Here is a 288,358-nt window from a genome sequence, read left to right as displayed (position 1 = left end):
ATTAAAAACAAGGATTCCAAACTTGGTTTAAACCATTTTGTAATCTGTTCACTGTTTAAAAATGTGACTTCAGTTATAAAACGCCAGGTAACCCGTCCAGCCTCAACATTATCCAACCTATTCTGCCACAATTTAAAGATTTCATTCAAGCATCGGTTCTTCTCTTGTTTTATACCAGTATTAATATTTAACTCTATATCCAAGATCCTAATGGGCATTTGGCTCTTTATATAGTAACAAAGAACTCAGTACACCAAGAACAAATCCACTGCAACACACCCGGCAAGCACTTGTAAAGCAACGGTTGAAACCGTTCTACAAACTCTCGTGATAGTAAGCAACATTGTTCTCTGTATAGAGTTCAACTTGGCTTGAAACGCATGCTACCATATAATGGTAGCATGCGTGGAGGCAGATCAGGTACACCAGTATTTGAAATAAGTAATCTGGCAGGTCCTACCACCTAATTTCCTGAGATTTAAGTGACTAGGACCTATGTAAAAAAAAAAAAAAAAAAAAAAATGCAATTTTCGGGGGTAGGGCGTTAATAAGGTTAGGAGTCTGAAAGAGTGATGCATGGTTAAGCAGTTAAATTTTAAACTTAAATTTTGATTGTGTGGGGCGTACGCTGTGGTGTTTAGAAGAAGTGGGGGAGAGACTGAAGGCTGGGGGAAAAAAGACAGAAATATGGGGTCAGTAGAGAAGACGACCCCAGATATGTTAGTGGGACATGCCCATGTCACACCAGAAGGAAAATATGGGGGGAAGCGGGGAGGGGAGAAGACAAGGAAGCTGTCCCCCCCTGCCAGGATAGGGAAAGAAAGTGGGCCAGTCAAGGTGCCCAGTCCAAATCGCTATGCGGCAGCAGAGCTGCAGTCATGATCAAAGAAATGTCCAATCCAGGTAGGTCACAGTATGGTTTGCGGTTTCCTCTCAGTGGAGTAAGTCCCGTCCGGTGTTGACTAATGTGGTAGTTTTCGCCCCTAAGGTGATTACAGTCATTTCAAAACATTTGTATCTGTTGCTCTTGGGATCAGGTCCCGTCTGGTGACTTGTTTCAGTTGAGCAGGGTCAGGTAGTTGTTGGCACATAGTGTTGTGGTCACAGTTTGAGTGACCCATTCCTGTTGGTTGTGCAAGGATGAGTCTGTCATTTAGTCTGCATCTCGTCAGGGTTTTATTCAAGCATGGGTCTTCGACCTGTCCAGGTTTGTTCTTTCAGGTGCAGGTAAGTGGTATATGCTCGGTGTGGCTTTGTCGTTTAGTTTTGTCACTGTCAAAAGCTTAGGTGTTGGCTCAGAAGGTTCTAGTTAGTGTTCTGTATGGATTGCGATTAGGGTTCTGGGTCTGGTGAACAGTTCTTGCGCATATTTGGTCAGGGCCTTATATTCCTCCAGTGAGTTCAGTAGATGCATCTCTTGGTTCTTCGGTAGGTAAGTGATTTCCGTTATTAGCCTGCAACGAAGGTCTTCGTAGTGTGTACAGTCATGTATGATGTGAGTCCATATTTCAGCCTCACCGCAAAAACGCAGCGTGGGTGTTCCAGGATCCTAAAGGAGTTCAGTTTCGCATTGAATGCTCCGTGACCCGTTAGCAGGTAGGCCGTGTAGAGGCCGGGTTTGAACCAGGTTGGGGGCTCAGGGTGCATCCTGTCAATGTTGGGTAGGAACTTTTTTGTGATTTTTCTCTTGGTCGTTGTGGACCAACGGTTTTGACATGCCTGCTGCAGATGTCTTTGAAGTCTCATTTTTTCCCTCTTTGGGGAGCTGTTAAGTTCATGAAGATGCAGGGTAGTCCTTTGGTAATGTGGTAGGAAATGCCACAGTGGGTAATTTCCAGATCCAGGGGGGGGGAGCCCACCAGGATAGAGAGCGTTTGTACTGGTGGTACGGTAGGCATGGGTGATGGTGAGTAATATTGTCCTTTGGGGGCGTCCAAGGTTCGCCGGTTAACGGCCATTGTAGTTTTACGAAACCAAATCAGAGAGGCATAGATTATTGCTGGTAGGAATATCGTTTTGTAGTATAGAGACAGGGTGCACTTGCTAAGCCCCCAATACCTTCTCGTTATTCTAGACACCAATCCTAAGTAGTTCGTAATTTTGGCTCTAATATAGTTAAAATGGTGTTTGAAGGAAAGGTTTGAATCTCAAATAACTCCCAGGTATTTCAGTTGGTTCCTCAACCTGACAGTTCTGTTTTATATTTTTATTTGCTGAGGCCGCCTGAGGTCCAGGGATCCCCTAAGCAGGATTGAGGAGGTTTTTTCCGATGATATTTTCAGATGATGGGTTTGGGCTCAAGCTTTTAGGGTCGTCACGGCCTGGTTTTCCTGGCCTTCCAACTGGGTTCTGCTGTCCGCGGTAACCCTCTAAATAAGGTCTTCAGCAAAGGCCTAGGAGTAGACATCCCAAAGATCAAGGGCAAGGAATTCGTCAAGGACCATATCCACAGGAGCGGCCCCAGAACAGAGCCCTGGGGGCAGCCCCTTCAGACAAGCCTGGTCAACCTTTCTGTAGGGTGTAACAACACTGATCTTCCTTTGTGAGAGGTATGATCTTATTTTTTTGAAGAGGGTCACCAGAACGGAGGCACTCCTGAGTCTGACCAGGATTCTCGGCCACCAGATAGTGTCGAACGCCCCGGAAAAGTCAATAGAAATGACCAAAAAATACTTCCTCTGACAAGTGGCCACAGCGTCCATGAGGTTTCTGAGAGCGTCAGCGGGTGGTGACTGGGATTTGAAGCCGTACTGTGTGGGCATACGAAGTTTCGCTGCTTCGTAGTGCCTGCAGATTCTTCCGTGCAGGAGTTTCTCGAACAGCTTACTGACTGCAGGTAGCATTGCAATTGGTCGATAAGACCCTGGCAGGTCATGGGTTTTGGAAGGGTTTTTTTAGGATCAATTTTACGTTTGCAGCCTTCCACTGTGTTAGGAAGGTACCAGCCTGGAGGCAGCAGTTGAAAAGAGAGAAGGAAGTCTGGTGTGAATTGTTCAACTTTCCTTATGATCTCAGGTTCCAGGTTATCTGGGCCAAGGCATTTCCTGTTTTTGATAAGAGCTGTAGCCAATTGTAATCCTCCAAGGTGAAGGCCCGTTCTTTTTGCTCCGTATCATACACCTCATTGTCGGCGCAAATTTGCAGCTGCTCTGGTAACATCAGAGTATCTGTGTTTGGAATGATGTCCAGGATGTTGAGTTTGGATTGGTCCCATGTGACGATGAGGGTGTCGTGTGCGGTCCTTGTGGTGGAGATAACTTCACCTCTGGGGAGCTTGTTTGTGGTGACTGTACACCACTACCCAGGGATCCGTGTTTCCTTTTGTGCTAGCCAGTGTCTCCCAGGCTTTGTGCTTTTTGTTATTAGACCGGTACACCTGTACCTCGCTTGTCTATAGAGCTCTCTGAAGGCCGCGACCTTTTCAGCTGGCCATGTGCGTCTCGCCCTCTGGAACTGTTTTTGTCTCTTTATCACTTCCCATCTCGGGGATTGGATGTCCGGGGTCCAGAATGGTGTTGACCCTGGCGTAAGGTTTTTGCGTTTCATCGTTGTTTCACTGGTGCTGATTATTATCCTAGTGACTTTTCTTTGTGCGTCATTTGGGTCAGTTTGTTGGTTCATTTTGGCCAAATGTTGTGTCGCAGCAGGCACAAGCAGCTCTTGGAAGAAGTTCCAGTTGGCATTTTTAACATTGAATCGATTTTGCATTTGTTTTGGCACTGGTGATCTAGCAAGAGAATGTCTGATTTGGTAGGTAACTATGTACTCTGTGGTCGGACGTAGTCCACGAGTTCTGGACGGCCCAGTCTGTTACATATCCGGCGACGTTCCTGGTTGCTATGGTGACATCAATATCTGCCTCCCACAGAGTGTTACAGAACATGGCCAGGTGATGAGGTTGATTCAGTATTACCAATGGTCAGTTTGCAAGGTAGTCCTCGAGAAGCTGTCCGTTTCTGGTTCCACGTCTGGCCGGGGTGTGGCACCACCAGGCCGGGGACCGACAGTTCACATCAGCCCCCACAATAATCCTTTGATTGGGAAGAGCGCCGAGGAGCGTCTGTAGATACCTTGTGGCGAAGGAGATTCCCCCCTTCCGGCCTGCAGTACAGCGCCACGACGTAGAAGGGGCCCAAAGGAGTTAGGTTGTGGACACATGCGGCCCAGGCTGTGCATAGCTCGATTATTTTTGTTACTGTGTAGTTTGGGTTGCGGACCGCGATGGCGGCCCACGGGGTGCCCGCCTCAGTTTGTACTATTTTATATGTTATTGGGTAGCTGCGTACCATTTTGGAGTGGGTGTATGGCTCCTGTAGTACCAGTGCCCAGGTCTTATGCCCTGGGCTTGCCCAGCAGGAGATAGTTGATCCTGGCCGCCTCAACGTGGCGGGGATGGGGGTGGGACATAGTGACCAGGTGTTACTGCTTCTCACCTGCTAAGAGACAGGCACAGGCACCGGCCGATAACATAACAACAGAACACATCATAACATTTACACGCCCAACATACTACATACAAATCGCCGGTTTTGGCGTAAGCTTCAACACAAGAAGTACAATAGCGGCTTATGGGGGAAACCCTGGGGTCCGCCACAACAACACATGAATATCCCTGTAGTACCGGTGGGTGACGTCATACTAGTGGCTTATGTGTGTAGCTGTTTTTAGCTCCGCGGATTTTTAGCATTTCTTGGATATCTCCCTGTTAAAGAATATGTATATCAGAAATTTAAAGTTCGGGTGAGTGGAATGCTGCTTTTTTGAAAGCTGACAATTAATGGGTTGAGTTGAAATAACTATTCCAACTTATTTGATATTTTCAACTTTTTATTTCATAGTTGAAATAACTATTTCAATTCTCGTGATATCAAAAGTTGTTTTGTAATTATCAGCTTAAACTTTTAGATGAAACTTTTGTTCTTCCCAAAATCTGGGATGTACAAGTGATTTGAGCCTTATTCTGGACTGCAGGGTGGGTGGCAACTTTTTTCTCTTGCTATTTGTTCACCTTTAGAAAGCCTGACTTTATTTTTAATTAACATAGGCTCTTGCTATCCACAATGTATTTGTTCTACTGTGTCTGCCATCTTGTCTTCCTTCATAGTGATAGCCTTTTTGGCGGTGGTCACATGACTTTGTTCTAATTACATCATAGATGATATAATATTGAGCATCAGAGAAATAAGGTACATAATGTCATTAACTGTGTATATTATATCATATGTGACTTTAAAATGGCAGATGTGTTAGATAACGGCGGATACTGGTATTGGCGGCTGCCATTTTGATTTTCTATTGGTGTTTTGTATATATAGTATTTGCCAAAGTATTAGTGACTATTTCTGAAACTATATTTATGAGAATAACTGAGTTAAAATTCTTCTGTGATTTTGTTAAGTGGTCTATTTGTGGTCTATTTGTTATCTATTAAGTGCCCCCCCAGCCCTCTACTGGGCTGGGGGGCTCCCGCTGATTACGTAAACTTGGGCAAAATTCCCATTGAAATGCATGTGTTTCTAATTTATGGTTATATATAATGTATAAATAATGCTTTCTAGTTCCAGATGACTAACCTGTTACTGGATCTCTAGTTTTGGTTCAGTTGGAACTGCTATTTGAGTTAAAGGTCATATGATTGTATTGGTTTTCATCCAGGAACTGACTGGGGTGAATCAACTAGTGGAACTATTGACAACTGGTGTATAGAAACTGACACGCACTACTGTACTGAGATTTTCATCCAGGACTTTTGGGTGGTTCGGATCTTGGATCTGATATATCCAGTATTGTGATTGATAAGTACTATTTTTTCTTAGTTTCTCATCCAGTATTGGGTGTAGAAATTTCAGTTGTATTTGAATTGATAAATACTGGTTCTACTTCAACTATGTGTGATGAAAGTTTTTCATCCTCAGACATGCCTGGGAATTTGACTGTTGCCCCTGAAATTTTAGATACTTGTTCAAAGGAATCTTGTGTTGTTTTGGAGGATATTCTTTGTGAAGAGTCTCCTCCTATGAGTCTAGCTCGAGGCGGGCCAGAGGCTCCAGGTATAAATAATGTAAATGTTTTAGACCAATCAAACAGTTCTGGAAATATAGACTTTCTGTTTTCTTTAAAGCATAATATCGATTATTTTAAGGTTAATACTAAGGTTTCTCCACTTATGATGGTGGAAGTTTGCAAGATCTGGAACAATGTAGATAGGTTAATTATATACCTTACTTTAGAAAACGATAGACTTCAAGTGCAAGTTGGATACAATTTCTATGCCTGCTGCTTCTTCTGCTGCTACATATGTTGGTCTGGCGGCAGCAAGTGCAGAAAAACAAACTGCAGAGGGGTTAGTTCCTTCGGGAACACAAAAAAAAAAAAAAAAAAAAAACGTGTCACTAATACGTGCAAATGAATGTAAATTAAAAACTAGTGAAGAAATCAAATTAGCTGTATCAAACGATTTTAAGACATTGTGGCCAATTAGGTTACCAGAGTGAAACTTGTCCCAATAAGGACTCTCCCTTGGTATGTCCAAACTGCAGGTTAAGAAAAAAGAAAGCTGATCATTCCTTCCGTGATGCAGTGTTCTGAGTACATACGTGCTCAGGAACTGACTAAATCAAGAACTACACCTAATACATTCAATCCGTCCTATATGGATAATTTAAGTTCAGGATTCAAAGTTGTGCAATTAAATTGCCAACGATCAACTTCAGTAATGAGTGACGTATCTACATTAATTGTTGAACAAAAAATCTCTGTCCTAGTATTACAGGAATTATATTCCTACAAGAGAAAGGTTAAAGAACTCCCTTTCCAATGCAAAATTGTGCAGTCCAACACTCAAATTTCTGCTGAGGGTGGAAATGCAATGGCCAGGGTTTGGGCGGCCTTGGTTGTTACAGATCCACAAATTATTGTTACAAGGATAAACGGACTTTGCTCTGATCACGCAGCATGTGCCTGTCTGGAGGGTTTCTTTGGACAGTTGTATTTCATCTCACTATATGCAGTGTTCTCAGGCTAACCAACAGATCGAACCTTTCCTGAATTATCTTGAATATGTTTTAATTAAACTTTCTGGCATGAATATGATCATTTTAACCGACGCATATTCATCTTCTACCATGTGGCAGTAGTCCCTCCCAAGGGAGTGCTTTTGGAGGAATTCGTCTTGTCAAAGGGGCTGTGTCTTTGGAACATTCCAGGCCAAATTCCAACATTCGTTTCTGCCTCCGGGCAATCTTTTATTGACATTACTTTATCAGATGGAGCGTTTGGTCGTTGCCTGGAGGATTGGAAAGTCCATTCTTCTTGGTCTTGCAGCGATCAAAATGTTATCTCATTTAATATCGTCTCTTCTTTATCTCCCGACAGTCATAGATTTAACCATGATTTTCCAAGTTATAAAACTGCTTTAAGCTGACTGGAATCTCTTTGATCAGAACATTAAAGAAGTTTTTGCTTGGAAAATATCCGTCGTATTGGTTTGGTCCTTAAGCCACAGCTTGATGAAATAATGCATACTGTAGCGGTTATTTGTGATAGTTCTCTAGGAAGGAAAACGAGGATGTATCACTCAGTCCCTTGGTAGTCACAATCTCTAACTGATCTTCTTAAAAACCTAAAAACCTCTAGGAAGGATTTACAACGAGCTAGATGATACAATAGACCTTTGGAAGAAATTGCTAGGCTAAATGAATTATACAGGGATGCCCATAAAAGATACTTCAATTCCATTTACAGAGAGAAACGCTCTGCGTGGGAAAGCTTTGTCAAGTCCTCTTTGGATAAGGATCCATGGAGTTTGCCATATAAACTCGTAGTTGACAAATTACATCCAGGGGAGGTTTTCTCCTCTGTTTTGATGGAAAATAATACCGAATCACTTACATGGGAAGAATCCACGAATTCCATCTTGGATGAGTTGACCAAGCAAGATTATATAGTTCCGGAGCATTCTGAACAAACAAGCCTCAGAATGAAACACTTAACTTATGAGGACCCTGCCCAGGAACAGGAATTTACGCAGGATGAAATTGGTTATGCTGCCTCCTCCATGAAAGATGGAAACTGTCCAGGACTGGACCTTATGGAAGTTGCTGTAATGAAGAGAATCTGGACTTGTTGTCCACTGTTACTTATAAACCTCTTTAATGCTTGTTTGAATGAAGAGTGTTTCCCGGTTCCCTGAAAGCATGCCAACCTTAAAATTCTTCTCAAAAATCCCGGAACACCTGCAAATTTAACTTCGTCTTATCGTCCCATTGCACTGCTTCCAGTTTTCAGAAAGGTTCTAGAAAAGCTTATTGTTATGAGATTCTTGGAAAATTATCAAAGTAAAAACTTGTCATATCAATTTCAGTTTGGCTTTGTGAAAAGCAAGTCAATTGTGGATGCTATTAGATTGGTTTTGGATTCGGTTTCTTCTTCTGAGAGTAAATATGTCCTCAGTCTCCTTGTGGAATTCAAAGGGGCTTTTGACACCGTTTGGTAGTAGAGTGTCCTGGCGAGGTTCCGGGAGGCCGAGGTTTCAATTCTCATTTACCGTTTGTTCTCTGACTATTTTCAGTACCAGTGTCTTGTTGTCTCCTCTGGATTCAGTTCTGTGGCAAGACCAGTCACTCGGGGCTGCCCTCAGGGATCCGTTCTTGGACCTGTATGTTGGAACGTTGTCCTTGATGGGTGGCTTACTATCAACCAGGAAAACATCCTGAAAATTGCATATGCTGACGACTTGGTCGTCATTGTTTATAGAAACTCAAGGTTTCAGATTGAAACTAGGGCAAATGAAGTGCTTGTTGATTTGAATGACTGATGTCAAGTGCATAAATTAGAAATTTCTACTGCTAAAACAAAGCAAATGCTCTTTAAAGGGCGATTAGATCAAAACAGGCCTCCTATTATCAGATTATTAGACCAACCTATTAAAGTAGTAAGTGTTTATAAATATCTTGGCATAACGTTGGATTCTAGATTAAACTGCATCTCCCATGCAAAATATAACCTGCAGAAAATAAAGCGCTAACAAGAAAACTAATAAAAGTAAAAAAATGTTCTTGGGATATTAAACCCCAAGAGCATTTTGTTACTTTTATTAGTCCACTTTGCGGCGGTATTATAAATGTATTTTTATACCTGTGGTGTGCTACTCAGCAGGCGCATGGGGCCCCTGCATTAGTAAATATATTGTTAATAAGTACATAACCCAGGACCAAAGGTTTTTCCTCCTAGCCACCTCGAGATCTTGCCGTACAATTTCAACTGCAGCTCTACAAGTTATTTCGGATAAAATGCCCATAAAATATGAAGTCATTTTTAATTATCTTCAACATTTCAGAAGGTAGGGTGTGCCTAAAACCCTTGGATAGTACTCCATTAATCTTGATGTACCTACTCAGAATGATATAACAAGAATAAGAAATCAGTTCATTAGTGATTGGCAAAATGAATTGGTAAATGCTATTACTGGCCGGATAACATTTGGATTTTTGCCTAGGGTAGCTGAATTTGATAAACATTACCTTTGGTTTAATCCAGGGCTAAATTTATCCTTTTTGCTTTCTGGACACGGCAGTCTAAATTCAAAGTTGCATACTCTGGGTTTGGCTGCCGCTCCGATGTGTAAATGTGGTTCTCCGGAGACTGTCCAACATTTAATATTTGAGCGTAATTACAACGTTGATTATAGGTATGAATTACAGATGTTAACTAATGTTTATGATGAATGTGATCTCGCGAAACTTGTTGAAAATAAAGAAACTTTTGGGGCCCTGGCAAATTTTGCTGATAAGGTATTCCCTAGAAGGAAGAGAATAATAAATGTTATCTGATTGCTATTTCTAGATTGAATAATTGGTTGAATAATTTTTTCAATTTAGTTGAATACTTTGGTGTTGACTGCCTACTTTGGTTTTCTCATTTGGCAACATTATTAAATTTCTGTTTGTACGTATGTTTAATAGTTGTTTTGATCTGAAAATTTTTCGGATCTTATCTTAACTGTAAATATTGTAAACTACTTAAAATTGCAAACTCTTTACTGTAAATATTGTGAATAGGTTGAACTTACCTTTTGGAACTTGTTCTTGTTGATTTTTTCCTGTCTTAAAGTACTTTAGGCAGGAGTATTTTATTGTGCCAACATAGATTGGAATGTTCATAGCACCCTTTTGTTTGGCTTCTTGTGTTAGATCCTCTCTTTGGCGTTTGTATACTTAGTATTCTGCGTTGAAGACTGTAGCATCAAAGTTATATGCTATGCGTGAGGTTGTATAGTAAATGGATATTTCTCTTACAGGTTCTGGACTGTTTTAGTTTGAGAATTGACGCTGACTATTGGGCAATTAGGCTATGTGTAAGGTCCATGAGTATCAATCTCCCTAGGGACCTGTTTACTTGATACTCTGTTGTTGAGTATTTCAACTTATGTATTGTAAGATACATATGAGATTGAATTTTTAGTTAACATCCCTCTCACCGGTTTTGGACTGTATTAGTTTGGAACTGATACTGTTATCTTGCCTAAAATATTGGGATTGTTCTCCCTTCACAGCTGTGTTGATGTTTCAGCTTGATACGTATCTTCGTAATTGCTGTATATTGTATTATAAGTTTGACATCGTTTAATGGTTTACTTTACGAGGGTTTCTTGTTGCAGTGCATAATTCTCCCTTACAGCTGTTAAATTATTTTTACTATGGCGCATTTTTCTGGAATATGGTTATCTTGATGGTGTTGTATCTTTTGTGGTGTTTATCCATTGGTTCAGGCAACCACTGTATATTTGTAATTTAAGTTTTGATTTAATAATGATAATAGCACATGGCAACCTTTGTATAATTGTATTATAAGTTTAGATTATGTTAATGGCTTTATTTAAACTTTGCACTTTAAACTTTTTTTCTAACTTCTTCATTTTCGGGGATGTCTTCTTCTTCTTCCCCTTCTTCTTTCTGCGTTCCCTCCCCTCCCATCCCATCTCCTTAACTAAACCTTCTATTTCCTGTCTTCCTTTCAGTTGAAAACTCGGGATTCCCAGGCTTGCCCAATAGCCTCAGTAAGTGTCTCTGGTTGAAAGTGGCTCCTGGCGCGCCTCCTCGTGGCCAAGGTTGGGAGTCAGGTGTCAGGTGACAGGTGACCTGGTGTTCCCTAACCCCTGCCTGCGAAGTCGCCAGATACCGGCACTCAACACTCAACATAACACATATACTTACACACCTACTTACATACACTTGCCGTCCTTGGCCTTTCGCCATTTCAGAAGCCACAGTGGTATATAGGGGAAACCCTGGAGACCGCAATTAAACAAACACACCTTGACCTTGATGTACCAGTATATCTGCGTTTTCTTCCTCTGCTTTTGCTCTCAGTTGGTTGACCACTGCTCTGGCCTGCTGCGCATTTTTCTGGAATATGGTTATCTTGGCGGTGTTGATTCTTTTCTGGTGTTTATTCATAATTTATCCTCATTTGGAACGAACTCTTAGCTCTAAGGTAAATTGGACATTATGGGTCCCTGTTGGAGTGGGTGTGTTCCAATTTTAGTGAGTTATAATTTGCACATACTGGGTCCTGTTCCTTTTTGGGGCAGCTATTAAAGTCATGGCCTCTTTCTGAGCAGTGGCCGCCGCAAGTGGGCGTGGTCTGGGCACGTGTGGGTAGTGTGACCGAACCTATAGCACCTGAAGCATTTAGGCACGGTCACATGTTCTCTAAAACGATGGCTATCCCATTCTGTGTACAATCTAGTTTCATTCTTGAGGATCTGCCAAGCAGCAGGGGCCAATTCTACGACCCAATATTTATTTGTCCCTGTTCTTGGTTTGTTTGTGTATTTGGGTTGTGCTAGATTCTGTTCTCAGCTCTGGAGCGATATCCTTTAGATTTCTTGCTATTATCTCCATGGTCAGCTGGTCTGGTGTTACCTCTTTGTCGACGTAAAAGATAATGATGGAGAGGCCTTTTCTCCCTGGCGTCTCTGCAGAGAGCCCGGGGGTGACTATCTTCTGCCTAATTAGTGGTGAGGAACTTTTTGCTGCCCTCGACTTTCAGCATAATATCTGGTTTGGTGCAATGCCTGCACAAAAAATAAAGAAAAATAAGAGAGCCTCCTGGGAGCGAATAGTCTCCGCGACTGGATATGAGTAACCCTGGGGGTTGGTATACAAAATAACCACAAATAAGCTCCCCAGAAGAGAAATAACGACGGCAACAAAAACACCTCAAGGATCCCTCACTACAACATGGGATGATTTAATAAATAACATTCTAAATACAATCATTCTAGAACCCCCAGACATCCTCATTGACAAGCAGGAAAAAATCTCCCAGGCGAACGAGGCATACACATCGCAACAAATGCAACAAATGGAGCCAATCTTCAACGTAGAGGAGCTGCAAAATGCTGCACACAGATGCGAAATAGGAAATGCCCGGGACCGGACCTCCTGGAGCCAGAGCTGTGGAACACATACCTAGCCTCCTGCTCAAACTATTAAACTGCTGTTGCTAGGGGAAAAATTTCCGACGTCCTGGAAAATCGCAAATCTGAAACTCATCCTGAAGAACAACTGGATTCCTACCGATCTATCATTCCTAACAAGCCACCAGAACAACCGGATTCCTACCGACCGATAGCTTTACTGACTACCTTGAGTAAACTATAGGAAAGGCTGTTGCATAAAAGAGCCACTACAAAGCTGCCAACCTGGAGTCACCAAAACAATATGGATTCAAACCAGGATTATCAACCATAGAAGCAGTCCAAAATCTTATATTCAAAGCAACCCAATGCGACAGGAAATACTTCCTAGTCGTCGCAATGGATTTTGCCAGGGCGTTCGACACCCTATGGTGGCCGAGCTTCCTCGACCGGCTCCGGGAGGCAGCGCTCCCAACAAACCTCGACAAATGTATAAAGGATTACCTAACTGACCGAAGAATTGAGGTGGTAACACCTTTCCGAAACGTGGCTCGATGGGTCCACAGGGGCTGCCCCTAGGGTTCGGTCCTGGGGCCGCTCCTGTGGAACATTGTCTTTGACGACTTCCTGAGTCAGGACCTGGGCGAAATGAACTGCCAGGCCTTTGCTGACGATTTGGTCCTGATGGTGGAGGCAGACTTCAGATCGGGCCTGGAGACTCATGGAAACCAGGCAATACAGGTGTTACAGGATCGGGCAAAGCTACACATGTTGAAGATATCACCTACGAAGATGAACTCTGTTCTACTGAGAGGGATGCTTGACATCCACAGACTACCGCAAATAAAGATAGCAGGAACAAACCATCAAACTTGCAAAACAAATACGATATTTAGGAATTACAATCGACAGTAATTTATCCTTTACCCCTCACATCATCCACCTGAAAGAAAAACTAAGGAAGTATGCAGCATTAATAGCAAAAGTCTCACGCAGGGACTGGGGATTAAACAGAAAAACCATGTCCCTGTACTACAAAGGAATTTTCATCCCCGCCATTTCCTACGGATCCCCGATATGGTACAAAAAAGCAGGAACAGTAGTAAATAAAAGACACCTGGACACAATCCAGCATACCATTATGCTCCTCATCTGTCGTGCATGCAGAACAGTGAGCACGCGCGCCCTCCAGGTCCTGACAGGAGTCCTCCTACTGGACCTGGAGGTGACTCGCTGCATGCTGATGTATCATCTGTCTAAGGGAACACCCACTACAATCTATGGACTCACCCTAGAACCAAACAACAACTGCAAAGCAGAAAAGCATAGAATCGTGGCTCACCTGCTACAGCTATGGCAGGACAGATGGACAGCATCAAACAAAGGTGAAGTGACGAAGAGATTGGTACCACTGGTTTCCAAGACGTATCCAAAAGCACCCCCCGTGGTTTTCCCCGGGATTAAATGCAACCTACTAACTAACGGGCCATGGCCCATTCAAGGCAAAATTGAACACGCTGGGTATAACGAAGGAGCTAACTTTCACGCACCTGCGGTGAGCCTGAAACATGGCATCATATTATGCACGACTGTGAGTGCTGTGAGGAACACAGACGCGTGCTAAGAACTAAAATACAATACATACCAAAAAACCAAGAACACCATCTCTCGGACACAGAAGACGACTACGCGGTTTTCAGCCGATTTGCATGAGAAGTCTTCAACCGAAGAACAGAAATTGCCATCCACAATGAATAAAAAGAAATTGCATACTCGAAGAAAATCGACCACCCCACAAGACTGCAAAGTGCCAGAGGAAAGCAAAATGAACATGGAAGAAAACAACCCCGACCGAAGTGAGGCCACAAACGGATCAAAGGGCCCAACAAAGATCAAAGAAAATAGAAAAGTGACAAAGAACCTGGTTAGACACAGCCACAGGAATTACCCGACGAAGATGAGTGCATGCAAACAAACCAAGTGACAAAAACCCCGGACTCGACATAAATGCAGGAACCACCTGCGGTACGTCATATGGCAGTCTGAATAGGACTCCCTAGCCCTATTCACCTTTAATTCCCAGTTCCCTGGCTCTCTCTTTACAGTGTTAAACAACGCTTTGTAATATCTAAGTCTTCCTATAGTACTGAACCCAGGACACTATTGGAAACTCCTTTCATTGTTTTAGACTTGTAGAACGTCTGCAGAGTTGAAGAATTTTGCCGTACAATATTGTATCCAATCTCTGCAATGTGAAATAGGCTTTTTTCCAGAGCTGAAAAATACAGAATCTCTTCTAAGTGTTGAAACTAAAGAATCACTTCGAAGTGCTGAAAAGTACATAATCTCTTCGAAGTGTTGGAAAGTATAGAATCTCTTGAAATGTTGAAAAGTACAGAATCCCCTCCAAGAGTCCAAAAGTACAGAATCTCTTTAATGTGCTGAAAATTAGAGAATCTCTTTAATGTGCTGAAAATTAGAGAATCTCTTCGAAGTGCTGAAAAACTAGAGAATCACTCCCCTGTCGTGAAAACTGGAGAATCTCTTTGCTGTTCTAAAAACTGGAGAATCTATTTGCTGTTCTGAAAACTGGAGAATCCCTTTACTGTGCTGAAAACTGGAGAATCCGTTTACTGTGCTGAAAAGTAGAAATTCTCTTGGAAGTGTTGAAAAGTACAGGATCTCTTCGAAGTGCTGAAAACTGGAGAATCTATTTGCTGTTCTGAAAACTGGAGAATCCCATTACTGTGCTGAAAAGTAGAAATTCTCTTGGAAGTGTTGAAAAGTACAGAATCTCTTCAAAGTGTTGAAAAGTACAGGATCTCTTCACTGTGCTGAAAAGTACAGGATCTCTTTGAAGTGCTGAAAACTGGAGAATCTCTTTGCTGTTCTGAAATCTGGAGAATTTCTTCGCTGTTTTGAAAAGTACAGAATCTCTAAAGTGCCGAAGAGTACAGAATCTCTAAAGTGCCGAAGAGTACAGAATCTCTAAAGTGCCGAAGAGTACAGAATCTCTAAAGTGCCGAAGAGTACAGAATTTCTTGGAAGTGCTCAAAAGTACAGAATCTTTGGCATTAACTCTGTTCTTTTGTTCAAACGTTTGAACAAAAGAACATTGTCAACATTTCTGCTAAAGATTTAACTAAACAAACATTTCCCTTTCGAGTTGTTACTTGCATGCAACAGTGCAGAACAAATTCTGCACTGTTGCATGCAAAACTTATTCTACATTTGCTGCTGCTACCGATAATTTATTCAAATTATTAATATTGATGCGCTGTGACTACCTTAATGCAAAAAAAAAAAAAAAAAAAAGAACTGTTAGCAATTGTTGCTTGTCTTACGATTTAACTGAAGGTTTGTAAAATGGGAGTTTAGCTCATATAAACCAAAACAGTACATTATGTTAATTGTCCATCAGTCTTTCATGAGAGCGTAAAATAGCTAAAATTAAGTTAAATGGAAAAGAAAATCATCATTAGCCTCGAAAACTTAAAATAATATAGAAATCAATTGCAATCCAGTTAAAAAACGTGATATATTTCTCATTTAAAGCCATTACAGTTGCTGAAGGTTAATTAAAAATATTGGAAAAATTGAACTGGGAAATTGCGTGAAATTAAATGTTTTTCGAGTATTCTCATTATGCTAAGCCCTCTGAGCAAACAAAGCGGTCAGATGGAATAAAAAAACACTCAGTCATTCTCGAAAATCGTTTCTAAACGGCAAGATCGAATAAAAACAGACACAGGGTAACGAATTTACAAAGAAAATATTTATGGCGAAAATAAAAATTCGGATTTGTTAACTTCTCTTATCTCTGAGATGCGCATCAAAGCTTCAGTTATGTTAATAGATGCTTTTTTTTACGACGAAGAGAACTGGAACTGAAATTTTATTGATTCAGAATGCATAAGGAAAAGTTGAGTGGCTTTTATTTATCGAAATAGCAGGTGTGTGGTATTATATCGGAAAGTTTAAGCTTTTGAAAGATACATTGGTTTCCTTAAGTGAGTTCAATTGAATGGGTGACCTCACCATGAAATTGTTGTAATAGAGTTTTCGGCGCATTAGAGACTAAGGCTATGTTGCTCCGTGTGCACTGTCTGTAAATTGCGTGTTCTGAGGTCGATTTTCTGTTTGATGAATGAAAAACCCCAGTTTCCCAGGAGAAAAAACCATGCTGCCATCGCCTGAGTCCGACTTCAGCCACGCTATGAAAAAGGCCCATAAAAATTCCTTCTCAACGACAGGACTCGAACTCAGTTCTTTTCCACCCGGTGTGGGGAGGACAGCGATTCTAGCCCTGTGCTACCCACGAGGACCACCATGAAACTGTACACATGTATTCAGAAGGTACTGGAAGATTTCTTAATTTTCGTGTGGCCAGAGTCCATGTTCGTCTATTTCACCTGAGACCAATCAATCCTAAATACGAATGCTTCAGCTACTACACATTTTTAGCAGATGAAGAATTTCATTGAGGAGAGGTTACATTTCATTGTTTAAATCTGGTACTTCATTCTTGACAAGGCCCTACACGAATCTAGGGTAACTCATGTAATGTCCATCCTTTGCATCTGCGCTCAACGAATCTCACAAAAGCCGCTGACCTGAGCGAATTTAAGTGGAGACAAATTATCGGTGTATCTGAAGCTAGGTCAATAAGGCCATTGTTTTCTATCTAGGACGTGTATTAAGAAATGTAGCAGGGTATTGGCAACAGTTATAGGAAGGTATTCGTACATATTGGTTAGGTTTTGGCATCGGTAGGTGAGCTTCATCACAGTTTATGTTAACATTCTAACGAGAGAAATAAGAGTATAGTGAAGATATCAAAAGAAACATTGCAACTAAAGAAAGTCAAAAAGTCCGGAAGGACATTTGAATTTTTCCAATTAAGTAGGTTGACAAAGGCAGACTATAAAGCATCGGCTGTCTGTGGAACGTGTGGGACAGGTTGAGGATGTAATTCTTCGCAGTTACAAGAAGTCTATTCGCCGTGCGAGGCGAGAATTGGGGACTTTCTGCTCCATAGTACACGACCGCCGACCACGAGGGCCATCATTAAGAGCAGAGATACCCATTAAAACGAATTTTGCATGGTGTGTGTGTGTGTGTCTAGACAGTAATCTACTACCCTCCCCTACACTGGGTGGAAAGTATCCAACTTCGAATCACATCAATGACGGGAAGAAGTGTTATGGTTATTTTATTTTATTTTTTTTAAATTTGTGGTTGAGTTAGTCGGTCTCAGGCGAGGACAACAAGGTTTCTCCTCTCCCAGAAACTCGGGTTTTCGTCCATTTAAACAAGCAAACCGACCAGAAAACACACGCAGTTCTCAGACATAGTATACACAAAGGTAGATGAGGTAATTCTCAGGTGGCCCGAATGTTTTAGACCGCGAGGCTTATTGATACTTATATTTTCATACAATGAAAGAAAATACTCATCGGGAAAAAATGTAGAACGCATTTGTTTCCCAAACAAGACGGACTAGTTCTTTTGTCTACAAGAAGGCAAGGTGGGCAGAAGCCATATATTTCCAGTTAATAGAAGAAGGCCTTTGTTAATTTGTTTCAGTAAGTCGAATGTTTGCATGAATGATTGTATTTTTCCAACGATTTTTATGACTCCAACAAAAATTGCTAATTGGCAAAGATGAGTCCAGACTGCCTCATTACATTAAGACGTTCTATAAGTAGCCTATCGTGATCCATTGTACAGTACATCCACTACATTACTAAACCTTGGGTTAGACCTAGCAAGGCTTGGAAAAATTCTTAATTACGTTCGTCTGTCGAGGGATTTATTAGACGTAATTCTGTTCTCCTGTAAAATATGAACAAAAACACACAAAAAAATATCTTTCAAGTTACCAATATCTGTTGATTTCCCGGCCTGCTCGATACTAATGCGCTGAACCTGATGCCACTTCTCCGCTTAATTAAAGTACAACATGATCGTTGCCAAGCAACGTTCGCAGATACAACTAATTACCGTGGCGAAACAGTTTTAATTCCACAAATAGGAACATCGTTAATTTTATTCTAATTTCAGTTCGCTTGAGATAATAATGATGACGCTCTGTATATATAAAGACGTCAGAACGCTTCCATTCCAATTATCACTTTTAGGAAATGTATCGTAGACCAAGTCCATTCTGCAATTGTCTAGCCAACAGTTCGTTTTCTGAAACCCTGTGTAAGAGACATCAAGACAGAAAATCCGACTTCCAGAATACAGGCAGTTGTAGACATGGTAGCTTACATTAATCTAAACCATCTTTGTGCAAGGATCGCCGTCCTCCCCACACCGGGTGGAAAAGACTTGAGTTCGAGTCCAGTCAATGAAGTGAGGAATTTTTGTGGGCCTTTTTCACAATGTGGCTGAGTTAGTCGGTCTCAGGCGAGGGTAGCAAGGTTTTTTGTCCAGCAAACAGAAATCAACCACAGAACACACGCAATATACCCTTAATCGCTGATGCTCCTAAAACCTTATTACAACAACAACTCTTGGAAAGAGAACAATTCACAATTTGAGCGATCTTCTTATCGAAAACAACCCCAATCCTTTATGTGTAAAACTGCTTATAGTAAAAATACCGTATTTTATGGACTATATGTCATACCTAGAAAAAAACGCTATATTCAGGTAAAAAAATGCTATAGCCACTGACCTTACATGACACCTTTTGCTGTAGCTGTACATTTGTACAGTTGCAGAAAAATAAGTAGTTTTGTAAGTGTACTCGAATGGGCAAGTTGCTTTCCTGAACAGAGAAGCTTTAACTGATGGCAAATTTATACAAAGAATAAAGGGTTATTAAACTTCTGCTTCAAAAAAAAAAAAAAAAGAAAAGAAAAAAGAAAAAAAAGTCACCTGGTTCCAGGCGATCTTTTTTAAAGTGTCTAACTCTTCCTTAAATTTATATAAACTTCAGTTTTACAAGAGTAAGTAGTAATTTATTCCCACAGTTTAAAAGCATTTGGCTAAAAGAAAATTTTCTTATATTCGGTCTAAAACTATCCTTCTCTAAGGACATGGTTCCTAGTTTGTTCTACCTGCAGAAGAAGAAAAAAATCTCAACTATTTAATTTACTTTAACTTAATGCTTTAAATACCTCAATGAGGTCCCTGCAGATGAATCATCTTCACAAGTATTTCCAAGTTTGTATGCAAACAGTATTATACACTGAATTATGACCACCCCTATGAAAACTGTATGCGACCCGTTGACCACGTGAGGTACGAGAGTGCGGAGTTAGTCGACCTACGTAGCATAGATAAGGTGGCAGTGGTTCAGTAGGTAGTAAAATTCCGAGCGTGATGGGTAAAAGGAAGGATTTATCGGACTTTGATAAAGGACAGATTGTGGATGCTCGATGAGGGGGTGCCTCGATTTCCCAAACGGCTGAACTGGTGGGGTGTTCAAGAGCCGCCGTATTTAAAGTGTACCAGGACGCGTCAAAATGGTCAAACAACGACCCGACGGCAAAACTGCAAAGATCAGCGAAAGGTTGAAGTTAGAGGTGAGCGCCGGGTTCGACGACTCGTAACGAACAGGCGCAGCACTGTTGAAGAGTTGATTACCCAATACAACATGGGCCAATCCGGAACAATATCTGGCATGACCATGCGTCGCACACTCGCACATGTGGGCTATACCAGCAGACGACCCCTACGGCATCCTCTCCTAACCAAGTTTCATCGTCGTAAAAGACGCCTGGTGCAAAGAGAATGCAAGTTCGACGTTAGATGACTGGAAGGTATGCTGGTCGGATGAGTCACGTTATTTACTCCGCACCGTGGATGGTCGTGTACGAATTTGGCGTCAACAACATGAGGCTCTTCATCCATCATGCATAATATCAAAAGTGCAGGCCGTGGAGGTGGTTGTATGGTGTGGAGCATGTTTCACTGGCAGGAACTTGGACCCCTGGTGCATGTGGAACAACGTATCACTGGTCTCCGCTGTCGTCAACTGCTTGCTGACTGTGTACACCCCGCTATGTTTCACTTTTTCCCGAATGGCGATGGTGTCTTTCAAGATGACAATGCGCCAAGCCATCAGCACTTGTGCACGAATGGTTTAAGAAACACAGTTCTAACTTTCAGTATATCGATTGGCCTCCGATATCAATCCCATAGAGCACTTGTGGGACAAGTGCTCTATGGGATTATGGAAAGGCATATCAGGCGTCTGGATACACCAATCACCTCCATATGTGCATTGCTGACTGCATTACACACAGTTTGGTTAGCCACACCTACTGGACGCTTCCGACATCTTATTCCATCAATGCCACGTCGGATAGCTGCTGTACTGAGGGCAAAAGGAGGACCTATGAAATATTAGGTAGGTGGTCATAATTCAATGATCACTCAGCGTATATCGTTTACTGTCCCCAAGTGATAATTTCACTGGCACTGACCTTCATTGTACACTGAGTATCCACTTTATTAGGTACACCTAACTGATAGAACAGTAGGTCTCCACCTTTTAGCTCTCAGAATAGCTTAGATTCGTCCTGATATGTACTGAAAGGGATGCTGTGGTACAGGGATGCTGGTCCAAGTTAACCCAATTCCTTCCCACAGTTACTCCAGATAGGATGGTTGCGGATCTCTACTCTGAAGAGATCCCACATCATCCAACAGGTGTTCAACTGAATTGAGATCTAGTGACTAGCGAAGCCACCACAGTAGGCTGAATTCACTCTTATTTTTAGTGTACAATTCTGACCATATGATATGGCACATTTTCTGCGGTGTGTCCATCTGCAAATTGTAGATGGATGCGCTGTTGACACCCGAAAGAAGGATCCATGGTTTCATGCTGTTTCCGCCATATTCTGGTCCTTCCAATCAGGTGAAACAGCCGCAACCGGAATTCATCAGACCAAGCAATGTTTTCCCAATCCCCTATTGTCCACTGTTGGTGTTCTTAAGTTCACTGTAACCGTACCTTCACGTTTTTTTGTTTGACAGGAGTGGATCAGTTGGGTCATCGGCTGCGATGCGCCATCTGTAACAATACAAGGAGTTATGCGTTCTGAAATGTCCCTTTAGTTACCACTGTTGTATTGGGTTGTTAATTGACTGACTTAGGCCCTTTCGTTACTCTGCACAAGTCTTGTACATAATAAGTTTCTACTCAGTGTATGATAAGTATTATTTTAGAACATTTTTATTAAAGTGCGCCTTCTACCCCCAAAAAAAAAATACAGTATTCGTGAAGGCTACAATTTTTTATGGTCAGCACTGTACACATTAACTCAGAAATCCAATATTTCCAGAAATTCCCATAGATGTTCCCATGTGTTTCTACTATGCGCTAATTTTGTTCTTTGCGTAAACAGAAGCGTAAACCCCCTCTTGGCTGTTGACAAAGTTTTTTTTTTTACTTTTTTTTTTCATTTTTTTTTTATCTCTCGATATGATGTTTACACATAAATGAGTTCACTATAAAAGTATTTCTCGCCTTGCGATTGCTGTAGATGGTTAATCGGTCTCTTGTTTTCCATTCACAAGTTAAAATCTTCCATTTTCTTCTCTTCTCTCACTCCGAAAACAAGTCGATCACATTTCCTCTTGTTTGTGCGACCGAATGAAGTTTTACCTACGTACTTCGATCGATAGGGGGGTCGTTAATCTGCCGTTGCCGTAACAAAGTCGATGGGCAAAGAAGAAGACGGATAAGAATGTTTATCCAAGTCTCTAGATGGTGCAAAGAAAGATGAATTGACTTCAAATTTATTTACCACAAAAACTTTTCTCGTGAGAAATTAATTTTTAATCGAGGTCTACCAGAGAGAAACTTTGGACAATTTTTTAAGTCTCATTGGATTAGTTACAGCGATGCGATTACAATTTAACGGACATGTTTTTGCTCCAACCCAACCTCCAGTCCGTTTATCGACCCCTATTGGTATACTCGGTTTGCTGATTACAAACGAAAAACAAGTTCGGATCGCTTTTTATTTTTATCCTGACGTAGCCTTTATTTACGACTGTTTGCAGAAGAAACATCGCGCCAAACGAGTTTAGGTGTCTGCAGGAAGTATTTACCAGGATATATAATCTATCTCTTTAACCTGAAACCCAAAACCAATCTCTTGTAAACAGATCGACATACACACAAGAACCAAATCCCCGTGGGCGAGTATTGATAGCAAAATCGTATAACATTATAACCATTTTGTTTTTATTAGATTTATAAGTAAACTCAAGAAGTAAAATTATATTTATGTTCATTGTGACAGTTTTAATAGTTTATAATAAACTAATTATTTATATTGATTCATAATTTTCATATTTGACGTTTATATGACGCAGTACATTATCTTGGCGTTTTCATTGGTCAGCTACACCTGGATGAAAAATACCGCAGCAATATTGTTTTCAAAATTTAATAAAATATTTAATAAATAAGTTATTTAATATATTATTATTAAGAAATCAGCTAATATATTTTAAATTTATTTAAATATAATATTGAGTGTTTTTTACTTTCTTTCTACCATTAAATTTTATCTCCCATGTTTATTTAGAGGAAACAATGATTATAATTTGAATAATTTTGTGATCGTCGACAGAATTTAAAAAAAATAATAATGAAAACATGGATCATTATTAATTTCTAGCTGGATGTTCCAGTTGGTGTCGTGAAGAGATGCGCTGGCTGTGAAATGGAAGGCTAAAGCACCACCAATGGCTGCTAGCTGTAACGTAACATTGAGCCGTGACACTGCCACAGTAATAATAAAGAAAAAAAAAGTAAATACATGTATTTATTACTGTTATGATATGTGTAGATTTTATATTTATAACAAACCGATAGTGTTATCTAATGTGGTTGTATCTTAAGGCAGCAGAACTAAGTGACACCGTGCCACTCTTAGAGTGGTTCTCATTGTTAGGTACAGCAAATAACCCACGCATGCGTATAGCATCGGTTGCCGATGCGTGACTAAATTGAAGAAAAAAACCAACCCTTTTTCATGATTGTCATGTGTACCAATATTAGAGTGCCAGTGGAGACACAGATCTCGGAATGATTTCGTACAAGGACCAAGTTTTGAAGACCCGCTTCCTATAAAAATCACGTTTTCTTTTGACAGATGAGGCAATAGACCCAACATGTGTGATTTGAAAGGCGCAGGCTGGTAGTTGCGATATCGTGGTCTCGAAATGTTTTCTTGAGAATCTTTGGATTCTCTGAGACAAGTGCAACAGCAGGCTGATAACTATGGACCATCTGAACATCGTTTGCAAATCAAGCGCACTGTGTTGTTCTTGACCGGCATTAGCATCTTGTAGCAGGATGTACCATTTCACCGGGACGAATGTGCAGATATGGCTTTCAGAATACTCCGGAGACTTCGCGCCAACACATCAAATCATCAACACCGAGCATCCGTGGGATGACTTCGAGTGGGTTCTGTAATGTATGGATCAACTACTGGCTCATGGCATGATTGAGGGCGCTCTACAGACAACAGTGTGGTGTTATATATACGGTTGTTTTTCCTCAATCTCATTATATCCGTGCACTGGTTTGTTCAAATCTTCAAGCCGTTATTTGTCCCTGGAGATACTCAGTATGGCATTAGGTAGGTGATCATATTTCATTCTATGTCAGTATAGTTTACAGAAATTTAATTTAATTTTACTTAAATTTAAATTATTTTTTTTGAATTCTTATTTTAAAACAAATAGGAACATGGAATGACAAGGCTACATTTACTTTGCTCAGCCCAAGTGTGTGATGTTACGAACTTTTTAACTGCTTCGCATCATGGGCCCTATATCTTCATTGCGATTGTAAACATGTATGTCTAAAGTGATAGTGTTTACTGTAGGTTAAATTCTTTTTAGATAGTAAGATTCTGAAGACTGATTATGTATTTATTCACTGACGTTTTTTCTATTTTTGTTTTTATTAGTAACTCTGTTTGCTTTTATTTAGGACGATATACTCTCTGCAGATTTGGCAATTATTGTAGAAACGGAGATAGTAAAACTGTCTGGTGAAGTAAGGCGAAATTTAATAACTTTCTGGAGAAGTAAACGGCTGACTTTCAAGGTACAATGCTAAGGCAACCCGTGGAAGAAGTTAAGCCCAGACAGCGTGAGAAATAAAACTGAAACTTTTGTTTTAGAAATTCAAACTTTTGTTTGCTTTTATCTTGGAAGAGATGAAGTATTCTGATCCCGAAAGGAAAATAAATATTGTAAACATTTAAAGAGAATTACAAATCAAAAATAATTACTTGAATGAATGAATAAAAATACTTGAATGAATTTTAATTCATGATATAAGCCTATCATTGTAACGTATACAAAACTAAAGAAAACAATTTTCCAAGTCCACAAGGGTTAAAGAAAAAAAAAAAAATTCTCGAAAATACGAAACTTCTATATTTGAATCTCGAGATTACTCAGATTCAAATAGAATCTGTTGTCTGCATTCTACAGAATATTTGCCAATTAACTCTTATACCTTTCAACCTAGACCGAAATTCGAGACGTATAATTAGCGGCCATGATCTACTTCAGACTTCACAAAACAAACCTGGTCTGCTAAATTGCTAAAAATGCTTTGTAAAACAGCGCATACATTGCCAATGCACAGCCATGGTCTCATCATGTGTTTTAAATGTCATCGCATAATGCAACAGTACCGAATACACAAACGCCGGTTTCTATAGTAACCTGCAAGCTCAGTGGGTAAACTCTTTTGCCACATGGGTTTTCTAGTGCATATTGAGATGTAAGGCAATGCATAAGAAAAAAAAAAAAAAAAGAAGACTATTTTCATGCCTTAGAAAATGTAGTCAGTGAGCTGGTTATTGGTTTATCCTAAAACAACAGTATTCATTCTACCTCAGCCAAGCTAAATTCGAATTGTAATTAAACTATCGGCATTAATCCACCAATATTTCCATAATATACGTTTCAGTAAATAGTGTGCTTATTTGTATTGTAAAATATTAATTTTAAACTTTAAATATTGTGTAGTGTAAGAAATAAGAATTATTATAAATATAATTGATATTAAACAATATTTAATAATATTATAAATATTATTAAATATTATAAATATTATTAAATATTGTTATTTGGGATCAGTTCATATTTTAGCACCAGGAGGTGTTAAAAAATCCAATGCAAGTAGCTAAAATGTCTTTTGGAATCACAAATTGTCTGTTTCATCTGGTGGCTGTCGTTTTTGTTAAAATGCATTCTGTACATACGTCACGAACTCTCGTCATCAGGAATTTTGGCTACAAAGCGAAATATATTTAATCATCATACGCCATTAAGATTTGAATTCTGTTATTTTGACTGGTATCATATCTGCAGGGAATAAGATTTAAATAGCTTTCTAATTGAAATAATTAAATCGTAGTTAGTAATATAACTGTATAATAATAATTATAAATAAAATTATTTTGAAATTATTTCATAATTTAAATAATCATGTGTTCATGCTGATTTCTCTGTCGTTTCTTTGACCATTTTTGTGCATTAAAATGATAATCGACTATTATATTATTATAATAAAATAAAGCATTATTGTAAAAGCTTTTTACCTAAATTTGAGTTTATAATAAAATAAATTGGCAACACCAGCTAACCCTACTCTGTAATATTGTTTCTTTCAAGGAAACCGCTTATGGAAGATCGGAAAGTAAGAAAATATGCAAATAAAATGTGCTATTAGTTTTCAAAAATAAAAAGAGAAAAAAAATTCAGTGTCTGTTAGATTTATTGTCCACCAGATGGCGCCAAGGGACACTCTAACTTTGATACTTTGCTGTAGAGGTTCACGTATTTTGTAACTAGGTGCCAGGGCTTTGAACCTGTCTGTATCAATCATGTGTGTGTTATTTTTTCAAGTGAGGGTGACTTCCGCAGCTATGACAGCGTGTATTGTGGTTTTCAGGGGAGCGGTGTTCGTTTTCCTCATCTGCCATACAAGGCAACTTCTTCACAGGAAAGTGGCCCGGTTGGAAACATGAGTTGTTTGGGAATGGTAATGAAATGATTACGTCGAGATTAGCGATTTGACATCACTATACAGGTTAATGGTAATCATTTAAAGGGTCGGAAATAACTCTCATGTAGCACACTACCTGCGAAAGATTAATAATATCAGCAACCAGTGATGAATCACTGACTCTCATAAGAATTTTAGTTTCGAAATACCTTTCTTGTTCATTATCCAGAAAAAACATATTTAGAAATTATTTTACAGAAAGATGATTTATTTATTTTTAGAATCAACATTCATTACTTAGGGGAGGAAAAAAATAGTGTTTAGAAATTATTCCAGGAGAAGGGATCTATCGAGTTTTCTGATCTATCCAGCAGTCACTGTTTGTAATAACTTTCGAAACTGATTCCAACCAATTTGATTGTTGGTTGTTTTTGTGTAGAAAGTTATTGAGAAAGTTTATTGAGGTTATTAATTAAAATTTCATTAATTTTTCATTAAGGGTCTTTTGTTAGTTTTAAATATTTATCTTAGAGGAAAAGACCCTTAAAGAAATTTGGAGGGGCATCTCAAAATATTACAGCACTCCAGGGTTTACGTCCCTCATACTTTATGTGCATATGTAATAAATCTCAAAAGCAAGACCTAACAAAAACTGTGGATTAATATTGAATGGACCAGATTTATTGAATTAATATTGACTGGACCAGAGGCAGACTTGTAACAGATCGAATTATTTTAGACGACATGACATTTTGATGATAGGAATAAATAATAATTTTTTAACATGGTGTGAAGTAATGTTTTCTTTCTTTCCATTTTTTGATATTTTATTTTTAATCGAGATTGGTGGTAAGTATATGAACAACTTTTTTTTTTTTTGAATAAATAAAATAATAGTAGAAGAACCGTTTGGTATAATTAAAAAAAATTCAGATTTTCTTAACCGTTTTCTACAGTGTCAAATATTTTCCGAGTATCAAATATTTCTATTTGATACTCGGAATTTGCATGCCAGGATGCCTATTATATCAAATATTCGCCTTCGGCGACACTGTTCACGATAAAATATTCATGAAAAACATTTTGTTCTGTTAATTTTGTCGAGTGTAGACCACATTTTAATGTGGTATACAGCAGAGACAGGAAAATCATTGCTCGTGATCGACTGTTCGATCACAAAACATGTTTTGGTTGATCAAGGTGCACAGAAATAAAAATATAAATGAGAATGCCGATGACAGAAATTTCATTAATCACTTGCCTAATTTAGTGTTTAAATTTCATTCAAAATTTTATAAGAAAAATGTAAAAGATTTCTGCTTTCTATTAAAAAAAATATATAACAATTTTAGAACCAACGTATTTTATTGAAGATGCACACTTAAAACATTGTGATAGGTCGATCGCGAGACCTTGTTTATTTTTACAATAGATCATGTGGTGGAAAATCCTGTGTGCTCTGGTGTTGAGACTCCCTTCGCCAGTAATATGGCATATGATCTTCATGGAACTACATGCCATATTATTGGCCAAAAGAGTTGAGGAAGTTCATTGCATGTGTACATAGAAATATTCTGCATTCCTTCCAAAAGAACAGTTTTTAATCAGACAAGTGATGATCTGGAAAGAGATGTAATGAACGTCTTATCTATTGATAAAGAGTCCTCACTTTTTCTACATCGTGTAGTCAAAAACATGTTTAATTTCAATGCGGAAAGAACTTTTGTGAACTGTTTTCATAGCGTGGCAGTTTGAGCATGTGGATATTTTCCCTCACAGAAACTCAGCTTTTCAACCAAATAATAGGTAAACTGACCATAGAATACGAGCAGTTTACAGACACGATATATTCGAAGTTTTTTCTGAACAAACAATCAGACTCATCGAACAGAAATTTCCACAGATATTGCCAAACAAGCGACGAACAGAAAACTTTACCACCAGTGCGCAGATGTGCTAAATATTAAAATTTTGGAATACATCTTCTCTCTCTCTTCGCAATACATCTCTCTCTCTCTCTAGACCCCAAAGGACAAAGAATTTTGACTGCTGGAAGAAAGGAAAGGGCCATGATAACCACTTAGGTCCCCTCATTTTTAATTGCATTTGCGAATAAAAATACTCACCACTCCAAGAACAATTGGCAATATTAATAGCATCTATAGCCGGTATGTAGCCAATGTTCAGTGTTATATGTTTTTCTTGTATAGCTCATCTGGTGATAAACCATCATTAAATAAATTCATGGAGAGGAGATAAATTCAGAAGATGGAGATCCACCCTAGTGGGTAGCACAGTTGGTAGGATCGCCATCCTACCATACCGGGTAGAAAAGACCTGAATTCGAGTCCCGTAGATGACATGAGCAATTTTTATGGGCCTTTTTCATAACGTGGCTGAGTTAGTCGGTTCAGGCGAGAGTAGCATGGTTTTTTTTCTCCCGGAAACTTGGGTTTTTCGTCCTCAGAAAATCGACCTCAGAACACACGCAATTTACAGACAATATACACGGAACAATATGGCCTTAGTCGCCGATATTTCTAAAATTCTTCAACAGCAACAACATGGAGATCTATGAATATGGAACACTGCCACCTTTATATGTCTCAGTGAACCTTGGCTGAGTTCGCGTAATGATTTGGCTATCTCCAAAAAAATTATTTCAATTAGTCCTTTTAGTTACTTACTCACATTGTAAGTGTATAAGGACTTTGCAATATTAAGTCATCATTTCTAACGAGATACTGTAAAAGTTGACATCACTGCACTGGATCGAATTACAGTAATTATATTTTGTTGTAAGTGTCAACTAGTGGCTCACTGTTTTTAACTGTCTAGTAATTACTATAATTACCATTTCAATTATAACGTAGACGAATATTCATGGCTGTCACTTGATAGAAGTAACGTACAATAATAAATAATCTACAAAAGTCGCGCACACAATAATAAAGTTAACATGCCATTGCGTTTTTTCAGAAATGTTTTGTATTATTTTAATATTCAACTGTCGAGACTGCGTGGCGCGACATCTAGTGGCAAGGTGAATTATTTTTGTCGAGTAATTTTTTTTAGTATTAGTTTGCATAACAAATCAGTCAATTTTACTGTGTTTATTGTGGACATTGACTTGGCTGGTGGGGAAAACCAACTGAATTGTATTCATTACGTGGACATTTTATTTGCTCTAAGGGAGTTTCTGTTTGATTTTGAAGAGCCATTTCAGGAATTAGTCAAACTGCTGCAAGTCGTAAGTACCTTATTCTATTCCGTAATGTAGCATGATGGTACTATCTATTAATCACACAGAATAATATTAAAATATATTTTTATGAGCTACAATAAGGCTATTTATCTATATTACTGCAATTTATACAAATGATTTTCGTAATTTTCCCCTTAGAATAGTACATAACGATCAGGAATTGTACAGCTACATATAGTTCTTATATGGATTTATACGATAAGTCGGGGGGGGGGCTTAAATTGCCCTCATAAATAGGTAGTCTGATGTCTGCACATTGAAAGAAAAGTGATATTTATAAATAAGCTGAAAGTTCCTTTTATTATGCGCAAACCTGTTTTTCAATATGGAAGTCATGTGCCTGGATGAATTGAAGACTGGGGCGATGGACGAAAATTGTTCACATTGGACTTAAATTTCTATAGATTAATCATTAGGAAATATATGAGAGTTGTTACTTTTATAGGTTTTTGTTGGAGACTTAAGGGGAGATTTATGAGATCAGTTAATACTAAACTTTTCTCCAGTTTTAATATTTTTATCCAATAGAGCTGCAAACTATGACAACAGAGTGCCACTCATAAATTTTTATTAGTGTATTTTTTTAAAATTTATTCAGTTTTAGAATTTGTTGATGTTATTTAATAGTGTGTGTACATGTTTGAAATCACAGTAGCAGCAGGCGCTTAACCTTCAATATTCCCTTATAATTTCTTGTATCACGTTTTTAAATGTTTTTTAAAAAAATGAGATATAAAAATTTTCCTCTTCATTTATGGGGTAGGAGCTAGTTGGAAATAATTTTAGGACGTGTTTAGAAAAGAAAAGTTAGTTTAATTTTGTAAGAGATATTACGATTTTTTTTGGCTGTTATTTTAAAAAAATTTTCTGAGATTCGTTACTATCTTGTATGTGTCACGTGATACGATATTCTGTTTATCTGTTTCGTGTACATGTATATACCATTATGTACTTCTTTGTTACAGATAGAAACTTATTCGAGCAGTGTTTATGTACTAATATAAACGAAATATAAACTTCACTAAAATATACAAGTCTGCCTCCTGTATATTTTAGTGAAGTTAATTACTTTAAATTAATGTATGAATACCGTAAATGAAAATGGCCGTGCATCCCTAGTATAGACTATACAGAATACTGCATTTAATTTTAAAAAACACCAATTATCAATAGTTAAAAAATTAAATTTATTTTTTACAATATATTAATTTAAGAGGACAAATGGGCCTGTTGTGCTGGGATCCATGGTAAATGATGATTAACTTCGGCCTGCAAACCTTGAAATTGTGGATAACCCATCTCCACTACGAAATCAAGAGAGCTGACTACAATAAAGAAAGGACAACACCATCGTTGTGCTTCCCGCTGACAAGGGACGTCGCTCTGTCGTATTAGACCGGTCAGCCTACCAAGAGAAAGTCCTGGTCCTCCTACAAGACCCCAACGTATATGAACCTGTGACAGATCCGCCCATTAAAGTCTTAAGACGTCTGGAGTCATGCGTCAATGAACTTGTCTATGGATGGTTTAAAGCAAAGAAAATTTCTGCTCCGACTCGGCGGCTTCATGCCACGGGCTACCAACTGCCACAGTTTTATTATGGGTTACCAAAAATCCATAAGCCAGGTGTTCCTCTCCGGCCCATAGTGTCCTGCTGCAATGCACCTACATATGAACTGTCCAAATATATTGCACAACTCCTCACACCTCTTATAGGAAATACCACCCACACTGTCAATAACAGCGGCGAATTCATTCGCCTTATTAAAGAGCTCTCAATTTCTGACAACGCTGTTATGGCATCATTTGATGTAGTGTCGCTATTTACATCAATCCCTATCCAACAGGCCGTACACTGCACCAAGAGGCTCCTTGAGAATGACTCAAACCATCCAAACAGAACATCACTGTCTACTGACGACATCTGTACTGCCCTCACCTGTGCTTGTCAGGCAGCATCTTTACCTTTGAGGATTCCGTATACCAGCAAGTACATTGCACTGCTATGGGCGCCCCTGTTAGTTCCGTAGTAGCCAACATCGTCATGGAAGAACAGATATTCCTGAACCCACCAGTACCTATTACAACATGGTGCAGATACGTTGATGACATCTTCACCGTCATCCCACGTGGCTCTGAAACAACGTTGCTAGAATATCTCAATTCCCTTTCTGTGTTCATCCAGTTCACTCTACAGTTAGAGGTTAACGGATCTCTTCCATTTCTGGATGTCCTAGTAAAACGCGTGGGCCCATATCTAGAAACCTCAGTATACCGTAAGCCTATGTGGTGCGGATAGTTCACAAACTACAGATCCGGCCACGCTCCCAGTCATCTCAAAAGCAATGCCCGCACTCTATTCTCCAGAGCTTGGAGCATTCCAGCACAGATGAAGCTAGGCGCACCGACATTTCTAGAGTTAGGACAGACTTAATCAATTGTGGCTACCCAACACACTTATTAGACAAGTGCTTATTGCAAGCACAGGAGCCCACAGTCCACCCGAGACCACCACCACCAACTCAGGCCAATATACCTACTGCCTACATTCCCTACTATCCAGGCACGTTGGTCCAGATCTCGAAAATCCTCAGAGAATACCGCATAAAATGCGTGCAGTTGCCTGGTAGAAGCTTCCGTTCTCTAGTTTCCAGTGTAAAGACCCCTGTCACCCCTCTCTTACGCAGCAGTGTAATATACCGCATAGCCCGCAAAGACTGTGACAGCTGCTACATAGGAGAGACTTCGAGACGTCTTCAAGACCGCCTTGCAGAACACGACAGAGCGATTCGCCTTGCTGAGACCGACCAGTCCGCAATCGCGGAACACTTCTGGTCCACCCACCACGACCTCAGTCCCAAGCGGGACTATGAAATAATTGACCACTCCCGACACTTTCGCCACCGCCTCTGGTTAGAGTCACTCAATATATTGGGCAATTCGAGAGCCATGAACCGCTGCTAAGGCACGAGACTACGCCCCATCTTAGGGATAACCGTTTTATGTCTAGACAAGCGCTGGAGAAAAACTGCGCACGTCCGTGCAGCAACAATGAACGCCAGTTTAATGATTGAATGACCTACCTCGTGCCCTCGCACGCCTCACTGCACGCATAACTGTGTCCGTTAAGTTTCAATTTTTCTGTTGAAAAAGAGGCACGATTTGTCTCGAAAGCTACAGTATCTATTTGTAATTAAATTATTTTACTGGCTAACACTTAATCATCATATTAATTTAATATATAGTCAAAAATATACATAAACTTCTGCTTATATCGCTACGAAAAAATTTAATAATATAAATTTTAAATTACTTTATGTAGTCGACCATAAACAAAACAGCAGGACCATTTGCATCAAATAGATGCAAATTCTTAAATAAAGTAAATATCTGGCTGTAAGAAAGATTCGACCACTGTTTGGTGAAATAAATAGTTATAATCTCATGGCCTTGCCTTTTAATTTCTTCACTAATGCTGGAGTCTCCCTCAAAATGATGTTCTTTCATCCACTGTTCCCCCTCCTGTATATTACGGATCTCCTATTAACTGGAAATCCTGTCCATAGTTTTGTTAGTGATAAAAATAAAAAAATAAATTTACTATTTATATTCTGGGACGGCCATATGGATAAGAGAACTTTGCAAGATACAGAAAGTATGCGAATATCGTTGCTCCTTAGGTCTGTCCAAAAGAAAGGCAGTCAGGCTAATTGATTTTCTTCTTTTACAAACTCATTCCATTTCCTGTCACACAGACGTTCAGTTTCTGTTGCGTGCCCTTTATATCTACATTTTCAACTACTTCTCATTTATTGTCTATAATTCCACTTCATTTTTTCAAGACTAGTCTAAACATGTTTCACAGTTCAACTCCAATTCATCGAACTAACTTTTCTTCATTTAGGCCTTCCGTGACAAACTTTCATCTTGTATGCACTCCTGCCTAAAAGTTTGGAATCACATTGTATGACAACAGTTTCGTTAATTAATTATTTATTTATTTTGAATGAACAATGAGAGTGTAAGCTCTAATATAAAAAATGACACACTACAAAGTATTATAAGATTTTTTTTTTATTAAGCATTGAAAAATTTACAGCAAAAAATATTGAAATGATTGTATTAACAAGTACTGATTTTTCATCAATATATCCTCCACGAGATTTTATCACTGCCTTACATAGACATGGTATTCTGGCGATTCATTTTATAATAGTGTCTTGACTAACAATATTCTAAGCGATCTGTATGGTCCCCTATAAATTTTGCGAAGATGGGCAGACTTCACAGTCTAAATGGGGTTTAAATCATGCCATTTGGCTGGCTACATGCACCATAATTTGCAATACCCTCTCTTGTTGTTTAGTTGCTAGAAAGTCCCTGCACTAGAGCTGTGCCTCGGGTCATTGTCTTATAATATAAAATTTCTTCCACAAAGTCGAAGTCCAGAGGATATTGCATTATGTCCAAAAATATTTTTATAGCCTCCTGTCACGTTGATTGTAGGCACTAAACAATGTGAGACCATTTTTTTTTTCAGTTGATCGTCTCACATAAACTCTACGCTTGGATCCAAAAATTTCGAATTTAGATTCATCCATCCACTGTACGTTTTTCCACTCTTCAATTGTTCAATGTTGATGGCTCTTAGCCCAAGACAACATTTTCTTTTGATTTTTCGGTTTTAATAAGGGTTTTCAAACCGCTGTACAATCACGAAGCGAAGTTTTACAGTGGATGCAAAATGGGAAGTTTCTCTGTTTCTATTAAACTTAGTTCGGATTTCAGGTCAGTAAGTCGTCGATATTATGGTCTTCGCTTGTGCTTCCGCTGTTACGTTCTGTCTCCTTGATTGTGGTTTGACCTTTAAACTGCCAGTCTCTTTGAATCGTCGAATGGTAGTTTGTACTCCTTTAAATGAAACCACTAGTTTTTTGCCAATATTTCTCATGGAAAAACTTTATTTATGCAAGGTAATAATAGTACTTCTATTTTCAACACTGTTCCTTATTTCTTGCCATGTTTATCACGAAACACACAAAACTTACACCAGACACTCTTTCTGAATGATGAGTGTCCAATTTTATAAGTTACAACTCTTACTCCTCAATTTATATTATTGCAAAACACCAGAATCATCTACAATCTTCTATAATATCAAAAGAGTACTCTCGTTTTTTAGAATATGCTAGAATCATGTACAACGTTGTACCGCATTCAAGAATCGTCTACCCTTTTCTGGAACATTCCCGACTTTTCTCGAAATTTCTTAAATATTATTTGTTTTTTTGATTTTTATACATAATAGAAAATATTTGAATAAAAATTGGTAAACAAGTTGGTCCTATTTTAATAAAAACTTCGAAAATTAAGAAACGTTAAACGTGATTCCAAACTTTTAGGCGGGAGTGTATTTCGTGAAAAATGCACAGCTGAACCATGTTTATAAAAGAGAAGAAAGAAAGAAAGAAAAAGTTGTCTGCACAATGTGTAAAAAAGTCTGCACAATGTGTTAAAAAGTTGTCTGCACAATGAGTAAAAAAGTTGTCTGCACAATGAGTAAAAAAGTTGTCTGCACAATGTGTTAAAAAATTCTGCACAATGTGTTTAAAAGTTGTCTGCACATAGGAGCTTTGTAAACCCTATTTAAAAAATTTGTTTTTTAAATGACACTCAAAATTCGCGTTATTTCAGAGCTTATAGTGCTTACACATGTAACGTAATTTAATATTTTTTTCTTCTATCCGAGTTATTTTTTTCCAATTAACTTGTTTCAAATCAGCACAAAAAAAAATAAAAATAAAATAAAATAATAACATCTAAGAGCATACCAGTAGCTTATTCAAGGTTTCATCTGCTCTCGTAACCATGACAACTAGCCAGTAAATATTGCCTACCTTATGACGTAGTCTTCAGAAAATGTACATTTTTATTTATTTTTTTATAATTTTTTTTTTCATATTTAGCCTATGAAAGGCAAACTATTTATAATCCAGTAGTAACATTCTCATTCATATGAGGAAAAAATCAAATAAAAACGAAAAAAAGTCTTTTATTGGATAGATTTTTAATATATTTGGTATTAGTGCTTAGTCACCAGGGGGCTATTTCTTTAAGAGATTTCCAACGTAAGTTTATTGGTAGCAACTTAAAAGTAGAATTTGATCCTTATTGTAGACAAGTTAAAATGCCCATCGAGGTCACTTATTTCGTTACAATACACTTACTTTTTCAAGGTGATTTCGAACTTGGAGTTGAAGTTTGGACTCGTGACTTTCTCGTTATCTCTTCGGCGCACTAATACCAAAAGAAAACCACTTGAACTCCGCATTGTGATTGTGGAGTAATGTCGATGACGTTATTCCCTTTTGCTTTATTTGTGGTAATCGCTCTTGTTTGTCAGGAAATAACTACATTCGTTTTACGTCATATCCACAATTTCGTGCACCGTGTACAAGTTGCAGGCAAATATCATTAACTGGAGCAGCAATCTTCAGGTTCTACCCACGTATCAGTGTACATGCAAGGAGGCGTATAACTCCCAAGATTATAATAATTAATAGTTTAATTTTTGTTTAAATGTCAGGTAAGTTCTTTTACATTTGCTTTTGAGTAATAATTTTTTGTCGAAATAAGGTTTGCTGTCAAATTTCTTTCCCCACCCCATTTTCATTTTAAATTACTTGTCACTCTGTTGGGAGAGGAATTTCTAAAGGTCTCTTCAATCGAGGCTGGAATTAGGTCAGGTAATGGGGATATTTGAATGTTATATAAAATCAGATTTGTTGTCAGAGAGAAAAGAAAAAGAAAAAGTGATTTGTTAATTATATTGTAAACGAGACTTCCCCCCCCCCCCCTTTTTTTTTCTCTGACTGCACCTGTTTAAATATTAGTTGTTTTACTACGCGGTTATTTCTTTCTTTTCTTTTGATTTGATTTTCTGTTGGCGCTGCCAGCGCCACTAGAGCATAAAAGTTTAATGCAGTTATAAATATATATATAAAAATTTTAAAAAATAATAAAATTAAAATGACAGTTATAAATGGTTGGAAGTCTTCGATGTAGACTTTGTTTCAGCGTTTTAGAAGCACAGCTTGTTTCATTGTAGGCGAGCTTAAAAAAGTTTTCAAATTGAGCATTTTTTTTTCATTAACTTGTGAAATTTTTATTATTATAATTTAAAATGGAGGAAGGAGGATAGTTCAGTTTGAAAGCAGTCTATAAAATGATAGACTCGCTTTGATATCCTCTGTTATAGTATATGCTACTTTACATATTGTTGGGAGAGGAATTTCTCAAGGTCTCTTCAATCAGGGCTGGAATTAGCCAACTCAGGCGGAGGATTATAAACAGAAAATAATAATTTTCTGTTTATAATTCGGAAAGACCACATTGTCAGAGGAATTCACAAGATACAGAGAATACGAGAAACAGCACCGTATTTAGCAGTCACAGGCTTGAACCTCGATCATCCTAAGATTAGATCGGTTGATATACAAGTACTTAAAGTGTAATAAAAACACTATGTTGAATACATCTTTACATATTCATTGTTATGGTTTAACCCCGGGGACTCCTCACTTTTTATTTTTCTCAGAAACTGTACATTGTGAATACATGAATGGATGGATAGCCCAGCTACGTTGGACTATCCATCAACCTATTGGTAAATAAATCAAGGTACCTTGTTGGTAAATGACGTATGTTCTAAGGCTGCTTTGTTTATTTACTTAGGAGAAAACAACAATCGGGGCTTATTTCCTCACTTATCGACTAAATTCGATTGAAAATGCTGAAGATAGCTGCTCGCAATGGATTAGAACCGGACCTTTTGAAAGGAGTGGGAGATGGCAAATAATATAGCTACTTAGATACTTCCCAAGTGATAGGATGCAGTGTTTATTTAATTACGGTGAATTTTTATAATGAAGTAATAGTAGACAGGTGGTGTTTTCACTTTTTGACTTCCCCTTCAACATATCTCTGTAAACCAAACAGACCGTTGTTTCAAATCATAATTAATGGACGCCATCTTTCTTGGTGGCGCTGTGGTCGACACTGTAAAGTTACAGAGCGGTTTGACATACTAGAATAAAAGTTTCCAGGTGCGGTACTGTGAATAATTTCGTTCTCCCTCTGGAGACACCATTTGAAAACTACGGTAACAAAGATGTTTGTTAATAATTTCAAGCGCATCCAAAGGATCTTTGGTTACTTCGTAACGCAATAAACCAAGTAGTGGAAGGCGAATTAACATCACATGCTAACGTAAACAGGTCTCTTTTCACACTTTAGAACATCAATCTGTCTTTATTGATCGCAGTTCTCTGTTACCTTGGTTACCGTTCTCCATCCTCCCGCTTGCAAAATTAGAAAAGTACGTCTTCAGGTACGGTTCGATCTCCAGGGTAGAAGAGAGAGAGAGAGAGGGAGACGCAGTGGGGGTTACCTGTTGCTCTGGCGACTATCACTCGACGTCAACCCTCGACAAACAAACGCGGATCTCCCTTTCACGATTTTATTGGCACTCGCTAACGTAAGGAAAAGGCGCGCACGAGGCCCTTTATTTAGAAATGGCCCTTTTCGAATCGCTCGTGGGCCGATTGTTTCTTCACCAAATTGGAGACGCGTGCGTTAGCGACATTTCTCGCACTCTTCGCTCGAACAAGGGGAGGCGCACACACCAGAAATAAACTCCATAAATCTTAATAAAACTCGCCGGTGCGTTGTCTTTCTCTGTTAGTGCTAGTTCGTGTAGCGTTCGGTGTCCCTTCCCCCTTTTCTGCCTACTCGTTTTTGCTTTCTAAGAGCCTTTGATGGCCGTGTACTATCAGGAAGCTATTACAACGCCCTCTATTTGCAGTCGAACGTAAAAATAAACTTTGAGGGATTTTATGTCTTAAATAAAAATAAAATATTTATATATAATTTAAATTTATGGAAAGTGAGTGTGATCCACTGGACGCAGTCGTGCCGAACTTGATACCGGTCTCATTTTCCCGACAATTCGCTTGCTGGACAATCATCCCTCGCGGTAGCGCAGTGGTTATAGTGACCGGCCTATCACACCGGGTTGGAGAGACCCGGGTTCGAATCCCGTCAGTGACGCGAGAAATTTTTATTGTTGGCACAAAATGGTTGAGTTAGTCTAGGGTTGCATGGTTTTTTCTCCCGCAAACTGACCGAAGGATACATGCAATTGCAGTTACCGTATACGGATTCTCACAAATGTCCTGGTCATAACTGAGGAAGAGTGCTGTTGGAAGTTAATCAATTACTTTTAATAAGTTAATTAAACTAGTTCACAATGGTGAGGTTTAGTCCTAATCATACGGCTGGACGGGCCAAGTTTGGAGAAACTTGTGCATGCTGCAAGCCATCAGAAAATAGGTCGTGGGGCACGTGTAATCAATAGGTTATTAATCACATCACATAACTTCAGTTAATGATTTTGTAATTATAAAACTGGAATCGATTATTAGAACTGGCTGATAGCTTCATCCGCATCCACTGAGCATGCGTTTGATTTTACTAGCATAACTGTGGTAACTTAGCAAATACCAAACTAGTTTATGTACGCGGTGCTTCACATTTCAGGCGCATTAGCAAGTGGTAATAATTCATGATTTATAGCAAAAAATAATAAATAAAAATAAAATAATAATAAATAAATAAAAATAGTGAGCAAAAAGCAACGACCCTTATGTTTAGACCTCGATAGATGACGTACAAATCCAGTGGTAATGTTCCGACGATCACTTGAATGGCAGCTGTGGACACTGTCCGGCAAATTCTGAGTAGACAAAAGCATGCTTCGCTGGACGGAATTAAGTTTGTCTCTCATTTTGACTCTATGAAACCACGCTCCAGCCGCCACCAAATACGGAGGATGTGGAAAGGTCAGGGAATGACCACCGCATATCCCCGGAGCAATATGGCCTTAGTTGCTAATGCTCCTAAAACCAAATAACAACAACAAGCTCCAGCCGCATATGTCACAATAGGCAAAAAGATCGCTCTGTAGTATAAGGACAGAGTTTTATTTGAGAGTCCCCAGTCACATCTGGAAAATCTAATGATGGCTGCTGAGAATCTTTTGGCCTTGGTTCCTAAGGACATAATATGTTGATGGAAGCTCAGCTTGTGATCAATAATCACCCCCAGGACTTTCGTGTGTGTTATGATCGGGAGTTGCTTTCCAGAGATCTTAATTTGTGGTGGGCGTCTGAGATCTAGCTTGGATTTTAAGAGTATCATTTTTATTTTATCCGGATTGATTCGTAGTTTCTTGAGCACAGTAGCGTAGGTACCCTTTTTCGGGCCCAGAGGCAAAGAACATGTTCGGGCCCCTACTTAATTAATGAAAATTGCAAAAAGAGGAGACAGCCAAAGACGCCGAACCCCTAAAGGGCCCGGAGGCAATTGCCTTGCCTGCCTACATGGTAGTTATGCCACTGGTTGAGCACCGTCCAGGTTGAGATCAGATAGGATACGATTTGCTTTACACTCTAGGTCGAAGCGGGCTTTTCCAGGAACAACGATAGTGATATCATCTGCAAATGCCATTATTTTAGATTCATCCAAGGATTTTGTAAGCCAGCTGTGGAGGACCATATTCCAAACAAGGGACCCTAGGACAGAACCTTGTGGGCACCCTCGAGAGGTCGGTCTGATTACCTGCAGATAGTTGGATTTAACTACTATCTCATGCTCTGTGAAATAATTTCGAAAGAGCTGGTATAGCTGGAGGGAGCACTGAGCTTGGCGGAGGCAGGCCAATGCACTGTCCCACGAGACAGTGTCAAAGGCGCCCTCGAAATCAACAAAGATATCCAGTTCATATTTGGATGTAGAATTTTCTATGTGGAGAACCAGGTCAAACAGCGCCTCCTCAAAAGAGCGCCCTGGCATAAAGCCATAATGTGCTGGGGAGAAGAGGTTTTGTTCAGAGAGCAACTGCATGATTCTTAGTGCCATGAGTCTTTCCAGTATTTTCCCAAGATTTGCCAGGAAGGCAATAGGTCTGAGGGAGCAGGGGTCGTCAGGAGGTTTACCAGGTTTCCTGATGAGCCGAAGGAGAGCTACTTTCCAAATTTTGGGAAATATTCCGTCTTGCAGGCATTTATTCTACAGTAATTGTAGGTATAGCGGTCTAAGCTTGAAGAAACGCAGAATAAAAACATTCTATTAGGTCCATCCCAGGGCCTTTTTTGGGATTGATCCTATTAATCACTGCCGACAGTTCATCAATGATAAAGGGGTTGGTAGTTGCCTTAGTGCCTTAGTGTCATAAGATTTTTTTGGCCATTCTTATAGCTGAATGCTCTGGTAGATCCCCTGCAGAATAATCCTCCGGAAACAATTTGTCTAGTATTTAATTAATTGTGTCAGTCTAGTTCGAGGTCTCTGCAGTTTCGATTGTAAGTGCCAAAGATATCAGGCATATATGTTTTCTCCCTTGCTCTCTTATAAAGAAGGCCCCATGGATTGGAATTCCCGAGTCATTAACAAATGTAGTCCAGGTTGCTCTCTTCTTGGCGGAAATGGCTTTTGTGTATTCATTCTTTTTGGCAATGTGGCTACTGTGTAATCTTGCCACTTCAGAGGGGGAACAGTTGCGATGGCGCTAATAAAACCGTCGTGCTCCGTGGGCCTCCTTACGCATCGTTACTAGCACATTACACCACCATGAGCAAACAGTGGGACGGATGGACTTTTTCCTTGCCGACTTATACGAGTGCTTGCTGAAGTATGTAACAGTGCTTGCTGAAGTATGTCAACCATTTCATTAGCAGCAGGTGAGGGAAAATCCCTGGTAATCGAGTCATCAACCGTCTGCTAATCGATATCCTTGATTGAGAACCTCACAAGGGCGAGCTGTCTAGGGGCCCTGGGGGAGCGGTTGAGTGTGTTGCCATGTAGAAAGTAATCACTCTATGGTCACTAAGCGTCCAGTCTGGGATTGTCTTCCAGTCAGAGATCCGGGTACTGAGGTCATTGGTCGTTACTGTGACATCGATGTTGGACTCTCCTATAGAGCTACTATATGTGAAATATTGCTGTGGTAAATTATGAACTATGAAGTCGTGGGAGACAATGATCCTCCAACAAGTGGCCTCGAGCATCAGAGATGGGGCTGTGCCAGAATGATGACTTGGCATTTACATCGGAGACAATGAGAACAGATTTCCTGTGCAGAAAGTTGAGAGCAAACTCCAGATAGTTCACTGAATCATAGAAATCGGCTGAGGGTGGGCAATAGAGTGAAATCAAATAAAATGATAATGTAGAGGCTATGACTTGGATGCGAGTTGCAAACTTGTTGCAGAGCCCGTGTGCTACCTGTTTATCAAGTTCCCGATTAAGTACAACAATGCAGGATTTGGGATCTTCGGGGACTGGTTGTATTACCCTAGCAGTAATAGCATACTCCATTATTTTAGTTGAAGAATCAACTTGTACCTTTGCAAAATAGGGCTCCTGGCTGGCAGCAATATCGATGGAGTGTTCTGCTGAAAGACGGTTCTCATGAGAAACAGCTTTTTTTTTTTTTTTTATGAAAACCCCAAACACGAAAGGTATCAAAACCTATAGTACTTAGTACCGTGCATGGGTTTGAAGGAGAAGTATGGGGGAGGGGGGTGCCGGAAACTTTGCTCTAGAGACTAAACATGGGTTTCACCACTTCAAGCCTCCAATAAGCAAAGTGGTGGTATTTCACCGGTTGATGAAAGTCATCTACCACCTATGTTTGTGACCTTTGTCCATTAATTTGCATTATGCGAAGTTTTGCTCCAGGAGTGATTAGATTGGTAGAGTTGTGATTAAGATTGGGATTGACTACTGCAATGTCCGTAGCCGAGTGGTCAGGAGCGGGAGTGCAGTAGCACGCGTTCTTTGAGTAGACCGGGGTTCAAGCCCCTGGCTGCTGAATACGGTTGATCTGCCAACCCGCACTGGACCAGCGTGGCAGATTATGGTCCATTTCCCTCAGCATGAATTGTTGAGGAGGCTTCCATCCTGCAGTGGGTTGATAATGGCTGCACTTTACCTTTTACTGCAGTGTTGCGACTGGGAAGACGTCGATCTGTAACTGTATTTGGATTATTCATCAGCAGTTCTTAGCCGTACCAGTTCAAGTGCTCGTCGATACTCTGGGCAGGATACATCACGAACTGAATGGGAGTGGACCCTCTTCCTTCTCTTACAGTTGATGTAGCTGGGCTGTTCCTCACGGTGAGGGCATTCTGCATGGACGTGTCCACTATTGGCACAATGGCTGCAGATGGGAGAATTATGGGATCAGTGTTGAGATGTATGCCCATATCCCAGGCACAAAAAGCATTTTGTGATCACTGTGAAGGGACGGAATCTATGGGCCCCGCAACCCAAAAAGATCCTATCAGAGGAAAGGAGGCTCTTGCATAGACGAGGGGAGAGGCTGATGACTCTGTGTGCTGTAGAGATGGTTTTAGTTTTGGTTCGAAATCTGAAGGTAATCTCACTCTTGACTTCTTCCAAGGTGTATCCAGAGTCAGCCAAGTTCTTATAGAATAGGTCCTCAAGAATCTCATTATTGGTACAGTCAAGCGGGGTGTCATATATCAGTATTGACGGGTTCGACTTCTTAGGTGGGGGCAGCCAGAACGCCGGCAGTGGAGAGAGAACCACTGAAGGAGATGTGATTAAAGTCCTCCATTGTGGTGGTCTCCAGAATAACACCCCGGTTTCTAATGGGTCTGAGAGATTTTACTTTGATGTTCCTGAAATTCATCTTGAGTATGTTGGCAACCAGGTTTTTCACATCTCTACTAGTCTTGAGTTCCGAATTTTCACTGGCCCGGAGCAGAAGGACGTGCTGCGACCTGTTATCAGAAGTGAGGGGCAGTGATGCCTTCAGCCCACCATCTTTTTGTTTGGACATGTGGACATGTGTATATGTAAGGGCGGCACCTAGAACGTTTGTTCAACTCCGCCTCGTTTGTTTGTAATTTGTATATTGGTTAGAATAAGAGAGTTACATTGAAGATGTAAACTCTTCTAACCTCGCTGATACGCAGTATAAACAGAAATGTACGAGAGGGTTCAAAAGAAGATTTGTTTTCACCCAGAAGTAGTGATAAAAAGATGTCAAGTTTTTTGTCTGATACCTTGAAATCTCTATAGTAACGATACAAATTTTGATTTCGATCTGACAATTCATTTTTTTTTCTTTGCAGCGCTGAATGAGATGGAAGTTTCACAATGGATAAAGTGGAATACAGATCATTGATTTGGTGCAAGGGAAACACCCAAAACAATCCACGAAGATATGGTCACTGTTTATGGGGAAGACTGTTCAGGTTACAGTGTGGTTGCACAAATGAAGAACCTCAGTGCATGATGAAGAAATCCCAAGACGCCCAGAAACTGCTCTAATAAAAGAGAGTGTTGAAAAAGTTGAGGCATTAATCCTGGAAGATCGCTATATTAGCGTGAAAGAATTAACTGCAGAGCTCGTAAATTATTGTAGGGTGTGTGGAGAACATCATCCATCAGATGCATATGAGTAAAGTGTCTGCTAGATAGGTTTCCAGACTTCTGACTCATTACCAAAAGAAAGGAAGGGCACAATGGGTACATGAAATGTAGACTTCCAGGAAAAGCCCTTCTCACCTTGACTAGTAAGGCCGCCGTAGCCTAGTGGTCAGGCGCGCGGGTGCATAAGTACACGTGCTTTGAGTGACCGGGGTTCAAGCCCGTGACTGCTGAATACGGTGCTGTTTCTTGTAATCTGTCTATCTTGTGAACTCCTCTGACCGTTTGGTCGTCCCGGAGTATAAACAGAAAATTTATTATTTTTTTATTTTAGTCATAATGGAAGAAACTTGAATCCACCATCACTATGATCCCAAAACTAAACAAATATCTAAACAATGGAAGCATGCAGGATTACCACACCCCAAAAAGGGAAAGGTGCAAATAAGTGCTAGCAAGGTGATGCTGTCAGTTTTTTTATGATCAGTAGGTGTAATTCCAACAGATTACCTTCAAAATGGCTGTACCGTGACAGGAAGTATTATTCCAACCTCATAAAGCTTATGTATCATCAGTCAGAAAAAAAAAAAAAAAAAATCAAATGCTAATAATAATAAAATAAAATTAAAAAACCACTGTCAATGTCCCTTACTGCATTTGCCTATTTTATTTCAAGTATTTGTCTAGTCCTTTAGAGTTGGATAAACTCCCACCTACTTTGAAGGGTGGCAGTTTATTCCAGTAGTCAATCATTCTTTGGCTAAGGAAACTTTTCAGATGTCCAATATACAGTTATCCCTTCTCAATTTAAATTTATGCCCCCTTGGGTATGTGACACGATTAAGCGTAAAAATTCCCTCAGCATTCAGTTTACTGAAACCTTTCAAGCGCCTTGATCACCTCGATCATGTGACCCTGTAGATACCTGGCTTCCAAATACAGTAGCTCACAAAACTCATCTCTTTTGATAATAACACCCCTTTCTGCTCTTAACCAATCCCACTCTTCTCCGTACGCTTTCCAGCAGGTCCGCATCTTTCCTAAGGTGGAATTTTCAAGGCTGTATGCAGTATTCAAGAGGCGGCTTAACTAGCTCTTTATATAATTAAATAATCTCTACTGGAAACAATTCCTCTATGTGATTAACAGAAAGTTGTCCAAGTCTACATACACTGTTCCTAAACTGCATATCAGATTTTACAGTTATTCCCAAGTAGTTTTCGTTATCAGATATCGTGAGTTTGGTACTACCCAAATGGTAGGTTACTCCAAGATTACTGTTATCAGATGTAAAACCTTACATTTTCAAGTGTTAAACTTCAGCTGCCATTTCTCAGCCTATCGCAATAATTTATCTGGCTTGTTGACATAGATAAATTATTTGGATATGCTGTTCTAAGTCTGTCTAAGTGGATTACCATCCTTAACTACCCTGCTCACTTTGGTGTCATCAACAGACTTAGACATTATACTTGAAATATCAGTGTCCAGAAAGAATTCATGCGGATATTTTGGATAAAATTAAAACTCTTAAAAAATGAACAAAAGCACTTTGGATCTCCTGTGATGGTGTGGCAGAGAGTAGAAGTTCGTAATGGACGACAGCAGCTGTATTCCATCAGAGACAGCAAAGTATTCTGTTGGTAAAGATTATGAATGACTATTTATAATTATGTGGGTGTATTTAATAGGACAACAACCACTATGAAGATCAAATTTGGTTAGAACAAGAACAAAAGACCATATATTTCAAAAACGGAGATGATAAGAGCATTTTAATCAGGAGCAAAAGTCACTACATTTGTAATCATGAATAAACATGTACACAGTATTTCCAGAAGTATACAAACACTAGATTTTGGAAAAGGAACCATATTCGTCATTCACTTGTAGAAATAGGTATAAAAGCAACTGGATTCACGCTAGAAGAATGTGTAGATCAACGAAATACTGTATAACAGATGGGATGAAGCGTTGAGCTTATCAACATCCAAAGGGAGAATCATCATAGAATTGTATATTAGCAATCAATCTTTTCTTGCCATTGCAGACCGGAGGGCGCTCGAAGAAAGTAGATTTCATCCCTCATCGAACACCGTTAACCAGCAGTTTAGAGAGGCAGTTGGAATTGACAGTACAGTACAGGGACGATACGCAAGGTGCTGCATGGCATTCTGATTTTACGGAAGAGCTACAGTACATAGACCAAACATCACAGCATGCAATGCACAGAGTCGAATTGCGCGGTGACCAACCAATTGTAATTGATAGCTTTAAAGCAATCTTAAGCAAAGAAAAATGACCAATCCATCTTTTCAATGGTTCCTCTTAATACAACTTCGATATATCCACCATTTTCGATTGCTACGTTCAAACCAAAATTGGAATAATTAGTTGTTTTTAACAACAACTCTTTGTTAAGCGATCATGGTCTTCAAGTCAACAAAGAAACGTAAATAGCTTGTGAAAGTAAGTAGTGATATTGAAGGTGGCAGTTCATTAGTTACTTTTTTTGCTTTATTATTCGCACAAAGGCCGGCTAGTACCAGGATATCGTGAAACAAAAGAATACAAATGCTGTTTTCTTTGGCCAATTTCCTTGTTTTTTTCTGGATGAAAAACCCAGGTTTCTGCAGCTGGTGAATCCAATAACCCGAAACAGACCTTTCGTTGGTCAGGGCGTGAAAAAAATAATAATAAATAAATAAAATAAAATAATAATTCTACCGTCATCAGGGGGACATTCTCCACTTTTCCGAATACGATGATAGTGGTCCTTGGTCAGTTACTGCTATGCCGAGTGGCATAGCAATAACTGACCAAGAAAAAATGAGTTCTGCTATTATTTAAGGGCTGTATCATTTAATTTTAAATAACTACCCCAGGGGCTGACATCTGATGAGTATGGGCTTGGCACACCCAGGGTCCTCAGCTGAATATCATTCTTCTCTTTCTTGGTGATTCCTTTCTACTTCTGACTCTCTCTCAGGGTAACTCGGAAATTTTGTTTTAGCTGGTATAAGCCTCAAGCTTCCTTGCACCATATGGCTAATAATAATAATAATAATAAAAACTTGTTTTGCTGCTATGAAATTTTGAATTTGTATATTGTATATCGGACGTGAATTGGATATTCTAGAAAAATTTTGAAAATGTATTTGTTGGGCTTATTTAATATCGGGTTTTATTGTACGATAGTTACATCACTGAAAAATGTTAATTATTGAAGGGTTATATTTAATTTTCCATAGTGGCACTGAAGCATATTTTTATCCTATGTAAAAAACCTAATTGAGGGGTTTCGCTTAGAATCACTGTCATCCACTCTTTTCGTTGTCACTATGCAGATGTATTTGTTTTCTCTTACAACCTCCACATTATAACTTAAATTAACTCTAAGAGATTGTCGTAACATGGGAAGGATCATTTCTCTAAGTAACATATCTTGCCCTTTATCTTCTTTAAGCACTATACTCTTCCTCCTGTTTTTTAGATTTTTATAGTTTTTCTTGTATGCCTTCTAAAGATTTTCGCTTCAGTTTAAGAAGTGTTATTGGCTTTTGACTGTTTATGCCATATTGCGCAGTATATATATTTTGTGTAAATTGCGTGTGTTCTGTGGTCGATGCCCTCGTGGGTGGAATAGCCGTCCTCCCCACACCAGGTGGAAAATACCTCAGTTCGAGTCTCGTCAAAGACGGGAGGAATTTTTACGGGCCTTTTTGACAACGTGGCTGAGTTAGTCGTTCTCAGGTGAGTAGAAGGATGGTTTTTCGCGCATCAAATAGAAAATCAACCTCAGAACATACGCAGTTAACAGACAACATGGCCTTAGTTGCTAATGCTCCTAAAACTTTACACAACCAACAACAGCTGTGGTCTATGTTCTGTTTGCTGAATAAAAAACCCGAGTATCCGGGAGAAAAATCATGCCACCCTCACCTCAGCCACATTGTGAAAAAGGCCCATAAAAATTCCTCACTTCATCCATGGGATTCGAACTCATCCAGTGTGGAGAGGAAGGCGATTCTAAAAATTGTGCTATCCATGAGGGCCATATATTCTTATGCTGAATATAGATACTGTCCAATTTGAATGCGAATAGAGGTAACCAACGGCCTTACTTGGGAAAATTCAAAATGCGCTTGGATCCCTTTACTTTCGCAACTTTGATTTTTGGCTTATGCTGATAGTAGTTTTTGTACCAAAGCAACTAAGACTATGAAACCACAGTATATTATGTCTGTGAAGTTCATGTATTCCATGGTCAGTTTGCCTAATGAAAAACAAGTTTCGGGACTGGAAACTTGTTTGTCTTCTTTCGAGATCAATTAAGTTGGCCTCGCCTTAAAAATAAATAAATAAATAATAAAGAAAACCAAATCTTTCTGTTCTTCAAAGAATTGGAACTCTAACTTTTGCCCACACGGTGTATAAGGACGTGATTGAAACCACTATATTAATAGTGAGGGCAGTTGTGTGTGCACGAATCATTGTAATATAACTACTATGTTTTCCCATAAGTGATCATTTATTAGAAGTGTAAATTAATCTTGGTGTAATTAATTGATGAGGTAACAAAGTTAAACACCATTACACCACATATAAAATTTCTTGCACACTGTAACAAATAAAATAAAATAACATTAAACTTAAAAATCAGGGGAGCACAGTGGCAAGGAGTTTGTGTGATAGTATGCTGCAGCTGCCTCTTGAAATGATGTAAGGAACTGCTCCCCCGCATCAACCTATGGGTGAATACAGTAGTGCGTTTGGAGTTATAAGGTGCTATGGGATTTGGGACTCCTATTGCTACAAAACATTAATTTTCTATTCAAATGTATATTTCAGCTTTTTGGGGTTCCAAAAATATTGGGACTCCAAACAAAGCTTAAATGGATCTATATTCGCTCGGTGATGCGACTACGCATAGGCGCACTAATTCCATTGGAGTCTTAATATTTTTGGGATCCCAAAAAGCTGAAATACATCTGAATAGACAAAGTTTTGTAGCAGCAGAAGTCCCAAGTGGTCTACGTAAAGCTGTAGCTATCACGAAAGTTTTAAAGCGACATCCTAATCCTAGTCCCCTGATGCGTGTAGTTATACACTGGTGTGCAAAACTTAAGGCGATTTGCATAACTGTGGCCGTTCAGTAGAAAGCTGGTGCACGTGCAAAAATTTGAATCGTGATGAGAGGGCTCAGATAAACAGATAAAAGCAGAAATTCAGCAGTTATGTGCAAATTACCCAATAGAGAGCACGATGGTTACAGACGTTCGATTGGTTTCATACAGTGCTACAGACAACGAAATTGCCTGTAGACAACATCTGGATGACTTTGCCCAGGGTCGAATAATTGGGAAGGTCGAAGTCCGAGGAGTGTGGCTGCAGAGTTCGGTATCGCCCCTAGCATCGCCTCAATTACATGGTCGGGCTTCAGAACGACAGGTATAGCTGTTCAATGGACCAGTGGTGGTCGTCCACGAAAAACAACGCCCAATGATGACAGCTATATATTCCTACAAGCCAAGAGGGACCGACACCAGACAGCGGGATCCATTGCAGCTGGACGCAGGATATCGCGGTTTACTGTGGCCAGGCGACTCCACAAAGGTGGACTGTTTGCCAGACGGTCAGTACGCTGTGTCCCTTTAACACCTGCCCATCGGAGACACCGTTTACAGTGGTACATCGAACACAAGGACTGGACAGCAGCGCAATGGGGTAAGGTACTCTTTACTGATGAGAGGTAGATTCAGTCTCAGCAGCGATTCAGGACGTCAGCTAATCTGACGAGAGGTTGGCACACGGTATCACCCTGCAAACATCACTGAAAGGGATCGATATGGCGGTCGAGGTGTTCTCGTCTAGGGAGGCGTTATCTTGGATGGACGTACACAACTCCAGATACTGGAAGGCGGTACTGTAACCGGTGCACATTACTGTACTGAGGTAATCCTTCCCCATGTGCTTCTGTTCAGAGGTACCATTGGTCGCGAGTTCGTGTTTATGGATGATGATAACGCCACACCCCATCGCACTGCACCTGTTGATATGCTTTTGGAAAGTGAAGACATTGTTCGTATGGATTGGCCTGCCCGTTTCTGGCGATCTAAATCCCATCTAACACATATGGGAGCTGTGGGGAGATGCCTAGCGGCATTTCCACACCCACCAGAAAATGTTCACCAGCTGAAGATGGCGCTGACAGAGGAATGGACGATATTACTGTAAGAACTTATCAACAACATTGTTCTAAGTATGGACAGGCGATGCAAAGCCTGCATCGACATTAGGGATGGCCATATCTCCTACTGAGAACCTCCTCTTCCCTTGTTGCACCTTTGACAGTAATGCATCTGTATCATGGCAGCCAGTGCTATGTTGCCATTTTTGAATAAAGTCCCTCTGTACCGTTTTGTTCCCATTGTTGTGTCGATGTTGTTTCCTTCATCATTTCTGTAGCTCACGAAGTTCCTTTGGTATGCTTTTCCCATACCCAAGCCACTCCTATGAGAAGCTACAGGTGAAAACTTGAGTGGTCCTTAAATTTTGCACACCAGTGTACCAGTGTACTACGGGTATGCGTCCACAACGTCCTGCTATCTATATTCCATCAGACCATACTCCAGATTCACAAAGCGAGTTCGTATTCTGGATCTTCCTGAACAGGCGATTTCAACAAACCCCTTCCCAAATATACAAAAGTTGTTCTCACCCAACTATTTGAATTTGGGCTGAGGCTGCTAGCAACTCTACTTAAAAGGGACATGCAACATTTAGACCTAATCTTGCATAATGCTGTATTCAAAGATTCGGTTCAATCCAAAGTGTCCGCAGGCTTTCTTCCGACCATCAGCCAGTTGTTTAAGAAATTTCCTAATGCCCTTCTTTTCTTTAAGTTGAGATCTCAATATACACTGTGCTGTCACTTTATTAGGTATACCTACCTAGTAGCGTGTTGAGCCTCCTTTAGCCTTCAAAACAGCCTGAATTCGTCTAGGCATGTATTGAACAAGATGCTGAAAACGTGCAGGAATGGAGTACCATGCAGACATGAGTGTATCATGTAGTTCCTTGACGGAGGTGTAAGCTTGCAGCAAACAGCCCTTTCCAGCTCATCCTAAAGATGTTCAATAAGATTGAGATCCGTGGACTGAGCGGGCCACTGCAGCAAAGAAAAGTCATTGTGATGTTGCTGGAACCATTCCATAGTAATTCGGGCTTTGTGCATCGGCGCATTATCCTTCTGGAAGTAACCATCTGACTGAGGATAAACTGTCAACATGAACGGATGCACTTGGTCAGCAACGATGTGGCATTCAGACCTGAATCTATGGGTATCAGTGGACCCAACGTGTGCCAGTAAAACATTCCCCACACCATAACACTGCCCCCACCACCTTGCAGAGTAGTCGTCAGACATGATGGGTCCATGGATTCATGTTGTTTTCGTCAAATTCTTAGCATTCCATCAACATGATGCACCAGGAACTTCGACTCGTCAGACCAAGCAACTGTTTTCCAATCCTCGATAGTCCAGTGCTGGTCTTGCTTTGCCTACAGGAGGCATGCCCTCTTGTTCTTCATTGATAACAAAGGTACGCGATGTGGCGTCGGCTGTTGTATATCCCATTCGCGACAAAGTGCGACTAGTAGTCCGTTGCTATATTTTGTTCTGCCCACCAAGGTTGTATTCTGACATTCTGAATTCGACATTGTGGCCCGTCTGTTTGCTTGCACAATTCTAGCCATCCTCCTCTGACCTTTCTCATCAACAAGCGATTTTCTTCCACAGGAGTGCTGTTGAGAGGATGTTTTCTGTTCTTTGTACAATTCTCGATATACCTTTGAAACTGTGGTGCGTGAAAAGTTCAGGAGAACTGCCGTATCAGAGATGCTTTGTCCAGGACGCCTTGCATTTACTATCATGCCACGTTCGAAGTCCGTTAGATCACTCCTTTTCCCTATTCTCGCTACGGTTTGTACGCTTACCTGATAGTAGAAAGGTTGTTCTGCTGCATTTAAATCTACAACTATGGTCATGTGACTTGCAACGTTGTGGAACAAACCGTTTGTGTGCACAGCAGGGGTGTACCTAATAAAGTGGCAGCACAGTGTTTGTTTATAATATAGCCTTTCTTGACATATGTGTATGTCAAGGAAGGCTAGAAAAACAGTGTTGTCTTTAAGTACAGAGCATGGCCAGCGATCCTACCATCTGCAATCAAATTTAAAATTACAGATTTATTAATTATAATAAAAATGCACTTTACTTTTAAACGTCTATGGATTTCAAAAGTCGTATGACTATAACCCAATGAGCTGCCTACAAGTGCCGCCATCTTTCGATAAAAATTGGAACGTTTGGTATTAGTAGAGGCAAATGATTCAAGAAAGCAGTTATACTATAGAGTTTTATTATGTGCTCTATGAAGTTATAATCTTAGTAATTAATATCTTCAGTTAATCATAGAAAAAGAAATAAAAATGCAGTTATTTTAAGAAAATAAAAAAATACAATCCGTTTGAAATATGATGCACTATGTTACATTACCTAATAATATACTTCCATCACCTAATGGAAGCATATTATCGGCTATTTACACATTACTTAATAAGAAAAAGTTCAGTCTATATCACATTTTCAGATGTTGTTGTAGGGTTTAGGAGTATCAGCGACTAAAGCCATATGCTTCGTGTTGCTGTCTGTAAATTGCGTATGTTATTTGGACGATTTTTTGTTTTCTGGACGAAAAACCTGAGTTTCCGGGAGAGAAAACCACGCTTCTTGAGACTGACTAACTCAGCCTTGAGTCAGAAATTTCTTACGTCATAGACGGGACTGGAACTCGGGTCTTTCCCACCCGGTGTGGTGAGGACGGCGGTTTTACCAACTGTGCTACACACGAGGGCATTTTCAGCGTCTATGTTGCGTTGATCCGTGGAAAGCTTTTAAGATCAGCCATATCCTTCCTCCCCCGACCAAAGAAATCTATTCATATAATCTATAACGAAAAGTCAGGTCGAGGTCAAATTTTCAATCAATATTCTTCTGTTGGTCGTTGGGAAAATTTCATGTCCAGTTATGATTTCACCGCCTTCGTTCTCTCTCTCTCTCTCCCCACCAAAAACCAAAAACACACGCATAAATGAAAGTGTTTTCGCATTAATCGACCAGAAAAATGGAGATTGCTCTCAATTTTTCTATCTATATTCTGTTGGCTCCTGGGACTGTTCTAAGTTAAATTCCGATGAAGGAATTCCGATGGATGGAATGCTATTCATAGCATTCCATCCACCAGACAACAGATTATAAATGGGAAGCATTCAGGGAAATAATCACAGAAACTACTAGGCTTTTCATACCTACTAAGAAATACTCTTCAAAGCTTAGACCTAAATGGATGTCAGATGAACTGAGATATGTGGCAGAGAAGAAAAGTGCATGGATGCATGTAAATTATCAGGTGATACAGAAATCTATGGTAGATAGAAATTAGTCTGTAATCAAGTCACAAAGGAGGTTAAGCAAGCTAAGGAACCTATGGTAGATAGAAATTAGTCTGTAATCAAGTCACAAAGGAGGTTAAGCAAGCTAAGGCATGAGAAGGGCAAAGAATGCAAAGAAAAACAGCAAAGACTTCTATGCTTATATTAACAGTAGGAGGAAGGGCCACTTGATGTCTACGGGTTAACCGTTGACGACTCTGCTCAGTTTGCGGACAAATTGAATAGATATTTTGCATCTACATTCGCAGATGAGAATTCTTTAAGGAAGAGAATGCCGGAGGTTTATCGTATTCCAACAGAGAACTAAATGATTTTGCAATAACTGAGAAGAAAGTGGAAGAGAAATTGTTGAAGATGGACGTCAAAAAAGGCATCAGTGGTGGATGGAATTTATCGAGTTATATTAAGGGATGCTGCAAAAGAGAAGGAAACCCTAAGCCATAATTATGAGAGCATCCTTGGGTTTAGTGGAGGTCATTATGGACTGGAGATGTGCGAATGTAGCCCCAATTCATAAAGGGGGATCAAAAGGTGACAGGAGGAACTACAGACCAGTCAGCTTAATATCTGTTTCAGAGAAAATAATAGAGTTATTGGTTCAAGTAGTAATGCAGGACCATCTGGACATGAATGCAGTTATACTGCAATCAAAGCATGGATTTGGTAAGGGATGGTCTTGTCTAACCAATCTGATAGGTTACGATGATGATGCAGTGACCAAGGGGTGCGAAAGAATTTTGTTATAATATACTTTGATTTCAGGAATGCTTTTGATACTGTTGTATCAATTGGAGTATAATATGTTATTGTATAATAAAAGGCTCCTGTATAAATTGTAGCAATGTGGCATTAAGGACAAGTTACCGCTATGGATAAAACGATAGTTAAGTGGAAGAAGACAGAGAGTGATTATCAATGGGCACAGCCCTTTGTGGACTAATGTTTCAGTGGAGTTCCTCGGGGTTCAATTGCTTGGGCTATTGTTGTTTTCAATATTTATTGATATTGATGAAGGTACAGGCTTAATGTCTAAGTTTGCAGATGATACACAGGTTGTCAAGTGTGATTAATGACAGTAATCAGGGGAAGCTATTTGCAAGATCTAAATAAATTAGGCACATCGGCTGAGAAATGGCAGTTGAAGTTTAACATTGACAAATGCAAGGTACTACATATGAGTAGCAGTAATCCCAGGTTAACGTACCAACTCTGTGGTACTACACTCGGCGGTAAAAAATGAAAAACACCCGAGGGTAATTGTGCAGTCAGATATGAAGTGCTGCGAGCAGTGCACACAGTCTGCCAGACTCCTAATGGGATTTTGTCTATGATATACAGGAACTTGTCTATCAGAGATAAGGTGATCATCCCATTGTACAAGGCCACGGTTAACTGCACCTAGAGTATTGTATACAAATCTGGAGGCCTCACTTTTGGGAGAATGTAGATCTGCTGGAACGGGCGCAGAGATGGGCAACCAGATTGGTGAAGGGAACAAAGAGGTGCACTTACCTTCAGGAAAGGTTTCAAGTCTGCAAATTGCAGCGTCTGAGGACTTGGTACCTGCGTTTCTTGCATCATTTGCGACTACTACTATACCCACTTCTTGTTTTCTTCCACTCATGTTTCACTATACTTAGGATATGGTTATATGTTCTGTTCTCCTATTTAAGGTAGAGGACAAAAATTTCGTAATATTTAAAAATATATTTTTTTAATATGTTTATTTAAAAGTTTTTATGTTCAGTATTCCTGTTTATTTAAATAATTCGTTTTAAAGATACAAGGTGACAACAAAATACGCAGTTCTTTCCCTGATGTAATTAAAGCATTGATCTTTACAGAAAGATTTAAATATACCTAAAAGAGAGTCGATGACCCAGCAATTGGGCTATATTTACATACAGATCTCTTGTATTAAAAAACTGTACTGTCCAGCGTTCGTAAGTAAATGATAGTTGAAGCATCGCATACTCCGATAAGCGGAATTGCCAACGTAAGATTATGTATATTTTTGAACCTTTTATTAATCATGAACACTTGGACTACATAGGCTCACAATATTTTTATATACAGTAGTGAACAACAATTGTTTGACAACAAAACTTTGGAAATGTTCACTCTATATAAAACTGATTGGCTTTAATATAATACAATATTTGGACATCAAAAGAATAATAATGCATCATTCATTTACAATTCACAAGTAGTTGCAGACAGGGGCCAATAATAACTTCCCGTAGTCTCTGAGTTTCCTTGTTATGTCAAACAACGTTCCCAATCCGAGAGTCGAAATTCCTGGAATTTGTAGATTAGAAGGCTGTTCCTTCTCTCCAACTCTGAACTCATTCATACCTCTAGATGACGCCGCAGTTCATCAGTCATCCCTATTTGGGATCATAAAATACTGTAGAAGGAATTTGTGGTGAGAGGATATGTATGTATAAACATATATAGTATCTTATGTAGAGCAAAACGGGAACACTAGTTCAACTGCAGTGAGAAGAGAAAGTCAATGTTCTTTGTCGATGTAATAGATGTATTCGAATGGAGAATACTGTACTTTCGTTTTGGTACTGATAGGAGTTATCTGCATGTGCCAGATTCAGAGAGATGTAGAAATAAAGATTAAAACTTTGAAGACTAAATAGTTAGTTTCGGTTTTGGTTTGATAACAGTTAAAGAGAAATAGCGAAACAAGAAATGAACGGTTATCAAGAAATATCATGTGGATTAATGTGAAAAGTGTTTCTGTTTTCTTTTTTGAAAACATACTTATCAAAAAGAGTGGTCTATACAAGATGCATTTCATAAGTATTTTCTTCTTCTTCTTTAATGCTGCCGAATGGCGTTTGCGACTTCGTTTTGATATTGTTCTCTGTCTAGCGCTGCGTGTAGAATTTGTGCTGTTGTCATGTGAAGCCAGGTGTTGATGTTATCTAGCCATGCCATTTTCGGTCTGCCTGGGCGTTTCTTGCCTTCGATCTTTCCCTCCAGGATGAGTGGTAGTAGGTGATATTTTTCTTGGTTCCTAGCGATGTGACCTAGGTATTTGCATTTCCTGCTGATGATGGTTTTGAGCAGGTCCCGTTCCGTGTGCATGTCCTGCAGGACCTGTGCGTTGGTTATCTTAGCTGTCCACGGAATTTTCAGCATTCTTCGGTAGAGCCACATTTCGAAGGCCTGGAGCTTTTTTGTAGTGGCTGATGTTAGAGTCCAGGTTTCTACACCGTAGAGCAGTATTGGCCAGATGTAGCATTTCAATGTGCGTAATTTGAGCATGATGTTCAAGCTTCTGTCGGTGAGGAGGGTTCTCCATTTGGTGAATGCCTGCCTGGCTTGTTCAATTCTGCTTTTGATTTCGGCCTCATGGTTCAGCTGGTCATCAATGAGTACTCCGAGATACTTGAAGCGGTGTATTTGCTCTAATTTTTCGTTGTTTAGTTTGATCGTGATATTGCTTGCAGTCCTGCTGACCTTCATCACCTTTATTTTCTTTTTGTTGATTCGTAGCCCCCATGCTTGGCTTTCTATGTCCACTTCGTTCAAGATGGTCTGTAAATCTTGTTCTGAATCCGCTATTAGTGCTGTGTCATCGGCATATCTTAAGTTATTGATGTAGTGTCCGTTAACTTTTATGCCGATGTTCTTGTCAGCCAGTGTTTGGTCGAAGATCATTTCCGAATAGATGTTAAAAAGAATGGGAGATAATGGACAGCCTTGCCGGACGCCTTTTTTTATTGGAATTGGGTCTGTCAGGTCGTTGTCATAGCGAAGCCGGGCTGTTTGATTCCAGTAGAGAGTTGTAATAAAGTTGATATCATTGTTTTCATAATATTTTAAAGTATTTTAAATTTACTAAAGCATGTTTTTGACTTATTCAATGCATGGCAATTTTATTTAATAGGCATCTCTCGTGGAAAAGGAAACTAAAAATAATTAAACAAAACATTAATAAATAAATAAATAATGCAATTTAAAAAAAAACCGACTCCTGTAACTATGAAAAGTTTGTGTTTATTCTAAGATTGTGCTTTACGTGTTTTTGAACTCCGAAACGTTTATAAATAATTTAAATAATAAAAACGAAAATAGAAAAAAGTTAAAGTAAAATATTAAAAATGAAGGAAGTTCCACTATTTTATACAAAATACAAATTCATAATACATTTCCAAAACAGTTTTAGGCACAGGTATTAAAAATAATTAGGACGATACTGTAATGTTTAACTTTCTTGGCATGGTGCCAGAGAAAGACTAAAAGATTAAGGGACTAAATAACTAACAGCAGCAATTAATCTGTATTAATTGCTGCTGTTATTTATTTTCCGTGAAATGCAGATTATCAATATACGTGTATTACATTTTTTATATTAATATACGCAGTTTAAATTCTAAGTTGTCTTACTGTTTTTTGAAATCCCTGAAATTCTTTGATGATCATTGGAATGCGTGCTGCCATCTGGTGAATAAAGTGATGGCTATTGATATTAAAATTAGTTGTTTACAGTAAAAAATAATTAAAAAAATAATAAATAAACACTCAAATAAAAGAAATAATAATTAAAAGAAATTTGGGCCCAATTAGTTGTCATAAGGCTGACATGGACAAATCTGTTTCAGTTTGAATTTCAGGATTAAAGTAGAAATTCTTTGTCATTAATCCTAAAAAAATTCAAATATATAAATATAAAAAAAATTAAATAAATAAAATAAAAAGATCTGCTGAAATTTAATGCAAATATAAAATTCATTAGATAATCTTTCCATTTCATTAAATGTGAAAAATTAAAAATTTGCCTAACACTACTCTTCAATGCATTCCCACATTTCTGTAGGATTGAAGAAGGCTTTTCAATTTAGAGTTGAAAGTACTCTATTTTTAACTCTGAGTAGTTGCACTAAGGACTGGCATGATGTTTAACTTAGAGACAAATACTATTATTTACCGTTCTGCTTAATTGTTCCATACAATTTGCAATATCTTTGCAAATTGTGTAGAATCATTAAATATCGCTATACATTTAAAAATCTGAAACACCACCGGGAAGGCTATTTTGAAGCCTTCCCGGTGGTGTTTCACCGGGAAGGCTGCTTACTGGCTTCTCATTAGCCGGCTCTTGGTCTCTATTAGCGAATGTATGCTGAAATGCAAATAATGTATTTTGTCTAAGTGAACAGCTAAGTTGTGCATGGAAAAATAAAACTTTCATTTTATATATAACAGGAAAACAACAGTTATGTTTTGGCAAGGCAAGTTTTAATCCCATACACCACTTGGCTGTTATAGCCTAAGTTGTAGATTCGCTTAAAACCCTATAACAATAATATAAGCCCAAGTCTTGTTGCCAAGTGTGTGACTGTCAATGCTTAATCAGTAATTAAGAGGAACTAGGTTTTTTTTTTTTTTACCTTTTATTTAATTTAACTTACAAAATGAGAGCAACATGTTGCTTTGGGTGCGAGTTTCTGACTACTGCTGTGAAGCAAGGTTAGCTGATAGAATTCATTAAATGGGTGCACAATGGTACCACAGCTGGAAAACGTTTGAGTAGACTGCATACATTGGTGGAAAGGGACCAGAAGGCTTTAGGAAGGGTGGTTTATTATTATAATATGGTTACCTGTAATTTAATACATAAACCCATATTTGTGTCTGTAAATTGCATGTGTTCTCTGGTCAATTTGCCTGTTTTGCTGGATGAAAAGAAAACCCTAGTTTCTAAGGAAAAAAACCTTGTTATCTACGCCTGAGACCGACTTACTCAGCCACGGAGTGAAAAAAAGCTCACTAAAGTTCTTCGCGTTACTATGCCAAATGTGAAAATTGGCACAGTAACGGCACTGTCTGGGATTTTTTCTTGGGGATTGGGCTTGGACCAGAAAAAAAAATATGGATGTTTTCTAGATGCACCACTCTCTTCCCACTTGCATTGTTAGACGGTAGCATCGAGAATAGCTTTTAAACTGAGATTTACTAAAAACTTCATTGGTAAGGATACTCCTTGGAACTCACTCCCATGTACAAAGCTTATTATCCTCTAAGAAAATATTAATACTGTATTAATACCTTTATTAATATATTAATATTAATAAAGGCAAGTTTACCTTTAATATTAATGATAAACTTACTATTGCCACATAGAGATGGCTACCCTGAGTGAGGAACGTTTTTATTTTGAAGATGGCTGATACAAAAAGTGTGCACACTAAAAACTATGCACTTCAAAATTGGAACATCTACAAATATCTAAGAAGTAGGGCTGATTTCAACATTGATCCAGTTTTTCACTCTGACTGCAGCAGTCATTTCAAAACTTAAATGAATAAAATTCAAAGATCACCAAGAATATGACGTTTATTGTGAAAAAAAAGAGTACATCCTCCTTTGTGGTTGACTTGTTAAGAGAGAATGATTAGGGAATCGGCGACAAAATCATAATTAATTTGATCTTGAAAATAATAGGATTTTTCACATATATGAAAACTCCCATCCTGAAATCATATACAGTAGTCTTAAATTCTAAACAGAGCATGATCAAATACTTTAAAATATAGAAATGTAAGATTCTTTACTCTTTTTATACTTTGCTATGGCTTGTGTTTACATCACGTAGGTGTCTCAGGATATGAGAGCTGTATATGGGTGGGCTTAGTCCTGTTGGAAAATAGCATTTCTGGTGGAGCGTAGAAACAGCACAAGCTCTTCCTTTGGAAGGCAGTATGCCTACAATAAAGATCAGAAGTGAAGGGTTATTGTAACTGATGCTCTCCATACCATGCTGCGCCATCACTTACAATGATCCATGATTTTGGCTGTTGGCCAGGGAGCTATCACTTACAATGATTCATGATTTAGGTGAGCAGGCTGGATTACTTCTGTTACTGGAATGTCACCAGAGACATCCTAAAGAGGAATGCGATTCCCACTAAGGATGTTGTTGTTGTTGGTTTAGCGATTTATTAGGCGCATCGGCAACTATGGCCATAGTGCGCCACTCACTAAGGATGACAAAATACTATTCTTATCCCTGAGCGGATTTCTTTCTGCACCACTGGACATGTTGATGAAGATGTAAAGATGGAATGTGAAATTAATGGTGGTATGTATCGCGGTCGTCTGATAATTGTGTTCTCCTACAGACTCAGACATGGATGGAGTTTGTTTTGTTGTAGGGTTTTAGGCACATCTGCAATTTAGTCCATATGGCACTGTATATAACATGCCTCAAAATTGTGTGCATTCTGTGGAAAAACCATGCTACCCTTGCCTGAGACCATCTAACCCGGCCACGTTGTGAAAAAGGACCCATAATTCCTTGCATCCTCGAGGCGATTCTCTACCTGGTGTGGGGAGGGTGATGATTATGACAACTGTGAGACTGCAACGATTGTGCAACCTATAGATATGTCTATACACAAGTCCTCCTACAGCTGTGGAAAGCTCCTGTGTTGCATGACATCTCTCAGTCAGCGCATCCTACCTTGCAGATAATGGTCATCTTGCATGAAGTGGCACACTTGCAGATTTATTTTACTGTTCAACCTGTAATTTAAAAAAAAAAAAAAAAAAAAAACATTATTGAAACTTCATGGGTTACTGTTTGATGTGCTACACATTAAGTACAAAAATTTTTAACACTGTACCGCTACCCTTTACCCTTTTATACATAGGCCACAAACTTTTCAAATGCCCCTTGTATTAAAAGAACACTTTTGATGGATCTGGAATTTGAAAGTACAGATGGCTTTGATTATATCTAAAAATGTACCCATACAAGATACAGATCCCCAGTGTTGGAAGATCATGGTTATAACAATCCTTTATACCGATTGCCATTTCCTAGTTAGTACACTGCAATCTGGTGTATTAACTAGGAAATAGCAACCATGATCTGGTGTATTAACTAGACATGTTCAAGACATGTTCAGACATGGCCGCATTATATGCAACCTGATAGATCACGGGAGCCAGTTTCGTTCCATACGAAGATGTTATATAGCCATCGTGCCGTGGTCTTCTAATCTTGTGGGCCGAAACTGGCCCCCACAATCCTGTGCAGCATCAGCCCCCATAATTTTTCTCGCACTATTAGGGTATGCCACATTAATTTTAAAATTTTTCTGGTAATTGATGGTGCCATGTTTTTTTATAAAAAATATTTTCTTTTATGCTAGTCTTCAATTGGATAATGCACACTGTGAGCCATATTTATTTGGCTACTGAGACTTAATCATGAAAATGATTTACTAGAATGTATGATGACATCAGTAAAATAAATTAGTTGATTTTATTGATTTGTTTTGAATAAATCAGTAAATAGCCTTGACAGTAATATATATTTTTTTTTTGTAAGCTTTAATTGTGTATTCTGAAAAATATCCAGAAATTTCAGAAATTTCATAAATAATGAATTTCAGAAAATTCATTATTTATGAATTTTAATTACCATTTTGATTAGTTTTTAAAAAATTCTTTCTTTTCAAAATAACATCATTTTGCTTAATTAATCTAACATAATTTTTAATGTAATAAAAATCACCCCAGGGGCTCACATCTAGTGAGTATGGGCTTGGTACACCCAGGGTCCTGAGCTGGATATCATCATTTTCTTTCTTGGTGATTCCTTTCTGCTTCTCTCTCTCTCTCTCAGGGTAACTTAAGAATTTTTTTTGGCTGGTGCAGCATAAGCTTCAGGCTTCTTTGCACCATATGGCTAATAATAATAATAATAATAATAATATTTAATGGTTTTAACAAGTTAAATGTTAAAAATGTTAAATAATTTTTAACATTATTTTTAATATAAGGCAGTGGTCAGGCCACACCTCGAGTACTGCTTACAGGTCTGGAGGTCTCATTTTAGGAAGGATGTAGAGCTGCTGGAACAAGTATAGAGAAGGGCAACGAGATTGGCAAGGGGAATAAAGGGTTGCTCTTACCAAGAAAGGCTTAAGTTCTGCAGATGGCAGCATCTGGAGATTGGGCACCTGTGAAGTGGTCTGATTGAGGTGTATAAGGCTTTGAAGGGTTTGAGCAAGATCAATGGTGATGGTATTCTTCCTCTTGCTCAGATTATGAACATGATGGAGCGTAAACTTAAATTGAGGAAAGACAATTGTAGAATAGATGTGTGGAAATTTGCCTTTAGCCAGGGTGGTTGATTGCTGGAACAAACTTCCATCTGTCATGGAAGTTGGCAGCTTAAATAAATTCAAGGCAGAACTAGACAAACTTTTGGATTGAATGGTTGGGTAAAATGGGAATGGTTTTTTTTGGCTGATGCTGTATAAACTTGCTTTCTTGCATCATATGACTCTACTAATGCTAATGTAACTGAGTATGTTATTCTCAGTTAATATTTAGCATTAGCATTGACATATAATGCAAGAAAGAAAGCTTATACAGTGTCAACCAAAAAAGGGGGACAAAAACTCTTCCCATTTCATTCCCTCCAATAGTTTGTCTAATTCTTCCTTGAATTTATTTAAGCCGTCAACTTCCAAACAGATGGAAGCTTGTTCCTGTAATCAACCACTCTCTGTTTAAAGGCAGGCAAACATCTGCAGAATAGATGCTGGTGGCAGAATAGATGTTTAACAACATCTATTCTGCCACCACATTCCTCAATTTGAATTTGTGCCCCCTCATGAGTGTGGTCTGAAACAGAGGAGGAATCCCATCAGCATTGAGCTTGCTCAATCCATTCAAATCCTTAAACACCTCAATCAGATCATTTTGCAGGTGCCTAGTCTCCTGATGCTGCAATTTGCAGATTGAAACTTTTCTTGGTAAAAGCACCCCTTTTCATTCATTAATGAATGAAATGAATTTATTAATGAGTCTTTTTTTTTTTTTTTTTCAAAGATACACATTTTTAAAATTCTGGTTGTATAATAGTATATTATTCTGGTTACATTGAAGATCTCAAGGTGAATTTAATTAAAGCTTGAAAGTAACAAACTAATAATTTTAAAAATCCTTTCAGATCCAGATAGATAAAAATACTTATTTTTTCTATACTAAATGTTTACTAAGGACACAGTTGAATGAGTCTTTTATTGAAAACTATTTACAAAGGAATCATTATTCTTTTAAGTGCTTGGTACAGTTCCTCCTTCAATGATGGTGCACTATTCACAGTGACAAGCAATAGTAAAAGTATCCCACCACGGTGACATCATAATTTGATAATAGGGGTAACTTTAATTGGATTATGGTTATTTTTAATCCTTTACTGAATAAAGTTAAAACAAAACTGCCTGTTAATTAATGGATTTATTTTTAAAATGTAAAAATTTTAAAATGAATGAATGAACTTGAATATTTACTAACCTATAAGTTTACAATCATAAACATTCGATAACATGGGAGCCATATTTTCAGGTGTCGGAAAACAGTTGCATGTTAACACGCGAACAAGAGAATTTTTCGATTCTCAAAAAACTTGAAAATCAGTCACAATTTCCATATTTAGGCAAGACACGTTCATACATGAATGTATTTTTAACACAGCAGGGTGTATACATTCATATAGGCATTTCTCCTGGAACTGCAGTAATCTCCAACCCTTTTGTGATGCTTGGCAGTATGGTTTTTGAAAGAATGGAGGAAGACAGAAATAAGGTAAGTAGTTTTTTATAACTGCCACATTGTGCACATTTTTTAATTGAGATTTTTATTACTTTATCTGATGATTTAACATTGTTTTGCAGATTACTGATTCTACTTTGGTGGATATTAATTAATTTTCAGGTGAGGCAACTATTTTGCAGTTATAATTTTTGTAAAAGCATATTTTGTGAGCTTGTCTTTGAAGCGAGACTGGTTTATTAATACCTTTATTATTAATATCTTTCAGGACATCGAAAGAAAATTAGTTGCATCTGTTTTTGATTTTTGACACATTACTAAGTGGTAATGAAGAATTTTTCCATGAGCAGATTCTGATGTTTGGAGTGGCTCTTGAATTGATAAATGAGATAAGTTTTTATTGCAGAAATATATTAATATGCAAGCACTGATAACCTCTTAAACAAAATATTAAACTAGATTTTAAATGAGATAGTAGAAATGCATTTTCATGAAGATTCAGTAAAGTTTTCTTGTATACTGAAAAATTATCATCAGTTGAAAAAGAAGCTAAATAGGAAGAATCATCTAAGATGAAAGTCAAATTCATTAATGATGTTCAGTTTTCCTTGTGTTTCGGTAAAAGTATCATATCTTAGAAACAAGATCTCTAACTTTTTCCCCATGGTTTGGTTGTTTCTTCCACTCTTTTCCTCTCATATATTAATGACCTTCTTCCACAGACTAAATCCTGTCCATAGTTTCTGATGATAGCACACTGTTCCTCCTTTATAGTTTGAGAATTCCTTGCCTTGCACAAAGAGCTTCAACTTTTCAAATATCCACAACCAATGCCTTAACTGCTAATTTCCAGGTAATTCTCCAATGGGGCAAAGAAAATTTATTTAAATAATCTTTCTAAAACTCGGTGCTGTCTTATTTTATAGGAAATGAGCATAGGAGCAGTAGACTCTTTTGATATTCAGCATTTTAGACATGATCACATTTCTCTATTAAGGATTATCCTGACTTCTGTCTTTCTTAGTATAAGCTCATCAAAAATATTGCTATGACAGTATCAAAAAACTTTGTTTTAATTTTTGTCCTCAACATTACTTTTATTTCTAAATAGTTACAAATCTCAGATTTACTCAACCCTGGAATATTGTTTCCTCATCTGGTGTTCCGTTTCTAGAACCTGTCTCAAGCTTGTAGACTCCATTCAAAAGAGAGGAGTCACGTTAATTAATGATTTATCTCTTATGAACATTCTCTCGATTCTCAGTTTCATAGACATTCAGTTTCTGCTGCATGCCTTTTCTACAGCTAGTTGAATGGGCATCTGAAATTGTTCCATTATCTTCCAAAGCAGTCCATGTGCTGCTTCCCACTACTTCTGGAACATGTATTTCCCAAAAATTACAGTCTACAGAAATTCAAGTCTAATATGGACTAATATGAATATTCTGTCTTCTTGGCCTTCAACCAATGTAATGGTAATGAGTGCTACAGGAGGTTCTGTAACCTTTCATTTTTGGGATTTCATAAAAAACAATATGCAGTTCCATTTTCCTTTTATATGTATTTTGCAAACTTATCATCAGTTCCTATGAAGACAAATAGCAATGAATCATCTAGAACAACAAAATTCTCCAATATTCTTAGTTGACCTTGTATTTTAGTAAATATATGTTATATTAGAAATAAATATGTATTTTTAAGTTTTGTGATTACTGTTAAATTATCAGATTGGTGGGATAAATGTTTATGGGCTGTATGCATAGTACTGAGTTTAGTGGTGAGTTGTGTGAATGCTTGTCGATCACATATTTTATGAAAATATTCTCAAGTTGCATTTCTAACCATTTTAAAGATATTCGTAATCAAAAGAGCTGGTATTTTCAGTGTTAAGGGTGCACAATATGTAACTTTTATGTTTATTATTGTCTGGTACTCTAAACCAGTGTTTCTCAACCTTTTTTTTAATTATTGCCCCTTAAAAGGCTTTTTTGGACAATTTTTTTTCCTATTCGCCCCCCATGAAATTTTAAACAAGAAAATACTTTATATACTTACCTCTTTTTATCCAATGGGATGGATCCCTGAACCTGATGATTCTTAGCTAAAAGGTAAATGTTCAGTATGATGTTAGTAAGTTTAATTCTAATGTCTCCTCTTGAACATATTCTGTTTCTTTCCTTTGTTAATATTTTATTTACTGAACTAAAACACTTTCAACCATATTATTATTATTATTAGCTATATGGTGCAAGGAAGCCTGAGGCTTATGCTGCACCAGCCAAAAAAAAATTCATTCCCAAGTAACCCAGAGAGAGAGAGAGAGGGGGGGGGGATGATGATCAGGACCCTGGGTGTGCCAAGCCCATACTCACCGGATATGAGTCCCTGAGGATATGCTGCAATGTGAAGCAAAGAGCAACAAGAATAGTATTTCTGTAAGGGAAACTGGGGAGGGAATACTAAAGAACTGAACTTAGCACAGTCTCAGGGGCAAACAAATGTATGTTGAAAATTTGGTAGCAATCGGCATTTTTCGGGTTGATTAATGCAGAAACATACTTTCATTTATGGTGACTTTTGTAAAGAGAGAAGGAATGAGGGCTGTGAAATCATAACTGAAATTTTCCCAAGGATCAATAGAATGTAGGTTGAAAATTTGGCTTCAATCCAATTCTAGAGTAATACACAAAATATACTTTCATTTATATGAATAGATTTCTGTGGTTGGGGGGAGGATATGATTGATCAAGGATGAAACGAAACATGCTGAAAATGTGATATTTATTGAACTTTTAACTTATTAAGAAGTCTGAACATTTGATAACATAATTCCAATACAAGTTAGGTATGTGCACTGTGTTATATTTCAGGTGCATTCTATTTTTTCTTAAAAATCATTTGATTTTTTTTTTTTGTCTTTCTCTGTGATTAACTGAGGCGAAAATAAAATGCAGTTACCTTCTTATCAATTACCAAGATTATAACTTTACATTCTAAACGTAAAAGTTCTGAACATCACTGTTCAATTTAATTAAAACTGTAAAATATTTATTACTCTTCTCCAATATACTTTTAAGTTTCTTTTCTCTCTGTGCATATATGTGTGGGTATATCTTCACATGCAACACCACGTTCACGAGTCTTATGTACCTAACAATACACGACAAGCGTGCACGAAATGGCTAAAAGTCTTGTCTAGATGATCCTGCAATGCTTCTTTAACCAGTGCCTCCATTAATTTCCCTGGAACAGAAGTTAAACTAACAAGTCTGTAATTACCTGTGTCTCCCTTTGATCCTCCTTTGTGGATTGGGATCACATTTGCACATTTCCAGTCCATGAGTAATTCCCCTGAGTCCAAGGTAGCTCTCATAATTATGGCTAAGGGTGGGTTTGTTTACTTCCTTTGCTGCCTCCTTTAATATAACTGGATAGATTCCATCCACCCCAAGTGCCTTTCTTATGTTTATCTTCAACAATTTCTCCTCCACTTTACCCTCAGTTATTACAAGATTATCTAGCTTACTGCAGAGTTTAATACACCTCTGGCATTCCCCTCCCAGAATAACTCCTCATGTGTGAATGTAGATGCAAAATATTCATTTAGTTTGTTTAGCTACCTGAGCAGGATCGTCAACAGTTCAACCATCGATATCAAGTGGATGAATCTGATTCATCCTCTTCCTTCTAGAGTTTACATAAGTAAAGAACTCTTTGCTGTTTTTCTTTGCATCCTTTACCAAAGATTTCTCATAATTTGCCTAACCTCCTTTGTGACTTGGTTACAGACCAGCTTATATCTATCATAGGCTTCTGTGTCACCTGTTAATTTATGTATCCCATGCATTTTTCTTCTCTGCCACATGTCCAATTAGTTTATCTGACATCCATTTAGGCCTAAATCTAGAACAATATTTCTTAGTTGGTATAAAAAGCCTAGCAGCTTCCAAGATTGTTTCTTTGAATGCTTCCTGTTTTGAATTGGCTGTTGGTAACATCATCAGTTGGTCCCACCGTATAGAATTTAAATACTGTCTCAGACCACCATAGTCACCTTTACGAAAGGAAAAACCTTCCCTTTACCCCTGATGGTAGTTACCTCTTTGAGTAAATCCCAATTCAGCACACTGTGATCACTGCCACCTAGTGGTTCCTTTATATGCAGATTCTTAATGCATGAAGAATCACTACCGATAATCATATCAAGAGTATTACTCCCTCTAGTTGCCTCCCGAACATGCTGATGTAGGAAACAATCATCCAATAAATCCACAAAAGCCTTGCTAGTGTGTTGTGAGTGACCAATCCACAAATTCCAGTCAATATCTGGGAAATTAAAATCCCCTATTATAAGACTCTGATTTATTGGTCCACTCTATTTCCCTGTACAGTTTCTTATTATACTCATCAGAGTAGTTAGGCCTATAGCACACTCCTACTCTCAATTTTTATGTCCCAATGCTTATGCCACACCAAACTGATTCTACACTGCACTGTCCAGCGATGTCGACTGGCTTCACTTCCTTGGATTTTATGTGTTTCTTAACTAATAGCATAACCCCTCCTCCCTTCCTATCCTGGCTATCTTTTCTGTACACATTGTAGTCCCCCAAATTCCAGTTCTGCATTCCTTATATCTGTGTGACACCATGTCTCTGATATCCCAACAATATCTGCCTTTGATTCTCTGAGCAATACCTCAAATTCATCAAATTTAAGGTGCTTCCGTAGCCAGGTCGGCAGGAGCAGCAGTGTGTAGCACACGCTTCTTGATTAGACCGGGGTTCGAGCCCGTGACCACCAAATACGGACGATGCGGAAACGTCAGGGAATGGGAATGACCACTGCATATCCCCGGAGCAATATGGCCTTAGTTGCTAATGTTCCTAAAAATCAAATAACAAACAAACAACAACAATCATCAAATTTATTTACCAAACTCCTAGCATTGGTGTACATGCAAGTATACATGCACCTGTTCCTATTCTTAGCTACCCTAACACAACCCATGTGTTTACTTTTACCACAATGACTCCCAGCAGTCTCTGAAATACCCTGCATCTTGTTTTCTAGGCTGCTGCTCATTCCAATAGAAGCAGTGCAAGAATCACTTTTACCTCTGCCAGTGGATACTGTTAATCTATTAGTCCTTGTATCCCCCCCCAAGCTAGCAGTTTTCCGACCCACCTAACACTGCCTCGATAGCATCAGCAAATATTCTGCACCCTTTCTATTTAAGTGTATCCCATCCCTGTAGAAGCAGTCTCTCCTGTTAACAGACCAGGCTGAAAAAAATTCTACCCCTTGAGCCTTGCACAAACTTTCCAGGCCCGAATTGATCAACAAGCCTCTTTAGGAATTCTGATGTAGAAAACAGGCATCCAATAAATCGACAAAAGTCTTGCTGGTGTTTGAATGACAAACTCACAAGTTCTAGTCAATATCTGGAAATTTAAATTTCACCATTATAAGACATTCTGATATACTGGCCCTCTATATTTCTCTGTATAATTGTTCGTTGTACTCATCAGAGTCATTAGGCCTATAACACATTCCTACTCTCATTTTCCCTTTCCCAGTGTTTATGTCACACCAAACAGACTCAATGTTGCACTGTCCACCTATGTCAACTGGATACACTTCCATAGATTTTATGTGTTTCGTAACTAACAGCATAACTCCTCCCCCTTTGCATATCCTTTCTATACACATTTTACTCCCCAAATTCGAATTCTGCACTGCTTATATGTGTGACACCATGTCTCTGATATCCCAACAATATCTGCCTTTAATGCCTTGATCAGCACTTCAAATTCATCAAATTTATTTACTATACCTCTTCTAGCAGCTTCTTATATGTTGTTGGACTACAGACTGCCAACACTTGAGTTCCTGTGTCTGCAAAGTCATTTTATTTGAAGAAGCATCCAATGTTTATTTTCCCGTGTGGCTTGCAAAAGTAAAAAAATCTCACCCAATTCCTCTTTTGATACCAGTACAAAAGAAACCATAGTTCTTAAAAACATTGCTCAACAGAACAAAGCACTTCTCTTTTTGAAATTTTTAAGTCTACCCTGGCATTTCTCTCTGAATATCAAGCAGCATTCAACTTATCTACTAATAATCTCAGAATATTTCCTAGAGAGCACTGCTCTCTAGGAAAAACCTTGAGATTATTAGCAGATAAGCAAGTGCCATTTGTCCAAAGATTCTAATTTTTCTCAAAGAATTTGTCCAAAGATTCTCATTTTTCTCAAAGGATTTGTCCAATGATTCTCATCTTTCTCAAAGAATTTGTCCCAAGATGCTCATTTGCCAGTATGGAAGTGATTTATACCCCCTCCTAGGCCATATAATTGTAATCATATTTACTTCACTTACATTAGAAATAAATTGGGTATACAAAAAATTCATTTTGCTAAACCTCTTAAGTGTAGAGAAATGGAAGGTTTGAATAAAAAAATTTAATGCCATTTGAGAAAAGATTTTGATCCAGAAGTTAGAATCAGAGCATATCTAAATCACCAATGCTCCTGCAGCCTTAGTCTTATTTAGGTCTGCAAAATCAATATCTGTAGACACTGAGGAAGTAGGACTTCTGCCAGCTTAGAGACTATTCCTGTGAAGAAGAGGAAAAGATCAACATTTTCCCTTATCAGATTGTTGAGAGGAAGAAGAAGAAAGCTGAGAGTTTGATCATATTTTGATTAAACTAAAACTTTTTTTATTTTAAAGTAAATGATTTGTTACATCTAAGATTGCAATTACATAATTCGACCACAAATTCTGGGTATAATGCACATCCACAAAATGATGGGTGGTTAGGCTTGGCATCTGTGTGTAAAGAAATAAATACACAGGCTATAGATGCTTGTGCTGAATGACAGTAGAATTTTATATTCATTTTTTGCATTGTTTAATTAAAAAGTCCAAAGTCCTGTGTTGGGGCTGCACCCATAGCTATCAAAGTATTTACTATGTGGCAGGAGTATGGCAACCCAGTGCTGCTCAGGTAGATGCGAGGAATATGTATTCACCATGAGGAGACAAGGTTTTGATAACAATTGTTTAGGTAGTTTGTCACATGCACAACCTCCTAGTGGTGATATCCGAGTATAAGTCCTTGAGGCTGTCACAGACATTCTCTCAGATATGCCAGACAAATTGTGCTTGCTGCCTGGGAGCTAAAATGCTGATGGAACTGATATTCGGGTGACACTCAAGTCAAGTGGACCCAATTTCAGCGACCCAATTCCAGACGGTCTGTCACAGCCAATTCCTCTGCTTGCACCGTATCCTGGGTATAACCCCCATGCGCAAGCACAATGTGGTGACCACCCAGGTGTGAACCAATGTAAACAGGAGTCGAGGTGTGGCACCCACACCACACAGAGGAATGCCCCCCTCTATGTTACCAGACAATACTAGGTGGTAGATGACTCTCATCAACTGGTGTAATACCACCACTTTGCTTATTGGAATCTTGAAATGGTGGAACCCATGTTTAGGTGCCAGAGCTAAGTTCCGATCAACCCTTCCCCATCTCTTCCATAATGCAGTATGATTGATGTCTTTTGAGGATATGATGAACACCATGGCGAGATCCAAACTTCCTTACATTTCGAGGGAACGGCTCTAAAACGGTGTTCACAGGCTGGCCGCTAGTTAGTACACCGGACCGAACCTATTGGTAACTCTTTAGGAGGCTCCCAGATCAGCTAGTGTATATATATATATATCTTACTACCAATACTCTGCCAGATAGTGGCTGCAGGGAGTCCGAGTAGTGTGTATGCGGGGGGGGGGACATTGTTGAGCCACGTTATGTCAAGGATCTGGGTATATTTTTACCATGTGTACGCCATACCCAAAAATTTCATTACTTCATACAGCATGTCCCCCCCTACACTTTTTCTTACTGTTGAATATATCATGAATTATCAAACTAATAGAGCAAACTTATCTGCAAAAAGATCTAAACCTTCCAAACGCCAGAATCTCAGTTATCAGTTGATTCAACCACTGCTCATTTCAGTTGCCCAAATTATTTGCTGTATGACTCCTTTCGCCTGAAGATCTAAATGCATATGTCCATTCCGATATTCCCTGTCAGAGACTTGGGAATTTGGAATCTCCTCTTTTTGATCTTCTCTGGCTTAAAATCTCTCTACCTCATTCTTGTCAAATTCATCTGTTGTCTCTACTATTCTCCCAACTCCACTAATCACTTGGAACTTTTTGACTTCCTCTCTTTGCAGCTTGACTTTCTTTAGTCCAACTTTCCTAACACTGAGGTAATTTTTCTCCGTGATTTTAATGTTCACAACTCCAGCTGGCTTCCGTTTTCTAGTCACACAGACCCAGCTGTTCGAGATGCCGAGGCTTTTGCAATTACCAATGACAGATTGTTTATTTACCTGCCGGAACACCAGACAATCATAACCATACAGCCAACACACTTGATCTTCTTCTCACAAACAACCCTTCTAAGTACGCAGTCGAAGTGAGTGGTCCTTTAGGCACCTCGGATCACAACTTGGTGATTGTCTCTTCTCCACTGGAGCCTTTATCTCATGGCTATTCCCAACCTCGTGTTGTTTGGCATTACAAGAATGCAAATTGGGATGACCTGGGAGATTTCTTTTCTTCCTTTCCTTGGTCAGATTGCTCTTTCAAAACTTCTGATGTCAAATTTGCTCAGATCATGTCGGTGAAATTATTCTTGTAGGAATGGAATCCTTTATTCCACACTCCACTTTAAAATCTAGTCCTCTATCTCAACCTTGGTTTTCCAATAAATGTGCTAAAGCTGTTCAAGAGAAGAATGTTGCATATCATAATTGGCTTGTTTCCAATTCTTCAGTTTCATTTTCTGCCTACACTAAAGCTCACAACATTTGCAAACTAGTTATTAATCAGTCCAAACTCGATTTTGAACAGGCTAAGAGTAGAAAACTTGCTTCTTGCCCTAATGGTAGCTGTGCATTCTGGTCTCTTGCCAAAGCTAATAATTGGCTGCACCTTTTGCCCATCTCTTCTCCCTCCTCTCTCTAAACCAGATGGTTCTATTGTCACTTCAGCCAAGGATAAAGTCAACCTGCTAGCATCCCATTTTTCTTCCAACTCGTGTATTAATGATCTTGGTAAATCACCTCAACATTCCCAACATGCTCCATTCAATGCCTGCTGTGCTCTTCAGTCAAAAGGATTTTGACGAATCTTAATGCTAAGAAAGCTCCAAGTCCTGATGGTATTTCTCCACTTGTTTTCAAAACCTGTGCTCCTGAACTTAGTCCTGTTCTTTGCTGCCTTTTTTTCATTTTCTTATTCCAAGGTGTTTTTCTTCTGCTTGGAAATTTGCTCATATCGAGCCAGTTCCTAAAAAGGGTGACAAATCCCTCCCATCCAATTATCATCCCATTGCAATTACTTCTACTCTTTCTAAAGTAATGGAGAAATCAATTAACCACCAACTCTTTAAATTATCTAGAACCATTCCATCTGATCAACGATCGCCAGTATGGATTCCGTCAATGTCAGTCCACTGGTGATATTTTGACTTATGTTACCCATTTATGGACTAATTCAATGGAAAAGTTTGGTGAAACACAAGCAGTTGCTCTTGACATCTCAAAGGCTTTTGATCGTGTTTGGCATAAAGGTCTTCTAAACAAGGTTTCATCTTATGGTTTGCCAACTGTTTTTTGTAATTGATTATCCAGTTTTCTTTGACCGCTCACTGAGGATTATGGTAGATGGCTCTCTGCCTTCTAACTTCTCTACTAATGGTGGTTTCCCCCAAGGTTGAGTTCTTTCCCCCACTCTTTTCCTCTTTTATATTAATGACCTTCTTCCATTGACCGGAAATCCTATCCATAGTGTTGCTGATGATAGCACATTGCATTCCACTTTCCAGTTTGAGAAACGTTGCCCTGCTCAATCAGCTTCAACTTCTCAAATATCTGCAACCAATTCCTTAAATGCCGATTTCCAGTGGGACAAAGACAACTTATTTGATTTCATTCTTTCTAAAACTCAGCCCTGTCTTTTATCTCACAAAGAGGATTCTTCTGCTCCTATGCTTATCTTTGGTAACACTCTGATTTCTAGGCAAGATGATATATCTCTTTTGGGGATTACCCTGACTTCTAATCTCTCTTGGCACAAGTGCATTATATATATTGCTTCCTCTGCATCTAAAAAACTTGTTTTTTGTTTTTGCTCTCAGCAGTACTTTTCTTCCAAACAGCTGTTCACATTGTACAAATTGCAATTCCACCCTACCATGGAATATTGTTCCCACATCTGGGGCGGTACCCCCAAAACCTCTCTCAGGCTTCTAGTTTCTATTCAGAAGAGGGCAATTAGGTTAATTACTCATTTCTCATTGTTTTCAATTTTTCAATTACTTGTTATTCTGTTAGAAATCAGTTAATAACAGAAGTTAGTAACAATGAGTTACAAAATGAGTTAAAGAGTTACAAAAAATTTCTATGTTAGAAATGAGTAATTTTTCATTTCCAACAGAGTCTCTCCACTCTCTGTCTCATAGACGTTCTGTTTCTGCTGCATGCCTTTTCTTCAGATACTTCCACGGGCACTGTTCTTCTGAATTGGCTTCCATAATTCCCAATTTCAACTCAACTGTCATTTTTTGGAACAACCTTCCTTCATACGTGGTTCCTGAAACTTACAATCTACAGAAGTTCAAGTTAGATGTCAACAAATATCTTCTTTAGCATTAGCATTAGTAGAGGCATTTGATGCAAGAAAGCAAGCTTATGCAGCATCAGCCAAAAAAAAATAAAGTAAAATAAATAAATAAAAAATAACCACTTCCACTTCACCCCTCTGTTCGTTCGAAATACATGTCCAGCTGAGCCTTAAACTTATTTAGGCTATCAACTTCCACGACAAGGGATGGAAGTCTGTTCCACCTGGCAACCACCCGCTGGCTAAAGGCAAATTTCCGCACATCTATCCTACATCTGTCTTTCCTCAATTTGAATTTATGCCCTCTCAGGTGATTATTCTGAGCAAGAGGAAGAATCCCATCAGCATTGAGCATGCTCAAACCATTCAAGGCTTTGTACACCTCTATCAGATCACCTCGCTGGTGCCTAGTCTCCAGACACTGTAATTCGCAAAACTTAAGCCTTTCTTCGTAAGAGCACCCCTTTGTTCCATTCACTAATCTTGTTGCCCTTCTCTGTACTCGTTCCAGCAGCTCTACATCCTTCTTGAAATGAGGCCTCCAGGCCTGTATACAGTACTCTAGGTGTGGCCTGACCATTGCCTTATACAAGGGAATAATCACCTCCTTATCCCTGCTAGAAAAATTCCTATATATCATTGACAATACACCATGAGCTACTCTTGCAGCCCGTCTGCACTGCTCAGAGAACTTCATATCTGCCTGCACAACCACCCCCAGGTCCCTTTCATTCTCTACCACTGTCAGTGTAGTACCACAGAGTTGATACGTTGCTCTGGGGTTGCTGTTTCCCATATGTAGTACTTTACATTTGTCAATGTTAAACTTCATTTGCCACCTCTCAGCCCATCTGCTCAATCTTTCCAGATCCTGTTGCAGCAGCATAGTGTCAGTAGTTTCCTTGACAACCCTGCCAACCTTCGTATCATCTACAAACTTGGACATTAAGCTTGATATACCATCATCAATATCATTTATAAATACAGAAAAGAATAAAGGACCCAATACTTAACTCTGAGGGACTCCACTAATAACATTAGTCCACGATGAGCAGTGTCCATTGATTACCACTCTCTGTCTTCTCCCCCTCAACCACCCCTTTATCCATAGCAGCAATTTGCCTCCAATGCCACACTGCTCCAATTTGTGTAGCAGTCTTCCATGTGCAACAATATCAAAAGCCTTTCTAAGATCTAAGTATATAATATCAAAGTTATTCCCTGCATCCAGTTCTTTTGTGACTGCATCATAGTATCCAATCAAATTGGTCAGGCAAGACTTCCCCTTAACAAAACCATGCTGTGTCCGAGCTATAACTGAAGTCTTGTCGAAATGATCCTGCAGTGCTTCTTTAACTAGTGCCTCCATTAATTTTCTGGGAACAGAAGTTAAACTCACAGGTCTATAATTACTTGTGTCAGCCTTTGATCCTCCTTTGTGAATTGGGGTCACATTTGCACATCTCCAGTCCATGGGTACCTCCCCTGAGTCCAAGGAAGCTCTCATAATTATGGCTAAGGGTTTGCTTACTTCCTTTGCTGCCTCCTTTAATATAACTGGATAGATCCCATCCACCCCAGGTGCCTTTCTTGTGTTTATCTTGAACAATTTCTCCTCCACTTTACTCTCAGCAGATTCTCTAGCTTACTTCTAGAGTTGAATACACCTCTGGCATTCCCCTCGCTGAATAACTCCTCATGTGTGAATGTCGATGAAAAATATTCATTTAATTTGTTAGCTACCTGAGCAGGATCATCAACAGTTGACCCATCGATATCAAGTGGACCAATCTGATTCATCCCCTTTCTTCTAGAGTTTACACAAGTAAAGAACTCTTTGCTGTTTTTCTTCGCATCCCTTGCCAAAGATTTCTCATAATCTGCCTTCGCCTGCCTACCCTCCTTTGTAACTTGGTTACAGATCAACTTGTATCTATCATAGGCTTCTGTGTCATGTGTTAATTTGTATGTATCCCATGCATTTTTCTTCTCTGCCATATGCCTCATTAGTTCATCTGGCATCCATTTAGACCTAAACCTTGAACAATATTTCTTAGTTGGTATGTAAAGTCTAGTAGCTTCCAAGATAAGTTCTTTGAATGCTTCCCATTTTGAATTTGCTGTTGGTAACATAATCAGTTGATCCCACTGTATAGAATTTAAATACTGTCTCAGTCTATAGTAGTTGCCTTTACGAAAGCAATAACCCTTCCCTTTACCCCTAATGGTAGTTACTTCTTTGAGTAAATCCCACTTCAGCACACTGTGATCACTGCCACCTAGTGGTTCATTTATATGCAGATTCTTAATGCATAAAGAATCACTGCTGATAATCAAATCAAGAGTATTACTCCCTCTAGTTGCCTCCCGAACATGCTGATGTAGAAAACAATCATCCAATAAATCCACAAAAGCCTTGCTAGTGTGCGAGTGACCAGCCCCCAAATTCCAGTCAATATCTGGGAAATTAAAATCCCCCATTATAAGAATCTCTGATTTACTGGCCCACTCTATTTCTCTGTACAGTTTCTTATTATACTCATCAGAGTCATTAGGCCTATAGCACACTCCTACTCTCAATTTTGATCTCCCAATGCTTATGTCACACCAAACTGACTCGACACTGCACTGTCCAGTGATGTCGACTGGCTTCACTTCCTTGGATTTTATGTGTTTCTTAACTAATAGCATAACCCCTCTTTCGTCATCTCAACCTCCAGCGCATGCACAGTACTAAGCACTACAGGTTCTAATACCTGTTGTGTTTGGGATTTTCATAAAAAAAAAAAAAAAAAAATAGACATCCATCTGTAAAACTTGTGCAATTTGTATAATATTCATAATCCAGCAATACTAAGTGATCTCTGATGATGGAAGGCCGCCATAGCTGAGTGGTCAGGCACGCGGGTGTATAAGTACAAGTCCCTTGAGTGACCGAAGTTCAAGCCCGTGACTGCTAAATACAATGCTGTTTCTTGTATTCTGTCTATCTTATGAACTCCTCTGCCCATTTGGTTGTCCCAGAGTATAAACAGAAAATTTAAATTTATTTACTGAGTAGTCAGGAGCAGGAGTGCAGTAGCACATGCTCTTTGAGTAGACCAGGGTTCAAGCCCCTAACTGCTAAATACGGTCGATCTGCCAACGTGCTCTGGACCAGCGTGGCAGATTATGGTCCATTTACCTCAACTTGAATCATTGAAGCTTTCATCATGCAGTGAAGTGATAATGGCTGCAGTTTACCTTTTTTTTTTTTTTTAACCACAAAAACATTCTGAGGCAATGGAATGACAAATTTCAGTTCTATGCACTCACTTCCTCAGTGATGTGTACTAATGTGTTTACTTATGAGATTCGGGGCGAAGGCAAAGAAAGCCAACATGAGAACCATGGGAAACTTTTAGTAGTCAATCGCGTTTCCCAGTACTACAGCTTCTCCTTGCATTCTTGGGAAACAGATTGGTGCATGTTATCAGTAATGGCAGTAGAAGTTGATAACGATGTATGGATTAGTTTTTTCTCATTATTAAAGCAGATTATTGGAGTTCATTTCAGCTGCCTTCGCAGCTGAAATTTACTTACGGGTACACCCTCCAGACTGCCTCAGGCTTAGGGTGTTTATCCCCCCCCTTCCTGTTGTTTTAACATGATAGGAAAATGACTTCTATTGCAACTACCAATAACACGCATCATCTGTAGAAGTCGTTTTAGTATTAGGTTAAAATAGTGGGTGGGGGAACACCCTAAGGCTGAGGCAGTCTGGAGGATGTACCCATAAGTAAATTTCAGCTCACTTGTGAACTCTGATAATCTACTTTTAATAATAAGAAAAAACTAATCAATACATCGTTGTCGACTTCTACTGCCATTACCGATAACATGCACCATCTGTTTACCAAGAATGCAGGGAGAAGTTGTGGTACCTGGAAACGCTTTTGACCGGTAAAAGTTTCCCATGGTTCTCGTGTTGGCTATCTTTACCTTAGCCGCATTCTGTTCGGGAAAGTGAGATCACATACACGCAGTGCATTTAATATCCCGGTGGTCAGGAGCAGGAGTGCTGTAGCACACGCTCTTTGTGTAGATCGGGGTTCGGGCTCCTGACTGCTAAATATGGTCAATCTGCCAACCCACACTGGACCAGCTTCTCCATTTCCTTCTAAATATTCTTTATAGGAAATACCATTTTATGCATCATGTATCCACTTTTTCACTGTTGAAGGCTTTTCTTGCCACCAATGGCTTGTCAAGAGGGAATGTCTCCTGGATAGATGGTGCCTCTCATACTGAATACAATTTTTGAAGTCCAATTAAATGGATTAATTTAAGTTGAGGATTTAATTTTACTTTTGGTAGATACAAAATTGCTTCTTGAATATGGATTCTGTATTTCATATGTGACATGATGGTAAACAAGTTTTGGGGTTGCTTTGCACTACACAAATATGTATCAACACATCATTAATGATAGGTTGGATCCAGTGACAAAAGTCAAGATAAAGGCACCTTAGAAGTTCCACATTCCTTGATTTCACTATACTTTACTACCATTTACACATTCTGCAATCAGTAAACATTTTACATTGGGAACATCATCTTTCACATACAGTTCTGTAGTTGGTTGGGTACATTTAGCTTCCTGATTATAATAGATTTATATGTTGTTTGATGATAACTTTTCATTTATTTTTGCATTATATGAATATATTTATAATTTTTAAATATACAGAGTGTTTCAAAAATGATGGTCAATAATTTAAAGGTGAAAAGTACAAACTAAAATAAGCAAAAAAGTCCCAGTGAACATTGGGCCCAAATGAACCATTTTCAAGATAATGTATATTTTCTATTGAAATCTGCCACTGACAATAGGAGCACTAGTTTAGCAAAAAGCTGTGAATCCTTTGCTAAGGGTGGTTTTATTAAACAGAAGATAATATATTTTTAATTTTTGGTTTCAACACCACAGGATTTTACAGATGTTACATGTTACAGGATGTTACAAAAGGTGTTCAAAATGCTGTCCTTGCATCCGTACGCAGCTTTGTAGTCTTCTCTGCATTGAGTTGCGAATCCTCTCAGGCATTCCTGGGTCATTTCTGATTAGCTGAAAGGCTCCTTCAACCCAATGCTGCAATTCCTCAACTGTGTTAATGTCAGAAGTGTTTTACATGATACAAAAATTCATAGGATTTAAGTCTGGTGATCTGGGAGGCCACATTACAGGCCTACCTCTACCTAACCACCATTGACCATGCCTTCCAGTTAGATATCGAGTCACAACTCGAGCAAAATGTGCCGGTGCACCCTCATGCATAAACCACATGTTCTGACGTTGCTGAAGTGGAACATTATCATCACCAAGGAGGTCTGGAAGAACATTCTGCAGGAGCTGAAGGTACAGCTCTCCTGTTAGCCTCTTCGGCAGAAAGTGTGGTCCAATTAGATATTCAACCAGAAATGTTGCTGATGTCGTGACTTGTGAATTGCATTAGAATTTTTGTTGGACCAAATGTGACAGTTATGAAAATTAAAAATACCATCAAGAGTAAACCCAGCTTCGTCAGCGAACAAAATGTTGTTTAAAATTGGGGGTTCAGGACACACTGTTGTTGCTTCCACTGGCAAACGTTCACTCTGGGAGGGTAGTCTGTAATTGCTGAGATGTTGTACACGCTGGGTAAGGTAGGGGTACAATAATTGTCGATGTAAAATTCGCCACACACTGCTATGACTCAGTACATGCTCTTGCAGAGCAACCCTCCTTGTCAAAATTCCTGGATTTTGTTCTATTCTTTATAAACCCTTTCCTCAACATCAGGTGTTATGCTTATGGGCCTACCTGCTTGTACTCCATGTGCGAAGTGTCCATGTTCTCTAAGGCGTTGATGTACTCTGATGAATGTGCACCTGTTGGGCTGCCTTCGGCAAGGAAATTCTTCTTGGTACAAAAAAATGACAACATGCAGCCTTGAGTACACTACTATTGGTTTTACTATACATGAAGTGCATGTCCGCATACTCTTCATTGCTGTAACCTCTTTCCATGTTGATTGTCATTTGACAAGTACTAGTATGCTTGCTACATCTCAGAGCATTGAGAGAGGAGAAAGGGAGAGAATGAGCATAACTTATCCTAAACAAACAAGTCAGTGGTGGATGCCCACTAGAAATGTGCAATATCTCGAAAACGATTCACTTTAAGGACCCATGTTTACCAGGCTTTTTTTGCATATTGTAGTCCGTACAGTTCACCTTTAAATTATTGACCATCGCTTTTGAAACACCCTGTATAATCCATTTAAAAACTTTGTTTTCGAATAAACCTTTCTGATGTAGCAGCATTCTTTTCATTTCTTTTAATTCATGCATTTCAACATTCTTTTCATTCATTCATAAAAATGAATGTTTTTAGATTTGAATAATGCACATGCTTTCTGATTATTAAATTCAATGGCCACTGTTAATATTGAATGGCACTTCTTTTAAAAGTAGATTTTAAATCTTTCACTATTGCTTGTACTTTCCAGTAATCTTACCTAAGCATGTTTTGAAAAATAATCAACAAACACAAGAAGGAAACAAGCACTGTTGTTTGCTTTTGCAAGACTTGACATATTGCCTATCAGTTCCAGCTCAAGAATATATGGTGCCCCTAGGCCACATTGACTGACGGCACTCCCCTCCCGCCAGTATGAAGATTTTAATTTTTTAGAATGATCGATTTTACCAATTTGCATCACGGTTTAGGGGGAATTGGCACCCCCTAAACCTTGGTGCCCTTAGGCCAGTGCCTACTCAGCCTTACCCTAAAGCCAACCCTGGCCGAAATCACATTGAATGTATAGTGAACATTGGGAGCTTTTATTTAGTTATGGGAAATAGTTCTTTATTGCAGCTTATGGTCTCACATAGGCAGGCTGTCCCAACAACCATTCTTTCAGGACATGTTTGTGTCAATTAGTTATGTTTTTGTAATGCACTAACACTAGAAACACTTCCTATTTAATTATAGTAATTTTCTAACATGTTTTCTTTCTGACAGGTAAAACAAGACTGATTCTTGAACAGAAGCTGTTTGCTTTTATAGCGATTTTTATTCTTTTTATCATTGGGAATTATAGAGAGTCACTGAATATAGAATTGTATGAAGAATTTATAAGAATGATTCATTTGTAAAAGTTTTCAATAAAAAATTTCATTCATTAAAAGCTGTGTCTTTAATAACACATGAAGATTTAATTCAGACAAAATAAAAATTTTAGCTATTTGTATCCAAAAAGGTTTATAAAGTTATATGCTGTTGTATTGTAAGGGTATTTCAGTGCAGTGGTTGAAATTAAATTTGATTTGATAATTTTATATAATTAAAACAATGTTATTTTCAAACTTTAATTAAATTCAACCTGGAAATCTCAAATTTAAGCAGAATAATAGCATTAGCAAGGGCACATGATGCAACAAAGCAAGCTTGTATAGCATCAGCCACAAAAAAAACAAACAAAAAACAACACGTTGCAGTGACACACCCTTCTCATTTCACCCATCCACTCACTCCAAATGTTTGTCTACTTCTGCCTTGAATCTGTTTAAGCTATCAACTTCTACAATGACAGATGGAAGTTTGTTCCAGCAATCAACCACCCGCTGGCTAAAGGCAAACTTTTGCACATCTATCCTACAACTGTCTTTCCTCAATTTCAATTTATGCCCTCTCAGGTGATTATTCTGAGAAAGAGGAAGAATCCCATCAGCATTGAGCATGCTCAAACCATTCAAGGCTTTATACACCTCAATCAGATCACCTCGTAGGTGCCTAGTCTCCAGTGTCTGGAGACTAGGTGCCTAGGCTCCAGACACTGTAATTTGCAAACTTAAGCCTTTCTTCATAAGAGCAACCCTTTGTTCCATTCACTAATCTTGTTGCACTTCTCTGTACTTGTTTCAACAACTCTATATCCTTCTTAAAATGAGGCCTCCAGACCTGAATACAGTACTCAAGGTGTGCCCTGACCATTTGCTTATACAAAGGGATAATCATCTCCTTATACCTGCTAGAAAAATTCCTGTATATCATTGACAAGACACCATGAGCTACTCTTGCAGACTGTCTGCACTGCTCAGAAAACTTCATATCTGCCTGCACAATTACCCCCAGGTCCTTTTCATTCTCTACCACTGTCAGTGTGGTACCACAGAGTTGATACGTTATTCCGAGATTACTGCTTCCCATATGTAGTACTTTACATTTGTCAATGTTAAACTTCATTTGCGACCTCTCAGCCCATCTGTTCGACTTTTCTACATCCTGTAGCAGCAGTGTACTGTCATTAGTGTCATTAACAACCCTGCCAACCTTCGTATTGTCTGCAAACTTAGACATTAAGCCTGATATACCCTCATCAATATCATTTATAAATACAGAAAACAACAATGGATCCAACACTGAACCCTGAGAGACTCCACTAATAACATTAGTCCATGAAGAGCAGTGTCCATTGATTACCACTCTCTGTTATCTCCCATTATCCATAGCAGCAATTTGCCTCCAATGTCACACTGCTCCAATTTGTGTAGCAGTCTTCAATGTGCAACAGTATCAAAGGCTTTTCTAAGATATAAATATATGATATCAAAGTTATTCTTTGCATCCAGTTCCTTTGTGACTACATCATAGTATCCAATCAAATTAGTCAGACAAGGCTTACCCTTAACAAACCCATGCTGTGTTCGAGCTATAACTGAAGTCTTGTCTAGATGATCCTGCAATGCTTCTTTAACCAGTGCCTCTATTAATTTCCCTGGAACAGAAGTTAAACTAACAGGTCTGTAATTACCCGTGTCTCCCTTTGATTCTCCTTTATGGATTGGGATCAAATTTGCACATTTCCAGTCCATGGGTACCTCCCCTGAGTCCAAGGAAGCTCTCATAATTATGGCTAAGGGTTTGCTTACTTCCTCTGCCGCCTCCTTTAATATAACTGGATAGATTGCATCCACCCCAGGTGCCTTTCTTGTGTTTATCTTCAACAATTTCTCCTCCACTTTACTCTCAGTTATTACAAGATTATCTAGCTTACTGCCAGAGTTGAATACACCTCTGGCATTCCCATCCCTGAATAACTCCTCATGTGTGAATGTTAATGCAAAATATTCATTTAGTTTGTTAGCTACCTGAGCAGGATCATCAACAGTTGAACTATCAATATCAAGTGGATCAATCTGATTCATCCCCTTCCTTCTAGAGTTTACATAAGTAAAGAACTCTTTGCTGTTTTTATTTGCATCATTTGCCAAAGATTTTTCGTAATCTGCCTTTGCCTGCCTAACCTCCTTTGTAACTTGGTTACAGACCAGCTTATATCTATCATAGGCTTCTGTGTCACATGTTGATTTATATGTATCATATGCATTTTTCTTCTCTGTCACATGTCTAATTAGTTCATCTGACATCCATTTAGGCCTAAATCTTGAACAGTATTTCTTTGTTGGTATGAAAAGCCTTGTAGCTTCCAAGATTAATTCTTTGAATGCTTCCCATTTTGAATTTGCTGTTGGTAACATCATCAGTTGGTTCCATCATATAGAATTTAAATACTGTCTCAGACCACCGTAGTCACCTTTACGAAAGCAAAAACCCTTCCCTTTATCCATGATGGTAATTACTTCTTTGAGTAAATCCCACTTCAGCAAACTGTGATTACTGCCACCTAGTGGTTCCTTTTTCTGCAGATTCTTAATTAGCATTAGCATTAGTAGAGGCATTTGATGCAAGAAAGCAAGCTTATGCAGCATCAGCCAAAAAAAAAAAAAAAAAAAACACACATCCACTTCACCCCTCTGTTCGTTCAAAATACCTGTCCAGCTGAGCCTTAAACTTATTTAGGCTACCAACCTCCACTACAAGGGATGGAAGTCTGTTCCACCAACCAACCACCCGCTGGCTAAAGGCAAATTTCCGCACGTCTATCCTACATCTGTCTTTCCTCAATTTGAATTTATGCCCTCTCAGGTGATTATTCTGAGCTAGAGGAAGAATCCCATCAGCATTGAGCATGCTCAAACCATTCAAGGCTTTATACACCTCTATCAGATCACCTCGCTGGTGCCTAGTCTCCAGACACTGTAATTTGCAAAACTTAAGCCTTTCTTCGTAAGAGCACCCCTTTGTTCCATTCACTAATCTTGTTGCCCTTCTCTGTACTCGTTCCAGCAGCTCTACATCCTTCTTGAAATGAGGCCTCCAGACCTGTATACAGTACTCTAGGTGTGGCCTGACCATTGCCTTATACAAGGGAATAATCACCTCCTTATCCCTGCTGGAAAAATTCCTGTATATCATTGACAATACTCCATGAGCTACTCTTGCAGCCCGTCTGCACTGCTCAGAGAACTTCATATCTGCCTGCACAACCACCCCCAAGTCCCTTTCATTCTCTACCACTGTCAGTGTAGTACCACAGAGTTGATACGTTGCTCTGGGGTTGCTGTTTCCCATGTGTAGTACTTTACATTTGTCAATGTTAAACTTCATTTGCCACCTCTCAGCCCATCTGCTCAACCTTTCCAGATCCTGTTGCAGCAGCATAGTGTCAGTAGTGTCCTTGACAACCCTGCCAACCTTTGTATCGTCTGCAAACTTGGACATTAAGCTTGATATACCATCATCAATATCATTTATAAATACAGAAAACAATAATGGACCCAACACTGAGCCCTGAGGGACTCCACTAATAACATTAGTCCACGATGAGCAGTGTCCATTGATTACCACTCTCTGTCTTCTCCCCCTCAACCACCCCTTTATCCATAGCAGCAATTTGCCTCCAATGTCGCACTGCTCCAATTTGTGTAGCAGTCTTCCATGTGCAACTCTATCAAAAGCCTTTCTAAGATCCAAGTATATAATATCAAAGCTATTCCCTGCATCCAGTTCTTTTGTGACTGCATCATAGTATCCAATCAAATTGGTCAGGCAAGACTTCCCCTTAACAAAACCATGCTGTGTCCGAGCTATAACTGAAGTCTTGTCTAAATGATCCTGCAGTGCTTCTTTAACCAGTGCCTCCATTAATTTTCCTGGAACAGAAGTTAAGCTCACATGTCTATAATTACTTGTGTCAGCCTTTGATCCTCCTTTGTGAATTGGGGTCACATTTGCACATTTCCAGTCTATGGGTACCTCCCCTGAGTCCAAGGAAGCTCTCATAATTATGGCTAAGGGTTTGCTTACTTCCTTTGCTGCCTCCTTTAATATAACTGGATAGATCCCATCCACCCCGGGTTCCTTTCTTGTGTTTATCTTGAACAGTTTCTCCTCCACTTTACTCCCAGTTATTTCAAGGTTCTGTAGCTTACTGCTAGAGTTGAATACACCTCTGGCATTCCCCTCGCTGAATAACTCCTCATGTGTGAATGTCGATGCAAAATATTCATTTAGTTTGTTAGCTACCTGAGCAGGATCATCAACAGTTGACCCATCAATATCAAGTGGACCAATCTGATTCATCCTCTTCCTTCTAGAGTTTACATAAGTAAAGAACTCTTTGCTGTTTTTCTTTGCATCCCTTGCCAAGGATTTCTCGTAATCTGCCTTCACCTGCCTAACCTCCTTTGTAACTTGGTTGCATATCAACTTGTATCTATCATAGGCTTCTGTGTCATGTGTTAATTTGTAAGTATCCCATGCATTTTTCTTCTCTGCCATATGCCTCATTAGTTCATCTGACATCCATTTTGGCCTAAACCTTGAACAATATTTCTTAGTTGGTATGTAAAGCCTAGTAGCTTCCAAGATAAGTTCTTTGAATGCTTCCCATTTTGAATTTGCTGTTGGTAACATCATCGGTTGGTCCCACTGTATAGAATTTAAATACTGTCTCAGTCCATCGTAGTCGCCTTTACGGAAGCAATAACCCTTCCCTTTACCCCTAATGGTAGTTACTTCTTTGAGTAAATCCCACTTCAGCACACTGTGATCACTGCCACCTAGTGGTTCATTTATATGCAGATTCTTAATGCATGAAGAATCACTGCTGATAATCAAATCAAGAGTATTACTTCCTCTAGTTGCCTCCCGAACATGCTGATGTAGAAAACAATCATCCAATAAATCCACAAAAGCCCTGCTAGTGTGTGAGTGACCAGCCCCCAAATTCCAGTCAATATCTGGGAAATTAAAATCTCCCATTATAAGACTCTCTGATTTACTGGCCCACTCTATTTCCCTGTACAGTTTCTTATTATACTCATCAGAGTCATTAGGCCTATAGCACACTCCTACTCTCAATTTTGATCTCCCAGTGCTTATGTCACACCAAACTGACTCAACACTGCACTGTCCAGCGATGTCGACTGGCTTCACTTCCTTGGTTTTTATGTGTTTCTCAACTAATAGCATAACCCCTCCCCCTTTCCTATCCTGTCTATCCTTTCTGTAGACGTTGTACTCCCCAAATTGCAGTTCTGCATCTCTTATATCTGTGTGACACCACGTCTCTGATATCCCAACAATATCTGCCTTTGATGTTTTGAGCAATACCTCAAATTCATCAAATTTATTTACTAAACTCCTAGCATTGGTGTACACGCAAGTATACCTGCACCTGTTTCTATTCTTAGCTACCCTAACACAACCCATGTGTTTACTTGTACCGCAATGGCTCCCAGCAGTCTCTGAAATATCATGCATCTTGTTTTTCAGGCTTCTGCTCATTCTAATAGAAGCAGTGCAGGAATCTCTTTCACCTCTGCCAGTGGCTACTGTCAATCTATTGGTCTTTGTCTCCCCCCAAGCTAGCAGTTTTCCGACCCACCTAACACTGCCTCGATAGCATCAGCAAATATTCTTGCACCCTTTCTATTTAAGTGTATCCCATCCCTGTAGAAGCAATCTCTTCTGTTAACAAGTACAGTCCAGGCTGAAAAAAATTTTACCCCTTGAGCCTTGCACAATCTTTCCAGGGCCGAATTGATCGACAAGGCTCTCGATCAGATCAAGAGTATTACTCCCTCTAGTTGCCTCCCGAACATGCTGCTATAGAAAACAATCATCCAATAAATCCACAAAAGCCTTGCTAGTGTGTGAGCGACCAACCCACAAATTCCAGTCAATATCCTGTAAATTAAAATCCCTCATTATAAGACACTCTAATTTACTGGCCCACTCTATTTCTCTGCACAATTGCTCATTGTACTTATCAGATTCATTAGGCCTATAACACACACCTACTCTCATATTTCCTTTCCTAGTGCTTATGTCACACCAAACATACTCAACATTGCATTGTCCACCCACATCAATTGGATGCACTTCCTTGGATTTTATGTGTTTCTTAACTAACAGCATAACCCATCCTCCCTTCCTGTCCTGTCTATCCTTTCTGTACACATTGTACTCCCCAAATACCAGTTCTGCACTGCTTATATCTGTGTGACACCTATCTCTGGTATCCCAACAATATCCGCCTTTGATGTCTTGACTAGCACTTCAAGCTCATCAAATTTATTAACTATACTCCTAGCATTGGTGTACATGCAAGTATACAATCACCTGTTTCTACACTTAGTTACCCCTAACACAGCCCATGTATTTACTTGTTCCACTATGACTCCCAGCAGTCCTGGTAATTCCCATTGCCTTGCTTTCCAGGCTGCTGCTCGATTGCATTTCAACAGAAATAGTGCAAGAATCACTTTTACCTCTGCCAGCGGCTACTGTTAATCTATTAGTCCATGTGTCCCACTCAGGCTAGCAGTTTTCCGACTCACCTAACTCTGCCTCGATAGCATTAGCAAATATTCTTGCACCCTTTCTATTTAAGTGTATCCCATCCGTGTAGAAGCAGTCTCTCCTGTTAACAAGCACAGACCAGGAAAAATTCTACCCCTTGAGCCTTGCACAATCTCTCCAGGGCCGAATTGATCGACAAGGCTCTCATCATATACTCCCTCCTATCGTGTCTGGGCAGAATTGCAGACACTTTCAAATTCAACCCTAACTCACGGGTTTTTTTCATCATTGTCTTGTACTTGTTAAGTAATTCTGCCGGTCTCCTACTCTTAATATCATTAGTGCCTTGAGCCCGTCACCACCAAATACGGAGGATGCGGAAAGGTTAAGGGAATGACCACCGCATATTCCTGGAGCAATATGGCCTTAGTTGCTAATGCTCCTAAAAACCAAATAACAACAACATCATTAGTGCCAGCTTGTACAACAGTATCACCCTTTGTGCCCTTAAAGGATGATATCTGCCCTACAATGTCATTAACCTTTGCCCCTGGCAGACATACCCTGGTCCTGTTCCACCTATCCTTCTTACAAAGCATGTTTCCCGTTTCCCTGACAATTGAGTCACCAACAACTACTAGTTCCTTTGGGACCAGCGCATTCTGCCTTGGGGGCTGCCACTATGTTGCGTGATGACCAAGTGCAAGCTCTGGCATTGGTGTGGGCAGCTGAGAGCTTGATGGGCCCCTCACTTTTAATCCTTCGAGGGCATCCACCCTGTCCTTCAAGCTCTCATATAGGCCCATAACAATGCTGAGTTGGTGCCTGATTTCCTTGCACTCCTTACATCGTGCATACACAAAGACATGATATTCCCCTTGGCAATATCATGTCCCGTTCCTGATTGCTCCACAAACATCAAACAAGCAGTGCATTTCAATAGACTGTGATTCAGAGGACAACTGCCCTCCTCAGTTCTCCCCTGAGCCACAGCACTTCCACTAGTTTGAGCCTTTTGCTTTGCTGCTGTTGTCTGAGTCATGATTTCTATTTAAGTTCAATAAAATTCCGATACAAAATATAACCCTAAACCTATATCCCAATGCAGTTATAACACTATATATATGTATTTCGGTATTGAATATTATCTCCGAGTTACGTTATGACTTTTTTTTATCCCCTGTCAACTTATACGTATTAATTTATGATGTTAGGTTTGTAATAACTAGGTCGCTATATTTATTTAGTTAAAAAAGTACCATTCAATTGACAATGAAATTTAATAAGATTAATAAATTTTACTGATTAATTGATACTGCTATACTCGCTATCTAGTTTTCCGTTAAACCTTATGCTTTCTAGTTTTCCATTAAACCTTACCAGTTGGCATTGACATAGATTGCTAGCACACCAGTTGGCATTGACAGAATTTGAACTCGAGTCTTTTCCACATGGTGTGGGGAGGATGGCAGTTATACCAACTGTGCTATCCATGAGAGCTCAATTCGAGGAAGAATGGTTGCCTTCAGCCAGTGGTGGGTGGCAGATTGTTTTGAACAAACTTCCATCTGGTGTTATATTCCTTTGGGTAGAAACAAAATTGCTTCCTAAATATGGATTCTATATATCATTTGTGATGTGGCTAGTTAGTAGTTTGAATAAATTCAAGGAAGAACTAAAACTATTAGAAGATGGACAGGTTATATGAGACGTGTTTTTTTTTTTTTTTTTGTGTCAATTTTGGGTTGTGCGCTCACTTATTGTATACTCTCCAAATGCCAATATACCTTACAGGTTGCTTGTGAAGCACTTGTGTGCAGTTTATAATTATAAAGTAAAATATACTTGATTACTGTAATTGGAGCAGCCATTTTTTGCCACTTTGCACACTGTTTTATTGAATTGGATTTTACGCTTCTAGGTGTCAGTTGAGGCAGTATAACTTGTACTTTTGAAGTGCATTGATGCATTTCACTATGTACAGTGTGTCTGATAAGTCACTCTCTATTTTTTAAATTATTTCTCCTCTTTAAATTATTGCAACTTCTTTATGTTTTCACTGATTTTAACAAAACCAGTGTTAAAGGATTCATAATTTATTGAGGTTTTTTCACAATAAATTTTTAAATTCCACGTGACCCAGTATTTCCTCAGCAGTTCTCTGAGCTGTGCACACAGGCTGCCAGGATGGCCCATATGTTTTGTAAATGATACACAAGACTTTTACAAGTAGGTATAAGGAGATGATTATCCCATTGTACAAACTCCCTTAAATGAACTACTACATTCACAACTGCTGATTGCAAAAAAGGTAATTGAAATAACTGTGAGCACATTGGTGATTGTTACTACCAGTTTGTTCAAGTTATTGTAAATCTCCCTTGGCCCACCCCATATGAAAAAATTCACAAGATGTCAGATCTGTGACGAAGGCTGGCCATTCATGCACACCATGTTTTGCAAATCCATTGCCTGTGTGGAAAATGATTATGCATTCATGTGTGGACATCGTTTGCAAAGTGACTGGGTACCATCCTGCATGAAATGAAGAGTTTCAATGTTGTTTTACTGTAAAATAACTGGCCGCACATGATCTTGCAGCATTTTGAGATATCTTTTGGCATTCATTCTGTCTCGCTGAATGAAAGGTCTAATGATTGTGGATGATGTGATACTCAGTGCTGTAGTCGTAAAATTAGCAGAAGGTATACTCTATGAATGTTATTAATGAATGTTATAATGTTAAATATTTTAATAATATTTGTTTTTTTCAAGTCTTTCAAAAACCAGAAGGTATTATATTTACTATTCACCTAAAAAAAATCCAGAGGATATATGGTGTATACCTGCATATACCCTCTGCTACAGCCCTGGTAATACCACACCAGATGGTTACCTTTGAATTACCCTATGCTTTTTTCAACACGCATGTTCAGATTTTCTGCTGCCCGGTAATGGCAGTTACACCGATTAATGAAACCACCAACGTGAAACATGGCCTCATCACTTCAAACGATGATTTCAAACAAGTTTGGCCACTCTTTTTCATCCCAACAGAATTTCTGCAAATTCTACTTTCTGTTGCAATCATCAAGAAACAGTTGCTGAAAGTAATGTGGACTCCATGGTTTGAAAGACAGTTCTTTCCTGAGGATGGTTTCTACTGCATAATGGGAGAGCCCGCTTTACACACTGATTTCTGTGGCTCCTTGAGAACATCTCAGTCACACTGCAATGTTGCCTGGAGTCTGCAAGGTTGATGGCCATCCTGTTCTCTTCCTGTCAGTGCCAGCCTGTTGTCATTAACTTCTGATGACAATTTTTTTATTGTTTTTGCGCCCAGTGTTGCATGAATTACATGTTGGGCATTCCACTACTTTTGTACTCTTATAACGGATTCCCTAACGTCATAGTAGGCTGCGATTTTGGCCTCTTCTTCTACACTCACAGCTGGAGTCATGATTCACCTGTAAAAGAAACTTAACATTTACTTTCTAAACCTTAAGGAATAAAGACTCATTTAACATTGGTTTCATCAGAATCAGTTAAAAAAAATAAGGAAATTACAATAACTTAATTAGAATCCATTACCATTAACTTTAAGTGGGTATTTGCGATTTCCATCTGATTACTCACTGATTACCTCCTCTCCAGTAAGTGTACAAAGATTCAACTTTCAATTTAACTTTATTATTTTAATGAAAGTTCATCCAATTGTATACTGGTATATTGTAGATTGTAAACTTTTTAAATTTGTGTAAGGCACTTCCAAAAGTTTAGCTCAGAAGTGGAAAATTAAAAAAAAAAAAATTGAATCGTTGTATAAGAGTCATTATTGATTCTTTATCTTATGAGGTGCATTTGCATATGTGTATAGTGCCTATTTTTTTCGCCATGTAATCCATCTGTCTACCTATATGTATTAACTCCCCTCCCAGTGGATGGAGTTTCAAGAAATTTTATATTTGGTTCTTTCAGAAAGATTTGTTGAACCATTCAAGGGAGAGAAAGTAATTATTTTTTTGCTACTCTAAAAATTGGTGCCTGGATGTCCCTCTCTTCCAAACATGCTAATACAGATCTGAATACGTTAGTTTTGCATATTCTAATTGAACTGTTGTGTACACTCATAGTAATAGCAGATTTTATGTTGAATTTATGCAATTTGTACATTTAAGGTATTAACAAAAAAAACTTTAAATCCTGAAGTGATATAAATTTTTTTTAGACCAGGGGTTGGCAACCTTTTCTATCATATGAGCTACTTGAAAATAAACAAGGTCTTGAGATCCATCTGTCAGTTTTTCTACATGTATTATTACATGATAATAATCATGTAATAATACATGTAGAAAAATTGTTGCAGAATTATTATAATTTATAATTATAAAAACACATTAAATATTTATAAAAATTTCAGATAAACTTTCATTAAATTAATGAAAGGTTATAAGGTAATTAAAGTTTATTAGTGAAGTTACTAACTCACTCCAGAAAATTAATTTTTATTTCTATGCACCTCAATTGACCAAAATCATTTCTCAGCTTTTGATTTAGACAATTCTTTTTGTTAATTAATGAAAGCATCCATTTTAAGAGCCTGATTATGGCCTTCATTAATTTCAAAACTACTTTCCCAAATCTGGAAATTATTGTTTGCATTTATTTAACTGCTGATCACTTCTGCTGAAGGATCTTTCTCAATGCTTACACAAATCCAAAATAAAATGCCAGATGCAGCACCGGCCACAAGCATGTTTAACCAGTTCTGTCGAACAGGACCCCCCCCCCCCTCCCTGTGCTCAAATGGTCTAAATAATATCATCTGCTGATCCATGAGCCTACTGCTGTCTTAACATCTTGTTACCCACATTATCGTTACTTCAAGAGCTGTAAAATTTGAACACTATAAAATTTGAAAAAATAAAAATTTAAAACATTGCTATTACAAAAATACCCTCTATAAGTTTTGCAGGGGATCCCAGGGCCCCACAAATGTTTGGGCCAGCTCTGGCCACATGTCAGTTTACTGAGAAATAATTGGTACAGTTAAATTCTTGAAGCAATTTTCACGCGTGGGACTTTTATATAATGAAACAGAACATACTTTGGGAGTAACTTTGGGGGGGGGGGGTTGTAGGAGCTTTAGGCGCATCAGCAGTTTTGGCCATATTGTGCCATATATATTTTGTTCTGTGGTCGATTTGTTTTTGGGTGGACTGTGGTTCAATCTCATGTGACTGCCAAATATGGTTAACAGTCGTATTTGTGATTTATTGTAAATTCTTCTGACCTGGCAGTCGTGTGACAGTATAAACAAGAATATGACTGATGAATAGACTGATGATGCACATGACCACAGATCACGTGGCAGCTCATTCGGCACGATATATATATCACCTTCTGTCACTCATTTGACGAAATCTGCACTTTGTTTTGACCTAAATTGACAACAAGAAAGTTCTACAGACAACAATGGCATAATGTACTATTGTGGCTTCATTCCATCTTTAATTATCACTTTTTTATTTACAATACAAATTCAAAAAAGATGTGTCATTATATAACACGATCAGTATGAAATTAAAAAAAACACTAACTTATGATTTAGACCGCAATGTTGATGGTGAAACACATGTTCTTATCTGTTTTCTGCACTGCATTCTGTCTACCAAGGTCAAGGAGAAAGACTTCGATCATGGGAATGAAGTAACTTATACATATGAATGGATATAAAATGAAATTATTAGGAAAAAATGTCTAATGTTTACTGTGCCAGCTCTTCTATGAAAATGTATTTTAGATCTAAATTTATATAAAATTAAGTGCTATTATGCGTTTGTGATCATTCAGAGGCTGCTTAAGTACAATGGATCACATCCAAACAGTATAGCAAGTTATAGAGCAGTATAATGGATACAACCTTCCATTATGTATAGCCTTTATTGACTATGAAAAAGCATTCGACTCGGTCACAAAACAAGCAATAATCGATGCCCTAATCAACCAAGGTGTACACAGAGCTTACATCAATATTCTCCGATCAATATATGAAAAGGCGATTGCATCGATATGAGTTAACAATGATAAAGTTCAGATCAACATAGAAAAAGGCATCCAACAAGGAAACACAATCTCCCCAAAACTATTTTCTGCCTGTTTAAAGAAATTTTTTGCAAGCTAAATTGAGATAATAAAGAACTCAAGATAAATGGAGATCTCTTGAATCACGTATGATTTGCAGATGATATCATTCTCTTTGCCAGTGAACCGGAAGAATTGCAGCATGAAAGCAAAAATTTCGGTTTAAAGATGAATATCAAGGAACCAGGTTGTGTGCAATAAATTTACCAGACTAAAAAAAATCATGGCCAATGGATAAGAACTAGAAGTGGAAAGGTATGTTTATCTTGGACAAGAAATTTCAACAGATAGAAACATCATTGAACGGTGCATAAAATTGGGATGGCAAGCATTTGGAAATAATATATTCTTCAAGACAAATTTTCCACTCTGTCTCAAACGAAAAGTATTTGATCAGTGTATCCTCCCTGTCCTAACATATTGTGAAAGATAGACATTGAATGTCAAATATTTACAAAGACTGAGGGTCATACAAAGAAGTATGGAGCACTGAATTTTGAACATAACCAAAAGAGACCGAAAAATGTTTAAAAAATTTCTTGCAAGAAGCATTTAATGCATGGTTTTTTCACCACCATCATAGATGGTGGTGAAAGTGTGTAAAGTTAGAGTATTTTGAGGAGAAATCCACAGAAGATTCAGATGACAATTAAGATATCATGCACCAGTCCACAAATTAAGTGATCACCCCTCATATATGATGTCAAAAGTATTTTTTGTCACTTAGAGAATTCTCTAGGGGAACTGTCCCTTAGAGAATTGATTCTTTGACTGCAGTATAAATGAATTCGTGTCGAATGATCCTGCATTTCTTCTTTAACCACTGTTGTGGATAGCATAGTTGGTAAAATCACCGCCACCCCCCAAACTTGCTGGTGGAAAAGACCTGAGTTCGAATCCCGTCAATGACTCGAGGAATTTTTATAGGCTTTTTTACAACATGGCGGAGTTAGTCGGTCTCAGGTGAGGGTTCTCTTCCCAAGGCAATTGGTTTTTTGTACAGGCAAATCGACTACAGAATACAAGCATATTACAGACCTAATATACTGGGTGGTTATAAAATAAGTTTCCCTAGTCAGGAGACCCTAGTGTCAAAACGGTTACAGATAGTGCTGTGAAAATTGGTGAGTTATGACATTTAGGGTATGGGGAAGTGATTTGTAAAAGAAAACACTTAGTTCAAATTTCTGCCACAAGGGGAGAAATTGGAACCGTAAACATGAGATGGAATACTTCACTTAAGATTAGATTTTAATATCTTAGAAATCTACAGATATTGTTCTATGTGCTTTCATTCATTTGAGATGACATTCTGAAAACGGAGGACTGCGTGCGACAATGTTTCGTGTAGCATCTTGTTGGGGATGTTGGCTACATGATGTTTAATGCTTGCTTTCAAATCGAAAAGTGTCTGTATGCCACCACGGTAAACTGCCTTTCAGGTATCCCCATAACCAGAAATCACAGGGATTGAGATCTGGTGATCAGGCTGGCCAGAACTGCAGAAAGTCTCTAGAAATGATGCGATCATTTCCAAATGTTGAACAGAGCAGTTCCTTCACTTGTCAACCAATGTGGGGAGGTGCACCATCTTGCATGAACACTACGATCTCCAAGCATTGCCTTTCTTGCAGAGCAGGAATAATGTGATCTCTTAGAAGAGTGCAGTACCGTGCACTAGTTACCGTACACCTTACAGGGCCATGCGGTGTAGACTCTTCAAAGAAAACTGGTCCGATTATAAACTGTGCTGTGAATCCACACCATACTGTAACGTATGGACTTTGTAGTGTCTTTCATGCACAGCTGATAGACGAGAAGTTCTCATATTTGGCAGTTTTCTGGATTTACAGCCCCATGAAGAGTGAAATGTGCCTCATCAGACTACAAGATCATTCCCCTGTGTTGTCAAGTTCCATATGAGTCAGAAATCGTAGAGCAAAGTCTATTCATTGTTGTTGATCACAAGACTACTTCTTGCACTATGTGAATCTTGTACGGGAACCAGCATAAAATTATTCGAGGCACTTTACGTACAGTAGACCAGGGAAGATTCAAATCTCTTGACACACCTCTGGCAGGTACTACTGACTGGTAGTGTTTCGCATTCTGACCATTGCAACCGCCACTTCATCCACTACCTCTGTTCCAATCGATACATGGTCGTCCCCTGCCTGGAATTACACCTAACTCCCCGTTTGCTTCAAATTTCTTTATTAGTTTTCAAAGCCCCACTGATGCCAAAGGTCCTCTACGCAAACCTTTTAAGTTTCCGATATTCATGTAGTGCTGCATAAGCATTACTATTATTCTGGTAAAACAGTTTTACTAAAAGAGCACGTTCCTTTTTTGTAAGAGCCATAATGGTTATTGATGGTGGGGTTGGTCTTTCTACTTTCATATAACAGGATATCATTTGCGTAAGCAGCGTCTTGAAGTAAGTGACAAATTTTACATAAAATAGCAGCGCCGTTTTACCCCTGGTGGCAGAAATTTGAACTAATATTTTTTCTTCTATAAATCGCTTCCTCATATCCTAAATGACTTATCCACCGATTTTAACAGTGCTAACTCTAACCGTCTTGCCACTAGAGCCTCCTAAATAGGGAAACTTATTTTATAACCTTCTGGTATATGGTGCAATTAGGGCTTAAGTCGTTGGTGCACTTAACAACCAACCAACAAACCAACTTCTTTAATCAGTGGCTCTACAATTTTCTCTGGAACGGAATTCATACTGACAGGTCTGTGATTGCTCATGTCATCATTTGTAAATTGGGGCTACATTCGCACATCTCCAGCCCATAGGAACCTCTCCTGAATTACCTCTTTTGCTGCCTTCCTTAATATAATTGGATAGATCCCACTACCCCATACCCCTTAGTTATGATTAGTTTCAACAATTTCTCTTCCGCTTTCATTTAGTTATCACAAGGTTGTTTAGCTCCGTCTTAGAATGTGATAAACTTCTGGTAATCCCATTCGTAAAAATTCCTGATATGTAAATGTAAAATATCTATTAAATTGTCCACAACCAGAGCAGGATCATCAACAGTTGAACCACTCATATCTAGCAGACCACTGTGATTCTCCTCGTTCCTTACATAAATTACGAAGTTTTTGCTGCCTTTCTTTGTGATCTTTGCAGATGCTTTCTTAATCTGTGTTAGCTGCAGACTCTTCTTTGTGACTTGACTGCAGACAAGTTGATATCTGCTGAAGACATCTGTATCACCTGATAATTTATATGCATCCTGTGTATTTTTCTTTTCTGCCACGAGTCTCATTAGTTTATCTGACATCCGTTTAAGTGTAATCCTTGAACAGTGCCTCTTAGTTGGTATTAAAAGTCTAGTAGCTTCTTCAGCTACCTCCCTGAATACTTCCCATTTAGAATTTGCTGTTGGTAACGTAATTTGGTCTCACTGAAAGGATTTAAAAACTGTCTTAAGACTGGTGTTGTCTCCTTTACGAAAGCAAATCCCTTCCCTTTACAGTAATTATATCTTTAAGTAGATCCGACACCAATATATTATTATCCCTGTCACCTATTGGTTTCTTTATCTGGATGTTCTTAATGCATGAAACTCACTACGTCATAGTTTTTGTTTTCAGGTCACACGAAACTGACTCAACATTGTACTGGTCACCCACGTCAACTGGATGCACTGCCTTAGATTTTATATGCTTCTTTCTAAGTATAATTCCTCTCCCCCTTCCTTTTTTTCTTTCTCGATGGTTGAGTATACCTAAATCATTGGTAAACTGCTAGAAAGAGACGTTGCTCTGGTGTCTGCTTAGGGCGACTCAAGGACTTCCGAAACCCTCTTCAATCAAGGCGATAATTAGCCGATATCAGGCAGAAGGAGTATGGTTTCCTGTGAATTACTCCGAATTTTTCATCTCATGCAACCTGCAAATCGTTCTGTGCACCGATATTTCTGTAGACATAAACACAACACTTGCGCTACAGCAAAACAGAATTAGGATATCGAACATCAATTACAGTGGGCACTCGCATTATTCTGTGGTAAGTCGGATCGCAGTTTGGATACAGTTGTCTTCAGTTGCTTCTCTAGTTTTTTAAGGTGGTTGTATAGGGCTGAGTTTATTGGAGTTTGGCTAATGACTACTTCAGTGTTCCACGCTTCGCTTGGTATCTAATCACAATCTGATGGATTTCAGCGACAAATTGATCATACGCTGTACCAGGAATGTTTTAAAACTCTGCAATTTAAAGCAGTATAGTCAGAGCTCATACATTTCAACACGATGTATGCAGTCCATTCCTAGAGCCTTACCTTCGCATAGCTTCGGTAGTTTTTTGCATAGATTGTTCTCTAAAATTGGTATGTCACTTAATTTACAGCAGTCTCATCCCTAGTCACTGTTCCTTCATGGTTCTAATGGTCTTTCAGTTGTGAAGATCATTGTAAACTACACATTTGAATCATCTGCTGGACTCTTTATCACTTTTCCATTTCGATAAAGTAAGGGGCCTATCTCAATTACTTCCTCTTTTCTATTCACGTATGAAAAGAAATCTTTGTCTCCATTTTTAGATCTTTCTGATACTCAGCTTTCACCTATCTTATTCCCTCAGTGCCTTTGTTACATATACGCTTACAATCAGTATCTCGCGATAGTCTGTACCTTTCCCATTATTTTTCCTTTATTCAGTTACACCCTTACCTCTCTTATCATTCCACACTACTATTCTTTTGTAGAACTTCTTCAGTCTACGCGAGTAGCACAGTGGTAGCGTCACTGTCCTGCCCACACCGGGTGGAAAACAAGACTCGAAGACAAGAATGTTGAAAAAATTCGAGAGATCATGCACCAAGACTGTCCGATGACCATTTCCACTGATTGCAAAACAGCTACACTCACAAAGAAACAATAAGAACAAGTTTGACAGATGGTTTTTCATCGTGACGAAGCACAGTGCCATTCCTCTGTGAAAGTGAGAGTCTTTTTAACTAAAAACAAGATCACAACATTGGAGCACCGCCTTATGCAATAGATTGGCGCCATGCGACTTTTTTCTGTTCCCGAAAATTAAAATCCACCTCAAGGGAAAACGAATTGAGTTGTTGTTGTTATTGGATTTTAGGAGCATCGGCAACTAAGGCCATGTTGCTCCATGCCCCTCTTTTTCCCTCTCTCTCTCCCCAGGGCGAATTTTTTCCTAGAAAAATAGGAAATCTGAGATTAAAGATATTGTCTAGAACCTGTACTTTGATAGTTTCTAGTTTCGTTATTTTAATAATTTCTCCGTCATCTCTGTCTACAAGTATTTTTCTAGGGCAGCCCAAAATTTTATAAATCCCCCCCATCCCCGGTTTAATAATATTCTATTTAATACGATATTCAAATACTGTTTACCCTGAATGGAAAGCATTCGTTGTATTGCCGTTAAATTAATTAATGATTTATATAAATATATTTATTAATGAACATATTTACTATTTTTTTTTTTTTTTCTATACGAGGTTGCCTGTGCCATGAGGTTTTATGACCGGATGGGTTAGTGTCAATTGAAAAATTAGCACTTACGTCATCCGTGATATGAATAATTGTTAATTTTCTTCTTTTAAAAAACATTTATTCCCTCCTCTCTCCCCCTCTTCCTCCTCCCTAAATTCCTGGTAACATACCTGACTGGATGTTCTTCCGGTTACTAGCAAACCTAAATCTACTCCGAGGAGGAGGTTTCATGTATCCGCGCGCCTGAAATATAACACCAAATCTGAAACCGCAACTTCATACTGTACATGCGTAATTGTCTGAATATGTTGTGTACAAAGGTCGAGTTTTACGTTTTCGAGGGAACTCGACCATTTTTTCATGATTGAAAAATCGAGAAAATATTCGTGAAAATTATCATCACCATAGTGGCGGGAATTGACCACGCGACTTTCCATTGTCCGCGGGAAGTTGCGGATACACTGCAAATTTGGTCACCCATGCCCCTCCTTGTGCATACTAATTATGGATGTTGATAAAAATGCACACAGAATTTTGTTATAAATGTACACGTGTACTCTGCGGCATTTTCCTCATAGTATTGCGTCACTGTGGAATACAGACCCAAATTTGGGGGGGAGGAATAAAAAGGATTTTTTTTTATTTGATCACATGAAAGGGGCAATTGACAGATGAATCACTGGCGCTATTCATGCAATACAATCAGGGGGGGGGGGGGATAAGATAATATGAATCACGTGCATGAGTCTGTTTTTGCCTCCTGCAGAATAGGCGAATGGCGACCCTTAGTATTTGAACATGTACTCTCCTCCAAGAGATTGCGCACATCTCTAGTTTATTGTCTGCAGATAAAAAAAAAATATATCACTAAATAAAGGTGCGCAGCAATGAGATAATAAAACAAAATGGAAAAAAATTGTGTACAATCTAAAAATTCGAGCATAAATCTCGAGCTCATGCTGTTCAGAGCAAGAAACGTATCCGAGAAAACAGCAATCGCTTCTCATTGGCTTCTTCGAATAGTTCATAACCTCTGCGCGCACTTGCCAATGTGGCTTCTCAGTACTTCAGCAATTGCGAAAATACTTTTAAACTGCTGGTAACTGTACTTGGAAGCCGAATTTTGTTGAGGTGGATGACAGTAAATGGTTTTCGCGATCGCGTAGTTCTTTAAGAAAGAGAGTGTATTAAGAAATACCGATTTGTTTCGCTTTATTCGTTTATAGGCAATGCACTTTTATTTCCCGCAGTCTTTGAAGGTAGGTCGGATAGCAGTTCTTTTCTTGCTTGTCTTAATGCGAACAAGAAAAAAAATATCAGAAGAAAGGGTGTTTTTCTTTTAAATATTTACTTTAATCATGTTAAAGAAAATAAAATGAATCTTTCCAGATGATGTAGAAAGTAAAAATCCATGGTTAACACTAATAAGATCAAGATTTATGTGAGTTAAATTTTTTTTTTTTTTTTTTTTTAGTCTCGTAGCCTCATGGCAAAAAGAAAGCAGTGAAAAAGGTGGTCATTTTTAAAATGTAAGCAGAAAATAATTGGAATTACTAATTTTGTCGGTGTAGCAAGAATTTCGTGATTTCTGAATTTTTCCTGTGTGCACGTACAAATGACGTGTCCACTCAGCTTCATGTGGCTTAACCTAATTTTAAAAGCCATCTAAAAATTTCCAACTAATTCTTTTTGACTTCAGATATCAAAACGCTTGTCAAATTTCATATGCTACAACTGTAAAATCTTCAGAATGGTACCTAAGCAATTTCTGCAGCTAAACAAATATACCATATTGGAAATAAAACATACTGATAATCAGGATAATAGTCCACACTTGCGTAACCTCCATCCACATATTACAGGAAAAACTTCACATTAGTGAAGTTAACGGAAAAATAATTAAAAAGTCTTAGTATCACTAAAAAAAAGTAGAATTCAAGTTCATAAAATAGTCTTAGACTATATATTAGCCAACAACCAGTTATATAAAAATGTCTTTTACATGTTAAATTCTTTATTTTCGGTGCCATTTTAAGATTTTATGATTCCCTCTCCAGTTAGCAACTTTCATGATTTGTTGGATTATTTATTCTGTAATTGGTTTCCTAATTATTTTGGTTCATCTAAAATTTGGTCAAATTGTATCAAGGTTTCTTGTAGCCTGGTTCACTAAAATTGTATATTGTAAATCATAGTATTTATATCCTCTCTAAAACTACCTCCATGCTTTGGAGACATTGATTAATATGAAGTCTGGAGTCTGATTTAGGTGTACTTGGAGAAAGGCTGCAGTATTGGTTTTCACTGTGTTTCTGTAACCCAGGGGTTCTGAATGTTTTGTATGTTTATATTAATTACAGTTTTTGTTCATAATTCCCACTAGCCATGCATCAAAAAGTGCATTTTAAATTAAAGTGAATAAGTAAAAACTACTTTGACTACTTACTAACAGTCTTCTGCAAATATCTTATGTTAAGAGTTATAAGGACTTTATAACTAATTATTGTTCTTGAAGATATTTGGATTTTCAAATGGGTTTTGCAGTTGCAAAAGATTTAAAAGCATCCAGATGGATGTATCTTTTGATGACGGGAGAAATTTTTCTGGGGTTATTTGTCAGGTGCTCCTGAATAAGTGGGGGAGGGTGCTAAACATTTATAATTATATAATGTAATAGTAAATTTTAACACTGGTTTTTTGCCTATTTTTAGAAGATCAGCTTATGTCAAATTCTTTGCCATATGGCAGATCAATGATAGCTAGAATTCATCTGTCTCTAGCCCCTCTTCTTCAGCCTATAATACACATTGGCCTTCAAAACCATCCAACATTCTAATTCCCCTTCCTCTTGGTCTCTTGCCCATCAGTTATCTCTTAAACTCTCCCACTTGGAATTCAGTTTTCTTTCTTTTCCTTATGTTCATTATACTATTTTCTTCTGTCTTTAATACTTTCTCATTTCTAACTTTCTTTTTTTCATTTCACCCTTTCAAACCTCCACACCCACATTTCAAAATCTTGTTCTTCTAATACCCTCCTTTGGTGCCCATGTCTCAGCCCTGTAAACTATGTTGCTCCATTAAAAAAACATTTAATTAACCTCTTTTACTCACTAATTGTTTTTTCCTCTAAATATCTGCCTCCTCTTTGCAAATGCTGTCATGGCCATTGCAATCCTTGTTTTAATTTCCTGGCTACTTCACTCAACAATTTTTAGCAGACTTAAGATATTTATCCCTAGTCTCTTGTATCCCTTTGTACCATAATAACTTTAGTCCTATCACAACTTAGCCTTCCTGAAAAAAAAAACTATATTCATTCATTGTGTAAAAGTAAATACAATGACTTTGAGAGTTTTAAAAATATTTTTTTTCATCTGCTTGCTACCACTGCCTTTTTCTGTACTCTAAGGGATACATGTATCCCTCATTGAAAATCATGTGCTAACACTTCCATAGTTGGCATAATGCCTTCACACTTGCCTTTGCAGTAAATTAAAACAATCCAAGAAATATCAATATTCACAGCCTACAGCTGCTCTAAACATTTAGGAATTTAGCATATTTTCATTTTAAATTATTTCATTTAGCTTATTTTATTTAATTTTTCTCCTGTTTTTTAGATTGTCAAGGATAAATTGCAAAATCAGTTTAGGATCTCTGTGTATGGATTGATGCTTCAAGAGAAAAAGGGATGTAAAATTTCTTTTTCTTGAATTTTTAATAGAGAAATGAATGGGGTTTATATATATGCTTATACCTTTCTTTACGTTATATGTAGGTTCATTGTGGTGCAGTTACATATGATGTTTAATGGACATTAAGTTCATTAAACATGTAATTCCTGATTGAATCAGTTCTGCTATGCAGATAAGCACTCTTGTTACAAACCAGTCGTATTGCTGTCTGTGCCTCGCCATTACTAGTTGCTCAGGCTTGGTTAGTTATCTGCAGACCCTTTTTAAGTGATAAAATTTGAAAAAGGATAATTGATTAATATGGCTACTAAACAGAAGCATGTTATAATGCCCAAGTGAATTAAAAATGTAGCATAAAAAGTATCATCCTGGAGGTAAAAAAACATGTTGGACAGACAATTTGTTTAATTGAGACACGTAACTGCTAACCTAGTATCAAGTTTCAAGACAGTAGGATTCTCATAACTTTTTTTTATACAAATGTCTGGAGGTAAAATTAATATTTTTTTATATATATATATATATATATATATAGCACCTATGCACTGGAGGCATAAATTGGCTTTAGCAAGTCCGCTGTAGGACAATTATGAAAAAGATTATAACATCAGGTGAGTCTGCTACTCCAGTCTCTACTGCTAAGCTAACTGATTACAGAAGCACTGTTTATGGAGGACTTAACAGCATGAGCAAAACATATGAATCAGCTTGTCATGCCCCTGAGCCGGTTAGTGATTATGCCAAAAAGCAAAGGCTTTCTATTTTTTGAGCTGAAGAAGTAGGAGGAGGAATCCACTAAAGAAACATTTATAGATTGTCAAGGATTGTTTAATCACTAAGAGGACTGCTTAAATTCTATAGTATTCACTCTGGAGACGCTTCCAGTGGAGATAAGAAAGCAACAGATGAGTTTTCTGACACCTTCAGGACATTAGTAGAGTGGGGTTCATGATATCTAAATCTTGTTTTTTAATGGGTATTAGACAGGACTTTTTTTTATTTTTAGAAAATACCCTCACCTGAGTTTCTCTTCTAAGGAAGAATTTCTCCTAGAAAAGTGTTTTTTTTTTTTTTTTTTTTAAGGAGTAGCATACTTCTGGTTTTAAGGCAGTTAAAGCATCCTCCATGACACTAGTGATTTTGATACTTGTTACTCATGTGGAGAGGTCAGGATTCATGTTCTGTTAGAGACTGGAAAAATTCTTAAAGGCTTTGTCAGTCTCAAGCTGAGGAAGTACGGAACAACATGCAAATTGTGCAAGTGAACGCATGCAGACATAATACACAATGCGGTATAGTCCTGCTGCTAATGTGCTATATAAATAACAAAAACAACAGTGGCATCCAAAGATGGCCTGAACTCTTCCTTAGCAGTCCTGAACTCCTTTGGGAAATGTGAAGCGAAAGAACCCTCTTGTACCATTCTGCTACACATGGGCTATGAAGGGTTATATCAAGGAATACTTGCCTGTCATCAGGTACTTAAACTGTAGACTAGGCAACTGAATGTTTTTACTAATTGGTTCCTGCATTAGTTCTGTACAACTATTAAAGAATTATTGCAAGAAAAGTGGATTGGAAATAACTTGCAAAAGGAAATGCTTCACTGCCATGGTTTTGAATTGATTTATGAAACTAGGATAATAAACTTAAATTTTCAATTTATTGATACCCCTTATTCTGACCCTTTGTGGGTTTCCTTCAATGGATTTAGAATTAAGAGTTTAAGGGGTGATCTTGTATGACAGTCTGATTAGCTGCTGACTAACAACGGAAACATAAATAATTTTGATCTGATATACTTAGATTTCGGTGAAGCTTTTGACATTATTACACATAAAGACTGCGGCACAAATTGGAACAGTGTGCCATTGGGGGGCAGTTACTACTATGGATAAAGAGATGGTTGAGTGACAGAAGGTAGTGATTATAAATGGACACTGCTCTTCTTGGATTGAAGTTATTAGTGGACTACCTCTTACTGTTTTCAGTATTTATTGATGAAGGCATATCAAGCTTATTATTATTTTATTTTTTCTTTCTAAATCCACCGAAGATGACTGACAGAGTGGGACTGGAACACGTGGTACCTCTAAATTTAAGTTTTGTTATCCCGGTTTTGTAAACCATTTCAAAATCAACATAGCGAAGTGTTTCAATTTGCAAGTTATCTCCATCCTATATTAAGTTATTCTTTTCAGTGAATGAATTATGGTTAAAAGTAAGAGTTGTTAATTCTGGACAATGCCCTAGACCAAACACAAACCTTCAACATACACAGAACTGACCTATTAGTTGAGGTTGTTTATCTGCCACCACAGTTATTCTGCATCCCATAGATCAGAGTGCTGTTGCTGTGTTTAAAGCTTACTATCTACTTTCAGTCAGTTAGGACGCTGATTGGAAAGATATGATCTATGAGGGACTGATTGGTGAAAGGTATACACTAAATGATCACTGAATTATACCCCTATGAAAACTGAATGTGACCCATTGACCATGTGAGGTACGAGAGTGCGCAGTTAGTCGACCTACGTAGCATAGATAAGGTGTCAGTGGTTCGGCAGGTAGTAAAATTCTGAGCGTGATGGGTAAAGGGAAGGATTTGTCGGACTTTGATAAAGGACAGATTGTGGGAGCTCTATGAGCTGGTGCTTCGATTTCCCAAACGGCTGAACCGGTGTGGTGTTCAAGAGCCACCGTTGTTAAAGTATACCAGGACTGGCATCAAAATGGTCAAACAACAACCTGACGGCAAAACTGCAAAGGTCAGCGAAAGGTTGATGTTAGAGGTGAGCACTGGGTCCAATGACTCAAACAGGTACAGCACTGTTGAAGAGTTGACTACCCAATACAACACGGGCCAACCTGGAAAAATATCTGGCATGACCATGCGTTGCACGTATGGGCTATACCAGCAGGTGACTCCTACAGTATCCTCTCCTAACGAAGGTTCATCGGCGTAGACTCACCTGGTGCAAAGAGCATGCAGGTTGAACATTAGAAGACTGGAAGGTGTGCTGGTCGGATAAGTCATGTTATTTACTCCACACCGTGGATGGTAGTGTACGGATTTGCCGTCAACAATATGAGGCTCTTGATCCATCATGCATGGTTTCAAAAATGCAAGCCAGCGGAGGCAGTTGTATGGTGTGGGACATGTTTCACTGGCAGGAACTTGGACCCCTGGTGCATGTGGAACAATGTATCAGTGGTCTCTGCTTTTGTCAACTGCTTGACTGTGTACACCCTGCTATGTTACACTTTTTCCCGAATGGCGATGGTATCTTCCAAGATGACAGTGCGCCGAGCCATCAGGCACTTGATCTGCAGGAATGGTTTGAGGAACACAGTTCTGACTTCCAGCATATTGATTGGCCCCCGAACTCCACCAATATCAATCCCATAGAGCACTTGTGGGACACTATGGAAAGGCATATCAGGCGTCTGGATACACCAATCACCTCCATACCTGCATTGTTGTTAGCCACATTACACAGCTTGGTTGGCCCTACCTCCTGAACGCTTCTGACATCTTGTTGAATCAATGCCACTTCGGATAGCTGCTGTACTGAGGGGAAAAGGAGGATCTACGAAGTATTAGGTAGGTGGTCATAATTCAGTGATCACTCAGTGTATAACATAATGATTGTCATCATTAATACTGAGGCCTGATAAGATATTTCTGTGTGAACAGTGTTTGGCATAAGTTGTGGCCAGATGTCATAAACAACTTCATAGCATTTGAAAAGCATGCTAGCTGTGATCACTGATATCAGTTTTGGCCAATAGTGCTGCATTTAAGAGGACAGTGTGGAAGATGTTGAGTTGCTGTTGCAGCCTCACAGGAATGAGCTGCATGACTTTCATTTCATTACTAAAGTGATCATATGTTCTGGTCTGACAGGAATAGCACTTGTCTTGGTGGCCTGAACAATTAAGTAAAACCTCACATACTGGTTTTTCCTTGTGATGATGCAGGAACTCTTTTTACAGTGCTTTGCAATAATGCAGAATGATACAGCACTGCAAATGGCTATTCCTTTACAATAAATAATTTAAATAGAAGGAAAGTAACAAAATTATTTTTTTGTCAAGGCGTGGTCTCCCTTTGTTCATGCTCAGTAGCCACTAATCAGATAGCTGTTTCTCAGTTAAGAGTGAGTGAGGTTATAAATTATTTAACGGAGTCCTAAATTATCATTTTTTATGGCTCCCAATAAGCCATACAAATTCAAAACTGATTTACAGGGGGAAAAAAAAAATTCAGTTTTATTGAGAAAATGACATAAACATGAAGTGCAATTTGATATTTGTGGAATGAAATTTTATAATGCTTGTGGCATTTGATTTGATCTTGATGATCAAGAAACTGTTAAAACTAGTGTAATATTAATTACTATGGAGAGTGTTTGCAATTGCAAAATGTCACCAGAAATGCCAGTTCTTTTTACAGTTAAGATAGTTTTCTGTATGAGTACACAAAGTTGCGAGTTTTTGTTTTTTACTCACCACTTTACAGAGGGTGTCCTGGTTTGTGTTACAGAAAATCTGATCACTTTATTCATCGGGGTCACATGCAGAAGGCTGATGGGTAGATGATGAAAAGGGCCAGTTTGAGGTTTAATAAGGTCTTGTCAAAACTCAGGCCTAGACCATTTTAAGTAGAATAATGGTAATTTGCATGGGCCATTTAAGCTGTTTGTCATCACTGGTTACTGGAAATTAGGCAGCCTAGTTTCTAAGTGTCTACCTTTTAGACTGGAAGAATTTGTTGAGGCATATTCAGTTTGGTTGAGGTAAATTATCTCAAATGGCAGGAGTAGGGTTCCCTCCGTGATGCATACCAGGGTTTTTTTCAGCCTCATATAAGGTAAATTGGCTCAAACACATTTGTACAGACATAATTCAACTTGTGTGGTCAGTACTTGGAGACTTAACTACTCTCCCTTCCCTCACTCCATAGGAGAGTTATAAGTTGCTTAGGCAGTTATGGTAGTGCTAGTTGGCTTCTGTTTGTAACAGTGGAAAGCATGTTTTCATGAATGAAGATATTTTACCGTGGTTATGATAACCACAGAAGAAAGTCTTGTTTAGATTTTTACCATTAGTTGCAGAGGTCTTCCTTAGAAGAATATTGTCTCTTCAAGAAGATATTTCTAAGGAATATCAGTGGTTTTGGGATGTAAAGAAAGAGGAAAAGGATTAGAAGTGAATAGTATTTAGCAATTTGGTTTGGACTGAATGTTGTGGAGTAATTTCACTGCAACTTGCATGTTAATGTTGCATAGCCTTATGTAGATTCCCCAAAACTATGCTATATGGTTTTTTTGTTGAGGTTTTATAGTCTGGTTGCCTATCCATAAGTCATGTTTTCTTTTTAAGCCTTTCATGATATAAAATAATTATACATTTCTTAAGCATAATTTTAATGATAATGACACTTATTCTGTTTTTATTTAGAAGTTTTTTCATAACAAACTTTAAATACAAATTAAATTAATCTAGAAAGATGCAGTTGATACTCTGGATATTGCTAATAATGAGGCATCACTAAAAGAATATATAACCTTTTATCTGTGAAGTTACTTTATGTTGTGCAATCAGAGTGATGTAATATTTCATTATATTGAAAACATTTGACATTTTTAAAATTTCTTTTGAAATGTCTTTTCATTGGAGTTGCTGTTATCTTATTTTTGCCCTTTCTTATTTGTTGTAATTTAAGTAGCTTGACCTGAACCTGGTCAGTGTTTATTTGGTGATAGGCCACGTGAAAGAGAGATACCAAACAAATCTCGTGATATCAGAAAATGTTCAGTATGTACATGAACTTAAATCATATCATAGAAGGTGTAAACTGCTGGTTTGTGTAAAGATAAGGATTTTCAGGATATTGTGAAATTGACTTACTTCATATTAAAGCCATGAATAATAAAGCCACTTTTTATTCTTATTAGTTGCCATTACAGGGCCTTCTGCCAGGTAGTGTTATTAGATATTTTGCAACTTGAAGAGCTTATGAAACTAATTCAACTTGCTGAAGTGATTTTGTTCCTTGAATAAACTGTTTCTGTTAAGTTGTTAATAGTATTTTCAATCTTTATGAAGCAAATGTTTATTGAAAGTTGACTGGTTTCCTTGGAAATCGTTAATCCTAAATAGCTAAAACCTTCAAGCTTTTGTGGGAAATTTGCTTTTCATTATAATTTTTATACCTGATGATATTTCTTGTCACTTATATTTTCCATAGAAGTGGAACACTATTGGATGAAATAAAATACATCCCAAACTGTTGCCATTTGTAATCTCAAAAAAAATGAAAAAAAAAAAAAAAACCCACTTTATATTTGGGATAACATAGTTTTAACTGCTTAATATAATTAACCTGCAGTTGACATTTAAGATTCCTCTTTGGAGCGAAACCGTAACTGAAACAGTTTCCTCCCAAAGTTTCCACACTGATAATCAGTGTGGATTATCAGTATATTCTCAATGTCTACATTCCATTCAGAAGAGTTTTTTTTTTTTTTTTTTTTTTTAAATCTTAACTTAATACCTTACTCCCAATGTACATGCTTATTTGATTAGTTAACTTTCATTTTCTGCACTGTATGGCTTTTTAAAAAACATACGGCAAAGTCATTGTGATGTTGTGCTCTTCACATGTGTTATTTGTGCTACTTTTAAACTGCATTTTAGCAAGTGTGTGTATTTAGAGGTGTTTTTTTTTTTTTATCAAAAATTTTTTAAAAAATCTTGGCTTTTATAGCTGGATTTGAAACATTTTTACAAATGTAAACTGTGGATTTCTGTGCCTACTGTGAAATATCATCCTGAATTATTTCTATACTTGTGATTCTAGTTCTCTGTGATGGTAGTGTTTCACCACCTATCACTCATTTCGAAAGGTTTGGATTGAGCCCATTGATGGCTGGAGGAATTTTTAAAGGTCTTTTCCGTTTGGGGCAGAGAACCAATCTAGGATGGGAGGGAATAGAAATAATTTGGTTTTTTCCCCCTTCAGCCTGTATAATATGCAAATCAGTTTGTGAAAACACTTGTACAGACAACATGCAGTGGTGTTATGTGGTCTGTTGCTGATGCACCTAAAATAAACTTGATTTCTGTGTTTTTAGACTTTTTTTTTTTTTTAAATCAAAAGCTTTCTAATTTGCTCTTTGTAATTTGCCCTATTTGTCTGTAATCTTTAAAAAAAATTCTGTAATTTGATACTGTAAGGGGCCTACATATACAGGACATGCTATTTGCACTTGAGTTTCAGATTTTTGCTAAGTAATACAAGATGGTTTCCCAAGGAATTCTAGATGTTTATAATTCAAAACAGATCTGAGTATTGATTTTTTTCTCCTAATTGTCACTCATCTATCTTCATCATCAGCCATTTTCAATCCACTGCAGGATGAAGGCCTCTCCAGCATTTTTCCAGTTCCTTCTGTTTTGAGCACTGGCCATCCATTTACTACCCAAAAACTCATGAATTTCATCTATCCATCTCCGCCTTTGTCTTCTAAGTTTTCTTCTAGCTCCTCTTGGGTACCATTCTGTTATTTTCTTAGTCCATCTGTCATCATGTCTTCGAGCTATGTGTCCTGCCCAAGACCATTTTAGTTTTGATAAGAATGTCCTTTACTTGAGTTTGCTGCCTAATCCATGTGTTTCTCTTCTTATCTAACAGTCTGATTCCCAATATAATTCGTTCCATTCTTCGCTGTGTAGTTCTCAGCTTCTCTTCCATTCTTTTGGTGAGTGCCCAAGTTTCACTTCCATAAGTCATGGTGGGGAGTATACGTGTTGGTTCATTATTTTACCATTTCAAACAAACTGGGATATTGCTCTTCAGTATGTGACTATATTTCCTGAATGCTATCCATCCAAAATTTATTCTTCTCTTGACTTCCAGCCATTTATCATTATTACAGCTAATAACTTGTCCCAGATAAGTATGACTCCACCTTTTCAATTACTGCTCCTTCAATCATTATTTCCCTTTCTGTGGCATACTTGTTCATCATTACTTTTGTTTTAGCCGTATTCATCTTTAGTCCAAAATCCTTACTAGCTGTGCAAACTGATTAAGATTTTCCTCTAATTCTTTGGGATTGTGGCTTATGACCACAATGTCATCTGCAAATTGTAAATGGTTTAGGTACTCTCTGTTCACATTGGTTGCAGAAAGCAGTCAGTCTAATCTTCTGAAAGAATCCTCAGAGGCAGCTTCGGAGATATTGTGTCTCCTTGTCGAACTCCTTTCTCGATTTTAAATTTCCTACTGTCTTTGTCTAGTCTGATAAAGGAGGTAGCACACTCATATTTTCTTCAAAATCATAATATATGGGGTATCTATGCCTTGTCTTTCCAGTGCCCGAAACATTGCCTTATGCTGTATGGAGTCAAATGCCTTTTCATAATCCACAAATGCCAGGCATAATGGTGTTTTATATTAATTTGCTTTCTCCATTAGCTGTGATATTACGTGAAGGTGATCCATAGTTGAGAATCCTGTCCTAGAGCCAGCTTGCTCTTTCGGTTGATTCTCATCAAGTATTCTTTCTAATCTGTTAGTAATGACCCTTGTCAACAACTTGTAGATGTGGGATAACAAGCTAATTGGTCTATAATTTCCAATTTATCTCCTTTCTTATGCAGCAAAACTATGATTGCATTATTCCACTGCTTAGGCATCACACCTTTTCTAATGAACTTTGTGAAGAGCCTTGCCAGTTTTTGCATTATGTCGTTTCCTCCCAATTTTAACAACTCTACAGTAACCTCATCTTCCCCCGGGGCTTTCTGATTCTTCATTTTCTTCAATGCATGTTCTACCTCATCAGGAAGAATATCAGGTATGTCGTATGTGTTGCTACTTTGCAATCCATCTTCCCCACTGCTGGCATCATTCCCTCGCTCCTTGTATAATTCTCTATAGTAGTCTTCTGCTATTTGAATTATGCCTTCTCTGCTGTTTATAAGTACACCATCACTATTCTTCAGTTTCAGTATCATTTGTCTTTCTGTATTACTGCTCATGGCTGCTGATTTAAATCCTTTGTTTTCCCTTAATGCTTGTTCTACTTTTCTTGTGTTAAATCTTCTCATGTCCTCTCTGAGTCTCTTTCTAATCGCTTTGCATAACTCAGTATACTCAATTTTCTCCCTGTCAGTGTTTTTCTTCCTCTTCATTTGTCGTCTTTGGTTCATCATGACAAGTGTTTCTTGACTAATTTTTTCTTCTTTGGATTTCTGTTTCCCTATAGGTTTCTTGGGCTTTATCACTTTCAGAAAGTTGTAATATTCCTCGTCGATATCTTGGTCCTGAGCAGTCTGCAGAAGCTCAGACTTGTTAAGTTCCAGTACATACTGCTTTTTCTCCTCCTCTGTTATCTCAAAGACCTCTGTATTATTTACTCGAGTCAGTTTTTTCCTTTCCTACATCTATATCAAGTGTACATCTTACCATTCTGTGATCACTTCCAACATTTACCTTATTCAGGACAGTAACATCATTCACAATATATCTTCTGTTAGTAAGGATGAAGTCAATTTCATTAGTTGTTAATCCATTTGGACTCTTCCATGTCCACTTTCTGTTCACCCTTTTCTTGAAAAAAGTGTTCATTACTGAGTCCTTGAGATTCTGCAAATTCCACAAGTCTCTCACCTCTTTCATTTCTTTCACCAATTCCAAAATTTCCTATGGTTCCCCTTTCTGCACTGTTTTGTCTTTTTCCAACCTTAGCATTGAAGTCCCAAATAATAAGTGAAGTGGGTTTTCTGCTCATCTAGAAGACTCAATTTCGGTGTACATTTCTTCAACCTCTTCATCATCATGGCTCAATGTTGGTACATAAATCATTATAATCTTTAGCTTGTACCTCTTAGAAATCTTGAGTATTAGTCTTGACACCCTTGGTGATGTACTTTTGAATTCCAAAATGTTGTTTTTAAAATCTTTATGGACCAGAAACCCAACTCCACCTTCACTCCTTTCACTGTTTCCATTGGTGTACAGCAGATTTCCACTTGATAAACTTATAAGTGATTCATTTCTTCTTGTTTCAGCCAAACCGATGATATTCCAATTCACATTTTCTAATTCCTTTTCCAGCTCTAATATCCTGTCTTCACTGATGAGCGATCTTACGTTATAACAGGCCAAGTTCAGTTTCCGTGCATGGCAGCCTGGTCATACCCAGAGATTCTTAGCACCCTCTGCTTCCACTCTGATCCTCTTGCTGCTGTAAGTGGGAGAGTGAAAGCTGCTGGGGACTGAGGGCCATTTGCTTTGTCGTGCTGTCATATGCTGGAGGGTTTGGTCTTTTCCTCTTCACGCTGACCAGACGTCTTGAAGAGAACCACTCTACACGTTCGTTGCCACCTAAGTGACATAACAGGGCTCACCATAGAGAAGGTGTGCATGAGTGGATTTTAGGGAGGTAGGCCAACCAGACTTCTCCTAAATCTTCTGTAATAGAGAGATATTGGATCCATCAGTGTTTTAGGCTGAGTGTCTGATAACTATATCTTATAAATATGGCAGCTAATTTTCCGTCATTTTAATGTTGGCAAAAGTCTTGGCCAGGGGTGATGAACTATTGGTGCATGTCATGAGTGGCACTCAGGAAAATATGGGCTTACAGCCATCCATAAGTTTATATTATAATTTGGTTTATTATATTATATTTGTTTTATATCAGCCACATCTGGAAATGAAAAAACAGCATTTGTGTGCAGAATTACATAGCAGCAAAGTTCCCACTAGAAATTAAGTAGCATAACCTCTTTTATAATAACAATAAAGACCACTTAATTTTAGCCAGCTTCTCCCACTCCTCTTGTCATGCAAAATTTTTTTTTTTTTTTTCTTCCCCTGTATGGTACAAAATTGTTATATTTTTGTTTGTTTATTTTCGGCAAATGGCAGAAAAAGATTCATTCACCACTGCTGGTCAAGGCTAAGAAAAAAATTATGCTAAAAGTAGTATTAATAAAGACATCATTGTGAAGAAGTTGGCTTAGCATCAGCCTAATGAAAATAAAAATCCTTTGTTAATTTAAATGCATATCCTGTAGTTTGTGCCACTTGTGAAAGAAAATATATATTATACTCTTAATTTACTGAAGCCTTTCAAAGCCTTAACTGTCTAGTTGGCATGCAAGTGGGGTTAATAACAATAATAGTAAAACTTGATGAAATTAAATATCTGTTAGAATCCCATAAGTATAAATTTAGAAGGGAACAGGTATCCTGTGTGCTATCAGACACTCAGCCTAAAACACTGATGGATCCAATATCTCTCTATTACAGAAGATTTAGGAGAAGTCCGGTTGGCCTGCCTCCCTAAAATCCACTCATGCACACCTTCTCGATGGTAAGCCCTGTTACGTCACTTAGGTGGCAACAAACGTGTAGAGTGGTTCTCTTCAAGATGCCTGGTCAGCATGAAGAGGAAAAGACCAACCCCTCCAGCAATATGAAAGCACGACGAAACAAATGGCCCTCAGTCCCCAGCAGCTTTCACTCTCCCTCTTACGGCAGCGAGAGGATTAGAGTGGAAGCAGAGGGTGCTAAGAATCTCTGGGTACGACCAGGCTGCCATGCACGGAAACTGAACTTGGCCTGTTATAACGTAAGAACACTCATCGGTGAAGACAGGATATTAGAGCTGGAAAAGGAATTAGAAAATGTGAATTGGAATATCATCGGGTTGGCTGAAACAAGAAGAAATGAATCACTTATAAGGTGGAATTGGGTTTCTGGTCCATAAAGATTTTAAAAACAACATTTTGGAATTCAAAAGTACATCACCAAGAGTGTCAAGACTAATACTCAAGATTTCTAAGAGATACAAGCTAAAGATTATAATGATTTATGCACCAACATTGAGCCATGATGATGAAGAGGTTGAAGAAATGTACACTGAAATTGAGAGTCTTCTAGATGAGCAGAAAACCCACTACACTATTATTATGGGAGACTTCAATGTTAAGGTTGGAAAAAGACAAAACAGCACAGAAAGGGGAACTATAGGAAATTTTGGAATTGGTGAAAGAAATGAAAGAGGTGAAAGACTTGTGGAATTTGCAGAATCTCAAGGACTGTCAGTAATGAACACTTTTTTCAAGAAAAGGGTGAACAGAAAGTGGACATGGAAGAGTCCAAATGGATTAACTACTAATGAAATCGACTTCATCCTCACTAACAGAAGATATATTGTGAATGATGTTACCGTCCTGAATAAGGTAAATGTTGGAAGTGATCACAGAATGGTAAGATGTACACTTGATATAGATGTAGGAAAGGAAAGGAAAAAACTGACTCGAGTAAATAATACAAAGGTCTTTGAAATAACAGAGGAGGAGAAAAAGCAGTATGTACTGGAACTTAAGAACAAGTTTGAGCTTCTGCAGACTTCTCAGGACCAAGATATCGACGAGGAATATTACAACTTTCTGAAAGTGATAAAGCCCAAGAAACCTATAGGGAAACAGAAATCCAAAGAAGAAAAAATTAGTCAAGAAACACTTGTCATGATGAACCAAAGACGACAAATGAAGAGCAAGAAAAACACTGACAGGGAGAAAATTGAGTATACTGAGTTATGCAAAGCCATTAGAAAGAGACTCAGAGAGGACATAAGAAGATTTAACACAAGAAAAGTAGAACAAGCATTAAGGGAAAACAAAGGATTTAAATCAGCAGCCATGAGCAGTAATACAGAAAGACAAATGATACTGAAACTGAAGAATAGTGATGGTGTACTTATAAACAGCAGAGAAGGCATAATTCAAATAGCAGAAGACTACTATAGAGAATTATACAAGGAGCAGGGGAATGATGCCAGCAGTGGGGAAGATGGATTGCAAAGTAGTAACGCATACGACATACCCAATATTCTTCCTGATGAGGTAGAGCATGCATTGAAGAAAATGAAGAATCAGAAAGCCCCGGGGGAAGATGAAGTTACTGTAGAGTTGTTAAAATTGGGAGGAAGAGACATAACACAAAAACTGGCAAGGCTCTTCACAAAGTGCATTAGAAAAGGTGTGACGCCTAAGCAGTGGAATAATGCAATCATAGTTTTGCTGCATAAGAAAGGAGATAAATCAGAAATTGGAAATTATAGACCAATTAGCTTGTTATCCCACATCTACAAGTTGTTCACAAGGGTCATTACTAACAGATTAGAAAGAATACTGGATGAGAATCAACCGAAAGAGCAAGCTGGCTTTAGGACAGGATTCTCAACTATGGATCACCTTCACGTAATATCACAGCTAATGGAGAAAGCAAATGAATATAAAACACCATTATGCCTGGCATTTGTGGATTATGAAAAGGCATTTGACTCCATACAGCATAAGGCAACGTTTCGGGCACTGGAAAGACAAGGCATTGATACCCCATATATTATGATTTTGAAGAAAATATACGAGAGTGCTACCTCCTTTATTAGACTAGACAAAGACAGTAGGAAATTTAAAATTGAGAAAGGAGTTCGACAAGGAGACGCAATATCTCCGAAGCTGTTTACTGCTGCCCTTGAGGAAGCTTTCAGAAGATTAGACTGGTCGCAGAAAGGAGTCAATGTGAATGGAGAGTACCTAAACCATTTACGATTTGCAGATGACATTGTGGTCATAAGCCATGATCCCAAAGAATTAGAGGAAAATCTTAATCAGTTATGCACAGCTAGTAAGGATTTTGGACTAAAGATGAATATGGCTAAAACAAAAGTAATGATGAACAAGTATGCCACAGAAAGGGAAATAATGATTGAAGGAGCAGTAATTGAAAAGGTGGAGTCATATACTTATCTGGGACAAGTTATTAGCTGTAATAATGATAAATGGCTGGAAGTCAAGAGAAGAATAAATTTTGGATGGATAGCATTCAGGAAATATAGTCACATACTGAAGAGCAATATCCCAGTTTGTCTGAAACGTAAAATAATGGACCAATGTATACTCCCCATCATGACTTATGGAAGTGAAACTTGGGCACTCACCAAAAGAATGGAAGAGAAGCTGAGAACTACACAGCGAAGAATGGAACGAATCATATTGGGAATAAGACTGTTAGATAAGAAGAGAAACACATGGATTAGGCAACAAACTCAAGTAAAGGACATTCTTATCAAAACTAAAGAACTAAAATGGTCTTGGGCAGGACACATAGCTCGAAGACATGATGACAGATGGACTAAGAAAATAACAGAATGGTATCCAGAGGAGCTAGAAAGAAAACCCGGAAGACAAAGGCGGAGATGGATAGATGAAATTCATGAGTTTGTGGATAGTAAATGGATGTCCAATGCTCAAAACAGAAGGAACTGGAAAGTTGCTGGAGAGGCCTTCATCCTGCAGTGGATTGAAAATGGCTGATGATGATGATGATGATGATGAAGTATAAATTTTAGTGTTATTTCAGTAGGATATTCACTTTTGATCTCCATTTTTTTTTTTTTAATTGGAAAAGTTTAGTCATTGAAATGCTGCAAGCACTATGCACACCAAAAATGCCCATTGCTATGGTAACTTTCCATAGAGTTTCAGTATCTTTTAGTGTTACCTACTTGCTACCTGATTTAATGATAAAATAGCCATAAAGGCTGTTTTATTTTTGGCTTTGCTACCTGATTTTTTGCTGACATGTTCTTTGAATAACAAGCCTGTTTTGTAATGTTTATTTGATATTTTTATACAATATAATATCAGAATTCAGAATTTTTTTTTTTTAAGTTTTCCATTTTAAACTGTTTCTTGGCTTTTTCTCAAAAACTGATTGGTAAAGTTAATAAAGACAACCATACTTTTGCTGCTGTTGTTTTTTTTAATGTCCCCTGTAGGTTAAGTAACTCTGTCAAGTAACCATGATATGCCATAACATTGCAAGTAACTATGCAAAATGTTTGCTCTTGAGACTTTCAGCCACAAAACTGAAGTCTTTCGATAAGAATTCTTGTTTGTATCAATAAACAAATTGTGGTTTTGCTGTAACCTTTCCAGAAGATCAGTGTCATTCCTGAAATAGGTGTTCCAAACCTGTAAAGTACTCAAGAAGTGGCTTAAGCAATGTTATATATTCCTGTAGATAAAACATCATATGGCTGTTTGCATGTGTCTAATTGTGCAATCTGATAAGATATCACATTGGATTGCACATGAACTCCTGCCTTTTAGGAATAATTGTTAGTCATTTCCATCTGTGATACATTTTACCCTAAAGGTAGGAGTCATGTGCATTCTCAATATTGTATCTTCAGACTGCCAATTTCCAGACAAGTTGAATAGATTTATCTAGGTCTTGTTAAAACAATGTACCCTGCTTGTGGTCTCCTTATTCGAGTGGTCAGGGGCGGGAGTGCGGTAGCACACTGAGTAGATTGGGGTTCAAGCCTCTGACTTCTAAATATGGTCAGTTTGCCAACCCACACTGGACCAACATGGCAGATTATGGTCCATTTCCCTCAACATGAATTGTCGAGGAGGCTTCCATCCTGCAGAGGATTTATAATGGCTTCTGATTTTTACCCTGCTTATCATTTGCCAAACTTCCAACCTTTGTGCTGTCAGCAAACTTTGACATCTTATGCTTTCGTTGTTGTTATTAATAAATATCATAGAAACAAAGGACTCAATACCTTAGGGAACTTCACTGAAGACTTTTTAGTCCAGAGAAGTAGCCATTTATAACCACTTTCTTTTCAGTTATTCAAACTGTTCTTCAAACTTCTCAATATCAAAAGTACACATGTAGTTTTATAGTATCTTGCCGACGTTATAGTTCCATTTAATGCAAAAGGCATTCATATGGGATGGTATGAAAATCTTGATAATGTCTAAATATACCATGTCACAAAACAGCAGTAGCATACAATGGCATTTTAGGTGACATATCCTTTGATCTTTCTCCACATATATACTAATTTCAAAGTTTCATTCATAATGCATTTTTGCAAAATGCATTATGAATGTAGTTAGCTTTACTAATTCAAACAACCAGTCTAATTTTTTGATATTAGATCAGAGTTGTTGAACCAGTGCTAAGTGTGCCACAAGCAGTACACATGAAAATATAGGGTTATGTGGCCATCTATAAATGGCTTATTAATATTAAAAGTATTATAATACTTTTGCTTTTATATTATAATATTTTCATTCTTTTATTTGAAGATAAATTTTTTTTTTTTGGCTGATGCTGCATAAGCTTGCTTTCTTGCATCAAATGCCTTTACTAATGCTAATACTTTAGAATAATACAGCAACAAAGTTATCTTAATAAATTTTCAAGTATTGTTACTTTCATTTATTTTTTATAATAACAATAAAGACTGCTTACTAATTTTAGTCGGCCCCTACCCTGTGGCATGCGAAAACTTATTTTTGTTTAATTTTATATTTGGCTTGTTGGGCAGAATTCTAATATGATAATATAGTTGAGTTGAACGTGGCTTGAGCCAATGTAATTCTGTATAATAATATTCTTATCAAAATGATTAATTAAATTCTTTTGACCAATGTGGTCATACAGTAGTGTTTATGGAGGTATAAATGGAACTCTTGTGGTGGGATGGGGGGCTGGCTGTGGTTATGGGATAACTCACGAAGATGCACATTTGCAAAATGGAGCCCATATACACTCCATAGAAAAGTGTATGGTTCATTGTTAGCTGTTGCATTGGTAAATCAGCTGAAATAAAATAGTTAATGATGATGTAAATCAGTGGTTTTAACCTTTTTTTTTTTAAATAAAGGCACCCCTAAGTATTTTTTGTTTTGTGGCACCCCTACTCAATTTTCTGCCTGTTAGATCCGATTCTTTCTCTCTGTATGTGTAATATTAAAAATATATGTTATATGATAGTTATTTCAATAATATAATTATAAAAATTACATTTCATAATACAAATGATATATATAATTTTATTCTTTATATAGAGGTACTCAGTAAACATAAATTATAGATTATCACAAAATTAAAGTACTGTACATCTTTTTATAATGAAATAAACATAAATTTAAAAAATAAGTTTAAGTAACTTAAATCCAAATTACATGGCACCCCTGGAATGTTGTTGCAGCACCCTAAGGTGCCACAGCACCCTGGTTGAAAACCACTGATGTAAACTCTTTTGGTCTTGGCTTCACTAAGTATAAATGAAATTTTATTTTAATTTTTGCAAAAAAGTTAGTTGAAGGTTAGTCTAATGCTATTTTATGATTTGGGTAGAACTTGTGTATTATTAACTTCTATAGGATTTTAATAAAAATTTCAGGCATTAATAAAGATTTCCATCCTTACAACAGTAATACCAAAGTGGAGATTAAAATAGTTTGATGGCATTAATGTATACTCTACAAAAAAAAGTGCATTTTAATGAAACAATATTATGCTGTTTTATTAAAATCAAATGAATGTTAGGTTTTTTTTTTTTTTTAGGGAAAGAAAGCCTATTGGTAATTATACCTTGTACCTGTTGATCAGTATTGAAATGAATTGAAAAAAAAAAAAAAAATAATAATAATCTGAGAGATTCTTGTGGGTACTGATAAGGAAACTGTTTGAGAACCTATCCTGCTAATTGTGATGTACTAATTGTTAACATTTTGTGTGTTACTAACAACATTGTTCCATTTCCTTTCCTTTACAAATAGAAAATAATGCATTTTTATAGATGTTTACAGCCAAGTGGATCCTTAATTTCTTAAATTGCCAACCATAATTTTTTAAAATAATTTATTTAAATTGCACTATGTATATATGGAAATTCGTTGTATTAGCCTAAAATATACACGCGTATTGGATAGTCTTTGGAAAGTTTCCCTGTATTGTGCCATTGTAAAATTTAGCTTGCTAGCAGCCTGTGATAAACTCAGACCAGTCTGTGACCTTTGGTAAACAGCAAGACTTGCTGATCTTGAGAACAGTGCTCTGCTCTGACTTTTGAGGCTTCCCTTTTCTGTTCTCTTTCAGAATTACTTTTTTTGCTGGCTTTGTTCTAATCCCCCTCACCATACAGAATCAAGCTTTTTGATGGTGGAGGGTGTGCATGTAGTGAATTAAAATTGAGTAGTTTTGGAAGTTTTCATTTGACCAGCAGTAAATGCATTATTTTTCATGATCGTTCAATTTTGCATTACAGGCTAATTTTAAATCCATGAAACATGCTTTTTTTTTTTTTTTTTTACCAGCATTGAAGTGAGATTTGTAGTAGTAAGGGGGCAGGGAATTTTCTTGCTTTTCAGTATAAGAGCAAAGAGGTGGAATTCTAATTCTGTAAGCATTTCTATAATGAGCTAAGAAAATTTTGAACATAAGCTAACTACATTAGAGAACAAGTACTCTGCCCTTTTTCTGTCTACCTCCTTATTTACAGTAATAGAATGCAAAACCAGTTTGCTTGCCAATAATGGTAAATGCTCCTTTTAAAACCTTACTGAATTAGAAGGCCAGAGAAAAAGAACAGTAGGACCTTGAACTCATAAATAGTGCAAAACCTATTTAAAACTGAAAGCATTTCATTCAACAGAAATAGTTTAGACTATTGGTATTTTTTTGTCATAGTTTTAAAAAAAACTAACACCAGTTATTAAAACTTATCTGTGTATTTTACTGAACCTGTAAAAATGAACTTATCTTGTAATAGCTATAATGTAAATAATGACATTTGTTGTATTTATGCCCAATGGTATTTTTGATATTTTAAATAATCCAGAATGCTTCTAACAGTTTACTAATAGAGCAGACAGCTACAATTCTAAGTTAAAGGATTTAATGTTATGTTGTCAGTAACAGAAACTAGAATTTTTTTAAAAGTTGCTGAAACTCCAGTATTTATGGCCATATCATGTTTCAGGTGTTTATTTTAAGAGTGCTGAAAGCTTAGTGTTTTGCTTGATCCCTGCGTGTGTGTTAGTTAAGAGATTTTAATATATTATGATTCTGATAAAATCATGCTGCATTTTGTTTTATGTATTTTTCTGTAAGATCATAACTTAAGTACTGTTAATTTATTCTATTTTAAAGTTTTTTTTTTTTTATTATTATTATTAAGCCACATATGATTTGAAATTTATGCAAAATTTGGTAGAAGTATTGAGGTTTATGTAATTGAGAATATGGGTGGTTGACTCAAATGTGGGTCATATAAAGAAAAAAATGGTTAATCAAAGATTGCTCTGAAGTTAGCATTTCAGTATAAGAGCAATATTTTTGATAACTGTAACCACCAGTATTATGGATATTGCTCCTTGATTTTAATCACAGTATTGCTCTTATGCTGTGACTACAGTATTATGGATACAGGCAACTTCACCTACCCATATTTACAATATCAGAAGCAATTTAAAAAAAAAAAACATCAATTTATGTAGACTTTGATATCATTAGTTTTAGTTCAAGCTTTCCATGAAGGCAGCCACAGCTAGAATCTTAAGTTTGGATAGCATACAGTTTTTTTTTTTTTTTTTTTCCCTTTAAGGAACTAGGTTGACATTCTGTTTAGACCATTTTAGCTTAATTTGCTTTGTCTGTTGTGAAGTGCACAACAGACAAGGCAAACAGTTGTAGTGGGTATGGCTCACTACAAGTCAGTGCCCTGCCTAGACTTAGAATTGTTATTAGCAATGCAGATGTGTGCCATCTCATAGCAGTATTGTGTATATGCATTAATTGCAACAACTGGCTTAGCAAGTGCACTTCACAACAAATTCACACAGTGAGTTTGAGATTTTCCCTCCCCCACCCTTTAAAATCACCTACACAAATAAAGTATATATACAATGTATAATAATCTCAGGACTTGAATAACATTTCTTGTTTTTCTTTATGGCTCCATCTGCCTCAGTCTTGTCTTTATTCAGTTCCATCAGCTGAATATATATATATATATATATATATATATTTTTTTTTTTTTTTTTTTTAATCCAGTGGTTGAATGCCAAATTTTATCTCTGCAAGTCAATACTCACTGTGAACTGATATGCTAATCTTGCCTTAGTCAAAGTGTAAGTTAAACTCTACAGTGATTCCTTAGAATGCTCATCAGCTATGAGCATCAGTATATGGAATACATTTATTGGAGAATTCCAAAGTTAGTTACCTGATCTCCTTCTCTTTTGAATTCCAGATTGTCTGGGGAAATTATGCCCATTAATTGTGCTCTTTCTTTGTGTAACTATGATAACATGGACCTGTAGGTATAAACTAACCAGGTATTTTAATGATAAATTTTCATTTGTGATTCTGATTTAACCCCAGGAGCTCCCATATGGTGAGTATTGGGTTTGGCACATCCAGGGTCCCGGATATCATCATCCTTCTCTTTCTTGGTGATTTCTCTCTCTCTCAGGGTAACTCAGAAATTTTTTCCCTCCTGGTGTAGCAAAAGCCTCAGGCTTCCTTGCACCATGTGGCTAATGATGATGATGTGAATCTGTCTTTTTTTTTTTTTTTTTTTTTTTTAGTTAACTTTGTTCTGGGATTACCTCTTATATGTGTGGTTCCCCACTCAAAGGATTAGTGCATATTGTATTTGATACAAGCTGATATTCATGATTATGTTACTAATATTATGGGAGTTCTTTGTTTTCAGATTGTTGCTTTGAGTCAGGAAAAAAAAATGGCTGGCAGATTTATGTTAGAGCAGGGATTCTCAACGTGGGCGATATTGTCCCCAAGTGGGCAAAAATTGTTTTTAGGGAGGCAAAAAAATCATGGGTATTACAATGGTTTGTGGTCCTCCAAAGTTTGACCCTACAGGATGACATCTTATTCCTTAATATTTAATTTCTCTCATTGGGTTTTCTTTATCCCTGAGACAACTGATTTTTAACATATAGGTATATTATACGAGGATTAGGAATGAGTGACAAATTTTGATAAAAGGAAGATAGTGGGCATGATTTAATTCAACCACCTTTGCTTTTTTCATAGGCATTAAATGCCCAAGAGCTTTCAGAGGTAATGTCTCTGCAATCCTTGGTGTTTCCACCTTTCTGACGGCATGGTGGGCATGGATTTATTTATTTTGTTTCATTGGTCAATACATGAGGCACGGATGGGATGACAATGTTCGTCTATCGTTTTTACTTTCTAAGCCACAATTAGTATTGATTTATTGTTTATATGTGAAAGTTGTTTATTCTTGAACTGTGGTGCTTTTGTGAGTGACATGGGCTATGAGAGTTAAATAAATTATTTAATTCTTTGAATTTATTCAACCGTGTCAAGTGCTGAAAAGAAAGTGTAGACAGTATCTGGTTGAATATCTAGCTATTTTATTGAAAGCCCATTCGACTCAAAACAGCCCATGTATCTTATGTGTAATAGTTCTTTTTCAAATGAGGCTATGAAACCAACAAGACTTTTAGATCACTTAAAAAGGTTAAAGTTGGTAAACATATCGAATATTTTAAAAATTTAAAACAGAATTTTGAGCAACGTAATACTGTTACTTCCTTATTTAAGAACAACACACAAACAAATGATGATAGAATGATTTGAGTCTTGCAGAAATCATTGCAAAAACTGGTAGGGCTCACACAGTTTCTGAGACTATGATACTACCCACGTTAGACTGTAATTTCAACAGACATTCATCAAAATCCTTCCAGTATTTTAAAAGCATTCCCATTGAGCAATGATTCAATTCGAAAACAAATTGAGACATCAGTTAACATTGAAGAGCAGCTAATTGACAAATTTAAAACTAGAATTTTCTATTCGGATTGATGAATCCACAGTTACTGACAATAAGGCCCTTCTGATGGCATACATTTGTTATTTCGATGACTGCAAATTGCAAGAAGAGATGTTTGTAAAATCTATAGAAACTGACTGTACTAGAGCATCCATTTTTGCTGCTATAAAAACATTGATTAAAAACAAGTACTGTTGGAAAATTTGGTATCCTGTGCACTGATGGTGCTACCTCCATGGTTGGAAGACAAAAGTTTTATAGCCCACCTAAAGGAAGTAAATCCTGAAGAGAAGTTCTTGCAATACACTGCATCGACATCATCTAGCTGTAAAATATTAGTCCAGTTCTTTATCAATTTCTCAGTATAGTTATTCAAACCATCAATAAAATATTCACATAACAAATGATTGCCTTTTCAGAAAATTTTATGTTGATAGTGAAGAACAGTATGCAAGGCCCCTTTGACATAGAAGTCAGATGGCTTTCTAAAGGAAACTCTTACAAAATTTTTGGGTGCCTCCGTAGCCAGGTGGGCAGGAGCAGCAGTGCGTAGCACACGCTCCTTGATTAGACCGGGGTTCGAGCCCGTGATCACCAAATACGGAGGATGCGGAAAGGTCAGGGAATGATCATTGCATATCCCCGGAGCAATATGGCCTTAGTTGCTAATGCTCCTAAAAACCAAATAACAACAACAATTTGATACAATAATTACTTTTTTTAGAAAGTGAAGGAGACATTTAGCAAAGGAGATCAGCAAACACAAAAACAACATATTCTATACAGCTTGGATTTTTTTGAAAACTTAATGAAGTATCACTTGAACTTCAAGGGAAATTAATTATGGTGATAGACTGCAAATGCTTAAGCCTTCACTGAAAAATTGGAAATATTTGAAAGCAATTTAATGAGAAAACAATTTCATAGTATGCAAAAGTTATTGAAATCAATGAATCTCACCGAGAATTATCTTAATTATTCAGATAATTTGTGTTCTTTAAAAGGTGAAACAAAAAATCAATATTAGATCAATTGGATGTGATGCGGAATCTGCTAGTGAAGAAATTCAAGAACTCATTGAATTAAAATGTAACAAAGAATGCAAATAAAAAGGTGAAATGGCCGAATTGTGGGGGATCAAAAACAACTTCTTTATCTAACAACGAGGTCTGAAATGGCCAAAGTACTGTTTTGTTTTGTTTTCCAATGTCTTATGTGGTTGAAAGTGGTTTTAGTTCAGTAAACAAAATATTAACAAAGGAAAGAAACAGAATTGACATATGTTCAAGAGGAGACATTAGAATTAAACTTACTAACATCATACTGAACATTGACCTTTTAGCTAAGAAGCATCAGGCTCAGGGATCCATCCCATTGGATAAAAAGAAGTAAGTATAAAGTATTTTCTTGTTTAAAATTTCATGGGGGGACGATTAGGAAAAAAAGCCCTCTAGGGGGCAATAATTAAAAAAAAAAAAAGTTGAGAAACACTTAGTCTAGAATTGCAGAAAGTGGCTGCATAGATGGAAATGTACTTATCTCCCCCCCCCTCCAAAAAATTTTGTATTTTTAATTTTCACCCTTATGGTCACATACTCGTGTATCATGAATATGTGACTACTGTAATCAGTATAACCATTGTGTATGACCTCTATATACTATGAAATATATTGGCTTATAAGTAATGTCCATGTGGAAAATCCCTGGGAAAAAACTGCCATAAGCAGTTACATCAGATGTTGATAGGAATATTAGAAACATTGTGCCATTCTGATAGTTTGAATATAGTAAATAAAATGTGTACAGAAAGGAGAGACATGACAGAAAGGGAGGAAGAGTTATGCCTTTAATTGCTAAGCTTATAAGACTAAAGACAAGAATATCCAGTAATGACCATATAGAGTCAATTGTATGTACATTGTATGCATTGGGAAAACAAAAATGAGAGCACTTAGTAGAATTATTATTGACAAGATGACTAATAATGAGCAAGTATAATGGATATCTTTACAGACAAATAGTGAGTCAGAGAATAAAAATGTCTTACGGGGACTTCAGTTTTCCAGAGATTGACTGCAACTTGTAGGTTGTTCACTCACCCAGTAGCAGGGCATTTCTGGAATGCCGCTTTATGTATAAGATTTTTCTTCTTTGTAAAAGAATAGAAGTTTACCTCAATATGATACGTAGAACACGTCCATATGATACTCTCCAGAAATTAAAACTAAAACAATTAAAAAAATCCAATCTTGCATTACAGTAAGAAATAATTAAAAATTAAGTAAAATTAATTTAATGAAAAAAATTGCAAAACTATTTTCCTTCCTTATGATTTTTTTGGTTAAATTAATTTTTTTTCATTAAATAAATTTTTTACTTAATTTAATTGTGCCAAATTGATTTTTAACTGTGTTCATTTTATTTTTATTTATTGTTAATTATTTCTTACTGTAATGTAAGATTTTTGATTTTTTAATTGTTTTCGTTTTAATTTCTGGAGTGTATCATACGGAAGTGTTCTACATATCATATTGAGGTAAACTTCTTTTTCTTTTACAAATATATCAACATAGAATGTATTGAGCATTATAGCTCTGGTTCATACTTTTTTTTTTTTTTTTTTCTCTCTCGAATGCTGGTTTCTATGTCAGATGTTAGAGATACCACTAAAGAGACTGGAGGTGGTTATTAATAAGGATTCATCAGATATTAAGGATGTTCAAATAAAGGAATAACTGGCAGGCACTGATTGTAGTGTAATATGAGATCTGTTCAAAGAAATTACTACTGCCAGAGGTTTTTTTTTGCAAAGGAGATTACACTAGTCTCGGTCACATTCTATTCAGTAGGACTGAAAATAACTTATTCTGGCAACTACTAATCTTTTTATACTGATGAAAGGTGTCATTTTAGATATAACCATTAATGGGCTGTATCACGAACAGTACCCTTTCATTATAGACTTGTCAAAAGAGCTGATGATCTTAGTGGCAGAAAGGATGAATATAAATTATCAGGGGGATCTGATACTGGAAATATAAATTAGCTTTTAATCAAGTTACAAAGTAGGTTAGGAATACTAAAATTAAGTCCTTAGCTAAGAGTGCAAAGAACAGTACCAATGAATTCTTTGCTTGATGTTAGTAGTAAACGTAAAGGAATCAACTGTATTGGTCTACTTGACATCAGTGGTAGAAGAACCAATGATCCTGAACTGGTTGCTAATAAGCTAGATAAATATTTTGCATCTGAGAAAGTTTATAGGCTTGAGTATGCCAGTGCCTAGCTAATACTAATTGGAAGTTTAATGAGGTTTTTAACTGAAAAATTTGTAGAAGAATAAGAGAAATTTACTTCAATATTATATGTAGAACAGTTCTGTATGTTGCTCTCTAGAAATTAAAATGAATATAACATTAACACAATGATTACAGTAAAAAATAATAAATTGAAAATAATTAAAAAAACAATCAATTGAACAATTAAAAGTTTAATGCAAATTTTTAAAAACTGTTTTCCTTAAAGGAAAATTTTTTCGTCAAAATTTGCATTAAATTAAATTTTTTAATTGTGTTCAATTGATTTAATTGTTTATTTTCAATTTATTATTTTTTACTGTAATCATTTTGCATTAACGTTATATTCGTTTTAATTTCTGGAGAGTAGCATATGGAAGTATTCTACATATAATATTGAGGTAAATTTCTCTTATTCTTCTACAAATATTGAAATCAACATAGAATGTATTGAGCATGATAGCTCTGGTTTATATTATCAAATTAACTGAAAAAGGACTAGAAGCAAAGTTATTGTAATTAAAAGTGAACAAGCTACCAGCAAATGTCATCCATATAGTTATTATTGAAGAAAGAGGTAGCAAACCTTTTAGCTTTTATAATAAGAGCATCTTTGGGTTAAGGTTAAATCTTAGATTGAGATATGCAAACATCCCTCCTTTCAAAAAGGTGACTCAGAGTGAAACAAATAACTATAGACCTGTAAGGTTGACTTATGCCAGCAAAGATTATAGTCTAAGGATGTAGTTCAGGGTCATGCAGAGCAGCAGTGAAATTATAAGGGAATCGCAGCATGGATTTGTTAAGAAGTATTATGTGACTGATCTAATTAATTACTTTGAGGTGGGAGGAGTGCAAACAATCCTCAGATTCTGGCAAAGGATAAGTGGCATCATTTATATGCCACTTATCCTTTGCCTTATACTTATGCTATAAAAACATTGATTAAAAACAAGTACTGTTGGAAAATTTGGTATCCTGTGCACTGATGGTGCTACCTCCATGGTTGGAAGACAAAAGTTTTATAGCCCACCTAAAGGAAGTAAATCCTGAAGAGAAGTTCTTGCAATACACTGCATCGACATCATCTAGCTGTAAAATATTAGTCCAGTTCTTTATCAATTTCTCAGTATAGTTATTCAAACCATCAATAAAATATTCACATAACAAATGATTGCCTTTTCAGAAAATTTTATGTTGATAGTGAAGAACAGTATGCAAGGCCCCTTTGACATAGAAGTCAGATGGCTTTCTAAAGGAAACTCTTACAAAATTTTTGGGTGCCTCCGTAGCCAGGTGGGCAGGAGCAGCAGTGCGTAGCACACGCTCCTTGATTAGACCGGGGTTCGAGCCCGTGATCACCAAATACGGAGGATGCGGAAAGGTCAGGGAATGATCATTGCATATCCCCGGAGCAATATGGCCTTAGTTGCTAATGCTCCTAAAAACCAAATAACAACAACAATTTGATACAATAATTACTTTTTTTAGAAAGTGAAGGAGACATTTAGCAAAGGAGATCAGCAAACACAAAAACAACATATTCTATACAGCTTGGATTTTTTTGAAAACTTAATGAAGTATCACTTGAACTTCAAGGGAAATTAATTATGGTGATAGACTGCAAATGCTTAAGCCTTCACTGAAAAATTGGAAATATTTGAAAGCAATTTAATGAGAAAACAATTTCATAGTATGCAAAAGTTATTGAAATCAATGAATCTCACCGAGAATTATCTTAATTATTCAGATAATTTGTGTTCTTTAAAAGGTGAAACAAAAAATCAATATTAGATCAATTGGATGTGATGCGGAATCTGCTAGTGAAGAAATTCAAGAACTCATTGAATTAAAATGTAACAAAGAATGCAAATAAAAAGGTGAAATGGCCGAATTGTGGGGGATCAAAAACAACTTCTTTATCTAACAACGAGGTCTGAAATGGCCAAAGTACTGTTTTGTTTTGTTTTCCAATGTCTTATGTGGTTGAAAGTGGTTTTAGTTCAGTAAACAAAATATTAACAAAGGAAAGAAACAGAATTGACATATGTTCAAGAGGAGACATTAGAATTAAACTTACTAACATCATACTGAACATTGACCTTTTAGCTAAGAAGCATCAGGCTCAGGGATCCATCCCATTGGATAAAAAGAAGTAAGTATAAAGTATTTTCTTGTTTAAAATTTCATGGGGGGACGATTAGGAAAAAAAGCCCTCTAGGGGGCAATAATTAAAAAAAAAAAAAGTTGAGAAACACTTAGTCTAGAATTGCAGAAAGTGGCTGCATAGATGGAAATGTACTTATCTCCCCCCCCCTCCAAAAAATTTTGTATTTTTAATTTTCACCCTTATGGTCACATACTCGTGTATCATGAATATGTGACTACTGTAATCAGTATAACCATTGTGTATGACCTCTATATACTATGAAATATATTGGCTTATAAGTAATGTCCATGTGGAAAATCCCTGGGAAAAAACTGCCATAAGCAGTTACATCAGATGTTGATAGGAATATTAGAAACATTGTGCCATTCTGATAGTTTGAATATAGTAAATAAAATGTGTACAGAAAGGAGAGACATGACAGAAAGGGAGGAAGAGTTATGCCTTTAATTGCTAAGCTTATAAGACTAAAGACAAGAATATCCAGTAATGACCATATAGAGTCAATTGTATGTACATTGTATGCATTGGGAAAACAAAAATGAGAGCACTTAGTAGAATTATTATTGACAAGATGACTAATAATGAGCAAGTATAATGGATATCTTTACAGACAAATAGTGAGTCAGAGAATAAAAATGTCTTACGGGGACTTCAGTTTTCCAGAGATTGACTGCAACTTGTAGGTTGTTCACTCACCCAGTAGCAGGGCATTTCTGGAATGCCGCTTTATGTATAAGATTTTTCTTCTTTGTAAAAGAATAGAAGTTTACCTCAATATGATACGTAGAACACGTCCATATGATACTCTCCAGAAATTAAAACTAAAACAATTAAAAAAATCCAATCTTGCATTACAGTAAGAAATAATTAAAAATTAAGTAAAATTAATTTAATGAAAAAAATTGCAAAACTATTTTCCTTCCTTATGATTTTTTTGGTTAAATTAATTTTTTTTCATTAAATAAATTTTTTACTTAATTTAATTGTGCCAAATTGATTTTTAACTGTGTTCATTTTATTTTTATTTATTGTTAATTATTTCTTACTGTAATGTAAGATTTTTGATTTTTTAATTGTTTTCGTTTTAATTTCTGGAGTGTATCATACGGAAGTGTTCTACATATCATATTGAGGTAAACTTCTTTTTCTTTTACAAATATATCAACATAGAATGTATTGAGCATTATAGCTCTGGTTCATACTTTTTTTTTTTTTTTTTTCTCTCTCGAATGCTGGTTTCTATGTCAGATGTTAGAGATACCACTAAAGAGACTGGAGGTGGTTATTAATAAGGATTCATCAGATATTAAGGATGTTCAAATAAAGGAATAACTGGCAGGCACTGATTGTAGTGTAATATGAGATCTGTTCAAAGAAATTACTACTGCCAGAGGTTTTTTTTTGCAAAGGAGATTACACTAGTCTCGGTCACATTCTATTCAGTAGGACTGAAAATAACTTATTCTGGCAACTACTAATCTTTTTATACTGATGAAAGGTGTCATTTTAGATATAACCATTAATGGGCTGTATCACGAACAGTACCCTTTCATTATAGACTTGTCAAAAGAGCTGATGATCTTAGTGGCAGAAAGGATGAATATAAATTATCAGGGGGATCTGATACTGGAAATATAAATTAGCTTTTAATCAAGTTACAAAGTAGGTTAGGAATACTAAAATTAAGTCCTTAGCTAAGAGTGCAAAGAACAGTACCAATGAATTCTTTGCTTGATGTTAGTAGTAAACGTAAAGGAATCAACTGTATTGGTCTACTTGACATCAGTGGTAGAAGAACCAATGATCCTGAACTGGTTGCTAATAAGCTAGATAAATATTTTGCATCTGAGAAAGTTTATAGGCTTGAGTATGCCAGTGCCTAGCTAATACTAATTGGAAGTTTAATGAGGTTTTTAACTGAAAAATTTGTAGAAGAATAAGAGAAATTTACTTCAATATTATATGTAGAACAGTTCTGTATGTTGCTCTCTAGAAATTAAAATGAATATAACATTAACACAATGATTACAGTAAAAAATAATAAATTGAAAATAATTAAAAAAACAATCAATTGAACAATTAAAAGTTTAATGCAAATTTTTAAAAACTGTTTTCCTTAAAGGAAAATTTTTTCGTCAAAATTTGCATTAAATTAAATTTTTTAATTGTGTTCAATTGATTTAATTGTTTATTTTCAATTTATTATTTTTTACTGTAATCATTTTGCATTAACGTTATATTCGTTTTAATTTCTGGAGAGTAGCATATGGAAGTATTCTACATATAATATTGAGGTAAATTTCTCTTATTCTTCTACAAATATTGAAATCAACATAGAATGTATTGAGCATGATAGCTCTGGTTTATATTATCAAATTAACTGAAAAAGGACTAGAAGCAAAGTTATTGTAATTAAAAGTGAACAAGCTACCAGCAAATGTTATCCATATAGTTATTATTGAAGAAAGAGGTAGCAAACCTTTTAGCTTTTATAATAAGAGCATCTTTGGGTTAAGGTTAAATCTTAGATTGAGATATGCAAACATCCCTCCTTTCAAAAAGGTGACTCAGAGTGAAACAAATAACTATAGACCTGTAAGGTTGACTTATGCCAGCAAAGATTATAGTCTAAGGATGTAGTTCAGGGTCATGCAGAGCAGCAGTGAAATTATAAGGGAATCGCAGCATGGATTTGTTAAGAAGTATTATGTGACTGATCTAATTAATTACTTTGAGGTGGGAGGAGTGCAAACAATCCTCAGATTCTGGCAAAGGATAAGTGGCATCATTTATATAGATTTCAGTAAAATTTCACACAAATGATTATTTTATAAATTGTGGTAATGTGGCATTATAGGCAAGTTACTATGAGAGTAACTTTCCTCTAATTCCTTCCTAATTAATAACCTCAGTGCTAGGTTAAGTTGAGTTGGGCAATTTATGTTCTTTAACCTTAAGACAAATGGCAACAGATGGATGCTACGTTAATATTTATTTTTTAGAATAAAGCAAATTTTTCCATATCTTTTCTCACCTGTATTCTTAAAAAGATAGTTTTTTTTTTTTTTTTGTTTCTGCTTTGATTTGTTTCAGTTGAGGTTAAGCTGTGTTTGGCATGTGACAAATGCTGTGTAGGTGAACTTTTTTTTTTTTAATTATTAGACATATTAGGATATGTGTAAAGCACCTGCTGGTGAAAACAGTAGGTGCTTTATACATATGTCTGTCTTACTGAACTCCTATTGGATGGATTTTTATTTGCCTCTTAGAAAGATATATATTAGTCCCTTCTTAAAAATGTTAGTTTGATTAAAAAAAAAAAAAAATTTAAAGACTATTTTAACCAGGGATGTCCTTTAGATGAAATTCTTTTCCAACAAGCCCCTTGTTAAGAAATTGGCAACAAATACCTAGGGGTGTATGTAGAAAAATGGTGCACCATATTAAAGACTATCTAATAGGAAAGGTGTGTTTTTTTTTTTTTTTAAATCTGTTTCTTTACAAGATATGTAATAAGAAACACCCTCTTTGTGGATAAAGGAAGATTAAGTAGTAGGAGACAAAGTTGGTATAAATGGCCATTGCTCTTCATTGGCTAAATGAGTGAGTTGCTCAGGGTTTGTTGTCGGATCTCCTTACCATTTCTAATATTTATTAATGGTACTGCATTGTAAGTACAATTATATAGAGCTGTAGAGTTTTATAGAAAGATAAACTAATGGGAGAAAATTGTTACAGTACAGTGAGACAGCAGTGTTTCATTGGTGTCTCTGCACCTTATGATCACTGGTGTTATTACCTGTGCAGCTTTAGGCACTTGCCAATTGTTCCCCACAGAGGGTGACTTTTTTGCCCTCCCATTCTTTTATTGAATGAGATCCTACCTACCTTGCATCATGTGCTATGTATTCATGTCTATGCAATGTGGGTTTTCACCTCTAAGCTTTTTAATATAAGTTGCCAAGCCTACATGTTTTATTACAAGTTCTAAGGAGCATTTCATTTAGTTTTAATGTTTTATACCTTAAATATGGCATTTTATTTTGTTAAAATTTGCAGTTTAGTTGGTAGTAGAAAGATATTTTATAATAAAATAGTTCATGATGCTCAAGGTTCTTTTTACCAAAGTAACCACCATTTTAGAACTGAATTCAACTACTGATTTCACTAATTTATATTTGAATTATGTCATTATGAATTATATAAATGATTGTTAATAATAATAAAGGGCTAAAATTTAATCCTGAGTTAGGTGCACAATAAATCTGAAATTCTTCTGTGCATGTGAAAAATCAGCAAAAAAATTTAATTAATTTTTTTGATGCAACCTATATTATCAATGCTTTCTGAACAAAGCTGTGGAAAATGTTCTGTATTAAAAACATGTTTTTAATTAAATTTTGAAAATTTAAACCCCTCCCATTAGACCTTTTGGCAAACAAATGCAAATTTAAAACCCATGCCCTTCAGCCCACACTTTATTTCAGTAACAGGAGTGCCTGTTGCATGAAATGTGAAGCACATGCTTAAACAGTTTGATTCCAGATGATGTAGCAATGTCATGAAGCCAGAGATTGTTAACTGATTGGAGGAAAGTGCATGGCAGTAAAGCAAATATCAAAGAACACATTTTCAACAACAGATGTTAGGAGTTTGAAGAACAAGTTGTGAAATATTGTCAGGGTCGAATTGACTCCATGCATCTAATACAGAGTTAAGATTGTGCTTGAGGTAGCAGAATATACAAATTTGTCACTGGACAAAGGCTTTAAAACATTATACCAAGCTAGCTCCTCCACTTTATTGTGATTTCTGCTGCTCTCTCTTTCTACATTGTTTTCAACATTTTCCTCATAATTATCTGCTAGATAATCAAATTATATAGCAGATTTGTAAAGTAAGCTATCTATCACTGATAGGCGTAATTTTCAACAGATTGCACAGTGTTTGCTGCTTTCTTCCATTTTGCAGTTTAAATAATCAAAAAAGTATCTTAAATTGTTTTTGCATATATATATATATATATACATATATATATATATATACATACACACACATACTCAGGATTGTGCTGCAGTGAGCATTCATTAGATTTTGGATGGCTTGCTGAGCCAGTTAAGACAATTGGTTAATGTATAATAAAAAGTTTCACTTGGGTGAAACTTTTTATTATTATTTATTTTTTATTTTTTTAACCCATCATTAGTGTGAATCCACTGTTAATTGTGTATTAATCCATAGTTGAGTATGATGTACTTTCAGTACCTTGCTGTATATTGTACTAGAAAGTGGTGAATGCCACAACTTGCTATTCAGTGTGACAAATACACCACTATAGGCATATATAAATATTTATTTGAAGTTTATTTATTGCATAAAAATGTATACAAGAATGTTTTTCAAGTTTAGCCACTATTCACAAAATTTGAATTTCATTTGCATATTAAGGACCTCAACTTCTACATGTTGCGAGATGTACTGAAATTTTTTTGAGATCAAAAAATTATGAATGTCTGTAGAAGATTTTAAATATTTGTCAGATTGAGAATAGTATACAAGCATTGTGTTATCTATGTAATAACTGATTGGAGGAAAGTTAAGATTTATTAATTAATTATATGGTAAAATGTTAATCTTTTGAAGGTGTTCAATGTTTTATAGATATCCCTTGAATAATATGGTACTATTCCTCAAACCTGAGTAAAATGCAAGTGCATCTGCAATAATTTTCCCTAGGAAAATAATGTAAACAAGTTTGGACTATTGGCTCCTTTTTTTTATTTATTTATTTTTTTATGAAGACCCAAGCACGAAAGGTATTTAGAACTCATAGTAAATAATTAGCACCGTGTGTGAGTTGGAGGTTGAGTAGATGAAACAAGATACTTGACATTAGACTTGAATTTCTGTACATTTTAATTTTCAGGAAATATGTATGAAGGGAGGTTAAGTTTTGAATATGATTATAATAACATACAGATTTGTTTAATACATGTATAATAAATACAGTAGTAACTGACTGTGCAAAAACAATTTTTTCAACAAGAATTGTTTGATACTTACAGCCATTAAAACTTATGATTAATATAAAAGATACAGTAAAAAACATTGATTATCCAAATATAAATTACTAGAGCTATTCAAGGAACATGAAGATAGTGCTACCCACATGCACTATGCATATATTAGTTTTACATCAAAGCATTTTAATAAGTAAAGGAAATTAAACTTGAAGCTAATGCAAACGAATTGCTTTCATTTAGCAATATCACTGAAAATCCAAATGGAGGTTTTTATTCTCTCATTAAATTAGTGGCATAACTACTTTTGAAACACGTTTGCACTTTCTGCTGTTATTCTATAATTTAATGCCAAAAGTGCTTACAGGAATTTATGCGAAATTCTGTTAATTTGGCTAATTTTTTTTTTTGTCCTCTCCTTTTCCCATTGTTATATGGGGTCAGAGTTTTTATAGTTTTGGCATGCAATTTTTACAGCCTGATGCCAACCCTCACCCTTTATCCGGGCTGGGAATATGCGGTGGTCATTCCCTGACCTGCCGCATCCTCCGTATTTGGTAGGTACGGGCTCGAACCCCGGTCTAATCAAGAAGTGTGTGCTATGCACTACTGCTCCTGCCCACCTGGCTACAGAGGCGCCTATTAATTTGGCTAATAGTAATGATATTCAATATTATGAGCAAGGACAGCTGTATTTTATCTTATTTGTTCCTTTAAAAATATTAATTGTTAGTGAAGGCATGTTTTCCTTTGTAAAATTAAAATCCTAATAATGATTTTTTAATGTGTGCTAATTTTCATTCTTGTACAGATTTTCACTTACTACCTCTCAAACTTATCCAGCTAAGGAATATTTCTAAACTTTATTTTTTCTAGTTAATATGATAACTATTTCAAAAGTGCTGTATATTGTTGTGTTTATAGTTTTTATTTTATTTATTTTTTTTTGAGAACCTAAACTGGTTTTTGATACTTATACCTGTAATTTTTCCACTTCTGATTTTCCTAAAACATTTTAAGTAAAATGAGCATTGTTCATACACTTTTTTTTCTTTAATAAAAAGTCAAAAGCAGAAACTCTGCTAGTAACTTTGTTACTAGCAGAGTTTAGTGTTTCAGTGCCAGATAAATTGGTAACATGGTTTTGTCTTTCATTCCCAAAAGTGATCCTTCTTGCTTCAGGAAATGGGTTTATATCACTGCTACAAATAGTCCACTGCACTGTAGAAAGTGTAGCTATGCCTGTTCACAACAAGTTCCTCATGTATATGGGATTGGAGATGGGTGTAAACATAATTCTAGGTTGTTTCACCAGAGTTCTGTGCACAGTTGCTTAAATTAAATGAAGTTTATATTACTACTAACCCATACTTTAGAATTCCCTGAAAGATACTGAAGAGTACAAAAGGTTAAAAAAAATTTGGTATATATTCTACTTATTCAGTTTGTGTAGAAATTTTCCATGGGATCACAAATAAGTGCATCAGGGTGGCCAGCCGTCTCGATATGGCAGGGATTGTCCTGATTTAGAACTTAAGTCCTGCTTAAAGATAATACCATCATTTGTCCCAATAAGAGAGGAAAAAACTTAATTTAATATGTATTTTTAATTCTCATTGGAATTTAACTTGTGTTAAAAATTAATTCTAATAACATGAGAATTGAATTGTTCCTAGTGCACGCTCATAAAGCATTAATTTATTTCCCATAGACCTAATGTTAAAAATAGGGGTTACGTTATCAACAATGAAATTAGTTAGCTGATTAGTTTGTTTAAATAATGATTGATTTATCCAAAGAAATGAAAACGTAGCCTGTAAAATCAAGCAAATTGTAATAATAGAGAAACTATTTATGACTTATAAATGTTAAAGAATGTTTATTCATCATTGACTAAATGCACGCTCGTTGATCACATTATTGGCTTGGCACTTGTTGGTTTGTTGCACAAGGAGTCGTCGTCTTCAGAAATGCTTCGAGGTTTTTATTTCCAAGATAATCTTCTTTTTTTTTTTTTTTATAAATTTCAATAGCATGCATGAGCATTTTTTAATGGAACACACAAATTGCAACTAATACGATTTGTGCGGAGTAACAAGTTTACAAAGCTTTAAAAAAAGGAAGAGAAGATTCTGAAATTATTTGTTTTTTATACGATTGAGGATTTCAATAAACCACAATAACATTTCACCATAATAACGTAAAAACCCACACAATTCCAGCTATCGGTATTTTCACAAATGCAATAACATAGTCACACAGGGTTCTGTGTCGGGTCCACTGTTGTTTTGTATATTCTTCAATGATATTGATGAAGGTAAATTGGGCTGTGTCGAAGTTTGCAGATGATACAAAGGTTGGCAGGGTTGGTAATGGCAGTGTGCTACTGCAACAGGATCTAGAAAATTTGGGAAGATGGGCTGAGAAGTGGCAACTGAAGTTTAACATTGACAAATGCAAAGTACTGCATATGGGTAGAAGTAACCCCAGAGGAACGTACCAATTGTGTGCTTACTACACTTAGTGGTAGAAAATGAAAAAGACCTCGGGAGTAATTGTGCAGTCAGATATGAAGTTTTCTGAGCAATGCAGACAGGCTGCCAGAGCAGGTCATGGAGTTTTGTCAATGATATACAGGAATTTTGCTAGCAGGGAAAAGGTGATTGTCCCTCTATATAAGACCATGGTCAGGCCACACCTTGAGTACTGCATACAGGTCTGGAGGCCTCATTTTAGGAAGGATGTAGATTTGCTTGAACTTGTACAGAGAAGGGAAAAAAGATTGGTGAGGGGAACGAAGGGATCCTCTTACCAAGAGAGGCTAAGTTCTGCAAATTGCAGCAGCTGGAGACTAGGCACCTGCAAGGTGATCTGATTGAGGTGTATAAAGCCTTGAATGGGTTGAGCATGCTGAATTCTAATGGGATTCTTCCACTTGTTCAGATTACAAACCTAAGGGGGCATAAATTCAAATTGAGGAAAGACAGCTGTAGAATAGATGTGTAAATTTGCCTTTAGCCAGTGGGTGGTTAATTGCTGGAACAAACTTCCATTTAATATGGAAGGTTGATAGGTTAAATAAATTTAAGGAGAAACTGTTATATTAGAGCAAACCCTTAGCCATAATTATGAGAGCTTCCTTGGACTCAGGGGAGGTACCCACAGACTGGAGATGTGCAAATGTCACCCCAATTCACAAAGGAGGATCAAAGGCTGACACAAGTAATTATAGACCTGTGAGTTTAACTTCTGTTCCAGGAAAATTAATGGAGGCACTAGTTAAAGAAGCACTGCAGGATCATTTAGACAAGACTTCAGCAATAGCTCGGACACAGCATGGTTTTGTTAAGGGGAAGTCATGCCTGACCAATTTGATTGGATACTATGATGCAGTCACAAAGGAACTGGATGCAGGGAATAACTTTGATATTATATACTTGGATCTTAGAAAGGCTTTTGATACTGTTGCACATGGAAGACTGCTGCACAAATTGGAGCAGTGTGGCATTGAAGGCAAATTGCTGCTGTGGATAAAGGGGTGGCTGAGGGGGAGAAGACAGAGTGGTAATCAATGGACACTGCTCGTCGTGGACTAATGTTATTAGTGGAGTCCCTCAGGGCTCAGTGTTGGGTCCATTATTGTTTTCTGTATTCATAAATGATATTGATGAGGGTATATCAAGCTTAATGTCGAAGTTTACAGACGATACAAAGGTAGGCAGGGTTGTCAAGGACACTACTGACACTATGCTGCTGCAACAGGATCTGGAAAGGTTGAGCAGATGGGCTGAGAGGTGGCAAACGAAGTTTAACATTGACAAATGTAAAGTACTACACATGGGAAACAGCAACCCCAGAGCAACGTGTCAACTCTGTGGTACTACACGGACAGTGGTAGAGAATGAAAGGGACCTGGGGGTGGTTGTGCAGGCAGATATGAAGTTCTCTGAGCAGTGCAGACGGGCTGCAAGAGTAGCTCATGGTGTATTGTCAATGATATATAGGAATTTTTCTAGCAGGGATAAGGAGGTGATTATTCCTTTGTATAAGGCAATGGTCAGGCCACACCTAGAGTACTGTATACAGGTCTGGAGGCCTCATTTCAAGAAGGATGTAGAGCTGCTGGAACGAGTACAGAGAAGGGCAACAAGATTAGTGAATGGAACAAAGGGGTGCTCTTACGAAGAAAGGCTTAAGTTTTGCAAATTACAGTGTCTGGAGACTGGGCACCAGCGAGGTGATCTGATAGAGGTGTATAAGGCCTTGAATGGTTTGAGCATGCTCAATGCTGATGGGATTCTTCCTCTCGCTCAGAATAATCACCTGAGAGGGCATAAATTCAAATTGAGGTAAAAACAGATGTACGATAGAAGTGCAGAAATTTGCCTTTAGCCAGTGGGTGGGTGGTTGGTTGGTGGAACAGACTTCCATCCCTTGTCGTGGAAGTTGATAGCCTAAATAAGTTTAAGGCTCAGTTGGACAGGTATTTTGAACGAACAGAGGGGTGAAGTGGAAGTGTTTTTTTTTTTTTTTTTTTTGGCTGATGCTGCATAAGCTTGCGTTCTTGAATCAAAAGCCTCTGCTAATGCTAAAACTGAACAAACATTTAGAGGGAATGGTTGTGGGAATTTTTTTTTTTTTTTTTGCTTTCTTGTATCACATGCCACTATTACTACCCATTTATAATTGTTTGCAGTAACAGAAGAGCCCAGTAAACCGAAAGTGCAAATTTGTTTTTGTTTCATGGTCGTGACTTCCAGAAATGTGCTTTAGAAAAATATCACAAAAATGTTCAAAATTGGTTCTTATAACAGAACATATAACGATAAAAGTGTAGTGTGTTTAATGATTTGAATTGGTAATTAATGCAATTTACAGTATAAAAATGACCTTTTAGGCAGTTGCATAGCGAAAATTTGAACTTCCAAGGTCATGGAATGAATTACCATAAAACAATGTGTTATTGGGTTCAAATTATGATATTTTTGCAATACGATGGTAATGGATTAATATTGTAAAGCTTGGTACACTATATTGTATAGCTACATGCATGGTTTGAAATGTGGTATTTATGAATATTGCACATTAATTTTTTGTAATTAATGTTCATATTTTCGATTTTGTTGATGCTTGGGAAAAAATAAAAAAACTCGTAAACCCTGGAACTCAAAGTAAGAACTGCCTGTAATTCTCAAAAGAATTTTCCTTTTTTTGTATTGTTAAAGTAATTTTGAAAATTAAATTAAAAAAAAAAAAACAGCAATAATCATTTAAAATATCGTAAAGTACAGCGAATAACCACATTCAAATGCTTCATCAGAAAGTTGTCAGCTTAATGAAAACTACTTGGCTGAAAGAAACTCTTTTATTAGAAAATTAGAAGCCGACTTATGGTGAAAGAAAACTAAACATGTCCTGTTCAGAATTTAAAAACTTTTTAAAATCTTCGGAAGGAGAAGAAATGTTTAAACTAGCGAAATCTAAAGAAAAATATTTAAAGTAAAAGTAGTCTTCCTTGCTATTTTTAAAATAACTCTTAAAACTAACATAGTTTTATAGAACAAATACATTAACAATCATAACAAATAAATACTATGATTGAAGAAATGATGCAGTTGCACTAACTTGTATGTTAGTTAACTCCCTACGCAACCTGGGGCTCTAACCCTAAACAATATTGTAATCTAAATTACTCCACACCATCAGGCATCTCTTATATTGTGGAGTTATACTGGCAACAACAGGGACCCATCCGCTGATAAGCCAATAAGCTCCGAAACGGTGCCATTTGGGTGATGGTAACTGCTGAGAATAAATAGCAATAGTCTTTTCCTATGGTGAAGCGTTACTTATTCGAGCTAGTGCAATATCATGGCAACTTGTGGAAGTATTCATAATATGGAAATATACTTAATGATGCCAATTTATAACACATGAGGAATTCTGTAAGGGAGGGGAGGACAGAAGTTTACCTAACTAACAGGGAGCAAAATGATTTTGTAATAACAGAGCAAAGTGGAGGAGAAATTGTTGAAGTTGAACATCAAAAAAGGCACTTCTGGCAGATGGAATCTATCCAGTTATATTGAAGGAGTTAGCGAGGGAAGTAAGCAAACCCTTGGCCATAATTATGAGAGCATCCTTAGATTCAGTGGAGGTCCCCATGTACTGGAGATGTGCAAATGTATCCCCAATTCACAAATAGGGTTCAAAGGGTGACACTAATAATTAAGGCCTGTTAAATGATGATTAAGTGTTAGCCAGTAAAATAATTTAATTACAAATAGATACTGAATATCTTTGATTACAAATAGATACTGTAGCTTTCGAGACAAATCGTGCCTCTTTTTCAACAGAAAAATTGAAACTTAATTATTCTAACGGACAGTTATGCGTGCGAGGGCATGAGGTAGGTCATTCAATCATTAAACTGGTGTTCGTTGTTGCTGCACGGACGTGTGCAGTTTTTCTCCAGTGCTTGTCTAGACATAAAACGGTTATCTCTAAGATGGGGTGTAGTCTCATGCCTTTGCAGCAGTTCTTGGCTCTCGAATTGCCCAGTATATTGAGTGACTCTAACCAGAGGCTGTGTTGGGAGTGGTCAATTATTTCATAGTCCTGCTTGGGATTGAGGTCGTGGTGGGTGGACCAGAAGTGTTCCACGATTGCGGACTGGTCGGTCACAGCAAGGCGAATCGCTTTGTCATGTTCTGCAAGGCGGTCTTGAAGACATCTCGAAGTCTCTCCTATGTAGCAGCTGTCAGTCTTTGCAGGCTATGCGGTATATTACACTGCTGCATAAGAGAGGGGTGACAGGGGTCTTTACACTAGAAACTAGAGAACATAAGCTTCTACCAGGCAATTGCATGCATTTTATGTGGTATTCTCTGAGGATTTTTGAGATCTGGCCCGACATGCCTGGATAGTAGGGAATGTAGACGGTAGGTATATTGGCCTCAGTTGGTGGTGGACTGTGAGCTCCTGTGCTTGCAATAAGCACTTGTCTAATACGTGTGTATATATTAGGCCCATTTGTTCTCATATAGGCCTGTTAGTTTAACTTCTGTTCTGGGGAAAATAATGGGAGTCACTGGTTAAAGAAGTGATGCAGGATCACCTGGACAAGACTGCAGTAATAGTTCAGACACAGCATGGGTTTAAGGGGAAATCCTGTCTGACCAATTTGATTGGATACTACAATGTGGTCACAAATAAACTGGATGCAAAAAAATAATATTGATATCATATACTTGAATTTCAGGAAAGCTTTTGATACTGTTGCACGTGGAAGACTGCTGTACTAATTGGAGTGATATGGCATTAAGGGCAAGTTGCTGCAATGGATAAAGGGATGGTTGAGTGGGAGATGGCAGAGAGTGGTAAACGGATGCTGCTGCTCTATGTGGACTTAGTGGAGTCCCCCAGGGTTTGGTGCTGGGCTCATTGTTTTGTCTATTTATTAATGATATCGATGAAGGTATATCAGGCTTCATGTCCAAGTTTGCAGATGATACAAAGGTTGGTAGGGTTGTTAATGATAGTAAAGTCAGTATGCTACTGAACAGGATCTAGAAAAGTTAGGTAGATGGGCTGAGAAGTGTCAACTGAAGTTTAATATTGACAAATGCAAAGTACTGCATATGGGTAGCAATAACCCAAGAGAAACATACCAACTGTGTGGTACTACACTCAGCGAGGTGGAGAATGAAAAATACCTTGGGGAAGGGGTAATTGTGCAGTCAGCTGCTCCTGTCCGCCTGGCTACGGTAGTAAGTGCCAACAGGTAGGCATGACAAATGTGCTGATTGGTGTTTGAACACAATGCACGATAACATAGGTTTAAAAGTAACACTCAGAAGCACTAATGGTAACTTGCCCCAATGAACACTTTCCATAATGGTGAAAAAAGGTCAGGTTACCTCCACTCGAATCCCATGGGAGCTTGAACCCTCTCGAAACGGAGGGGATAACCTAACCTTTTTTTCTTTAGAATTGTAGGTTAATTAGCGCATAAATTTGTTTATTAACAAAATATAAATTTATTACTGTATTTTTATTTTTAAAGACACTCGTGCAGATACACATAACATCAATCAACACCTCAATAGCTATTCACTATACAGGGTGTTTCAGTTAAACGTTTCAGAACTTCTAAGAGGGGTAGGGTACATCCTGACAACTCGAAATCATATAGCAATGTGGGGTCGGAAATGCTTTCCTGAAGCGGTGTTGTACACAGAAGCACCATAAAAAGAAAAGAGACCGTAAGTGAGAAATCGTTTTAATAATACATGAAAAGAAGCAAAAGGTACATGGATTAAAGTAAGTGTTCGAAGTTTCTTCCACGGGCTACAATGCACGCCTCACATCTCCGACGCATGGACATCCGAACATTCTGAAATACTCCAGGCGAATTTCTTCGGCAGCTACTGCGATTCTTGCAACCAGCTCCTCAGCATTGTCAACAGGGGTGTCATAAACTAGCGATTTCATATGACCCCAGAAATAAAAATCAAGACATGATAGGTCGGGTGACCGAGCAGGCCAACGCACGGGACCACCACGTCCGATCCACTGTTGACCAAATGTGACATCCAGGTAGTTACGAACATCTCCGCTATAATGGGCAGGGGCTCCATCATGTTGGAACCACATTGTCTGTTGCGTCGATGCAGAAATCTGTTCATCTCTCAAAAGTTGTGGCAATACTTGCTGCAGAAAGATCAAGTAGATAGGTCCGGTTAGACGACACAGTAACAGGTAAGGTCCGATGAGGTGATCTCCCATAATACCGGCCCATACATTGACCGAAAATCGAATCTGTGCTGCACGACGTCGTATTGCATGCGGGTTCTCGACCGCCCAGATATGGTCGTTATGCGTGTTGAAAATTCCTTCCCTTGTGAAGGATGCCTCATCGGAAAACAACACTTTAGCAGGAAAAGGGGGATTTGTAGTACATTTTCCAAGGTACCACTGTGCGAAAGCAATACGAGGTTGAAGAAACTTCGAACACTTACTTTAATCCCATGTACCTTTTGCTTCTTTTCATGTATTATTAAAACGATTTCTCACTTACGGTCTCTTTTCTTTCTTTGGTGCTTCTGTGTACAACACCGCTTCAGGAAAGCATTTCCGACCCCACATTGCTATATGCTTTCGAGTTGTCAGGATGTACCCTACCCCTCTTAGAAGTTCTGAAACGTTTAACTGAAACACCCTGTATATATAAAGAATCTTTCTTTCTTTTCCTATTATTTCCTAACCTAATTTAAGGTCAGATTACGAAATATAACGAAACCTTTCCTTTTTTCATGACCAAACCTAAATTAACAATATAGTAAAAACACTGTACTCCAAAAATTTGCTTTTAATAATAAGAAAAACATAATGAAGAACATAAAAATGAACGAAACTTTTATTAATTTAGTTTTCATCAAAAAAATCAACCAACATTTTATTTTTCTGGCGAAGGTATAGAAAGCCTGCATGAGAACGACGAGAAACGTCAGATAACTTACGCGGAAAATTAGTTTCCTGATATGGCACCCTAGTGCTGCTCGCTCGGTAAACAGGCAGTAGGTGTTATGGGTCTGGAGCAAAGTCGAGAATGATATATTGATTGACAGGTAGGCATGGAAAACTGTGCTGATTGGTGCACCAACACAACACACGATAACATCGGTTTAGTATCACTTTAGCAGCACTAATGGTAACTTGTCCTAATCGCACATGTCCTAACCTTTTTTCACCATTACAGTATTTCGTAATGGTGAAAAAAGTCAGGTTACCTTGACTTGAATCCCATGGGAGCTTGAACCCCCTCCCGAAGTGGAGGGGGTAACCTACCCTTTTTTCTTTAGAATCATGGGTGGACTAGCACATAAATTGTTTATTAACAAAATATTCATTTTTTATTAATGTACTTTTATTTTTAAAGACACTTTTGCAGATACACACGTATCATAACATCAATCAGCACCTTAATAGCTATTCAGTGTGTGTGTGTGTGTGTGTGTGTGTGTGTGTATATATAAAAATAAAGAATCTTTCTTTTTCTATTATTTCCCAACCTAACATTTAAGTTTATGTTGCAAAATACAAGGAAACCTTTTATTTCCTAACCTACCATTTAAGCTCAGGTTATGAAATACAGGGCCTTAGATGGGAACAGGTATCCTGTGTGTTATCAGACACTCAGCCTAAAACACTGATGGATCCAATATCTCTATTACAGAAGATTTAGAAGTCCGGTTGGCCTGCCTCCCTAAAATCCACTCATGCACACCTTCTCGATGGTAAGCCCTGTTACATCACTTAGGTGGCAACCATCGTGTAGAGTGGTTCTCTTCAAGACGCCTGGTCAGCGTGAAGAGGAAAAGACCAAACCCTCCAGCATATGACAGCACAACAAAACAAATGGCCCTCAGTCCCCAGCAGCTTTCACTCCCCCTGTTACGGCAGCGAGAGGATCAGAGTGGAAGCAGAGGGTGCTAAGAATCTCTGGGTATGACCAGGCTGCCATGCACGGAAACTGAACTTGGCCTGTTATAACGTAAGATCACTCATCAGTGAAGACAGGATATTAGAGCTGGAAAAGGAATTAGAAAATGTGAATTGGAATATCATCGGGTTGGCTGAAACAAGAAGAAATGAATCACTTATAAGTTTATCAAGTGGAAATCTGCTATACACCAATGTAAAGAGTGAAGGTGGAGTTGGGTTTCTGGTCCATAAAGATTTTAAAAACAACATTTTGGAATTCAAAAGTACATCACCAAAGGTGTCAAGACTGATACTCAAGATTTCTAAGAGGTACAAGCCAAAGGTTATAATGATTTATGCACCAACTTCGAGCCATGATGATGAAGAGGTTGAAGAAATGTACACCGAAATTGAGTCTTCTAGATGAGCAGAAAACCCACTTCACTTATTATTTGGGACTTCAATGCTAAGGTTGGAAAAAGACAAAACAGCGCAGAAAGGGGAAGCATAGGAAATTTTGGAATTGGTGAAAGAAATGAAAGAGGTGAGAGACTTGTGGAATTTGCAGAATCTCAAGGACTCAGTAATGAACCCTTTTTTCAAGAAAAGGGTGAACAGAAAGTGGACATGGAAGAGTCTAAATGGATTAACAACTAATGAAATCGACTTCATCCTCACTAACAGAAGATATATTGTGAATGATGTTACTGTCCTGAATAAGGTAAATGTTGGAAGTGATCACAGAATGGTAAGATGTACACTTGATATAGATGTAGGAAAGGAAAAAACTGACTCGATTAAATAATACAAAGGTCTTTGAGATAATAGAAGAGGAGAAAAAGCAGTATGTACTGGAACTTAACAAGTTTGAGCTTCTGTTCAGGACCAAGATATCGATGAGGAATATTACAACTTTTAGAAAGTGATAAAGCCCAAGAAACCTATAGGGAAAAAGAAATCCAAAGAAAAAATTAGCCAAGAAACACTTGTCATGATGAACCGAACACGACAAATGAAAAGCAAGAAAAACACTGACAGGGAGAAAATTGAGTATACTGAGTTATGCAAAGCCATTAGAAAGAGACTCAGAGAGGACATAAGAAGATTTAACACAAGAAAAGTAGAACAAGCATTAAGAGAAAACAAAGGATTTAAATCAGCAGCTATGAGCAGTAATACAGAAAGACAAATGATACTGAAACTGAAGAATAGCGATGGTGTACTTATAAACAGCAGAGAGGGCATAATTCAAATAGCAGAAGACTACTATAGAGAATTATACAAGGAGCGAGGGAATGATGCCCGCAGTGGGGAAGATGGATTGCAAAGTAGCAACACATACGACATACCCGATATTCTTTCTGATGAGATAGAACATGCATTGAAGAAAATGAAGAATCAGAAAGCCCCAGGGGAAGATGAAGTTACTGTAGAGTTGTTAAAATTGGTAGGAAGAGACATAACACAAAAACTGCAAGGCTCTTCACAAAGTGCATTCGAAAAGGTGACGCCTAAGCAGTGGAATAATGCAATCATAGTTTTGCTGCATAAGAAAGGAGATAAATTGGAAATTATAGACCAATTAGCTTGTTATCCCACATCTACAAGTTGTTCACAAGAGTCATTACTAACAGATTAGAAAGAATACTTGATGAGAATCAACCGAAAGAGCAAGCTGGCTTTAGGACAGGATTCTCAACTATGGATCACCTTCACGCAATATCACAGCTAACGGAGAAAGCAAATGAATATAAAACACCATTATGCCTGGCATTTGTGGATTATGAAAAGGCATTTGACTCCATACAGCATAAGGCAATGTTTTGGGCACTGGAAAGAAGAGGCATAGATACCCCACATATTATGATTTTGAAGAAAATATATGAGAGTGCTACCTCCTTTATTAGACTAGACAAAGAGTAGGAAATTTAAAATCGAAAAATGAGTTCGACAAGGGGAGACAATATCTCCGAAGCTGTTTACTGCTGCCTCTGAGGATTCTTTCAGAAGATTGACTGCTTTCTGCAACCAGTCTAATGTGAACAGAGAGTACCTAAACCATTTACGATTTGCAGATGACATTGTGGTCATAAGCCATGATCCCAAAGAATTAGAGGAAAATCTTAATCAGTTATGCACAGTTAGTAAGGATTTTGGACTAAAGATGAATATGGCTAAAACAAAAGTAATGAGGAACAAGTATGCCACAGAAAGGGAAATAATGATTGAAGGAGCAGTAATTGAAAAGGTGGAGTCATATACTTATCTGGGACAAGTTATTAGCTGTAATAATGATAAATGGCTGGAAGTCAAGAGAAGAATAAATTTTTGGATGGATAGCATTCAGGAAATATAGTCATATACTGAAGAGCAATATTCCAGTTTGTCTGAAATGTAAAATATTGAACCAATGTATACTCCCCACCATGACTTATGGAAGTGAAACTTGGGCACTCACCAAAAGAATGGAAGAGAAGCTGAGAACTACACAGCGAAGAATGGAACACATTATATTGGGAATCAGACTGTTAGATATGAAGAGAAACACATGGATTAGGCATCAAACTCAAGTAAAGGACATTCTTATCAAAACTAAAGAACTAAAATGGTCTTGGGCAGGACACATAGCTCGAAGACATGACAGATGGACTAAAAAAATAACAATGGTACCCAAGAGGCGCTAGAAGAAAACTTGGAAGACAAAGGCGGAGATGGATAGATGAAATTCATGAGTTTGTGGGTAGTAAATGGATGGACAGTGCTCAAAACAGAAGGAACTGGAAAGTTGCTGGAGAGGCCTTCATCCTGCAGTGGATTGAAAATGGCTGATGATGAGTTTGAAATATAACGAGAAACAAAAACCTTTTCGTTTTTTCGTAACCAAACCTGAATCAATAATACAGTAAAAACACTCACTCCAAAAATCTGCTTTTAATAATGAGAAAAAAAAACAAAACAAAACAACACAATGAAGATCATAAAAATGAATGAAACGAAACTTTCTCAGAAAAAAAAATTCATGAGTACAAATCATACAGTTGGACCTTAATAGCTATTCGCAATTTCAGTAACAATATTGTGAAAAGTATCTTCATAAATTTGATGCCACATATATTCATTGATGTGACCCATCAACATATGTTTACAGCTGCCATTTACTCTTTTAGTTACACTTTTTAGTTTCTTCCACTGGGCTTCGATATTATTGGTATGTGCTCCTGTATGTGGATCTACAAAATGTTCCTTGTGTTTCACCATTAAATGTTTAATTCTTTTTTTCTAAGGCCATAATACGGCTATATGCATGCCATTCATCTGTTATGATGGTAGTATTTTTCTTCACTACTTTTCTAATAATGCACAAAAGGGTTTTTGCTTTCCGATTTTTTTATCAATTTCATGAAGATGAATTTAGATTCTCTTTCGAACACACCAAACACCCATTTCTTCTTAGCAGTTAAATTTCGTGCTCTGTGATGTTTTGGTCTTACCAATACAGTTTCATCTGCTTCTACAATTTTCCCCGATCCACCCATTTAGTGGGTTTTTTTTTTATCAACTGCAATCTGCAAATATCTCTTAGTTTCTTATCAAACTTAATTGTTGTCACTTTCAAAATCTCCAGATGGAATGCTGTCGTAGTTACTGGAGAGCACGTTGGCCAAAAATATATAATGTACATTATCTTTTTCAATGAAAGTTTTGTATTTTCCATAAAACTGTTTCAATAAAGAAACTCGCGAAGAACATTTTTTACAACACCACAACTTTCCACATGACTCTGTTCGTGATTCAATTAGTTGAAAATAATCATTGCATTTAAAACAGTACAATTTCGGTCTTATCAATTTAGTTTTCATCAAAAAATCAAGCAAGGTTTTATTTTCCTTACAAATTTCTTCCCTTTAAGATTCATCACTACTATTACCTGTTCACCATTCTTTACTGGTAAATACACGTCATAATGCCAACCAATGACTACACAGTAGCTTGTTGTCTGTCACGCCCACCACCAATCATTTCATCATTTGACATGCCTACCTGTCAATCAATATATCCATCTAGATTTCTGCTCCAGACTGATAACACCTACCTTCTGTTTACCGAGCGAGCAGCGCTAGTCCGGTGTTGGGAAACTAATTTTCCGCGTAAGTTATCCGATGTTCTCGTGCAGGCTTTCTTTACCTTAGCCATTTTCCTTACAAATTTCTTCCATCTTTAAAAGATTCATCTTTGCTATTACCTGTTTACCGTTCATCACAAAACTATTTTGCACTGTTCTTTACTCATTAATACACATTATAATGCCAACTAATGACTACACAGTAGCTTGTCGTCTGTTGCGCCCACCACCAACCATTTCATCGTTTGCCACACCCACCTATCAATCAATATATCCTTCTCGATTTTGGCTCCAGACCGATAACACCTACCGTCTGTTTACCGAGCGAGCAGTGCTCGAGTCCAGTGTCGGGAAACAAATTATCCGACATTTCTCATGTTGGCTTTCTTCTTTACCTTAGCCCCCCCCTGAGATTTCTGTTTTTCTTTTCCTTGATTGGATTACTATTTTTAATCTTCTGATGTCAGTGTTTGCTCAGATTGTATCAATGAAATTATTCATGTAGGTATGAAATCCTTTTATTCCACAGTCCACTTTTCTGTGCTTCTTTCTGTCAGAAGGATTTTGAACAATCTTGATGCCAAGAGATCCAGTTTCTAGGTATTTTGGAATTCCTAGAAACTGGAGGTTAGTCTAAAAAGGTATATTTTAGGTAGTCTAAAAAGGCAACAGATTTTGAGAACAAGTGGTATTTCTCCACTTGTTCTCAAAACTTGTTGCCTTTTTAGACTTTCTTATTTCATTGTTGTTTTTCTTTCTACTTGGAAATTTGCTCATATCTGACCAGTTCCTAAAAAGGGTAACAAATCCCTCCCATCCAATTATTGTCCCATTTTCACTTCTATTCTTTCTAAAGAATTGAACTGCTTGACTCCAACTCCCAATTCTCTACAAACCTTCCATCTGATTATGATTGTCAATATAAATTCTGCCAGTGTCAATCCACTGATGTACTGACTTGTGTACTGACATTTGTTGAAAAATTCAGTAGAAAAGTTTGGAACTCAAACAGTTGCTCTTGATATTTCTAAGACTTGTTCATGTTTGGCATAAGTCTTCTAAACAAGCTTCCCTGTTATGGACTGTCAACTTTTATTTATGATTGGGTATCTATATTTTCTCTCTGATTGCTCAGTGCAGGCTTTGGTAGATAATGTTCTACAAGGTTCAATTCTTTCTTCCTCTGTTTTCCTTTTGTATATTAATTACCTTCTTTCATTGACTGGAAATTCTCTTCATGGTTTTGCTGATGATAGCACTTTGCATTTTACCTCCCACTATGAGAAACCTTGCATGCACGAATACCTTCAAATTCTTGAATATGCTTTACCAATTCCTTAAATGCTGATATCCAGGTAATTCTCCAGTGATGCAAAGATAACTTAGTTGATTTCAGTGCTTCTAAAACTCAATCCTGTCTTTTATTTCACAAAAAGGATTCTTCTGCTCTTTTGCTTATTTTCAGTGACCTTTAGATTTCTACACAAGATTGCATATCTCGGTTAGGGATTTTTTTTTTTTTTTTTCTGAAAACACCAAATGAGAGGAATTAGAACCTACAGTACTTAGTACCTTGCTTGGATTGGAGGTGGAGAAGAGAAGATATTTGTTGACATTAGACTTGAACTTCTGTAAACTAATTTTCAGGAAATACGTATGGAGGAAGGTTGTTCCAGAAAACAGCAGTTGAATGAATAAACGAGGAAGATGAAAGATTGGTTCTGTGAGTTTGAAGATGGACAGTAAATGGATGTTTACTGGTGGCAACACGTGTTTGGACTGTTTTGAAATAGGGAGCAGGAATTATAGAAGCCCATTCAGAAGAATAGTGCCAATCGAAGTATCTGTAGGAAAGACATGCAGCAGAAACAGTAAGTTTACGAGGCAGAGTGGAGAGACATCTGTTAGAGATGAGTCATTAATTAACCTAACTTCCCTCTTCTGAATGGAATCAAGAAGTGCCTGAGAGAGGCTTTGGGGGCACTGCCCCAGATGTGGGAACAATATTTCATTGTAGGGCTGATTTGTACAGAGTGAGCAGCTGTTTGGAAGAAAATAATGCCGAGAGCGAAAGAGAACAAATTTTTTTAGATGCAGAGGAAGCAATATTTGTAATGTACTCGTGCCAAGAGAGAATAGTAGTCAAGGTAATCTCCAAAAGAGATATATCAACATGCCTAGAAATCAGTGTCACCAAAGATATGCACAGGGGCAGAACGATCCTTTTTGCAAGATATAAGACAAGACTTGAGTTTTAGAAGGATTTAAATCAACTAAATTGTCTTTGCCCCACTGGAGAATTACCTGGAGATTGGCATTTAAGGAATTGGTAGTGTTATTAAGAAGTTGAAGCTGATTGAGCAGGGCAAGGTTTCTCAAAGTGGAATGCAGTGTGCTATCATGTGCAAAACTATGGATAGGATTTCCGGTCAATGGAAGGTCATTAATATAAAAGAGGAAAAGAGTGGGGGGGAAGAACTGAACCTTGGGGGACACCACCATTAGTGGAGAAATAGAAGACAGAGCCATCACCCTCAGTGAGTGATCAGAGAGAAAACTGTATAACCAATTACAAAAAACAAGTGTCCAACCGTAAGATGGAAGCTTGTTTAGAAGACCTTTATGCCAAATGCAATTGAAAGCCTTTGATGTCAAGGGCAACTGCTTGTGTATCACCGAACTTTTCCATTGAATTTGTCCATAAATGGGTAACATAAGCCAGAATATCACCAGTGGATCGACACTGACAGAATCCATGCTGGCAATCGTTGATCAGATGGAAGGTTTCTAGATAGTTTAAGAGTTGCCAGTGAATTGATTTCTCCATTACTTTAGAAAGAATAGAAGTAATTGCAATTGGACGATAATTGGATGGGTGGGATTTGTTGCCATTTTTAGGAACTGGTTGGATATGAGCAAATTTTCAATCAGAAGGGAAAGCACCTTTGGAATAAGAAAGTGAAAAAGGTGGCAAAGAACAGGAGTAAGTTCAGGAGAATAGGTTTTGAGAACAAGTGGAGAAATACCATCAGGACCTGGAGCTTTCTTAGCATCAAATGAAGTGTGTTGAGAATGGTGGGAGGTGTTTTACCAAATCATTAATACATGAGTTGGAAGGAAAATGGGATGTTAGCAGGTCAGCTTTATCCTTGGCTGAAGTGACAACAGAACCAACTGGTTTTGACAGAGGTGGGAGCAGAGAAGGGCAAAAGTTGCCAATAGTTTTGGCAAGATACCAGAATGCTTGGCTACCATTAGGGCAAGAAGCAAGTTTTCTATTCTTAGCATGTTCAAAATCTAGTTTGGACTGATTAATAACTGCTTTACAGTTGTGAGCTTTGATGTAGGCAGAAAATGAAACTGAAGAATTGGAAACAAGCCAATTGTGATATGCAATATTCTTCTCTTGAACAGCCTTAGCACGTTTATTGGAAAACCAAAGTTTAGATAAAGGACAAGATTTTAACGTGGAGTGTGGAATAAAGGATTCCATTCCTACAAGAATAATTTCACTGACACGATCTGAGCAAACATTTCTCACTGAGAAATGGTTGACAGAAGTTTTGAAACAGTAATCGAACCAAGGAAAGGAAGAAAATAAATCTCGCAGGTCATCCCATTTTGCATTCTTGTAATACCAAACAACAGGAGGTTGGGAATAGCCATTAGATAAAGGCTCCATTGGAGAAGAGAATCACCAAGTTGTGAACTGAGGTGCCTAAAGGACCACTCACTTTGACCATGTACTTAGAAGGGTTGTTTGTGAGAAAAAGATCAAGCGTGTTATCAAGTATGGCTGTATGGTCAGGATTGTCCGATATTCTGGTAGGTAAATGAACAATCTGTGCAAGGTCATTAGTAATTGCAAAAGCCTCAGCATCTTGACCAGCTGGGTCTGTGTGATTAGAGAATGGAAGCCAGCTGGAGTTGTGAACACTAAAATCACCAAGGAAAATTACCTCACTGTTAGGAAAGTTTGACTGGAGAAAGTCAAGTTGCAACGAGAGGAAGTCAAAGAGCTCCAAGTGATTAGTTGAGTTGGGAGAATGGTAGACACAATAGATGAATTTGACAGAATGAGGTAGAGAGATTTTAAACCAGAGAAGATTGAAAAGAGGAGATTCCAAATTTCCATGTCTCTGACAGGGAATATCAGAATTGACATATGCACAAGTACCACCTTTCAGTCAAAAGGAATCATACAGGAAATAATTTGGGCAACTGAGATGAGCAACGGTTGAATCAACCAATAACTGAGATTCTGTTAGAAAAAGTACATGGGGTTTGGCAGACTAAGTGGAAATGTACATCGTTGAGAATAGAACCTGAGACCATGTATATTTGTGAAATGAACTAGGAAGTGTTTGGGAGATTTAGATATTTTTGCAGATAAGCTTGCTCTATTAGTTTGACAATTCATGGTGTATTCAATAGTAAGAAAATGTAGGGGGGGAACATGCTGTATGAAGTAATGAAATTTTTGGATATGGCATACACATTGTATATTCTTACAGTGTGTATATTTTTAAGATATCCTTGACATAATGTGGCATCGACAATGCCCCCCTGCTTACACACTACTCGGACTCCCTCTGGTCAATATCAGGCAGAGTAGATGTAACAAAATTATACACTAGCTGATCCTTAAGCCTCCTAGCAAGTTACCAATAGGTTCGGTCTGGGGTACTAACTAGTGGCCAGCCTGTGAAAACAGTTTAGAGCTGTACCCTCGAAATGTAAGGAAGTTTGGATATTGCCATGGTCTTCATCATAACCACAAAAGACATCTGTCATACTGCATGATGGAAGAGAGAGGGGAAGGGTTGACCAGAACTTTGCTCTGGAGACCAAACATGGGTTCCACCACTTCAAGCCTCCAAGCAAAGTGATGGTATTGCACTGGTGATGAGAGTAATCTACCACCTAGTATTGCCTGGTAACACAGAGGGACGGCATTCCTCTGTGGTGTGGGCACCACACCTCGACCCCTGCTTACGTTGGTTTTACACCTGGGTGGTCACCCACAGTGTGCTTGTGCATGGGGGGGGTTATACCCACGATTACTAACAGTCCCACCATCGTGAAGGTGCAAGCAGAGGATTTGGCTGTTACAGACCATCCAGACTTCACAGAAATTGGGTCAACTTGACTTGAGTGTCACCCAAATATCAGTTCCATCAGTGTTTTAGACTCCTAGGTAGCAAGCACAGCTTGTCTGGCATATCTGAATGTCTGCGACAACCTCAAGGACCAATTACTGTAACTTCCGATCATCTCTTGTGCATAAGAACATCACAAGTATTGCTTCCTCTGCTTATGAAAAACTGGGTTTTCTCTTTCACTCATGTTATTTTGTTCTAAACAGTTACTCGCTCTGTATAAATTTGCCCTACCATTGAATATTTTTCCCACATCTGGTGCGGTGCCCCTATTACCTCTCTGTCTGAAAGACTCCATTATAAAGAGGCAGCTGAGGGCTAATTAATGACTCATCTAATATAATTAGGAAATGCTGTTATGTAGTATTTTTCCACAAAATTATTCTCTCTAATTAACAACTCCTAAATCATGCATGCTTTTTTTTTTCAGTTCATTTATTTAGCTTTACTAAATGTACCACACAATTAGGCAGTGTTCCTGGAACCTGCCATCAGAAATAAGACTGTCATTCAGCAAGATAGGAGGCTATTTACAGTACAACCAAATATATGGTCTGAGGAGATGATGGGTCCCAGAGAGGTTCCAGAAATGTTACCTAATTGTGTAGTACATTTAGGCTAAATAAACTAACTTTAAAAACCCACGTGGTTATTTCTAGAATAAAATTTAATGACCTGTCTTTCCACACACTCTGATTGCTGCATGCCTTTTGTATAGACATTTCTGTGGACACTGTTTGGTTCTTTAAATTGACTTCTATAATTCTCCCTCTCCTCCATATCAGTCAACATCCTTTTATTGTCCAGCTTTAAACTCACAGAACCAACTTTTTTCCTTCCTCGTTTATTCTTTCAATTTGTTTTCTGGAACCATAAATTTCTTTACATAGTTCTTAAATTGCAATCTACATGTCAACCAGTATTTTCTCAACCTTCAACTCACTTATAGTACTAAGTACCATAGGTTAATACCTTTGTGTTAGGAATTCCCCCCCCCCCAAAAATTTAAGAATAATATTGCTTTCATTCATCAAAACTGTTAGACATTTGTGACTGCCTTCCTACCTGCCATGCCAAAACTAGAAAAATGAACAAACAAGTAGAATATGAATATTATGTGTATATCATGATATATCTTTGCTGCTCTTTGTAAGACAGGCATAGTACTCTCTGACATTGAATAACACATTTTAGACCTATTGGTATAATGTGAGGTTTTTTTTTTTTACCAGTTATGTTGAAGATTAGCACGTTACCTCAGCTGACATACAGGCCATAAATTCCACATAAATTTCTCATTAAAGTGTTTGAGTTTAGATGTAATAACACAGTTAATGTTAAGATGATATTTAGAGATTTTCGATATATTTACCTCCAATAATTGCCTCCGATAACACTAGTAAACACGTAAAATTTTACGAAAATGAAAATATCCAATCTTTACTAATTTTGAAGTAGATATGAAGTTTTCTGAATGTTGCAGAGGTCTGCTAGAATAGCTCATGGTGTCTTGTCAATGATATACAGGAATTTTTCTAGCAGGGATAAGGTGATTATCCCCTTGTATAAGGCAGGCCACACCTTGAGTACTGTATACAGGTTTGGAGGTCTCATTTCAGGAAGGATGTAGAACTGCTGGAATGAGTACAGAGAAGGGCAACAAGATTAGCGAATGGAACAAAGGATTGCACTTACAAAGAAAGGCTTAAGTTCTGCAAGTTGCAGCATCTGGAGACTAGGCACCTGTGAGGTGATCTGATTGAAGTGTATAAGGCCTTGAATGGTTGAGCATGCTCAATGCTGATAGGATTCTTCCTTTTGCCTGGATTAATCACCTGAGGGGACATAAATTCAAATTGAGGATAGACAGTTGTAGAATAGATGTGTGGAAGTTTGTCTTTAGCCAGCGGGTGGTTGATTGCTGGAACAAACTTCCATTTGTCGTTGTAGAAGTTGACAGCTTAAATAAATTCAAGGCAGAATTAGACAAACATTTGGAGCAAATGGATTTGTGAAATGGGTTTTTTTTTTTTTTTTGGCTGATACTGTATAAGCTTGCTTTCTTAGATCATATGCCTATGCTAATGAAAGGCAAAAAGGTTCCATGTTTGATACAGGTATGTTCATAGCTTCATCTTACTGCCATATAAATAAAAATTACCTTGTAGTGGTAGTAGTGGCATGTGATGCAAGAAAGCAAGTGTATGAGCTTATGCAGCATCAGCCAAAAAAAAAAAAAAAATCACACCATTCCCTCCAAATGCCTGTCCAGTTCCTCCTTAAATTTATTCAACCTATCAACTTCCACAACGACAGATGGAAGTTTGTTCCAGCAATTAACCACCCGCTGGCTAAAGGCAAATTTCCGCACATCTATTCTACATCTGTCTTTTCTTAATTTGAATTTATGCCCCCTTAGGTTCATAATCTGAACAAGTGGAAGGATCCCATCAGGATTCAGCGTGCTCAACCCATTCAAGGCCTTATACACCTCAATCAGATCACCGCGCAGGTGCTTAGTCTCCAGCCACTGCAATTTGCAGAACTTAAGCCTCTCTCTTGGTAAGAGGATCCCTTCATTCCCCTCCCGAAAAAATGTTTTCGAAAAAAAGAAACATTTTTTTTCAAAAACAAGAGACAATCTGCCATTTTAAGCACTATTTCTGTGTTTAGGAACCCCAAAATCTATAAAGTAAACTTACTTTCATGCCCATAACAAAATATGACCCAAAATCTGTTGTTCACTGTAATCAACTATTAATACAAAGAATTAGAAGTGTGTGTGTGTGTGTGTGTGTATAGAGAAATTTCTCCTTCCCCCAATCCCATGGATACTGTCCATTTTACTTAGTACCCTATGTATATAAATATTTGCATATAAATATCTTCAATATTCCCTGATGATTAGAAAAAAATCTAATGTGGGAGTGGTTATTTCTTCTGTCAAAAATATACTGATTTTGGCCTTACTTAGCTTCAGGTGCATTAATATCTATTTCTTGATTACTCATTAGCATTAATGGTCTACAAATTATTGAGATTAGTGTTTTTAACTATGTACATTGATTTTCCTTTATCAACATTATTATAATTTCCAGAGTTGTCACCAGCATGGATGGGAAGTTATGCACCTTGGAAACCTGAGTACAAGTTTTATATTCTTCATTTGTATACTCTTAACTTTCTGTTGACTATTTCAATGCACTGGGCTAAAAGGGGGTACCTAATGGCAGAATTTCTGTTTCTAATCTAAAATCTTTACTTGATTTGGACTTGATCTCCAGCAAATTGCTAGACATTTTACCTGTGATTCCATGGCAAAAATTCCCAAAACAATTGAATAATATATAAATATAAACATTTTTGCTCTAGCGTGTAAATTATTTCTGTGCTGATATTGACAGATAGTGATGTTTTGCAAAGCCATTTATTTGTTGCCATAAGAACTGTATTGCAAAAATGTGTATAAATTTAAATACTGAAGAAATTTTGTTCAATACATGAACAAAAGAGTTAATGGTGTTTAGTTTGGCAACCAAATATGAAGTAAAGAAATCAACATTTTCATATACCTTAAAATCAAATTGATTTCTGGAACTAATTATTTGAACACTAGTTAATAATTAATTGGGATTAAAATCTCACTAATTAACAAAAAGGATGAAATTACATTGTGCACACTGTATGGTGTAGAAACTTGACTGAGGTCTGAACATAGATGGTTCTTACAAAAAAAACTTAATCAGCAGAATTTTTTTTTTTTTTTTTTTCAATTTGTAGTTCCATGTGTTTTTTTTTTTTTAAATATTTATGGATAGTTTACATGTTTCAAGAAATTCCTTATGTTGGCAGGGGTTCAATTACCAATTCATGTTAAAACTCTTGTGTAAGAGAAATACCTATATTTGTTTATTTAGGAATTTTTTCTGATTTACCATTAGTAGTTGTATATCATCTAGTAATTTAAAGTTTACTACTGTTGAATAATTTATGGTAGTAATTTGTTCAGTAATTGACTGATACTATTATAGGTGTTTTGAAATTGTGAAGATCTAGAAATTGTTGGTTGATTGAAGAGGTAGAATGGCAGACAAACTTCTTTTTGTAGACCAGATGTTAGTGGAGAACACCTTTAAATAATTGGTAGGATATTTTAACTTATAGATTTATTTTTTATTATTATTTTGAAATCAGGACATGTTATTTATTATTTAGCAGGAAATGTTATTTCCTGCTAAATAATAAATAACAAAATACCTAAATTAGGAAAATTAGGACAAAATATAAAAATTAGGACAAAATATATAAATTAGGAAAGTTTTTGTGCATCAGCATGTGCACAAAAAAAAGTAATTTTGTGATTGAAATTTAAGCTGTATGGGATTAACTTAAGTATGCAATTTTATTCCATTTGTGAAATTTGATTAAAATTTCATCATGAGTGGGATTTATTTACTTTATTTATTTACCAGAATATAAAGTCAGTTTCCTTTTTTTCTCTTCTCCAGTTTTCCCAGTTATTTCCCTTGCAAAAGATCAGTTTTTCATAGTGTTTTGTAGTACAGTTTTGGGCATCATGCAACTCATTTCAAGTTTGAGATCTGTAAAACCAGTTTCCCAAGCAAAAGTGACTGACTTAGTTTACCAGATTTTCTGCAATAGAAGATATTTCTTGTCATTGTAATATGTCCCTTTTCAGTAACACCATAATCAGTTAAGTTACCTTAATTGTACTGTTACTGATTTCATTAGAACATTTTTAATTTTAAAATGTCTAGCAAATTTTAAATTTTCCTGGGTTAAATTTATTTGAGAAACAAGCTATAATAACGTGTAAACAAGCTAATAACTAAGTACAGTAAATGTAAGCAGGGCTGCGATAACAGGAAAATTAACGAAAGACTGAAACCTAGTCACAGAGTAGTAATCCCAAAAATGGGCCAATGGATGCAAGATCTTCAAAAAGGCCTCTAAGGTTGGGAGAGTACATATCCAGAATTTAAAACAAATACACCAACCGTTTAATTATAATGGTTTAATACTAGAAACTAAAATGTACCAAACGATACTACACTGTAAAATGATATATGCAAAAGACTGATTTACAAAATAAATATACGATGAAACTTTAATATACAATAAAATATAAATAAATAAAATATTTAAAATACAATAAAGATAAAAGCGATAAAACATTGACTGAAGCTTTCGGAGGCTTCTGCCTCCTTTCTCAACAACAATGATGTTTAAGCAACACATCCTTAAGTAACAGGCTCACAGCACACGTGGTTGACCAGGCGCATGCTCAATATTACTTCCATATGATCCGGAAGCGGCTCTGGAGCGTGGAAATATAAAACGCTCATCTTTTGCCAGGACCACAGCTTCTAGTAGGGGGTGAAATCGAACACCCCTGTCCCTATTCATACTATTGTTCTCAGACGAGCCTATCCATAAACTCTCTAGCCACTTACAGTCCCAGTACCTATGCGCCCAGTCAAGGATGACAGCATTCACCTTGAAGACCTGATGATGTTTCTCCCAATAATGCTCAGCAATGGCGGACTTATTGCACTCTGCGGTCTGTATAGCTCGCATGTGCTCCCCCAGACGGTGTTTTAGTCGCCGTCCTGTCTCCCCCCACATAACATTCCCCACAGTCCGGGCATTCGATCTCATATACGACCACACTACTGGAATCCCCAGGAATGGGGTCTTTGACCTGTGACAACACTGTGTGCAACTTCCGACCCGGAAGCTGCACACAGAGTGTCTGAAAGCCACGTAGCATTCTTGAAACTCTATCTGACAAGCCCAGATAGTAGGGAATATAAACTGTGGCGACTGGAACGGACGGTATTTCATGATTAGGCTCCACGCCTCTATATTTATCAATGACCCTCTGGGGGTAACTGCATTTCATAAGATCTGCCCTAACTCGCCCAATTTCTTTCACTCTCTCTCCTCAGAGGTGCTACAATGGGTCCTAACCCTACCCAAAAGTGCCCTGGCCACGCTGTTTTTATGCTGGGCAGCCTGCTGACCTATAATGGGTGTACTGGCTCCTACACATAGGCTTCCTAAACACTGTAGTACTAAGCCTGGAGCCTTCTCTACTCACCATTATGTCCAGGAATGGGAGGGAACCATTCACTTCCACCTCTGAGGTGAACTGTATAAAAGGAGAGAAATCATTGAGAAAGCCAACTACATCCTCTTCTCTCCCCTTTTGCACCAAAGTGAACGTGTCATCCACGTATCTCTTCCACTTGCGCATAAGGAACTCCAAACTTGTAAAAACCCTATTTTCTAACTCTGCCATTGCCATGTTTGCGACAATGGCACTAATAGGAGAACCCATAGCTGTGCCGTGAACCTGTTTGTACATCACTCCCTTTATACAGCAAAGTCGTACTCGAAAGACATAATTCTACACCACAGCATATATCCTCTACACTTAGGTGCGATCTAGTACTTAGGGTATCATCTCTTTGCAGTGCCACCTTTACACATTCCACCCCATGGGCTATGGGTATACAAGTAAATAATGACACCACATCTAGTGACACCATTATTTCATTCTCCCCTACATTTTGACTCTTAACAAAGTTCACAAAATCCACACTGTCTTTAACAACAAACATGGACCATCCCACTATAGGAGAAATCAGCTGTGCCAGGAATTTTGACAAAGCATAGATAGGGCTCCCAACAAAAGAAACAATGGGTCGTAACGGGACCCCACCTTATGTGTTTTCGGCAGCCCATAAAACCTGGGCAGCTGACACCCCGTTGCATGCATAGACCAGTACTTTTCTTTAGAAATCTTACCAGTTTTTAACCAGAGCTGTAAAATCTTATTGCTAGAGGATTTCTGCGGATGACCTTGTATGTATTATCATCCTGTAATAAATCTAGTGCTTTTTTATGATTATCACTATTTAATACTACTGTAGATCTACCCTTATCTGCCGGCAGAACCACAATATCTTCATCCTGCTTAAGTTCCTTTAACGCTTTCATTTGATTACGGGTGAGATTAGGGGTAGCCTTTCTGGCCTGACATAGGATGGCTGAGGCTTTTACCCGGATACAATTAGCAATTTAAGAATTGCCCTCTCAATACCCATAGCTGTCTCAGTAATCGGAGGTTTAGGGGGTAACAAGGCAAACTTAGGCCCCAAAGCCAATACCCCCTCTTGCTCTGTAGTTAAAGGTTTACCACTCAGATTATGAATAAAATTAGATTTATTAACCCTATACATATTTGCCTGTTCTTCCAATAGCGTATTGAATTTGCTAATGTGCCTCATCTTATATAAATGTGCAAGCCTACCAACCCTATTATGAACTAACGTCCTGACACATGTTAAATGTAAAGGGGATAGTCTACTACTAATGTTATCTAGAGATACACCAATCAATCTCCTATTGCATCTTAAGTCATCATGTAATTTCTGTATCCAAGTGTTCAACACCTTCTTCTGATACCACGTAATAATCCTCATCATTCGCACATCCTCAAACGATGCTTTAATCCTAAATCCATGCGGAATGAGTCCATGTTCCCTACAACGGTACGCAAATCTTAGGTGTTGTTGCTGCTTAACCTCTCCTATGCTGCACTTCTGAAACTGCCGGATGTGTTGCAAAACTGTATGGCCATAAACACTGACAATATCTTCAAAAAGGCCTCTAAGGTTGGGAGAGTAAATATCCAGAATTTAAAACAAATACACCAACCGTTTAATTATAATGGTTTAATACTAGAAACTAAAATGTACCAAACGATACAACACTGTAAAATGATATATGCAAAAGACTGATTTACAAAATAAATATACAATAAAATATAAATAAATAAAATATTTATGTGGGGGAGACAGGACGGCGACTAAAAGACCGTCTGGGGGAGCACATGCGAGCTATACAGACTGCAGAGTGCAATAAGTCCGCCATTGCTGAGCATTATTGGGAGAAACATCATCAGGTCTCCCCGGTGAATGCTGTCATCCTTGACCGGGCGCATAGGTTCTGGGACCGTAAGTGGCTAGAGAGTTTGTGGATAGGCTCGTCTGAGAACAATAGTATGAATAGGGACAGGGGTGTTCGATTTCACCCCCTACTAGAAGCTGTGGTCCTGGCAAAAGATGAGCGTTTTATATTTCCACGCTCCCGAACCGCTTCCGGTTCTGGATTGTATGGAAGTAATATTGAGCATGCGCCTGGTCAACCATGTGTGCTGTGAGCCTGTTACTTAAGGATGTGTTGCTTAAACATCATTGTTGTTGAGAAAGGAGGCGGAAGCCTCCGAAAGCTTCACTCAATGTTTTATCGCTTTTATCTTTATTGTATTTTAAATATTTTATTTATATTTTATTGTATATTAAAGTTTCATCGTATATTTATTTTGTAAATCAGTCTTTTGCATATATCATTTTACAGTGTAGTATCGTTTGGTACATTTTAGTTTCTAGTATTAAACCATTATAATTAAACGGTTGGTGTATTTGTTTTAAATTCTGAATACAATGGATGCAAGGATCACTCTGAAAGTTACCTACCTAAATTAAATAATAAAGAAACAGTTTCACCACCTTCTGAATATATATCCCTGAGTTCATATGTCCTCCATTTTGGACAAAGAGAAAATAACTAAAAAAGAGAAAAGTCTTTGTGCTGGTCTCTGAAAAAGCCATTTTCAGAGACCAGCACAAAGTTTCCTTATGAACATCACTTGAAAATGAATGCCCACAGAAGTGTTTTCTCAAATTTCCAAAGAAGGAATAATCATTAAGGACCAAGTCTGGAAAATTTGTAGGGTAGCTGGTCTAATTCCTGGAATCTCTCTCTCTCTCTCTCTCTCTCTCTCTTCAAGACTCCAAATTAAAAAAAAAAAAAAAAAAAAAAAAAATCAACCAGAAATCATAAAATTCAAGTAATAACTAGAATAGTTATAAACAGATATTTTGCAAGTCATAAATAAGGGACAAGAAGTGGCATTATAAGTCTGTCATTGGGAGATTAGTGTGCCTATTATCTTGCAACCCCTGCTGTCTTCATACCCACCACTCCAAAAAAAAAAAACCCAAATGTATAGTTTGTTTTAGTGCGTTGCATTGATTGTTTTGTTTTCTTGCACTGCAAAAGGCAAATTATTTTGTTATTTATGTCAGGAATGTCGGAAGTTTTTTTTTTATAGTAACTTTTTTTGTTTAGAAATCGCGAAATGATGGGCAAAAGAAAGATTTGTGAAACTTGAAATTATTCAAAAGTTTGAAAACGGTGCATCTGTTAAATCTCTAATGAACCATTATAATGTTGGTGACCAAACCATTTGTGACACTGTAAAAAAAAGTTTGAAAACGGTGCATCTGTTAAATCTCTAATGAACCATTATAATGTTGGTGACCAAACCATTTGTGACACTGTAAAAAATAAAGGGAAGCTATTAGATTTAAAATCGACATCGTAAAAAATAAAGGAAGCATTGTATTGGACACGTGAGTAGTGCATGGCAAGTTTTTTTCATTTTTTATCTATCACTATACTTTTTACGTAGGTTGCTGAACATTTTTCGATACAATAAGTCCTCAACTTATGTAACTTCGGACTTAAGTTACATTATTTATATATTTTTTATAGACTGAAGATTTCGGTAAAGGGGGACACACATTTAATCATAATACCACAATGTAAAAATGCACAGAATTCCAGTTGTTGGGATTATCACAAATGCAATAAGATCGAGTTTACTACCCATTTATAATTAGATGCACTAACAGAAAAGCCCAATAAACTGGAAAGTACAAATAGTTTTTATGGTAGTGACCTCCAGAAATGTGCTTTAGTAAAATCCAAGCTCGCGTGGGGTTATAAGTGAGTTTTCGCCCTGTGAAGTTCTTTTCAGAAAATTTAATTTTGACTTTTATCACGGTGCCGACTAAGAGAATAAGTGACAGCGGTACTAATAAATCTACCAAGAAAAGGAAAGCAATAGTTGGATCAGAAAATTAAAATAATAAGGATGTAGGAAAAAATGGCCAAACATTAACAAGTATCATGCAGAATTCAGATTTTTTTTTGTCAGTGGCAACGGTGAACACAATAAAGGAGAAAGACAGAATATGATAAGCGATAGGCACCAATGAAGTCAACTATAATAAACAAGGCTACGAAATACATATCAGTTTTTACAGTACAATAATGTGAGTGTTTTCTTTGTTTTATGTTTTGTTTTTTATGTGCCACTCTGGCAACTTCACTTCTGTTCCCAGATCAATTTTTAAATTGAACTAATTAAAAATATATAACTATTTTTCTTCTGAGGATATGTGGTTTTTGTAATTTTGGCATATCAGGGATATAGTAGCAATATTTTGTTAGTCATTCCCAAGTTATGTAAAACTAGACACGTAATGTATCTGTTACGTATGTCTGGGACTTACTGGATTAACTGGGAAATCGATTATCCGGGAATTCTTTTTTTATCATTTATCCCGGAAAATTGAGTCTACTGTACTTGGATTTCAGGAAAGCTTTTGATACTTTTACACATAATAGACTGTTGCACAGATTGGAGTAGTGTGGCAAGTTACTACTATGGACAAAAGGATAGTTGAGTGGGAGAAGACAGTGGTTATCAATGGACACTGCTCTTCATGGACTAACATTATTAGTGGAGTTCCCCCATGCTTCGTTGCTAAGCCTCTTGTTGTTTTCTGTATATATTAATGATTTTGATGAAGGAATATTAGGCTTAATGTCCAAGTTTTCAGAATGATACAAAGGTTGGCAGAATGGTGTTAATGACTACCAAAACCAAGTATCATGATTGGAATATTAAGGTTTTGTAATGCTACTACAGTTTGAGAACCCAAATTGAGCTAGATAACCTATCAGCAGTCATCTGCCCATTTGTTATAAGCACAGTTGCACAGCTCCTGACATGTGGCCTACTTTGTTTTTTATTTGTGGAAAACGTTTTTTTTTTTAAGTTGGCTTGTGATATGACAATGTCTTCTTTTTCTTAATGGACTACAATTTTAAGCTAGAGAAAGTCCAAGTGGAGATTCCAAATTACTAATTTTCTGACAGGTAATATCAGAGTGAGCACATGCACCACATTTAATTTCTTATTGTATGCAATTTTTTAATAATTTAAATTTTTAAAAAATGGCGTGTATCATATACATGTCTTAAAATTTTTCTGCTGAAAATGAAAAACATCTTTCCCTGTTAAGCATGCTGCTTGTGTTAGATTGGGATAAATCATTGATCTTCTCCTTCGCCTTCCTCTTCTTCGTTTACTGAAGAAGGTCTCAGTTGAAAAACCAAAGTCACTGATACAAATATGAAAAATAATACAAAGAAAGGAAAAAATTAACTAAATCAGACCCTTGTGTTACTGGTTATAGGAAAGTCTTATGAGGGCTGTTTAATAAAGAATGATCATAATTTTTCTTTTTCACAACATACCTTTATTAATCATCCACATTTTGATCCTTTTCAAATCAGTTCCCATTTGATGAAATTAACTTACTCCAACATTTCTGCCATTCTTCAAAAACACAGTGGAAGACTTTTTTTTGACATGTTTGAGTCTTTTCCAATGTATTTACAACTTCTGACAACTGGAAACATTTTCCTCATAACTCCTTTATCTTTGGAAATATAAAAAAAGAAGTCATGGCTATAGGGTGGATCAGGATGCATTTTAAGTTAATGCTGGCTGAATACTCTGACAGTATGAATAATGAGAGCTCTCCACAATTGTATGCCTGTGTGTGCAGTTGTGGTCATTTGTGATGAATGTGATCCAGCAAAGTGTGAGGTACAGTTAGCATTAGTAGAGGAATATGATGCAAGAAAGCAAGCTTATATAGCATCAGCCAAAAAAAAAAAAAAAAAAAAACCTTCCCCATTTCACCCATCCATTCACTCCAAATGCTTGTCTAGTTCTGCCTTGATCTTATTTAAGTTGTCGCCCTCCACTACGACATTTGGAAGTTTATTCCAACTATCAACCACCCGCTGGCTAACGGCAAATTTCTGCACATCTATTCTACAATTGTTTCTCCTCAATTTGAATTTATGACCTCTCAGGTGAGTAATCTGAGCAAGAGGAAGTATCCTCTCAAGATTGAGCTTGCTCAAACCATTCAAGGCCTTATACACTTCAATCAGATCACTTCACAGGTGCCTATTTTTGAGACCAGATGCTGCCATTTCCAGAACTTAAGCCTTTCTTGGTAACAGCAACCCTTTGTTTCATTCACCAATCTCGTTGCCCTTCTCTGTACTTGTTCCAGCAGCTCTACATCCTTGCTAAAATGAGGCCTCCAAACTTGTATGCAGTACTCAAGTTGTGGTCTGCCCATTGCCTTATACAAGGGAACAATTACCTCCTCATCCTTGCTAGCAAAATTCCTGTATATTATTGACAAGACACCATGAGCTATTCTTGCAGCCTGTCTGCACTGCTCAGAAAAATTCATATCTGACTGCACAATTATTCCTCCCAGCTCCTTTTCATTCTCTACTACCCAGAGTAGTACCACACAGTTGGTATGTTACTCTGGGGTTACTGCTACCCATATGCAGTACTTTACATTTGTCAATGTTAAACTTCAGTTGTCACCTCTCAGCCCATCTGCTCAACTTTTCTAGAACCTGTTGTAGTAGTGTACTGTCATTAGTGTCATTAACAACCCTGCCAACCTTTGTATTGTCTGCAAACTTGGACAGGATGCATTTCGTATACCTTCATCAATATCATTGAGAAATACAGAAAACAACAATGGGCCTAACACTGAAACCTTGGGGACCCCACTAATAACATTAGTCCATGAAGAGCAGTCTGTTGATAACCACTCTGTCTGCTCCCACTCAACCATCTCTTTATTCATAGTAGCAACTTGCCCTTAATGCCATACTTCTCTAATTTGTATAGTAGTCTTCCATGTGCAACAGTATTAAAAGCTTTCCTAAAATCCAAGTATATGAAATCAAAATAATTGTGCCCAGTTCCTTTGTGACTACATCATAGTATACAGTTCTGTAATAAGACCTTGTAAATCGTATGATGTGGCACAACATGCTGGTAAACCATTTCTTGAATGCCAAAAGAAAAAGATCATCATTCCTGCTGAAGTGACAACTTTTGCTTTTTTCAGTGTTGGTGACGACAGACTTCTAAATGGAACTCTGATGCCTACTTTGAGTTGAAACGATGAAGCCATGTCTCATTCTCCATTGCAACTCCTGACAAACCTCCATGTGAACGTGCTTTTGCTTAAGTGTGTGAGTAGTCTGAATCCAGCTTGCACAAACATGTTATATGCAAATGTTTATGGAGAATACCATGCGTGCTTCCTACTGATATTATCAACATTTCTGCCGGTTGCCTTACTGTTATAAAATTATCTTCTGTCACGATTACAGAAACAGTGTTTATGGTTTCTGTGGTATCAGCAGTAGTTGGAGCTCCAGAACTATGGATATTTGTGATTGAATTATGTCCATCCTTAAACATTCAAAACTATTTGCGAGCTGTACTATATGGAAGCACAGATTTACGATAAGCCTCTTTTTTAACATTTCATACACTTCAGCTGATGTTTTCTTGAGACGAAAACAAAATTTGAGGCTAACATACTGTTCCTTGTATGTTACATAGGCAAAACTTAACACACCAACTTGACTGACTGCCAAGATCGCACTGTGTGTGAGTCAGCTGTGTGGTTGCTATGTGATGCAGCTTGGTTTGGTCTTCAATTCTACAGTTTAGCTGAAAATAGTAAGCAGTATGGTTGTTCAGGAAAAATTATCATTGCTTATTGAACATCCCTCATAGATAAATCTAACTGATGAATTGAATAGGCACTTTTCATTGGTCTTTACAGACAAAAGACCCTTCATGCCAAAGGGAGAGGCTGTGAAAGTGAGGCTGAGCCATATTGTGTGGAAGTTTTCCTTTAGCCAACGGGTAGTTGGTTGGTGGAACAGACTTCTGTCCTTGGTTGTGGAAGTTGATAGCCTAAATAAATTTAGGGTTGAGCTGGACAGGTATTTGGAACGAATGGAGGGGTGAAATGGGAGCAGGTTTTTTTTTTTTTTTTGGCTGATGCTGCATAAGCTTGCTTTCTTGTATCATATGCCTCTACTAATGCTAATATGAAATTAGTTATTTCAAAATTACTGACGACTTTTTATTAGAAATTCTTTCAAGCATAAAATTAAGTAAGGCTCCCAGATGTTTGATGGCATATATCCAATAAGTTTCAGGGAGATTGGCCAGAGAGTGAGTGTATTAGCATTAGTAGAGGCATATGATGCAAGAAAGCAAGCTTATACAGCATCAGCCAAAAAACAAAAAAAAAAAAAAAAAAAAACACCCTTCCCATTTCACTCCAAATGTTTGTCTAGTTCTGCCTTGAATTTATTTAAGTTCAACTTCCACAATGACAGATTATTGTTCCAGCAATCAACCACCCACTGCCTAGTCCCCAGACGCTAATTTGCAAAACTTAAGCCTTTCTTCGTAAGAGCACCCCTTTGTTCCATTCACTAATCTTGTTGCCCTTCTCTGTACTCGTTCCAGCAGCTCTACATCCTTCTTGAAATGAGGCCTCCAGACCTGTATACAGTACTCTAGGTGTGGCCTGACCATTGCCTTATAGAAGGGAATAATCACCTCCTTATCCCTGCTAGAAAAATTCCTATATATCATCGACAATACACCATGAGCTACTCTTGCAGCCCGTCTGCACTGCTCAGAAAACTTCATATCAGCCTGCACAACCACCCCCAGGTCCCTTTCATTCTCTACCACTGTCAGTGTAGTACCACAGAGTTGATACGTTGCTCTGGGGTTGCTGTTTCCCATAGTAGTACTTTACATTTGTCAATGTTAAACTTCATTTGCCACCTCTCAGCCCATCTGCTCAACCTTTCCAGATCCTGTTGCAGTAGCATGGTGTCAGTAGTGTCCTTGATAACCCTGCCAACCTTCGTATCATCTGTAAACTTGGACATTAAGCTTGATATACCATCATCAATATCATTTATAAATACAGAAAACAATGGACCCAATACTGAACCCTGAGGGACTCCACTAATAACATTAGTCCACGATGAGCAGTGTCCATTGATTACCACTCACTGTCTTCTCCCCCTCAACCACCCCTTTATCCATAGCAGCAATTTGCCTCCAATGCCACACTGCTCCAATTTGTGTAGCAGTCTTCCATGTGCAACAGTATCAAAAGCCTTTCTAAGATCCAAGTATATAATATCAAAGTTATTCCCTACATCCAGTTCTTTTGTGACTGCATCATAGTATCCAATAAAATTGGTCAGGCAAGACTCCCCCTTAACAAAACCATGCTGTGTCTGAGCTATAACTGAAGTCTTGTCTAGATGATCCTGCAGTGCTTCTTTAACCAGTGCCTCCATTAATTTTCCAGGAACAGAAGTTAAATTAACAGGTCTATAATTACTTGTGTCGCCCTTTGATCCTCCTTTGTGAATTGGGGTCACATTTGCACATCTCCAGTCCATGGGTACTTCCCCTGAGTCCAAGGAAGCTCTCATAATTATGGCTAAGGGTTTGCTTACTTCCTTTGCCTCTTTTAATATAACTGGATAGATCCCATCCACCCCAGGTGCCTTTCTTGTATTTATCTTCAACAATTTCTCCTCCACTTTACTGTCAGTTATTACAAGATTCTCTAGCTTACTGCCAGAGTTGAATACACCTCTGGCATTCCCGTCGCTAAATAACTCCTCATGTGTGAATGTCGATTCAAAATATTCATTCAGTTTGTTAGCTACTTGAGCAGGATCATCAACAGTTGACCCATTAATATCAAGTGGACCAATCTGATTCATCCCCTTCCTTCTAGAGTTTACATAAGTAAAGAACTCTTTGCTGTTTTTCTTTGCATCCCTTGCCAAAGATTTCTCATAATCTGCCTTCGCCTGCCTAACCTCCTTTGTAACTTGGTTACAGATCAACTTGTATCTATCATAGGCTTCTGTGTCACGTGTTAATTTGTATGTATCCCATGCATTTTTCTTCTCTCTGCCATATGTCTCATTAGTTCATCTGACATCCACTTAGGCCTAAACCTTGAACAATATTTCTTAGTTGGTATGTAAAGCCTAGTAGCTTCCAAGATAAGTTCTTTGAATGCTTCCCATTTTGAATTTGCTGTTGGTAACATCATCAGTTGGTCCCACTGTATAGAATTTAAATACTATCTCAGTCCATCGTAGTCGCCTTTACGAAAGCAATAACCCTTCCCTTTACCCCTAATGGTAGTTACCTCTTTGAGTAAATCCCACTTCAGCACACTGTGATCACTGCCACCTAGTGGTTCATTTACCTGCAGATTCTTAATGCATGAAGAATCACTACTGATAATCAAATCAAGAGTATTACTCCCTCTAGTTGCCTCCCGAACATGCTGATGTAGAAAACAATCATCCAATAAATCCACAAAAGCCTTGCTAGTGTGTGAGTGACCAACCCACAAATTCCAGTCAATATCTGGGAAATTAAAATCCCCCATTATAAGACTCTCTGATTTACTGGCCCACTCTATTTCCCTGTACAGTTTCTTATTATACTCATCAGAGTCATTAGGCCTGTAGCACACTCCTACTCTCAATTTTGATCTCCCAATGCTTTTGTCACACCAAACTGACTCAACACTGCAATGTCGACTGGCTTCACTTCCTTGGATTTTATGTATTTCTTAACTAATAGCATAACCCCTCCTCCCTTCATATGCTGTCTATCCTTTCTGTAGACATTGTATTCCCCAAATTCCAGTTCTGCATTCCTTATATCTGTGTGACACCACGTCTCTGAAATCCCCACAATATCTGCCTTTGATGTTTTGAGCAATACCTCAAATTCATCAAATTTATTTACTAAACTCCTAGCATTGGTGTACACACAAGTATACATGCACCTGTTCTTTTTCTTAGCTACCCTAACACAACCCATGTGTTTACTTGTACCCCAATGATTCCCAGCAGTCTCTGAAATATCTTGTATCTTATTTTCCAGGCTGCGGCTCAATCCAATAGAAGCAGTGCAAGAATCTCTTTCACCTCTGCCAGTGGCTACTGTTAATCTATTAGTCCTTGTATCCCCCCCAATCTAGCAGTTTTCCGACCCACCTAACACTGCCTTGATAGCATCAGCAAACATTCTTGCACCCTGAGAGGGCATAAATTCAAATTGAGAAAAGACAGATGTAGGATAGACGTGAGGAAATTTGCCTTTAGCCAGCCTGTGGTTGGTTGGTGGAATAGACTTCCATCCCTTGTCGTGGAAGTTGATAGCCTAAATAAGTTTAAGGCTCAGCTGGACAGGTATTTCGAACAAACAGAGGGGTGAAGTGGTTATTTTTTATTTCTTTATTTATTATTATTATTTATTTATTTTTTGGCTGATGCTGCATAAGCTTGCATTTCTAAAGCTAATGCTAAAGGCAAATTTCTGTACATCTATTCTTCAACTGCATTTCCTCAATTTGAATTTGTCTCCTCAAATGATTAATCTGGGCAAGAGGAAGAATCCCACTAGCATTGATCTTGCTCAAACCATTCAAGGCATTATACACCTCAGTCAGATCACCTCGCAGGTGCCTAGTCTCCAGATGGTGCAATTTGCAGAACTTAAGCCTTTCTTCGTAAGAGCAACCCTTTGTTCCCCTCACTAATCTCGTTGCCCTTCTCTGTACTCGTTCCAGCAGCTCTACATCCTTCCTAAAATGAGGCCTCCAGACCTGTATGCAGTACTCAAGCTGTGGCCTGACCATTGCCTTATACAAAGGGATAATCACCACCTTTTTGCTACTAGGAAAATTCCTGTATATCATTGACAAGACACTATGAGCTACTCCTGCAGACTGTCTTCACTGCTCAGAAAACTTCATATCTGACTGCACAGTTACTCCTAAGTCCTTTTCTTTCTTTACCACCCAGTATATATCACACAGTTGATATGTTACTCTGGGGTTAGTACTACATATGTAGTAACCCCAGAGTAATTTGTCAATGTTAAACTTCAGTTGCCACATCTCAGCTCAACTGCTCAATTTTTCTAGATTCTGTTACAATAGCATGACTAACCTGAACCACCAGTGGGATTACTTATGTGAGGGTATCATTGGGCTTGGGAGAGATCCCTTTGGATTGGATAAATGCCACAGATACATAAAGTGGTTCTAAGAGTGAAGTTGGTAACCATAGACCAATAAGTCAGACTTCAGTGGTAGGGAAGGTCTTAGAGGCTTAAGAAGCCTCTAAGACCTTAAGAAGTCTTAGAGGCTTAGAAGGATTAAGAGTGTAATCCAGGGACATTTAGAAAGAAATGGTATTGTGAAGAAAACATGGTTTTGTTAAAGAAAAATCATGTTTAACCTAGTTAGTAACTTTTAACAGTTACTGATGAGTTGGATGTAGAGAATAATTTTGACTTAGTTGACTTGGATATTAGGAAGGCATTTGACTCAGTTCCTAATGAGAGGTTACTGCATAAGCTAGAACATGTTGGAATTACTAGGAAGCTTCTAAGATGGATTGCAGGGCAACTGACTGCAGGGCAGAAGGCAGAGGGTTGTGATCAATGGATATTCTTCAGATCGTTGTAACATCTGAAGTGAAGTCCCCCCCCACCTCCCCTCAAGGATTGGTTCTTGAACCACTGTTGTTTCTAATTTTCATAAATATCAATGAAGGGATAAAGGGCATGATGTCAAAATTTGCAGACAACATAAAGACTGGGAGAGTTAATGATCAGTGCCAAGCAGTGCTCCTTCAGGATGATTTGAACAGGCTTCAAGAATAGTTTGAAAAGTGGCAGCTATGTTTTAATGCTGCAAAATGCAAAGTCTTACGCTTGGGGAATAGTGACCCCAGAATGAATTACCCAGGTGGTGAGGTTTAAATAAAACAGTAGGAGAGATCTGGGAGTTATGTTATGGGTAGATATGAAGTTTTTTGAGCATTGTAGACAGATGGCCAGGCAAGCCCACTGTGTCCTGTTGATGATCTATCAAACAATATCCTTTATAGATAGGAATGTCATAATCCCACTATTCAAGGCAATTGTAAGACAGTATTTGTAATACTGTATGAGACCTCATCTGAAAAAAAAATACACTGAGCCTCTTGAAAGGGTCCAAAGGTAGGCAACTTTGCATAGTAGTATTAGTAACGGCTGCATGGTGTAAGAAAGCCTATGGCTTATGCTGCACCAGCCAAAAAAAAAAAAAAAAAAAAAAATCCAAACAAAACAATGATAAAAACAAAAAAAAAAATAAATAAAATAACTAAATAATAATAATTAATAAATAAAAAAAATAAAATAAAAAATAACTAAAAAGGAAATTAAACCTATCATCCTATGTGCTTCCCTTACCCGAAAGTACTATCCAGATGACCTTTTGAATTTCTCCAAACTGTCGGCCTCTACCACCCATGAAGGTAACTTATTCCAGTAATTTATAACTTGCTGGCTAAAATAAAACTTCCTGCAGTCCAATCTAAGCATTTCCCCCCGTAACTTGAATTTATGTCCCCTAGTTCTAGCATCATTTATAATCTTGAAAATTTTGTCCTCATTCATTTTACTGATGCCTCTCAGAGCCTTAAACACCTCAATCAAATCTCCTCTAAGGTGTCTAGTTTCCAAACTCTGCAACCCACATATTCGAAGTCTTTCTTCATAAGGACGCCCTTTTGCCGATCTCACCAGGCGAGTTACCCTTCTTTGCACCCTTTCAAGAAGCTCGATGTCTTTCTTTAGGTGCAGTTTCCATACTTGAACACAGTATTCCAAGTGTGGTCTAACATAAGCCTTATATAATGGGATTATCATGTCCCTATCTCTACTTGCAAAGTAGAGATAGGGACGTGATAGGTTGCCCTTTTGCCATCACATAGTGTGATGGCAAAAGGGCAACCATACAAGAAAAGACCTGATTATGTGGGCTATAGAGCAAGGCAACCAGGCACCTTAGAGGGAACCTGATTAAGTTTTATCAGGCTCTGAGAGGTGTTAGTAAAAGGAATGAAGGTGGAATTTTCACTGTTATAAAGAATTCCAGAACCAAGGGCCATTAATTAAAATTACAGGAGAGAAAGTTTAGACTAGATTGCAGAAAATTTTCTTTCAGCATGTGAGTTGATTGCTGGCACAAATTGCCTTTGCAGGTAGTTGACTGACAGTTTGAAGAAATTCAAATGTTGGCTGTTCCCTTCTCAAATAGGAGTTACCTATTTGAGAAGGGAAGTGCATAATTTGCATTGTCTTTTCTTGGCTGTGCAGCAAAAGCTTAATGCTCCTTTCTCTATATGGCTATATTAATACTAAAGAGAAACATGATACTAATAGTTACTTCCATTTTCTCATCCAGAGAACTCGTAATCGTAAGAAATTTTAAATGTGTGCCTGCACATATTTCTACATATTATATGTATAAATACTTTAATCATTTTAAAAAATGGTGTGTATCAGATATTATTCCTTTTTCATTTTCAAATTTGTGTGCATTAGTGCATAAAATTTTAAATGTATGTATTTTTCTTCTTGCTGCAGATTAGCAGCCATTTTGGCTGAATATTCTGTTTCATGTTATGAATATTTTCTTTTGTTTTCCCTGTCTCTATAGGAAAGCAATATGAAATATTTCATAATCAACTTGTGTTGATCTTATATACAGGCAATTCCCACTTTGAGTTATTTTTTCAAGTATCACCAACATCGAAAATATGAACATTAATTGCAATAAATAAATGCTAAACATTCATAAATATGGCATTTCAAGCCACGCACCTAGCTATACAGTACTACTTAGTACTGTAGTATTGTATTGACAGCCATTAGCGCGTCTCACTGACTTGCATAAAATAAAGCAGTTACCACGCTGATGTTACAAAGGGTGGTTGTGTTGCTCTTCATTTCCGATGTCTCGTCTTATTTCAGATTTATCCCTCTCATTAATACTGTACAGTATGCCATAACGAAGTAATACTATGGAGAGTGATGCTAATAAAAAGAAACAGTGCAGAGGAATAACATTGGAAATGAAATGAGATCATAAGCAAACATTCTTTAACATTTGTATGACATAAATTTCTTTATTATAATTTGCTTGATTTTAAAAGCTGTTTTCATTTCTTTGGATAAATAAATCATTGTTCAAGCATAAACTATTTTGTTGACCTTTATTTAACATTACTATGGTCAAATTTCATTGTTGAGAATGTAACCCTTGTTTTTAACGTTACATCTATGGGAAATGAATTTCCGCTTTACGAGCACGCTCTAGGAATGAATTAACTCAAAGTCGAGAACTACCTGTATTTACTTAATAGTGGGAGAGAAAAGGCAAGCATGCAATTTGAAAAGTCAACAATATTGGCTTTATATCAGTTCCCAAATTAATCTTAACACAAATAGTTAGATGGTTATGCAGCACATGACAGGTGCTTGTTTAATTGTTGTGTAATAACTAAAACAAACCGAACTATTGCAGTAAAAAATTTGACTATTTAGGAAACTAGAGTGGAGTGGCACCTGTTAGATGCCATTTTAATTGGGTTAAATGTTGCTACAGGGAGCTGTAAAGTTACTAGAAGTAATAATCTTGAAGATACAAAAATAATGGCATTGTATGAATGAAGTCTAAAATAATAACTGGAACAGTTTGGGAAATAGTTTTTTTTATTTTAAAACTTGGACACAACCAAGCATGTGTGCACAAGTTTGGGGAGAGAGAGAGAGAGAGAGAGAGAGAGAGAGAGAGAGAGAGAGAGAGAGAGAGAGAGAGAGAGAGAGAGAGAGAGAGAGAGACCACTAATGCCAGTGGCCCCCCCCAAGGCTTAATTCTTTCCCCCACTCTTTTCCTCTTGTATATTAATGACCTTCTTCCATTGACTGGAAATCCTATCCATAGTTTTGCCAAAGATAGCACATTGCATTCCACTTTCCATTTTGAGAAACCTCGTCCTGCTCAATCAACTTCAACTTCTCGAAAATCTGCTACCAATTCCTTAAATGCCGATCTTCAGGTAATTCTCCAGCGGGGCAAAGGCAACTTAGTTGATTTTAACCCTTCTAAAACTCAGTCTTGTCTTATATCTCGCAAAAAAGATTCTTCTGCTCCTATGCTTATCTTTAGTGACACTCCGATTTCTAGGCAAAATATATCTCTTTTGGGGATTACCCTGACTTCTAATCTCTCTTGGCACAAGCACATTACAAATATTGCTTCCTCTGCATCTAAAAAATTTGGTTTTCTCTTTCGCCCTCGGTGCTACTTTTCTTCCAAACAGCTGCTCACTCTGTATAAATCGCAAATCTGCCCTGCCATGGAATATTGTTCCCACATCTGGGGTGGTGCCCCCAAAACCTCTCTCAGGCTTCTTGATTCTGTTCAGAAGAGGGCAGTTAGGTTAATTAATGATTCATCTCCAACAGTCTCTCCACTCGCTGTCTCATAGATGTACTGTTTTTGCTGCATGCCTCTTCTACAGATACTTCCATGGGCACTGTTCTTCTGAATTGGCTTCTATAATTCCCGCTCTCTTTCAAAACAAAACAGTCCAAACACGTGCTACCACCAGCCAACATCCATTTACTGTCCAACTTCAAACTCACAGAACCAACTTTTCATCTTCTTCGTTTATTCATTCAACTGCCGTTTTCTGGAACAACCTTCCTTCATACGCATTTCCTGAAAATTAGTCTACAGAAGTTCAAGTCCAATGTCAACAAAAATCTTCTTTTGTCTTCTCAACCCAAGCACGGTACTAAGTACTATAGGTTCTAATACCTCTCGTGTTTGGGGTTTACATTAAAAAAAAAAAAAAAAAAAAATGGAATGAAATACAAAAGAGAATTTGTTGGGGATGACGATTACCTGAATTGCTCTTTTTTTAATTGTTTAAATATTCTTTCTCATATACACACCATACTTGGTGGGGAGGGGTGGCAGTTATTTATTATTCAATTTTTAAAATAATTGAATTAAATTGAGTTTATTTGATATGAGAATTAGAAAAATGACTTTTACTTAGTAATTGGCCATTATACATACTTTTAATTTTTTTAACAGATGCCCTCAGGATTGCCTGCACTATTTTTGAGCATAATGCATTCTCTGCACAGCAAGTAAGTATCCATGAGATAAACTTCAAATTGAATTTGAACTGCATTTTAATAATTCAAATGCAAATTTTTAATTGATAAATTTATTTTTTAATTCCATTATTAGTAATGTATATCCCAGCACTGAAATATACATTACTAATATATCCCCACTGTACCTATCTGCCTAACATTGAGATCCCAAGGAGGATCAAAACCCAGTCTGGGTAGTGGCATACACTTTAAATAAAAAGCAATATACTTCTCTATTGGAGCAGCAGTGCCTTTTTATTTAGGGTAGTGCAAATCCAAAGAAAAATGCCTCCATGATATGAGATTGGTGTACTAAGTGGCACCATCTCACATATTGTGAATATATTTTGTCACAGGGTTGTTCAGGTCTTCACAATGCCTACCTGCTCACTGATGAGATCCCAGAAAGGATCAGAACCTGGGTCAGGGTAGTGGCATATGCTTAAAACAAAAAGCAATACATCTAATACTCAGTTACTGTACATCCCATGATGAGTACATTCTGTACTGATACCATTTATGTGATATACATACATATACTTTTAGTTATACACATTTTTGTCTTTGGCAACTGTGATGTAATTTTAGTGAAAGAATACAGTAATTTTACACTCCTGATTCCTGTGATCATCTGCAGTATGAATAAGATTTATTTACTTATGAGATTAGGAATTAATGTGCCTTTTTTATAAAAGCAAAACTAAAACAGGTTTTGCTTTTGATATTGTTCTGTCAGTATCAAGCATGTTGCTTCTCTGGTTATTTATTCTCAGTCTTCATAGTTTTAGTGGAACATAACTTGTACTTTTTACCATGTAGTTCAGATGAGTGAAAAGAGAAAACAAGGTTGTCCCTGAAACTAGTAGGGTGAAAAAGAAAAGTATGGATCCAGGGGTCAGTTTCACTTTTAAGGAGTATTACTTGAAGAGAACTATAGTTCAGGCTATTGCTGCTGGGAATTAAGCAGCAACTGTTGTGCAGTTTTGGAATTGGGGAGTAATCAATGGATATTTTTCTTCTTGGAATAATATTATTAGTAGAGACTCCCAGGGTTCAGTGTTGGGCTCATTTTTGTATTCTGTGTTTATCAGTGATATTGAAAAAAGGAATATTAGGCTTAAATGTCCAAGTTTGCAGATGATACAAAGGTTGGCAGGGTGGTTAATGACAGTATGCTACTTCAACAGGATCTAGAAAAGTTAAGCAGATGGGCTGAGAAATGTCAATTGAAGTTTAACATTGATAAATGCAGAGTACTGCATATGGTAACCACAGAGTAATTGCCAACTGTGTTGTACTACACTCAGGGTAGTGGAGAATGAAAAAGACCCGAGGGTAATTTTTCAGTCAAGACATGATTGCAAACATCCTAATGGCAGTGAGAAACATTGCTATAAGCTGGAAAGATATCAAGCAATCCACTGTGAAGGATTGTCAGAGAAAACTTTGTTCACAACTATGAGGATTTCCAAAAAAATTGAATAAAATGTCACAAAGAAAATTTTAGATGGCAAAAGCACCTTAACCTGGAAGTAGGAATGAGGTGAAGGAGTTGCTTAAGTCTCATAGAGAAGACCTCATGATTTGATTTGATTGAGTGAAGGTATAAATGTAAATTGAAGAAAGGAATGTTAATCTTCAGTATCCCTTCTAAGAGCTTGAACTTCAGAAGGCAATAGGAATCATAGATGATTCTGATCCCAGTGTTGAAAGAAGCAGTAATGTTGTCCAAAGCATTAATGATGTTACCATTTGCTATAAGATTCCTTATGATGAAAGGAAAGCAATTTGTCAGCTTTCTCAGAATGAATTTTAATAAGATTTAGTTTATCAAGTATGTAGTAATTGTTTTTATTCATATTTCATTAAAACAATTAATTATTTTGTTAGTGTATTCAGTGAATTCAGTACTGGTTTTCAAGAACACATGTAAATTAAGTGTTAGGTATATATGTTTGTATTTTTGCATTGCCTTTTATTTAGAATAACACAATAACAAGGAAACTTGTGGCAAAGTTTCCTTGAAAGATGTACAGAAAGGAGAGAAGAAAAAGAAACATGTACAGAAAGAAGCTGTCTGACATGTACACTGATTTTATATAGCTTTCACAACCTGTGGCATTTGCCCTATCATATGTTATACTAAATGCCCCATGTTCTGTAATAAAATAGATGTTATCATATATACTTTTATTCCAAAAAAGGGTCCCGACTGAAATGAGTAGCACTTTTACTAATATTTGCAATGAGTTACATTTTAATATTGACTGCAAAGAAATTAATTGACAATTCCTGGTGTGTGATACTGAGCCATGTGTCACAGAATAGAACATTAACAAATCCCATCCCTCTACAATTAGAGAAGCAGTTTTACTAAAGTGCAGTGGTATTGTTGCTCCAGAGACTGAGGTTGCAGAGAACCCTGGGAACAATACAGTTACTGTTGGTTTGGGGAGAGGGGCTCAGTGACCTTATTTTTAGGGCCTCTAAATGTGTACCAGGTTCCCAGATTATCTAAATGTAGTATTGTCCACTAGGACCACCCATCTTATTTTATGAAAGATGGAAGCAATTGTTTTGTCATTTTGTATAGTGTGTGTGTGTGTGTGTGTGTGTGTGTGTGTGTGTGTGTAAAAAACCACATGTAAAATTTTGGTATTCAATTATAAAGCATTTCTTTGAAGATTTGAACATGCTCATTGGAAATAATTCACAAAACTAAAGAAAAAGTGACAAAAACAAATGTGTACAAATGCATTGATTTTTATTTATTTGAATAGGTAAAAACATCAGTTAAGTAAACTATAGTAGCTACTAAAACTGAGCATGGAATGCCATAGCTAAGAAAAATCAATGAAACTCTCATTCAGTTGAAATCTCGTGTATTCATTAAGCAACTGATAGAAGTGATTAAGTACTTTCCATGAGACAACCGGTATACTTCTGCATGTAATAGAAACTATTTGTTTACTTCATTTCCTCACAAAGGGCTTGAAAGGTAATTTAGTTGACAAACCGTAATGAAATTGGCCATTTTAACTACCTCATTCATTGTCTTGTTTCACCAGTTTGATTGGATACTATTATGTGGTCACAAAGGAACTGGATGCAAACAATTTTGATATCATATATTTGAATTTTAGGAAAGCTTTTGATATTGTTGCACATAAGACTGCTATACAAATTGGAGCAGTGTGGCATTAAGGGCAAGTTGCTGCTTTGGATAAAGGAATGGTTGAGTGGGAGAAGACAGTAGTAATCAATGTATATTACTCTTCTTGGATTAATATTAGTCTCCCAGGGTTCAGTGTTGGGCTCATTGTTTTCTGTATTTATCAGTGGTATTCATGAAGGCATATTAGGCTTAATGTCCAAGTTTGCAGATGATACTAAGGTTGGCAGGGTGGTTGATGACAGTATGCTACTTCAACATGATGTAGAAAAGTTAGGCAGATGGGCTTGGAAATGTCAATTGAAGTTTAACATTAATAAATGTGGAGTACTGCATATGGGTAGCAGTAATTACAGAGTGATTGTCAACTGTGTGGTACTACACTCAGGGTAGTGGAGAATGAAAAAGACCTGAGGGTAATTTTGCAGTTAGATATCAAGTTTTATGAGTAGTCAGACAGGCTGCAAAAGTAGCTCATGGGGTCTTGTTGATAAGTAGGTAATTATCCCATTGTTAAAGGCAATGATCAGGTCACATCTTGAGTACTGCATACAGGTCAGGAGACTTCATTTCAGGAAAGAAGCTGCTGAAATGAGTACAGAGAAGGGCAATAAGATTGGAGAGAGGAACAAAGGGGTGCCTTACTAAGAAAGGCTTCAGTTCTTCAAATTGCAGCATCTGGAAACTAAGCACCTGCAAAGTTATCTGATTGAGGTGTTTAAGGCTTTGAATGGATTGAGCAAGCTCAATGCTGATGGGATTCTTCCTTTGGCTCAGACCACACTGAGGGGGCACAAATTCAGATTGAGCAAGGACAGTTGCAGAATCTGAGTGCAAAAGTTTGCCTTGAGCCAGCAGGTGGCTGATTGCTGGAACAAACTTTCACCTGTTGTGGAAGTTGATAGTTTAAATGAATTCAAGGAAGAACTAGACAAACTAATGGAGGGAATGAATAGGTGAAGTGGGAGGTGTTTTTTTTTTTTTTTTTTTTTGCTGATGCTGTATAAGCTTGTTTTCTTTCATCGTTTGCTAATGCTAAAATTCATTGGCATTTCTCTCGTATGCTGATGCTTCTTTGTATATAGCACTGACTGAAGAATACTACAGGTGTACAGATTTAAATTTAGTCAGTCCATTGTGTCTACTCTACATTGCATATGTCCCGTGAGTACTAAATACTACACATTTCGACCATTTGATTTACTTTTTATATTATACAATCAATTAAAACAATTAACCACAGCTTCTCCAGTGGTATATGATAACAAATGTATGACAAAATAAAAAAAATATTTATGAATTTTACTATTAATTTTGTATCACATAAACACCACTGGAAATCTAATTTTGTTGCAGATATACTCTCATCTGATTGTAGTGGAATAATATTGGTTTTGGCATATTCCAGTAATTAACTGCTCTTTAATATTCTCTGATATTTCTTTAATTCTGTGCTTGATAGCATCATTAGATAAATAATGAAATAATTTAGATCCTTTGTGGTTTTATTTCCCGTCACTGTATAGGTAATTACTTTTGCTGCTGGTATAATTAGGTCCCCTGCTTATGGTGTGTGGCTTTCCAGCCTTAGATATTAACAGAACTTCTATAACAGTTATAGATTTTTCATTTCAGTGCAGCTGGTTACAATTTCTTTTATGAAAAATTTTGGATATTTGCTTATGTGTTCTTTGTGTTTTGTTTCTTAATGGTGACAGAGTTCGAATGGTTCCATGCATTCATTTGACAATATTTTGTTACAAACACTGGGGTCATTCAACTTCTGTACATTTGTATATGTAAATCCAAATGATAAATATTCATAAAAATATTTTCATATTTCATGTTTGGATTCATCTCAATCATTTGCTAGTGTAATACATTTTGTCTGAGTTGCAATTGTTCCTTGTACTTGTTATAATGAACCAGATTCCAACCAGTGATTAGCACAATGGGCAGTAACAAACTGATGTTGCTTCATAGTGCCAATGCATTCACTTTAAACACAAAAGTCAAAACAATGCTCCTATTGTTGCCTCCATGTTAACAATAGTGGTATTATTAAGTGTATAAATAAACATGTTCTGCAGTATGCTCAACTTTAAATTCACATTATTATTATTAGCCATATGGTGCAAGGAAGCCGAGGCTTATGCTGCACCAGCCAAAAAAAAAAAAAATTCTGCATGAGAGAGAGAGGGGGGGGGAATCAGCAAGAAAGAGAATGATAATATCCAGCTCAGGACCCTGGGTTTGCCAAGCCCATACTCACCAGATGTGAGCCCCTGGGGTTCATGAACGTAATTTAAAAAAAAAACAAAAACCTGTTCATTAAGTTTCTTTTGTAAAATAAAGAACATTATTTGTGAACCCTTGACAAAAGTTCTCCTGCTCCCTAGGGTCCAAAGTCTCCAGTTTAAGAAATGCCATCTTAAAGTATTGGTCCTCAAGGTGACACCTTCAAAATTATCTGATGTAAAAATGAAAAGTGGATTATAAAGTAGATCTTAGTGTCACAAGAAAAATGGAAGACAAAATGACTGATGCTGAGTGAAAATGTCTGGTAGTCATTTTTCACCTTTTAGTGAATAGCTTCACTAAAACTGGTAGAAGAAAGATGGAAAATTGCAAAGAACTAGTTGACAAGTTGATAAAAATTATGAGCAAAATGGGATGTAGAATTGTTAGTCAAGCTCCATTACTCAGATTTTTCCTATATTTCTTCAGACTAAATTGTGGTGATGTTAGTGAAGAACATTTGAAGAAATTTGCCAGCACATCCAGTCAGTGGGGAACAAGTACCAAGAAAGGGTAGGATGCTGCTATGATGGGCAACTATATCTGGTTTGGAATGAGCTCACTGATCACAAAAGACAATGTTCAATGCATATTTTTGAGAAAATTTAATTAACTAGAAAAGGATTTTTATTTTATTTATATATTTTTTAGATCGTTTAGCTGTAGCAAAGATTATACTCTTATTTTGTATCGAAGTTAAGTTAAATATTGTTAATAAATTTGATATAGTATTATTGCATATTTATTTTCACTTCTGGGCAAACCATTGCTTATATGGAAAAATTAGGATCATATTAGAAATTGGCATACCCAAGTTTATGAAACGCCAAGAAATGCAGATAACCAGAAATTTTTTTGAAAATTTGTTAGTGTTATTGTACCTGGCAATATTAACTTTGAGGAAAGTTATGCTATATTCTCTTCAAGTTCAATAGTATATAGGCAGTTATAATTATAGTGCATTACTTCAGTTGGCTGTAGGTGGAAAACTTAATTGAATAAATTTGGAATGGACATTAGCCAATACATACAGAAATGAGGTGCAAAAAAAAAAAAAGTCCAAAAACTGCCACTACAGGACAATTGGTACTATGTACAGCATACAGTGGCAAATGGTGATGATTTTATCTGCTACATGCTGAAAGTGGCGCCTCCGTAGCCAGGTGGGCAGGAGCGGCAGTGCGTAGCACACGCTTCTTGATTAGACTGGGGTTCGAGCCCATGACCACCAAATACAGAGGATGTGGAAAGGTCAGAGAATGACTACCGTATATCACTTGAGCAATATGGCCTTAGTTGCTAATGCTCCTTAAAAAAAAAAAAAAAAAAAAGCTGAAAGCATGCGGTATGCTTTGGGTCATCTTTCCCAAAGCATCTTACAGGGAATGTCACTGACATGTCTTGTGATGCTTTCTTTTCAGTCTTCCTTGAAATATCCTTCCAACCAAAAAGCCATATGGATTGAAGTCTGGACAACAAGGTGGCAAAACCTTCCTAAAGTGACAGGAAATGATATATTCATAATCAGATGTGTTATGAAGTAGCTGAGTTCTACTGGTTGACCAATGTGTAGAGGAACCCCATCTTTCATAAGAACAGTTGTTTGAAAACATTTCTCCCGAAGAGCAGATATCACAATGTTTGAGTAGATTACAGTAACATTTTCCTGTCGTGGTAACTACTTATGAGCCAAAAGATTGACCACACCTGTCTCCGCCAACCGGGCTAGCCAGGTGGGTAAAGTGCCTGCATGGCAACCCAAAGGTCGCGGGTTCGAATCCCACCTCGGGCTTGGATCACAGTAAAATGCAAAAACCTTGGGAGGTGCATTATGGCCACAGAAGCTGATGTGCCAACAACTAACACGGAAAAAAAAACAAAAAAAAAAACACCTGCCTCCACAAGTGTATGCATCCTCCAGCACCTACGAGTGACTGTAACCTACAGGCACAGCATATATAGTATCATGCCAGTCAGCTTGTACAATGGAGAAAGGGAAGGACCTGACAAACTTTGAACAGGGAATGGTTTTCAGTTCCCAGAAGGTTGAGGGCCAGCATCTCAGCAACTGCAGGCATTGTTGGCTTTGAGGGCTGCTGTAGTGAAGGTGTGGCAGGAATAAGCTGAAGAGGGACAGATAGCCAACCAGTGTGCATTATCTAACTTGTAATGGAAATGTTATTGGATGTAACATTACTTAGTAATAAAAAGTTCAATTAATATCACATTTCAAGCATATGTTTTGTTGGTCTGTGGTAAGCATTTGAGATCAGTCAGTCTTCCACCTGACCACAGAAATCTATTCATGTAAATGAAAGTATATTTTGCGTATTACTCTCGAGAACAAAAAGTCAAATCGAAGCCCTATTTTCAACCTATGTTCTTTTTTTGTTGGTCCTTGGAAAAATTTCAGGTCCTGTTACAATTTAACAGCCCTTGTTCTCTTTCTTCTCACCAAAATCAGCATAAATGAAAGTGTTTTCATATTAACTGACAATAAAAATGTGGGTTGCTACCAAAGTTCAGTGTTATATTCTGTTGGCTCCTGGCATGATTCTAAGTTCAACTCTGATTTCATAGCCTTGCTTTCCCATTTTTCCCTACAAAAATATTTTTATAAATTTGGAACAGAAGCACTGATCCATTTCAAAATTTTAATGCTTATTTAGTATAGTTTAGGAATGTTTATAACAGATTTTCACATCAATAGGTTGATTTATGTTATTATTAATTGTGAATTATTACTATTTGCTAATGCACCTTGAAATACAGCAATGTACGTTAACTAAATTTTTTTTTTTTTTTTTACTTTGCTTACTAGTTATTGGTCTAACATCCATAGTAGACTTCAAAAAAAAAAAAAGTACAGTGGATTCTTTTATTTGGGACACCGGTTAATAGGGGCAGCCATTTATTTGGGACCAAATTCAGAAAATAGCCAGGGTTTTTTTTTTTGCTTAATTGGGACAACATGCTGTTTACTCGGAGCAGGAGATCTTAGCTCTAGAGATTACCCTAAGATCGCCTCCAACCTTACCACGTGGTCTGGTTGAATTTCTGAAGGTCACAACCATAAAACAATTAGCAGTGTCCAGTTTATTGGACTTTTCTAGTGCAATCTATTATAAATGGATAGTAAACTCAATCTTATTGTATTTGTGATAATACCGAAAACTGGAATTCTGTGGGTTTTTACATTATTATGGTGAAATGTTTCCCCTTCCATGAAATCTTCAATTATATAAAAAAAACAAATTTTCAGAAATCTTCTCTTCATTCCTATTTTTTAGGCTTCTTAACTTGTTACTCCTTATCTCACTTGCACGCATCATGTTAGTTGCAATTTGCGCGTGCCATGTTTTGTTATTGATAGCCTATCTTTTTTAACATTTTAAATCCCCCTTCCAAAATGTCAGTGGACAGAAATATCAACTAGTTAGTGTGCGCATATTGCAGTACACTGAGTGGACAGAAATCATGGGATACCAGCTAGTAACAGGTAGGCCCACCTTTTGCTGGATAAGGGCAGTCATGGCGAGGCATTCAATCCATTAGTTCACAATTCTACACGTATTTCCATCCATGCGTGCTGCACCGCTGTCCATAATTCCGTCGCATTCCTGGGTGAATGATCCAAAGCGTGAACGGACCTTTCCACAGCATCCCAAAGATGCTCCACGGGGCTCATGTCTGATGAGTGGGGAGGCCATTCCATGGTGGTAATGTCTGGAATGCTCTTTGAACAATGTTCTAGTCACTACAGCTCTGTAGGGAGGTGCATTGTCCTCCTGGAAGAATCTGTTGCCCTATGGTTGCACAATGATCATAAAGGGATGCAGGTGGTGTGCAAGGATGGACACGTAACATGGACCATTCAGAGATGCATCCAGACGTACCAAAGGTCCCAACATGTGGCAGCTGAACACGCCCCAGACCATTGCAAACTGTCCACCTGTATGAACAGTTCCTTGTTGACATGATGGTGCATAGCTTTGTGCAGTTTCAGCCAGATATGCACCCTCCAGTTCACTTGAAATAACTGGAAATGGGACTCACTGGACCAGGAGACCAGTCTCCAATCATCCAAGGTCCAGTGCTGATGTTCTTTCACCCACTTGAGGCATAGAGTCCTATGTTGTGGTGTTAGCAATGGGACTTGGTGGGTTGGCAACTCCCATAATCTATTGCGGCTAATAGCCGCTTGATGGTCTTGGTGGAGATGTTTCTGGTATCTCCCTCATTGAAGTCTGTGGTGATTTTTTTTTCCGCTGTAGCTGTCTGGTTGGTTGAAACAATGCGAGAAGGATGATGGCCACATTCATCCACCACCTTTCTCCACCCACAGTGCCGTCCATAATGAGATGCTATTCTGGAACTGGCACATTCCTGGTACACTCTTGATACTGTCGAATGGGGATAGTGTATTTCTGTACTACCTCCATGATAGTGACCCATGCATTGGGCATCCACTATCATCCCTCTTTCAAAGTCTTAACTCACAATGTTTATCCATACTGACATCAAATTACTGTATGTGAATGCAGTGTACCTATAACCTGCTAAGCAGTGGGTTCATCCACTAGCAAGAGGGGTGAGTGTTTGGTTGTCCAGAAACCAGGTATTCCATGAATTCTGTTCTTTCAGTGTACGTATTAATCAAGCTATGTGCATAAGAGTAAATTTATTTTTATTTTGCTGACCTGTGTGAAATATTTTTTCTGATTTCACATATCATTTTAATATTCTTCCTATTTTTGCTTATTAGAATCGCTGTTTAATAGAATTAAAATTCAATTCACAAACGTGATCACAATGACCGGTACTTATTGCATGTTGTATAGTGATTTAATCATACAGAGAATCAATCATTACAATTTGATACTGTATTTTTAACTATTTACATGAAACTTCGAAGAAATGGGGCAATCGCTTAATCAGGCCAAAATGTGCTAGTCCCAATGTGTCCCAAATAGCCAGAATCCACTATATATGAATTTCTGAATGAATAAAAATAAACTCTTTTATTACTAGGTTATGTATTAAGAACAGCTCAATATATACTTTTAATGGCTAAAGCTTGCAGCAATCAAGAAAGAATTATTAATTGTATATGAAAAACTAGAAGTGATTTGCTTAAAGCACTAATTAACATTACCAAAATAAATAAAAAAATTTTAACTAAAGGAAGCAACCCTTAAAGATAGGATTACAAATGGCAGTTTAATTATTTTTATGACTGTATGGAAAGAAGTTTTGGACGATCTATAATAGACAATTCAAAGCTTATTTAGTTTTCAGATAAGCAATTTTCACCTTTTATTTTTTTAACAGTATAAACTAAATACAGTAGGCCATCGCTAATCCAGATTAATTGGGGGAGAGGTCATCTGAATTGAGCGATAATCCAGATCAGTAAAGCAAAAGATTGCCCTAAAAGACAAAAAAAAACTTAAATACAAATGATATTAGTAGTGGTGATGAAAATAAAAATCCATGTAGAGCCTTTATTTAAAAACTATAAAAAGACCATACATTTATCCATCGATAGAAGACCCTGAAGTTGTACAGCACTCTCTCGATTAACCTGGATACTTCTACTGGACCAGCGTGGCAGATTATGGTCCAATTTCCTCAACATGAATTGTTGAGGAGGCTTCCATCCTGCAGTGGGTTGATAATGGCTGCACTTTACTTTTTTACTTCTACTCCAAAGTTAAAGGGGGGGGAATCCACCGGAAATCATATCTAAATTCAAGTAATAAATAGAAAGGTATAAACAGATATTTTGCAAGTCATAAATAAGCGACAAGGAGTGGTGATATAAGTCATGATTGGGAGATGAATGTACCTATTATCCTGCAACCCTGTTGTCTTCACACTAGCCACCCAAAAAAACAATGGAAAGAAAACAAATGTTTAGTTTGTTTTAGTGCATCACGTGGATTGTTGTGCTCGATTGCACTGCAAAAAAAAATTGTCAGGAGTGTAAATTTTTTTATAGTAAATATTTTTTTTTGTCTAGAAATTGCAAAAATGATGGATAAACACAAGAATTGTGCTTTCAATTGAACAAAATCTTGAAATTATTCAAAAGTTTGAAAACTGCATCCATTAAATATTTAATGGACCATTATAATGTATAATGTTGGTAACCAAACCATATGTGACTGTAAAAAATAAAGGGAAGCTATTAGATTTTGTGGGCACATCTGATAGCATTAAAGGCATGACTATCAGAAAAACAATGAAACCTTTGCATACGAGGATCTCGACAAGGCAACAGTGTTGTGGTTAGCCAACAATTACATAAACCCATAATATATAAAATATGTTAACTTATGTACATATATATGTATAAAGAAGTATGCAAGTGAAGTGATATAAACAATTACACCCGTCCGACTCAGAATCAACAAAAATACTGAACAACACGCAAGATGCTCTGTGATGCTCTGTCTCTCTGCATAGTCAGAGTGACCCATCTGCCTTTCTAAATCTTTCAAAGTACAGTACTGAATTTTTCATATTTCGATAAGGATTATCCGACATCCGGATTAACTAACTGGATTAGTGAGGGTTTACTGTGATTAAATTGCCATCTGTAAACCCAACTTTAAGGGTTGGTTCAGTTAGTTGAAAAATTATTGGTAAACTATATACATTTTTCAGTAATGTTAAATAACATCCTAAGATTTTTTTAGTTTCTCATTTGCACTTCTCATTTATTGGAGAATGATGATCAAGAAGGATGATAAGATTTAGTATTGTCTTGAAATGTAGCCTTTTAGTCATTAAGAGAATGTGTTGATGTTTTTTAATATCACATGTTATGTTTATTTTACTAATGTTAACTGTAAGGGTGTTTGTGGTTAATGCAAAGATGCTTAACCATTAAATTTATGAATGTTTGCATAATTTTATATTTTACAGTCATAATTATTTTTCTAAACACTGCCAAAAGAAAGGTGAATGAATTAACCAATGAACCAAAGGTAAAACAACTTTGGTTAAGTAAATAACATGAATCATAGACTTCGTTGCATCATAAATGATTTTCAAATGCCAGAAGTCAGGAGGATAAAACTGTAAGAGAATTTTTTTTTTTTTTACAGGAAGTTTTCAGATGCAGTTATTTATTGTGGTCATTTCATAATTAATATACATACATAAATGTTTTCCATTAATTTTTTTATGTATTTCTAAAAAAATTAAGACTCCATTCCAGAGTGCTGTTTTGAGGAAAAAATTGTCCTACAATTATAAATATAATATTATATATTATTTTACATAAATTATAAATATATATATAAATTTTATGAGGGGAAAAATTGTCTTACAATTCTGATTATATGCCTTTATGGAGTTTTGTAGACTTCTGTTCATCCACTGGTGTTAGCATAGCATTGTGTTTAAGCAGCATTAGGATTGGATCAAACAGATATTTGTATATTCTAGTAAATCTCCACTAGTGTAATGGATAGAAGTTTATTAATATTTACTACCATGTACAAACTGTTGCAGTAGTCTGTTTGTACATAGTAGCTGAGCAACTAAGTTTGCTAGAAATCCACTGATGCACTGATTTGCAAGGAGAGGTATACTGCTAAATAGCAATTACCTCTCCTTGATATTTGTAATGCAATACTGAGGAAACTTAATGTCCTGCAATATGAGATTGTTTGATTGCAAACCTGGTTTTCTGAGCTGTTTACAAACTAAAGCTAATGCTCTACTTTGTACAGTAGTGTTATTTTATTTATGTAATAACCCAAAAAAAAGTACTGTCCTTCTGTGGCTGGTTTCAGTGCATATTAATACATTATGCTGTTTGTGAAGCGATTGAGATCTTTTGCCTTTCTTAGTTTTCAGTTTAATCTGAAATGGACTTCGTTTGCTCACAAAACTAAGGTTATTGCCATAGCCTCTACAAGTTGTCTTGCACTTCTATTTTGTAAAATGTTTAATTTTAATAACAGTGTACATTTTAAAATTTGCATCAAATAATTGCCCATTAGCAGTGACAAATGATGCAAGAAAGCAAGCTTATACAGCATCATCTAAAAAAAAAACCCTCCCCATTTCACCTATTCATTCTCTTCAATAGTTTTTCTAGCTCTTTGAATTTATTTAAGCTATCAACCAACTTCCACAACAACAGGGGAACTTTGTTTCAGTCCTATAGTGCTAAAGGCAAACTTCTGTTCTGTAACCATCCTACCTCAGTTTGAATTTGTACCCCCTCATTATGGTCTGCTTAAGAGAGAATCCTATCAGCATTGAGCTTGCTCAATCCACTCAAAGCCTTAAACACCTCAATCCAATCACCTTGCAGGTGCCTAGTCTCTAGACACTGCACTTAGAAGAACTGAAACCTTTCTTGGTAAGAGCATCCTCTTTTTTTCCCCTCACCAGTCTCATTTACTCATTCCGTGGATTCAAAAAGAGGGGGGAAACACTGGTCTAATCCTTAAATTTATTCAAATTACCCATTTCACAACACCAGATGGAGGTTTGTTCTAACAATCAATGACTGACTGAAAGCAAATTTTCACACACCTATCCTGCAATCATTCTTTTTTTCAATTTAAATTAAATTTTCCACTTATGTCTTGTCCATAAAAAAGTAAAAAAAAAAAGTAAAAGCAAAAAGTTTTGTTTATGTGTATCAAGCATGCATCCTCATTTTGTAATTGTGCTTTATTCCCTAAAAATGAGTAAAATACTTAAAGCATGAAAAGGAAGCGTCCTGGTGAAGACTCTACAGATTTAGAGAGAAAAAGAAAAGCAATATGGATAGACAGAGGCGGACTAGGTCAAATTCTTGCCAGGGAAAATTTGTAGCGGCCTCCCTCATACTAGCAGTTATGGCCAAAATCACACCGGCCTCCCGTCCACCGGGGTTTCCCCGGTAAGACTTATGGCCAGTCCGCCTCTGTTGATAGAGAAAAAATATGAAATTGTGAAACACTTTGAGCGAAATGAAGACCATGTGATATTGCATATGCTACAGGCCTAAATGAGGCAACACTGAGAATTAGAAAAAATGCAGAGAAAATAAAACTTTCATAGCAGGAACAACTCAAAGTGTAACAAAATCCATTAGATCAAGACACAAAGAATTGGAAGAGATGGAACGGCTGTCATGTTTGGATAGAATATCAAACAAAGAACAAGTTTGCTTACGATAGAAGCAAAAGTATTAGCAATATTTTATTATGTAATAGTAGTTATAAAATACATAACATAAGTATTTTATTACAATTATTTGTTTGGTAATGTTTTGGTTGCAAATGTGTGTTCAATCTTGGATGGTCGGCACCTAACTCTGTTTTTCCCATAGGGCCTGTTATTTATATTGCACGAGGGTTTCTAGGAACACAACTATCGTGCTATACGAGGACTGACTGTACTCAATCCATTTTAGGTCTTACACACTTTAATCAAGTATCCTGGTAGGCACCTAATTTTCATGTGCTGCAATTTGCAGAACAGAACTTTGTTGGTAAGAGTACACTTTAGTGCCCCTGACAATCTTGTTTGCTCTTTGCATTTATTCCAGCAGATTTATTTATTTTTTGGAATAATGCATACATTACAGTACCTGAACACTAATTCACCTGTATGCAGAAATACAGTATAAGAATTAACATTAATATACAGTCATTTACAGCTTTGAACAACATATGACATATAAAGATTGTGAGGCTAAATACCCTTGGTTAGTCTTGCCTGAATAATATTTAATAGTATAATTAAACAAAGTTACTTTATTGCCCCAAGAGTTTATGGGAACAAAAATGTCAACCTTATAAAAATTAGTTACATCATCATCATAAGCCGTTATCAATTCACTACAGAATGAAGGCCTCTCAAACTTTCCAGTTCCTTCTGTTTTATGCAATGGCCATCCATTTACTACCCACAAACTCATGAATTTTATCTGTCTGTCGCTGTCTTCAAGGTTTCTTCTAGATCCTCTTGGGTACCATTCTGTTATTCTTAGTCCATCTGTCATCATGACTTCGAGCTGTGTGTCCTGCCCAAGACCATTTCAGTTCTTTAGTTTTGATAAGAATGTCCTTTACTTGAGTTTGCTGCCTAATCCATGTGTTTCTCTTCTTATCTAATAGTCTGATTCCCAATATTTGTTCCATTCTTCACTGTGTCGTTCTCAGCTTCTCTTCCATTCTTTTGGTGAGTGCCCAAGTTTCACTTCCATAAGTCATGGTGGGTAGTATGCATTGGTTCATTATTTTACATTTCATACAAATTGGGATATTGCTCCTCAATATGTGACTATATTTCCTGAATGCTTTCCATTCAAAATTTATTCTTCTCTAGACTTCCAGCCATTTATCATTATTACAGCTGATGACTTCTCCCAGATAAATATGACTCTGCCTTTTCAATTACTGCTCCTTCAATCATTATATCCCTTCCTATGGCATACTTGTTCATCATTACTTTTGTTTTAGCTATATTCATCTTTAGTCCAAAATCCTTACTAACTCTGCATAACTGATTAAGATTTTCCTCCAATTCTTTGGGATCGTGGCTTATGACCACAATGTCATCAGCAAATCGTAAGTGGTTTAGGTACCCTCCTTCACATTGACTCTTTTCTGTGACCAGTCTAATCTTCTGAAAGCTTCCTCAAGGGCAGCAGTAAACAAATTCAGAGATATTGTCTCCTTGTTGAACTCCTTTCTCGATTTTAAATTTGCTACTGTCTTTGTCTAGTCTAATAAAGGAGGTAGCGTTCTCATATGATTTCTTCAAAATCATAATATGGGGTATCTATGCCTTGATGACAGATGGACTAAGAAAATAACAGAATGGTACCCAAGAGGAGGCAGAAGAAAACCTGGAAGACAAAGGCAGAGATGGATAGATGAAATTCATGAGTTTGTGGGTAGTAAATGGATGGCCAGTGCTCAAAACGAAGGAACTGGAAAGTTGCTGGAGAGGCCTGCATCCTGCAGTGGATTGAAAATGGCTGATGATGATGCCTTGTCTTTCCAGTGCCCAAAACATTGCCTTATGCTGTATGGAGTCAAATGCCTTTTCATAATCCACAAATGCCAGGCATAATGGTGTTTTATATTCATTTGCTTTCTCCATTAGCTGTGATATTATGTGAAGGTGATCCATAGTTAAATCCTGTCCTAAAGCCAGCTTGCTCTTTCAGTTGATTCTCATCAAGTATTCTTTCTAATCTGGTAGTAATGTGTAGATATGGGATAACAAGCTAATTGGTCTATAATTTCCAATTTCTGATTTATATCCTTTCTTATGCAGCAAAACTATGGTTGCATTATTCCACTCCTTAGGCATCACACCTTTTCTAATGCATTTTGTGAAGAATCTTGCCAATTTTTGTGCCACGTCTCTTCCTCCCAATTTTAACAACTCTACAGTAACTTCATCTTCCTCTGGGGCTTTCTGATTCTTCATTTTCTTCAATGCATGTTCTACCTCATCAGGTATGTTGTATGTGTTACTAATTTGCGATCCATCTTCCTCACTGCTGGCATTCCCTCACTCCTTGTATAATTCTCTATAGTAGTCTTCTGCTATTTGAATTATGCCTTCTCTGCTATTTATGAGTACACCATCGCTAGTTACATACCATGAAATACTGAACTCTTAGATCAATAATTCATTCTAAAAAGAAGCAAGGTGAATGTGCATTGACGATAGGAATTTATTCAAGGAATGAGAGTCAAAATCATGAACTAAATTATAAACAAAATGGCAATACTGAAGAATATCTTGTAAATTTAGAGGAATTAAACAAAACTTTGTTGCATAGTGTTGTAATCTCTGCAGTGGAGCTTGATGCTTTTCTTGAACAAAGGAAACATTTCAGTTGAATACATTTGAGAAGGTCCAAATATATCTGGTATGGAGACCAAATAATAGTACAATACTCAATGACAAGAAAAATTAGTTGCTTGGAAAGGAATCACAATAGGGGCTCTCTATTCAAAGCTGTGGTAGTGCATTTAATGATGAGACTAAGAAGCCAAAAAGTTTTTGGAACAGTGCTATTTACAGGAGCCATTGGATGAAGATGGCTACATATGGTAACACCAAGATCTTCCAAGTGATCAACTCTGACCTCTTCCTAATTACTTCTACAAAAAAAAAAAAAAAAACTTCCTCGTGACCAGTGCTGTAGTTGTAAAATTAGCGGAAGGTATACTCTGTGAAACATATGCAGAGAGTATACTGTATTTATTAATTGAATTCCAGAGGGTATACAGCTTATACCTGTATATGTCATGTAAAAATAGATAAGTCTGATAAAGTTTGCATAGATGAAGGTGAAAATTACACAATAGTGCCAAGTACTAAAAGTGTAAGGATAGTAGAAAAAAAGTATTGTAGATTTGAAAAAGGCAAAAGAATGTTAATATCCTAAAAGCTATGATGAATTAAGAAAATTATGGTCTGAATTGCAAAGCCAATTTGGAGGTGAAGGAACTGTAAAGTAAAATTATTAATACAGAGTGATTAAACAAAATAAAGTAAAATATAATAAAAGGTAGTAGAGCTGTCATCAGATACTGGTGGGCAAATTTAGTTAAGTCAGATACAAGGATGGCATTTACAGTATTTAGATACCGTAAATACTGATACATGGTCAGGTAATTCAAATTACCTGACCTGGAACAACTTGTTTGCAAATTTACTCTAAAATAGGAAAATTTTTCCTGCAGACACATTTGCAAAGGTAGATGGCATCAGTATGGTCCCTGATGATGCAGATAAAAATCTAATGACAACAACAATTGTATTGGTCCTGGGCCAACAGTATTTCATGACAAAAATAAAATGAAAGTATGTAATTATGCACTTGCACACACATTAGCATTCACGTTAGTTGAGGCATATGATGCAAGAAAGCAAGCAAGCTTAGAGCATCAGTAAAAAAAAAAAAAAAAACCCTTCCCATTTCACCCGTCTGATCACCCCAAATGTTCGTCTAGTTCAGCCTTAAATTTATTTAAGCTATCAACTCCACATCAAGAAGTAGAAGTCTGTTCTAGCAATCAACTACCCGCTGGCTAAAGGCAAACTTCTGCACGTCTATTCTACAACTATCTTTCCTCAATTTGAATATATGCCCCCTCAGATTCTTAATCTGAACAAGTGGATGTATCCCATCAGCATTGAGCCTGCTCAAACTATTCAATGCCTTGTACACCTCATTCAGATTTCCTCTTCTCCAGATGCTGCAACTTGCACTATTTAAGCCTCGATGGGTAAGAGAACCCCTTTGTTCCTCTCACCAATCTTGTTGCCCTTCTCTATACTTTCTAGCAACTCCACATCCTTCCTAAAATGAAGACTCCAGACCTTTACACAGTACTCAGTGTGGCCTGATCATTGCCTTGTACAGTGGGATAATCTCTTTCCCTGCTAGCAAAATTCCTATATATAATTGACAAAACTTCATGACCTGCTCTAGCAGCCCATCTGTACTGCTCAGAGAACTTCATATCCGACTGCACAATTACCCCCAGGTCCTTTTCATTCTCCACTCTCCGAGTGTAGTATCACACAGTTCATACATTTCTCCTGGGTTACTGTTACCCATATGCGGTACCTTTCATTTTTAAATATTAAACTTCAGTTGCCACTTAGCCCATCTGCATAATTATTCTAGATCCTGTAGCAGTAGCTTTTTTTTTTTTTTTTTTAATGTAAACCACAAACACGAAGTATTAGAACCTTTAGTACCATGCTTGGGTTGAGAAGACGAAAGAAGATATTCTTGACATTGGACTTGAACTTATGTAGACTGTAATTTTCAGGAAATACGTATGAAGGAAGGTTGTTCCAGAAAACGGCAGTTGATTGAATAAACGAGGAAGATGAAAAGTTGGTCTGTGAGTTTGAAGTTAGACAGTAAATGGATGTTGGCTGGTAGTGGCACATGTTTGGACTGTTTTGAAAGAGGAGTGGGAATTATAGAAGCCAATTCAGAAGAACAGTGCCCATGGAAATATCTGTAGAAGAGGCATGCAGCAGAAACAGTATGTCTATGAGACAGCGAGAAGAGACTGTTAGAGATGAATCATTAATTAACCTAACTGCCCTCTTCTGAATGGAATCAAGAAGAATAAGAGAGGTTTTGGGGACACCAACCCAGATGTGGGAACAATATTCCATTGTAGGGTGGATTTGCAATTTGCAAAGAGAACTGCTGTTTGGAAGAAAAGTAACATCGAGAGCTAAAGAGAAAACCAAGTTTTTTAGATGCAGAGGAAGCAATATTTGTAAAGTGCTTGTCCCAAGAGAGATTAGAAGTCAGGGTAATCCCCAAAAGAGAACATTTTGCCTAAAAATCGGAGTGTCACCAAAGATAAGCATAGGAGCAGAAGAATCCTTTTTGGGAGATATAAGACAGGACCAAGTTTTAGAAGGATTGAAATCACCTAAGTTGTCTTTGCCCCATTGGAGAATTACCTGGAGATCGGCATTTAAGTAATTGGTAGCAGATTTTTGAGAAGTTGAAGCTAATTGAGCAGGACAAGGTTTCTCAAAATGGAAAGTGGAATGCAATGTGCTATCATCGGCAAAACTATGGATAGGATTTCCAGTCAATGGAAGAAGGTCATTAATATAAAAGAGGAAAAGAGTGGGGGGAAAGAACTGAACCTTGGGGGACACCACCACCATTAGTGGAGAAATTAGAAGACAGAGCCATCACCCTCAGTAAGTGATCAGAGAGAAAACTGGATAACCAATTACAAAAAACAGTTGGCAAACCATAAGATGGAAGCTTGTTTAGAAGACCTTTATGCCAAACAAGATCGAAAGCCTTTGAGATGTCAAGAGCAACTACTTCTGTTTCACTGAACCTTTACATTGAATTAGTCCATAAATGGGTAACAAAGACAGAATATCACCAGTGGATCGACACTGATGGAATCCATACTGGCGATCGTTGATCAGACGAAGATTTCTAGGTAGTTTGACATTGGCGGTTAATTGATTTCTCCATTACTTTAGAAAGAATAGAAGTAATTGCAATGGGATGATAATTGGATGGGAGGGATTTGTCACCCTTTTTAGGAACTGGCTGGATATGAGCAAATTTCCAAGCAGAAGGAAAAACACCTTTGGAATAAGAAAGTGAAAAAAGCAGCAAAGAACAGAAGTAAGTTCAGGAGCATAGGTTTTGAGAACAAGTGGAGAAATACCATCAGGACCTGAAGCTTTCTTAGCATCAAGATTCGTCAAAATCCTTCTGACATCCTTTTGATGGAAGATCACAGGAGGCATTGAATGGAGTATGTTGGGAATAGTGGGAGATGTTTTGCCAAGATCATTAATACATGAGTTGGAAGAAAAATGGGATGCTAGCAAGTCAGCTTTATCCTTGGCTGAAGTGACAACAGAACCATCTGTTTTGGACAGAGATGGGCAAAAGTTGCAGCCAATAGCTTTGGCAAGATACCAGAATGCTTGGCTATGATTAGGGCAAGAAGCAAGTTTTCTACTCTTAGCCTGTTCAGATTCTAGTTTGGACTGATTAATAACTGCTTTACACTTGTTGCGAGCTTTGGTGTAGGCAGAAAATGAAACTGAAGAATTAGAAACAAGCCAATTCTGATATGCAATGTTCTTCTCTTGAACAGCCTTAGCACATTTATTGGAAAACCAAGGTTTAGATAAAGGAAGAGATTTTAAAGTGGAATGCGGGATAAAGGATTCCATTCCTGCAAGAATAATTTCACCGACACGATCCGAGCAAAAGTTAACATCAGAAGTTTTGAAACAGTAATCCAACCAAGCAAAAGAAGAAAAGAAATCTCGCAGATCATTCCATTTTGCATTCTTGTAATGCCAAACAATGAGGTTGGGAATAGCCATGAGATAAAGGCTCCATTGGAGAAGAGACTGTCACCAAGTGGTGATCTGAGATGCCTAAAGGACCCCTCACTTCGACTGTATACTTAGAAGGGGTTGTTTGTGAGAAAAAGATCAAGCGTGTTGGCTGTATGGTTAGGATTGTCCGGTATTCTTGTAGGTAAATGAACAACCTGTGCAAGGTCATTAGTAATTGCAAAAGCCTCAGCATCTTGACCAGCTGGATCAGTGTGATTAGAAAACGGGAGCCAGCTGGAGTTGTGAACATTAAAATTACCAAGGAATATTGCCTCACTGTTAGGAAAGTTGGACTGGAGAAAGTCAAGTTGCAAAGAGAGGAAGTCAAAGAGCTCCAAGTGATTAATGGAGTTGGGAGAACAGTAGAGAGAACAGATGAATTTGACACAAGGTAGAGATTAAGCCAGAGAAGATCGAAAAGAGGAGATTCCAAATTACCAAGTCCCTGACAGGGAATATCGGACGGACATATGCACAAGTACCACCTTTGAGGCGAAAAGAATCGTACAGTGAATAATTTGGGCAACTGAGATGAGCAGTAGTTGAATCAACCAATAACTGAGATTCTGTCAGAAAAAGTACATGGGGTTTGGCAGATTGCAAGTGGAAATGGACATCGTTGAGATTAGAATTGAGACCCTGTATATTTGGGAAATGAATTAGGAAGTGTTTGGGAGGTTTAGTTGGTTTTTGCAGATAAGCTTACTCTATTAGTTTGACAATTCATAGTGTATTCAATAGTAAGAAAAAGTGGGTGGGACATGCTGTATGAAATTTTTGGATATGGCGTATACATGGTAAGAATATACCCAGATCCTTGACATAACTTGGCCTTTACTATGCCCCCCCACATACACACTACTCGGACTCCCTCCAGTCACTATCTGGCAGAGTAGAGGTAGCAAGATTATACACTAGCTGATCTCTAGCTGGATATGGCGTATACATGGTAAGAATATACCCAGATTTACATAACTTGGCCTTTACTATGCCCCCCCACATACACACTACTCGGACTCCCTCCAGTCACTATCTGGCAGAGTAGAGGTAGCAAGATTATACACTAGCTGATCCGGAAGCCTCCTAGAGAGTTACCAATAGGTTCAGTCTGGCATACTATCTTTACTATCATTAACAACTCTGCAAACCTTTGTATCATCCGCAAACTTGGACATTAAGCCTGATATAACGTCATTGCCGACCGGGCTAGCCGGGTGGGTAAAGAGCCTGCCTGGCAACCCAAAGGTCGCGGGTTCGATTCCCGCCTCGGGGTTGGATCAAAGTACTGCAAAAACCTTGGGAGGTGCATTATGGCCACAAAGCCTATGCGCCAACAACTACACAAAAAAAAAAAAAAAGATAACTTCATTGATATCATTAATAAACACCCAAACAACAATGGGCCTAGCACTGAAACCTGGGGGACCACACTAATAACATTAGTTATTAGTGTGTTCCCATTAGTTATTAGTCCACGTAGAGCAGTGTCCATTTATTACCACTCTGCTTCCCCCACTCAACCATCCCTTAATGTCATACTGCTCCAATTTGTATAGCATTCTTGCACGTGCAACAGTATCAAAAGATTTCCTGAAATCCATGTATATGATATCAAAATTATTTTTTTACATCTAGTTCCTTTATGACCACATTGTAGTATCCAATCAAATTGGTTAGACAAGAATTCCCCTTAACAAACCCATGCTCTCTCTGAACTATTACTGTAGTCTTGTCTAGGTGATCCTGCATCACTTCTTCAACCAGTGACTCCATTATGTTCCCTGGAACAGAAGTTAAACTGGTCTGTAATTATATAGAACGTCACACACACACACACACTATATATATATATATATATATATATATATATTATGCGAGGTAAAAGTTAGGCAAAAGTGATAAAAATAAATAAATATGGCTATGTAGCTGTCATTAGAGGCAGCAAATGCACATCCTCCACATGATGCCTAATTATATCTGATAATTAAAATAAATATGATATTTAAAATAAAAACATCAGCCAGTAGTACGGCAATAATGCAGAGCGAAACGAAACGTAAAATAATATAAAATAAACAAACAGGGAAGGGAAAGTAGCGGTAGTAGGACAAAAGGTAGTCGATAATCCCTGTATAATTTAGTCAATTAAGTCATTAAACCCAATTAATAAAACATGATGTAAATTTAAAATAATGCCAATTATACTAATTTAGCGGAACCCCCTCGAAGGTACCATTTCCAAAAGACGTGAAATATCACCAAAAAAAGGTTAAAGAAACTACCAAAAAACTGAAATATCAAAATAATAGACTGACCATCATGCCCCATATCGACAGAGGACCACGAGGCCAATAATGGTCATGGAATCGCTGCATTTCAATCGTCATACAAATCATCGCAAAGGCGGAAATATCGAAGAACCAAACCACACCTCCATTCTCCGATAGATCAACCAATGCAAAGGATTTGCATTGGTTGATCTATCGGATTGAAATGCAGCGATTCCATGACCATTATTGGCCTCGTGGTCCTCTGTCGATATGGGGCATGATGGTCAGTCTATTATTTTGATATTTCAGTTTTTTGGTAGTTTCTTTAACCTTTTTTTGGTGATATTTCACGTCTTTTGGAAATGGTACCTTCGAGGGGGTTCCGCTAAATTAGTATAATTGGCATTATTTTAAATTTACATCATGTTTTATTAATTGGGTTTAATGACTTAATTGACTAAATTATACAGGGATTATCGACTACCTTTTGTCCTACTACCGCTACTTTCCCTTCCCTGTTTGTTTATTTTATATTATTTTACGTTTCGTTTCGCTCTGCATTATTGCCGTACTACTGGCTGATGTTTTTATTTTAAATATCATATTTATTTTAATTATCAGATATATATATATATATATATATATACATACATATATACAGGGTGTTTCAGAACTTCTAAGAGGGGTAGGGTACATCCTGACAACTCGAAATCATATAGCAATGTGGGGTCGGAAATGCTTTCCTGAAGCGGTGTTGTACACAGAAGCACCATAAAGAAAAGAGACCGTAAGTGAGAAATCGTTTTAATAATACATGAAAAGAAGCAAAAGGTACATGGATTAAAGTAAGTGTTCGAAGTTTCTTCCACGGGCTACAATGCACGCCTCACATCTCCGACACATGGACATCCGAACATTCTGGAATACTCCAGGCGAATTTCTTGAACAAGAACGCCAAATTAGTAGGATGGATGATTACACAAACGCAGAGTTAGCTGATATGCATTTGGCGTACGGGGCTGCAAATTGTAGTGGGCCAGCCGCACTACGTTTGTACGCGGAACGATATCCGACGAGGCGTATTCCCAGTCATAATTTCTTTGCAAGACTGCACCAGAGGTTAGCTGAGAGTGGTTCATTTGAAAGAGCTGACAGGGACAGGGTAAGAACAGCACGGACTCCAGCCGTCGAACAGAATGTTCTGCAGCATGTACAGGGGAATCCAAGAACGAGTACACGAAGTCTAGCAAACGCAGTCGGGGTTTCCCATTGCAGCGTCTGGAGGATTCTCCGAGAACAAGACATGCATCCGTTTCACATGCAGCGTGTCCAGACACAGCAACCGGAGGATTATGCACCTCGTATTGCTTTCGCACAGTGGTACCTTGGAAAATGTGCTACAAATCCCCTTTTTCCTGCTGAAGTGTTCTTTTCCGATGAGGCATCCTTCACAAGGGAAGGAATTTTCAACACGCATAACGACCATATCTGGGCGGTCGAGAACCCGCATGCAATACGACGTCGTGCAGCACAGATTCGATTTTCGGTCAATGTATGGGCCGGTATTATGGGAGATCACCTCATCGGACCTTACCTGTTACTGTGTCGTCTAACCGGACCTATCTACTTGATCTTTCTGCAGCAAGTATTGCCACAACTTTTGAGAGATGAACAGATTTCTGCATCGACGCAACAGACAATGTGGTTCCAACACGATGGAGCCCCTGCCCATTATAGCGGAGATGTTCGTAACTACCTGGATGTCACATTTGGTCAACAGTGGATCGGATGTGGTGGTCCCGTGCGTTGGCCTGCTCGGTCACGCGACCTATCATGTCTTGATTTTTATTTCTGGGGTCATATGAAATCGCTAGTTTATGACACCCCTGTTGACAATGCTGAGGAGCTGGTTGCAAGAATCGCAGTAGCTGCCGAAGAAATTCGCCTGGAGTATTCCAGAATGTTCGGATGTCCATGCGTCGGAGATGTGAGGCGTGCATTGTAGCCCGTGGAAGAAACTTCGAACACTTACTTTAATCCATGTACCTTTTTGCTTCTTTTCATGTATTATTAAAACGATTTCTCACTTACGGTCTCTTTTCTTTATGGTGCTTCTGTGTACAACACCGCTTCAGGAAAGCATTTCCGACCCCACATTGCTATATGATTTCGAGTTGTCAGGATGTACCCTACCCCTCTTAGAAGTACTGAAACACCCTGTATATATGTGTGTAATGCAGTATATATATAAGATATATTAAGAAATGTAATAGAATAATGGGAAGAATGACAATTACCTATTTACCTGACATTTATAAATTTCAGAAAAGTTTGACAACAGAGGCAACAGAATTTTTTAAAACAAAGTGGAATATCAGAAAGTATAAAAAAAACTGAATAATTAAAACTTTTATGAAGACCTTACAGCAGTAGTCAGTGTATGAGATACAGAATGGCTTTCAATGTCAGTGGTGACAAGTCACAAGTGATGCACTACACCCCCTTTACTGTTTAATATAATAGTAGATTAGGCAATGAAAAAAAGCAAAATGGGAATCAGTGGGACAGAAAATTAGATATCTAGAATATTGCAGATGACATTGTACTCAACCATGCAGTCAGTGGAAGATGCAACATGTAGCACAGTGGTTTTCAACCTCTTTAATAACGGCACCGCTAAGTAATATTCTGCCTGTTAGATCTGATTCTGTGTGTGTGTATATAAAAATATTTAAAAAATGTTATGATAGTTATTACAATATAATTATAAAAATTAATTTCATAATACAAATTATATATATATGTGTATATATGTATATATATATATATATATATACACACACACACACACACACACACACACACACACACACACACACACTATATAAATTGTATTCTTTATATAGATGTACTCAGTAAACATCAATTATAGATCACCACAAAACTAAAAAGATACTGTACACCTTTTTATAATGAAAGAGGCATATAAATTTAAAAAAAAAAATAAGTTCAAGTAACTTAAACCCAAATTATGTGGCATCCTGGTTGTAAACCACCGATGTAGCAAAATAAATGAAATACAAAAAAGTAGGTCTTCAGGTAAATGCAAATGAAAAAAAAATGATGAGAAATAATGTGGTTTTAGAGGGCTATACATAGATAGAGAATATATTCAGGATATTCCATGTTGTCTCTGTTTATGCTGTCAAAAGCCTTTTTGAAATCAGTAAATGTCAAATAAAGTATAACGGAAGAAAAAGGAATAGCATCCAGAATGAAAAAATATAGTAGAAAAGCAAATGCATCTGAAACAAAAAAAAAGTTTAAAACTTTGTTTAGGATGCTTTCTATGTGGTGGAAAAATGGCCATCGAGGTAAACAAGAGTACAGATTAAACCAGTGGGAGAGTAGAAGTTTAAGGAAAATAATGGGATTTACACTGGACAGAAAAAGTAACAACCAAGGAAATAAGACAGATAACAGGATAATAGTCTCAAACTTCATAAAGCAAAAAAGGTGGGAATGGGCAGATTAGGAAGACAGGACAGTAGCATAAGAGCAGCAGTAAACTGTGGAGACCCAATGGTAGGAACAAAAAAGAAAACCAAAGACAGCCTGGCAGAGAATGATTGAAAAGGAGAGATAAAAGCGAGCATTAGAGGAGTTAGAAGAGCTGGAAATGGAAGCAGCTTGTTGAGGCTTTAGGTGACAGTTGGCACAATAGGGGATAAGTTAGTTAAGAAAACTCCGACATTTTATATTTTTTACATTGTCACTGCCTGGAGGGAAAAAATCGTATGTTCCCACTGGTGTCATTTGTTTTCAGGAAAAATGAAATAAAATTAAAGGATAATATTCACTAGAAAATATTATCCGGTATTTGACAAGTACTGTCTTACTTTGCTCTCCTAATTTTACTGCAAACTGAAACCTTAAAATAAAATGAATGTATTTCGAAAACGCTTTAATTATTACTACTATTAAATTCTATGAATAGGTATTGCTACTCTTGCTCCATGCCCGTGACCCCCAAATGTAGAGGGCCCGAATTCCGATGATATTTTAATTTTTTTAAATATAAAAAAAATCATTTCCTAATATAATACTTTAAGTGTACAAAAAAAAATTGAATATTGACTTATTTATATTACAGTAAATTTATTTTATAATCGGATGTTTAAAAAAAATAATTTTGGCCTATTTTTATTATTTAAATCTAATTTTAATGCAACAAAATCCCACAACAATGCAGAAAGATACCATTGATGCTTATCACCTACGGGTTTCAACTGAGCATCGTTTCTGAACCTTAAAAAATGGCGAAAAGCTTGAAAAGGACTTGGTTGACATACTCGTGAAAAAAAAGGACGCAATTTTCTGCTTTTCCTGCAAATTATTTTGTCATGCAAATATTCGCTTTGAAACTACTGGGTTCCGTTCTGAGTGTCATTCACAAGATGGTTTAAGCTCGCATGAGAACACTCGGTCATAAAATATGCATGCAACAGTGGAAGGAATTAGAGCTCCGGCTAAAATTCAATGAAATTATGGATTGTAAATCAAAATTTGATAGAGAAATAATAATAAAAAAAAAAAAATACTGGAGAATGATTTTGAAACAAGCAGTTGAGATAATTAAATTTTTAGCTTCACGAAATTTGGCACTGAGGAAGTAATGAAAAATTATTTGAACCAAATATTGGAAATTTTTTTTTAGGACAAATGTGGAGTACAAGCAAGAATCTTACAAGAAAATAGAAGAGCTTTTTATGTTCCGTGTGTAGTGCATAAATTAAATTTAGTTGTATCTGATGCAGCACATTCTTCAACTTCAGAATTATTTTTTAGAACCATTACAAAGGTTATATGCGATTTGCATTGCTTCGCCAAGTAGGTAGGATATTTTAAAAAAGCACGTAAAAATTACTGTGTAATCATCTACCAGAAATAAGATGGGTAGGAAAGATAAAAGCTGTTGGAGCAGTACAATTACGGGATATTACAACTGCATTAAATGAAATCAGGAACGGGCCAAAGGAAAATATGCAAAAACTGCTGTCTGAAATACAACGTTTGTTAACAGAAATGACTTCTTTTAAATCTATTATAAGTGTAGTTGTTTGGTGTGAAATATTGAGCATTATTAAAGCCATGCAAAGTAGTAAAATTGATATGAACACTGCAATTATATTGATAGAAGATGCTCTTAGTCAACTAAACGAAATTTAGAACATCAAGATTTAAATTGTGTACGGACAAAGCTATACACATTGCAACTGAGTTGGAAGTACCGACAGAGTTATCAGACGTGCTAGTTTCCCCTCATCAGATGAATGCTCTACTGATCCAACCAAAAAGGTTTGAAAGGGAATTTTTTTTATATAATGATAGATGTAGCTATCGTTAGCTTACAAGAAAGATTTGATCAGATGAATGAAATATTCTCGGCTTTTCATCTTATTCCAAAATCAGAAAACGAACTTCATGAATTTATTTGAAAACGTGATAGAAACGAAAACCTTGAAGGAATTGGCGAAGACGGGAGCCGCGACTTCGATGCCAAATAATTACGTCAAGAAATCCAATCTTTGCAGCATGTTTTAAAATGAAAAAAAAAAAAAAAATTGTTACTTTGAATTATTGACATTTATTCAAGAAAAAACTAAGTTGAATTATATGCCAAAACCATTTATTTCTCTTCGGATATTATTAACATTGCCAGTTACGGTTGCGTCTGGAGAGGGGAAAAATGATTAAAACATTTTACGAGCAACAATTGGCTAAGGAATAATTAATGGATTGGCCATTATGCCAATAGAACAAGATGTACTAAAAGATATAAAAACATCAGACGGTATAGACAAATTTATATAAAGTAATGATGTGAAAACTAAGTTTATAGAAATAATGTACTATCGTTAAAGTTTAAATAAATAATTATGATTTGAATAATTTCTTTAAATTTTTGCGAGGGGGGGGGGGGGGAACTAGATGAATTGCTGTCCAAGAGCTATGCAATCTGTAAATGATTTTTTTTTTTTTATAAATTTTCAATAAAGTTTGAAGTAGCGGAGTTTAATTACTTATCGCTGCAAATTTTTCTCAAAAATTCCAAAACGCAATTTGGAAATATTTTAAGTTTCCGTGAATTTTAATGAGCACATTCCCCTCTCCCCCACATTCAAATCTGTTCAGTATTATCTTGCTAGTTATTGGTCAATTAGGTCACCACGTGGCCTTGCCCCTTGTCCTTATTCTCCACAGTGCATCACTGGACGGCTTGTTAATGCTTGCCTGAGTGTACTCAGGGCAGCTGTGTTAAACCGTGTTTTTAGATTTCCCTTTCCCCCCTAATTCAAGGTAAGCTTTTTTTTTTTTGAAATTCTTTCCAGGCATCTTCGCGATCATATATATATGTATATCTGTATGGTAAAAGTGGGTTCACATTTATTTACTATCACATGTCTATGTCATTTATAAGTAAGAATGTTTTAGCACAATTATTTCTATTGTGTTAATTGAGTTTGAAATGTTTCTTTGACGGTTTTGCAAAAAAAAAAGTGTCGTGTTTCCAGTTCTAACTCAGTAACAAGTTTCTAAAGTGCTGTATTGCCATTTGGTTATCTTAACTTCGTTGAGCATAATAACTAGCTGAAAGTAAACAGAAGCACGTGAAAATGGCTCCCTCACGAGTATGCGCGTGGAGAGAGAACTCAATTTGATTTTTACTTATTTCATTGTTTTGATGGGTTTTTCCTGTTATTATAGTAACCTTATTCGATAGAACTTTTTTATTTTTGGTTTCATTGATAATTGCTTCAAAAAAAGTTCCAACTTGTTTTGATTATTAACAAAATTTTGTTTCCCTTGAAATACATGGTAAAATCTACCGACGCCATTTCTAAGCAGTGTGATAGCGTCGTGCGTCACCCATTTGCTTTTCCCGCCGTAAAAGAATATCACGTGATTTTAATATGACCAATGGCGAGGTCAGAATTCTGGAAACAATTATCATGAGATTATTCAGTTTTGTTTTCAGGAATGAAAGCAAAAGAAGAGTCCTTAGAAGTTGCAATACTTATTTCATTTTAATTATTATTTTTTGTGGAGTTTTTGTTTACCCGTTATTATTATTTATTTATTTTTTTTTTTTATCTGGCTCAAGAGAAAAATATTAATTTCTTTGCGGTTCTTAGTAACTTTCCGTATGCTATCATGTTTATTTGCTATTTTTTGTAATTTTACAGACGAAAAATGGCGACCACAAGTCACTGTTTTCAGCACTATCCAGCTACCAAAGTTTGACAACGTCATTTTATTAAGATTGATAGTAATATAGGACTGCATGCATATTAAGTTCGATAATACTGTATATACCTGCACTTCCGTAAACCAATGAAGGCCTTAAAAATAAGGGGTTTTTTTTGGAATGGTGTGGTGCAGTGAATTGTAGTGCAGAAAATTTGTCTGCTGTACTACTAGTTCGTCTATCATCGTTGTGATATCTTTCTTTCTAATATTTAATTCTGGTTAATGAGTTAATATTTAAATGGTTAATTCACTCAATTCCTGATTGAGACTTTAAAATGACATGATTTATCATTATAGAAGCAAAACTCAGACCAATATTTAAAATATTCATTATTGAACATTCTATAATCAATAATAGTTTTGTTAATGTATAATAGATGGGTCTGTCAGACTCAACCAGGTCTCACTGCAGAGTTAATGATTAAGCAGCTTGCTATTTGTTTCTTGGTAGTGGTTATATAGCCATGGTAACTATGATAGGATATGGCATAAATCTGTGAAAAATCAATTTTCACAGACTGAAGACATCCTAGTTGGTACATACTGGTCAGTGGCCAGCCTATTGTGGTGTTTTTATTATTTGTTTCTTTATAACACACACATAAGGTAAATATTACATTGACATTGACTAAAAAAATACTCTTGAAGACTTAGACCTAAGTGGATGTCGGATGCTCTGAGACTTGTGGAAGAGAAGAAAAATGCGTGGGATGCATATAAATTATCATGTGATACAAAGAAGCCTGTGGTAGATATATAAAAAAAAAAAGGTAAAGTGCAGCCATTATCAACCCACTGCAGGATGGAAGCCTCCTCAACAATTCATGCTGAGGGAAATGGACCATAATCTACCACGCTGGTCCAGTGCGGATTGGCAGGTCAACCGTATTCAGCAGTCAGGGGCTTGAACCCTGGTCTACTCAGAGCGCGTGCTACTGCACTCACACTCCTGACCACTCGGCTACGGAGGCCATGGTAGATATAAACTAGTCTCAAATCAAAACACAAAGGAAGTCAGGCAAACCAGGGCAGATTATGAAAAATCTCTAGCATTAGCAGAGGGCATATGATGCAAGAAAGCAAGCTTATACAACATCAGCCAAAAAAAACCCCTTCCTGTTTTACCCATCCATTCACTCCAAAAGTTTGTCTAGTCCAGCCTTGAATTTATTTAAGCTGTCAAGTTCCACAACAGCTGATGGAAGTATGTTCCAGCAATCAATCATCTGCTGACTAATGGCAAATTTCTGCACATCTATTCTACAACAGTCTTTCCTCAATTTGAATTTATGCCCCCTCAGGTGCAGAATCTGAGCAAGAGGAAGAATCCTATCGGCATTGAGCTTGCTCAAACCATTCATGGCCTTTTACTTAATGAGGTCTCCAGATGCTGCAATTTCCACAACTTAAGCCTTTCTTAGTAATAGTAACCCTTTGTTTCACTCACTAATCTCATTACCCTTCTCTGTGCTCTTTTTAGCAGCTCTACATCTTTCCTAAAATGAAGCCTTCAGACTCAAGGTGTGGCCTGACCATTGACTTATACAAGGAGATAATCGCCTCCTTATCCCTGGGCACCTCCGTAGCCAGGTGGGCAGGAGCAGCAGTGCATAGCACATGTTTCTTGATTAGACCGGGGTTCGAGCCCGTGACCACCAAATACAGAGGATGCGGAAAGGTCAGGGAATGACCACCACATATCCCGGAGCAATATGGCCTTAGTTGCTAATGCTCCTAAAAAAAAAATCCTTATCCCTGCTAGCAAAATTTCTATGTATCATTGACAAGACCCATGAGCTACTTTTTCCGTCTGCCTACACTGCTCAGAAAACTTCATATCTGACTACACAATTACCCCAGGTCTTTTTCATTCTCCACTACCCTGAGTGTAGTACTGCACAGTTGGTATGTTATTCTGGGGTTTAAAAAAAAAAGATAAAGTGCAGCCATTATCAACCCACTGCAGAATGGAAGCCTCCTCAACAATTCATGCTGAGGGAAATGGACCATAATCTGTCACACTGGTCCAGTGTGGGTTGGCAGATCGACCGTATTCAGCAGTCAGGGGCTTGAACCCGGGTCTACTCGAAGAGTGTGTGCTACTGCACTCCCGCTCCTGACCACTCGGCTACGGAGGTTACTTCTACCCATATGCAGTACTCGGCATTTGTCAATGTTAAACTTCAGTTGCCACCTCTCATCCTATCTGCTAAACTTTTCTGTTGCAGTAGCATATTGTCCTTACTGCCATTCTTATCAAGGTGGGTTTTCTTTGTATCCTTGCCTAAGGATACAAAGAAAAATAGCAAACACTTTAGTCATAAATACTAGAAGAAAATGGATGAATAATTGCATTGATCCACTTGATGTCAATGGTTTAACTGTTGATGATCCTGCTCAGATTGCTGAGAAACTGAACAGGTATCTTGCATCTGCATTCATACACGAGAAATTCATTTAGGAAGGGAATGCCAGAGTTCATCAAACTCTTAACAGTGAACAAAATGATTTTGTAATAACTGAGGCATGTGGAAGAAAAATTGATAAAGTTATAAAAAAAAAAGTGACAACAAAAGTAGTAAGCACACCCTTAACCATAATTATGATAGCATCTTTGGATTCAGGAAAGTCCTTGTGGACTGGAAATGTGAATGTATCCTGATTTCACCAATGAGGATTGAAAGGTGATGTCAGTAATTGCAGACCTGTTAGTTTAACTTCTGTTCCAGGGGATAATAATGGAGTTGCTGATTAAAGTAGTGATATAGGACCATACAAGAATGCAGTTATACTTCAGTCACATTACAGGTTCATTAAGGGGAGATCTTGTCTGACCAAATTGATTGGATACTATGATGTAGTGACAAAGGAACTGGATGCAAAAAAATAATTTAATATCATATACTTGGATTTAGGAAAGCTTTTGATACTTTTGCAAGTAAGACTGCTGTCCAAATTGAAGCAGTGTGGCATTAAAGGCAAGTTACTGCTATGGATAAAGGGATGGGAGAAGACAGAGTGGTAAGCAGTTGAACACTTCTGTTGGTGGACTAATGTTATTTGGAGTCCATTTTGACAAGTTTTACTTGCATGTTGTCAAAATGGTAGTTCAGCATTCTGGTTTCCTGCCAAAGCCATTAGCCACAACTTTTGCCCATCTCTATGTCCACCAATGTTAAAACCAGGTTGTTTTGTGTTGCCACCTCAGCTGAAGATAACTCACCAGCTAGCATCCTGTTCTTCTAACTCTTGTTTTGATGATCTTGATAAACACCTCTGACCATTCCCAGTACACATCGTTTACTGCTTCCTGTGGTGTTCCACTGAATAGCTGTTAGAAGAATTTTGAATGATCTTGATGCCAAGAAAGCTCCAGGTCCTGACAATATTTCTCTACTTGTTCTTAAAACCTGTGCTCTTGAGCTTACTCCTGTTCTTTCTTACCTTTATTACACTTTCTTATTCCACTGGTGTTTTATCTTCTCAAATTTGCTCATATTCAGCCAGTTGCTGGAAAGCACGACAAAATCTCTCCCATCCAATTATCTTCCCATTGCACTTCTACTCTTTCTAAAGTAATGGAAAAATTCATTAATTGCCAACTCCTGAACTATCTAGAAACCCATCTGACGAAAGATTGCCATTATAGATTCTGTAAGTGTCGATCCACTGGTGATAAACTGGGTTGTGTTGCCCAGTTTAGTGGAGAAGTTTGAAAATCAAGCAGTTTCTCTTGACATTTCAGTGGCTTCGATTGTTTTGGCATAAAGGTCTTCTGTATAAGCTGCACTCTTATGGATTTTTTTTTTTTTTTATGTAAACCCCAAACACGAGAGGTATTGGAACCTATAGTACTTAGTATCGTGCTTGGGTTGGAGGTTGAGAAGACGAAAGTAGATATTTGTTGACATTAGACTTGAACTTCTATAGACTGTAATTTTCATTAAATACGTATGAAGGAAGGTTGTTCCAGAAAACGGCAGTTGAATGAATAAAAGAGGAAGATGAAAAGTTGGTTCTGTGAGTATGAAGTTGGACAGTAAATGGATGTTGGCTGGTAGTGGCACATGTTCGGACTGTTTTGAAAGAGGAGTGGGAATTATAGAAGCCAATTCAGAAGAACAGTGCCCATGGAAATATCTGTAGAAGAGGCATGCAGCAGAAACAGTACGTCTATGAGACAGCGAGAGGAGAGACTGTTAGAGATGAATCATTAATTAACCTAACTGCCTTCTTCTGAACAGAATCAAGAAGCCTGAGAGAGGTTTTGGGGGCACCACCCCAGATGTGTGAACAATATTCCATGGTAGGGCAGATTTGTGATTTGTACAGAGTGAACAGCTTTTTGGAAGAAAAGTACAGCTGAGAGCAAAACAGAAAACCAAGTTTTTTAGATGCAGAGGAAGCAATATTTGTAATGTGCTTGTGCCAAGAGAGATTAGAAGTCAGGGTAATCCCCAAAAGAGATATATCATTTTGCCTAGAAATCGGAGTGTCACCAAAGATAAGCATAGGAGCAGAAGAATCCTCTTTGCGAGATATGACAAGACTGAGTTTTAGAAGGATTGAAATCAACTAAGTTGTTTTTACCCAACTGGAGATTGCCATTTAAGGAATTGGTAGCAGATTTTTGAGAAGTTGAAGCTGATTGAGCAGAACAAGGTTTCTTAAAATGGAAAGTGGAATGCAATGTGCTGTCATCGACAAAACTATGGATAGGATTTCCAGTCAATGGAAGGAGGTCATTAATATACAAGAGGGAAAGAACTGAACCTTGGAGGACACCGGCATTAGTGGAGAAGTTAGAAGACAGAGCCATCTGCCATCACTCTCAGTGAGCGATTAGACAGAAAACTGTATAACCAATTACAAAAAACAGTTGTCAAACCATACGATGGAAGCTTGTTTAGAAGACCTGTATGCCAAACACTATCGAAAGCCTTTGAGATGTCAAGAGCAACTGCTTGTTTCACCGAACTTTTCCATTGAATTAGTCCATAAATGGGTAACATTAGCCAGAATATCACAGGTGGATCGACACTGACGGAATCCATACTGGCAATCGTTGATCAGACAGAAGGTTTCTAAGGTAGTTTAAGAGTTGGCGGTTAATTGATTTCTCCATTACTTTAGAAAGAGTAGAAGTAATTGGATGGGAGGGATTTGTCACCCTTTTTAGGAACTGGCTGGGTATGAGCAAATTTCCAAGCAGAAGGAAAAACACCTTTGGAATAAGAAAGTGATAAAGGTGGCAAAGAATTGGAGTAAGTTCAGGAGCACAGGTTTTGAGAACAATTGGAGAAATACCATAGGTACCTGGAGCTTTCTTTGCATCAAGATTTCGTCAAGATCCTTTTGACGAAAGACCACAGGAGGCATTGAATGAAGCATGGTGGGAGGTGTTTTCCCAAAATCATTAATACAGGAGTTGGAAGAAAAATGGGATGCTAGCAGGTCAGGTTTATCCTTGGCTGAAGTGACAACAAAACCAACTGGTTTTGGCAGAGATGGGCAAAAGTTGCAGCCAATAGCTTTGGCAAGAGACAAGAATGCTCGGCTACGATTAGGGCAAGAAACAAGTTTTCTACTCTTAGCCTGTTCAGATTCTACTTTGAACTGATTAATAACTGCTTTACACTTGTTGCGAGCATTTTGGTGTAGGCAGCAAATGAAACTGAAGAATTAGAAACAAGCCAATTACGGTATGCAACGTTCTTCTCTTCAACAGCCTTAGCACATTTATTGGAAAACCAGGATTTAGATAAAGGACGAGATTTTAAAGTGGAATGCGGGATAAAGGATTCCATTTCTGCAAGAATAATTTCACTGACACGATCTGAGCAAACGTTGACATCAGAAGTTTTGGAGCAGTAATCTGACCAAGGAAAAGGAGAAAAGAAATTTCGTAGGTCATCCCATTTTACATTCTTGTAATGCCAAACAATATAGGGTTGGGAATAGCCATGAGATAAAGGCTCCATTGGAGAAGAGACAATCACCAAGTTGTGATCTGAAGTGCCTAAAGGATCTCTCACTTCGACTGTGTACTTAAAAGGGTTGTTTGTGAGAAAAAGATCAAGCGTGTTGGCTGTATGGTTAGGATTGTCTGGTATTCTTGTAGGTAAATGAACAATCTGTGCAAGGTCATTAGTAATTGCAAAAGCCTCGGTATCTCGACCAGCTGGGTCGGTGTGACTAGAAAATGGAGGCCAGCTGGAGTTGTTAACATTAAAATTACCACACTGTTAGGAAAGTTGGACTGGAGAAAGTCAAGTTGCAAAGAGAGGAAGTCAAAGAGCTCCAAGTGATTAGTGGAATTGGGAGAATGGTAGAGACAACAGATGAATTTGACACAATGAGGTAGAGAGATTTTAAGCCAGAGGAGATCCCAAATTACCAAGTCTCTGACAGGGAATATCGGAACGGACATATGCACATGTACTACGTTTGAGGCAAAAGGATTCATAGAGTGAATAATTTGGGCAACTGAGATGAGCAGTAGTTGAATCAACTGATAACAGATTCTGTCAGATAAAGTACATGGGGTTTGGCAGACTGGAAATGGACATCATTGTGATTAGAATTGAGACCACTTATATTTGTGAAATGAATTAGGAAGTGTTTGGGAAGTTTATATCTTTTCAAATTGTTTTTGTAATTGAATATCCAGTTTCTCTCTGACCACCCACTATAGGTGATGATAGATAGCAGTCTTCTGACTTTTCTACTAATGCTGGTGTTCCCCAAGGTTCAGTTTTCTCCCACTGTTTTCTTCTTGTATGTTAATGACCTTTCATTGACTGCAAATCCTTTCCATAGTTTTACTGATGATAGCATATTGCACATTCCACCTTCCAGTTTGAGAAACCTTGCCTTGCACAAACATCTTCAACTTGAATATTCACTACCAATTATTCCTTATACTGATTTCGAGGTATTCCTTCAGTGGGGTAAAGATCACTTAGTTAATTACAATCCTTCTAAAATTCAACCCTATCTTATATAAATGATTCTGCCCCTATGTTTGTCTTCAACACTTAGATTACTATATCTTACGAAGTCTCCACTCTGTCTCAGACATTTTCTGCTGTTTGCCTTTTGTATAGATACTTCCATTGGTACTGTTCTTCTGAATTGGCTTCTATAACCCCACCCAAATTCTCTCACTCTCTTCCAAACCTGTCAGCATCAATTTACTATCCAACTGTTCATCTCTCACATTTATTCCTTCAACTTTTGTTTTCGGGAACAATCCTCCCTTCAATTTCTGTATTTTACTAAGGGTAAAAAAGAATTTTACCCTTGGTAAAATTCTTTTTTTTTTTTTTTTTTTCCATCATCGAGAATTGAGGGGAGAACTTTCAGAAACCAGCAGGTTTTGAAATTTCATTCATATCACATTTGAGCTATTCACAAACTTTAAGAGGACCAGATACAGCAGAGCAATTACAGTAATGCTATTGAAACAGCGAAAATCCACGTTTTTCTCGAGGAATGGTTATATTCTGAAAGTATTGTTGTGCTGCTCATGACAGTATCTTGTTAGTCCACTTTTCTTTTTTCTGATAACACTTTGTGGTTCCTGTAACTGCAGATCGTTACTAGGCAATAGAGTGGAAGATCATATCAGAAAAGCAAAACTTTAACTTCGTTTTGGTTTGCATAATGCAAATATGAGTGGGCATACATATATCTGCATAGGTGCGACTTTTGATTTTTAGCTGGGGGAGGGGGGGATATAGTTTTGAAATACCTTTAGAACCAACATGAAGGTCGAAACATTCACTCAGTGAGAATAAAGCTTTCAATTAATACACTTCTTAATAAGAACAACTAAATATAGCAAGACTTTTGTGAATTTATTGGATGATTGTTTTCTGCAGTAGCATATTCGAGAGGCAACCAGAGTGGGCAATGGTGCGAAGTGGGAAGGAGCAGCAGTGCATAGCCCAGGGTTCGAGCCAGTCACCACCAAATACGGAGGATGCGGAAAGGTCAAGGGAATGACCACCGCATATTCCCGGAGCAATATGGCCTTAGTTGCTAATGCTCGTAAAAACAAAACAAAGAGTGGGCAATACTCTTGATCTGGTTATCAGCAGTGATCATTTGTGTGTTAAGAATTTGCGGATAAAGAAACCACTAGGTGGCAGTGATCAGTGTAGTGATGTGGGATTTACCCAAAGATATATAATTACCATCTGGGGTAAAGAAAAGGGTTTTTGCTTCTGTAAAGGTGACTACAGTGGTCTCAGATAGTTCTTAAATTCTGTACAGTGGGACCAACTGATGATGTTACCAATAGTAAATTCTAAGTGGAAAGCATTCAAGGAATTAATCGTGGAAGCTACTAGACGTTTCATGCCAATTAAGAAATATTGTTCAAGGTTTAGGCCTAAATGGTTGTCAAATGAACTAATGCAACTTGTGGCAGAGAAGAAAAATGCATGGGATGCATATAAATTATCAAGTGACACAGATACCTATGACAGATATAAGCTAGTCTGTAATCAAGTTACAAAGGAGATTAGGCAAGTGAAGGCAGATTACAAGAAATCTTTGGCAAAGGATGCTAAGAAAAATAATTTTGATATATATTTGGATTTCAGGAAAGCTTTTGACACTGTTGCACATGGAAGACTACTGTACAAATTGGAGCTGAATGGTATTTAGGGTAAGTTGCTATAATGGATAAAAGGGTGGTGGTTGAGTGGGAGAAGACAGGGTGGTAATCAATGGGTGCTGCTCTTTGTGGACTAATGTTATTAGTGGAGTTCTGCAGGGTTCAGTGTTGGGCCCACTGTTGTTTTGTATATTTATCAATGATATTGATGAAAGTATATCAGGCTTAGTGTCGATGTTTGCAGATGATGCAAAGGTTGGCAGGGTTGTTAATGAAAGTAATGCAGTGTGCTACTAATTTGTGCAGATGGGCTGAGAAGTGGCAACTGTAGTTTAACATTGACATGCAAAGTTACTGGTAATGGGTGAAGTAACCCCAGAGGAACATACCAACTTTGTGGTACTACACTTAAGGTGGTAGAAAATGAAAAAGATCTGGGAGTAATTGTGCAGTCAGATATGAAGCTTTCTGAGCAATGCAGAAAGGCTGCCAGTGCAGGTCATGGGGTTTTGTCAAGAATATATAGGAATTTTGCTAGCAGGGAAAAGGTGATTATCCCTATGTATAAGGCAATGGTCAGGCCACGCCTTGAGTACTGCATACAGGTCTCATTTTAGGAAGGATGTAGATTTGCTTGAGCATGTACAGAGAAGGGCAACAAGATTGTGAGGGGAATGAAGGGTTCCTCTTACCAAGAGAGGCTTAAGTTCTGCAAATTGCAGCGGCTGGAGACTAGGCACCTGCAAGGTGATGTTATTGAGGTGTACAAGGCCTTGAATGGGTTGAGCACGCTGAATTCTGATGGGATTCTTCCTCTTTCTCAGATTACGAAGCTAAGGAGGCATAAATTCAAATTGAGGAAAGACAGTTTTAGAATAGATTGTGCAGAAATTTGCCTTTAGCCAGCGGTGGTTAATTTCTGGAACAAACTTTCATCTGTCGTTGTGGAAGGTGATAGCTTAAATAAATTCTAGGAGGAACCGGACAAACATTTAGAGGGAATTGTTCCGTGAATTTTTTTTTTTTTTTTTTTTTTTCGGCTGATGCCACATTCGCTTGCTTTCTTGCGTCACATGCCTCTATTACTATATCTTTGGGGGGAAAAAAAAAAAAACTATAAAAAAAATAAATATACCACAAAATTATCGTATTACACATCTTTAAATCTATAATTAATCCTTTGAAAAGGGTTCTTCATATATTGTATATGCATCTTGCGTACTTGATATTAAATTACAATAAAACGTGAAATTTCTTAATCTTAGTTCACTTAGTGCTTTGATAACAAATGAGTTATGTATTGCACTGCTTATGTTCGGAGGTGTGTCCGCTTGAGGTAAAGTACTTGGGCATTTATCCTCCCTGCGCATAGGTTGTCAAGGTTACGCAGAATTTCCGGTTTGATTTTCTTAAGAAATGCAAGCTCGCCTCAGGGCCTGATGTTCATTTGGAGTGGATACACTAAATGCATGATCACATAAATGGTTGTCTATAGTACTGACCGCTCATCTGCACTTTAACCTTTGCAGTGCACTCTTTTTAGCATTAGCCGAGGAGAAAGTAACTCAATAAGAATTTTTGGACATATTGTCAAATAAAAACTTGCTTTTGGCGATTAAGAATGGTGGAAAAATACTTGAGGGGTTTGAAAGCGAACTTAACTCTGAACACACACACGATTGTGTGCGTGGTTAGTCGATAAAATAGTTCTCTGCTGTTGATGAAATTGCAGTGATACTTTTCATATGATTATCATATCCTTTTGTAATCAATATTTTGGTTAGAGAAATGTTGAGTAAAACTTGCTCACTCAGAAAGCATGTTTTACTCAATCTACCGAAGCCAGTTGCGTAGTGTGCTTAATAAATTTTTTTTTTTTTTTTAACATAGCAAAAATTCATTGTGTAGGGAGATCACTTTGCCACTGGCCCCTGTCGTTGTGGGCCACTGCACTTTCTCTGCTGTGTTACCAATAATTTTTGCTATGTGACTCAAATTTTGGTCTGTGTGAAATGTAAATGCAAACTGTCTTTTGAAAACATCTTGCCATTTATTATATATTTAAAAAAAAAATCTAACTGAAAGGAAGTTTCAGTAATTGCAGATTCGCGTATTAGGATTTTTCGCTGCTTTCTTCTTCCTCATACCAGCGATTCGCCGTTTGACCTTGGTAGTTATCGGGCTCCCTTCACGCGATGAACACGAGGAAGCGAATCTCGGTGTGTTTACATTCATTCGCCATTGAATGTTGTGGGCAGTAATAAGTAGGGTGGCTAGTTCTGTTGCTACTTTGGTGCAGGGCCCATTTATTTATTTCCGAAGTAGTTGTTCACCGGCACGATCTTCGAGCTCCAAGATAGCAGGACAAATAAATTTTAAATGTGTGTTTAGGATGTTTTGGCGTACTTTGCTTGTTTAGGAAATGCATCCCGATATATTTCTCATCTATGTTCCCAGTAAATTAAGATCTTATCACTTTTATCATAGGTATGTACCATAAATACCATTTTAAACATCCTCTATGTATGAAGAGTGATTTAATTAAATTGGGATTATGTAAAAAAAAAATTATATATTTTGGCTGCTAAAAATGCACTACATTTAGAATTCTGTATAATCATTGAATTTTTTCATTTTATGTACGTAGCAGTTTATATAATTTTAAATTGCCCTGCAAGCTGCATATTATTTTATTACTCGGATATTATCAATAATAATATCCATGTGTAACAACACAATTCTTGTAACCTATTTACAAGCAGTTATCCATTTTTAAAAATTATGCCAAAGAATGTCTTTACAGCTCTTTAACTGAGTATTAGAATACCGGAGGTCTTTTTGGCGTTTGAATTTATCATTAAAAAATCAGTTAAGTTAAATTTTATCAAACGTATGATAGATTCATATTCCCATGTCTTTGCTATTTTGCATTCATTATGTTGGATATTTCATGAATATTTTCACGATATGGTATCTATAGGAGGTTAGGCAGGCAAAGGCAGATTACGAGAAATCTTTGGCAAAAGATGCTAAGAAAAACAGCAAGAATTTCTTTACTTATATAAACTCTAAAAGGAAGGGGATGAATTTGATTGGTCCACTTGTTATCGATGGTTCGACTGTTGATGATCCTGCTCAGAAAGCAAACAAACTGAATGAGTATTTTGCATCTACATTCACACATGAGGAGTTAAGGTTTGAAAATGCCAGAAGGTTATCAAATTGTAGCAGGGTGCTTAATGATTTTGTAATAACTAAGAGCAAAGTGGAGGAGAAATTGTTGAAGTTGAACATAAGAAAGGCACCTGGGGTGGATGGGATCTATCCAGTTATATTAAAGGAGGCGGCAAAGCAACTAAGCAAACCCTTAGCCATAATTATGAGAGCATCCTTGGATTCAGGGGAGGTCCCCATGGACTAAAGATGTGCAAATGTATCCCCAATTCACAAAGGGTGACAAGAGTAATTACAGACCAGTTAGCTTTACTTCTGTTCTGGGTAAAATAATGGAGTCACTGGTTAAAGATGCATTGCAGGATCATCCAGACAAGACTGCAGCAATAATTCAGACACAGAGTGGGTTTGTTAAGGGAAAGTCCTTGTCTGACAAATTTGATTGGTTATTATGATGTGGTTACAAAGGAACTGGATAAAAAAAATAATTTTGATATCATATATTTGGATTTCAGGAAAGCTTTTGACACTGTTGTGCATGGAATACTATAGTACAAATTGGAGCAGAATGGTATTTAAGCGTAAGTTGCTACAATGGATAAAAGGATGGTTGAGTGGGAGAAGACAGAGGGTGGTAATTAATGGGTGCTGCTCTTTGTGGACTAATGTTATTAGTGGAGTCCCACAGGGTTCTGTGTTGGGTCCTCTGGCAGGACCCAACACAGGTTGGCAGGGTTGTTAATGACAGTAATGGCAGTGTGCTACTGCAACAGGATCTAGATAATTTGAGCAGATGGGCTAAGAAGTGGCAACTGAAGTTTAACCTTGACAAATGCAAAGTACTGCATAAGTGGGTAGAAGTAACCCCAGAGAAACATACCAACTGTGTGGTACTACACTTCAGGTGGTAGAAAATGAAAAAGACCTGGGAGTAATTGTGCAGTCAGATATGAAGTTTTCTGAGCAATGCAGACAGCCTGCCAGGGCAGGTCATGGGGTTTTGTCAATGATATATAGGAATTTTGCTAGCAGGGAAAAGGAGGTGGTTGTCGCTCTGTATAAGGCAATGGTCAGGCCATGCCTTGAGTACTGCGTACAGGTCTGGAGGCCTCATTTTAGGAAGGATGTAGATTTGCTTGAGCGTGTACAGAGAAGGGCAACAAGATTGGTGAGGGGAATGAAGGGATCCTCTTACCAAGAGAGGCTTAAGTTCTGCAAATTGCAGTGGCTGGAGACTGGGCATCTGCTCGGTGATTTGATTGAGGTATATAAGGCCTTGAATGGGTTGAACACGCTGAATTCTGATGGGATCCTTCCACTTGTTCAGATTACGAACCTAAGGGGGCATAAATTCAAATTAAGAAAAGACAGATGTAGAATAGATGTGTGGAAATTTGCTTTTAGCCAGTGGGTGGTTAATTGCTAGAACAAACTTCCATCTGTCGTTGTGGAAGTTGATAGGTTAAATAAATTTAAGGAGGAACTGGACAGGCATTTGGAGGGAATGGTGCAGTTTTTTTTTGGCTGATGCTGCATAAGCTCATACACTTGTTTTTTTGCATCACATGCCACTACTACTATTCTCAGATATAAGTTATCATTGAATATTTTGGCCACAATTTAATTCAGTAATTTATGTATCTTCTGTGCATAACATGCTGTGTACAGTGATTGCCAGTAGATGGCAATCACTGTGGTGAAGTGAAGGGTTTTGTGTTTAGTTTAAGGTGGTAGATGACTTTCATCAACCGGTGAAATACCACCACTTTGTTTATTGGAGGCTTGAAGTGGCGAAACCCATGTTTAGTGTATAGAGCAAAGTTTCCGGCATCCCCCTTCCCCCCCATACTTCTCCTTTAATCCATGCACGGTACTAAGTACTATAGGTTTTGATACCCTTCGTGTTTGGGGTTTTCATAAAAAAAAAAAAAAAAAACACCCTTGTTGGGTGGAATTTTGAGCCAGTTTCTTCTCATGTTTGAGTTTGATGGTCTAAGGATTTGAATGCGATTTTTCTGGAATTGCTGTGGCTTTTTCCCCTCATGAAAAGAAAGATCAATTATTATACACTGAAATAAACTGGGGCAACTGACCATGCAATACATACAACCAAGAGTGGCACAACCAATTTCACTGTGGACTGTGTGTCACACTAGCAAGGTTGGGCTATTATAGCCAACAGCCCACTTGAGTATCCCTGTTGACTGCTTGTCACAAGCAAATGTCTTGTGACAAGCAGTCAGCAGTCATCTATTCCCAAGTATTCTGGAAGCAGAATACTTGGGAATAGATGATTGAAAATTGGTTTCCTGGTGCTGTTAATTGTATTTCCAATTATGCAAGCAGACAGATGGATGTGGCTTGCCCAATATGAGGATTGTAGGGTGTTGAGGACAAAGTAAGTTTGAGCTTTCAACTAACATGACCCTCACACAATTGCTTCCATTCACATAAATTTATGTGAAAGACCTTAACTGAGGTTTTAAAACTGTTTCATCCATACAAGCTCAAATTTTGCATTAAATCACAATTCTTTTAATTTTATTGATTTTTGTTTATAAAAAAATATATGCATAAGTATGAATAAACAATGGACTTATGGTCTTTTTTATACTATTTGCAAAATCATAAATATGATGGCAAAGTTTATTGCATATAGTAGAGGTTCCCAAACTTTTATTCCTTGTATTCCCTTAAAATATTTCATAAATTTAACATCCCTTTTACAGAACAAGTGCAAATGAATGGATTTGACATGATTTAGCTATAAATATATATATACTTCTATAAATTCATGTATAATTCAATACCTTTAATTATCAAAGAGCTGACTGGGCTAGCCAGGTGGGTAAAGTGCCTGCCTGGCAACCCAAAGGTCGTGAGTTCGAATCCCGCTTCGGGCTTGTATCACAGTACTGCAAAAACCTTGGAAGGTGTATTATGGCCACAGAAGCCGCTACGCCAATAACTAACAAAAATATATATATATGTATATCAAAGATAGTGAAAACAGTGTGACCCACCACACTTTGGAATCCAGTCTGTAGGCAATTTTTTCGAACCAGCCAGTTATAAATTTTTTTTTTTGTATTTAATATTTTTTAAAAATTATGCTTTATTCCTTTTCTTCTCTCTTCACTGTTACTTTTATTACTAAACTGATATTCATCATGTCACTGGGTTTTCTCTGTCAGTCAGTGGCCCTAGTCCATGAACAGTTTTTTCTTCCTTTTCTTATTCTTTTCCTTTTTATATAATGTAAATTAATGTAAGACGGTAAAAAGGAAAAATGCTGCAAAAAGCAAATACAATTATAGTAAACCCTCGCTAATCTGGTTACAGTTAATCCAGATGTCGGATAATCTGGATCGAAATTCTGTTCACAGTTGAATGCTTTGAAAGACACAGGATTTAGGAAGGCAGATGAGTGACTCTCACTGCGTGCTGACTGACTGTGGAGAGAGAGAGAGAGAGAGAGAGAGAGAGAGATGGAATGTACATTACATTGCTTTGCGTGTTGAATATTGTTGTTGACTGAGTCGGACGGATGCTATTGCTTATATCGCTTCATTTGCATACTTCTTTATACGTTATATGTACATATGTTAACATTTTATATAATTATGAAATTAAAAAGGGAAATAAAAAGAAAGCACTAACTTTCAAGTTAACTATCATTAACTTAAATGTTTTCCTGGGAGGGAAAAATGCTAAAGAATTTGGTACTGGCCAACAGGCTGTCAGATATTAAAAAATAAAGAGAATTTATAAAGATATTTCCTTTTAAATTTGATGTAGGGAGTGATAAAAGCAGTTTATTAAATAGACATTAAAAAAGCTAAAAGAAGTGTTGCTGGAAGAAGCTGTATTTAAGTGGTATTCACAGCAACGATCAAGTTGTCTGTGTGTGCCACCTGATAAATGTATAAAAAGACAGTCAATTAACAACAAACTATTTTTTTATAGTTTTTAAATAAAGGCTCTACTTTAAAGGATTGTTTTCTTTTTTTTAGCACTACGTATATCATTAAATTTTCCATTTATTTGTGGTTTAAGGTTTTTTTCCCCCCTCCCCTTCTCTCCTTTCAGGGCTATCTTTTGCTTCACTAATCCCGATTCTCATGTAATCTGGATAACCTCTTCCCCCCCATTACTCTGGATTAGCGAGGGTTTACTGTAAAACCAATTAAAAAACAAAAGGAGAGAGGAGGGAAACAATTGAAAAAGAATAATGTAGCAAGAGTGTGTTCTTTCCACATTCTTTTTAATTTTTTTCCCCCTCTCTCCCCTTGTTTTTCTAATTGGTTTTAGTTGCACAGTATCTGAATTTTTGCAGTGCTATTCCTTTTTACTGTCTTACTTTAATTTACATTGTTTTTGGCAATATTTTGTTGGACATGCTAACACTGCCTGTTATGTTTCCTTTTCTTTATTTCCTCTTTCCTGATTTTACTTTTAATTTCGTTATACACTTAAACCTTCGATTTAAGAGACTGGACAAATTTTTTTTTTTTTTTTTTTTTATATAAACCCCAAACACGAGAGGTATTAGAACCTATAGTACTTAGTACCGTGCTTGGGTTGGAGGTTGAGAGGACGAAAGAAGATATCTGTTGACTTCTGTAGAATATAATTTTCAGGAAATACGTACGAAAGAAGGTTGTTCCCGAAAACGGCAGTTGGATGAATAAACGAGGAAGATGAAAAGTTGGTTCTGTGAGTTTGAAGTTGGACAGTAAATGGGTGTTGGCTGCTGGCAGCACGTGTTTGGACTGTTTAGAAAGAGAGAGCGGGAATTATAGAAGCCAATTCAGAAGAACAGTGCCCGTGGAAATATCTGTAGAAGAGGCATGCAGCAGAAACAGTAAGTCTATGAGACAGCGAGTGGAGAGACTGTTAGCGATGAATCATTAATTAAATGATTCATGGAATCAAGAAGCCTGAGAGGTTTTGGGGGCACCACCCCAGATGTGGGAACAATATTCCATGGCAGGGTGGATTTGCAATTTATACCGAGTGAGCAACGGTTTGGAAGAAACGTAATGCCGAGAGCGAAAGAGAAACCCAAGTTTTTTTTAGATGCAGAGGAAGCAATATTTGTAATGTGCTTGTGCCAAGAGAGATTAGAAGTCAGGGTAATCCACAAAAGAGATATATCATTTTGCCTAGAAATCGGAGTGTCACTAAAGATAAGCATAGGAGCAGAAGAATCCTTTTTGCGAGATAAGACAAGACTGAGTTTTAGAAGGGTTGAAATCAACTAAGTTGTCTTTGCCCAACTTCAGAATTACCTGAAGATCGGCATTTAAGGAATTGGTAGCAGATTTTCAAGAAGTTGAAGCTGATTGAGCAGGACAAGGTTTCTCAAAATGGAAAGTGGAATGCAATGTGCTATCATTGGCAAAACTATGGATAGGATTTCCAGTCAGTGGAAGAAGGTCATTAATATGCAAGAGGAAAAGAGTGGGGGAAAGAACTGACCTTGGTGGACACCGGCATTAGTGGAGAAGTTAAAGACAGAGCCATCCACCATCACCCTCAGTGAGCGATCAGAGAGAAAACTGGATAACCAATTACTAAAAACAGTTGGCAAGCCATAAGATGGAAGCTTGTTTAGAAGACCTTTATGCCAAACACAATCGAAGGCCTTTAAGATGTCAAGAGCAACTACTTTCACTGAACCGTTCCATTGAATTAGTCTATAAATGGGTAATATAAACCAGAATATCACCAGTGGATTGAAACTGGAATCCATACTGGCAATCATTGATCAGACGGAAGGTTTCTAGGTAGTTTAAGAGTGGCAGTTAATTGATTTCTCCATTACTTTAGAAAGAATAGAAGTAATTGCAATGGGATGATAATTGAATGGGAGGGATTTGTCACCCTTTTTAGGAACTGGCTGGATATGAGCAAATTTCCAAGCAGAAGGAAAAACACCTTTGGAATAAGAAAGTGAAAAAAGGTGGCAAAGAATAGGAGTAAGTTCAGGAGCACAGGTTTTGAGAACAAGTGGAGAAATACCATTGGGACCTGGAGCTTTCTTAGCATCAAGATTCGTCAAAATCCTTCTGACATCCTTTTGACGGAAGACCACAGGAGGCATTGAATGGAGCGTGTTGAGAATGGTGGGAGGTGATTTACCAAGATCATTAATACATGCTTTGGAAGAAAAATGGGATGCTAGTAGGTCAGCTTTATCCTAGGCTGAAGTGACAACAGAACCATCTGGTTTGGACAGAGATGGGCAAAAGTTGCGGCCAATAGCTTTGGCAAGAGACCAGAATGCTCGGCTACCATTAGGGCAAGAAACAAGTTTTCTACTCTTAGCCTGTTCAGATTCTAGTTTGGACTGATTAATAACTGCTTTACAATTGTTGCGAGCTTTGGTGTAGGCAGAAAATGAGACTGAAGAATTAGAAACAAGCCAATTACGATATGCAACATTCTTCTCTTGAACAGCCTTATCACATTTATTGGAAAACCAAGGTTTAGATAAAGGACGGGATTTTAAGTGGAGTCTGGGATAAAGGATTCCATTCTTGCAAGAATAATTTCACTGACACAACCTGAGCAAACGTTGACATCAGAAGTTTTGAAACAGTATTCCGACCAAGGAAAAGAAGAAAAGAAATTTCACAGGTCATCCCATTTTGCATTCTTGTAATGCCAAACAACATGAGGTTGGGAATAGCCATGAGATAAAGGCTCCATTGGAGAAGAGACAATCACCAAGTTGTGATCTGAAGTGCCTAAAGGACCTCTCACTTTAACCGTGTACTTAAAAGGGTTGTTTGTGAGAAAAAGATCAAGCGTGTTGGCTGTATGATTAGGATTGTCCAGTATTCTTGTAGGCATATGAACAATCTGTGCAAGGTCATTAGTAATTGCAAAAGCCTCAGCATCTCGACCAGCTGGGTCAGTGTGACTAGAAAATGGAAGCCAGCTGGAGTTGTGATCACTAAAATCACCAAGGAAAATTACCTCACTGTTAGGAAAGTTGGACTGGAGAAAGTCAAGTTGCAAAGAGAGGAAGTCAAAGAGCTCCAAGTGATTAGTGGAGTTGGGAGAATGGTAGAGACAACAGATGAATTTGACACAATGAGGTAGAGAAATTTTAAGCCAGAGAAGATCAAAGAGAGGAGATTCCAAATTGCCAAGTCTCTGACAGGGAATATCAGAATGGACATATGCACAAGTACCACTTTTGAGGCAAAAGGAATCATACAGGGAATAATTTGTGGCATCTGAAATGAGCAGTAGTTGAATCAACCAATAACTGAGATTCTGTCAGAAAAAGTACATGGGGTTTGGCAGACTGCAAGTGGAAATGGACATTGTTGAGATTAGAATTGAGACCACGTATATTTGTGAAATGAATTAGGAAGTGCTTGTGAGGTTTATATCTTTTCGCAGATAAGCTTGCTCTATTAGTTTGACAATTCATGGTGTATTCAATAGTAAGAAAAAGTGGGTGGGACATGCTGTATGAAGTAATGAAAATTTTGAATATGGTGTACACCAGATCCTTGACATAACGTGTCCTCGACAATGCTCCCCGCATACACTACTCGGACTCCCTCCAGTCACTATCTGGCAGAGTAGAGGTAGCAAGATTATACACTAGCTGATCCAGAAGCCTCCTAGAGAGTTACCAATAGGTTCGGTCCAGTGTACTAACTAGCGGCTGGCCTCCGAACACCGTTTTAGATCCGTACCCTTGAAATGTAAGGAATATTGGCTCTTGCCATGATGTTCATCATAACCTCAAAAGTCATCAATCATACTGCATGATGGAAGAGATAGGGAAGGGTTGACCGGAACTTAGCTCTACAGACTAAACATAGGTTCCACCACTTCAAGCCTCCAATAAGCAAAGTGGTGGTATTGCACCGGTTGATGAGTGTCATCTGCCACCTAGTACTGCCTGGTAACATAGAGGGACAGCATTCCTCCATGTGGTGTGGGCACCACACCTCGACCCCTGCTTACATTGGTTCACACCTGGATGTTCACCCACCCACCATGTACTTGTGCATGGAGGTTATACCCTGGATTACTAACAGTCCCACCATCGTGAAGGTACAAGCAGAGGATTTGGCTGTCATAGACCGTCCCGACTTAGCCGAAATTGGGTCCACTTGACTTGAGTGTCATTTGAATATCAGTTCCATCAGCGTTTTATACTCCCAGGTAGCAGTACAACTTGTCTGGCGTATGTGACAACCTCTAGGACTAGTAATGTACATATGAATCTCGACTATATTATTATTTTTTAGGTTATACAAAACTTCAGTGTTATTATTAATTAAAAATTGATAATTACCTATTCCATTATTGTTTCCATTACTTTTATTTTTATAATCAAATTCAGGAAATTTTGTTTTTTATTCTTTCTGAAAACTTGTTCAAATAGCTGTTTTCCCAGATAACAGATAAGAGCAGTGGGCTGAACATGACTCGGACACTCAGGTCTACCGACTCACTTTGTTTTGGTCTCAGTCTGCCTCAAGCTATCGTGCAGTCAGGTTGTATAGAGTTTCTGTGATTTCTGAATTGTGACTATTTATTGAATAATTTTGCAATCCTTACAATTTAAAATGGCTTCAAGTAATAGAGGAGTTAAAATAGTGTGTGAATTTAAATGTGGCACAGAAATTAAGAGCTAATTGAGGAATGAGAACAAGGCGTCTCATGTGTTCTTGTTTTTTTATGGCGTAAAAAAGTTTCTGATATCCATAAATCAAAGGCCAAATTACAACAATTTTATATTGTACAGTACTGTGTATATTGTATTAAAGCTTTTTTTTTTTTACATTAAGAACAATAAAAAAAAAGTGCCCCCTCCTCTAAAGGTTACATTAGATTTAACGGATGACCCTTCTTCCCTATTAGTCCGTTAAATTGAGGGTTTACTGTGTGCGTGCGCGCACACACACAAAGACCCCCCCGCATCCACAGGGGATATGTTCCAAGATCTACTGTGTGGATAGCTGAAACTGCAGATTTAAGCGAACACCTGCTGACCCCATATATAACGTGATTTTCTTGTACGTTTGTACATATAAAGTACAGTAGACTCTCGATTTACTGTGATTGGATTAACCAGGACACTTCAAGACTTCAGATTTTAAAAAAAAATCAACCAGAAATCAAAATCAAGTACCAACTAGAATAGGTACAAACAGATATTTTGCAAGTTGTAAATAAGCGACAAGAACCGGCATTAGGAGGTTAATGTACCTATTATCTTGCATCCCCGTATTCACACCTAATGCAAAAAAAACCCAAATGTTTAGTTTGATTTAGTGCCTCGCATCGATTGTTCTGTCGCACCACAAAAGGACAACTTTTTTTTTTGTTTAGAAATCGTGAAAATGATGGGCAAACGCAAGAGTTGTGCTTTCAAATTAAAGTTAATTATTCAAAAGTTTGAGAACGGTGCATCCGTTAAATCTCTAAAGAACCATTATAATGTTGGTGACCAAACCATACATGGTATCGTAAAAAATAAAGGGGGAGCATCGTATCGTATTGGACATGCGAGTAGTATGTGTTTAAGTTTTTTCGTTTTTTTTTTTTTCCCTATGGTTAACCGTGGGAAACTGAATCAGTGGATACAGGGCACAACTGTGTGTGTGTGTGTGTGTGTGTGTGTGTGTATATATATTGTAAATTGAAATAAAATTGAGTCAAATAGCAGATTGAAAAATTTTTTGTTATTCTTCACAATCTGTTAACTGTAATTTTAGTTTATATTCTATTTATTTATTTATTATTAATTTTTTTTTTTTTTTTTTTTTTTCGGGTATGCTTTGAATGCCCTTAGCTCCCCATATCAATTGATCACAGCCTCAATAGAGAGTCGTATAATTGTCCCCTGCTACTCTACACTATATTTTGATACCCTCTTGCAGAGTTGTGCTCTGATCATTCAGAAGTATTCACTGCAAACATTTTTGGAGGAGTTACTCATTAGGTGTTTGGGTACCTGACAGGTCTTGGGTGGGGGGGAGTAGTTTGATTTTTCCAACCACCTTTGGAACATGTGGCTGCCTGGAAAGCAAGCTCTTAGGGATTTCAAGGCCTGATTGGGGTTCATGGAAGAAGCAAATACATGAGCTAGGGTTACTGAGATCAAAATGAGGTGCATTTTTACTTGTGTGTACACTAATGGTAGGAGCATAGTAAATAAATATGAAGTACTGGTCAAGTCATGAAATGCAAATATTGGAGACATGAATCTGAATATGGTGAGTAAACTGTGTACAAGGCAAGACAGGATGGAGGTGGAGTAATTCTGTTGGGTAAGAAGCACATAATCTAAGGCAGTGCACCCAGATGACTATTGCAATATGAGTCAGTATGGTGTGACATTAGCACTAGGAAAACAAAAAATGAGATTAGGTGTGTGTGTGTGTGTGTGTGTGTGTGTGTGTGTGTGTGTGTGTGTGTGTGTGTGTGTGTGTGTGTGTGATAGGGCCAACAAGTATGATGAACAGTTGTGGGCCAGTAAATCAATGTCTTTTAATGGGGATTTTAACTTTCCTGGAAGTTAGTGGGTTGGTCACTCACACAGTACCAACTCTGGATTTATTGGATAACTGTTTTCTATATCTGCTGTTAGAGAAGCAATGAGAGGAAGGAATAATCTTGATCTAATTATTAGCAGTGGCTCTTCATACAGCAAGGTCTGTAGATAAAAGACCCACTGTGTGGCAGTGATCACAGTGTACTGATGTGGGATTTACTTAAAGATGTAACTACCATTGGGGGTAAAGGGAGTGGCTTTTGTCTTCTGAAAGTTGACCAGTGGTCTGACAGTTAAAATTCTATGCAGTGGGGCGAACTGGTGATGTTACCAGAAGTAGAAGCTACCAGGCTATTTATATCCACAAAGAGATGCTGTTTAGGGCTCACCAAGGCTTCCCAAAGTGGGGGGGGGGGTGTGGTATGTGTTTTTATTAAACATTTTTTAATGAAATATGGACTAAACTGCCTAATTCAGGTATGAAACATTTTATTTCAGTCTTTGTGATTAAATGTATTAATTTATAAATGCATACTCATAGGTAAAGTTTGTCAAATCTGTTTATTGCCCTTGCTCTGGAAAATGAGAGGCTCATGAAATGTAAGAAATGTTTTAAGGGGGTGCAAGGTGTAAGTTTGGGAACCTGTGGCTTAGATCTAAAATGAATGTCAGATGATACTTGTGGCAGAGAATTAAAATGCATATTAATTATCAAGTGATACAGAAGCCTTTGGTAGATATAATCAAGTCATAAAAGGAGGTTAGGCAAGCTAATGTAGATTATGAGAAGTCTGGAAATGAATGCAAAGAAAGCAGCAAAGACTTCTCTACTATAGACACTGAGGGGTCCGTGTTGATCCACTAGATATGAATGGTGTAACTGTTGATCATCCTGCTCAGGTTGCTGACAAACTGAATAGGTATTTTGCATCTACATTCACACTTTTTTTTTCCCTTTTAGGGAAGGGGATTCCAGAAGTGTATCAAATTCATACTGGGAACTAAATGATTTTTGGGTAACTGAGGGGAAGGTGGAAGAAAAGTTGTTGAAGCTAAAAGTAAGGCAGATGGGATCTATGGAGGTAAGCTACTTTCAGCCACAATGAGAGCATCCTTGGTTTTGGGAGATCCCTGTACACTGGATAGCATCTACAAATCACAGAGTGGTATCAAAGGGACACATGAGCAATTACAGACCTGCTGGCTTTGGTTTCTCTTTCAGGGTAAGAAACAATAGTCATTGGTTAAAGAAGTAATGCAGGATCTTCTAGACAGGAACGTTGTTATACTGCAGCCATAGCTTGTCTTTGTTAAGGGATGATTTTGTGTTACCAATCTGATTGAATACCATGGTACAGTAACAAAGGAACTTGATGCAAAACAATTTTGATAACATATACTTGGATTTCAGAAAACCTTTTGATGCTGTTATACATAAATGACTGCTACACAAATTGAAGCAGTGTTGCATTAGGGGCAGCTTACTGCTGTGGATAAATGGATGGTTCAGTGTGAAAAGACAGTCGTTGTCACTGGGCACTGCTCATCTTGGTCTTCTGTTAGTTCAGTGCTGACTCACTGTTTTCTATATTTATTGATGAAGGCATATCTGGCTTAATGTCTACATTCGCAGATGATACGAACATTGGCAGGATAGTTAGATAACAGTAATCAGTTAAGCTACTGCAACAAGATAAAAAAAAATTAGCCAGATGGGCTGAGAAATGCCAGTTCAGGTTTAACTCAGATAAATGGAAGATATTGCATACGAGTAGCAGTAATCCCAGATTAACATAGTTAAACTCAGGAAAGTTTAGGAATGAAAATGATCTGGGGGTAATTGTGCAGTCAGTTATGAATTTCTCTGAGCAGTGCTTACAGGCTGCCAGAATAGCTCATCGGCTTTTGTCACTGATATACAGGAATTTTGCTTAAACCTGATTAACGGACATTGTAATTAAGAAGAAAATGGCAGAAAATCTGGTCAAATTAGGAATTGTGCAAAGGATTTCCAATTTATGGCAAAAGGAGAAATGTTAAACTGCCTCATTATTGCCACAAAAGTTACTTTTTTTGTATCCACGAGTATTTTACATGTGCGTTAAATTTTTTTGTTTGTAGTGGCACAAGTTTCCTGTATCCAGGGATTGTAAAAAACCTTGTTCATGTGCACCATTTCATTCATATTGCAAAAACGTACACTTATCTTATACTTTATATAGCCTGCAGTGTTATGGGAAAGAGAACACCCCTGGCTGTAAACAGGCATTTTACAGCCTGTAAAATGCTTTACAGGCTGTAAAAGATTGTACAGGTTGTAAAATAGTGTAAACCAGACAACTATTTTATGATAGCAGTTTTGAACAAAAACAGATCCTTTGTAAGTTAGCTGGATGGAAGTCTTAAATCCTTAGTGTACATTTTTAGGTAATGAAAAAAAAAAATAGTAATAAAATAAACAATTTCCCAGATGTTTCTTAAAATATGCTTTTTACACTTTTTCGTCTGGGTTTTTCTTACCCTACGATAACTTGACTGCCATTAATGATCAATAAAATTAAAGGTTCCTCCAGGATATAACCTCACTAATAATGGAACTGTTTGGGGAGAAGTATTTCAAATTGTACACTTGCTATAAAAGGTGACTGTTGTAGGGAGTGGAAAAATTGTAGGAATGGCTGATTGCATTTTTTGTTGCAATGCATCAGAAACTGAAAAAATGAAGCCTTTAAAGCCATGTTTCAAAAATGTTCTTTCTGTCGCCCTTGCAGTTACTAAGTTAATCAGGGTGGGTGGATTACTCAAGACTTATTTAACAAGTGGTTGTATAAGGGTTGATGAAAATATGACAATTCAAATACAAGATTTCAGTGTTGATTAATATTTGTACTGCCATTTTACAACCACTGGAATCTAGGCATGATTTGTAATGTAAAACTTCCTTGCTGAAGTTGCATTCTTAAACAAATCCTTTATTGGTCATGACATTCACAAAGATAAAATAAAGAATGCAGATGATATTTCTGGAACTTGGTGTTTGGTTAGAAAACCACTGAGCTTGAAATTTTGGTGGGGGAGGTGCAGGACCGTTTCTAGTAGGAACATCTGAAAACATTGAATCAGATGTTGAAATCTGGAAATTTCATCTGAAGAAAAAATGTTGGTTATTGTATTTTGTGCATTATTATTTTGTATTAATGTGATAAAAACAAAAAAGGTAAACTTCTTGAATGATCTTTGTTTATTCAAATTTTATTGTATTTTAATTCATTTCTTGCTAATAAATATGCTTCAAAATTAATCTTTTACAGATTTATTTACTTTTGTAGTTACATGATGTTATTTTTAAGTAAAATATCATAAATTGCTACTTTAATAATAATTTAATACCATTAAATTATTAAAAGGAAAATTATTAATTTTACTTAAGCATGTTTAAGTAAAATTAAGGATAAATTGGTATATTGTATTAAAAAAGCACAAGAGAACTTTGAATAAATGATGCATCTTTGATCACAATATTGGGTGATTTTTTTTTTTTTTTATAGCAATTTTAGTACAGTAAAATGATACACAAAACCCCCATGAAATTTGTAAAGAAATTTTACTTATTACCCCTTGAGAAAAAAATGCTTGATTGTAGTTTGGGGAGAAGTGACATGGTCACTGTTAATGATTTCATCTAAACATTCTTTAACAAAACATTTAGTTATGAGATCCCTTTTCAGAATCTCATGTGTTCCAAAGAATACACATTGAAAGCTTGATGCTTTATATTTACTGTGCTAAATAAAAGTTTGTTAGAGCATCTTTCTCCTATTTCTGTTTGACTAGGGAGGGGAGAAGAACATTTAATAAAAATTCTGTTTATAGCTATGTCAATAACAAAGCATTGGAAGGTTCAGCATGCTGATCCTTTTGGTAGATGACTTTCATCAACCGGTGAAATACCACCACTTTGCTTATTGGAGACTTGAAGTGGTGAAACCCATGTTTAGTCTCTAGAGCAAAGTTTCCGGCATCCCCCTTCCCCCATACGTCTCCTTCAACCCATGCACGGTACTAAGTACTATAGGTTTTGATACCTTTCGTGTTTGGGGTTTTCATAAAAAAAAAAAAAAAAAAATTAAAAAAGGAAAAATTGCCATTATGAATATACAGTTGGATCTCCATATAACAAAATTGATTGTTCACTTGAAAAATACTGTAATTGAACATTCTGAAATATAGTAAAAGATGGGAAATAAATCAGAAATAAGTGGGAATGAATAAATTTTCTAACATTTTTAAAGCAATTTATTAATGCACACATTAAGAAATGATTACTTACATGATGCATACAATATGTTAGTACACTCTTAAGATTTATGTCGTAAAATATTTGGCTATTTTTTGTTGTACACTGGATTTTATTGTACATCGTTCATAAAAATGTTTACATTTGTTTAAGCACGCAAATATATTTTCTTCACACTGAAGGTCTCAACACAAAGTTTCATGTTTGGAAGGTTTAATATTGCCTTTGTTACCCTTATTTTCATCTAGCTCATTGTTGATATTGTCACTAGTTCTTTGAATACTCTCCAAAATGTTGGAGTCACTCTAATATTATTATTATTAGCCATATGGTGCAAGGAAGCCTGAGGCTTATGCTGCACCAGCCAAAAAAAAAAAAAGAGTACACAGAGAGAGAAGAATGATGATATCCAGCTCAGGACCCTGGATGTGCCAAGGCCATACTTGCCAAATACAAGCCCCTGGGGTTCAGCTACTATGACATCATTAACTCCTAAAAATTCTTCAAGAACAATTTCTGTACTGATCAAACCTCTCGCTTGGAGTTTGTCCCAAGATTGCTCAATGTCTTGTAGCAGTTCATCTCCCTCATTGCTATTAATTTTCATTTTTGCAAAAATTCTTAATCATTGTTTCAGTCACATCTTGACTCCTTGCTTTTGCCAACTCTGATATGCACATCCACAAATCTATAACAGAATCTATAGGGTGGTTGGTTTCCATTTTCAGCATGTGCCTTCGGTAGTGCATTTTTAAATTCTTGATAATGCCCTAGTCCATTGGCTGCAGTTTAGATGAGGTATTCAGAAGGAAGAAAACAAGCTTCACACTTGTAAGTTTCGAAATTACCAAGTGAAGGTGGGCAGGGCAGTTGTCGACAGTCAGTGATTTTTCTGTTTTCTTTCGTCATCTTTCTATCAATTTAAAATCCACTGTTCAAAAATTTCACTTGTCAGCCAAGCTTTTTTGTTGTAGTTGTAGTCCAACTCCTTTGAAACATCGGGGTTGTTTACTTTTGCCTATTACCAAAAGCTTCAGTTTTTCATTACCATCCATATTTGCACCAACCAAGACTAGTTCTTTCCTTACTATTTTTACCACCTACACATTTTTTGCCTTTAAAAGTCAGTGTCCTGTTCGGCAAACATTTTAAAAAATAGAACACTGATGAAACACTGTTTCATCAGTGTTAAATGCCTTTGAACTCATAGTTCTCCATAATTTTTTCAAAACTGTTTCTTTTCAATGTATACAGTCTTCTTCAATTACAACCCCACTTTCACTCGAAATAACTTTTTCGAGTAACCCATGGAGCTTTTTTTTTTATTTTTTAAATCAACCAGAACTGGCTTGGAATGTTTTATGCCTCAGAAAAGATGCATACTCCATAGCCTTTTCTTTTATTAATGGTCCTGATATCGGCATGTTTTGGTTTCGAATCAACTTCACCCATTTAAAAACTGCCTCATCTTCATACAGGCATAATTTCACACGCTTCCGACTGGATCCCGTTTCCTCAAATAGTTTGAGAATTGGAACACGGTTTTTCAGAATGGTTGACCTACTACTTGCAGGGATACCGAATTTTAAAGAGATTTTTCTTTTTTTTTTTTAACACCCCGATTTACACTATTAAGCACTTCCACTTTTCCCACTACACTCGGGGATTTTCTCTTAGACATTGTAAAGTTACTTGCAGAGCAGCAAACAAAACTGATTTATGGACCGCTTGTAACTACTATACAGAGACAGGTAAAATTTAGTGAAAGTATCGATAACTTATTTCTGCGAAACAACATAATTTCTGAGATAAAGGAAAATCACTCCCTCCTAGTTTTCCAATAGGGTGCTTGCAATAGAAAACAGTTTGGCTCTGGTCAGTGTCAGTGTTGGGAATATGCCTTAATCTTTGCCAATGGCTGTGGACATACAGATAGCATTTTCCCAGTGCAACTTCTCGGTACAGTAAATGCTTTAAGGGCAACACTAAATTTTGGAATGCTCTTAAGAATTAAACTCTTTAGCTATTAAAAGCTAAAGTGATTGATTCTTAATCCTTTTGTCTCTTAATTCGTGCTTTCTACCGTGTCAGCTCTATTGCCTGAAGGTCAGAGGTGCGAACAGTGCGTACCGAGCTCTCTCGAAATTAGTTCATTATATGGAAATTTTCTTCATTATATGGAAACTAATTTCAATGTAATGACCAGGGGGAAATCAAAGTTTGTTAAAGAGGTATTTCATTTTAACAGTGTCTAAAGTATTATTGATGTGGCAGAAAAAAAGCATTGTTTCACATGCAACTGAATAAGCTTCTAAAAGTTGTATGGAAGAAATATGCCACATGCCCATATAAAAGTAAATGAGCGTGTGTACACACAAACAGTATATACTGTTATGAATATGAATTTTTTTTTTTTTTTTTTTTTTAATTTTTGCAGTTCCTAGAATATTTGCTCACAAGATTGGGAATTTACTGAAATAGTCTTATAAAACCACATATGGATATCCAATTCACGGCACTCTCCCCCCCCCCCCCCCCCCAATTCAGAATTGAGGGGAGAAAGTGTGTTACTCATAGAGCACTTAACAGTGAGGAGAACCAGCTGATATTTATATTTAGCATTTAAATTTTTTTAGCAGCTAACACATCTAGTTGAACCTTAATATATTTTATTCATGTTTTTTAAAATTAAATTTCTAGTTATTTGATGTATTCTTTACAGTTTCAATAGTAAAACTAATTCTTTTTTATATATATATATATATAGGTGCTTAACTTACTAGATTCATAGTAGATCATCGGGATAACTGTTCCATAACATGCATTCTGGAGCTGTATGCAATCGGCAGCTATATGGAGATAACAGAAGGATGCCTTTCAAGCAAAATTTTTATCCTGCTTGCCCCCAGTACGGCCGCAATCAAAGAGGTAATGTGCAAAACAGGAACTCCTCACAATCTCCTCTTCCACGTGTAGATACTTATTTTTATCCACATCAAGGACAGTCCTTTCGATCACAATTACCTCCACAACTTTCTTATAATAATAACACTCCTCAGGATACAGCAAAAAAATCGCAACCACACATTCTCCCCACACCTATGTTATCTTCTCCAGTTGTTTTAGGAGTTCCTTCCCTTGGCCAGGCTGTTCCAGTTGCTATTCATTCTGTACTGCCACATCAGTTACAACAGAACCACTCTTCAGGAACTTCACATCAGAGTATTCCGAAACAAACAGTCCCACAAACCAGCACACAAAATGCTCAGGTTTCAGCAATGAACGTAAATGTATCTGTATCCAGTCAAGCAACTACAGTTCATAACAGTAGCAATAGTAGTACTGTGCCATCACAACCAGTTACAAATTTGCTACCTAGTGCTACATATTCATATCCTTATTATGCTACACCTCAACAGCCTCCTGTATTGATAAGGACACCGTCAATAGAAACTCCAAATTACCAGCTACAAAGGCTCCCATTTCCACAACAGTATGTGCCATCACCTTACACAAGTTGTGTGTACTCTTCGGACAATGCTTATCAATATTTTCCTTCACATTATTATGGAACTGGAAATATAGCAACCCCAAACCTACAAGGAGGTATAGAAGACAACAGAAAAGACTTTCCAGCAAGAGAGAAGAAAATGATTCATATTGCATTTCCTGATACTGGAAAGGAAATTTCTGCTACTGATCTTGCAGGACAAAGTGCTTCAGAAATTGCAAGATCTGAACTGTCTCAAGTGCAAGGACAAGAAATCAGTCAAATTGCTGTTGCCTTTGCCACACAGGTTGCAATGGTAGCAACTTTAGACACTGGTAAATGCAAAGCTCCAGAATCCAAGTCTCCTTCCGAGTTACCATCTATAAAAATACCTTTGCAAGCAGCTGCTAGCATTGCAGATCACACAATTGAAACAATTCCAAATGGGTTTTCAGACACAGATGAAGGCACTGTAGTAAAGAGCGATTTTAAAACTAAAGTAATTGCATCTCTTGCTACAACAGGTACTGACATGCCCGATTTAACAGTTTCAGCTAAACATATAAATGAAGGTCTCTTGAAGGGTGTTGAGACTGAGCCCTTTGAATATTGTCCACCTCTAAATAACAGTGCTAATGAACAAGGTGTGAATACTGAGCAGACACCAATCTGCAGTGAACTTAATTTGATATGTTCAGATTCCTATCCTAGTATAGATATTATTAGTTCAAGTAATGAACTTTATAAAGAAAATGATTTGAGTGAAAGTAGCTCTAGTTCACTTACCACTGCAGATAATGATCAGAGTAATGATGATTATTTGAAAGGTGATTTCACAAGTCAGCTAATTGTGGAAAGGCAATTAAATAATGATTCAAATGAAGATGAGATAGATACATCAAGAGAAAATATCAGCATGGACCTGGAGGAAAAATTAGAAAAAATAAATATTAATGTTGAACCACTTCATCTAGAAAACGAAAGTGAAAATAGCATATTGCATGTTCCAGTAGCCAAAGTTGAAATTTCAGAAATTCAGAGTACAGAATATTTGGAGCATACTAAGGAAAATTCACTTTCAGTTGGTCAGGAAGAATCTGTGGTTGAGCTTGAGGTGCTAGAAGAAAACAGCAGTGTTACTGTAACCAAAGATGATATTTCTGACATAAGATCAGATAGTTCTTCAGAGTGCAAGTTAAGCAAAGGAAACCTGCGTTCAGCTTCTTCAGACAGCATAATCCAGTATGATAAATCTATTTTATTAAGTCTTTGGAACAGTTCTCTCAGCCATAAGAAACCACTTGGCTTACCAGATTTGGAAATTATAAAGCACAAGGTGATCTTCAGAAGTTTGGAAGATGTGTCTTCTGAGTTGAATGAACCACGTGATTATGTAGACTTTATGCCTAGTTTTGTTAGCACTGGAAGATATGGTTCAGGTAGCAGAATGAGTAATAACTACTTTGCATTTGATAAACCATCAAAGGTGATTCCGATTACATTGAATATAAATGTGAACTTGCATGAAAGTGAAAATGCATGGAAACGCTCGCTTAAAGGAACACCAGATGTTATTTCAGAAGAAGAAAAGACAGAACAGTTGATTAAAGCTTTCAGAAGTATTCTTAATAAAATTACACCAGAGAAGTTAGAGAAATTAGTAGAATCTGTTCGCCAGCTAGAACTCAATTCTCTTGAGAGATTGAAGGGAATTGTAGATTTATTGTTTGAAAAAGTGGTTGCAGAGCCTAAGTATGGTGCTATATATGCAGAATTTTGTGCCAAACTTAAAGACATTGAAGTTCCAGAAAATGACAATCAAAAAGCCAAAAGAATTTCACTCAAAAAGTTGTTAATAAAGAAATGCCAGGATGAATTTACTAAGAACAAGAAGGAAGAGTTCAGACTTGAAGAAAAGCTAAAAGAGTTTAGAGAATGCAAGAATGAGGAGAAAAAGATGCAGTTGCAAGAAGAAATGGATCAAGCACACGATAAAAGAAAGGCAGCCTTGGGAAACATTAAATTTATAGGACAGTTGTATAAAAATAGCATACTTACTGCAAAGATTATGCATGAATGTTTGAGTACACTCTTAATGCATTATGATGATGAATCACTGGAATGTTTATGTGGACTTCTGAACACAGTTGGAAAAATTTTAGATGTACCAGAGGATAAGAAAAGGACTAACAACAAGAAATCAGCAGATACAAATGACATGAATAGTTATTTTAAAAGAATTAAAGAAATATCCCAGGATAAGCGATTAAACTCAAGGATTAAATTCATGTTGTTGGATGTGATTGATCTGAGGAAAAATAAATGGATTCCTAGAAGACAAGAAGCTGTTCCCCAGAAAATAAAAGCCATTCATGAGGAAGCTGCAAAACAAGCAGTAGAAGAAAGTCTGATGCAGCAAACAATGCAAACCACTTTTCAAATGAGGCGGGATAATGGTGTGAAAAAGAGTCGTAGTTTTCATTCATCTACATCTGATAATGGCTGGAATACAGCAAGGTGTAAAAGTAATTATGATCCTTCAAAGCATGTGCTTAGACCTGCTGATTCTGAAAGTATACAGTTACACCCTGGAAATATGTTTTCTAATTGGGCTCGTGGAAGTAGTGGTGGTGGGACTGGAAAACAAGTAGTTAATGAAATTAAGCCACCTACCTACAACAACAGATATTCACTTCTTTCGGAGCATGCCCAGTATGATAGAAGTTATGCAAAATCTGCAGCATCTAGCAGAGATTCCAGCTGTACTAGAGGGCAGCACAAGTCGCCAAGCCTTTCTGGTAAGTTGCCCCGTTCTAAAGAAAAAGAACTAGTAGAAGCAGTAGGAAATAAATTATCAAATATCAGCCCTTTGAATAAAAGTGTAAATACATCAGAGACCTCCATCCATAAAGATGAGGTAACTTGTGTGCTGAAAGGCAGTTACATGTCAGATGAAGAAATGGAGCGGAAATCAAAAGCACTTGTTGACGAATTCTTGATGAATGAAGATTATCTTGAGGCTGCTGAATCTGTGAAAGAACTGGTTTGCCCATCCACTGTTAACACTTTTATTTCTACTACCATAATGCATGTTCTTGAATGTTCCACCAGCGCTCCAAGAAAGTTGGGAAAAATGTATAAAGAATTGATGAAAGGAAATGTAATTTCCTTGGAGCAGTATAGTGTCGGTGTGAAATCTGTTTTGGAATTTGCAGATGATTATGCTGTTGACATCCCAAAAATATGGGAATATTTGGGTGAGTTTATTGAACCAACCTTAGAACAATCCTTATCATTTATGAAGACTGCTATTGAGCCTTGCATTTCAAATGGTAGTGCAAGCAAGTTAATATTAGGTATTATTCGTGTGGCTTTGGAAAGAAGGGGACCAAATGAGGTTAGTAAAGTGTGGAAGGAATCGGGACTAATGTGGGAGGACATATTGCAGTCATCTGAATGTGTGAATAAATTTATTCAAAACAATAAATTAGAATTCCTTTGTGGAACATTAAATGCCAGCAGCACTATCCGTTATGATAACATTAGAACACAACTGACCTGCTTATTAAAGGAGAATAACTCTAATGATAAAATTAGTGAATGGATTGAAGAAAATGTTAAAGAAGAATCAAAGAATACGGTGTTCGTTAGAAATCTTGTAACAATAGTCATTGAAAATTCTCTCTGTGAGGATGGCTCCTCTTATAAACTAAATCAAGATATGCTCAAACAGCGAACTAAATTATTACAAAAGTTCCTCGACCACGAACCAAACTTAGAACTGACAGCACTATATGCCCTCCAGGCTCTCGTGAACAAGCTTCATCATCCTCGGGGCGTCCTTCGTCACATTTTTGATACATTGTATGATGAAGATTTGATATCCGAAGATGCATTTAAAGAATGGGAATCGAGCAGTGACCCAAGTGAACAAGAAGGTAAAGGTGTAGCTCTACATTCTGTGGCATCTTTCTTCACCTGGCTGCGTGAAGCAGAAGAAGAATCCTCATCGGGGTAAAGTGACTTGGTAAACAGTTTTTGCTTGACTCACACTTTGTAACAAAGATGGTGTATGACATTTATCATGTTTTTCCAATGCAGTACTATTATTTTGAGTATGTATTACTGTGATATGTCTGATTGTTTTCTCTTCCTGTTTTTTTTTTTTACTGAAGGTGTATATCTGTAGAACTTTTGATTCCATATTACTGTTAAGCTACGCTGCAACTTTTCCAAAATATATCATGTATTTTTTTAAAATTGAATATGTCAGAGTGTATTTTAGTGGGCAAAATTTTGATCAGATCTATATATATATTAAAAAAATTCATAGTTATAGTATAAATACTGCATTAACAGTACTAATTTTCTGTTTAAAATTACTTTTGTACTTTGTGTTTTGTTTTAAACACGTTTACAATCAGTCTGTAGAACTTCATATCAGGAAATAATTGAAGTTTTGAGAAATTGTGGTTTAACGTTAGGATGATCTGTATCTGAAGTGTCTTCTAATTGCTCAATAGACATTTCAAGTTGCAAACTTCAAAAATCAGTATTTATTTTTAATTCCGTTATTAAAAAAAGTGTACTTTTAGCGAATGTTATGTGACCTGCTTCAAACAATGTGAATATTTTTTTTTTTTTTTTTTCCTGTATAATGAATCGCTATGCAAGTTTGAATTCCTACTTAAATTATGTGCAATATTTAAAGAAGTAAATTTTGTTAATTGATGTTTGATGTCACAAACTGTGGCCTAGTCTATCTCATCAACAGTATTCTTGCAATTCTAAAGTGCTTGATACTGGCAATTTATGTGGACACTTTACGATATGCCCACAATCAGCGCTGTGATAATTCTTAAGGCTCCCAGAGTTCTATTTATTTTTGTATGCCAGAGTTTATGTACAAACAGATTTTGGAATAATTATAATTAATATTCTTATAGCTTCAGACATCATTATAATGTTACGATATTGACGACATTTTGTAAACTTCCTTTATATTATACAAATGATGGTAAACTGTGATATGTTGTATAGTGTACATATAAAGCAAGGATTGAAAACAGTGTTATTCAAGTACTCTGAAAGAAGTTCCATGATGTTTTTAGAAATTTGTTTGAAGATTAGGTTGCCTAACAGCCTTAAGTAGAAATATTTGTCAAAATTTCCTAGATAACAATTTGGCTTTTTAATTTATTATTTATTTATTTATTATTATTTTTTTAATATTAAGAATCTTGGAACAGTTTAAAAAAAAAAAAGTATTTACTAAGCTTCGGAGAAATCGGAATTAAATGTTTTCAAGAACTAAGTGTTTTACCATCAGTCTGTTCTTAGAAGATACTAGATGTCAACCTGTAAGCAGTGTGGCCAAAATATTGGTGTTATTATTTATTTTTGTCCATACTCAGAAGACAGGCTGACCTTGAAGTTTAAAATTAAAATACTAAATGATATTTTTATTTGGAGGGTTGTTACTTTGCTCATCTCCACTTCATACGATCCATTGGGTACAAGGATTTGATTTTTATCGTTTGGAAGCTGCTTAGAGCTAGCACATTATCCGAGACGAAATTAATAATTACGAAGTTCTAATTATTAATTTCGAAAAATAATTAGAATTAATAATTAAAATTTGGCATATTACATGTGTGTGCAGATTTGCTAATATTGTGTACAAAAAAATACATCAGCAGGTTCCCCTATTAAGACAGAAGTTGTTCTAGACTTGAAATGATTTTTTCAGAATGGGTCAAGAAGTTGAACTTACGTATTCTGTAAATGGATGAGGATTCAAATGTGTGTGACTTTGACGAGGGAGCTGCTAAACGAGAGTTCGTATTACATGTGTAATTTATTTCCAACAAGTGTAGTTTTTGATGTCAAGAAAAATAACTTTGCTCTCATTATTGTACAGTGTAATATGCTGTATTCCTAGTCTCCAGTATTCTGTGCATATATATCCACAGAGGGAGGGGAGAGAAAAAATACATTTTACCCAAGAACTGATTTTGGAAAAGAAAAAAAAAAAAAAAATGTATTTAATTTTGTACATTCTGGAATATATCTATACAAATGACATTCTGATACTGTCGTGGAGAATGATAATTTCACTTTTTTTATATAGCAGCTGTATTTATTGTAATTTCTGCTGTTCAATATTATTTTATTAGTTTAAGTATTCCATTTTATTCTCAATTCCAAATTAACATATTTCCTACTCATATGTATATATTTATTGGGATATTTCTTTGCTTTGATTATTTAGTAGTGACTTTTGGCTTTCCATTCACTTATCCAAGACTTAGTTCTTGGATATTTATTACAGGAATAAATTAATATCTGAACTTTTCAAGATGTTTTTTCATTTCTTTTTATTATTTTTTAAAATTTATTTCATTATGTATAGCAGCAATTCATGGATTGTCATCTTGGAATAAGCCGCCAACAAGCCCATTCATTATTACATTTTTTTTCTCCCACTTCTTGCATCAGTTTTAAATGAAATAAATTTAAACAAAATATGGATGTATTAATTTACTCTTAGAAATACTGTTTCTTAAAAGAAGGTAGTACTTCTAGTTAAAATTAGAGCTTTATTACATATAAAATTGAATTACAGTAAACCCCCACTGTTCGCGGGGGTTATGTTCCTGAGAAATGCTGCGAATACTGAGTTATGGCTCCCATAGTAATAAAGGGGTTCCGTTCCAAAGTATGAAATACATAAGAAAAACTAGTCTAAAATTTTGTCCATGTATGTATAATATGTACCTTCATAATGACTGTACATAGACAGTACATAGTGAAATGCAAGCATATGGCATCGAAATGAAAATAAGAAAATTTAATATTAAATGTAATTTTTATTAGAAATTTCAAACAAATCTTTCAAACCAACACCTTTGCTTGCTAAAAAAAACTTATCCTGACAGTGCTATAACCAGTTTCGCTAAAGTGTTGATAAAGGAGTTTTGCCTTTTCACGAATGATGAGTGAATATGGTTAACGGAATTTTATTTTGAGTTCAGTCTTATATCCACAAATTTAAAGCCTTTTCCATTTTTTCTAATTTAACATCACGAGTTACAGAGCATATTTTTGAAGCAATTAGCGCGTTTTCACGGACACTACGGCAGATTTTTTCTTCCGATTTCTTGATTGATCGTACCACTGACTCATTGATTTTGTAATGTTTTGCCACTGAGGAGACATTTTCACCATTAGAAATTTTATCTAATAACTTAATTTTATTCACTAATGTCATCACCTTTGATCTTTTCACATTTCCCTTGTTATTCGTAGCCATATTTTTGTACGGGTTAGAAAGAACTTGTCCAAATAAAGTCACTTTATTCCATTAACACACTCGAAAAAGTGTTTTACACTGCAAAACTGTAGATTTATCACTTTTGTAAGCATATCAATTTATAAATTGATAAATTTATTCAATTTATAAGTGTATAAATTAAAAGCAAACAACAAAACCTTCCATGACAAGCGCATAACACATACTGAACAAGGATTAGCGAGAAACATCCACGCTCGCGATTTTGTCACCTCTTCCCCCACCCACTGAGCGCTGTTTTGACCGGGAAAGATAATTTTAGCCATGCCCATGTTTTTTTATGGCGGGAAATGTTCACGGCACTTTAAAATTCACATTTTTTTTTAGGTTTCATTTTATATTAAATCAGCGACTGCGAATAGCGGAGGTTTACTCTATTCTCTAAAAGAAAGTCAAGAATTAATTCTAAAGTTTTGATTGCCATGCATTCATAATATTGTTAAATATAAACCACGTAATGTTTTTATTCATATTTATGCAAGAGATGAATTTCTATCAAGAACAATTTCTGTTGACATACGCTGCTTGACAAAATTAACAGAACAAAATGAAATAATTTTGAAGGTGATATTTGATATGATACACATCCTGGAATGCAAATTCCAAGTATTCAGTAGAAATTGATCTTCTGCCTTACAGAGCTGCACATTATGCTAATTTTCATGCCTATGAAAACATTGGTTGCAACCACATCACTTCATTCCTTTTTTTTTTTTTTTGGACGCTCAGTGGGGATAGCAACATCTCCAGTACTCAAGATGGCAAGCCATCGTTGTTTTGGTGATTCTTTAAGATGGCTGGCCATTAGACTTGAAGGTGGAGTTGGCACATTGGCTTAATGTGTCATGCAGCATTGTCTTGACACCCTTGAAGCAGTTTCAGGACAGAAACCATTACAACAAGGGCTGGCCAAGGTTGCTCGATGGTTATGTCAACAAGAACAGGTGACTATCTGGCTCTGACAGCAAGACAGAACCTTATGATGTCCTGTCAACTGTTTCTTGAGGTTGCTGTGACCACAAGTGAAAACATTTACAACTAAACTGTTAAGAAGGCTCAAATCAAGTGGACTCTACATAAGGAAGCCAATGGTTTGTATCCCATTAACCCCAAACCACTGCAGAGATCATTGAAACTGATGTCATGAACATGATTTGGAGCCCTGACAAATGGGGTACAAGCTCTGAATCTCATTTTAGCATACAAACAGATTCTAGATGTTATTTCATCTGGAGACAATGAGAAATGCAGTTCCATCCCTCCAACATCAAGAAAGGGACACTTAAGTAGAGAAGGTGTTCTCGTGTGGGGCAGAATAATGATTAACAGCTGCCCCTCCATGTTTCTAACAGGGGTACTGTAACTGTGCAGAGGCACTGAGAACAGATCTTCAGACACTATGCAAAACTTTATTTAGAGGTTGGCCCATATTTTCTTTTCATACACATAGAGCTAAAATGGTGGTCTTGAAACTGAAGATATCCAACAACTGCCTTGGCCAGCGGACTTAAACTGATTGAACATGCATGGAACGTCCTTGGGCATTGCATTGCATGCATGCTGACAGCCAACTCCTTGGTCACTAGGTGAGCTAAGGTCTGCACTGGTAAAAGAATGAGATTTATTGTCATAGAATCTTACACCCTTATATTGAGCATGGTTTACCACTGTCAGGCCTGTTTAGCTGTTGGAGCCAATATGATAATATACAGCTAATATGCCATACTGATGTCATGTGACCATATTTTCCAGCATCTTGTATAGACTTCTGTAGTATGACCTTTTTGATGATTCTTATACAACCCTAAAATGTCCCTTATACTTGTTCAAAGTTTCTCACTGTCTCTTCATTTCACCATTCTATGGTACACTAAATTTTCTGTGTTCTGTTAATTTTGTCAAGCAGTGTATTTGCATTAATCCCTCTGTGTATATATATGTGTGTGCCTATACACATATACAGGGGAAAGATTTCAGCAGTGGAGTTAAATTATTAATTAAGCCTATTTAAGATAATCCCTTATATTTGCATAAATTTCAGGTCAAGTTTATAAAGGCAAATTAAACTGTCTCCACATAAATCTTGATTTAAAATTGACTTGGTTCACAAACAAAGTTCAGCTTTTACAATTAGTTGATTTACAATATAAAGCACGCGGACTGTATAGTATCTGAACTCAGAATCAGATAATTTGAATAACAGTCCATTTTAAGTTGACTCCACCCTTATTTCATTATTTTTATAGCCAAAATTGTTAATTTCCCTGATATATTCTGACACCGAAATAGTGTCATTGACACTAACTACAGCACTTAGTTTCAAGTTTGGCATTGTTGTAAACCCACCAAATTTAAGATTAAAGTGATTTTTTTTTTCTCTCTCTCTCTCTCCACAATTTAGGTGCTTGAATAAAGGTATAGTATGGAATAAGTGAATAAAAGTATCTAATATATTCACATTTTTAAAAAAATAAATAATTATTGGTATGTATAAATAAGCAGGAATATAGTATTTGGCAATATAGTGCAAGGAAGCCAAAAGCTTTTGCTGAATTGGCAAAAAAAAAAAGTATATATATATAAAATGATGTGTGTGTGTGTGTGTGTGTGTGTGTATATATATATATATCATTAAATATTGACAAGTTAAAATTATAATTAAATAAATAAATTAATTATTTATTTATTCAATTTATTATAATTTAACTTTTGTCAATATTTAATATAATTCAATGGTAGTATGGGTTGATATGCTAACTTAGCAGTGCCTGTGCCACCATCTATTTTCCTTTCTTCTATATAAGCTGATTCAGCTTACAGTATGTCAGTGGTGTGGCTCTGCTTTAGAGTGCTGTCTGTTCTATAATTTATTTTTCGCTGCATAAGGACCACCGCCGTGCAAATCCTCTGCATTGGGGGATCGATCGGGGGAGGAAGGGTGATTTGGTACTTCGATCTTTTCACCATTGCGACGATTTGTATAGCGATTAAAATGCAGCGATTCCATGACCATTATTGGCCTCGTGGTCCTCTGTCGATATGGGGCATAATGGTCAGTCTATTTTATTTTAATTTATTCTGATTTTGTTATCATTTAGTAGTTCCTTTAACCCCCTTTTTTTGGTGATATTTCACGTCTTTTGGAACTGGTACCTCTCGGGGGGGGGGGGGGGTACCGCTAAATTAACAAGTAATTGGCATTATTCTAAATTTTATGTCATGTTAATTGGATTTAAATGTTCGAAATTATATAGGGGTTTCTGGGCTATTATTTATGTCTAACTTTTATTCTTTTTTCCGTTCGTTTGTTTATTTGGTTAATTTTATGTTAATTTTTGCTCTACAGTTTTGGCCATACTACTGGCTTATATATTTTTTTAAAAATATATATATATATATAAATAAATTGTATTTTCTTATTGGCTTCTTCCCCCACTCCCCTTGCCTAGGTAACTGTCCAGTTGACAGTGAAATTTATTCAAACTGTCAACCTCAACTACCTGTGAAGGCAACTTGTTCCTGCAATCCAGTCTAAACCTCTTCCCCTGTGATTTGAATTTATGGCCCCTTAGTTCTGTAATCTGAAAACCCTCATTAATTTTAATAGCCCCTTTCAGATAAACCTTCCTAGTCAGGTCCCCTCTGAGGTGCCTTGTGTTGCCAAGCTCTAGTCTAGTCCACATAATTGGAGTTTCCTTGTATGGGTGTGGTTTTTCCAATCTCATCATGTGAGTTGCCCATCTTTGGACCTTTTCAAGAAGCTTATCTTTTTTTTTTTTTTTTCAAATGAGGTTGCCATACATGGGCACAGTATTCCAGATTTGGTCTTGCAATTGCATTATACAGTGGGATTACGACCTCCCTATCTCTACAGGATAATGTTTGATAAATCATTGATAGGACACCATGGGTTTCTGGCTGCCTATTTCAACTGCTGAGAAAACATGTCTGCCCGTATTTGAACTCCCAGATCTCTTTCCTCCTCCACTGTTTTTAATTCAACCCCACCAAGTGTATAATTTATTTGGGGGTTGCTATTCCCTCAAGTGTAAGAGCTTGCATTTAGCAGCATAGCTTGTCACTTTTCTGACCAATCTTGAAGCCTGTTCAAAGCATTTTGAAGGAGTGCTGCTTAGCACTGAACATTAAGGACTTACCAATCTTTACTTTTCAAATATTGATGTCTTTCCTTATCTCTTTGCCAATGTTGTTTATGAAAATCAGAAACAACAGTGGTCAAAGAACTGATCCTTGGGGGATCCCACTTCTGTTGTTACACCAATTACAAGAATATCCATTAATCACAGCTTTCTCCTGCAGCCACCAACAATCCATTTTAGACTCCAGTAATCTCACCAAGTTCCAACTTATACAGTAACCTCTCATCAGAACGGTCGATTTCTTTGCTAGATGTGCACCTACACCTGTTTAAAATTTCATATGCCTACTGTTCTTTTCAACTGAAAAATGGACGGGACTAATACATATTTTTTCTAGAATGAGTTTTTAAATTTCAGAATTAATACATTTTTTATTTTGAAAATAAAAAGCATTTCTTTTAAATATTTAATTAATATAAAATGAAAAGGTTAAATATAAGTATTTCAAACTGTTCAGAAAAGATAAGATTGCTTATGATGAAGCAGAATTCACCCAAAATATTTTCTAAAAGTTAAAGAAAATTGGCACCTGTCAGGTGCTGTGCTACTGTTTTTGCAATTCCAGTTTGTAAAAAAATATGAACTTTTAAGTGCACTATATTAAACATTTTAAGCTGATTTTACATTTAATTATGCTGTGAATTAAATTTTATTTTCTTACATAAAAAAATTAAGTATGTTATAGAGGGGGAGGGATGGGTAATTTCCATTTAATTTTAGCAAGACAGTAACAGACTGAGAACACTGAATTATGGTATAATAGCAGAAATAGTAATAATTTGAAGTCTTTATTTTTGACATGCATTGATAATATGTGGAAAACGTGGTTGACAAGCAAGATTTATAAGATTGCCCTGCTTTCAGGAACAGCTGTGTACATTCCCCTCCAGTGAAGGAGTGAAGCATATATTAGTAAATAGCTTTTTCCCCATGCATTTGCAGTTTTGTACGTTGATATTTATTGCATTCCACTTTGTCTGTGTTACTTTTAGCAGTAACTTATTTTGATTATACTTTTAACTTTGTTATTACTCAAGAACTTGGTGAATCTTTTTTTAACAGTTCTATACTTTCAGTGATTATTTTCTATTTTTACTTTACATTGTGGGCTGTAACTTTTAACAGTTCCACATGCGTGCACACTTTTGGTTAATCGTTGATTTTAAATGTCTAACCAATCTTCAAATTAGGAAATGTTAATAACCTGCACACAAATGCTGATTTAAATATCTTTTATGAAATGTTTAACCACATCTGTAACATACCAGTTTATTCTGATATTTGGACCACCATGTTTAATTATATTTAATCTAAAATGTTTTGATGTTGTAAAGTAATAATTCTCTTAACAGATATGTGAAAAAAGTAGTGAACCAAGTGATGGCCTTGTAAAATGTCATGTTGGAGCTTCAGATGTTTATGGGGGGGGGTGAGCAAGTATACCTACAGTTTCTTTGGAGCTTTGGTGTCTGGTACATTCTTGAGAAAAAAGGACAGGCAATGAATATTTACCCTCTACTAGAAATGTTTTATTTGGAGCATTTGATATTTGTGTGTATACACTCATTTCATGTACATTTATTTTTCTAGATTCATTCGTTACTGAACTTGACCAATGAATACAGTGAGAGATATGCTGAAGAAGTTTGATATCTGACCTGTTATAAAATTTTATTATTTGAAAGGCAAAGCAAAACGAGGCTATGAAGAGAAAAGCTGTATGTTGGAAAGGATTGTCCATAATGAAATTGGAAAAGAGTTGGTGGTGGTGAAGCAGTGTGTATGATCCAAGAGAAGGAAGATTTATCTCAAGCCACATCCTTCTGTTGTATCTAAAGTGGAACATCTAGTCCTTGAAGACATGTGACTTAATTTTATAGCAAATGAAATGAACATTAGCCAAAATGTCTGCACTGTAATGCATGAATTTGTCATGTCTAAAGTGGGTTCAGAGATTGTTGGAGCTTTGTAGAGAATGTTTTTTTGACCGAACTGTGGTAATGAATGCTGTGTATCACTATAACCAATGAGCAAACAGGAGTATTCATCTTCAATACCCAAAAAAGCCAAGGTTCAATTGTTTGCTGACAAGGTCGGTCAATCTTCAGGGACTTGTAAGGCATCATCCTCCTTATAGACAACCTTCCAAAAGGCAACTAAGGAGTACTAACAGAAATCTGGGAAAGTTAAGAGGCTCAAGTTGAAGAGATGTAGGCGCTATCAAAGGTGTCCACTAGCTGACTGCAAAGCCACTCTTACAGTGGACCTTACAATCAGGTAAGGCATTGAAAATCTGCAGCATCCATCTTATTCTCCTGTGACATCTTTAGAATTTTCTCTTCCCTAAAATGGAGCCACAGATTTCAGTCTGATGAGGAGATAAGTGGATGCCTGGTTTTCTGCATACAAATGCGAAAAACGTGTAGATGTTGCATAGAGAAGGACAAAATTGCCTGCCAATTTCAGATTCCTAACTGATATTTCTAGGTGAGGATAAATACTTATGGGACTCCCTCGTGGAGTGATGCTCATCTGGACTGATCAGCCTTTACTCATTTTCTGATTAGTTGGTTGAATGTTAGTGTGGTAGTTGACTGGGGGATGTCTTTAGTGTTGTATCCATAATGAAGTTAGAGGAGTTTTCCCATGGTTCACACTAGGATGTGTGTGGTGTAAAAACCCAGTTGAGGAAAATTAAGTGCAGGAACTTGCCAGGCTGTTCTGGAGTCGACTTGAATCTGATCAAATACCTGTGGGGTGCACTGGAATGTCAGATTAGGACATGCACATTATTCTATAGGTGATGATGGGTACAGATTCTTGCTGCCTGCCAGGAGAAACGTCAAAGTGTTTTGATGATTGGTTGGGTACTACCATCATTAGCAATTGAGGTTGGTGTACATTAATTTGTTGATTAAAACTAGTTTTCCAAACTTGTGTGTAGATCTTTTTTGGTAGGGTAGCGTATATATTACTCTTAACTTCAGGTAAAACTAGTATTTCTTACAGGTAGCCTGCTACAAAGTTAATCCCCCAGTTGAGGCTACCTGCATGAGAATAAGTGGTTCATAAACGTATGCGTATGTCATGAACTAGAATGTTTACTTCAGTTAACACCATGGACATTGGCATAGGCTTTTCAAATTTAGTTACATCCCCCGTGTGTAGCAGTTGGTAGAATCACCATTCTACCAACATTCGAGTCTCTTCGATAACGAGCAATTTTCATGGACTTTTTCACAACGTAGCTGAGTTAGTCGGTTTCAGGCGAGTCTGGCGTGGTTTTTTCGTCTGGTAAACAGACCTTGCAGTTTACAGACAGTATATACGGAGAAATATGGCCTTAGTTGACAATGCTCTTGAAGCCCTATTACAATAACCATTCACAGTTCAATTCATGCTGCAGTTATAATCAATGTCGCTGCAACGTTTTCATTCTTGGAAACAATACCAAAGAATTAGTTCTACTCGTACTATCATGGAAATGGTCAACGCTTTTGCTTTGTCATCAGGGAAAGCTTTATGCAATAGTCCATTTAATTATATGGTCAGTATTACACTGACACAATTAGTTATTGCAGTCCTAGATATCAGTTTTTGAGAATAACTGAAGACTTGTTTTCGGACTAACTTGTTAAAGGCTGTCCTACAGTATTCTTGTAAGGTTTTTTTTTTTTTAACATAACCTGCTTTGTTTAACAACTTTTTAAAGAACTAATCAGGTCTAAGGTAAATTTCCTAATTGTAGGTCTTGCTAATTTAAAGTTCAGCATATTGAAATAAAATTAATGTTAAAAGAATGAACATTCTCTTTATTTAAAAAAGGCGTTTTATTTATTTTTTAAATCAAATGTTCTGATTGGTGTACTACGCTCTTACATGAATTGATCCGACAAAGTTTTGACACTCAATTTTTTAAAAAAGTGTTATTTGTAATTGTACCCTTTGTTTAATTAAAATAACAGATGGCACTGAAAGGTGCCAGTGGAATTTTAAAAATAAACTAATTTATTTTTAATTCTTTTCCAAAAAAAAAAAGTGGATGTATTCATTTTTGACTTCTATCAGGCAACAAATGTAAAATTTAATTCTAGTGACTTCTTGTCTTTCATTAAGATGACTTGTAGAGTGTGATCAAAAAAGGTAAGGGACGTGAATATTTGTAAAACGAAGCTTACTGTATATTTGGGTCTTCTTCTAAGAAGTCTCCCTGACATTGGAATCCAGTCTTTATGAAGGCATTCTTGGTAGGCTTTTGGAATTACTAATGCTTCCTGTATCGCTTTGGATTCCTGTCATTGAAAATCTGCGATCTTTCATTCTTTAAGCTTGGGAACTTAAAATCGTGGATCAAAATCCGGAAGTGCCTTGCAAGAAATTCTTTAGTGGAAAGTGCCATGTGTGCAGGGGCATTGTTATGATGCAAGTGGCAATTCCCTGATGGCTGTTTTCTTCAAACAGAATGAAATCATTACATAGCTGTTTTGTATTCCTGGTTTACTCTTTGACTATGTGAGACATTCATTGATGACAATGTCCTGTGAATCAGACATTAACTTTGCCAGCCAAGTTGATGTGGAGGTGGGTGTATCCAAATTGAGTAACTATTCATCCCATTTGCTCCCACAAATAAGATTTTTTTTTGAAGGGTTATGATCCTCTTCCAGATAAAATCTTTAGTTAATTTCTGGAATTCAAAACAACAAATTTAACTTCCCAGTTTATCATGAGCTAAGAGTTTCGGTTACAGAACCACAGCACAAGGTTTACCTGAGTGTCAACCATTGTATAAAACCCAATTTCCTCAAGAACAAATGTCAGAATTTGTTACAAGGCTGTGATGTAAATTAAATTATTTTCAAGATCATAGTCATATGCCCACGATTTGTCATCAGTAATGATGGAACAACAAAGTGTGAGTCAGCATGTTGACAAAGATACTGATAGGTGAATGCACTGCTTTGTGAGCATCTTCCAGTCACATAGCTCCCTGAGGAGCTGCTGTGGCTGCCAACAAATTCCTCCTATTGCATCGATCATGTGCTCTACGAGCGGCATCGCAAAGTATCATGCCCAGAAGTTCAGATGCCATCCGTCTAGTTGCTTCCTCTTCCCCGCGATTTTTCCTTCTATTACTTTCTTCAACAGAAAGTTTCCCTTCTTACTATATGACTAAAAACTTGGACTTTCTTTTGTTTTGTTGATGCTATGAAGAAGAATTTTAGGCCTGCCAATTTTATTCAATACCCACTCATTTGTTCTTCGATCCAAGTAAGTAATTAAGGAAGAAAATGAGGCAAGTAAGCCTCATTTTCTTCCTGTCAACTCTTCAGATTCCATCCTTCACACTAATAAGTGGCAACTGGAAAAAATACGAATCAATGATTCTCAGTTTCGTCTTTAGGGGAAGATCTTGATCTCTACATAATTTTGTCAGATCAGTGACCAACGTTGTAGCAATTGCCTGTCGTCTCTTTACATCGTTTGAGCAGTCACTATTTTTATTTATTCTTGACCCTAAGTAATCAAATTCATCAACTTCGATGTCTTGCCCATTAACCTTCACTTTACTGGAACCAGATTATCACCAATCACCATAATTTTAGTTTTACACACCTTCAGAAACAATCCTTTTTTCTTACTTGCTTTACATACTCTCCCTAGTTTCTTTAAGATGATCCTTAGAATTACAAATTAGCACAGTGTCATCTCCATTACGAAGGTTGTTTATCTTCAGTCCAATTTTGATGCCAGTTTCTAAATCTTCCAAAGCTTCACGCTTGATAATTTCAGCATAAAGTTTAAAAAAGTGAGGTCACAAAATACAGCCCTGCCTGAGATAGTTACCTATTGTGAAAAAGTCTGTGTTTCCCAATGTTCGTTCTCACAGTTCCTTTCCTGGTACGGTAGCTTAATCAGCTGAATTCTGTGGATTGGGAAACCCACATTAGTCATCGTTTCTTCATGCTGAACACTATCAAATGCTTTTGCGTAAGCTATAAAACAACATTGAATTCTTTGGTTTTTCAACAATCAGTCGTCGACTTAAGATCCTTCCCCTTCTGAAACCTGCTTGCTCTACAGCATTTCAACTTTTCTTGAGATTCTGTTTAATATGATTTTAAGAAGAATCTTGCTAGTGTGAGAAATTAGGCTAATACGCCTGTAATTTGAGCAAAATTTCAGATTTCCCTTTTTTTGGTAAGGAAATAAAATTGATATCTTCCAGTCTGATAGCCACCGTCCCGTTTCCCAAATTTTTGCAATCATTTTATGAAAAAACTCGGTGCCCTTCACGCCTGTAGCTTTAATCAATTCCTGGTGACTTGCCACATGTCAGTTCTCTAATGGCCTATTCTTCCTTCGGTGGAACTGGTTCATGATCACACTCTTGAAAAGGGGATGGCAGATCGTTAGTGTCAGCACGTGCTCGGAAGAGCTGCTCACAGTATTCTTTCCACCTTCCTTTGTGTTCTCTGCTAAAATTTCCCCTTTGGAGTCCTTAATTACATTAAGTTTTGGTCGGAACTTAATCAGTGAGCATGCAAAGCACAAATTTGGTTGAAATATGTTGCATTACCAAATCTTAATGCTGTTCGACATTTCTGAAAAAAATACTAATTTTACTAGCAACTTCGTGGATGGAAATCAATTACTTGTGATCATATCACGAGTGATTGAATCATTTGGTTTTTGAAGTTGAGTGGCCAGAGCAAGAATAATCCTTCATGATAAGATGCATTATTTAAACTTTGACTTACAGAAAGCTGCTCTCTGGTGGATTTGTTGTTGCTCCAACCAAATTTGAGAAGATTTGATGTAAATTCTCTGATCAATAAAATTACTCTTAAGATGGGACAAACCTATTTAACGTGCAAATTCAGAATCACTGTGGATACAGTGAGAGCAAACTAATTGAAACTCATATGGTGTTGAACCACCCTTTACTCTTTAAACAGTTGTATTCTATATGGAATATAGTAAAATCTTGAACTGTCTTAAGAGGATTATTGGACTGTTCATGGAGGAATGTTTCAAGCTTTAATAATGAAAGCAGGAAATCTGTTTCTTGCTTTCTCCAAATATACCCACAGTGGCTCAATGACGTTTAAGTCTTGTGATTAATGTAGCCCATGGGAGATGGTTCTTGCTGTAGTAAGTTTCATGCTCTTCAACCCAAGATTGGACATACACTACCCTACCATTAATATCCAGACTCCCTTCCATGGATGGAGAAACAGGTCCTATGCATGCAGCATATCACAGAACCTGCTATAAATATGCAAACTGGGCTTGGAACAGATAATTGCAAAAGTGCATGCAAAACAGTATTAATCACCATGAGGTTTCCTCACGTCACTGACAGAATTGAACTCGAATCTTTTCCTCCTGGGTGGAGCAACTGTTCTTGAAGTGATTGCATTAAAAATGATACATTTCGCTTCATTAGTTCGGAACAGCAGTGAAGATGTTCCTTTCTACGGGTAGGCGCAGTGCCTACGGCCTACGAAATTTTTAGGGTCTACGAAGCAAGGCAAAAATTAAAGTTCTCTTTTCACTGCGACTAACGAAAAACGAGCTGAGAAAACTTGTGCGCAATCGGCTCAAGGAGCTTTAATTCAATACGCATTCGCTATATAGCGACTGTCCTAAAATTTTTTTTTTTTTATTATTATTATTTTTATTTTTTTATATTATTTTTATTTTATTTTATTATTATTCTTTTTTATTTTATTTTATTATTTTTTTTTTTTTCTCGGCCCTCCCTGGGAAGCTCAGGCTAACCCCAGGGTCGGCCAGCCAGAGTTCTCTTTCCACATACCTGGTCCGGCTCCCAGTGCCAGTGACGGTAACTAGCAGTCTGTGGTGTTCCACAGACCCTAGGCTAAGCGGCCAGATGAACAACATAACCCGCACTAAGCAAACATGAACATACACTAACATATGATATCTGGCCTTGACAGTACTGTACTGTCTTACTTCACAAGAGATTCAAATGCGGAGTTGTGCGAAAGCACCGGTGCCGCTTGTCAAAAAACAATATGTCACTATGTCCTCGAAAGTAGAAGAATCGAAGTGGTGGTCGCTCTGTCAAATGAAGTAGTTGAAACTTGAGTTGCGTTGAGTGACATGATTCGCAGTCAGTGTTAAACTACGAGAAGAAAGTAACTTGTAGAAGAAACATTTCAGAATAAAAGTGCCTAGGGCCTATGAACACCAAAATCCAGCCCTGTCTACGGGTAAAGTCTTTCACAAGGACCGTGTCCAACCAACGATACTTTTTGTAGCTATCCATTGGCGTCTTCTAGAAACGATCTTTCATCACTTGCTGCCACTGCATGGGGAACCAGAACTTATGTCAGTTCCAGGATAATTTTGGTATTAGGTGTTTAACCCTTGGCCATGGAGTGATCGTATACTACCATACCTTTTAGGTTACTGGTATCAACAAAGATCACATTCAACAGTGTGGCAAATTTTTCGTGAGCAGCAACTCTACACATCACGCGCAGCGAGTACATGCCCTCTCAAAAGATGATTTTTGTTCGTGGCATCTGCAACATTGTATTGGACCTTCCTCTACTTTTCATGACTGTATCACAATTCACACGCGATGCTCTAATGAATCTCCCATCACTAATAAGCAGAAAGTCATTCCTAGCTTGTGGTTTTAGTGGGATATTTGGGCTGGTGACTACCTGATTGACCTATTTTGCTTGCAATCTATGCTAAATTCAAAATTACAGCCATTTCTTGCAGGAGGAACTGGAAGTTCCAAACACGACCAACAAATGTAGTTCATGCATGATGAAGCTTGAGCACATTTTAGTCTCACTGTTCGAGATTTCTTGGTAAGTATTCTGGCCGTCGGATTGGTAGAAGTGAGCCAGGCCGACTGAACGTGTTAGATACTCTGAGGCTGTTCAAGGTCATTCGACCAGTTGCTCTGATGTATACGTAAAGTTCTCATCATTGGTGTACAATAATGACTTTAATAAAAAAAAAATTAACTTCACAGGAGTCTTTACCTTAATTGTATGAAATAAACAGAACGAGCTATAACTCGATGGAGAGATGGTTCTGAATCCATTTCCATATGAACTTTTGTAATCCCTTACCTCAATGGACATGTTCCCCAAGTTTTAATGTGACCTTTCAAAAACTTTCTACATATCAAAATTCAAATATACTCTGTGAAATTAAAATTTCTGCAATACAGAGAGGGTATAAGGTAGGGTAGAGTAATTACTACAATATTAGAGGAATACATAGGATACTAAGAACAGTAATATAGAGAGGATACTTAAAGTAATGGTAGTTGAGGAGCACATGATAAAAGTTGCAGACGCTAATACATTTAGTAGCATCTGAAAAGGTGAAGACTGGCAAGTGTGTTTTGAGTGCTGGCACCTGGCGACTTCGCAGCCAAGGGACAGGGGACACCTGGTTCCCTGCCTGACTCCCAACCTTGGCCGCGAGGAGGCGTGGCAGGGACTGCTTTCAAACTGAAACTCTTACTGGGGATATCAGGCAAGCCTGGGAGCCCCAAGGTGTTTAGGGAAATGAAGTGGATATAAGAATGGGAAGGGGAGGGAAAGTTGGATAGAAGACAAGGGGTAGAAGAAATAGAAAAAGTAAAAAAATACAAAGTATTCAAGTATTGAGAGCAGAGGAGAGGGGAAATAGAGATAGAAAGTAGGGGAAGAAGAAAAAGGTATCCCCTAGAAGAATGAGTAACATAGATTAAGAAAGTACAACAGATTTAAGCAAGACTAGTGAACAGATACTTAATCTAAACTTATGACCAAATATCGGCCAACCATAAACAATATGTACATTGACTCTAGCTTTAGACCACACCACAATACTAGTGGGGAGACATTAACAAACTAATTCTATTTCCTGAAAATGGTTAGAAATAATCGATGGCCGGTACGCACTGGGGCCCACCTTTCTACCAGTGGGTCTGCAATGGTGATGGAGTGACAGCCAACTGAGGTCACAACTCACTAGATGGTAGCTAGCTTGGCTGTAGCTTTGGTGACCTGTCGACGGATAATGATTCTCCCGTTTTTGGAAGAGGACTAGTACCTTCCTGCAGCCATATTTGCCAACGTCTGTGCACTGTTGTATTGTCAAGACCCACATAATCTGCTACACGATGAAGCAACCATCCATCCTCTCGAAGCCCAATAATCTCCCTCAGTTGAAGTTGCTGATGTCGAACATGACATCTTGGCATTCTCTACAATTTCCTTGCACTCTGAAGTCGGTTCCTGCGCGATAGAAGCCTGTTAAGTACATCACACTGTCTCATTGCTTTGAACTCAAAGGTCTCTGTGTTCTTTTTTTATATTATCAGAAACTTCCTCCCGATCATTCTCTCTGGTGCTGCAATTTCAATGGTACATAGTAATTGTAAAATCAAAATTTTTAATAATCGCAATCCATGCTTTCCTCTTCTGGGATAAAAAAAAAAAAAAAAAAAATTATATTAGGGTTACCCGTAATTGATTACATTAACCAGTATTTGTGTATAATTTGCGTGTGTTCTCGGGTCGATTTGCCTGTTTTTTTGGTCGAAAAAACCCGTTTCTGGGGATAAAAACCTTGCTATCTACGCCCGTGACCGACTAACTCAGCCACTGAGTGAAAAACCCATTAAAGTTCCTCGTGTCATCGACCGGATTCGAACCCGGGCCTTTTCCACCCGGTGTGGGGCGCACGGTGACGACACCATTGTGCTACACGGGCAGACCCTCTTCTGGGGGACATGTGTTATTGTTAGGGCGGCTCCTAGAACGTTAGTTCAAATCTGCCTCGTATTACTGTAGGTTTTAACAGACTATAAGCTAGGCCAGACTTGGAGTAGTGTCATGTTTGTGTATGTTGTGATGTGCTGGCCTCTTGGCTACCTACAAGCAGCGATCGCCAAGAAGGCTGCTTGCAGATACTCGTCCACATCACGGGAAGGTGGGCCAGGTCCAGTAGATGGGACGCCTTAGGTCTCAATTTGAGACAAAATGAGAAAAAAAAAAATAAAAAAAACCTCTTCTGGACATACTAACTTTGCCTTATTGTCTTAGTTGCTTTGACCCTTATAGAATGTCTAATCCAAATTTTGACGAACCAAGTGGTCAGGAGCGCGAGTGCAGTAGCACACGCTCTTTGAGTGGACCAGGGTTCAAGCCCGTGACTGCTAAATACGAATATTTTTTCATAAAAAAATATTTTTATGTAAAAACTCGGGATACAAAAATAAATACAGCTCTTAGAGTTAAGAATTATCATGGCACTGATTGTGGGCTTATCATAATACATGTACAGCAATTACCAACACCAATTATTTTAACAGCAAGCCAAAATTACACTTTAATAACAAAATTAAAAATAAACACTGATTTTTGGAGTTTGCAACTTGAATTTTCTATTGAGCAGACACTCCAGATACAGATCATCATAAACCTTGATTTCTTAACTTCTATGATATCCTGATATAAAGTTTTACAGACTGATTTTAACGTTTATAACAAAACAAAAGCAGTATAAACAGTAGTATTTGTACAATAGCTATGAATTTTTAAAATATATCTGATCAAAATTTTGTCCACAAAATTAAAAAAAAAAAAAAAAAAAAAAACACGATATATTTTGAGTATGTATTAATGTACAATAATACATACTCAGAATCACAGTATTGCAAACATCATACATTATGTTATAAAGGATGAGTCAAGCAAAAACTGTTTCCAAGTTCCTTTACCCCGATGAGGATCCTTCTTCGGCTCCACGAAGCCAGGTGAAGAAACGTCCCACAGAATGCAGAGCCACATCTTTACCTTCTTTTTCACTTGGATCGCTGCTGGATTCCCATTCTTTAAATGCAGCTTCTGATATCAAGTCTTCGTCATACAATGTATCAAAAATGTGATGAAGCACACCCTGAGGATGATTCAGTTTGTTTACAAGCGCCTGGAGGGCATACAGTGCTGTTAGTTCTAAGTTTGGTTCATGGTCAAGGAACCTTTGTAATAATTGAGTTCGCTCTTTGAGCATATCTTGATTTAGTTTATAAGAAGTGCCATCCTTATAAATAGAATTTTCCATGATTGTTGTTACAAGGTTTCTGACAAACACTGTATTCTTTGATTCTCCTTTAATATTTTCTTCAATCCATTCACTAATTTCACCATTAGAGTTATTTTCCTTTAAGAAACGGGTCAGTTGTGTTTTTATATTAACAGAATGAATAATGCTTTTGGCATTTAAGGTTCCATGAAGGAATCCTAATTTATTATTTTCAATAAATCGATTCACACACTGAGGCGATTGTAATATATCTTCCCACATCAGTCCTGATTCTTTCCATACTACACTAACATCAGTTGGTCCCGTCCTTTCCAAAGCCATCCGAAGAATACCAAATATTAATTTGCTTGCATTGCCATTTGCAATGCAAGGTTTAATAGCAGTCTTCATAAACGACAAACAATGTTCAAAAGTTGGTTCAATGAATTCAATTAAATATATCCATATTTTTGAGATATCAACAGCATGATCATTTGCGAAGTCTACAACATATTTCAAACCCTGAGTATACTGTTCCAAAGAAATTACATTTCTTTTCACCAGTTCTTTATAGAGTTTCCCCAACTTTCTTGGCGCGGTCTCAAAAAATTGTTCATCACTGGTGGAACGTTCAAGAACACGCATTATGGTAGTACAAATAAATATGTTAACGGTAGATGGGCAAACCACTTCTTTCACATTTTCAATAGTCTTTAGATAATCTTTATTCATCAGAAACTCGTCAATGAGTATTTTTGATTTCTGCTCCATTTCTTCATCTGACGTGTAGTTATCTTTCAGGACACAGGTCACCTCTTTTTGGGTTGAAGTCTGTGACGTATTCACATTTTTTGATAAAGAGTTATTCGATAACGTATTTCCTACTTCCGCTGCTAGTTCTTTATCATCAATAGGAGAAAATTTACCAGAAAGGCTTGGTGATTTGTGGAGCTCTCTATTACAGCTGCAATTGCATGCTTCAGATTTAGCTTGACCTCTACCACTCTGAGAATGTTGTGAAAGTACTGAATATCTGTTGCTGTAGGAAGGTGGAGTCCTTTCATTAACTTTGTTTCCAGTCCCGTCACCACTACTTGCAAAGGCCCAGTTGGAAAACATATTACTTGGGTGTAATCGTAAACTTCCGGTTTTCATCCCATCACTGGAAAGTTCCAAGTTGCTGTTACATCTTCTGATATGGCCATGATCACCGGACGAATTGGAAGAAGAATAAATACAACTGTTTTTATCAAAATGATAAGGCCTTGCTGGTAAAGCAAGTGGTGTTTTTTGCTGTAATGGAGTTTCCACTTCTGTTTGATGAATGACATTTATTTTGGGCAATACAGCATCTTGACCTTTGGGAATCCATTTATTTTCCCTTAGATTAATTATATCCAACAACGTATCTTTAATCTTTGGGGTTAACCGAGAATCTTCTGATATTTCTTTAATTTTTTTAAAGTATTCATTCATATGATTCGTATCTGTTGATTCCTTGTCGGCCTGCTTATCAAGTTCTACATCCAATATTTTTCCAACAGTGTGGAGAAGTGTACACAAACATTCCAGTGATATCTCATCATAATGTAATAACAGAGCACTCAAACATCTGTGCATAATATTTTCAGTAAGCAAATTATGTTTATATAATTGACCTAAAAGTTTAACGTTCCCCAAAGTTTTATTTCTCTCATCATATATTTGATTAATTTCTCTTTCCAACTGCATCTTTTTCATTTGCCTGTTACATTGCTTAAACTCCTTAAGTTTTTCTTCCAGCTTGAACAATTCACGATTAAAGAAAAACTTCAAGCATTTTGTTATTAACAATTCTTTAAATGAAAACCTCTCACCAAAAGAACTGATATTTTGGGACACCACAAAAACATCAACTTTGGTGCAAAATTCTGCACACATAGTAGCATATTTTGGCTCCTCAACCATCTTTTCGAACACCAACTCTACGATTTCCTTCAATTTCTCAAGGGAACTAATTTCTATCTGATTTATAGATTCCATCACTTTTCTCAGATTTTCTGGTGTAGTTTTATCAATAATATGCTTTAAACTCAAAAACCACTGCTCTGTCCTCTCTTCTTCTGAAATACTAACAGTCGATGCTCCATCTGAAGGATTCCATCCATTTTCACTTTCGAATCTTACAAAACTGTTGTTGAAGTCTCGATAATCAAGTTGCTTAGTACACCGATATGATACATCATCCGAACTTTTAAATATTTTATTTTTTATAATTTCCAGATCTGGTAAACTCCCTGGTTTTTCATGACTCAGAGTATTGGACCAAAGACTTAATGATCCAGCTCTCTCATACTGGAATTTGCTGCCTGTTTCGCATTCTGAAAGCCTTTCTGATGTTTCATTGGAAGAAAGATTTGTGGCTATTTTAATACTTAAATTATCTTCATTAAGCTGACCATTCCGCATACCTCCTGAATATAGTTCCATCGTATAAAATGTTTGTTTATTACTACTTCAAATCCAGTGAACAAAAAAAGCACCTAAAACAAAACCAAAAAATTATTAGTTTTAATATGTATACTAGTGTTATTGAAACTAATTTTTTTAAAGGACACAAGATAGGGAGAGGACTAACAGGAGAGTAGGAGTTTATAGTGTGTACATACCATCCTCTACTCTTTCCACTTTTTTTTTTTTTTTTTTAGTTGTTGGCGCATCGGCTTCTGTTGCCATAATGCACCTCCCAAGGTTTTTGCAGTACTTTGATCCAAGCCCGAGGTGGGATTCGAACCCGCAACCTTTGGGTTACCAGGCAGGCACTTTACCCACCCGGCTAGCCCGGTCGGCACTCTTTCCACTCAAATCCAGTTTGGTTAAACTACTGATTGATTAGAATGCCAAACATCTTTTCTTCTTTTAATTGGGTAGCACTTTATCGGCCAAATACCCTTGGGCAGCAAAAAGGGGAACCAGAGGACACATGCATCCTGCAACCTATTGGATGCTGACCCCTGATGGTTACTCCGCAACTCAAAAGCCACGGAAAAAATCTGAAATTATAAATAAATCAAAAAAAAAAAAAAATTATGGCAAAATGTTAGTAAGACTCGTTTTAATAACCTTCAAGCCATTATCATCATCATCATCATCAGCCATTTTCAATCCACTGCAGGATGAAGGCCTCTCCAGCAACTTTCCAGTTCCTTCTGTTTTGAGCACTGGCCATCCACTTACTACCCAAAAACTCATGAATTTCATCTATCCATCTCCGCCTTTGTCTTCCAGGTTTTCTTCTAGCTCCTCTTGGGTACCATTCTGTTATTTTCTTAGTCCATCTGTCTTCATGTCTTCGAGCTATGTGTCCTGCCCAAGACCATTTTAGTTCTTTAGTTTTGATAAGAATGTCCTTTACTTGAGTTTGCTGCCTAATCCATGTGTTTCTCTTCTTATCTAACAGTCTGATTCCCAATATAATTCGTTCCATTCTTCGCTGTGTAGTTCTCAGCTTCTCTTCCATTCTTTTGGTGAGTGCCCAAGTTTCACTTCCATAAGTCATGGTGGGGAGTATACATTGGTTCACTATTTTACGTTTCAGACAAACTGGGATATTGCTCTTCAGTATGTGACTATATTTCCTAAGTTGGCAGGGCTGCCGTCCGGGTGGAAAAGACCACAGCTTGAGTTCAGTCGAGGACGTGAGAATTTTTATGGGCCTTTTTCACAACATGTCCAGAATAGAAAATCTGTCTCAGGACACGCAATTTACAGACAATATACACGGAGCAATATGGCCTTGGTCGCTGATGCTCCTAAAATCCTACTATAACAATAACCTTCAACCAACGCACGGTAACTAAGTACTATAGATTCTAATATCTATCGGGTTTTCATAATAATGCATAAAGACTGGACAATTATAAGTCTTAGAACGGTCAAAAATTATGGGGAAGTCCCCACGGACTGTAGATGTACAAATGTATCCCAAAGGGGAAATGAAGGGTGACATGAGTAATTACAGACCAGTTAGTTTAACTTCTGTTTCGGGTAAAATAATGGAGTCACTAGTTAAAGATGCATTTCAGGATCATCCAGACAAGACTTCAGCAATAATTTAGACAGCTTGGGTTTGTTAAGGGAAAGTCTTGTCTGACAAACTTGATTGGGTACTATGATGTGGTTACAAAGGAACTGGATGCAAAAAATAATTTTGATATCATATACTTGGATTTCAGGAAAGCTTTTGACACTGTTGCGCATGGAAGATTACTGTACAAATTGGAGCGGAATGGTATTAAGGATAAGTTGCTACAATGGATAAAAGGGTGGTTGAGTTGGGGGAAGACAGAGAGTGGTAATCAATGGGCGATGCTCTTCGTGGACTAATGTTATTAGTGAAATTACACAGGATTCGGTGTTGGGCCCACTGTTATTTTGTATATTTATTAATGATATTGATGAAAGCATATCAGGCTTAGTGTCGAAGTTTGCAGATGATACAAAGGTTGGCAGGGTTGTTAATGACGGTAATGGCAGTGTGCTACTGCAATATGATCGTGAACATTTGGGCAGATGGGCTGAGAGGTGGCAACTGAAGTTTAACATTGACAAATGCAAAGTACTGCATATGGGTAGAAGTAACCTCAGAGGAACGTACCAACTGTGTGGCACTACACTTAGGGTGGTAGAAAATGAAAAAGGCCTGGGAGTAATTGTACAGTCAGATATGAAGTTTTCTGAGCAATATACTCAGGCTGCAAGAGCAGGTCATAGGGTTTTATCAATGATATACAGGAATTTTGCTATCAGGGATAAGGAGGTGATTATCCCTATGTATAAGGCAATGTTCAGGACACACCTTCAGTACGGCGTACAGGTCTGGAGGCCTCATTTTAGGAAGGATCTAAATTTGCTTGAAGGTGTACAGAGAAGGGCAACAAGATTGGAGAGGGGAATGAAGGGAGTAGCGAGAGGTTTAAGTTCTACCAACTGCAGCGGCTGGAGACCAGGCACCTGCGAGGTGATCTGAATGAGGTGTATAAGGCCTTGAATGGGTTGATCACGCTGAATTCTGATGGGATTCTTCACTTGCTCAGATTACAAAGCTAAGGGGACATAAATTCAAATTGATGAAAGATAGTTGTAAAATAGATGTGCGGAATTTGCCTTTAGCCAGTGGGTGGTTAATTGCTGGAACAGACTTCCATCTGTCGTTGTGGAAGGTGATAGCTTAATTAAATTAAAGGAGGAACTGGACAAACATTTAAAGGGAATGGTGTGTGAATTTTCTTTTTTTTTTGGCTGATGCTACATAAGCTCATGTACTTGCTTTCTTGTATTACTATTCTCAGAGAGTTATACATCTGGTTTATCTAAACAGATGTTTTTTCATTGTTCCATGTCGGAGGATTATATGTAGTCGAACCTCTGGAATTTGACAACCTCGGACTTGATCCCTGCCTGACCATGGAGTTTTTCGGATTTTGAGTGGTCATGTTAATTTCATACAATACGCCGCAAAATTTGTCTCAAAAAGATACACAGACATTTACATCATTAACTTTTGATCAAGTTATTGTTGTAGTAGGGTTTTAGTTAGCACATCAGCGACTAAGACCACATTGCTCCGTACAGACTGTATTTAAATTGGGTGTGTTCTGTGATCAATTTTTTGTTTGCTGGACGAGAAAACCGAGTTTCCGGGAGAATAACTATGCTACCCTCGCTTCAGACCAACTAACTCAGCCACGTTGTGAAAAAAGACTCATAAAAATTCCTCACATTATCGACTCTGGTCTTTTCCACCCGATGTAGGGAAAGACAGCGTTTTCATCATGTTTATCCACGAGGGCTTGTCAGTGGGGAAGCAATCACTGATATCTTCCCCAGTGAAGGAATTAGATGACTTTGTCGGTCAGTTAAGAACTTAAACAGCTTAAATAAATTTTTGATATATCGATAGTCTCTTAGTCTATCGATATTCTTAATCTCTGATGGTATTTCTCGGTCAGGTGGGCCTTGTCTCTTGTGTTCTAGATATTCAGACAGTTTGCATCATCTCTAATATACTTATAGGTCTCTCCCTCTGCCATGGCTTCGATCTGTTTACTGGTATTCATCTTCTAGTTTCATCCGACTAGTTTCCCCTGATGCAATCAGTAGATATTGAATTTGTCTAGTCCAAATTCCATTGTGATGTCAGTGCTGAACTCTTTGGTGATCAGCAATAGCCGTTGAAATTGCTTGTCGTCTGCCGCATAGAACTTGATCTCATCTGTGTACATCAGGTAGGAGAGGGTGTGCAGGTTCTTCCCTCATTTATAATGGTATATCTGTACTGGCTGGTATTAAGCACGATGGATAACGGGTTGAGTGCTACACAGAACCACAGTTGGTTTAGGGCATCTCCCAGGAAGATTCCTCTCCTGATGGGGATCAGTTTGGTCGTGATGTTTTCGACCTTGATGGTGGTCCTCCACTTCGCCATGGTTGCTTCCACGACGTTTGCCACTGTTTAGTTGACTTTGTAGCTATTTAGCTAGCTATGGAGTACAGACTCGGCCTTCCAGTTTTCGATGTAGGCGGTGTACAGGTTGCCATGCTTCTTGTTGGCTTGCTCCATATTTGCCCCATCGATGGCCAATTGCTGTTTATTCATCTATTCACATCTCATCTGTTGATCAGCCATGATGTTCTGGCTCTCTAAATGGGCCAAAACCTTGGGTATGCATGAGGTCAGGATCTTATATATGTTGGGAGACGGGTGATCGGTCTATACTTTTCCGAGTTTTTGGTACCTTCATCTTTAGCCTTCAGGTAGGTGATTCCTTGCTATGAAATCGTCTTAGGGTGCCTTATCATCCGAGTGAACTGCTGAACTTCTTGTACCAGTGGCTGTGGATGTTGTCTACTACCGGGATTTGCTAGTTGTACGATTTCCTGATCGCCTGTTGAACTTCTTCCTCATGAATAGGAAAGCATTTATTAAAAATGCTTTCCTTTACAATTACCTAAAATTAATTATTGCCTACACAAATTTATAGGCTGATTTTTTTTAAAGGAAATTTAGTTTTATCTTCAAATATAATACATTATTTTAGTACACTGAGTGGATAGAAATCATGGGACACTTACCTAGTAACGGGTAGGCCCACCTTTTGCCCGGATATGGGCAGTCACATTGCGAGGCATTGAGTCCACTACTTCACAAAAGCGTCCTGGGTGGAGGATTCAAAGCTTGAACGGACCTTTCCACAACATCCCAAAGATGCTCCACAGGGTTCATGTCCGGTGAACAGAGAGGCCATTCCATGATGGTAAAATCTGCGGAAAGCTCTTTGAACCATGTTCTAGTTACCACGGCTCTGTGGGGAGATGCATTGTCCTGCAGGAAAAGTCCACTGCCCTGTGGGTGCAAGATGACCGTGAAGGGATGCAGATGGTCTGCAAGAATGGACACGTAACCTGGATCGTTCAGCGATGCGTCTAAACGTACCAGAGGTCCCAACGCGTGCCAGTTGAACATGCCCCAGACCCGCTCGTCCACCTGCCTGAACAGTTCCTTGTTGACATGACGGGTGCATAGCTTCGTGCAGTTTCTGCCAGGTACGCACCCTCCCGTCTGCTCTAAATAACTGGAAACGGCACTCATCGGATCAGGAGACCTGTCATCAATCATCCAAGGTCCAGTGCAGATGTTCTTTCGCCCAGTTGAGGCATAGAGTCCTGTGTCGTGGTGTTAACAATGAGACCTTGGTGGGTGGTGGTTCCCATAACCTATTGTGGCTAATGATTGCCTGATGGTCTTGGTGGAGACGTTTCTAACACCTCCCTCATTGAATCGGCAGTGATTTGTGTCACTGTCGCTCTCTGGTTGGCTGAAACAGTGCGAGACAGACGTCGACGGCCACGTTCATCCACCACCTTTCTCCGCCCATAGCGTTGTTCACTATGAGATGTTATTCCGGAAATGGCGTATTCCCGATACACTCTCGAACGGTGATATTGCAATTTCTGTACCACTTCCGCGATAGGTACCCATGCGTCGGGCATGCACTATCATCCCTCTTTCAAAGTCGGTTAACTCACGTTTATCCCAACATCGAATTACCGTCTACGTGAATGCAGTGATGCAGTGGGGTGACATCGTCGCGTTGCCCAGGAACCAAGTATCCCATGAATACTGTCCTTTTGGCGTAGTACAGGCAAGGAGGCAGTGGTAACATTCTACACAAAAGTGCACAAGTACTATGCATTTTTATCCCGCCTCGAGAAAGTTGCAGAATGGTTTTAGGAGCATCAGCATCAGCGATTCCATATTGCTTCTTCTATATTGTCTGTAAATTGCATGTGTTCTGTAGTCGATTTTCTGTTTGTTGGATGAAAAAAACCAGTTTCCGGGAGAAAAAACCACTCTACCCTCGCCTGAAACCATTTAATTCAACCACGTTCTGAAAAAGGCCCATAAAAATTTCCGACGTTGTCGACCAGACTTGAACTGAGGTCTTTTCTACCCGTTGTGGGGAGGCCATTGATTCAACCAACTGTGTTACCCACGAGGGCACAACATGCAGCACCTGGAAACAGGGCGCCACGGGCATGGTGCAAGGTGGTGCAACTGCACCACCTTTGCATTTCGAAGTAATATACAATTTTTAATATTTTCATTAATTTATTTAAATATTAAAACAACACAAATTCTTTCTTCCAAAATATAAGTACTTTCTCCCACCGATCACGAAACGTTAGCTGGGCTGAACACACGTAAGTCAGTCAAACTGGACTTAATTAAAATATTGCATGTATTCGAAAATTTGGTGAACAAAAAATGTATTCTCACCTTGCAAAATATCCTGCCGGCGCCCATGCCTGGAAACATTTATTTTTATTGTAAATTTACAGTAAAAATTAAATTATTTCGAATAACAAAAAACAATTTTTTTTTAATTTTTTACATGGTTGTTAATGGGATTCGAATCCCAGCTTTACAACTGAGGCTTACAGTTATATACGGAACATTACATATGGGATAATTTCAAATAATAATAATTAAGAAATTAAATCATAATTAATTCAGTTATTAATATTTTACATATTAGTAAATATCTAAAGTTTTCCCACGCTGTAAAGTTCTTAAATCAAAAAATTATGCGAGCTTACAAATATTAAAAAATAAAGTAAGGCTTAACGTAAGGTTCTTTAGTTCAAATTAAGCCGTTTAAAACTTTAATAAGAAGCGAAGGCCGATAATTGTTTTTGAATATGCTAATCTGAATTAACGTTTAACTTCAAAAGTGTTTATTGATCCTCTCACAATAATCTTACATAATTTTACACAGGTTTGTTTATGAATATAAATTTAAATTACTCACCCAAACGCCATTTCGCAGTTTTCAATGACGCCCTCTATCGTTCAACTCTATAAAATATTAATTTATACTTATATTGGAATATAATTAAACTTCGTTTTATATCTAAAAACCTTCAAACACAGAGTAAAGCGGAAGGCCTAATCCAAATAATCCTATATTTCGTAAATGTTAAAAATAAGGTAGAAGAACCAATTATTTCAAAGATTCAGCAACCTCCAAATAATCTTCACTCATCAGGTACCGAGATTGGTACATTCTACGAGCTCGTCATCATCTGATGAATATGAAGAAGACATCAGATGAAGATCTAGAACTTTTCCTGTAAGGTTACAGGTTCCTCATCTTTTTGGATGGAGGTCTTTGATGTATTTACATTTTTAGAAAAAGTGCTATTTGTTAACTTATTTCCTATTGCTGCTACGAGTGCTTCATCATTAATATGAGATGATTTGCGAGGAGGGCTTGGTGATTTTTGATGTTCTCTATTACAGCTAGAATCTCGACTAGATGCCCCAGATTTGGCATGAGCAATGCAGTTAAGTATCACTCTGGGTACATTGTAAAGGCATTGAATATGTGCTGATGTCGGAAAGTGCGAAAGTTTCATTTATTTGTTTTCTAGTCTCATCACCGCTGCTTCCAAGAATCCAATTGATAAACATTTTTCCAGGGTGTAACTGTATACTTGCAGAGTCCTTAAGTTTCAGCTAATCACTAGAAGGTTCAATATTAATTTTATGTCGTCTGACACGCTATTGATGATGAGACGCTTTCGAAGAAGAAAAATTGTGACCCTTTCTTGTAAAGCGATTTTCTCCATGTTAAGAATACTCTTTCAGTTCTGTAAATTGCTGTGTCTAAAAGCTAGGCATGTGCGAGATGACCTGATTAAACTGTTTAAGGCTTCTTACGATTTGAGTAAATTAAATAATGGTGGCATCCTTCCTCTTCCTCGGATGTGTACACTTCTCGTCAAACGTCTGTGTATAATGTCTTCAGTAAGTAAGTTATATTTAAATAACTGTCCTAAAAGCTTAACGTTTCCGAAAGTCTTATTTCCCTCAACATATATTTCATTAATTTCTGTTTGCAACTGCATCTTTTTTCAAATCACTTTTACATTCTTCTGAAGGAGCTTCAGTTTTCTTCAAGTTTGAACAATTCGCGATTGTTGAAAAATTTCAAGCATTTTTTTTATTAACAGTTCTTTAAAGGAAATTCTATCACAAAAATCATTCCATTTCGACCTCTTGAATGTCAATGTAGCTCATAGGATTTCTGTCAATGATACACAGTAATATTGTAGCAGGGACAAAGAGTTGATTACAAAGACTGGCTACTTTATATAGAAAGAGTGCAAGAATGTATTGAATTACAAAGATAATAACAGAGAGTAATATGAGGCTACCTCATGCTGCTCTTTGAGTAAAGAGTACAAGTTTGGAAGCCTAATTTTATGAAGGATATGCGTCTGGCGGAACGGATGCAGAGACGAGCAATGAGATTAATGTGGTGAAGAGTAGTCTTATCATGGAAGACTTCCCCATGTTAAGAATACTCTTCCTGTTCTGTAAATTGCTGTAAAAAGCTAGGCACATGCCAAGTGACCATTCAAACATTCAGTTTTCATAGGGGTGGTCATAATTCAGTGATCACTCAGTGTAAATTGAAATTGATAAAGGATAGCTGTAGGCTAGATCAAAGAATAATTACTTTAAGCCAGGCACTGATTGATGGAAGAAACTTCTGTCTGGTCTGTCGATGTGGGTAGTTTGAATGAATTTATAGGATTAAGCAAATTATTAGAAATAAGGACAAATGAAATGGACAGTATTTTCTTTGTATTAGACGGGGCTTTCTAAACTTTCTAAACGCTCCCTTGGATCTTTTATTTAATCTAATGCTTTTGACTGCGTGGACTTAACAGATCTCAGTCTTGGAGAAGAAGGTTTTTATCCCACCGAAACTGGGATTTTTCGTCCAGCAAAAGCGGACAAATCGACCAGAGACACGGAATTTATGGGTATAATAAATGTGGGCTTATAAGTTCGGACTTGAGTAGCCCCATTAAGATATATTACCAAACTTATTTCAGTATTTTGTCGGGTGGGATCGTCAGAGTTGTCCAGTGCTCACATTTTTATAGTTAAAAGCTCTGATGCCATACCCTATGCAGGTAATATCAAGGTCATAGGAACCATCCACTATGATCCATGTTGACCAATCCTGCGAAGCAGGCTCATTCGCTTTCTGCCTAAATTCCAACAGGACTCAATTTTCTCTCAACGTTGATTCATTGTGATTTTCGCATTAAATTTGATAGCAGACTGAGTTTCTGTGAATATATCGAAACTTTACAGTTGAAGATATGCATTTACAGCTTCAGAAGAATAAACCTACAATCATGTTGTTGTTGTAGTAGGAGTATTTTAGGTTGTTGTAGTATGTTAGGAGCGTCAGCGACTAAGGCCACATTCTTCCATGTATATTGTCTCTAAATCGTGTGTGTTCTGTGGTCGATTTTCTGTTTGCTAGAAGAAAAACCTGAGTTTCCGGGAGCAAAACTATGTTACCCTCGCCTGAGACCGACTAACTCAGCCACGTTGTGAAAAAGGCCCATAAAATTGCTTCCGTCATCGACAGGAGTCGAACTCAGGTCTTTTCCACCCGGTGTGAGGTGGACACGATTCTACCAACTCTGCTATCCACGAGGACCACAATCACGTCGCACATCGCAATGGATTCTGGTATCTTATCTGTCCCAGTGTCAATCGATGGTAAAAACTATACTCACAATTAAATTATAAGAATTTAACGAGAGGGCGCTGCGGTCCTAGCGTCCTTTGCTTCTTTTTCCGTATAAGAAATGAAGAATATAAAAAAATAAATAAATTTACGAATTCCTTATGTTAGCAAATGAAAAAAATATTAGCAAATCTGCACGTATACGTAATATGCCAAATTTCAATTATTAATTCTAATTATTTTTTCAAAATTAATAATTAGAACTTTAATTATTCATTTCGTCTCTGAGAATGTGCTAGCGCTAAGAAGAATCCAAATGATAAAAATCAATTGATAAAAATTGATAAAATGATAAAAATCAAATCCTTGTACCCAACTAATCGTATGAACTGGAGATAACGAGCAAAGGACATCCTCCAAATAAAAATATAAGTTCATATTTTAATTTCAGACTTCAAAGTCACCCTGTCTTCTGAGTATGAACAAAAAAGAAATAATAACATCAATATTTTGGCCACACTGCTTACAGGTTGACATCTAGTAGCTTCTAAGAACAGACGGATGGTAAAACCCTGCTTAGTTCTTGACAACATTTAATTCCGATCTTAGAACCTTTGTAAATAAATTTTTTTAACTGTTCCAAAATTCTTAATATAAAAAAAAAAAAAAACCAATAATAAAAAAATAATAAATTAAAAAGAATCCAAATCGTTATCTGTGAAGTTTTGACAAATTTTTCTACTTAAGGCTGTTGAGCAATCTAATTTTCAAAAAAATTTCTAAAAATATCATGGAACTTCTTTTAGAGTACTTCAATACTGTTAATGCAGTATATTATAAATATGAATTTTTTTCATATATATATATATATATATATACACTGCTCTATCATTAATATCTGGACATCCCTCCATGGATGGGGAAACAGGTCCTATGCATGCAACACGTCACAGAACCTGCTATAAATACGTACACTGGGCTTCGAACAGATAATTGCAAAAGTGGGCATGCAAGATGACACGTTCAACATAATTAACAGCATTCCAACGTGGAATGATAGTAGGATGCCACATAAGCAAGCGTTCTGTACAATACATCGTAGTCACGTACTGCGATGGTCAGTACGTGACTACGGACCATCACGTGCTGACCATCGTGGCACTGGGGATCCCTTGGTCAACGGTTAGTGACGTCATATGCAAATGGAAGAAGAATGGGTCTGAGTCTGCCAAAAAATGGCCTGGTAAACTTGGAAAACTAACAGAACGGGACAAAAGAATTCTTCAAAGAACTGTGCACCAAATCGTAATTTGCCATTGTCTCAATCACACAAACTCTCTGTGAGAGTATTGGAACTAATGTCAGCACTAGTGCAATACGAAGGACACTCCATGATATGGGTTACAATGATCGTGCAACTGTTCACAAGCCATTGTTCACCTCAATAAATGCTAGACACCGATTAACATGGTGTAAGGAGCACGAATTCTGGACTGTTGAGCAGTGGAAAACAGTTCTATGGAGAGATTAGTCGAGGTTCGCCCTCTACCAGTCTGATGGCCGTTCTTGGGTGTGGCGAATGCCAAGGGGAACAGTTTTTTCCTGATTGTATCCTCCCAACAGTGAAGTTTGGTGGAGGCAGTGCCATGGTATGGGGCTGCTTTTCATGGTTTTGGCTTGGCCCATTAGTCGTTATCGACAAAAACCATGAATGCTGTGCAATACCAGGACAGCCTGGACAATTATGCACTTCCAACATTATGGTAATACTTCGGAGAAGACCCATACCTATATCAACAAGACAACGCAAATTGCTCGGGTCGTAACAGAGGGGGCATGAGTGTCGAAAAGTTAGATTAGCGAGCCCAGAGTACTGATCTGAACCCTATCCGGCATCGACGATTCAATACATCCCAAAAGATGCCCGATAGGGTTCAGATCAGTATAGTATGCCGCGAAGATTGAAGGCCGTCATGAAAGCAATATGTTTCAGCACAAAATATTAAATGACACAATAAAAGCTCTTTTTTTTTTGTCTAAAGGCAGGTGTCCGGTTATTAATGGTAGGGCAGTGTATATACACCGATGAGCCAAAACATTATGACCAGCGAGTCGCTATGCAAATCGAAGCAACTACAGGTGAACCAGGGCATGTGCGTGGGTCGGGACACGGTATAAAAAACACCTGCTACTGAGCTGTGTTAATCAGTGTTACTGATTAGCAAACTTAAGCGAGTTTGACAAAGGCCAAATTGTAATGGCTAGACAACTGGGTCAAAGATATCTTCATCTTCATCTTTGTCTTTGTTTCTGTTCTTTGGTGGCCCTCCAAGACACTCGTCCAAATCCGCCTAGAATTATAGTCAAACATGTACTCTATGAATATTACAGGTGGCCTGAACATTATATTCAGGCCACCTCACCACCAGGAAGCAGTCACACCTGTGCAGCTGCTTCCTGGCGCCCTTCCCAGGCACGTTTTCCAACCTGGGTCTACTAAAGCTCTTATTGTGCGAATTGGCACCAACCCCGCACCCACCTGAGGTAGTGCTATACAGGTGGGTGCCAACACCCCGCAACCAGGCTGCCCAAACCCGAGTGTCAGCAAAAAAATAAATAAATAATAAAAAAATAATAAAAATAATATATATATATAAAATAAGTAAAATAAGATAAGTAAATAACAATAAAAAATTAAATAAAAAATAAAAATAAATAAATAAAAATCCTCCCCTTCCACAAAGCCAAATTAAGCCAGGGAGAAAAAAAAAAGTGTACAGCATTTATGAACTGTAAGCAACAGAAAAGAGAGTTTTCCTCTTCTTAAAAACTAATCTTACAACATTTTGTAAGGCCTGAAAGACTTCTTTATTATCTAAACATACGTACTCTTGTCCTCTGACAATGTGTGGCACAACAAGCATTAACTCCCTCCTGTAGTCTTCCTCATATATGGGGCAATAAAATAAAATATGATCCCACGATTCCGGTAGTGTGCATGTACAATTAGGATGAGTTTCTAACCCAAAATAAAACAACTTTTGTTTCAAAGACCCATGTCCCGTAATTAAGTATGATGTTTCCATATTTGGATAAAACCATTTCTTATTTTTGACATTGTGATTAAACCACACATTGGGAATAAATAATCTGGTAACTTCTCCCATTAAACTCTGCTCCCAACGATATTGCCACATCTCTACTAATCTACTTCTAATCACTTCCTTTTCTTTTTTAACATCATCCATACAAGTAACATTTATCTCCCAAAAGCTTGTTCTTACCCTTTTTCTCAAGAAAAAACAAAGCGCTCTATAAATAGCATAGAAATCTAAAGGCAATATCCCCAATAGCATAGAAATCTAAAGGCAATAACAAGTCCCCCAATCAGTTTTTGTTACTCTGATAATTGCTGATGTAAAGTTTTTGAACTTATTACTTATATAATCAATAATCAAGATGCGGGAAAAATGACAATTTATCATCTAGTAAAATTCCTAAGTTAACTTGAGATCTCAATTCCATTAATTATTAATTTCGGTGGCCTTCCATAATATAACTTCCCTTTCAGCAACATCATTACTGTCTTACTATCTGAGATCTTAAGTTTATTTACACCTGACCACATACTCAGATCTTTTACTACAACTCCCATCATCTGCTCTAATACTAACCTGGATTTACCCTCAGTACACATTACTAAATCATCTGCATACGCAACCAACTTACAATGTGGAATTTCTTTCTCCAGTCACTGATTTAACACCAAATTCCATAACACTGGACCGAGTACCTTGCGGACAGCCTCTGTTAATAGAGGATGTCCGCAAGGTCCTTCGTCCGCAATATGAAAGCCATAGTATCAAACACGAACAGCTCATCTGCAATAGTTTTAATGGTTGAATGCCTCCAGCAGATCTACCAAATTTCAAAATTTGTGAATTTTGCCAGAACTAACCTCGAACAGTATCTCAGGATAATATTCATTCATCTTAGTTATACAATTATTTTCTATCGTATCCATGCCTATCGTTTTATCTTCATTTAATTTAGAACATATCATTAATAACTCCTTAGTAGTGAACAATTGTATGTCATTATTTCCTACATAACCAAAATTATCACCCCTAATTTTCCTTTGTTCCTCAGTATCATAATCCATAGTATCATACACAAACAGCTCATCTGTAATAGTTTTAATGGTTGAAAGCCAATCACAGGTTGGCTTTCAACCATTTCAACTGGACCACCAAGGCACACATCTCATGTTTTCTCTTTTCCTTTTAGCATCTAACAGTAAAGCTCAATACAGAGCATTTTGCACATAAAATGCACATTCAACATCATTCAAACTGTTTAATTGACTCAAAATATTATCATCAAAAGATATTTCTAAAGAATACTTAAATTTATTCCAGTTAATCCTTTTATGCCCAAATCTTATATGATCAAATGCCAAATTACTATCTAAATGGAGATCAGTCAGCAATACATGAAATAATATGGCCCTGTGGTCACCGTTGATGCCTCCAAGCACCACATCCCAATGACAAACTCTCCTGCTAAGTTGCTGATTTGCAATGGTAACATCAATATTGGAACTTCCATGTAAGTGATCAAATATGGAGTGTTCCCCCTCCACATTGAGAACACTTAAATTATGGTTTAGAATAAATTCTTCCAGCATCCTATTCCAAAAACAAACGTTTTTCTCAGTAAATTTTGATGACAATTAGGTGCAATAAAGTAAGGAAAAAAACAAGTACTGTAATTACTTGAATTCATTTTTAAATAAACTTTTATTCCAATAATAAATATTCAGAAAAAAATCATTAAAATACAGTTATTCTAAAAACGAAGAAATACATATTGTTACAGCAAAGTTTAGTTATGTTTAAGCATCCACACTACCTGTCCGAATAAAGTGAGCTCTTAAGAAACGTAAGCAATAGTATGATCGTTTAAGATGGATCTAATTTTGATACATATTTTATTAGCTGCAGAAAACGCCATTTTGGATTCTATTCTGGTACTACTCTGGTACTGAGATAATCGAAGACGAGCAAAGAGTGGGGATAAGGAATAAAGAAGAGAGCAAAGAGTGCAGTTAAGGAATTCTTCACATATATAAATGCAAAGAACAGAAGGACAAATCAGATTGGACCCTTATGTAATGGACGTGGGACAGTATTAGATTACATAGCTGAAGTTGCAGATGAACTCAACAGTTAGTTTGCATGGATATTTACATAGAAAACCCTTTCTATCAATGAGATATTATGGAAGTGAAGTTGAAATAAATATAATTAATGATATTCAAATTTCCAATGATTATTTAATGAGAAAACTTTCGCACCTACAGGCGAGTAAGGCTCCTGGAGTTGATGGAATATACCCTATAATCTTAAGGGAGGTTGCAAGTGAGTGCATTGAACCATTGAGGCTAGTTATGAGAGCATCACTGGACTCAGGGGAGATTCCGTTGGATTGGTGTAAATTGGAACATAAAGGCGGTTCTAGGAGTGTAACGGGAAATAACCGACTGGCCAGTCTAACTTCAGTAGTAGGGAAAGTCATGGAGGCAATGATCAAGGGTGGAATTCAGGATCATTTAGATGGAAATGGAATCCTGTAGGATACACAGCATGGTTTTGTAAAGGGAAAATCATATTTAACACATCTGGTTAGCCATTTTGACATGTCACTCGTGAGCTGGATTTAGGGAATAATTTCGACATTGTTTATATGGATTTCAGCAAAGCATTTGACTCAGTCCCACATGAGTGGTTGCTTTATAAGTTGGAGCAGGCTGGAATCAAAGGGAAAATCCTTAGATGGATAGCACGATGGCTTCAGGGCACCAGGTAGAGGGTTGTGATAAATGGTTATTCCTCAGATTGGGTTAATGTAAGTAGTGGGGTTCCCCAAGGATCAGTATTGGGACCACTGTTGTTTTTGATTATCTTAAATGACATCTATGAAGGGATGGAGGGCATGAGGTCTAAACTTGCAGATGATGTAAAGATCAGTAGAGTAGTTAATGATCGCCGCCAAGCAGAGTTTCTCAGAGTGACCTAGATAGACCTACGGGATGGTCAGAAAAGTGGCAGCTATGCTTTAATTCAGCAAATTTCAGGGTCTTACACCTGGGGAAAGCAACCCCAAAATAACTTATACACTTGTTGGAGTTGAACTAAATTCAGTAGTGGAGGAACGGGACTTGGGAGTTACAATACGGTCAGACATGAAGTTGTCCGAGAATTGTGTACAGGTTGCAATGTTGCATGGTGTCCTATCGATGATTTATCGAACATTTTCTAGTAGAGATAACGACGTCATAATCACATAAAGGTGATTTTATAACTTTTATATGATTAAATTATAAACAATTATTTTTTTTGAAATTAGAAAAAACAACCGAAAAACCGGTATTTTTTGTATCAATACCGGAAAAAAATGACCGGTATCCGGGTATTCGAGATCCCGGGATCCCGGTATTGTAAGCCCTAACTACAATGTATTCTTAATATCATGAGGCGGGCGGGACAGTAAATTGAAGCCAGATAGAATGATATCACTGGAGGTGATGTGTGCACACAGATAACATTCTGTGTGCACACACCAGAAATAACAGTGACATTAATGCTCTTATTAAAAATAACAATTGCTGATTTAGGTTTATCATTATCTATATATACTGATCTTGCTGTAATAGGAAGACCTTGTATACCCCTCCAAAACAACTAATATATGGCTCTTGGAAACACATAATATCTAAATTCATCTCATAGGCCATAACCCTTGTCTCATCCATTACTGACCTACTCACTATCCATTATTAACGTGAAATCACTATGGCAAAATCGCTGGAACCTCACTAACAAAGGCTCCATTAATAAGAGGTTTATACCAGATATCGGACAAGTTTATCCACTCTTCCCAGCCTGGTTTTCTCCCGGACTCCAAACCACCTACTTATTCACTGGACGTGGCTCATTTAGAAAGAGGCTATATGACTTTGGAATCTCACCTACTCTGTGGTGCTCCTGTGGACAGGAGGAGTCCTGAGAGCACCTGATCTATGAGTGTGACCACTACGAAGATCTCAGATGTCAACTCTACACCAAGTGTCACTCGCTTCTTCGAAACCAGGAGGACATCGTTCTGCAAGAGGAAGAGACCTAGAAAGCCTTCACACTTTTTTTGCGCAAAATCTGTTCACAAGACAACGGACCCTATCCTCCCCTCCCCTTGAGTGGAGGTATGCCAAAAGTTCACAAATCCACGAGTATGACTATATCAATCACGAGACAGCAGCCGTTCCTCTTTGACCCAGAGTAATGGAAACACAACTAAGACCTGACTAAATTCATAGAAACCCCGCTCTAAGGAACAACAGAAGTAATGCCCGAAATATACTCCGGATATTTCGCACAGGATCAGGAACTGATCCAGAAAAAATACACACCTCACTGGAACGGACCTTCAACTTGTGAGGCAACCAGAATCTGGTTGGTCCACCTTGTTAACAACAAATCTTATACAACCTACATGGTACAAAACAGGGATGAGACTAGTATACTACTTTTGAAAAGAAACCCATTGATAAAGACCAAGCAGTTGGTCTCCCTCTTGACCTCCTAAGCGAATGACAACAGGAATGGATTCCCAAATTGAGATGCAGCCGGGTGTGTTAACGTTGACCTTATAAGCGACAACAAACTGCTGTGACATGACTGGACCAAAACATGGAAGAGACTTTCTTTTCAAAGACAAAGAAAACCCACCAATAAAGACTGGAGATAGGACACATCAGTATCCTCCACTTTGACAGTAACTGTGACTCAACTTGGTCAGAGACACCACAGAAGACTAGAAGAACCTCATCTTGCCTTGTTGGGCACCTGGACTAAAGGACATCCAAGGTGGTCATATGACTCATCATACACTGTTTCTCTCTTGAACGGTGCTTTCTTTCCCTTCCTGTGTGGAGAGGGGGCTTTGCCCCCCCACTCCTTCCCTTCCCCAAATCTCTTCACTTTGGTAGGGTACGGGCCTGCTCCACTGCAATCGCGGGGCCATCTTCTCTATCAGCCCCTTACTTTCTTTTCTTCCTTCCAGTCTTCAGTCTTACCACCCCCTTTACTGTTGACTTTCACGGCGTTTTCATCGCTACGTCCAAATTTAATTACATTAAAATTTCTTGCCCGACCCATTTAGGCATAGGTATAGGTATAGGTATATTTGGGTCTAACGGCTCCTGGGATATCTCCCATCTCCGCATATGTACACTGTATCAGACAAGCCAGGGATTTAAAAGTATATGGGTCATGTGGTATTTAGCATGTTGTGCCCTTGTTCATCCGGCCTGTTAGCCGGCGGGCCCCTAATGGGACCCGACGTTACCATACCTCGCCACGGGAAGACCGGTCGGGTGTTACCTATATAGTACTCTGGCGGGTCCTGCCACCTACTTTCCTGGGATTTCGGTGGCTAGAACCTAAAAAAAAAAAAAAAGTGCTGTTTGCGGTTAGTTATTAGCATTTGTTGGAATAATTTAGATGCTTGCGAAGGGCTGTACGCTGAAATAATATTTTCTATATGCCTAAATGGGTCGGGCAGGAAATTTTGATGTAGGTAAATTCGGACGCGTAGGGCTGAAAATGCTGAGAAAGTCAACAGTAAAGGGGGTGTGAAGACTGGAGGGAAGAAAAGGAAGTAAGGGGCCGATAGAGAGGATGGCCCCGCGATTGCAGTGGAGCAGGCCCGTGCTCCACCAGAGGGAAGAGATTTGGGGAAGGGAAGGAGTGGGGGCAAAGCCCCCTCTCCCCACGGGAAGGGAAAGAAAGCACCGTTCAAGAGAGAAACAGTGTACGTTGAGTCATATGACAACCTTGGATGTCCTTTAGTCTATGTGCCCAACAGGGCAAGATGGGGTGCTTCTGGTCTTCTGTGGTGTCTTTGAACAAGTTGAATCAGAGTCTTAGTTGTGTTTCCACTACTTTGAGGGATGGCTGTTGTCTCGTGATTGATATTGTCCTATTCATGGATTTGTGAACTTTTGGAATACCTCCACTCAAGGAGAGGGTGGGTCCGTTGTCTTGTGAACAGATTTTGAGCAAAAAGTGTGAATGCTTTGTAGGTCTCTTCCTCTTGTAGAACGATGTCCTCCTGGCTTCGAAGAAGCGAGTGAATCTTTTGTATAGTTGACATCTGAGGTCCTCGTATTGGTCACACTCGTATACCAGGTGCTCCCAGGACTCCTCCTGTCCACAGGAGCACCGTGGAGTAGCTGAGATTCCAAAGTCATATAGCCTCTTTCTAAATGAGCCATGTCCGGTTAATAGGTAGGTAGTTTTGAGTCCGGGCGAAAACCAGGCTGGGGAGAGTGGATAAACTTGTTCTACATCCGGTATAAACTTCTTAGTAATGGAGCCTTTGTTAGTGAGGTTCCAGCGATTTTGCCATAGTGATTTCACGTGTTGCAAAATTCGTCTGTTCTCCACGGTTTTGGAGTTTGTTGGGTCTGTGGTGAATCCTATATGAGAGACTATTTTTCCTTTGGAATGTTGGTACAGCAACCCCCAGCATGCAATCTCCAAGTCCATGGGAAGGCATCCCGCCAGGACCTGGAACGCGTGCGTGCTCACAGTGCAGCAAGCTCTTGTCATTATGAGTAATATCGATCGGTGTGTCATCTCTAGTTTTTTCTTGTTGACAGCTGTGCTAGTCTTTGTGTACCAGGCCCCAGCTGCATAGGCTAGTGCTGGGATAAAGAATGCCTTACGGAGGACGCCAAGGGCCCTCTTCTTCAGGCCCCAATCTTTCCTAGTGACTCTGGCCAGTAGGCTCGCATATCTTCTTATTTTTGTTCTCAGGTAGCAGAGATGTGGTGTGAAGCTAAGGTTTCTGTCAAGTATCACTCGAGGTATTTTATTTCTGTTAGCAACTTTATAGTTTTCCCGTTTATCTTAATCTGCGGTGGTCTTCTAGGGTCAAGGAATCCTTTGAGAAGTATTGAACTTGTTTTTTCTGAGGAGATAGTAAGGAGATTTGTACTAGCCCAATTTTGCAAGTCGCTAGTGGCCCGGTTTGCTATGGTCTCCAGTCGTGCCCGGCTGTCAGCCTGCAGCATCAGAACAAGGTCATCCGCATATGCCTGGTTTTTAACATTTGGAATATCCAAATTAAGGAACTCGTCTGGGACCAGGTTCCACAAGAGCGGCCCCAGGACAGAACCCTGAGGGCAGCCCCTGTGGACCGGCCTAGAAACAGAGGCGTATGGAGTGGTAACAGTGATTCGCCTGTTTTCAAGATAGGATTTGAGGCATCGATATAAGTCTCCTGTGATATGAGCTTTCTGGAGCCTGGTCAGAACAGCAGGCCACCAGAGAGAATCAATCAAACGCTCCTGTGAAGTCAATCGATATTAGGAGGCAGTATTTTGTGTTGCAGTTTTTAGCTGTTTCAATAATATTTTCCAGAGCCTCCACAGCCGAGCGCCCCTTCGTAAAGCCATATTGATTAGGCGACATGAGGTTTGATTCTTGGAAGTGGTTCTCGATTCTTTGGTAGAGAAGGCGCTCGAAGAGCTTGCTGAAGGTTGACAGCAAGGCGATTGACCTATACGACCCTGGCATTCCTTGTGGTTTCGTCACGTTTTTTAAAACGAGTTTTATTTGTGCCCGCGAGCACCTTTTTTTTTTTCTTTCTTAAGTCCTAGCCACTGAAATCCCAGGAAAGTAGGTTGCAGCACCCGCCAGAGTACTATATAAGTAGCACCCGGCCGGCCACACCGTGGCAAGGTGTGGTAACGTCGGGTACCATTACGGGCCTGGTGGCTAACAGGCCGGATGAACAAGGGCACAAAATGCTACATACCACATGACCCATATACTTTTAAATCCATGGCTTTTCCGATACAGTGTACATACTCGGAGATGGGAGAAATCCCAGGAGCTGTTAGATCCAAATACACCTATAAAACCTATACATAAACATCATTTCTCAGACGTAGAAAACAAGGATTTCCCCCATAAGCGTGGGTTTTTCTTCCAGTAAAACAGGCAAATCGACCAGAGAACATACGCAATTTACAGACATAATACACAATGCACAGCAGATGAATTTAATTATTCGGGTGGCCTTAAAATAATAGTTTTTTTTTTTTTTTTTTATCTAAACATCATTGCTGACCAGGTACATGGCAACGGTCTTCTCCTTTGGCAGTGCCGTCTTTCCGCAGGATAATGCACCATGCCACACCGCCCAGATTGTTCGAGACTGGTTGGAACATGAGGAAGACTTCCAGGTATTGCCCTGGCCTCCAAATTCTCCAGGCAT

General features: G+C 37.4%; 2 protein-coding genes and 1 long non-coding RNA gene across 6 annotated transcripts in view; 2 read left to right on the top strand and 1 right to left on the bottom strand.

The window, feature by feature from the left end:
• LOC150090563 (uncharacterized) overlaps nt 1–24,637 on the top strand; it is a 175,508-nt gene extending 150,871 nt beyond the window's left edge. For 2 of the 3 annotated variants that reach the window (XR_016546855.1, XR_016546857.1), the window contains one exon: nt 24,396–24,637. This is a non-coding gene — a long non-coding RNA (uncharacterized LOC150090563). Of the gene's footprint in view, nt 1–23,070; nt 23,204–24,395 lie in introns of all 3 variants that reach the window. The other variant, XR_016546858.1, reaches the window with a different exon arrangement.
• A 76,824-nt stretch (nt 24,638–101,461) lies between these two features.
• LOC150090562 (eukaryotic translation initiation factor 4 gamma 3-like) lies at nt 101,462–245,573 on the top strand. 2 transcript variants are annotated; one of them, XM_090371591.1, is made up of 4 exons: nt 101,462–101,655; nt 161,103–161,214; nt 180,210–180,265; nt 240,618–245,573. In XM_090371591.1, the coding sequence occupies exon 4, from the start codon at nt 240,670–240,672 to the stop codon at nt 245,356–245,358; it is 4,689 nt and encodes a 1,562-aa protein (XP_090227717.1). In that variant the 5' UTR covers nt 101,462–101,655; nt 161,103–161,214; nt 180,210–180,265; nt 240,618–240,669; the 3' UTR covers nt 245,359–245,573. The 2 variants fall into 2 exon arrangements, with proteins under 2 accessions (XP_090227717.1, XP_090227725.1); XM_090371599.1 differs by lacking the exons at nt 101,462–101,655; nt 161,103–161,214; nt 180,210–180,265 and adding an exon at nt 222,242–222,335.
• Nucleotides 245,574–264,611: 19,038 nt separating this feature from the next.
• Nucleotides 264,612–267,389, bottom strand: LOC150090561 (eukaryotic translation initiation factor 4 gamma 3-like). Its single transcript, XM_090381937.1, has one exon. It carries the CDS (start codon nt 267,387–267,389, stop codon nt 264,612–264,614), a length of 2,778 nt encoding a protein of 925 aa, XP_090238063.1.
• Nucleotides 267,390–288,358: the final 20,969 nt, after the last annotated feature.

The sequence above is a fragment of the Mastigoproctus giganteus genome, chromosome 1 (assembly GCF_048544385.1).
Source record: "Mastigoproctus giganteus isolate SK-2022 chromosome 1, ASM4854438v1, whole genome shotgun sequence".
Classification (NCBI taxonomy): Eukaryota; Metazoa; Arthropoda; class Arachnida; order Uropygi; family Thelyphonidae; genus Mastigoproctus; species Mastigoproctus giganteus.
This window is presented reverse-complemented; position numbering and strand designations above follow the sequence as displayed.

What these genes read in the sequence shown, in the direction of transcription:
- LOC150090562 (XM_090371591.1), top strand. Translation starts at nt 240,670, where the DNA reads ATGCATTCTGGAGCTGTATGCAATCGGCAGCTATATGGAGATAACAGA.
- LOC150090561 (XM_090381937.1), bottom strand. Translation starts at nt 267,389, where the DNA reads ATGGAACTATATTCAGGAGGTATGCGGAATGGTCAGCTTAATGAAGAT.